General features: G+C 35.5%; 6 protein-coding genes and 2 long non-coding RNA genes across 17 annotated transcripts; all 8 read right to left on the bottom strand.

Annotated features, from left to right (window-relative positions):
* Positions 1–50,573: 50,573 nt before the first annotated feature.
* Positions 50,574–52,406, bottom strand: LOC126695933 (uncharacterized). The gene is made up of 2 exons (XM_050392730.1): positions 51,756–52,406; positions 50,574–51,596 (listed from the first exon to the last, which is right to left on the bottom strand). Exons 1-2 carry the CDS (start codon positions 52,404–52,406, stop codon positions 50,574–50,576), a joined length of 1,674 nt encoding a protein of 557 aa, XP_050248687.1.
* Positions 52,407–61,347: 8,941 nt separating this feature from the next.
* LOC126695924 (serine/threonine-protein phosphatase 7 long form homolog) lies at positions 61,348–68,522 on the bottom strand. Its single transcript, XM_050392720.1, has 3 exons — positions 68,440–68,522; positions 68,260–68,347; positions 61,348–61,680 (listed from the first exon to the last, which is right to left on the bottom strand). Exons 1-3 carry the CDS (start codon positions 68,520–68,522, stop codon positions 61,348–61,350), a joined length of 504 nt encoding a protein of 167 aa, XP_050248677.1.
* Positions 68,523–72,293: 3,771 nt separating this feature from the next.
* On the bottom strand, positions 72,294–194,193 carry LOC126712788 (aspartyl protease family protein At5g10770-like). Of its 6 annotated transcripts, none has more exons than XM_050412253.1 (4): positions 193,989–194,193; positions 189,045–189,482; positions 187,756–188,623; positions 129,196–129,452 (listed from the first exon to the last, which is right to left on the bottom strand). In XM_050412253.1, exons 1-3 carry the CDS (start codon positions 194,167–194,169, stop codon positions 187,797–187,799), a joined length of 1,446 nt encoding a protein of 481 aa, XP_050268210.1. In that variant the 5' UTR covers positions 194,170–194,193; the 3' UTR covers positions 129,196–129,452; positions 187,756–187,796. The 6 variants fall into 6 exon arrangements, with proteins under 6 accessions (XP_050268206.1, XP_050268205.1, XP_050268210.1 ...); XM_050412252.1 differs by having other exon boundaries at positions 129,196–129,743; positions 188,043–188,623; positions 193,989–194,190; XM_050412249.1 differs by lacking the exons at positions 129,196–129,452; positions 187,756–188,623; positions 189,045–189,482; positions 193,989–194,193 and adding exons at positions 72,294–73,386; positions 73,850–74,290; positions 134,492–134,772.
* On the bottom strand, positions 95,049–104,224 carry LOC126712792 (uncharacterized). Of its 3 annotated transcripts, XR_007651160.1 has the most exons (5): positions 103,894–104,224; positions 103,737–103,802; positions 103,524–103,622; positions 96,231–102,370; positions 95,049–95,169 (listed from the first exon to the last, which is right to left on the bottom strand). It is a non-coding gene; the product is annotated as an uncharacterized LOC126712792 (long non-coding RNA). The 3 variants fall into 3 exon arrangements; XR_007651159.1 differs by lacking the exon at positions 96,231–102,370 and having other exon boundaries at positions 95,049–95,368; positions 103,894–104,217; XR_007651161.1 differs by lacking the exon at positions 95,049–95,169 and having other exon boundaries at positions 96,015–102,370; positions 103,894–104,217.
* An 18,073-nt stretch (positions 194,194–212,266) lies between the features above and the next one.
* LOC126712791 (uncharacterized) lies at positions 212,267–216,159 on the bottom strand. Its single transcript, XR_007651158.1, has 3 exons — positions 215,708–216,159; positions 214,747–214,849; positions 212,267–212,492 (listed from the first exon to the last, which is right to left on the bottom strand). It is a non-coding gene; the product is annotated as an uncharacterized LOC126712791 (long non-coding RNA).
* Positions 216,160–240,997: 24,838 nt separating this feature from the next.
* LOC126712790 (aspartyl protease family protein At5g10770-like) lies at positions 240,998–258,152 on the bottom strand. Of its 3 annotated transcripts, none has more exons than XM_050412255.1 (3): positions 257,588–257,873; positions 243,209–243,646; positions 240,998–242,018 (listed from the first exon to the last, which is right to left on the bottom strand). In XM_050412255.1, exons 1-3 carry the CDS (start codon positions 257,766–257,768, stop codon positions 241,195–241,197), a joined length of 1,443 nt encoding a protein of 480 aa, XP_050268212.1. In that variant the 5' UTR covers positions 257,769–257,873; the 3' UTR covers positions 240,998–241,194. The 3 variants fall into 3 exon arrangements, with proteins under 3 accessions (XP_050268212.1, XP_050268213.1, XP_050268211.1); XM_050412256.1 differs by lacking the exon at positions 257,588–257,873 and adding an exon at positions 246,124–246,363; XM_050412254.1 differs by lacking the exons at positions 240,998–242,018; positions 243,209–243,646 and adding exons at positions 250,846–251,873; positions 252,777–253,214 and having other exon boundaries at positions 257,588–258,152.
* Positions 258,153–261,764: 3,612 nt separating this feature from the next.
* LOC126712783 (aspartyl protease family protein At5g10770-like) lies at positions 261,765–266,577 on the bottom strand. The gene is made up of 3 exons (XM_050412243.1): positions 266,317–266,577; positions 263,357–263,794; positions 261,765–262,763 (listed from the first exon to the last, which is right to left on the bottom strand). Exons 1-3 carry the CDS (start codon positions 266,510–266,512, stop codon positions 261,937–261,939), a joined length of 1,461 nt encoding a protein of 486 aa, XP_050268200.1. The 5' UTR covers positions 266,513–266,577; the 3' UTR covers positions 261,765–261,936.
* A 3,235-nt stretch (positions 266,578–269,812) lies between these two features.
* Positions 269,813–274,265, bottom strand: LOC126712785 (aspartyl protease family protein At5g10770-like). The gene is made up of 3 exons (XM_050412244.1): positions 274,015–274,265; positions 271,498–271,935; positions 269,813–270,852 (listed from the first exon to the last, which is right to left on the bottom strand). Exons 1-3 carry the CDS (start codon positions 274,199–274,201, stop codon positions 270,026–270,028), a joined length of 1,452 nt encoding a protein of 483 aa, XP_050268201.1. The 5' UTR covers positions 274,202–274,265; the 3' UTR covers positions 269,813–270,025.
* Between the last annotated feature and the right edge of the window lie 14,093 nt (positions 274,266–288,358).

Raw genomic sequence — 288,358 nt, 5'->3', positions numbered from 1 at the left:
AAGTAATATTTAATTTTTTATAAGTCATATTTAAATTTATAAAAGGCTTTAATTTTAGTTTTCGCCTTAGGCCCCTAAATGCATTAACCCAACCCCCACCCTAAAAATAAAGGAAATGCTTGGATTCAATCACTAATAGAAAGATAACAAGTGTCTCGTTGTATGAAATGCATCTGACTCATGTGCAAGACTCCAAACATGTTTGAGGCCAAATTTTGTTAAAAATAAATGATTTATAAATGTGGCCAAATTATGTATTGGTTTAGATATCTCAAAATTTTCATAACTTATTTACTAAATACATGGTTTTTGGTAGTTTTTATGCTAAATGTGTGATAAAATAATAAAGATTAGTCTATTTAAATAAATAAAAAACTAGTTAGGTTGATTAAAAAAAAAGAAAGATAAAAAGCTTTTTGCCAAACAAACACTATATATATGTTGATATTCTGAAGATTAGCACCCTTATGTATTTCTTTGTTTCTATTTATCTATACCATATATAAGAGAATTATTCTCTTTCAACTAGACTTTTATGTGGTTCAAAAATACCATCGTTAATGAAGAGTAACTTCATTTAGAAATAGGGTCATAAATGTCAAATAACAAATTTCATTTTGAATTCAAAAAGAAAATTTCTAAAATTTAGGATTTTTTTCCCAACATGCTTAAAAAAGAGATTACAGTTACTGTGTATCTCTAAAGTTTATCATTTTTATTTGTTTGAAAAAAAAATAAATATATTTCTAAATTATAATAGATGCAAATTATTAACTTTTACCCAAAAAAATAGAAGAGCCTTTGATCACACGTGTAAGCATGTGCTCAGAAGCTAGTGTTATACGTATGTATGTATATATATATATAGAGATGGGTTCAAGTTACACCTGGTGTAACTCCTTAAGAGTTACACCTTTTTTGTACCATAGATTTCTAATAAATCCAACGGTTGAAAAAATAGCATTAAATGATTATTGCTCTCCACTTTATTTTCCTAATTAATAATAGTTTTTCTCTATCCTCATTTAATTATTACTTTCCATAGACCTCATTGAATGTTGTTTAACTGTGTCCCTTCTTCCTAAAATTGCTGGATATATATGAATCTAGGCAAAAAACAAAGACGGAAAAAGTTTAAATTTTTCTTCTCTCAAAATCCTTGGGTGCTGGCCTGCTGCATATGAGGTTCTCAGCAATGAAGAAAAACGAATGAGATATGATAGAGGAGAAGACGTTGAAGACATGGGGGGACAAGATATGGATTTGGTGGAGGATTTCCAAGTGGGTATGAATTCCACTTTAGATTTCAGTGAAGAATGGACTCCTCTTCCCCTCAGGTTCACAAAGAAAAAGTGTGGTTATATTGATGAGGAGCTCAAAACACCAATGTGACTAATTACTGACTGGTACATTGCGGTAAATATTTAGGCAACCCAGAGAGGCTTCTTACTTGAAAAGTGTATCCCTTGAGAAAGATTTAAAGATATATAATTTTTGATTTTATAAGTACACTATGTCTGCAGAACTGCCCCTAAACAATTCACAGAATGAGCAAGAGCCTTGTGGTTTCCAGTTTCAACACATTATAGCAAAAACACATGACAAAACTCAAATCTATTGAAGATAGGGCGGATTTGAGATCAAAAAATAAAATAAAGAAGGGAGCAGGACAAGAAGAGTGTTTATGTAAAGAAAGCATAAGATTTTGTGGAGTGTAAGTCAATGAGAGAAGGTGGCAGAGTGTCAAAACTGTGTTCTATAATAAAAATAATTTTCGTTACTAAGCTTGCAAAAGCTTTTTTTTTTTTAAGGAAGAAAGGGACACAGTTAAACAACATCCAATGAGGTCTATGGAAAGTAATGAATGAGGATAGAGAAAATCAGTTATTAATTAGGTAAATAAGGTGGAAATCCTTAATCATTTAATGCTATTTTTTTTAACCGTTGAATCTATTAAAAATCTACGGTACAAAAAAGGTGTAACTCTTAAGGAGTTACACCAGTTGTAACTCTTAAGGAGTTACACCAGGTGTAACTTGAACCCATCTCATATATATATATATATATATATGAGATGAGTTTAAGTTATACCTGGTGTAACCTTTTTAAATCATTGAATTTAAGTAGATCTAACGGTAAAAAAAAGACTCTCATTAATGCTAATATTCTGATTAGGATCTCATTAAGTATCCCTCATTTATTATATTTTATATCTATCTCTAAACCCAAAAATATTTGACTCTCTCTCTACGTTTCTCTCTCTACCTCTTTCTCCTCCACCATTGTTTCACCTCCATGGATAGACTGCACATATTTTGCACAAGATCTCAAGGGTGGCAGATACTTCAACGTTCAAATTTCCTGCTTACATTCTAGAAAAAAAAAAAAAAAAAAAAAAAAAAAAAAAAAAAAAAAAAAAAAAAAAACTAAAACTATTACAAACTACTATTCAACTTTTTTTTACAACTTCAGTGTTCAAATAATGCTCCCTTTTATTACATACCTTCACCATTCCTAGCACTTTAATATGGAATATCAATTTCATTTTTTTTTTTTTACAATGCTATCACCTTTTCTTTTTTTTTTTTTAAACTATTCCAATCAGTCTTTCTCAAATTTTGGATGAGTACTTTTTTAGTTGCTCCTTGTTTTTTAAGAAACTTTTATAGTTGAACCTAAATGTATAACATTTGAGATGTCCTCAAATCTCTACAGCAGAGCTTGATCAGTAATACCCTTGATTTCCTTCATTAAATGTCATGGAGGTGGAACAACAGTGGAGGAGAAAGAGATAGAAAGAGAAACAGAGAGAGTCAAATATAACACTTTTTTTGGGTTTAGAGATAGATATAATTATATAAAATATAATAAATGAAGGATAATTAAGGATATTCTAATCATACTATTAGCATTAATGAGGATTTTTTTTTTTACCATTGGATCTACTTAAATCTAATGGTTTAAAAAAGGTGTAACTTTAAAGAGTTACATTAAGTGTAACTTAAACCCATCTCTATATATATATAGATATAGATATATATAACCGAAACCTTTGACTTTCGATTGACCTCTCCACAATTTTCTACATCAGCATTTTTTATTTATATTTTTTATTTGATTTAATTCAATTTAATTATTTTGATTTTATAGCACCAAATTGCGAAAAATTTATTAAATTTCCTTTTAAAAAAAATTAAATTTAGTTGTTTGGTGCCATACAACCACTATACTTAAAGGGGACCTAAATTATCACCTAATTAGGGAATTTTTAGATAATCTTAAGAAACTATATAATAACTCCATTAATATAAATCTATCTCAAAAAATGAAATATATCTCTATTAATTTGATAATTTCTACGTTGATGAATTTTTTTTTTAAAAAAATCTATCATATTTCCTTATATCTATCAATCATGTTTTCTTTCTCCTCCTTTTTTCATATAAATATATATATATATATATATATATATATATTTTTTTTTTTTTTTTCATATTAATGTGGATTGGAAATTATAATTTCAATAAGATTCAAACTCTATAATTATATCAAATGAGACTCAACAAATATATATATATATATATATCATTTTTTATTTCAATAGGATTTAAATTTTATATCAAATGGACTCTACCAACATATTCATCCTTTAAAAAAAAAAAAAAAACTATATAACCAAATTTAATTAGGAATCCATAACCCTAACCAAATTTGATTAGGAATCCATAACCTTATATTATATTATAAATAATTTATTTTAGGGATTATTTATTACAATTTCAACTCGGCTTTTCATTCCTATATTATATTTTAAATATATATATATATATATATTTTGTATTTTTCTTCCAACGCCACTCTATTGTACAATCTCTTGCATTGATTTTGGTTCTTGGAATGCCTTCAAAACAAAAGGTATGTAAATTTTTCTTATTAGGTTTAATATTAACATATACGAGAGATATTTGGTCAATTAGAAAAAGTTTGATGAAACATAAAAGGAAAAAGAACTAAAGAACGCACAATCTGAAAAATAAAATAAAATGAATAGTGATTGTATTAGGCAGAGGCTTTTGGAGATTGTTGTTTTTATTTTTGGAATTCTTTATATTCATGTGTATGTATGTATTGGGTTCAATTGAATTGGAATTATCTTTGAAACTTTGGTTTTGATTGAATAATGAAATTAGAAGAAGTATGTTCCAATATTTGGAATCTTCTGTTTATGTGTTGTTGTAGTTTAAATTTGGTATTTGAATTGTTAAATTGTTAATTCACAGTTTCATTGTTCATCTATTAATCATGAATAATGGTATTGCTATTTGCAACCATCATGATATGGTATCAATGATGTGATCATACCGAATGCTTTCCTTTAGAATTTAGACAAAGTTTATTTTATGATTAAAAAAATTTACAATTTTAAAGACTTTTGAAATTACTTTTTTTTTTTTTTTTTTTATATAAAAAAATTATTGGATACGTTAGATCTTAAATGACTTCTATTAAACTCCATCCTTAATGGCATCATTAAAAAGAAAATTCAAATATATAGGTATTAGGATATTATTTGGAACTATCATAATGGACTAATGTATTACATTTGGTACAGATCTAACTGTAACATCCTATGCTATAAAATAAGAATTGGGCCTATGGTTATCTTCTCTTTGCAAAAAATGGTTAAATTCTCATTATTTGTGATAGTTCAATTTTAGGTAAAATAGAAAATCTATTAACTAAGTTTTAAGAAATTTAAAATTCTATTTCAAAAAATTTCCAGAACATTAGATTTTAGTTTAATTATTTTAATAATTTTATATTGTAAAAGAATAAAATTTACACATTGCATACAACTATTACTTAAGTTGCCTTCTAAATGATAGAGGATATGAGAATGCAATTTGTAGATTTACTATCAAGATAATATAGATTAGATTGGTGGTGGATAGTAGATTTAATTGCTGTTGAGTATTGTGTGAAGTCATCACCATAGAATAGCTCATGCCATGATGTGTTATGAGGAACCAATAATATGAAAGAAAAAGAATTATTCTAAACCATTATATTGAAAAAACATTTCTTATTTTTATTCATTTTTAAGTTGTACATTTTTTAAAGTCAAGTCATAGATCTTTAAGTAAAATAAATACTTTTAATTTTTATTTAACTATCAACCAAGATCAATACACAAGATCTTTTTTTTTTTTTTTTTTTAAACATTAAGATGCAATCATTTACCAAAAAAAAAAACAAAAAACAAAACAAAACAAAATAATATTGTTTCTTAAGAGCATCAAATGTTGCAATATATATATATATATATATATATATATTTTACAAACCAAAACTTACTTTTGCTACTTTAATATAGCATTTGAAATGTCTTGTACAGTAGTGTTTTGGTATTTGGTGTTCTAAATACTAAATATTTACCATTTAGAACACCTAATCTAGTACTCTAATACTGGGCTTATTGAGATTTTTTATTTTTTATTTTAAAATTTTGTTTTTGTTTAGTTTTTGAGTTGGGTAGCTGTTAGTTAGGATAGGCTAATTAAAAGAGAGTGAGTCTAAGTTTTTGGAAGAGTCAGGCACAACTCTAGAATTTTTTTTTTTTTTTTTTTTTATATGGGCTAGGGGGACCCAAATTTTTTTTTTTTTTAATCTTTGGGCCAAGGGGGTTTGGGCCTTTTTGGCTCCCCTGTGGGTTTGTCCTTGCCTTAGGGCACACATTAACCATCAATTTTAGGAAATTTTTATGGGAAATTGAAAAGGCTGATAATTTGTCAGTTTTTTTAATTTCCCATATAAACTTTTCTAAAATGTTTTACTAATGTATGCCTTTAGTAAATTATTATTATTATTATTATTATGTTAATGATAGAAGAAATTGAAACTTGCTTATCTGTCTCATGCCATCCTAGCAATTAGATTTGGTTGGGTTTAGGTAGGGTTAATTGGGTTAGGCCAAAAATTGGTCGTTCTAAATGCGTTGTGAGTGGGTTGAATTGATCGGGTTAGGAGTCGACCAGTATTTTTTTAACATGAAACAACAACAACAATAATAATAACTTTTTCTTTCTGTTCATACCATATTTTGTCTGACTCCGATTCACCTGTCAAAACAAAGAAAAAAAATTCAAAAAAATTAGAAAAGGTGCAAAATCATGAATTTCAAAGCCAAAAGGGGTAAAAATAAATACAACATGGTGGAACATTGAATTAAAAAGTCACAACATTTGAAATACTCATTTTCTAGAAAATCTGACCAAAACCCTAATCGGGTTTGGTCAAAAAGTTGACTTTTTGATCTGACTGTTGGATTGTATTGAATTTTGGACACTCTCATAGGGCACATTTTTTTCCTTCGAAGCGATAGGTTACGAGTAGAAATCAAAGTTAAATCGGATGAGATATCACAAAAATACCGAAACCCTAATAAATTCTTCATTGTATTTTTCAGGAAAATTGACAGTTTTGTACTTGACTTCGTGCAATAAACTAAACCGATTGGATAAGAATTGGAACAAATAGGCTAGACCATCTTGAAGAACAAGGTCTTAGCTAATTTTCACCAAAAGGGCTCAACAATATAAGTTTCAAATTGAAAGATATAAAATTTTCAAGAAAAAACGTCCATAATTTTTTAGCTTTATGTCACCTTCCTTTTGAGCACGATATCTTGATGACTATAGCTCCAAATCAAACAAGGCTATGACCATTAGAAACTAGACATCCAGAACAGAGCTCAGAAAGGCCTCCAAACAGTCGAGCGAAGATCAAGCCAAAAATCAGAAAAAGACAAAATGGCTGATGACGTGGCCAAAAAAAAGGAAGTCTGGCATTGGTGTATCAGGATTCACCAATTTGAAGGGGCAGCTAGCACTAGTGTATCCAAATACATAGTTGCTTTACCTTTACTATGTTCTTATATACATTGTGCTTGTATCTAACCTTTTATTTCAACATTGTTATTGTTGATTATTGTTAAGGACATAATTTGTGTAATTGGCTAATCCTTTGACAAAACGCTTAATTGTATTTTGGTAGATTTAGGATGTGTTTAATACTTTAAGAAACATGTTGTTCAAGTCTAGCATTAAAGCCATGAAAATTGGACCAAGAAACAAGTGAAGAAAAGTTGTTCACTAAAGCTGGACAGATAGCTCGACACCTGTGGACAGATAGCTCGACAGCTGCTCAACAAATAGCTATCTATCAAGGTTTAATGAGGCTCGACAGATACTATCTATTGAGGTTACAGGAATTCAGATTTTTAGATTTGATTTTCGGCCCATACTTATGTATTTGTGTAGGGTTTCATTTTTCACAACCCTAGACATATATAAGACTTATTTTAGAGGTTGTCACATAAGAGAATACAAGGAGAACAAATGCAAAAGGTGATCGATGTCTTATTCTCTCTGAAAGAAGCTATTGCATCTTTGCACCTTAGGGTTTTGTAACCAAGTGCTTCTTGATCTTCATTGTTGATGAAGTGAAGAACTTTGTAGCCAACATCTTCTTTAAGTTGGTGTGTTAGTCACGTACTTGGGAGCCATGCATCATTGGTTAGTCACGTACTGGGATCCGTGCAAAAAGGGTGGCATTCATATATTGAAGAGTTCAAAGGTTTTGAAGCGGTAGAAAGTTTTTGCTGTGAGTTCATCTACGGGGATTGTAGACTCTAGGGACAAAAGTTTTGTACTAAATCTAAAACTTCTCTTTATTATAATGGATTGTTTTTCAGGAAGGTTTTGCCCTAGGTTTTTTACTGTGAAACTAGTTTGTTTCATTGGTTTTTCTGGGTCATCATATCTTGTCTTATTTACTTTTTCCGCTGCATGATTTTGACATGATATTGATGTTTGTTTGTTTTAACAAGTTTTATTCATTAATTAAAATCTAATTAACAACTTGGGTTTAAAACTTGTTAATTCTATCAACCGGGGTCTAAATTTCCCAATAATTATTATTATTGTGTTGGTTATCCTAGATGGGTATTTAACCATCTCCTAGGCTATGAATGGTAAGTACCCTTAGGGTGGAAGAAATCTCATCCCACCTAGGTATCTAGGGTTTTACTTATTACTTTTTAATTTTTGTTATCCCATTTATTTCCTTGCACATCCCCAATCCCCCTTTATTTTATTGCACTTATATATAAATATATATATACACACCTAAAAAAAAAAAGATTTTATACTATCTCTCTTAAATGGTTTTTGAACCTCCATTAGAGCACAAAATGGCTATGTCTCATAGGAATGTTGATGGCTTAGAACTCCCATTTATTTATGTTGAAAGATCCATAAGGCTTGAAAGAGATTAAAATCTGGGCGAAAAGCACCTTTGAGTCCCTACATTTTATTTTTACTGCTTTTAGTCCCTATCTTGAAAAACGCTTTCCGTTTTGATCCCTATCGTTACATCAGAAATGGAGAAAACTGACGTGACAAATGACAAGAATAAATAATACTAAATTAATGTCCACGTGGCCTAAATTAATAATAAAAAAAATTTTTTTGGCATTAAAAAATGCCACATTAGCAATTAAATTAAAAAATTAATTTATTAATTTTAATTAAATAAAAAAAATAAAAACAAAATTAAAAACTAAAAATCATATGAATTGAGATCTAAGTGTGTCTTGAATAAGGACAACAAAAATACAAACCCAGATCCAAGAACATAAACCCAGAAACGATAATTAGTCAATCCTACGCTTTCTTTGACTACGCTTCTCCTAGTCTCTCAAAACTCCAAAACTCTCATCTCTCAACTCTCTACACTTCTCCCTGGCCTCAATCTCCAAAACTCTTTCCTCTCTCAACTCTCCCTCGTGATCCTCACGATTTTAGGTGGTGGGTTTTGGTGATGGCACAGATCGAAGTTTGGGTCGGTCGATGATGGGTTGTATAATCGTTCGGTGGCTGGATCGGTAATGGTTGGTGGTTGGATTGAAGTTTGGTGGTGGGTTTCAGTGGCTGAGATTGGAGTTTGGTGGTGGGTTTCGTTCACAGATCAGAGTTTGGTGATGGGTTTCGTACTCAGATTGGAGAGGAATGGTGGCTGGACTAGCTGAGCTTTTTATTTTTATTATTTTTTTTATTTTTAAAATCAGATTTGGGTGGGGTAGTTTGCTCTGATGGGTTTGTGTGGGTAGTGGATGGGTTTATTGTTTTGGATTTGTGGTGGATTGTTGATGGTTATGTGGTGGATTCCGATGGATTTGTGGTTGTGATTTGAGGGCAGTCACGGGTCAGCCATGGGTTTGTGATTTGGGGCGTGGGTTTGTATTCTTGGATCTGGGTTTGTGTTCTTGTTCAAGACACACTTAGATCTCAATTCATATGATTTTTAGTTTTAATTCTATTTTTAATTTTTTTTATTTAGTTAAAATTAATAAATTAATTTTTTTAAAATTTAAATGCTAACGTGGCATTTTTTAATGCCAAAAAACATTTTTTATTATTAATTTAGGCCACGTGGACATTAATTTAGTATTATTTATTCCTGCCGTTTGCCACGTCAGCTTTCTCCGTTTCTGATGTAACGGTAGAGACCAAAACGGGAAGCGTTTTTTAGGATAGAGACTAAAAGCAGTAAAAATAAAATGTAGGGATTAAAATGGGAATCGCCTGAAAATGTAGGGACTAAAAGGTGCTTTTCACCTAAAATCTATTTAAGAGAGTGGAAAAAAAAAAAAAAACCTTTTTAATCAATCTTTATAATAATCCAAGTCTTTACTTTTATGCCATTTAAATTTCAAGTCTTTACTTTTATGTCATTTAAATTCCAAGCCTTTACATTGTTGTCATTTAAAGTTCAAGCTCTTTATTTTTCAAGCTATTTATTTTTCTGCACTTTATTTTATTGTTGTCCCTTTATTTTTCTTGTTAATAACGTGCCATAAAGTAAAAATGCTTAGGTAAACATTTCCCCTACACCCTATTCTAAGAAAATGTTATTTCTTTTTATCGTCTTCATCTCTTTTTCTAAAGATAAAGATTTCAAAAAAAAAAAAAAATCTTTTTCAACATGTCTTAAACAAAAATCTTTTCCTTAAGTGTTCTAAAAAAAAAAGAGGAGAAAGTTTTTAAAAAGAAAAATCTGTTTTTAAAGGGGAAACCCGAAAATTTTATAATAATAATAATAAAAAAAATGCTTTTCAAAGCTTTTTCTTTACTGTTTTAAAAGCTGTTTTTTGCCAAAAAAAATGTTTTTTTTTATAATAATAAAAAACTGTTTTCAAAATCGTAAAAATCTGTTTTTCCCAAAACTGTTTTCTTTTTATAATCTGTTTCCATAAAACTGTTTCTTATAAAACTGTTTTTATAGAACTTTTTTTTTTTTTTTTCCTTACAAAACTGTTCTTCTTATAAACTGTTTCTTTTTATAAAACTGTTTTTTTAAAGAAACATAAATCTGTTTTTTTTTTAACTGTTTTTTTTCAAAGCTAAAAAAATCTGTTTTTTATTATTGTCCTTTTTTCTTCCGAAAACTTTTTTTAAAACAAAAAATCTGCTTTCTTGAAAAAGGGAAGGCCGAAACAATAAAAAAACAAAGAAAATGTTTTCAAAAATGTTCCTTTTCAAAAACGTTTTCAAAGAAATTATTTCCTTAAAAAATACATGTTTTCAAAAAAAGGGATTTTCAAAAAATAAAATGTTTTCCTAAAACACTTTTACCACGTAAAAGAAAAATGTTTTTTTTCCTCAAAATCTCACAATAAAACTTTTTTTTTTAAAAAGAAAAATTTGCTTTTCCAAAATAATAAAGTTAACATTGTAACTTTTTATTTCCAACATTTTCTTAGAATAGTGGTAGTTTGTGGATTTGTGTTCAATGCTCATTCTCTTGAGTCTTTGAACATCCTATAAGCTTACACTACAAAAAACGCGACTTTAAGCCGCGTTTTTGAAAAACGCGGCTAAAGCTTTTCCTTTGAGTCGCGTTTTTCATGAACGCGGCTCAAAGGAAAGGCTGGAGCCGCGTTTTTCCAAAAACGCGGCTCAAAGGGAAGGCTGGAGCCGCGTTTCTGGAAAAACGCGGCTCCAGCCTTTCCTTTGAGCCGCGTTCATGAAAAACGCGGCTCAAAGGGAAAGCTATAGCCGCGTTTTGAAAAAACGCGGCTAAAAAACGCGTTTTGTGATTTAAAACTGCGGCTACGGGTCACCTTTAGCCGCGTTTTTACATTGAAAAAACACAGCTACAGGTTACCTATAGCCGCGTTTTCTGAAAACGCGGCTATAGGTAGCGCTTAAAAAAAAAAAAAAAAAAATTTTCCTGAAGCTTCTCACGTACACAACCCTTTCACACCTGCACCCCACTTTCCCACCTACCCCCACTTGCTCTCTTTTCTTCCTTTTCCCTTTCTTTCTTCATTCATCAGATGGTTCATTCTTTCTTCTTTTTTTTTTTTTTTTCTTTTTCTTTCTTCCTTCTTCACATCTGGGTAAGTCTTCTTCTTCTTTTTTTTTTTTTTTTTTCCTTCCTTCTCCACATCCAGGTAACTCTTTTCTCTTTTCTCTTTTCTTTTCTTTTTTTTTTTTCCTTTTTCTTTCTTCCTTCACATCTGGGTACTGCGTTTTTTTTTTTTTTTTTTTTTGTTCCTTTTTCTTTCTTCCTTCTTCACAGGCTTGTGTTCTTTTTTGATTCTGAGCTTGTGCTTTTGTTTTATTGAATGTAATTAGTGTTAGATTTGGTTGGTTTTGTTGAATGAGAGGAGATTTATGGGTTTGTTTTATATTTTGGAACACGTTTTGTTTGATTTTGAATTTTTTCTTTGTGTTTGTATTGTGAGAATGTTGTGTGTGCTTTTAATTTTTCGGGTTTGTGTTTGATTTTGAATTTTATGGGTTTATGTTTGATTTTTAATTTTTTGGGTGCATGTGTTTGTATTGTGAGTATATTGTGTTTAATTTAAAATTTTCTGGGTGTGTTTGTATTGTGAGTATGTTGTATTTGATTTTGAATTTTCTGGATTTGTATTTGTTTTTGAATTTTTTGTATTTGTGTTTAATTTTGAATTTTTTATATTTGATTTTTCAATTTTGAATTTTCTGGGGAAAAATTTACCCAGAATTTTTTTTTGTTTTTTTAAAAACCTATAGCCGCGTTTTTTAAAACGCGGCTATAGCGTGATCAATGTTGCTGGGAAATAGCTATAGCCGCGTTTGAAACGCAGCTCGAAGCTGTCCTGGAGCCGCGTTTTTAGTAAACGCGGCTATAGGTCGAATCCTATAGCCGCGGTTAGAAAACGCGGCTCCAGGTCCGGTTTTAGCCGCGTTTTCAAAAAACGCGGCTATAGGCTTTGAGCCGCGGACTTTAGGCCGCGTTTACAAACGCGGCCATAGGAAACGCGGCTAAAAGCCTATAGCCGCGTTTTTGGGGTCTTAAGCTGCGTTTTTCAAACGCAGCTTTAGACCCTTTTTTTTGTAGTGTTACATTGCCCCTAACAATTCTTGGCACTAACAAATTTCTTTTTGCCATCTTTTTGCATAAAAGAAAAAAATGAAAAAGAAGAGAAAATGGTGGATGACAATAAGGTGCTATTCTTCCATCCCTCTCTTTTCATTACATTGTATTTGTTTTGTATAGTTTTTATTATTCACATGATAGCTATATAATAAATAAATAGTCACATGTTATTGTATAGTATACTTGTATATATGCTCCCTCTCACATGTTACCTATGTATATATCATACACATTTTGATTCTATATATTTTGTTGGAGTTATTATTCACATGATATTTGTTCGGTTAAGATAGCTTGACCCCAGTTAATTAATTCAATTACCCAAATTGATTAATTAGGTTTAATTGCATGCAAATCGTGGAGGCACCAAAAAATCACCAAAAATACTAAATGCAACTGAAATAAACTTGACATGGTGATTTGTTGACAAGTGGGGAAAATCTCATAAGGCAAAAACCTCATCGGGTGATTTTAAGGTCACCACTCCCAAGATTCTACTAATCAACAATCAAGAAGTTACAAGTATAAAGAATCTTATCAATTATCCTGGCATATCCCGAAATACCAACCTACAGTTGAACCTTCGCACCAATACCCAATTGGACTTGATCTTGTAGTAGTCTTCTTTCCCTTGATGCACAAACCTCTAATTTGTGACTAACTCCTTTGCATGGATCCTAGTAGGTGACTAACTCTAGCAACTTGAATGGTTGTTGTTGGCTGCAAAGTTCTTCACTTCAAGAAGCACTTGGTTACAAAACCTAACGGCGTACAAACGCAATAACTTCTTATAGAGAAATTAAGCACTTGGTCACTGTATTCGTATATGATGACTTTTAAAATAATCCTTAATATATGTCTAGAGTTGTGAGAAAAGAAACCCTACACATACACATAAGCTTGGCCCGGATCTCAGATCTAGAAATTTTAAAATCGTAATTCTCGATAGATTGAGTTAGTGTCAAGCTATCTATCGAACTTCGAATTAAGTCTCGATAGCAACTATATGTCGAGCTATTTGTCGAGAATTAATAAGCAGCTTTTCTTCACTTGTTTCTTGGATCAATCTTCATTTTTTTAATACTTAACTTGAATAACATGTTTCTTGAAGTACTAACATCATCTTAGATCTACCCAATTACAAGTAAAGTGAATTTTGTCAAAGGATTAGCCAATTACAAAAAATATGACCCTAACAATCTCCCCCTTTGGCAATTTATGACAAAACCACAAACAACAATTATGAGAGAAGTCTAACACAACTATCCTATAACTTACAAAATTACATAAGTCTAACCCTACTACGACCTCTTGAAAACTTTGCAAGAAGAGAGATCATGGCATAGTAGACTTGCAACCTGTCTTAAGTGAAAGACTTAAACAAGATTCATCAAGGCATCAAGTGTGAAACATAGACAAGTTGAATAAAAGAATAAACATGTGTATAAAGAGAGAATAGAAACAACACATGTGAGATAAGGTGAAAAAAATACATCATCATATATATAGAAAGAAGAATACAATGTATGTAAAAATGGTCACAAGACCGTGGTACATGAAGTGAGAAAAGATACAACAATACCTCACTACATCCCTCAAAGCACTCTCCCCCTATCTAGGATATCATATGCTAGCTCTCCCCCTAATATAATGACTACACTCATATACAAAACTACTCCCCATTTTTGTCACGAGTGACAAAGGGTGCATCACTGAAAGGTTATCATCTCATCATCACTAGAAGAGCTAAAACCATCAGCATCATCATCATCATCTCCACTAGTGAAGGACTCCTCAGTAGTCTCGGGTGAAGGTGAGGGCGTGAAACCATCAAGACGAGACTGGCGGCGAGCTATGTGATTGATTCTGGTGTTCATCTGACACATCCCATCTGACAGATGGTCAAGACAACTATCGAAATCAGTACGCATGTGTTGAAGCCAATCCATGATGTTAGCGAGAGAGACATCTGCCCTAGAGGAGGAAGAACGGGTAGATGAAGAAGAGGGTCGAGGGGTAGGGTTTGCATCTGTTGTCTCCACACAAGGCCGCTTTGTAGCCAGCTATGCACTCCTCTAGATAGACTCCTTGCTAATGGCACCCATGACATAGAAGAGAGGAAAGGGAGGAATGGAAGAAGATGAAGAAGCGGAACAATGACGTGAGATTGGGTTTCAGAGGGGATTGCCTTTTTAGGTGCCATAGACAAGAAACTAAATGAGTAGAGGGAAAAGAAAACATGAACACAACAAAAGGTTCAAGAAAGAAGGAAAGAAAGAACTATGCATGGTAATGCATGAGCATATGACATGCAAAAGTAAATTGCATCATGGGCAAAAACCCAATCCAATCTAATAGCACTCACAAGATATAATCAATCACACAATCCTATAATGCATGAAACAATGTTGTAATGCACATAGAATGCAATGCATGAACATGTGATAACAATTAAACAAGACCTATCCCAAAAATTTTAGCAAAAACACAAAAACCCCCAAAATTTTCCCAAAACTAGAAAACCTAGATCTAAATGCATGAAATGCATGAAGAAGGTGAAAAAGAGAGGATTAAGAACACTTACCAAGAAATTGAAGCTTGGGTAAGGCCGAAATCTTGAAGGGAAGAGAGATATTGGTGAAAAGGAGTGTTTGGGTTGAGAGAGAAGAGAGAGGTATTGAGATGTTTGAGAGTGATTAAAAACCGGGTCGAACCTCAACTATATATAGAAAAATGTTGCTCGATAGATCGATGAGGTATTGAGAATTAATTCTCGATAGATCGAGAGGTGTCGAGAAACTACTGAACTGACAAGCTTTAGGAAATTAGCTCGATAGATCAAGCTATCTGTTGAGAAATAACCTAAAAATCTCGATAGAAGAGGCATGTGTCGAGCTGCTGTCGAGATTCTGTCGAGGATGTATCAAGCAACTATCGAGAGGCCAGAACCAAGGTTTTTCAAGGAGGAAAAACAACACAAGATGAATGCAACAAGATAGACACTATAACAAACATCCAAGTAGCATTCTAAGCACTCAAACACACCATCAACTCTAGATGTATAGCATTCCTAGATAAAAACACTTTAAACAAGTTTAACCAATTTTATTTTCAAAAACAAGTTTACACAGTTTAGTAAGCATATATTACCACATGTATTTTTTGTGATGGTCAAATCACATTGTACTTGCACATGTATCAAGAGTAGTAAAGAGTATGCCTGTTGTGTGTGAAAACTTTGCAAGAAAGCATAAGTGGTTCAAATTATGAAGAGTAATGATATGTGTAAGGTTGAATTTATTCAACCATGTGTTGGCATTATTTCGCGCCAAATTTACTTGTAATTCAGAAATTAGATACTTTGCATTTAGGTGGGAATCATGTAAGAATTGTGTGTGAGAGAGTGTGAAGAATCCAAGTGTGTGTGCAATCAGGAGCATTCTCGCGACTGGAACTCAAGAGTGACTCGCGACTGATGACTCGCCAAAGTGCCACACGTGTGAAGCATGCAGGAAGTTAAAGGGTCATGACAACTGGAGCACTAATGGAAAAAAAGTTCAGTTTGGCCAATTACTTATTTCGCGATTGAAACTCGCGACTTGTCCCAATTGCGAGTGAGTCGCCAGAACCCCCTGTTTTGTAGAAAAATGACTTTTCACATTCCTCACATACCCTACTATAAATACCCTTATACCCACAAAATGTAGAGAGCTTCCAAAGAGAATTTTGAGAGAAAAACCATAGAGAAAAACAAGATTGACTCATCCACAATCTTAGACATTTGATTCTCCAAATTCCTCTACTCTTACCCTCTCCATTGACATACCCTTGAGAGCATACTTAGCCAAATCCTTACCTCACCATACCTATATCAGTGAGAATGTTATTTGGTGCTTGGGAAGCAGTTCAGAGAGGACTAATTCATTTGGTTGATGCAATGGGCTTATTGTAGGATCCAGAAAACTGGAGAAGACATGGTTAGGCTTAATCTTGTTGGTGTAAGAAGCTTGGAGGGCTTAGATGCATTGGGTAGATTAGGCTTGGAGGGTCTATTGCTATTTATGTATCCCAATTGATTTTCTAGTGGATCATTTTACCGCTTAGAAAGTAGCAGAGAAGTTTTTCGCTGAGTTCTTCGGTTTCCTCTTTGATAATATGTGCTAATGGTATCTTGTTTGCATCTCTCTTCTTTTACTCTTTTCTTTTTAATTGCTATTGTGTTTGTGATTAATTATGGTTTAGAGTGTTTTACCAATTTAGGTATAACTTATATTTATCATTCCGCACATACATTGTTTGAATATAAGCTTGTGTTGGTAATTTTGAAATTGAGGGTTGTAAAGGTCCTTTTTTGGACAGTACCCACGCCTAAGTAGAAACAAGGATCTTGGATCCTTTTCTTGTTGTTTGGTGGACTAGGCTTGGTTCACTATAGCTAAATGGGGGCTGATTACGAACCAAGTTGTGTGCAAGTCACATAAATCTCCTCAAGGCAAAAATGTGATTCCTCCTAAGCAATAAAATACCATTATAAGTGTTTTAGTATCATAAATGACCCTTTACTCTTATGAAACAAGTAAAATAATTATTCATAATATTCACAATGAGAAAGAGATTGAAATAGAGTATTTGAGACTTATCTTTTATTGTGTAAACATTTAAAAAAGTTCCTTCACTTGGTACCCTGGGCATATTGTTGTGGTTCTCAAGGGTACTAGGCCTGTAAGAACCCAGAATGCAGATTCTCTGAACTATACAATCTTCCTCCGTGTTTATTATGCAATAGAGTTTTGTCATTTCCCTTTACCTCTATAGGTCTTGCATAAGAACACACTATACAATACATATATCTTCAAATAATTGATAGTTTATTAGATTAGGATATACATTCTAATACATATACATATATGTAAATGAATTTCATAAGAATGAGTCAGCCACGAGGATCTTGGGCCCAATTCTCACAGACTTAGTGCTTTTGCACAAGACTTGTGAGATTTGGAACTCAAGTCCAAGTAGCTTTGCTTGGGCATTGCCTTCCAAGATAGTCAAGTGAGGAGGATTTTGTGGGAGAGAGTGAAATCTGATGTGTGCATGTTTTTGGCCTATGTTTCTTTGGAGGCTAAGTGATATTTTGAATGATCTTGATATGGAACAAATTCCTTCACCTTTGCTCTCTTATTTTGTTTCTTTCTTTCTCTTTCTTGTTGGGCTATTAAAGCTCTCAGAATATATCTTTTGAACCTCTGAACTATCCCTCTAAATCCCCATTTTTCTCCCCCTCCAAAATCCCCTTTTTTGCTATGCCTTAGTGTTCCTTTTATAGCAGACCTGGTCTGGTACCCCGGGCGAGGACGCCCCTGGTCTATTGGGTAAAACCATGTCCTCTGGGACCTAAAAATGTGCATTGGGCAGAAGTTTAGCTTATTTAGGCAATCATAACTCAAAAGGGGCATTTGGCTTTAGCTATAAGTGAAAGATTCCTTCTTGGAAAGTCAAAACAGTGGGTGGGCTACTCAGTGTAATGTGACAGCTTTGTTGAAAATGACAATTAAGAGGAAATTGTGGGGAGGTGTCATGCACATGAGGGAACTGAGTTTTCCATTGGTTCATGCATTCCAAGCAAATATATGAACCAAAGGAAACCTTCGGGATCCTCTTTTCACCAGAAATCACTCCCCTACCGACCAAACCATTTCACCTTTACTATCCACTCAGGATCCCACGGGCTTGGACCATGGGTTACAAAGATAATACCTGGTTTTGCTAGATTTTTTAATGGCTTTTGTTGGAAATATGAACATACATCTTTCTGCATATCCTCTAGTCTGACTGGGATCCTTCTTCTTGTTGCATATCCTCTGGCCTGACCAAGATCCTTCCTTTAACCTGACTAAGATCCTCTTCTAGCTTGACCGAGATCCTCTTCTTTTTTTCTTTATTATTATTATTATTCCTTCTTTTTCCTTCTTTTTGGGATTTTGGGCCTTCTTGGTCCTTCTTAGCTTCATGAATTGGGTTTTCTTTTGTTAAGGCCCATGGTCTTTCCTTAATTTTTATGAAATGAGCTTTCTTGTGAAATTTTGGTCCTCAACAAGGGTCTAAACATTCATTGGTGTTTTATACACCAAGTGAAATTTCAATATGAGAAGATCAATTACACCCACACACAATCATAACTGTTTGATGGAGACCATCACCTTCAAGGTACATCATATAACTCTCACATCTCCTAGAAACACACTTGCAACTATATTAAAGCATTTTGATTCTTTTTGGTTTTCATGTTCTTTGAATAGTTTTCTTTTAAGCATATCATGCATGGGCATATAGGAGAGAGAAAAAAAAAAAAACCTAATTATGTAAGCTGAACATCCTGATTTTGCTGTGCAAGTGTTACACCTTACTAAGCACAGCTTTTATGAATTGCATATAGATGTTTTATGATTGACGAGTTTTAGTGGTGAAATTGTTATTTATGCCTTTTTCTTAGGATTTTTTAGTCCTCCTAGTCAAAAAGAGTGATATGAATATGAATGATAAAAGATCAACCAACCATACCCATCACAAAAATAAGCCACAAAGCTTACATTGCTTAGTTGTGTATTGAGATGCTAATCTAAGCTACAAGTGATTCAAAGTTGAGAAACTTTGTTTCAAAGGCCATTCAAGGTACACAAGTACCAATATACACAAATGTGGACATAAAGGGTCATTTTGGAGTCACAACCTAGTTTTTGCAATGGTCTATGAACCATATATACAGCATCCCTTTGAGGAAGGACCTTTGATCTTACTACCAGAGTATGGGTTTGGTGTTTAGGTATGCTCTTGGGAAGGTGTTAGGCACCTAAGATCACCCAACCCTAAGGTTGGCCTTCCGTCATTGTGTCTTATTCCTTAACCTTTGTTGACGAAAATTGTTAACCCATGTTTAACAATAATTATTAGATTATATTTAACAAAAATTGTCAAATTATGTTTAACAAACCCTGTCAAATTATGTCTAACAAACATTGTCAAATTATGTTTAATGAGAATTGTCAAATTATGTTTAACAAGAATTGTCAAATTAGTTAAATTCATCTAACTTAATTTCACCCATAAGCCTTTGGCATATGAGTTTTATTGATTTGAGTAGTGCCCATTCAAGATAATGTATCTTTTAATTACAATCCCTTATTTCAAGGGAAGACCCTTTGATTCCAACCCCGTCATCTTTGTACATAAGTTCATTTATTTTCATGTTTAAGGGGATATGTGTTTTTATTTATTTGTGGTTGCACCTAATAATTTATTTAAGTTGCCTACGTACACTTGACAGTGATCAAGCCAATTCGTAGTTCTTAATTTGAGGTTTTAGATTTAAAATCCTCAAATATGATTTTGCCCAATTTAAATGATAGACATTTAAGTCAAATACTTTGTATTTAATTAAGCCTCGACTTAATTTTGTTTTTGAGTGAGATGATTGATTTTAATCTCAAAGATAAGTCAAGGACCATGTTTTTATGGAAATTGAACCAAGGATTCTCTCTTTGAGAAGTTGAATGTCCAAGCAATTTTCCTTTTCGTTCATTTGCTTCTTTGTAGGAATTTTAATGATATTTTGGTTGAGATTCCCAAATTTAATTAAGGGAAAGAAAACTCCTTTGAAGCAATTTTTTTTTTTTTTTTTTTTTTTTTTTTTTTTTTTTTTTTTTATGAACATGTTTTAGGAATTGGGAATTGGAAAATTTCCTCGAATCAATTTTTATGGTCATTTTATTTTGTGAATTATTAACTCCAATCTTGATTAAGAAATTAGGAGTCCCAAAGAATTAGTCACATTGGAATTTGAAGGAATTAGAATCCCCACTTTATTTAAAATAATTTTGGGAGTTAAGGACTCCATTAGTTTGTTAGAGTCAATGACTCCATTAATTGGGTAGAGTCAAGAATTCCATTAAAATATGGTAGAGTCAAGGACTCCATTAATTGGGTAGAGTCAATGACTCCATTAAAATGTGGTAGAGTCAAGGACTATTAATTGGGTAGAGTCAAGGATTCCATTGATGTGGTAGAGTCAAGGACTACATTAATTTGGTAGAGTCAAGGACTACATTAAAATGTGGTAGAGTCAAGGACTCCATTGATGAATTTGATTTGGTAGTGTCAAGGACTCTAGTTGAGAAAACACCAAACCAAAGCTTGAAAAAAAAATTATTTAGTAATATTCAAATAGGATTTATGAGTTAGGGACTCGTGTCTAAAGTTTCATGTATGGAGTTAAGAACTCCTCATGAAACCCAACCCAATTTGTTTTACCAAACAAAAATTCAGATTTGAAGAAGTGGGAGAGAGAGAGATTTTGGTAGAGTCAAGGACTCTAGTTGAAAAAATATTGAATCAAAACTCGAGAGAATTTTTATTTGGTAATTTTCAAGTAGGATTTACAAGTCAGGGACCCTTAGTTAAAACTTCATGTATGGAGTTAGGAACTCCTTTTGAAACCCAACCGTATTTGTTTTACCAAACAAAAATTCAAATTTGAAGAAGATGAAGAGGGAGAAATTTAGAGAAGAAAGGGACTGATAAAATCCCAACCTAATGTTGATGCTGTGTGTTCCTCCTCTGCTTGTTGCTCTCTATCTCTATTTGTGTTTCTCTTCTTTTTTTCTCTTTGTGCTTTTCTATTTTTTTTTCTCTATCTACGTGCTTCTCTTTTCACTTTTGCTTAATGAAGTCTATTTAATTTATAGAGGAATTGAGAAACCGTTTTCTCCTCTTTTTTCTGGGACCATTAACTTCTTTCACGTGTTCATGCCATTACCCACTTTTTAGCTTTTCAATTTTTTTTAAATTTTTTTTGCTCCTGCCGTGGCCACCTTTTCAGCCTTTATCTCCTTCTTCTTCTTCCTTCCTCTTTTTTTTTTTTTTTTTTTTTTTTTTTTTTTTTTTTTTTTTTTCTCTCTCTCTCTTATAATGGCAAACTAGTTTTTGACATTGCTGCACCTACCTTTCCTATAGCTCCTTATTTTTCTCATTTTAGTCTTTCTTATAGGTAATGGCAGACTAGTTTATAGGTAGTCTTTGATTTACTAGGTGTAGGACTCACGTGTTTTATTTTATTTTATTTTTTTATGTGTCAACCCTTATTTCCAGGTGATGTACATTTGTTTTAAGGTTGTATTTTTTTAGTATCAACAACCTTATTAAAAACAACTTCAACACTTGTATCCTAAACTCACACATGCACTAGTATGCATCTAAGATACAACATGACATCTTTCATTCCAAAACACATACATACCTATCCTAAAGTGAAAGAGAACCAAACACACAAAAAAGACCCTAGCATTCATCTAGCATGTGAAAACCCTATCATACATCTAAAACAAGGTAGCAAGCATATCATCAAACACAACACATATCATAAACTAGGCATTAACACATTAGAAACCCTAATCATACATCTAAGCATGTTTCATCAAATCATCAAAATAAAACCAAAACATAAATGCACGGACATTTCTAATGCATGACTTACCCTTTACTTACCTCTCAGCAACACACACTTATGGCATTGATGAATGGGCATGTGAATGAATGGCATGGTATCAAAACGAAAGAAAAACCCTAATCTAGCATGTGATATAAAAAAGCATGTGAGACAGTGGTACAAGCATGTGAACAGACTTTAAAAAGGGGTGTGTGGGGGGGGGGGGGGGAAACATGTGAAACAAACCAAGCAAACAACATGAGGAATCTGGATTAGGGATTCTGGGCAAGTGCCTATGTACATAGCCAGAGGTTTGCATACACATGCTCATGACATGCGTGCGTGGGACTTGTTCAAGAACCCTAACCCAGAAACTTGAGACATAAAGTAGAGCACAAACAAAAAACCCAATTCTAACTATCTAGCATGCTCAGAACACAATAGAATTATAAAACTAACCTAAGCAAATATATAAAAACCTAAACTACGCAAAGAAGCAGGATTAAAACTAAAAAGAACAAAAAATGAAAAAAATGAAGAAAGAAAGAATACCTTAAAGCAAAAGCTCCTAGGCTTGATTTTTGACCGTTCCCTACAGTCAAATTTATTATAATTCAATAAAACGGTGATTAAAAACTTTAAACTCAAAGGATTGGGGCTAGAAAAGTTCCCAATCAAATAAAAATGACTTGAGGGTGTTTCGTGAAAAGCTCCCTTTCGATTTACTATTTTCTAATGAATTTTAGGTTTTTCTTGTGAGATTTCTATTTTTTTTGAAAATGTACCATGTAAGGATTTTTATAATGGAAGAAATGGGGTTTGGAACGACTCCTAGATGATGTGGGATTCATTCTAAACCTGAGCCGTTATTGCAGAAAACTTGCATTTTATACTTCTGAAGCCTTAATTGCGTACGCAGGAATGTGCCTACGTACGCATGCTTTGGCCCGGTTACGTAAGCTGAGGGCCATTTTGGTCATTTTATTTTCAAAAATAGATTTTTACTCATTTAAAAGGTTATATTTTCTATTTTAACACTCCTTAAGTCAATTTGATATCTGATTGGGCTCTAAATTGGCATTGGCCCTTAGAGTTTGAGCATCATTAGGGAATGGGGGCTCGAGCATCATTAGAGTTTGATATTTTCTATTTTTCTATTTTTTCCCTTTTTTTATTAAGAAAAAAAAAAAACATAGCAAGCATATAAAAAGAAAGCATAAAAACTAGATGCATATGCATGAAAAAGGGGAGAGAGAGATCAATCCATGGATATAACACCAATGTTTTGGCGCAAGAATTCAAAGTGTCTACCATCTAGAGGCTTTGTGAACAAATCAACCTTTTGATCATCAATATGAATGAATTTAAGGGTGAGAGTACCATCTTCAACCAACTTACGAATGAAGTGAACTCAGATGTCAATGTGTTTAGTTCGAGAATGTTGAACATGATTTTTAGAGATGTTGATGGCATTGATATTGTCACAATATATAGTGAGATGCTTTTGACAAATACCATAATCAAAAAGGAGTTTTTGCATCCAAAGAAGTTGGGTGCAACAACTACCAACAACAATGTATTCAACCTTAGTAGTGGAAAGAGAGATGGAGTTCTGTTTCTTGCATATCCATGAAACAAGGTTATTACCTAAGTAAAAACACCCACCAGAAGTACTTTCCCAGTCATCAGCATTCCCAGCCTAGTCTGCATAAGAATATTCAGCTAAGGCATCATTAGTATCTTTATCATACCATACTCCAAAGTTACTGGTGGTCTTAACATATTTTATAATATGTTTTACCGCATTACTATGAAATTCTTTAGGATTGGCTTGATATCTAGCACACACTCTAACACTGTAGTTAATGTCAAGCCTACTAGCAATAAGGTAAAGAAGACTACCTATCATGCTTTTATACAATGAGAGATCAACACTTTTTCCTAACAAGTCAATAGTGAGTTTAACATTTGGACTCATAGGTGTTCTGATAGAGCTAGCAAACTCTAAACCAAACTTCTTCATGAGATTTTTAGCATATTTAGATTGAGAGATGAAAATACTTGAGTTACTTTGATGAATTTGTAATCCAAGGAAGTAGTTCAATTCTCCAATTATGCTTATCTTGAATTCAGTTTGCATCATGCTTGAGAAGGAGTGAGCCAAGTCATCTTTTGTAGATTTAAAGATGATTTCATCTACATAAACTTGAGCTATGACCAATTCTCCATCAACTTTCTTGATGAACAAGGTTCGATTAGCTTGTCCTCTTTTAAGGTAAAGCACATGATTTGGAAAGTGTGGGTCAATAAACCCTTTGGGATGAGCTACATAGATTTCCTTTTTGAGAAAACCGTTTAGAAAAGCACTCTTCACATCCATTTGATATAACTTGAACTTCAAGTGATAGGCCAATGCAAGTAAGACTCTTATAGATTCAATGCGAGCAACAAGTGCAAAAGTTTTATCAAAGTCCACTCCTTCTACTTGAGTGTATTTTTGGGCCACAAGTCTAGCTTTGCTATGAATGACATTTCCTTCCTCATCAGTCTTGTTGTGAAATATCCATTTTGTGCCAATGATGTTCAATCTCACTAGCCTAGGTACCAGTGTCTAGACATCATTCCTTTGAAATTGATGAAGTTCATCATGCATGGCTTCAACCCAACTTTCATCTTGAAGTTCAACCTTGGCAGGTTCTACTTCATGCTTATTTGTTAAGTCATTAGGTATGGTCTTTTCTTTGATTTGATAGCCACGTGATTTTATCCTTGTCTTTATCTTTCTAACGTGTATGCCCTTGTAAAGGAAAAATTTGAGATAGTCTAGTCTTCTTCTACTCACGAATAGAGCTTTCAAATAACTTTTAGACTTGCATGTTTTGAAAAACTTAAGCATATAAAGGTTAGAAACATAAGAGATATTTGAAGAAAAAGATCTTTTCATGCAATTTGATTCCATGACAATAGGGGTCAATGGATTACACATCAAAAATTAAAACCTAATCAGAGTGTGCTTGCTCTGATACCATTTGTTGGGTTAAGATAACTTGACCCTAGTTAATTAATTCAGTTACCCTAGTTAATTAATTCAACTACCCAAGTTAATTAATTAGGTTCAATTGCATGTGAATCGTGGAGGCACCAACAAATCACCAAAAATAGTAAATGCAGTGGAAAATAAATTTTACACGGTGATTTATTGACAAATAGGGAAAACCAAGGCAAAAACCCTATCGTGTGTGTAGACGACTAAATTTCTAGTTTGAAATAAATCAAACAAGTAAAATAGTTTCACAAATGTGAATTTGTATTAATGAATGTGTGGTACAATTCTCTGAAATTACAAAAGAGTGACCCTCTGATTCGATCTAATTGAATGACTTTGTTGGTTGGAATTGTAATAATGTGATTTTGACTCGAACACCAAATATCCTTTGATTTGGTTGAAGGATGGATCGAAGACCTTTGAAATAGAATTACAATGAATCTCTGGCTATGTGCTTGTTAGAAATTCTTTGATCTTCACATTTTTCATACTCTTTGTGTGTTCTTCATCTTTGAAGGTTTGTTGTGGAAGTTCTTTGGTGCTTTAGAGGCTTGAATCCATAGAGCTTCGTTGATTTATAGTTTGTTAAGGTTTCCGGAGGCTTTTGAACTTGATTCCAGTAAACTTCAAGATCTAGGCAAATAGTTTGGATGATTCGGCTTCGAATGTTCTTCGATTTTGAGGTTGAAGTTCTTGAAGGCTTTGAGGCTTGATTCCTGCAGAACTTCTGTACTTTTGAGTGCTTCTGAATCTTCTCTGATGCTGCTTGTGCTCTAGATGGCCTGGTCTCCCCTTAAATGCCTTAGGAAGGCTTCTATTTATTGGAGTTTGGGGGTGGGTGAGCGACACGTGGCAGAGTCTGATTGGTGACACATGTCACAGCCTGATTGGTTCGCTTATGTCATCACTTACATATGTTGGATTGCATATGTCATCGCTTACACATGTTGGACTGCTTTTGTCATCGCTTACACGTGCTGATGTGTGATTGGTTTTTGCATGACATTTGAAAAATTTCTGTTGGTTTCTGAGTAGTGATAGCAAAACCTAGCAACATTACGTGGCGCTTTGTAATTGGTTATATTTTGTGGACTTAGTAGTATTGTGTGTCAACTTGTGATAGGTCGGGAATTTTCCTTCTCTACAAATGCCCCCTCGAGACTCGTTTATGCACATAGTTTTGGAGTGTGGTGTGGAAATGAGTTTCGAAAACGGATTTTTACACTTGACCCTTCAAGTGAAGTAGTTGAAGGTGGTGAACTTTCAACAGGATGAGATAATTTTCGAAGGGTAGACCCACCCATATGAAAGGCTTTAATGAGACCGAAAAGGGGTTTGCGAGTATTTGAATGTACTTGCGTGACCAAGCCTTCTTAGTAGAGGTTAAGTTGAAGTAACTTCAAAGAGTGTTCCATGGTACTTGGAGTGGGTTGGTGAGGCTGAAAGTTATTTGCAAGAAGTTGTATGTACTTGCGAGATTGAATCATTTCGACAGAGGTTAAGCTGAGGTAATTTCAAAAGAGTATTTTGGATCATTGGCGGCGATCACAGGGTGTAGAAGATGGGGAAGAGGCAAGGATGGTGGCTGGGTACAGCATGCAGAGTTATGGGGCTAGCCTCACGTTTTTAAGAAGTCCAGGCGAAGTAATTTCCAAAGAACATACTTTGGATTACAACGAGGACATGTGGGAAAGTGGTTGAGTGCGCATGTGCCATTATTTCACTCAGGTTAAGTTCAGGTCATTTCAGAAGTTTATGGATTCTGGGTATGCTGATGTTGGTGGTGAAGAAGACGGGGATGAAGCAAAGATAATGAATGGGTGAAACATACGACACCATGGAGCTAGCTCTATACGTTGGGAAATTTTTGGTGTAGATGTTTCTAGGGTATTTTAGGATATGAGACTGACTTCATGTTGAATGAGGTTCGGCGACAAGTCATAGAATGCTTCTGTGTGATGGGACTATGCCAACAGACATTAAGTTAAAGTAATTTCAGAAGAGTACTTTCTGAAATACTTCAAGTAGAATTTAAGTTGGAGTAATTCCAGAAAAATGTGTTCTAAGGTACCAACAATGATGACCTTTGGGTCCCATGCTGGCAGGAGCATGGAATGAGGCTTTGGCAACCATTTACTGACCCCAAAGGTTGATTTCTGATGAGCTGGTACCTTGGAGGTCATGGTAAGTGTTGGATAGGGGAAAATTTGTAGGATACCCCAACACTTTTGACAACCTTCACCTAATGCCACTTGTTGGAAAAGCACAGAAAATGAAAGATGTAGCTAACTTGTGATCCTGTTTTTAGAAACCAGCCAAGTTACTGTTTGTTTCAAACCGCTGCTTCTGTTGGAAGACCAAGCAATTGGAGAGAGACTACGAGGTCCCTAAGCTTAGAAACAGGTGTCTCTGCTGAACTTAGAGTTCCTGGCCAACCAAGTTCGAGGATGCACAAAACAACGATACCAGCCTTGTTATGAGTAACTTTATGGACAAATGAGGTCATTAAGTGGGGAAACAAAAATTGTTTGGATCTTAAAACAACAAGGATGTTGTGAGAAAAGTCTCTATTGAACCATGAGAAGGTTGATTTTAAACTGATTATGAAACAATATTGGTTGCTAGGTGTTGAGAATGATGAGGCTATAGTGAGAAATGGCTGTGAGAAGGAGGATTTGAAAATTTGAAAGAAGCAAATCTTCATTTCGTGATCCAGTGTATTTTTCTTGATGAGCTTCAATGAATCCGACCCTTCTATTTATAACAAAAAGATGAAGAATGGTAGATGGGTAGTTAAGAATGGTGGATGAGAATTTTTGGTGAGAATGGTAGATGGGAATGTTTGGCACCGAACGAGGAATGGTAGGTGGGAGACTGGTAGGCACCAAACGGGGAATGGTAGGTGGGAGACTGGTAGGCACCAAACAGGAATGAGAGGTTGAATTGGTGACCCAATGTAATTCCAATTTTAGGATACACTTGTGAGAGTTCATTCGTTCTTTGAAAGAGAAGCCCTGATGAAGTCTGGAGGATAACCCTAAAGGAATCCGGACCAAATGGATGAATCTCAACTTTTGATTTTGAGAGCTCGTGTTTTAGATTCTGTCAGTACTCCAAAGAAGTGGGTCAAATAAGTTGTTTCCAAGTCCTAAACAAAGAGATGGACTTCAAAATCAGAACCTTCGCGAAAAACTAAGTGGGACAAACTTTGCTCGAACATCTTGATTCTTGATCAAAGTTCACATCAAATTCAACAATTGTAGAATCACATTATTTAAGCAATGTCAGATTCTCAAATGAAGAAATTGACCCCAAAATAGGAATCTACGTGAAAAACTGAGCAAGACAAGTTTGGCTTGAAAATTTTGACTTAGGTCCACTTGGTCAAAGCATTTTCTCTCTCTCTCTCTCTCTCTCTTTTTTTTTTTTTTTTTTTTTGGCAATTCGGATTCGGGTGAAATTTCTAGATCGTATGACATCATCCATGACGTCATACAATTGAGGTGCGTGGCAACGCGTGACGCATGGGAGAGCGTGATTTGGTGAGGGTGGCGCGTGTTAGCGCATGAAATTGAGGCTGTGAATGCTGGCATCTTTGGAGGTGCGTGGCGGTGTCTGTCTATGTTTCTAGGCCTGAAATTTTCAGGTTTTTGTATTTCTAAGGCCGTACAAGACCCCGTAATGTAAGTTTTGTAAAATTGTGAACAGATTTGCACAGTTTTGAAGGACTAAACCGTTGGTCATCGTGAGTTTGTGGTGGTGTGTGGTGGTGCGTGGTGGCTCCATTGTTAATGATCTTTCTGGGTTTTGTCTGCTGGATCGAGTGGTAATGCTACCTTCATAAAGTGAGGTCTGGATTTTTACGAATGTTAAGGAGTAGGCTGTGATCTTTGATGCTTTTGGCATTGCGTGGCTGGGCATCTGGACCTGGAATTTTAATGTTTGGTAGATCGAAGGCCATAGAAGACTTCCGTGATGTCGGTTTTGTCTTCATCCAAGTGCAATAGTCTCCTCTAGATGACATGTTACTTTTTGCAAACCTATAAGCCCTTTTTGAGGTCTAGTGCAATAGTTTCTTTCTGACAACATGATCTATTTATGGGCACTCACCCCCCTTTTTTTAAAGTTTGGTGCAGTTTTCTTTGACTTTGAGTATATTCGAGTTGCAAAGTCTGACTTTAAACATTATCTGTTTGGTGGTAGCATTTAATGACTTGCCTACTCTCCCCCTTTTTTTTTTTTTTGTCTGTTATCTCAGAAGTTTTTTATATAAAGCCACCACGATACTCTAAGTGTAGAGAAATTATTCTTTTATTTATTTATTTATGCTTTGTTTGTACTAAACTTTTTTTTTTTTTGACAAGCTAGAGATTAAAATTGAAGCTCTTTTTTGGTTTAGACGTGCCATGAGATTTTCTTCTGACAAGTTATTTGTTGTTGCTTGTTTTTGTTATGCAGCATGCTTTCCTTATTTGTTGGGCTTTAATGTCAAGCTTTACACCAACGTTCTTAGCCTGATGTCCATCTTTATTTGGCAGCTTTACATTTCATTGAACACAACGTTCTTATAGTGATGTTTGTCTCCATCCTTGACATTCTCATAGCGACAGTCATCTAGGCGACAATGTTATCAAAGGTGTTCATGATTCAATGATGCTATTATTAGTACTTGACTTTGAAGTTGTACTGGCCTTTGTCTTGGCAATTAAGTTGCACCAACACTTGTCTTTTCAATGCAGCCACCTCAAGGGTCTTTGCAACGTAGCCATATCAAGAGTCTTTACCATGAAGTCATGCCAGCATTTGTCCTTGTACTGAAACCATATTAACACTCGCCTTCACAATGATGCTTCATCCATTTTTTTTCTTTGCATCAAAATCGTGTCACCACTTATCTCTGTCATGAAGTTGCGCCAACACTTGCATTTGCATTGAAGCATTACCCTTACTTTGTCTACCGAAGCAATATTTGCACTTGCAATCCTATGACGTCGCACCATCATTTGCCTTTGTAATAAAGCTGCACTAACACTATTCTTTTTCCATAAAGCTGCCTCAACATTTCATTTGCATTGAGGCCATGCCAATACTCATCTTTGCTATGAAGTCACGTCAACACTTTATTCATACCAAAGCCGTGTCATCATTCATCTTTGCCATGAAGCCACGCCAAAACTTCACATTAGCACTTGCACTTGCACTCGCATTGAAGTTGCACCAATATTCAGAGACAACATAACTCAGACATCGAGGATGCATAGCACTATAGCCAGACATCAAGATTTCAGCGATGCCAACAAGCGGTTGAAGATGTAAGGAGTCCTTATGAAGACTTTGAAGATGCGGGGAAAAAAAATGACGTCAATACTTTGAAGATGCTAAAGCATGCTGCCAAGACTTTGAAAATGTTGAAACATGCCACCAAGAATTTTGACATTGCCCGAACATGCCTAAGAGGAAAGATGATGCAACACCGACTTCAGATATATAATCCATCATCATTCTGGAGGAAGTTAACGTCATCCAGATTTCAGACACATAATGTGAAATGACACCACTCAGAAGGGAGATGATGTGGTTCAAATTTTAGAGCTATGAAGTGGCACAACCTAAAAGACAAGCGATGTAGCTTAGACTTGCAAGGTACAAGTAGATGTTCCTAGGAGATAAATGATGCAAAGCATACTTTAGAAACATGGGAGAATGTCCATAGAAGATGAGCAATGCCATGTAGACTTCATTCCTTGCAAAAGATGTTGAAGATTTTATTTCACTCCACAACCAAGAATCAACTTATGTTTACCATCATTTCAAGGAAAGCTAAGTAACGTCAACTCCTTACAGTCTTCATTTTCTACTACAAGACTATCTTTAAGCAATGTCTTGCCAACCAAAGGGACCTTGAAAGCATATTGATGACCTTTGAAAAACTCTTCAAGCTAGACTGACAAACCTTCTCTTCTTTTCATGTGACTGAACTTAGTAAATGATACCAAGTTGCCTATGTACCCTTAAGAAGGATCAAGTCAGTACATAGTTCAAAAGTTTTTTTTTTTTTTTTTTGATGATTTTTTGTTTTGTTTTGTTTTCTTTGGCACAAAAAAGGAGGGCTCACGTGTGTAATTCTCGCCCCACGACTCATGGTATTTCATGGATACCAATTGTGCAATAGTGGGTATCACTAATAATCAAACCCAAGACCTTGGCCTCAAGGGCGACAAAGGCATCCAACTACTATGCCACACTCACAAATGGTGCCATAGGGGGGGGATTAATTTTTCTTTATTTGTACGCTTTCAAAGGTAATGAGAAGACATCATGTACCCTTGCAATGTTGTAGTGGGCAGTTTAAGCTCTTACCGAGGAGCAATCCTCGATTTTCAAGCATAGAAGTGTTTAAGGAACTTCCCATTGATGGGGCCGATCCTTACGTCATCTTTGTTAATCAGTTTGTAAGCTTCGTTGGTGTTTGCCCTTTGCTTGAGAGTTAGAAGTACATCACAAGCAACGATCACATGGTTTGACCTGACAACTTCATCAAAGCCTAGATCAATCTTGTTTTCTTTGGCGAGCTTCATGATTTGTTCTTTGAAGATGAAGCATTTTTGGATTGGGAGACCAATGATGCAATGATATTTGTAGTAGTTAGGGTCATCAACCTTCCCCATGTCTTCTAGTCGCTAGCATTATGGCAATTCAATTAGCTTCATTTGTAGTAGTTGTTCTAAGATGTTTGGCACATCTTCATCAAGGAACGAATATACTTTTTTCTCATGTTGCTTAAAAGTCAAACGATGCACTTCGTTCTTTTGCCATCCTTCAAGCCGTTTTTCATTTGCATTTGCTCCTCTTCTCGGAACCTTGTCTTCGACAGTATTAACAGTCATTAGGTCTTTGAGGCTGACTTTTGCATTCCTATCATTCTTCCTTACTTCCTTTTTGCTTTCAAGTATGGGAGGGTTTGTACTTCCATGGCTAGCAATGCTCAACTCTATGTCATGTGCACGAGTTGCTAACTCTTCAAATGTTTGAGGCTTTATCCCTTGAAGGATGTAAAGAAGTTCCCAATGCATGCCTTGGATGCACATCTCTATAGCAAAAATTTTAGAAAGCCTATCCTTGCAGTCCAAGCTCAAAGAATGCCATCGATTGATATAATCGACCACCGACTCATTTTCCCATTGCTTAGTATTAGTCAGCTCCGTCATGCTCACCGTGCGATGCGTGCTATAGAATTGGTCAATAAATTCTCTTTCTAGTTGTTCCCAACTGTCAATTGACTCAGGTTCTAAGTTTGTATACGAATCAAAGGCATTTCCCTTGAGCGAATAAACAAATTGCTTTACAAGGAGGCCTCCTTAAGTCCCTGCATTCTCACAAGTTTCTACAAAGTGAGCAATGTGTTGCTTAGGATTTCCTTTGCCATCAAACTAAAAGAACTTGGGGGGTTGATACCCATTTGGCATTCCTAAGTTGTCGATGTGCTTTGTGTAGGGTTTTGAATTTGTGAGAGAACTTGTAGAAGAACCTCCATATTGTGCTCAGTTGGTATTTGTTATCATGTCTTGTAATTGTTGGACTGACAATGAAGCAACCGAAGTAGATTGTTCTTATTAGGAACTGTTTTCAATTTCTCTCCCTTTGTCATCCTTCGCAGATGTGAATTTATGACCTTGGCTTAATTCACCAAGATACTTCAAGTTTGTTCATTAAAGTTGCAATTTGGAGGTCCTTATCTTCAAGTGCTTTTGTGAGAAGGGCAATCCTTTGTTCCATTTCAGCCATCTTTTCTTCCATGTTAGAGGTGTTAGTCATCATGACTGACATAATTTTCCAAGATGATGGAGAAGAAAGTGATTTGAAGTGAGCACGTGAAATCTCATCTTTTGGGTTCCCTTTGAAGGGAGAGAAATTGTGCGACCAACTTCTTGTGAAGGAAAAAGGGGATTTGCCCCCATACTTGATGTGTTCCAAGGTAGAGATGTCCTTGTTAATGACCTTGTTTCTTATAAGAGGGTCTAAGGAGATGATTATCTGGACCTTGGCTTCCTTGGTTGATTGAGATTGAAGTTGATTATGAGCTTTAGGTTGGCTACAATTGATTGCACCAATGCAGTTGTTGGTGGTAGCTGTACCAAGTCTAATTGAAGTAGCTATTGTTAAAGCTTGAATGTTCTTGCTAGAGGCCATTTAAGCTGGTAGCAAAATGATGAAGATTTCTTTCTTTGAAGGAGAATGAGATGAGAGGCAAAGAGGTCCCACCTAGCATGCTAGAATTTGTGGATGACTAAATTTCTTAGTTCAAAATAAAGTCAAACGAGTAAAATAGTTTCACAAATGCAAATTTGTATTGATGAATGTGTGGTACAATTCTCTAAAATTACAAAAGAGTGACCCTCTGATTCGATCTCATTGAAAGACTTTGTTGGTTGGAATTGTAATAATGTGATTTTGACTCAAACACCAAATATCCTTTGATTTGGTTGAAGGATGGACTGAAGACCTTTAAAACAAAATTACAATGAATCTCTAGCTATGAGCTTGTTAGAAATTTTTTGTTCTTCACGTTCTTCGTGTGTTCTTCATCTTTGAAGGTTTGTTGTGGAAGTTCTTCAGTGCTTTATGATGTGCATGAAATATATACAATAAAGTACTCACATATCTACATATTTAGCCTTACTTTTATGTTATTTTGTGACTAATTATATAATATCTTTGTGTTGTAGGTAACAAGGGTTTTACATGCAAAGTGGGGCTAGGCCAATTGAATCAAGCCAACTTCCATCCAGCCATGCATGAATTCAAGAAAAGACCAACCCAATTAAATTTAAGTCCAATTGGAGTAAGGAATCAATTGAAATTTGCTCCAAATCCAAGTCCAATTCGGATTAGGATTCCAGACTACACATCAGTTAGTATTTTTGGCATAACTTTCGGCTCAAATGTCCAATCGAGATGATTCAAATTGGGCTGGAACGTTAACTTAAAGGGCTACAACTTTGTAGTTTACCAAAAGTCCAAATTCTGACGTTAAATGGGCCAAAATAGTCGGTTAAGTGAAGCCTAAAAATCTGGGATTTTCTCCAAACGAGAATTCAACTTGTAATAGGATTCCTTGACCTATTTAAGGGCTCTTTAGGGCAAAATTCAAGGAGGCTGAGGCGGAGGCTAGTGCTAGGGCTGAGGACTGAACATATAGAGGCTGCGGCTAGGACTGGTGCGTAGGAGCAGAACGTGTTCTTTTTGTCTATGGCTTTTCTCTAGCACTGTGACTATTTCTTTCTCTATTCTATTTGTTTAGTTTAATGATTAGTATTTTATTTTTATGTTTTCTTTTAATTACTATGAGTAGCTAAATTTATAATTAGGGTTGAGGATGAAACCTTGTTAAGGATTATTAGTAATATTTATGTGATTTGATTTTTCTCACAATAATTGTTCTTTAATGATTTAAATTGTTCTTGCTTCATATCAATTGACTAAGATGAGATTCTAGATATGAGTTCAATCATGTTTTTCTCATGATTTAGGATTTGTCTTAATTAATTGAATGCTTGGTTTATTAATTCTTGATTATAAAATCGGATATATCTTGTGATTTGTTTGACTATGGATACAATTTATGATTTGATTTTATACTTAAGAAGCGAAGAAGAACATGCTTTTGATTTTTAAAATAAGGGTTTAAATGATGATATTTTCCATGATAACAAGATTGATTTCTAGATTATCATGTAGTGAGTTGGGAAAAATTAATGATCATAAATATATGCTAATATGACTTACAAGGCGGATTCCAAAACCTTAATTCATTTCTCTTGATTGTTTACATCTTTTTATTACTTTATATATTTTTCTTAGTTTAACTATTTGCTTAATTTTATTAATTGCTTAGTTTATATTATTGTAACCAACCAATTTTTATTTAAACTAGATTAGGATTAATTTGGTTAAGGTTTAATTAATTTTCCTACATTCATACAAGTCCCTGCGGGATCGACCTCGTTCTTGTCCAACTATACTTCGGTACGGTTCATACACTTGCGAGTATTTTAAAATTTCACAACACTTTAAAGGCTTGAATCCATAGAGCTTCATTGATTTATGGTTTGTTAAGGTTTCCGGAGGCTTCTAAGCTTGATTCTAGTAAACTTCAAGATCTAGGTAGATAGTTTGGATGATTTTGCTTCGAATGTTCTTCAATTTTGAGGTTGAAGTTCTTAAAATTCTTGAAGGCTTTGAGGCTTGATTCCTGTAGAGCTTCTATACTTTTGAGTTCTTTTGAATCTTCTCTGATGCTGCTTGTGCTCTAGATGGCCTGGTCTCCCCTTAAATGCCTTAGGAAGGCTTTTATTTATAGGAGTTTGGGGGTGGGTGAGTGACACGTGGCCGAATCTGATTGGTGACACATGTCACAGCCTGATTGATCTGCTTATGTCATCACTTACACACGCCGGATTGCATATGTCATCGCTTACACATGTTGGACTGCTTATGTCATCGCATACACGTGCTGATGTGTGATTAGTTTTTGCATGACACTTGGAAAATTTCTGTTGGTTTCTAAGTAGTGATTGTAAAACCTAGCAATAATACGTGGCGTTTTGTAATTGGTTGTATTTTTTGGATTTGGTAGTATGATATGTCAGCTTGTGATAGGTTGGGAATTTTCCCTCTCTACAGGGTGATTTTAAGGTCACTACTCCCAAAAATTCACTAACCAACAATCAACTAGTTACAAGTATAAGGAACCAACTACCTTGGCCTATCCTGAAATACCAACGTACAGTTGAACTTTCACTTTAGTACTCAATTAGACTTGATCTTGTAGTAGCCTTCTTTCCCTTGATGCACAAAATTGCAATTTGTGACTAACTTTTTTCCACGAATCTTAGTACGTGACTAACTCCAGCAACTTGATGGTTGTTGTTGGCAGCAAAGTTCTTCACTTCATCAACAATGAAGATCAAGAAGCACTTGGTTACAAAACTCAATGGCGTACAAATGTAGTAGCTTCTTACAAAGAAATTAAGCACTTGGTCACTGTATCCGCATATGACAGCTTTATATATGTCTAGTGTTGTGAGAAAAGAAACCCTACACATACACATAAGCTTGGGCCGGATTTCACATTTGGAAATTCTAAAATTGTAATTCTCAATAGATCGAGCTAGTGTTGAGCTATCTATCAAGTTTCAAATTAAGTCTCAATAGTAGCTATTTGTCAAGAATTAATAAGTAGCTTCCCCACACGTAACCAAACTTCCGAGTCCAAGATCTTTGGTTCAAAGACTTTTGGTTTACCTTAATTAATGACTCTTTAAAATTTGGTTTAGTTTGTTAGGACATATGTGTTTCACATGTTAAGAACATATGTCATGATTTTATGTAATTGGCTTATCCTTTGACAAAACGCACTTTACTTGTATTTGGGTAGATTTAGGATGTGTTTAAATACTTCAAGAAATCATGTTTCAAGATCAAGTGTTGAAACCTTCAAGTCTGTCCAAGAAAACAAATTGATAGTGCAAAATCATTAAAGCTTGACAGCTGGCTCGACAGCTGTATCTATCGAGCTTTAGAAAGTTGTTCAAAGTTCGGTGTGCTCGACACCTTCTCTATAGCTGCTCGACACCTTCTATCTGTTGAGGTTTAAGATTTTCAGAATTCAAATCTGATTTTCTTGGGATCCATGAATATGTCTTTGGGCCTTCTTTTCTCCTAATCCTAGACATATAAAAGGATTGTTTTAAGGGCAGTCAAATAGTTCACAAGTTGCACAAGCTTTGAGCAAACTTTGTTCAAGCAAATTGTGACCGGAGACGAAATTCTTGCCCTAATTCATCTCTTTCTCTTGAAGAAGTTGCTATATATGTGCACCGTAGGGTTTTGTGACCAAGCATCTTCTTGATCTTCATCGTGTGGATGAATTGAAGAACTTTGCAACCAACAACCTTCTTAGTTGGTGATTGAAGTTGCGTACTGGGATCGGCGCAATTGGTTAGTCACGTACTTAGGAGTTGTGCATCAGAAAGGGGAATTGTTACTACAGAATAAGTCCAATTGGGTATTGGGGTAAGGGTTCAACTATAGGTTGGTAAGGGTTCAACTATAGGTTGGTAAAGTACTTGAGATTCCTTTACTTGTAACTGCTTGTTGTGATAATAGTGGAGTTTCGGGAGTGGTGACCTAAAAATCACCCGGTAGGGTTTTTTGCCGTTAGGTTTTCCCCATTTGTAAGCAAATCACCGTGTTATTTATTTTCCGCTACATAATTAGTTTATTGGTGATTTGTTTGTGTTACCACCCGTTTGCATGATAAATTGATTAATTAATAACTTGGCTAATTGATTAATTAATTTCTATCACAATGGGTCATTCAGTTTGTGGCCTATCAAGTTAATTAGGTAACTTAAAATAAATTAGACATCTAGGTAACCAATCACACCTAATACAAAACCAATGGTTAGTGGTGACTCCTAAAATAAAAATAAGAAAAAGGAACTCTCTCTCTCTCTCTCTCTCTCTCACACACACACACACACACACACACACACACACACACATACACACACACTCCTCACCCTATATACACAAGCACACAAGAGTCACGTCGCCAAGGACCCAATGTGCAATGAGCCCCATGTCACGACCCAAATCCATAGAACATGAATTTAGATGCATGACTAACCTGCTAAACTTATATAATTCCATAAACATAATTAATCCAAAATAAATCAATACTCCAAAGAAACAATACTCTTAAAAACCTCTTACAAAAATCTAAACTCCACAAATTGGAAATAATCTCCACTATAACAAAAACATGAATTACAAAATAAAGGTAACTATAATTCTATAGGTCTTCAATTGATATTGAAGTTGCCTACAACTTCCATGCTCTACCTTGCACCTTACAAAGCGACCCAAAGGTTCTATATTCCCAATTGCACTTTAATCTAAAAAAATAGTAATTGATGGGGTGAGCCACATATCTAGTAAGTAATTATACAGAATACACAACGGAATAGAGTCAAGCTAGGCACGAGTATTTTGATTTTTCACAAACTCATTCAATGATATCAAAAATAATTATTCCAAAACATATAATGAATCACTTAATATAATTGTAATCACATCTTAAAATCATTAGAAAACACATACATATAATTGATCAGAGCACAATGTCACATACACACATCACATATTCTCACATACAATCTTGTGAGCGGATACCAACATTTAACCCCTGCTGGTGAGGGATCAACACATATTCTCACATACAATCCTGTGAGCGGATTTACACATATCTGATATATCTGATCAATTCTAAAAACACTTATTTTTTAGTCACATATCACAAAAGTAAAGTTTATGCAAAATATAATAATTTACTTGATATTAACAATTATTCCAAATACAGAGGCATATCAAAGGTCATAATATCAAATTGAACATTAATCAAAGGATGCTTGACTCTCTTAGGAAATGAATAAGAACTGAAGAGTTTATATAAATATTTTTACAATTCTTGAGTAAGTTTGAAAACCCAATTTGCTAAAAGAAATGTCTTAAATACCATTTGAAAAATAAGAATATGACTTTGAAATCACTTGGTTTTTAAACGAACTTAAAGAACAAGAACCTTTTTAGAAAACTTATATTGAAACTCAATTATTTTCGGAAAATAGTTTAGTTTAGAAATCATCTTTTAAATGAGATTTGGACATTCAAAACTTATTTAAAATTCGAAGTATCTATTTATTTAATAGTCAAAATTTCTCTTTCAATGATACAAAAATACTTTTGACAAACTTTAGAAAATACAAGTTTGAAATACAAAACTTTTGAAAACTTTTAACTTCTAAGAACCTAATGGACAAGACTTGTGTATATTATGCATAATTGCTTACAGCACTTGAATCACTCTGAAAGTCCAGCTAAAACACCCTCCAAATAGTCTCAAAATACTCTTAGATAGGACCTAGAATCAATCATGGAAATTACTTAATATCCTCCATAAAATATAAATCTTATTAAACTATACAAACTGACTCACTAGTAAAATACTTTGTTGAACTAAATGATAGCACTAATGCAAAGCATCTCTACCCAAAAATGTGTTTCCTTGAATTTATCAAAACTCATAGGTAGCAGCTAATACTATAGGATTTAAATATATAACCCCTATATTATGACTTTGCTCAAGGACTTAATTTCATTGACCCTAATGGATTTAATACCACAATATTTTGGGATGAAATTACAATTTGGATAAAAGAAACAAATATGTTATTAACCTTTTAAAGAATAGTAGACGTGTTGGACCTTAAGGTATCATTCTGTTTGGAATTAGTCAACGCCTAGGCAATAGACCATTAAAGCTACAATAAGAAGAATAGGACCTTGACAAAAATGAGAGATAACTAGTGACACAAGGGTGGGGTCGGGTGCAAATTCTCCAGCAAGTTAGAATTAAAGTTACGGCAGCCCAAAAGTTCTTATGGCCCTACAAAAGTGACGCTAGCCTTATACATGGATTTATCAATTTTGGCTTTTGCTCAAGGGTCCAAACAGTGGCAATCAAAGATTCCTGAATAATTGAAACCGTGTAAAACCATAATCTAAGAAATTACCAATTCAACAATCTACACATCACTAAAGTTTCTTTTATAATAAAATTCTAACTCCTTAATTCTTGTTTCTAATGGTGAGAAATCATACCTTGAACAATCTGATTGCCTTTTCACTTGTATGTGCTTCAAACTCCAAAGAAAATCCTCTTAGCCTCTTTGATAAAACTCTTTCTATGAAAACCCTAATTTATCTTTTCCTCCAACTTATATATTAACACATCAAAGATATGGGCTTGGTGGGATAGTGGGCTGGAGTTTAAAATCTGCTTGAACTTATCTCCTTAGTCTCCAATAAGCCCATAAAGCATCTTTATCTTTTATTTATTTATTTGTTTATTATTTTAGTTGCTACACCAAATTGTATGCACTAAAACTTTAATTTTCTTACCTATTTGTAGCACCACAAAATTGTCTACTCCCATCTTACTATGCACACATATACAGTACTTCAACTCTATATTAAAATTGACAAGGTACAGTGATAATCATAAAATCAAAATTGGGGTATTACACCCCCGGGGCTGAAAAACCGGGCGTCCACACTTTCTGTCGTTACAAATAATAGAAAAAATAATAAAGTATTCAAAAATAAAAATTAAATAATACATAAATTCTTATTTTTAGTATACACAATTCAAAGTTTGCTAATTATATCTTCACCATAAAAAATTACTAAATGTTGTGGATCGTATCATGTTATCAACTTTCTTAAGTGCACTTGTGCATAATAATAATAAAGTTAAATTACCTAAAAAAAAATTTAAGAATAAAACATAACACATCAAGTAAAGAATAATAAGTAAATATTTAATATGAATTCTACCTTAATCTACTCAATATTAGTTATAGATCAAGCACCGAAAATCTTCATACTTGAGAATTGAGATCTAAGAGTGAGATTGAAAAGCAAAGACAAAAACAAGGACTTTCCATACATTTAAGCTTAGGTTTAAGGTTTTATTTATTTATTTTTATAATAATAATGTCGTGGTGCACTAAATTATTAGGTTAGCGTGTGAAAAAGAAATCACATGAAATCACACTTCATGAGTGTGACATGAATACAATGAATTGTCCGATTTGGCCATTTGGTCCATTTAAAAAAAGAAAAGAAAAAGGGGTCAACCTGTTTGATTCACAGGTTGACCTGATCGATTCAAAAATTTAATGGCCAGGTCGATTCAACCTATTTTACTCCATATCAAAAAATGTTGGGTTGAGTTAGGTTTTTTATTTTGGGTTTGGGCTGGGTTGACAAGCCCAGGTCTAATTTTCCCAAGCAATTTATTTTTTGTTGTTGTCAACATCCATATTAGTGAAGCTAAAAATTTGGCTATTTAGTACCTGTAAAAGTCACTTTATCTATTTTATATTTTCATTTTACAATACACCCAAAATTAATGGACCTATATTTTTAGCTATTTGGCTAAAATAATACAAAGAACTTATTAGAATAATAATAAAAACATCCACCACAAACTTTAAGAACCAACCACAACCAGCACCACCACCACAGTCCATAGCAAAAAAAAAAAAAAATTCAAGCAACCAACCACAACCACAACCACCACCACCACAGCCCATAGCAGGAAAAAAAAAAAAAAAAAAAAAAACCCAAGCTGCCCGATCTACCCCACAACCACAACCAAAACCACCACCACCACCACCATCACCACACAACCCATAGCAAGGAAAAAAAAAAGCAACCAAGCAAGGCACCCAGCCACCAAACCAACCACACCACAGCCCACACCATACCACAGCCTCTGAACCACCCACACTATAGTCCACCGACATTGATGAACCCAACCAATGTCGACGAACCCAACCACCTAGCCACCCATAGACGCCAATGAACCCACCCACCCTCAAGACTGATTTACCCACCGCCATCATCCCACCCACGAGAGGGAGATGAGGGAGGCGCTAGAGAGAGAGAAAACAAAAGGAGAGAGAGAGAGAGAGAGAGAGAGAGAGAGAGAGAGAGAGAGAGAGAGAGAGAGAGAGAGAGAGAGAGAAAGAGAAAGAGAAAATCTTTTTTTAATGAGAGGAGAGAAAAGAATAAAAAATAATTTTTTTTTTATGCCTTCTTGCTACAGTAAATAGCTACTATTGGCTGTTTACTGTAGCAAGGAGCCAAAAATATTTACCTTTGGCTCCACCAATGTTGAGCACTAATTGGAGTTTGTGGTGCTAAGAATAGTAATTTAGTTTTTTAGCACCACCAAGACTAATGCTCTTGACTCTCATGGCAAGCAATTTACTTTTTGTTGTCTACTTTATAAGGTCCATTTTGCATGCGCTATGCTATTAGACAAGGCAAACGAGCGGGTTGGATGGGGGCAGTTAAGTTGCGGGTCAAAATAGGGTCATTTTAAGTGGCTTAAAAACTGGTTATGTCAACTCGTGGGTCGGGTTGACCCATATTTTTTTGCATGAATTTTATTTATTTATTTTTTTTATAGAAAAATGTATTTGTCATTTGGAAAGTCATGTAACAAATTACTTGATGTAAAATGCATTACTTTAAATTTATTACTCATATAAAAAATGAGCTCAGCTAAACAAAATAATACTTGTTCAATAATTTTAAAATTATATAAATCCCAACATTAATAACCAAAACAAAATAGCAAAAAGGATAATTAAAATAAATACACAAGTTTCATTTCTACACAATAACAACATCTCAAAATATAAAACAAAATTACAGATGCCTTATTGAATAACTACACTATAACAAAATGTATTTTTAGCAACGAAAATTAGTGAGGAAATATTTTTTGTTGCTAAAAATACAGCTTTAGTGACGAAATATGAATTTCGTCACTAATAATGAAAAAAATTATAACATTTAGTGACGAAAAATAAATTTTGTCACTATTGTGATCTGAAAAATGGGCACTAGTGGAGGGAAACTTTGGCGCGAGTTTAATTAATCTATAGTGACGAAATATTTCATAGCTAAAAGTTGAAATTTTTACTGACGAAATATTTCGTCACTGTAGGTATTGCTGTGGATGGTATTAGTGACGAAAATCCTTTCGTCACTATAAGGAAGAATTAGTGACGAAAAATATTCATCACTAAAAATAATAATAGTTTTGCACTTATATGTTTTTAGTGACGAAATCACAATTTGTCACTAAATGTATGATTTAGCAATGAAATATGAATTTCGTTTCTAAAAATCTTAACAAAGCCCAGTCTTTAGTGACGAAATTGGAATTCGTCACTAAAGACTTAAAAGCCTAATTTCAATACCTAGCTAAACCACAAAAATTTCAATACCCAAAACATTTCAACTCTCTAAGCCGTTTCGGTCAAAAAAAAAAAAAAAATCAAGAGCCAACCAAAACAACCCAAACCACCATCACTGATTAAGCTCAGCCGTCGCCGATTAAGCTCCCACCGTCGCCGATGAAGCTCCGTTAAGAGCCAACTGTCGTCGATTAAGCTCAACGATGACGCTTCAGCTCACTGTTGCAACGATTCAGCTCACCATTGCGATGATTCAGCTAACTGTCACTGATTAAGCTCGCCATTGCGATGATTTGGCTTGCCGTTGCGACGATTTAGCTAATTGTCGCCGATTAAGCTCGCTATTATGACGATTCAGCTCGCCGTTGCGACGATTCGGCTCACCGTTGGCGACACTTCAGGTTGCCAATCATTGGCGATGCTTTATCCAGCGACGCTTCAGTTTGCGACTTTTCCGACAACGCTTGAGTTTCTTTGGTCTTTCTCTCTAACTGGTCTCTTTCCCTTTTGCTTTTTCATTTTTGTTTCTATTTTGTTTGATAATATTACCTTGATGATGACACTCTTTTTTTTTGTTAAATTATATTGTGTTTGGTTGCTGAGAAAGTATGGGAAAAGAAAAAAATGTGGGTAATTTATTTTTTTTAATGGTTTTGGGTGATATCTAATTTTGTGAACCAGAGAGTGTGATTTGTGAAGCATTCATTGGTTTTGTTGGGAAACAAGCAGAGGGTTTAGAAGTTCTAGAAATGTGAACTGGGCATTGCATCTATCTATTTACTTGTTGATTTTTAGTTGGAAGTCCAATAAGAAATTTTTCACTTAAAAATTAGATTGGCAATGCAAAAATTACTATGCAATGACTCTGTTATTAATGTTATAGCTCTGAGATCTTAGTTCCTACATTTCCTAACTATATGAACATTGTGCTGAGGGATACCATGTAGGGTCTAAAAACATGGATGGAGATGGTTAACATTTGTACAACTCCAACATTACTTGTTAATCTTTGGCGGTCTTAGAGAAACAACCTAGTCATCATCTGTTAGGGATTTGGCTTCTAAGAAGCATGGACACTTTCTTGAAAATTTAAGACACTACAATAAATTAATGAATTAATATCTTTTGGTCTTGTAACTTCCTAACTCCTCATTGGCAAGATATTATTGCCATGGCTAGATTGGTTAACTGATCTCTTTTTACTTGTCCTTTCTCATAATTGCCATGTGATTGGGTCTCGTGGGTATTTGAGTTTATTGACAACTTATACTTGTTTTCTTGGTAATGGTTTTTGTTAGTTTCAGAACCAATCATGTATATGAAAATCTAATTTGTTTGTTCAACTAATTAGTCCCTCCACCAATTATTACCATTATTGCAATTCCCACATTTCTTGTTTTTCTTAACTACTTTTGAGTTTAGTCTTTAGAGAGAGCCAAACCCAACGCTTCTCAAACATTAGAAATATTTTTGAGGTATGATCGGGTCTGGTTACTAGCAATATGAACGAAGGGAAATGTGGGGACTTGATACCACGAAGTGGGGTTTCAATCTTTTCAATATTGAATTCTAAGCTATACCACTGTTTAGAAACGGGAAAAAGAATAAAGAATATGTATTTTAAATTTGGGTCTACTTAACTGTTCACTAAAAGTTATCTTTCTTTTATCTCCAGCTCTCTCTCTTTTGTGGCTGAAGAAATTGTGAGGAACAAGGTGGAGAACACAAGTTAACTTTGGAATTTTTCTGAAAGTTGTAAACTTAGCTTGAGCAAAGTAAGTATATTCTAGTTAAAAACTTATAAAACTCTATATATACTTGTGATGTTGGAAATTGGTTTTGTGGTGGGTTGTTGGGTTGGAGCAAGCGGGTGGCTTGCATGGTGTTATAAAGTGGTTTAAATTTATATTGGGAGTGTTTTTAATTTCTTACAAATGTGAATAAAACTTGTTGATTAGTAGCAATTGTGTTCCTTTATTCAATTTCAATACTTGTAAGCATTGTACTTATGATGTTTATGATTGGTTTTGTGGTGGGTAAACATTGTACTTGTGATGTTCAAAAAGAGGTCCAAAAGAATATTCTTAACTTTTTGAGGAGTAAGGGTTATGATGATGCTCTTACCTCTGGGGGTGGTTCAACTTCATGTTAAACCACTTTTTGGTTAGTAATTTATTTTAGCAATTGACCCAATTTCAAGTTATAACATAGTTAATGTTTTTACTTTACAATTTTAATGTAGTATTGTTTTTATATTTGTGTAGATTTCTTATTGGTGGCTTTTAAGGGATTTACTTTTGGCATTACTTGAAGACATATGAGGACATCTTCCGTTACTTCTAATTATATTATGCTACCCTTTTTGTATTGTTATAAAACATCTTGAGTTATTGTATGTATTACAAACAATTATTGTATGGAAGGAGTTTGAATTGGATACTTGTTTTATTTTTTAATTGTGGAATGTATGGATCTTTTTTAATAAATGTGTTGTTGAAATAATTGTGTTATTCAAATGTGAGATTTTAATGATGTAATGATAGGCTACAGGTTAATATCAAAGCTATGAAAAAAAATAAAAACAGAAGATAAGTTTTAACGACAAATTTTTTCATCACAAATATAGCAACAAAAAATTATTTTAGTGACGAAATATTTCGTCACTAAATGTAGCAAAATTTTGTAAGAAATGGTTTTAGTGACGAAAATTTTTGTCACTATATGTGCTTGGATTTTCTTAAAAATAGTTTTAGTGACGAACTTTTTTGTCACTATATGTACCCGAACATAGTTTTAATGAAGAAATTATTCGTCACTAAATATGATTTAATAAACTAAAGTGTTTTTAGTGATGAAATATTTTCGTCACTAAATAGTGTTTTTAGCGAGGAAAACATTTAGTGACGAAACGTTTTCGTCCCTAAAAGTTTCTTTTTTTTTTTTTAAATCAAATCGGACTTTTAGTGACAAAATTTTTCGTCACCAGGACTTTTAGTGACGGGGTTTCAGTGACGAAATGAGTTTCGTAACTAAAAGTCCAATTTCGTCACTAAAGGTCCTTAGTGACGAAAAACTAGACTTTTAGTGATGAATTTTTTCGTCACTGAAAATACATTTTGTTGTAGTACTAATTTGATAAAGAATAAAAACATATAAGAAATTTACAATCTTGCAAACTAATTTTATAATATAATATCAACTGTGGTTGACACTTTATTTCAATTTGAGAATATATATTAAAGTTTGATTGTTTACTTATGAATATCATATTATTGTTAAGCAACACACATTCCTAGAAATATCATATTTTATTTTGAAAAGTCATTTATTTTGGACATCAATTGTTAAAAAATAGGCCTAAGCATCCATAATTTATGCTAATTTCATTGATATACTTTGGCTTCACTCTTTTCATACTTATGAATGTTTATCATACATGTCGATAATTTTTTATATATATTTTTAACTCTACTATAACTAGATTATCTTAACATGTACTTTGTAATTTGATATTTAAAATTCTTTACTCATTAGAAAATGTTCAACCATTCATCTTTGAATTCATTTGCATAGAGTTATGTAAATGTCACAAATGTATCCTTAAGAACAATGTATCTAAATGACATTATATATATATATATAGTCAATTGAGTTTGACTTGTGCAATATAAAGCTTTCAACAAAAAATTAAACCAATAATATCTTAATTTTATTATTAATTTTTTCCAAAAAAAAAAAAAATTAAGAGTGAGGTTGACCCTCAAAAAAGGGGTTGGGTTACAGGTCAACTTATTTTTACTTCGGGTCAAAATTTTGGGTTTAGGATGGGTTGGGTCGGGTTAGCAATTTTTGACCCATTTTTTTGTCTATCTACTATCTACCACAGGTCTAATCAACTCATATAACCGAAGCCACTATATTTCCTTTTTTTGTTTTTTTTTTTTACCTTAATGGTAAAAAAAAAAAAAAATTGAAAATTTCTTATTCCAAATCACTAAATTGAGTTAGGGTGAGATTCTGATTATCTTGATATTATGATTTACATAGTGCAAATTGTCATAATCTTTTTTGGCTAAATTGCAAACTACACTCCTAAAGTTTGGGGGTATTTGAATTTTACACTCTAAAGTTTTAGAATCTGGATTTTATCGTATTAAGTTCTATTCTGTTTACATCAGCAGTTCCTTAATCCATATTTTTCATTAAGTTTCACATAAGCTTGTTACACGAGTTTAGTTAGTCCAATAAAATGGTGCTACATTATTTTTATCATGCCATGTTATTTTTAATTATTTAACTATTTAGGCTACAAAAATAAATTTTTAATATTGTTCAAAATTCAATTTAGTCCTATAACTTTAATTTCAAAAAATTCAGACCTTTAACTTTAATAGTTAATTAATGCAATACTTCAATTAAAAATCACCATTATTCACCAAAAAATGAGGTCATTGTGGTAATTTAAAGCTTCTTAAACTAAAAATAAAAATAAAAATAAAAATCCAAAAATCTAATAAAATTTATTATATGGTCTAAGGTTCGTGCCATAGCCACAGCAAAACCAAGCCAATGCCTTGGTAGCCGGCTAGCCGCAATAGAAAAGGTTTGGAGAAAGTATATCCTACTTCCGTCCTATGCAGTATTCCTGTCACAAACATGAAATTTTTTCAAAGGTTTGATTTTTGGAACCTCGATATACAACAAAAGTCTTCATAATAGAAAACCCACGAAATAAGAAAGTGGGAAGGAAATATTCATACCCAAGGAATTGTTTGGCAAAGATCTTACTTTAAGGAGATCAAATCAGATTCAAATATGATGAAATTTGAGAGGTAAATAAAACCCACTTCTTTGTATGGTAGAAAATGAAACAAGAGTTCACATATCAAACACAAAGGAAGAGAGTGTGAGAGAAAGAAAGCAAAGGAAGTGAAACCCAAAACAAAAGCCCAAAGCTACCCAACCTCCTTCCTTCCAAATGCGACTCTAGTAAAAGTGTATGGACCACCCATGTCCACAACTATGTCTAAGGTATTAGATTGTCTCTATGAGAAAAACTTTAAGTTTCAACTCATCTCCATTAACATCTCCAAGGGTGAGCACAAGAAGCCCAACTTTCTAAAGATCCATGTATGTTTAGAGAAAGAGATTGCATTAAATGGAAAGGAATCTAATTTTTCCCTTTTTTTTTTTTTTTTTTTTTTTTTTTTTTTTTTTCTGATTATTGGGAGATAGACAAATAGTTATTGCGCGTGTGTAAAGAATTCTCTCTCTCTCTCTCTCTCTCTCTCTCTCTCTCAATAGAATTTTTGATCTTTATTGATTGAAGAAAAGTGAATACAATGAATGAATGAATCTCTACACTACTGCTATCTATATATACAATCTGAACAAGCAAAAAGAAATAACTAACTCCGCAATTGAAGGGAAAATCAATTACAAAATATCCTAACCATCAAGCCACGTGTACAAGCTGTAACTGCTGCTTCTATCCACGTGGCAATGCTCCTAAATGAAGTATTCATGATAAGAAACTGATTCAATCACCTCTAGCAATTCTGTACTAATCCAATTACTCTGAATTTCAGTTGCTTGAACAACACCGTGTTTAATAAAAAAAATTGACTTGATATATTTGATAAAAAAAAAAATCTATTTTCTCTTCTTCTTCTTTTTCTAAAAAATATAATTTTTATTTTGTTACTTTGGATTTTTTTTTTAATTTAATAAGCTCAAAATGGCCTCGTTTTTTTGGGTGACTAATGCTGTCATTTTAACGAAAAGATTACATCGAATAATTGTTAAAGTTTGATGACTCAAATGATTGAAACCAAAGTAAAAAGACTTAATTGAATTTTAGACAAAGTTAAAGGAGTCTTTTGGGTTAATATTGCAAAATCTGAAATTAATTTGCGTTATAGATACTATTGAAACTTATTTGGGATTTTGAGGAGAGAGACTGAATTTCGGTATCACCATTGCCGAAATTTAGCCAAAAGTATGAGAGAGAAGATGTAGAAGGAGGATAGAGAAAATGTTGAATTTCAGCAACGTGGATACCGAAATTCCTCTGCCCAGTTCTGCTGCTCGAACCCTGTCTCCTGTGTGCCCGAGTGTGGAGTGCTCCGAAAAAAAAAAAAAAAAAAGGCAATTGCGGTAATGCAATTGCCGAAATAGGGGAGAAAAAGAAAAAAAATATTTTTTGGTAATTGTGGCCATGGCAATGCCGAAAATGAAAAAGAAAAAACAAAGTGGTTCCGAAATATCTGAAAGAGTAAAAAAAAAAAAAAAAAAAGAATTGTGGCAATGGGATTGCCGAAAATGTGAGGAAAAGAAAAAAAAAAAAGAATTGTGGCAATGGGATTGCCGAAAATGTGAGGAAAAGAAAAAAAAAAAAAGAATTGTGGCAATGGGATTGCCGAAAATGTGAGGAAAAGAAAAAAAAAAAGTGGTTCCGAAATCTCTGAAAGAGTAAAAAAAAGTGTAATGTCCACAATATTTTTACAACATTTTCACAATAAATCACATGTAATTAGTTATTATTAGTTAAAAAAAATTTGTGGCAATGGGATTGTCGAAAATGTGAAAACAAAAAAAAAAGAAGAAAAAGAATTGTGGCAATGGGATTGCCGAAAATGTGAGGAAAAGAAAAAAAAAAAAAAAAAAAAAAAAAAAAAAAAAAGAGAATTGTGGCAATGGGATTGCCAAAATGTGAGGAAAAGAAAAAAAAAAAAAAAAAAGAATTGTGGCAATGGGATTGCCGAAAATGTGAGGAAAAAAAAAAAAAAAAGAGAATTGTGGCAATGGGATTGCCGAAAATGTGAGGAAAAAAAAAAAAAAATTGTGGCAATGGGATTGCCGAAAATGTAAGAAAAAAAAAATTGTGGCAATGGGATTGCCGAAAATGTGAGAAAAAAAAAAAGAATTGTGGCAATGGGATTGCCGAAAATGTGAGGGAAAAAAAAAAAAAAAAAAAAAAATTAGGCAAATTTTTTTTGGTAATTGTGGCAATGGTATTGCCGAAATAGATGAAATTTTTTTTGAGATAATTGTGGCAATGTCATTGCCGAAAATGGGGAGGGGAATAATGGAATGGAATTGTGGCAATGGCATTGCCGAAATAGGAGAAAAAAAATTGTTCCCATTGCCGAAATAGAGGAGAGAGATATAAACAAAGTACGCATATTATTCTTTCAATATTTTTTTGACTGAACCAGTTTGGTTTGTCATGTTCTTTTAGAAATAGATAAGGATAGATTCAAGTACACTATCTGGTACATTGATTCTTATTCTAAAGTGCACGCTGTAAACAAAAACAAAAAAAAGTACATAGATTCTTATAGAAGAAAAAAAATGACTGATGTGCACGCTGTAAACAAAAAAAACAAAGAAAGTATATAGATTCTTACAATAGAAAAGAAAAAATAATTAATGTGCACACTGTAAACCAAAAAAAGCAAAGAAAGTACATAGATTCTTACAAAATGACTGATATGCACGCTGTAACATCATAGCATATGGAATTAGTACCATGTTCTTTCAAATAATACAAACTAACAATATGGTCCAACTCCTAAAAACATAATTAAAAAAAAAAAAAAAAAAAACAACAGTCCAACCAATCCACTAAAGTAGATTGAATACTTATGTTGGGTCATTTAGTTTAGCCACTAGTGGAGCCAACCACAGTTCGAGTGGGGCATGTTCTTCTATTATGGCCTTCTTGCCTACAGAGACTGCACAATGGCCTTGGTTGATGCTCTGCCCCTTCGTCCATTTCATTTCGAAGTCGAATTGTTCTTTGTCGACCTTTTTCACGGCGCAGCTTGACATTAGGATACAAGATCGGGAAATTAGGCTCATTCCAATGTACACTGTCTGGAACCATGCGAAATCTAGGTGCATAACAAGCAACTTGTTCTTCCAAATGGTAGCAACGGTCGATATATCGCATTGCAGAGATACCTTGATATTTACACATGGCAATGACATGTGAGCACGGAATCTTATAAACCTGCCATTTTTGACAACTACAAGTGTTTTGCCTCAAATTTACCTCATGACGATGATTATCCCTATATGCAGAGTTAGGGTTTATTGGTGTTCTAACTTCAAACAAACCATCTTCATGACTGAACACAGTAACTGAATGCTTTGGTGCCTTTTTTTCCCATTTATTGAATTTATTCTTTGCATAGGCCGTAATGCGTTCACCGGCAGTAACCTCTGCACATGCCTTAGTATACCGATCGACAAAGTAGGCGATACAACGATAGTATGTAAGCTCAACTAATGCAGTTATGGGCAGATTTCTAGCACTCTTTAGAATTCCGTTGAAACTTTCAGACAAGTTTGTGGTCATTGCCCCATAACGATGTCCACCATCGTATGCTAACGTCCACTTTTCCACCGGTATTTCCCTTAAATACTTCTCACCATCTGCACTTAATTGAGTAATTCTATCCCTAGTGATTTGATACTTTCGTAACTGATTCTCCATGCCTGCCCACATTACCATAGCCTTCAAGTTTTTATTCCCAATTTGTTGATTGAAATTGCTAGCCACATGGCGAAGGCAAAAACGATGATACCAACGTGTCGATTGACATATAGTCCGTATCGCTGCCATTATACCAGGATGATGATTAGATATGACACATAACCCTTCCCGATTAGTGACATTAATCTGAATACAACGCAAAAACCAATACCAGCTATCATCAGTTTCCTTCTCCACAATGGCAAAGGCAAGTGGAAAAAGTCTGTTGTCACCATCTCACGTTGATGCAATCAGTAACGTACCTTTGTACTTACCATATAGGAAAGTTCCATCAATACTAATTACTGGCCTACAATGTTGAAAACCTTCAATTGATGGACCAAAAGCCCAGAACACTCTCTCGAATATCGCACAGCCTGGCATAGTAGCAGGTATTGTTCTCCAAATAACCCTGCTGCCCGGGTTTGAATCAGTCAAAGCTTTCAACCATTTTGGCAATAATTGGTAAGATTTGTCCCAATCACCAAACGCTTTACCAATTGCTTTCTCTTTTGCCTCCCACACCTTAAAATAAGAAGGCCTGTATTGGTACTTATTGTAAAGAGTCTGTTGAAGTGAAGCAATCTTTATGGTTGGATCATTTTTGACAACATCCCTTAACTCATTCTCAATAACATGGGTGTCCAATTGCTCGTGATCTTGTGTGAGAGTGGACTCTGTACATGTGTGTGGACCATTGTATTTCCTAACCTCAAACAACCCATATGTAGCCCAGAAGCATGCTCGAAGATGCCAAGAACAATTTTTGCACCTTACAGACCAACATTCTGGATCTGACTCTCTTACACAAAATGTTTGGTTCCTCTTGATGTGATAGCGTTTAACAGCAGCTTGTAGTTCATCCTTATCGGCAAAAAGCAAGCCCACATAAAACTCTTGGGTAGGGTCCCAAATACTCTGAGTGGGCTTTTCAAATGGTGGGGTTGGATCAATCATATTATCCTACGTGTTCTGTGAAAAGCTTAGTGATGAAGGTTGATGAACTGCCATAGTTGGACTGCTTTCATGATTACCTTCATTTGGAGGCTCCTGTTTATCTCCAATATCATCAAGGACCTCATCGTCATCAAGTTGGTCATCACTATCCATGGTCCGCATCCTTTCTGATAATGTATGGACCGCATTTTCAGTAGTAGCAGCTATGCGATGTGTATCATTGGGATCATTAGCAGCTCTCTAAGTGGCGGGTTGGTCATACTGAGCTTCAAACTCAAAACAAGTAGTCTCTTGTGTGACATGCTCAGTTGGATTATCATAGTCAACATCACTGTTGTTCATTGGCCAAGAAGGAACATGTTGGTCCTCAGTTGCAACATGGGTATATGTGATAATTAGAAGCTTGATGTGTCTAACTCAAAGTCAAATATTGCCAGCCAAGACTCCAAATATATTGCCATAAAAGAATCCAATTCAAATTCAGATTCTTGCCAAACATAAGTCAGCCGATATCACTCCTTTGATTGTCTCCTCCGTAGCACATCCCTTGACTTTAGCTGATTCTCTATAATTGTAATTTGCTGTAATTATCTTCTCTACAATTTAGGGAAGTTTGTCTATAATCCTTTAGTATTAATACAAAGCAGGACACGTCTCATTGTGTGTGGTTTTCAACCCAACATCAACTCTGTATTCTCTATTCCTTTATGGTATCAGAGCTATATGTCCAACGACCTTTAAAAATAAAATAAAAAGAAACACAATTTTTTTTCCAGCCTCTCTCTTTTCTTTGCTTTAACCAATCTCAATGGAACACACCAATTCTTCAACTGGCGTCGTGGTACCCAGTCATTCAGGTTTCATGTCAATTAAACTAGACAGAACCAATTATCCTCTTTGGCTTGCTCAGATTGTTCCTATTTTGAAGAGTATGAGTTTGATGGGATTTGTCGATGGTACAAATCAATGTCCTCCAGAATTTAAACGGGACAAAGATGGTAAGGAGACCACCGAAGTGGATCCATCTTATATTACTTGGCATCAACAGGACCAAATGATCCTCAGTTGGATCAATAATTCTCTCTCCCCACCAGTGCTATCCACAGTGGCTCGTTTCACATCAGCATATGCAACCTGGTCCTCACTAGAGAAGAGGTATGCTTCTCACTCAAAAAATCATATTCAACAGTTGAAAAATGATTTATGTAACACAAGAGGAGATGGTCTTTCAGTTTCTGATTTTGTGGACAAAATAAATCATATTGCTGACAATCTTGCCTTGGCTGGCAAACCCATTGATGATGATGAACTTGTTACTGTTATTATGAATAACATTGGTTCAGCATATGAAATCACTATTAGTTCTGCACAAGCACGTGACACTCCTATACCATATGATGATCTTGTGGCATTACTTCTTAGTGCTGAAAACAGGCTTCAGAAACAACAGACACCTTTGCTTGACAATACTCCTACTGCGATGTATGCTCCCAAATCTAATAATCAAATCACTCGAGGTCGAGGTTCTCTACATAACCGAGGGTCTAATATGAGAGCCAGAGGGTCCTCTGGTTCACGTCGACCTCAGAATTCTTGGTCCCACTTCAACTCTGGTTCCACGAATTTTGGGTCCTCTAGTAATAATTCTTCTCGACCGACTTGTCAAATCTGCAATCGTCCAAGACACGGTGCCCGTGACTGTTTTCACCGAATGAATCATGCTTATGAAGGCCGAATTCCAACTCAAAAACTTATGGCTATGGCAGCTGCTGCATCCTTGAACAATCCTCATACCACATGGCTTTCTGATACTGGTGCATCGAATCATATCACTTCGGATCTTGCAAATCTGGCTATTCACAATGAATGTCATGGCCAGGACCAAGTTGCTGTGGGTAATGGTGCAGGTTTGAATATTGCTCATATTGGTTCTAATAAAATTCCTCATGGTTCATCCTCCCTTGCTATGAATAATATTTTACATTGCCCATCTGTCACTGCTAATCTTCTTTCAGTTTATCAATTTACTCGTGATAATAACTGCTATTTTATTTTCTTCTTTGATTGTTTTTATGTGAAGGATCTAAGCACGAGGAGGACGCTTTTCTGCGGGAAGAGTGAAAATGGTCTCTATCCTTTCCATATTCACAACCAGATTTCTACTAAGTCCCATTTGCATTTGTTGGTGTCCGTGTTGGCGCTCCAGTTTGGCATTCTCGGCTGGGTCATCCTGCCTCCAACACACTTTTGCGTCTTATTTCAAATAAATGTCTTCCTATGAGTGGTAAAAGTTCAAATCATTTTTGTAATTCATGTCCTTTGGGCAAGAGTACTAAACTACCTTTTCATTTGTCGGATTCAATATCCAAATTTCCTTTGGAATTTGTGCATTCAGATGTTTGGACTTCTCCAACTGTTTCTATGAAAGGATCCAAATATTATGTGTTATTTGTGGATGATTTCTCTCGTTATTCATGGATATTTCCTATGCAATTTAAACATGAAGTCTTTGATATTTTTGTCAAATTTAAGTTGCATGTTGAAAATCTTTTTTCATCCACAATTAAAGCTTTTCAAGCAGATGGAGGTGGCGAATATACTAATAATGCCTTTCAAAATTTTTTAGCTAATCATGGTATTAGTTTTCGCTCCTCAAGTCCGAATCACCCTGAACAAAATGGATTGGCTGAACGGAAACACCGGCATATTGTAGAAACTAGTCTCACTCTTCTTGCTCATGCTCATATGCCAAATACCTATTGGGTTGATGCATTTAACACTGCAGTGTATTTGATTAATAGACTTCCAACTCGTGTCTTAAATTATCTTAGTCCATATGAAAAGCTATTTCAAAAATCTCCCACTTATGATAGTCTTCGAGTGTTTGGTTGTGCATGCTTTCCTTATTTGCGACCCTATAATACAAATAAGCTGCAATTTCGTTCTAAACGATGTGTGTTTTTGGGTTACTCTCTTAATCATCAAGGATATCGATGTCTTGATCCAAGCACTAGTCGTGTCTATTTATCCCGTCATGTTATTTTTGATGAGTCTTCATTCCCATTTCAAGAGACCATTAACACTGTTTCTGCAGAGAAGGGCCCCCTGGAATCTTTGGCACCTACACTAGAAATGATTCAGCTACCTCAACTACATACTCCACCTTCTTCTTCTAGACCTCCACCCACTTCCCCTACTATACTTCAAACTCCTCCAATGCCTACCCCACAAGACTCCATTTCCCTCACACAAAGCTCTCTTCCTCATATTTCTAGCAACCATCCTATAGGCTCCTCCCCTACAACTTCTCATCCCAACCCCACTATACCACCTACTTCTACATCTTCCATTCCAAATCCATTACCTCTTACATCACAAACTCTCCCAGAAAATTCCTCCCACTCCATGGTCACTAGAAGAAAAGATGGAATTTTCAAACCCAATCCAAAATATGCAATGAATGTGATATATGATTCTCATTTGATTGAACCAACCTGTTATAGCCAAGCAGTTAAACATGCAGAATGGCGTCATGCTATGGGGGCTGAATTTAATGCCTTACAACCGAATGGCACTTGGTCATTGGTTCCTCCTTGCTCAAATATGAACATCTTGCCTAATAAGTGGGTGTTTAAAATCAAGAAAAGATCTGATGGTACTATTGAGCGCTATAAAGCTCGTCTTGTAGCAAATGGTTTTCATCAAAAAGAAGGGCTTGATTATACAGAGACTTTTAGTCCAGTTGTGAAACACTCCACTATTCGCATTGTTCTTGCTTTAGCCATTCATCAAAAATGGCCTATTCGACAATTGGACGTTCAGAATGCATTTCTCCATGGCCGGTTATCTGAGGAAGTGTATATGCGTCAACCTTCTGGGTTCATTGATCCTAATTATCCACACCATGTCTGCAAGCTTCATAAGTCCCTCTATGGTTTAAAACAAGCTCCTCGACAATGGTTTCAACAATTTTCTGATTATTTAGAGGAGCTCGGTTTTTGTGAGTCTAAAGCTGATTACTCCCTCTTCACATTTCGTAAGGGTGCTTTGATCATTATTCTACTTATTTATGTTGATGATATTTTGATCACAGGGAATAGCTTATCTCATATTTTCCAGCTTATACAAAACCTTGGGAAACTATTTTCTATGAAGGATTTAGGTCCTTTGCATTTTTTCCTTGGTCTTGAGGCCATATACAGTTTTGGTGGTTTGTACCTAACTCAAACAAAATATACCATGGATCTATTACATCACACAAAGTTTCAGGATGTCAAGCCTATTTCTTCTCCTGCTCATACTGGATAGAAATTAAGTCTTTATGATGGTGATCCTCTTCCTGATCCTACTGAATATCAAAGTGTTGTTGGGGTGCTACAATATTTGACACTCACTCGTCCCGATATCGCTTTTGCAGTAAACCAAGTGTGTCAATTCATGCATCAACCTACCACAACTCACTGGATTGCTGTCAAAAGAATATTGCGTTATTTGAAGAGCACTCCTACTCATGGTTTGTTTTATCAACCTGGTTCTCTATGTTTAGAAGCCTATTCCGATGCTGATTATGCTGGAAATCCGGATGATCGTCGCTCTACAGGTGGTTACTGTATTTATCTTGGATATAATCCCATATCTTGGAGTGCCAAGAAACACCGTACTGTGTCTCGCTCAAGCACAGAGGCAGAATACCGTCAATTGGCTTATACTGCAACTGAGATTTCATGGCTACGATCATTGTTCAAAGATTTGGGTGTCTCTCTAACAACTCCGCTTATTTGGTGTGACAACATTAGTTCCATCTCTTTAGCCTCAAACCCGGTGTTTCATGCACGCACTAAACATTTGGAAGTAGATTACCATTATGTGCGATAAGGTTGTTCGCAAGGAGCTGGATGTTAGCTACATTTGTACTACAGATCAGGTAGCAGACATGTTCACCAAAGGGCTTTCTACTGCCCGTTTCAAATTATTGGCAAACAAGCTTATGGTACGCTCTTGTCCCATTAGCTTGCGGGGGTGTGATAATCAGAAGCTTGATGTGTCTAACTCAAAGTCAAATATTGCCAGCCAAGACTCCAAATATATTGCCATAAAAGAATCCAATTCAAATTCAGATTCTTGCCAAACATAAGTCAGCTGATATCACTCCCTTGATTGTCTCCTCCGTAGCACATCCCTTGACTTTAGCTGATTCTCTATAATTGTAATTTGCTGTAATTATCTTCTCTACAATTTAGGGAAGTTTGTCTATAATCCTTTAGTATTAATACAAAGCAGGACACGTCTCATTGTGTGTGGTTTTCAACCCAACATCAACTCTGTATTCTCTATTCCTTTAATATGGAGCATGATAGTCAGCACCGCCAATGTTGATTGGGGAATGAGCCGCATCTTGAGAATAATGACTAATATGAGTGGCATATGGATCATGGAAGTGCTCGCTATGTGAATAACTAAATGATGCACTCGGTCCTTCGTTGGCATATCGAATGGGGAAAACATCTCGATGGCTTCTTATAGGCTCTACACCCACGTATAACTCTGCATCTACAAATCCATATTGGCGGTCTAACATATTGAATATTGCATTGACACCATTATCATCTGCTACCAAAACTTGCTGGTAAGTCACAGGATGTGGATGACATTGAAATGGAAATCTATACCAAATAGTCAATTTTGAATCTTCTCTGTTTATATGAAGTGTGGATGCTACTCCATCACATAGATCTTCAAATGTAACACCCCGGCTTAATGGAAGCATAGAAGGAGGTGGTCCTTCGTAATAAACCTCATTTTCTCCATGTTTAATTATTCCACCGGAATGGATGAGAAAAATGAACAACTTTTCTGCCATCTACACTAAAACATAATAATAGTATTAATAAATTAACACAACACAACCATTACAATGCAATACAAGAAGGTAATCCATTAAAAATATTCACTGATAATAATAGTATTAAATATACGTGTATATTATAGGCTAACAAACTAAGTATTTCTTTAAGGAAATATACGTCAAATTTGAAATTTAGGCAAGAATTCATTGATAAATAATTTAAAACATATCATACAAATCAGTTCATGTTGCAAAACACATAATACAGAAACAAGATTTGCATGAACAAATAATTTAACAAAAAAAAAAAATTTCATGCTTAGCTATGCCCCTAAAACATATCAACATGAATATTATTAAAAAAAAAAGTAACTACTTAAGAAATATAACTCACCTTCTAAGAGATAACGAACGGATAGATATTTGCAAGTGTTGTTACTTATAGTTGTTTGTAGAATATATGGCACGCATGATTTGAAAATGGTTGGTAAAATTATGAGGGGAACAAGAGTGGAGAAGAAGGTTGATGGAATTTATAGGAGAAAAAGAGTAGAAAATAAGAACTGTGAAAATTTCAGTGACATTAGTGCTGTTTAAATAGGATGCAAGTTTCATATCAGTTAAATTCAGTGACATTATAGGGTACTTTTACCATAAAAGAACATGACAAACAAAACTCCTTCGGTAAAAAAAAATACTGAAAGAATCTCTACAATGCCACTGCAATGCCATTGTACTTGAATTTATCCTTATAGGGTACTTTTTTTTATATGCGTACTTTTTTTATCTCTCTCTCCTCTATTTCGGCAACAAAAAAAAACTGAAAGAATCTCTACAATGCCACAAATACTGAAAAGAATCTCTGCAATGTCATTGTACTTGAATCTATCCTTATAGGATACTTTTTTTCATATGCGTACTTTTTTTTATATCTCTCTCCTCTATTTCGGCAATGCCATTGCCACAAACCATATGAGATAAGGAGTTGAAGTGATTGGCTGATTGACTCTTTGTTTTTTTTTTTTTTTACTTTCTTTGCTTTTTTTGTTCATATCGTGCATGTAAGAATCTATGTACTTTCTTTGCTTTTTTTTTTTTTTTTTTTTTTTTTTTTTTTTGTTTACAGCGTGCACATCAATCAATTTTTTTTCTTCTATATTGTAAAAATCTATGTACTTTCTTTGCTTTTTTGGGTTTACAGTGTACACATCAATCATTTTTTTCTTCGGTATTGTAAGAATCTATATACTTTATTGTTGTTTACAGTATGCACATCAATCATTTTTTTCTTCTATATTGTAAGAATCTATGTACTTTCTCTGCTTTTTTTTGGTTTATAGTGTGCACATCAATCATTTTTTCTTTTCTATTGTAAGAATCTATATACTTTCTTTGTTTTTTTTTTGTTTACAACGTGCACATCAGTCATTTTTTTTATTCTATAAGAATCTATGTACTTTTTTTTGTTTTTGTTTACAACATGCACTTTAGAATAAGAATCAATGTACGAGAGGCTGTGGAAGAGAGGCTGTGGAGAATAAGAATCTATGTACTTTTCTTTTTCTTTGACACTTTTACGAGGGTTTGGAAGAGAGGCTATGGAGAATGAAAATAAAAATGTACACCACAGTAGCCATCATGCAAAGGAAAAAAGATTTCCCATTTATTGAAGTTTGACACCTTTTTTATTCCACCTATTATGCACCTACAGTTGTGGCTACACATATAGATTCTATGTCGGATTAGGAATGGACAATTATAGTAAATAGATGTATGATTAGATTAATTGGGCAATAATTTCAAATTCGAAAAAATAAGTATACATTTCTTGTTTTCACAAAGGTCTTACGGTTAGTAGTACAATGTGCTATGTATACTATCTAGGCATAATATTTTTTGCTACAATGATGCATAAATAATGATAATACTTTAATATATTTTTAATAAACAGTCATTTTACATTGTTTAGTGATTGCGACGTTGGGGTACATTCAATTTTTGTTGTGTTCCACAACATGGAGGATGCCTATTTTCTCGTTGTGGGTACCTTCATACTTGCACAGGACTTCTCCCCATGCACCTTGGCTGTGTTCTAATATCAACCTCTGTTTGATAATTTCCACAGTCATCATCTTCATTATCTGAAGACACCTCCATATCTTGGCTATCTTCTGCATCTTCCCCACTGTCCTCATTTGAGGCATCTTCCTCAGAGTCTGTTACGGAAGCCTCTTCCTCAGAGTTTGGAGCACATGCCCATGTATTTTGTGGCGTGCAAAAATCACCAACATAAGGGGGTGGTTGGGAAGGTTGTGGTGTGCAGAAATCATAGTTGTACTGGCTATCTTGGCCATAATTGTATTGCCCAGCATAAGATGGAGGTGGCGATGGGTGATAAGAGGGAGGTGTTGAATTAGGTTGGGGATAATGGTCATAGCTAAACAAACCTTCAAATCCTTGTCCTATGGAAGTGTATGATCCGATCTGTTGATATAAATTCATGCAATACTCGTTCACATTAATTGGATTATACTCACTGAAGGTGGTTGGCTCATTACCAGCAAATGTTGATGGCCCAGCTTGGGTAGAGCTGTACATATTGTGTTGTGCGGAGGTGGATGGTCCGGCATCATCATTTCCGCATTGTCCACGTTGTGCAGAGGTGGACGAGTGGGTTTCAGTATAGGTTTGCAGCTGTCTTCCTCGGCGCCTTTGTCGTCGCCCGAAGGTTGTCACCCTTTCAGTAGGGACGGAGGAAATATTTGCTTCCATTGACAACTTCAGTCGGGTAAGGCCCTCTACTATTGGTGGAAGGACTTGTTGTGTCCTGTGAGATCATTCCTCTGTTGGTTTGCAACAGCTAAATTTAACATATTATTGACCTCAGTTTACTGCCGCAAAAAAAGGAAAATAACATTTATTAGTGCAATATTATTGAAAAATCGAAAATAATAATTTGTTATCAATATTAATGCAGTATTTGGATGTGTAAATAACTTGTTATCAATATTAGTGCAGTATTATTGAAAAAGTTAAAATAATAACCTAGTACATATGGGCAGCCGCCTCTGGTGTTGTGAATAGGTGACCATTTTGCTAGTACCATGTTGCATAGTCCACACTTGAATCAAAATGGTCATCTCCAACTAGAAGTTCAGCTCGCATGTTCCAACGCTGGTAGTATTGGTCATGCTGCATTCTCCAATTGACAGTGGACTTTCCTGTCAACTTTACACAATGCACAGATTTATCCAAATTGTCGGTAGGCCACCTTGGACATCTTTGCAACAACCCAAACTGTTGCATGACTCTTTCTGGGTGGTAATACTCTACAATTTGGAAGCACAGCAATGGCGCTGTTGTAGTCCATATATTTCTTTCTGCAAGACACCATGGATGCATATAGTTATCGTATGGTGTCCAAACAACCTGCAATTCCAATTACAATAACTATGTTATTGTAAGGTTGAATTTATTCAACCATCTAATTGGCTTTATTCCGTGCCAAATTTGCTTGTAATTCAGCATTTAGTAACCCTGTATTTAGGTGGGATTGTTGTAAGGGTAGTGAGTGAGATAGTGTGAAGATTGCTCAAGAGTGTGCAAGAAAACAGAGTGTCGCGGCTGGGACTCGCGACTGGACTCGCGGCTTCAACCCGCCAGAAGATGCACACGTGCCAAGCATGCTGGAAGATGAACAGTCATGCTAGCTGGAGCACTACAGGACAAAACAGGACAACTGGCCATATGGTTAACTCGCGACTGGAACTCGCGACTCAGTCAAGCCGCGAGGTCAAGCCGCGAGCCACCCCTGTTTTGGAAAAACCTGACGTTTCGCATTCCACTCCTCTTCAGTATAAATACCCTTTTAACCCACGATTGAAAGAGAGCTTCCAGAGAGAATTTTGAGAGAAAAACCCTAAAGAAAAACCAGATTGTTTCACCCACAATCTCTACCTTAGAGTCTCATCAAAATCCCTCACTCTCTTCCTCTCCATTGTCAAATCCTTGAGAGGCTATTATACCAAACCTGGTTCTCACCATTATCATCTCTGTGAGACAGACGTTTGGAGTTCTGGGAAGCAGTTAGGAAGGAGCCAATCTTTATTGGTTGATGCTACGGTGTAGTAGCGGAATCCGGAAAGCTAGAAAAGAAAAAGGTTCGGCGCAACCTCGTTGGAGCAAGAAGCTTGGAGGGCTTAGGTGCACTGGGTAGATTAGGCTTGGAGGGTCTATTGCTGTCCTTGTATCCCAACTGTATTTTCTAGTGGATTGATTACCGCTTGGAGGGCGGCGGAGAGGTTTTTCGCCGAGGTCTTCGGTTTCCTCTTCGATAACATATCTGGTGTTATCGCTGTGTTTGCATCTTCCTTCTTCTCTATCTCTGCCTTTACATTATCTGCTGTGGTTTATTTTGTTGTGGCTTAGATAGTTGTTTAATCAATTCCATGTTATAGCATATGTTAAGTTTCCGCACACTAGTTGTTTAACATATTGCTGTGTTGATTAAATTGGTTTTTGGGGGTCTAAACGTTCAAAAGTGTTTTTGTACACGTTTTTGAACTTTCAATTGGTATCAGAGCGGGTACACTTGTTGTGGTTTAAATACCTAAGTGTGATCCTTGACCCCTTGTGTCTTTTTGCCATGGATTGTGCTTTGTATGACTCTTTGCATGATTTGGTTGGTGATGAATGTAACATGCCACGTGTTTGTGAAAATGCCTCTATGAGTGTTAATCCTCATAAGTGTGATGACATGTTATTTGAATCTATGGGTGTTGTTGACAAACTCTTCAAGAAAAATGCTAAGAAGTTTCAAAAGAATTTGAGCAAGTTATTTTGTGAAAAGGATGATTTGATTGCTAAGCTCAATGAATCCAACAAATTGGTTGAGAAATATAAAAAACTTGCTGAAATTTCTCTTGAAAAGCTGAAAGAGTTTGAATGTTTGAATATGGACTTGGATGCTAAACTTGTTTTGTCTAACAAACTTGTTGATGATTTTAAATGTGAAAATGAATCTCTTAAGATGCATGCAAAGTGTTTGATTGCTGAACCTATTGTTAAAAAGGATGATAATGTTTGTTGCAATCATGTTGTGGTACCCGATTTTGTGCCTAGTGTGTGTTCTACCTTAAAGGACAAATCGGTGTACATTCCTCCACATAAAAGAAATCAAAAGGTGGAGAGAAAGGCTGTTAAGTCAAAGCCTTCGTTTAGGTCTCAACCTAAGGCTTTGGATGGATCTAAGTTTGTTCCAACTTGCCACCATTGTGGTGTGATTGGTCATATAAGACCTCAATGTCATAAGTTGAAGAGGGAACAAAACCATGTTGCTAGATCCATTCCCAAAAAGCCTAGTGGACCTAAACACATTATTTGTCACCATTGTGGTGCCTTTGGTCATCTAAGACCTCATTGCTCTAAGTTTCAAGCTCTTAAGAGAATCAAAAGAAAAGAGAAACTTGAGCTTTTTGGAAGTTGTGCTAAAAAGAGTAAACTGGATTTGAGTGAAAATAGCATGTTGTTAAAGAAAATGTTTAATGCTCTTAACTCCTTGACTATGTGCATCTCCGGTTCTCATTCTTCCAACCCTCGTCTCGCTTCTCTTGAGACACTCATTCCAAACAATCGTTCCGTTTGGATGAGGAAGGGTTCCTATGGTTGAGCTTTTGCTCTTTTGGTCCTTGATCTAATTCTTTCGATCTTTGTAGGACCCTTCATGCATTAAATGTCATATCTTCATGCATTTTGTGCATCTTGCATTTATTTGTATGCATTGTTTTATTTTTGATCTTACTTTTATATTTCAGTTTTGTGTGAGTAAAAAATCCAAAACCACATAAAAAGTGAAAAATTCAAAAAGTTTGATCGTATATGTTTGAGCACATATCACATGTGAGTTTGGCCTTGTACCTTTGTACAAATGGCTTTGTGCATTTACGAGCTTAGCTTGTTATTTTTGCACTTATATCTTTGTGGGAAAAATCTTGACATCTTTGTGTGATTGTTGTAAATCGATCTTCAAGCTTGTCATGAATGATTAGTCAATAGTCATGTTGGTTTTGATACATGCGTAGACTTGTGCCTATATCTCTTCCCACTCTTTTATTTTTATTGCTTAAAGAGCTCAATAAATGTAAATCTCAAAATGAAAAGAGATAATGAGCTGCAAAAGCCGTCGCACATACTAGTATTTGACTAGGAAAAAGGGAAAGCGACTTAAATGAAATTGTGTGATGCCCAAAAAGCCAAAGGCTTGTTCATCAAATTGAAATATCACAAATTTCAGGCATCGATCTCAAAATGAGATGTTTCGATTCAAAATGATCAAATGTTATGAATTGTAAAGAAGCCAAATGAAAAGCTTCATCATATGTAATCATTTTCTTGTGGGAGGTCATATATGTTCATTTCTATAATTGAGATAGACCACTTGACTTAGCACTAGTTGTGTATGACTTGATTGAATTGATCATTGAAGCTTCACTCTAGACTAAAGACTATTCCACATTTGATACACACACACAACACACATGTCTAATGTTCAATGAATGTCTCATTCATTTGTTAGATTGTACTTGTCTAAATGTGATGTGTGTGTGCTCAATCATATATGGTTCAATCCAAAAAGTTTTTTGATCATTTTATATGTTTTTGGAAGTGATTTTTATCACTCTTTGAGTTTATGTTTAGTGCATACTTTGTTTTTCAATGTTTAAACATGTTCTCGTTTGAAAAACAAGTGTCAGATTTTTTGGCCACTCATTTTGGCTACTTGCGTGAGCTGCCAGCAAGCTGCTAGTTTTGGCTGGTCGGTTTGGCGGCTTGCAAGCCGCGAGTCTAAGCCGCGAGCTCAGACAGAGAGGTTTCGCGGCTCACTCGCGACTTGGCTCGCGACTCGCCAGTCGCGAGTCGCCCAGAATCAGCTTTTTTAAAGAGCTTTTTCGTGGGAAACTTGTTTTAAACCTCTCCCATCCTCTCTAAAACCCCTCTTTCAATATTTTTACATCAAAACCCAACCAATTTGAATGGTTTTTCAATCCATTAACATCTCTAAGGTAATTATAAACTCTTTTCATTGATTTTGATCCTTAGATTATGTTTTGGAGAGTTTTGTGCTCTTGGTTGGGATTTTCATCATAGGGGTTGGGAAAACTTATTTTTTGTCAATTTTCTTCATGGGATTGGTTTCTTTTGTTGATATGCATTGGATGTTGGCCCCTTGTGGCAGTAAGAACATGTATTAAGGGTGGTTTTCATGATGTTCATGCATTGTTTCACATTTTTGTTTATAGTGTGCATGCTAGGTGTTTGATAAAATGTCTCTTAGACATTTTCTCGCTTGTTTGGACTCCGATGAGTACCAAAATTTGGGGTTTCTCATGTTTCCTCATTAGGAACATGTTTGGTTCATTGGTTGTGTATTTTAACACACTTTGCCCCACATGTGCATTTTTCATGCATTGATCATGCATTGCACTTAGCCACCTCTTGCACACACCTTTGCTACCCTTGTCATGCATTGGTCTTGACCTTGCTGTTTCATCCTAGCATGTCATGCTTACCTTATGCTTTGTAGCATGTTACTTTGTCTTAAGTTTGAGCTTCATTTTCTCATTCATCTTGCACCCCTCATGCATCATTAGCATTGTTCATACCTTCATCTCTTGCCCTCGTTTCTTCTTGACCCTTTGTCTATTCCTGACAAAAAGGGGGAGAGTATACTCTAGAGAATGTTTCGGAGTATTTTGTCATTTCTATATGACTCTTGTGCACATCCTTAGGGGGAGAAATTCTATTTCTCACATGCACATTTGTAGGGGGAGAGATATTCCATAGGGGAGATGCATATACCAAGGGGGAGAAGACATTATGTTAACTAGAAAACCTTGTTCTGTTTGTTTTCTTGTTGGCTTTATGGTGCTTTGTGTTATGCTTTGGTGTTCTCATTGCATCATGTTTGTGCTTTGGACATGCATATATTCCTATGTTATTATGCTTCATTGAATGCATGTTCAGATGATCATTTGCTTTGCTATGTGATCAGTGTAGTCATTTCTATACTTGTTATATTATACTTGTCATTTATTACTTGCTTTACCTTGAGGGTCTAATGTGTTTTGTGCAAGTGTTTCAGGGTACAAGTATATATATGTTCCAAGTGCATCACAGCTTCTCATCACTTTGAAGGGGAGAAATTTTAAGCACTTTTAGTTTATATTGTTTAAGTTTTTATTCAATATAATGTGTTTGTACCCATGTGCTTTTGTAAGCTTTTAGGGTTATTGTTTTATGCATAGTTTGTAGGCTTTATGGTATGTACCTTGCTTAAGTGCAGCCTTTATGCTATGTTTAAATCAGTACTTTAATCTAAATGTTCTGCATTTTGGTTTATGTACTGTCACTCTTGTGCCCTTGTAGGATTGTTCCTAGATGCATATGCCCTGTGTGCTATGCATTGGTTGAGTGTTGTACATACAAGTGTCTTGCCTTGTGCTTGTTAACTTGTATGTCCTTGTGTTCATTCCAAGTGTGAATGAACACTGTGATCACTACCTTGTGGTGTTCACTTGGTTGATCAAGCCATGGTTTGTTTATTAACTCCATCTTTGCTTGATCACATATTGCCTGTTTCATATGCATTTATAATTTTCTGCTTACAATGATCATGGTGTATTGTTGTGTTTCAGGAGTTTATGTTCATATGATTCAAGTGCTTCACAGCTTCTAGAATTAGGTGTGAGTGAGTTTTGATCAACTGTTCCCATCTCACATGTTAAGTCTAGAGTCTGTTTTAGGGTTTTGTCACGGAATAGCCAAAGGGGGAGATTGTAAGGTTGAATTTATTCAACCATCTAATTGGCTTTATTCCGTGCCAAATTTGCTTGTAATTCAGCATTTAGTAACCCTGTATTTAGGTGGGATTGTTGTAAGGGTAGTGAGTGAGATAGTGTGAAGATTGCTCAAGAGTGTGCAAGAAAACAGAGTGTCGCGGCTGGGACTCGCGACTGGACTCGCGGCTTCAACCCGCCAGAAGATGCACACGTGCCAAGCATGCTGGAAGATGAACAGTCATGCTAGCTGGAGCACTACAGGACAAAACAGGACAACTGGCCATACGGTTAACTCGCGACTGGAACTCGCGACTCAGTCAAGCCGCGAGGTCAAGCCGCGAGCCACCCCTGTTTTGGAAAAACCTGACGTTTCGCATTCCACTCCTCTTCAGTATAAATACCCTTTTAACCCACGATTGAAAGAGAGCTTCCAGAGAGAATTTTGAGAGAAAAACCCTAAAGAAAAACCAGATTGTTTCACCCACAATCTCTACCTTAGAGTCTCATCAAAATCCCTCACTCTCTTCCTCTCCATTGTCAAATCCTTGAGAGGTTATTATACCAAACCTGGTTCTCACCATTATCATCTCTGTGAGACAGACGTTTGGAGTTCTGGGAAGTAGTTAGGAAGGAGCCAATCTTTATTGGTTGATGCTACGGTGTAGTAGCGGAATCCGGAAAGCTAGAAAAGAAAAAGGTTCGGCGCAACCTCGTTGGAGTAAGAAGCTTGGAGGGCTTAGGTGCACTGGGTAGATTAGGCTTGGAGGGTCTATTGCTGTCCTTGTATCCCAACTGTATTTTCTAGTGGATTGATTACCGCTTGGAGGGCGGCGGAGAGGTTTTTCGCCGAGGTCTTCGGTTTCCTCTTCGATAACATATCTGGTGTTATCGCTGTGTTTGCATCTTCCTTCTTCTCTATCTCTGCCTTTACATTATCTGCTGTGGTTTATTTTGTTGTGGCTTAGATAGTTGTTTAATCAATTCCATGTTATAGCATATGTTAAGTTTCCGCACACTAGTTGTTTAACATATTGCTGTGTTGATTAAATTGGTTTTTGGGGGTCTAAACGTTCAAAAGTGTTTTTGTACACGTTTTTGAACTTTCAGTTATAATCAATCAAGACAATAATATAACTAGTAAATTAACCATTGATGCATTGTAATATATTACCTGTTTATTATTATGTGTATCGTGATTAGAACGGTACGCACGCAAAACATGTGTTGGTGTGTGAGTAAACGTTCTCTTGGTATCCCACCTATACACAATTAATGATTGTCATACAATATTTAGGATTTGGAAGTATCAAGGATTACAAAATTGTATAGAAATAAAAAGTAAATATTATACCTGCAACCGTATGGGTCGTCGCCATTTAAATTTATTGGATTTATTGGAATTGGGGTCAGATATGGAAGATGCTCCCACGCCATAATTGTAATATGAAAACAGGACCTGCAATCTCTGTGCTTTTTTTAATAGCAGCAATACACAGCTCTTTATAAAGGTAAGCAAGTGTAGCACTACCCCAGCTATATTCCCCAGCTACACCAAAGTCCTCTAACAACTTGAGAAAGCAGCAATGCAATCTACTTTGCCTCTTATTTCCAAATAGTAAAGCCAAAACCTAAAACATGTATGCCCTAGCATGCTGTTGGGTTGTTATAGCATTGGCACCCTCTGGTAATTTTGAGAATGTATCCCTTACCCATGTTATTTTAAGGCCACCAAAATTCAATGTTGTTGCAGGTGGTGTCACCCCAAGTAAATCACGACATTCTGTACTCCAAATCAAATTTATTGGCCCGCACACTGCATTGCCATCAATAGGCAATCTTGTAAGGATTGCTATATCCTGTAGAGTTATAGTCATTTCACAATTAGGTAGGTGAAATGTATGGGTACTAGATTGCCATCGCTCTACCAAAGAAGTGATAAGACTCCAATCAATATCTATATGTGGTAGGCAGGTAACACAGTATAATCTATATTGATACAAATATGGGGTGATACGCTCGCCTAACTGCGGGAGGGGTGCAAACGATTGGGGTCGCACTCGTAAGGTGGAAACCTGAAATTGAATTTTTTTTAAAAATATACAATGTTATATTGCTAATGTTTAAATTATTTTCATGTAAATTGAATAATTGTAGATATTATTAGGACATTAATAAATTTGGATCTTGCAACGTACATTGCCTTCCATTGCGTCATTAGAGATGTGATATTGTTGTTGCTCCATTTCAAATATATCCTTCAATAAAATTGAAAGAAACTCAAATAAAGGATTTATGAAGCAAAATTTTTAATAATAATAATAATAGTTTTAGCAAAAATAATCATACACACAATAATTAGTATTAACTATAATTGAGATGCTTACCACAATTGTGATGCCAACTAAAAGAGTGAGAATTATAGAGTAATACTTGCAAAAAAAAAAAAAAACACACAATCAAATAACCATAAAAAATAATTCATTAATCTAAAATTTGAATAACAAGAACAACAACAACAACAACAATTATCATAATCATAGGCATACAAATAATATTAATTACAATTACAACAATACATAATATTTTACAATGTATTAGCTTTTAATATTTACAAAGCACATGTTTATACAATAATAATAAATCTGTTAATTTCTAAAGCTATAAGTTAATAAGCAAAGCAAAAAAACTTACATTAACAAAAAACTTACAATCTTTAGTTGTGGCACACTGAAACAAAGTAAAAGAGTAACTTTGCAACCTGAGGAATTGTGATGAGATGCAATTCTAATTCGCACTTCCCTTATCTTTTATTACCAACTGAACAATAAAAAGACAAAAAAGAATCACGTTGGAGATTTAGGCGTGGCAAAATATATTTTCTGCAGAGAATAAAAATCAAATGAGATGAGGAGTTGAGGTGATTGGTTGATTGAATCTTTGTTTTCTTTGGTTTACTTTCTTTGATTTTTTTTGTTTACAGCGTACATGTAAGAATCTATGTACTTTCTTTGCTTTTTTTTTTTGTTTACAGCGTGCACATCAATAATTTTTTTTCTTCTGTAGTGTAAGAATATATGTACTTTCTTTGTTTTTTTGGTTTACTGTGTGCACATCAATAATTTTTTTCTTCTATATTGTAAGAATTTATGTACTTTCTTTGCTTTTTTTGGTTTACAGTGTGCACATCAATCATTTTTTCTTTTCTATTGTAAGAATCTGTATACTTTCTTTGTTTTTTTTTGTTTACAGCGTGCACATCAATCATTTTTTTCTTCTATAAGAATCTATGTACTTTTTTTTGTTTTTTTTTTTTTTACAGCGTGTACTTTAAAAAAAGATTCAATGTAGCAGATAGTATACTTGAATCTATCCTTATCTATTTCTAAAAGAACATGACAAACCAAACTGGTTCAGTCAAAAAAATATTGAAAGAATAATATGCGTACTTTTTTTTATATCTCTCTCCTCTATTTCGGCAATGGGAACAAATTTTTTTTCTCCTATTTTGGCAATGTCATTGCCACAAATCCATTCCACATTTTATTTTTTAAAGAAATGATAGGTACACACAATTTTTACAATATTTTAACAACAAATTTTAAGTGGAGGTTGTTATTGTTAGATTAAAAAAGTAATATAGTGATAAATTCAAATTTGAACTAATAATAATTAATTACCTGTGATTTATTGTGAAAATATTATAAAAATATTGTGAGCGTAACACTTTTTTTTTTAAATTCCTCCCCAGATTTTGGCAACCACCTTTTTTTTAAAAAAAAATTTCACCTATTTCAGCAATGACATTGCCACAATTATCCCAAAAAAAATTTCATCTATTTCGGCAATACCATTGCCACAATTACCAAAAAAAATTCGCCTAATTCTTTTTTTTTTTTCCACAATTTTTTTTTCTCAAATTTTCGGCAATCCCATTGCCACAATTTTTTTTTCTTACATTTTCGGCAATCCCATTGCCACAATTCTTTTTTTTTTTTTTTTTTTCACATTTTCGGCAATCCCATTGCCACAATTTTTTTTTTTTTTAACTAATAATAACTAATTACATGTGATTTATTGTGAAAATGTTGTAAAAATATTGTGGACATTACACTTTTTTTTACTCTTTTTTCGGAACCACTTTTTTTTTTTTCTTTTCCTCACATTTTCGGCACTCCCATTGCCACAATTCTTTTTTTTTTTTTTTTTTTTTTCTTTTCCTCACATTTTCGGCAATCCCATTGCCACAATTCTTTTTTTTTTTTTTTTTTTTCCTCACATTTTCGGCAATCCCATTGCCACAATTCTTTTTTTTTTTTCCTTTTCCTCACATTTTCGGCAATCCCATTGCCACAATTCTTTTTTTTTTTTCCTTTTCCTCACATTTTTGGCAATCCCATTGCCACAATTCTCTTTTTTTTTTTTTTTTTTTTTTTTTTCCCCATTTTCGGCAATCCCATTGCCACAATTACTTTGCCACAAATTTTTTTAACTAATAATAACTAATTACATGTGATTTATTGTGAAAATGTTGTAAAAATATTGTGGACATTACACTTTTTTTTACTCTTTCATATTTTTCATAACCACTTTTTTTTTTTTTTTTTTTTTTTTTTTTTTTTTTTTTTTCATTTTCGGCATTGCCATGGCCACAATTACCAAAAAAAAAAAAAAAATCTTTTTCTCCCCTATTTCGGCAATTGCATTACCGCAATTGCCTTTTTTTTTTTTTTTTTCGGAGCACTCCACACTCGGGCACACAGGAGACAGGGTTCGGGCAGCAGAACTGGGCAGAGGAATTTCGGTATCCACGTTGCCGAAATTCAACATTTTCTCTTTCCTCCTTCTGCAACTTCTCTCTCATACTTTTAGCTGAATTTCGGCAATGGTGATATCGAAATTCAGTCTCTCTCCTCAAAATCCCAAATAAGTTTCAATAGTACCTATAACACAAATTAATTTCAAATTTTGCAATATTAACCCAAAAGACTCAAGTTAAAGAGTACAATTTATAATTTAACTTAGTTAATTTAACCATGAATAATCATTAGGATTTTAAGAATTTTACCTTGGAGTTACTAGCCGATTCTAACCTAAAAAATCAGCTCTTATTCATTCCACTATGAAATAAGATTTTAAATAACTTAACACCATTTCAGCCACACACACACAAAAAAAAAAAAAAAAAACCATATTCACTTTTAGATGTATTGAAACTAAAATTTCATTATATAAAAATGAAGAGGATCTTGAGGAGTTTGACATAGATTTCCACTAATCTCGCTCAACTTTTATTTCAAACATTGAGGATATTGCTAGGATTTTTCTAATACCCAATGACCTTTATTAACATTTCCATTGATTTTTAACAATGGTTTTACTCATAATACCCAAATTCATAATAATGCCCACTATGAGCGAACACAAAGGTTCTCTTTGTGACTCACTTACTTTATTATATTACTATCACTCCATTAGCTACAACCACCCGGACGAAACCCAATCCTCTCTCCAACAACATCATACACAACCTCTAATCCCTTTTGTTGTTCATTACCGAAAATGGTAATGTTACTTGGATCTCTATTTCCAGCAAAGGCCAAACAAGCTTCTGTTTGTCTCAACACGTAAAGTATTCCCACTTTGTCCAAATCCACGCTCACATCACCACCAAAAAAAAAGCTTATGCTCGGAATCGAAACTGATTGGCTCTTGCTAAGGTCATAGCATGTATCGAATATTGAAGAACTCGAGCTTATCATCGGATAATTACGCATCATTTCGCGAAATTTTGTTCGCAATGCATTGTATGCTGTAGGAGGTAAACGTGTAATGACCGTCCCAGAGTCAATGATAGTGCCCGCAGTTGAAAAAACTGACGTGGGAATTGATAATCTTTGTCCACCCACGCTTATTCCAATCAAGTTGAGGCCATAGAATGATTGCCTTTGAGAAAGTGTTAACATAGGTGTGAACTTTAGAGAACTCGAAATTTCACTGCCTTTTCCCAAAGTAAGGTACCCCGTTGAGCTAGTTGTGGAAGGGAGACAATACGAGAAAAATTGGCTGTACTTTTGAGCGGCTTGTTGCACAAGGGAAACTTGGCCGCGACCGAGGCCTAGTAACCCGGCAATGCCTTTGAAGAGGCCTTCGTTGTCTTGACCACAGCCAAATACGAAATTGTCCACCACGTCTGATGTTATGGTTAGCCTTTCTTTGCTGAAATATCCAATTGTAAACGAACCATCGCCATAGCGTACACTGTATAAACACTTTGAATTGGAGCACTGTTGTGGGCTTCCTGTATTGTTAATAAAGTGTTGAAATTATTGTACCAGATCCACAAATTTAGGATTCCTTAAAAAAAAGTGTATGTGTGAAACTGAGCAAGAAGTCAGAACTTCTTCAATTTACTTTTTGCAAAATGATTGGAATACTACTGATCTTGCTACTTAATATTATTTGAAATGAAGCGACAAAATCTATAAATAGAAAAAATCTCATCAAATTTATGTCAAAATCCCCAAGCTTTGGAAATTCTAAATTCATCATTCTGTTTCTGTTACCATTATGTTAACTAGATGTAGAAAATACATTACGGCCAATTTATTTTAATAAGTAAAGTTTATTAAGATTCTCAAAAAAAAAAAAAAAAAGTAAAGTTTATTAAAAATAGCTAATTTAATTGATTTACTAAAATAGCTAGGTAGTAACAGCAATGCCCTTTCTATTTTATTGAGTGGGATTGTATTTATATGATTTACCTCTGGTAGAAGAAGTGAGTTGAGTGCACAAGGGTGTAGGACATGAAATGTTGGTGTAGGATGTGGATTTGGATGGGTCAAAGATTGGGTCTACTTGCTTATAGCACTGTCCTGCGCATGGTTTACACTGTGCCCAAGTGAGGTCGCTACCAGTGTCAAATGCCAGTGTTTGATCTGTTCTGGGAGTGCCAAGGCCAACGGTGATGATGTAGTTACCAGTGCCGATGGTGAGACCAGATTTAGCTGGAATGGTGGTGGCCTGAGATTCTCTTAACTTGTTGCCATCTGAGTTCTTAGAGAACATCGAGTGGATTGAGTTCACCCTAGACTGGTCTTGAAGGAGGAGTTCAGTGTGATTGAGAACCAGTAATTGGTCTTTGTTGCTTTGAAAGCATGGGCCATATTTGTGTTTCACCGTCAAGGATGCCTCCCTTTTTGGACCTGAACTTAAAAGGAATTTGGAACACATGCATATGAATATAATGAGGATAAAAATTTGAGAATTCCACTGTAAAAAAAGATTAAAAAAAAAAAAATTGAGAATTCCGAATGCATACCTGTAAATAATTCTTGCATTTAGTCTATTACAACATGCATTTGCGTCCAGAAAAATACTATTTAATTCATAATAAATACTATTTTATTGTAAAAAAACCTATGCCAGAAAAACAATAATAAAACAAGATAAAATAAGTGGTTACCCACATATTACTTTTAATTTTATTTATTTATTTATAGATAGTATTTTAAACCTATACTATTTATAAGATTATTTACGTTTTTTAAAACAAATAGTTTATTAAATTATTTAAAAAATTATATAACTATTAAGTAAGTCATGTAATATAAAGTAGCTGAGAATATATTTTTGAATTACTATATAGTAGGTAGGTTGGAGGAATATATTTTAGAAAGTATTTGGTAACGGGATCTTTAAGTGTGTATATATATATATATATATAGGTACCCCTTATTTATGATGGGCCACGCCACCAAAACCAAACAACTCAACGGACAAAATTTCTCCTGTGTCTAAACTTCTGTGAGATTTTTGTGAGGTCAGTCTTATTTTAAAGTTTTATATCTAAAATTCATGGTCCTTATTTTTGTTTGGTTATAAAAATTAAAATATGTGATATGTTTATATGTGGCAAAAAAAAGAAAAAGAAAAAAAAAAGAAAAGAATAAGATTAAGGTTTGTATGGATTGGATTTCATATATTTTTCAACCCAATTCCTCCTCTCCAGATTAAGAAATTTCAATCAAACCTAAACATATAACTTTAAAAATCCAACCCTCCTATCCATAGAATCTGAGTTACTTAGGGCTGTGTTTTCAGCTATCTTGTCTTGTCTAATATATATATATATATATATATATATATATATATATATATATAAGTAAGTTTTTTTTTATCAAAAAAAGAAAAAGAAAAAAAGAGTAGATTTTCATTCAATTATATAAATGAATATAATTTATATAATTGTGCATAATTTTCCAATTTATCAAAAAAATACCTTTAAAAAAAATTTAAACAGATTCTCAAAATTCAAAATAAACCAAATTAATAATTAAAAAAAATTATTAATAGCATGGTTTGTGTCAAGTTACTTGTATCAATTTTGTTTTAAAAAAAATAAAAAAAAACTTAAACCCGATTCGACCCAAGTTTTAAAAAATAATTAAAAAAAAAAATCCAATCTATCAACGCATGAAAAAATAAGTCAATGTATTGGAATTAGGTTGGATCAGATAAAGTTTACCCCATTGGTAGATTGAATACACACTGCTTCTTATATTATATAAGGACATGTTGCATTCAAAACTGATAACAGGACATCACATGTATCAAGCTTATATTGTCTAACCATACATTCTCTAATCTGAAGAAAAAAAAAAAAGAATTTCATTTTAGCCTTTTGTATAATAATAATTAGATGAATTAAATAAAACAAATTCTGTTGATATCTTTTTACATCTCTCCCTTAAATCGATTCTTTTTATGATCTATAAGAAAGAGACAAAGGTTTTAATATCTAAAAAGAATATATTAAGAACGTATAAAAAAAAAAAAAAAAAAATCTAGCAGAGGCTTCGTTATCTACTCAGGAAAAACTAAGACCGCATGAAACTTTTGATGAAAGAGATGTTAGAAATTTTTTTACAATATCTGATACAATGGAATTGTGATTTATTCTACTAAATAATTTTAATTATTTCTATTTCATAAATGTGCACTTCAAATAGTAATCTTATTTAAAATTCTTGTAATGAGTTTCTTCTTTTGATCTGGATTTTTTTTTTCTTTCATGTTTTAATCTTATCAACATAAATAGAATCCTATTTCTACCATTGTTTGGGAGTAATGATAGATGAGAAATTTTTTTTTCATATATATATATATATATTTTTCAAAACTTGTCAAATTGGTAAGTTAATATATGATTGGAATGATATCACTTTACATTGGATCTATTATTGACATCTTTTTTATTATATATCAATTACAATATATTACATCAATAATTGTGCAAAACAACTTTTTTTTTTTTTTTTTACTATCAATTCCTACAGTTGTGAAAAAATGTCTTGTCCTTAGACTTATTGCATTGTTCCATGAACATTCTTTGTGTTAATTACCATTCTTATATTAGGTTTCTCCATTTGACTAAACTGCATTACTCTCAAATTTATAGTTTTACAAGTGCTGTAACAATAAAAACATAAAATCTATTTGAGGTAATCACACTTCCCTCCTTTGAAATTTAGAGAAATGATACTCTACCCCAAATCTAAAGTGAAAAAAAAAAAAAAAAAAAAAAAAAAAAAAAAAAAAAAAAAAAAAAAAAAACTCTTAACATCTATTTGCCAAAATATGAAAGCAATAGATATGGAATGTTTGAAATAAAAAGTCATCCATCATAAAAGTTGTCATTTTGGTAATTGACACAGTTATTGCAACAACTTTCAAACTTAAATGATTCAAAATAAATATCTTAAGGCAACTACATACCAAGAATTAATGTTGCTATTACTAATGCTAATAAACAAAGCAATCAAATATGAAACTTCTTGTTTTAAAATAAAGAACGCCCATAACGGAAGAAACTTTCCTTTGCAAGTTTTTTGGTGCTCAATAAACTTTATACTTTTATTCTAATTTTATCAATTATGTTTTACTAATTATGGCTAAACTTTATAAAAGAGAATCTTTTAAAATTTTCTAATATCAACGGAGAGTTCAGTTTTGGGATCGAGTATTATTTTCCCAAATCTTAAGGGAGTTGATAGTAAATATCCCAATTTTTTTCCTCTCTAGTTATTTGCTTTATTGGAGGAACAACGGCAATTACAATAGGAGTAAAGATAGAGATATAATGCAGTGATGACCATGATGATTTGAGAGAGAGAGAGAGAGAGATTTAAACCTTTGGTAGAAGCAGTGCAAGTAGATGATGGTATTAGAGAGCTGACTTGAACAGTATGTGTATGATGAAGGTGGTAGCTTTCTGTAGTCTCTCTTGCTTCATGGGCATGAAGGCATAGAAAAGCAGAGAAACTATAGATATAGAGGATACACCTAACGAAGGAGGAGAAGCGAGTAACCATGGTTTAGTTTTATGCTCACGACCATGTACTCCTGCAGTCCTATTTATAGTGGTTGGCCTGATAAGTGGGTTCATATACTGCTATTGCTAGGTTTGATTAGTCAATTTAGTTACTATTTGGCTCTTAACTGATAGTAATTTAAATGCTTTTTTTTTTTTTTTTGGATCTTTTTATTATAATTTTTGCCTTGTAACAGGTTTGCTTAGACAAGAAGAAATCACATGACAATATAGTCTAAGGAACCAACATAATTTTAGAACAATTTCACAATATCTTTATTTTGAGTTGTAATATTGGGTTCTGTGTAATTTATTACAATATTTTATTTCAACTTGTGAAATTTTGTTGTGTCCTGAAAAGATAACAATAAAAAATAAAAAATGAGAAATTCATATATTGACAACAACAACAATAAAAAATAAATAAAATAAAATAAAAAAACATGCAAATACATAATGTTTACAATTGCCTTCTACAAGTTTTCATATTTTGAAATCAGGGCATGATAGTCTCATTATCAGTGCTACAAACTACATCTCTTTCAATGTGCACAACTAAGTAATCATTTATCCACTAAATATAGAACAAATTATGGAGAAAATTTTAATTTTATTGGCATAAAAAAACTGAGGGTGTTCCCAAATTTTTTTGAATGGTAGACAAATAATTTTTTTTAAAATTATTTTATATATATATATATAATATAATATAAATTAGGCCAGGGTGGTCCTGGGACCACCCTAGCCTTAAGGTGGCGCTGCGGCTGCCTTACCCAATGATTCTTCTCAACTCTCAACTTTGGACGCAATAACCTTCCAAAAATATTATAGCATCTCATTTGCATTATGTAAATCATAAAATCAAGATAGTCAGATTTCATCTTAACTCAATTTAATGATTTGGAATAAGATATTAAATTTCAATTTTTTTACCATTAAACACATAAAAATAATAATAAGAAAGAAAGAAATATGTAAGGGTTAGCCCACCATCATATTATTGTGGACATATAATTTGCCCAATGACTCTACAAGTACAAAAAAAATTACAACTGTCAAGGTGGCAAATTAGTATTGCTAGGTAAAAAATAGTGATAACATGTCAATGATAAGTCTACACGAGAATCAATAAAAAATTTACTAATTTAATTGTTTTAAAAAATATTATAAAAATTGATGTGTCAATAGCTTTACTCAATTTAACCACAATAACCCGTCATAATTGTTGGGGAGGGGGAGAATTTGACTTTTCAAATAGCTTTCTTTATAATAAAATAGGGGCATATATAGTTGTCAGTATGCTATAATACGCAATATGTATTGTACGATATGTATTGTATCGAGTGAAAAAAAAAAAGTATTGTATTGTAGATATATATTGACCATGTTCATGAATCCTACAATGCACATGCATAGATATATTGTACGATACATAGATATGTTGGTTTAGATTGGTTTTTGTGTGTGTGTGTGTGTGTGCGCGTGCTAAATTGTGTTTTGATTTGAGTCCAACAAGTTGTTAGACTTGTTTATAACACAAAATTATAGGATCACTTGATTAAGCATAATACAATAACATGCCAATTTTTTTTTCTCTTCTCTTTTTCCAACAAAATTTGAATTATACCCTTTACAAATCACTTTTTTTAAAAAAAATATAGTGAATAAGGTATTAAACAAAAATATAATTATTTTTTATTTATGTTATTATTGTTATAAATCTAAGAAACTAGAATATTAAGAAGAAATATAAATTAAAATTATTAAAATAAAAGAACAAGAAGAGACAATAAATATTGATGATGGTGAAGAAAATGTTGATAAAAAAATAATTTTGCTAGATGACAAACATAATAATAAAATTAACTTAGATAAAGTTTTTTTTTTTTTTTTTTTTTTTGAGAATGAACTTAGATAAATTTGATTATGCATAATGATATATATGATAATAAAAATTTATTATTATGGCTCATATATGTTGTATATTATCACTTATGAATTTAATCAATATGAATGTAAATGCTATAAACATATGCTAATTTGATTTATTTAATTAATTTTATTAAATTAATTACTAGTTGAATATGTTATAAATTTATAATAAATAAATATTTATAAGGTTTATTAGATGTTTATATATGTTATGATACACGATAAAAAATAAATAAAAAAAAATTGATCGATGACAACTTTTCTAAAGGGTGTCATAGACAGTGGCGACTCTAGGAATTTTTCTCTGGGTGTTCCTTAAAAAGCATAAATTATACAATCTAATAAAAAGAGAAATTCATATAATGACAACAATAACAATAAAAAAAAAATACGCAAACACATAAAGTTTACAATTGCCTTCTATAAGTTTTTATATTTTGAAATCGGTACATGATAATCTTATTATCAATGTTACAAGTTACATCTCTTTCAATATACACAACTAAGTAATCATTTATCAATTAAATGTAGAACAAATTATGGAAAAAAAAAATAATTTTATTGATATAAAAAAAAATAAAAAAATAAAAAACTGAAAGTGTTCTCAAATTTTTTTGAAAGATAAACAAATAAAATTTTTTATATTATCATATATATATATATATATATATATATATTTCATGTCAGGGTGGTCCTAGGACCACCCTGGCCTTAAGGTGGCGCCGCTCTGACCATAGTCTTGTGTAAATAATGGTAGGTGGAGGACACGTTTTTCACAAAAGAATGGGAAACCTCTTATGTTTTTTTTCAACCTTGTGCGGGGAGGATGGACCATGTAGACTCCACATAGCTCGGCGGATGTTTGACATTTGCGTGTGCACGTAGGGCAGGACATCCACGACGCATAAGTCAGTCAAGCCATCCACTAACACGTTAGTCAAGTCATTTGCAACAAACTTTTCTGCAAACACACTGAGCAATTCTGCTCTTATCTCATTAATGAGTTTTGGAAAATGTGACTCTGGCGTACTTAGGATATCCTAAATATTCAACGGAACTATTCTAGTTTTTACTATATTATTTTTTACAATTATTTTATGCGGTAGATTATGATTAATTATCTGTTACTTTTGTTTAGTATATATGTGTGAGTAAAATTTTAAATTGAATAATGTAAGAAAAATAAGTGGTTAATATAATATAGTTGACTTTATACTCATTGATATTAGGCCTTTTAGGCTAAGTGTGATTTTGTATATTATATTAACCATTTAAGAAGTCCCCTCAATGTATTTATCTCCCAACAAGTGGTATTATACCTCATAATGGGGCAAAAATGGCCCATTACCATCAATTTTGGAAATAATTTGCCCAGAAACACTGTTTCTGAACTATATAGCAATGTACCACTTTTTCGGGTACTCGAGCTTGGTGAGCTCGAGTACCATGTTTTTTTAATCCACTGTCGCCCCATATTCAAGGAGCCCTATAGTGGCGTTTTTAAGCCCTATAGTGACGTTTTCGGGCCCTATAGCAGCGTTTTTAAGCCCCCATAGCAGCGTTTTTAAGCCCCCATACCAGGTTAAGGGGCCCTATAGTGACGTTTTCGGGCCCTATAGCGGCGTTTTCGGGCCTTATAAGTCCCCATAACAGGTTCAAGGGATCCTATAGTGGCGTTTTTAAGCCCTATAGTGACGTTTTTGGGCCCTATAGCAGCGTTTTCCTGCAAAAAAAATTTATGAGTCCCATAACAGGTTCAAGGGGCCCTATAGTGGCGTTTTTGGGCCCTATAGCGGCGTTTTCCTGCAAAATTTTTTTATGAGTCCCATAACAGGTTCAAGGGGCCCTATAGTGGCGTTTTTGGGCCCGAAAACGTCACTATAGGGCTTAAAAACGCCACCATAGGGCTCCTTGAATATGGGGCGATAGTGGATTAAAAAAACATGGTACTCGAACTCACCAAGCTCGAGTACCCGAAAAAGTGGTACATTGCTATATAGTTCAGAAACAGTGTTTCTGGGCAAATTATTTCCAAAATTGATGGTAATGGGTCATTTTTGCCCTCATAATGGTGTGCAAAATAGCCCAACAAAAGAGTATTGTTAATGGTGCTAGGTAATGATAAAGTGCGAGGTTTCCATGGATAAAAGACGTGAATGGTTGACTTGTGGAGGCCTATAAATGATGCACCAGTGAAGCAAAAAGCTCATAATGCTAGGGGTAGTGGGTATGACTTATTCATGACCCATAGAGATGTCTTGAAGCCCCTAAAGAAGCAAAGATTTACACATGATAGGAGAAGAAAAATGCATAGGATATTGTCACTTATCTCCAAACATTTTGACTCTTGACTGTGTAATGAAGAAAAATGCTAATATTACTATAAATTTTATTACATATACCTTACAAATTGATAGTGATGAGGATAAAAGATGAGTCTAGCCACGCGGAACATAAAGCTGACGAGTTTAGTGCAATCCTTCGGACATAGCAGACGGTGTAATAGCTGACGGTCATAAGGTCAGCTGGCTCCAAGGCTGACGGCATTACTAGACCGACGCCCAAAAAGCTGAAGGAAGTAAATTGAGGCTGACGGACCGAGCATAAGTTTACTTGCTACCCACGTTACGTATAAGGAATTGTCTTGCTTCCCACGCTAGATAATATTCAAGGGATCCTTATAAGGAAAAGACCCCATAAAATACGCTCAAGATGACTCCTATAAGGAAAAGACTTCTACTCCAAGGAAAAGAGGGGCAACCCTCGCTACTATAAAAACCCAAGCACCCTCACAACCCAAGGTACGCATAATTTTACCCTCTCTAGCACTCTAGAGCAGTGAGAATAGTTCTGACTTAACCTTCGAAGGATGTTTGGCCAGTACCACACCGGTACTCTCTGCTAGGTTCTCCCTTTTCGTTGTGCAGGTGCCATTTGCGACGTACGAGGAACGTGTGACTCATTGGTGGTATTATTTTCGGCATCATCAGTTGGCGCCCACCGTGGGGCTCGTAGCACATTATCGCTTCCTAGACAAAAGAGTTACATGGTACTCACTCGCTCAATGGCGACCATTAACGACGTTCAAGAGGAAGAAGCCCCTATGACTGCGCTTGAAAGATAGGTGAGGACACTCGCCACAGCCGTGGAGCGCCTCACCAAACAAAACCACGACCTAGAAGAGCAGCTGAAACAGAAAAATGTGGCTCCCAATAACCAAGGAGCAGATCAAGAAGGAACCAGCGCCGACAGAAGAAACCAGGAGGGACCCCAGGCCAGCAACGCCCCGAGCAAACCAGAACGAAAGAACATAAGCATCCCCTCCCTCGTAGAAACCACTCCGCCACTTGTTATCGTGGAGATGCAGGCCATGAAGGAACAAATGGAGGTTATGATGAATGCTCTTAAGGGATGAGTATCAAACGACCTTGACGACCTTGTCAACCGAACTGACTCGCCGTTCACCGCCACCGTCAACTCCTACCCTTTACCAAGTAAGTTTCGCATGCCACAGATAGACAGTTATGACGGGGTCAAGGACCCACTGGACCACCTAGAGACCTTCAAGACCCTAATGCACCTTCAAGGAGTAGTAGACGCCATCATGTGTAGGGCCTTCCCTAAAACGCTGAAGGGTGCAGCGAGAATTTGGTTCAGCCGGCTGACACCAAACTCCATCAGCACCTTCAAAGAGCTCAGCGCTCAGTTTACCGCACACTTCATTGGAGGCCATCGATATAAGAAGTCTACGGCTTGCTTGATGAGTATGAAGCAGCGAGAAGATGAAACTTTAAGAGCCTACATCTCTCGCTTCAACAAAGAGGCACTCTCGATCGACAAAGCCGACAATAAGATACTTGTTGCGGCATTCACGAATGGCTTGAAGAAGGGTAAGTTTTTGTTCTCCCTATACAAAAACGACCCAAAGACCATGTCGGAAGTACTTTATCGCGCCACAAAGTATATGAACACTGAAGATACGCTGTTAGCTCGGGAAGAGAGGCCCAGGAAAAGAGAAAGACAGGAAGACACTTGGCAGGACCAAGGCCGAAAGAAGGCAAGAACAGGAGACCGAAGGGACGAGAGGCGCCCTAAGCCCCTGGGGGGAAGGTTCACGAGCTTCACTCCGCTGACAACCCCGATAGATCAAGTCCTTATGCAAATCAAGGACGAAGAGGCTCTAACGTTCCCGGGAAAGCTGAAGAGTGACCCCAACAAACGTTCCCGGGATAAGTATTGCCGTTTCCACCGCGACCATGGCCATGACACAGCTGATTGCTATGACCTCAAGCAGCAAATTGAGGCCCTTATCAGACAAGGAAAGTTGCAGAGATTCGTTAGCAAGGAGAAAGCGGATCCCCCCGCACAAGACCAACACCCCCGACGGGACAATGAGCGACCGAGGCCCCCGATTGGGGATATAAGGATGATCGTAGGAGGAACGGCTGCCGCCGGGTCATCCAAGAAAGCCCGCAAGACCTATTTTCGGATGGTACAAAATGTTCAGCTGACGGGAGTCGTGCCGAAGATAGCACGGAGAGAAGGACCCGTAATCGGATTCTTAGAAGAAGACGCGCGACGCCTTCACCATCCACATGACGATGCGCTCGTCGTCAGCTTGCGGGTAGGAGAATACACAGCGTTCCAGCAGATGAGGATCGACAGGGAGCGATTGACCCCAACAAATGCCCCGCTTGTTGGCTTCGGCGGGAGCCGAGTATTCCCACTAGGCGCGGTCACATTATCCGTGATTGTGGGCGATTACCCTCAACAGATAGCCAGGGACGTGACATTCTTGGTAGTCGATTGCTCGTCAGCCTACAACGCTATCCTCGGGCGACCCACGCTCAACTCATGGAAGGCGGTAACTTCCACCTACCACCTGATGATAAAGTTCCCGACTAACTATGGAGTAGGGGAGCTGCGCGGAAGTCAGATGGCCACGCGCGAATGCTACATAGCCATGATGGAAATGGAGGATCAGGTTTAGGCTTTAAGCATAGAAGAGCACCGGACGGTAACAGAGCCGGTTGAGAAGTTAGAAGAGATACCCCTTGACAGTTCCGATCCTGGCCGAACGACCAAAATTGGAACGCTCGCCAACCCCACGATCCGTCAAGAGCTCATAACCTTCCTCAGACGCAATCGAGACGTATTCGCGTGGGGTCATGAAGATATGCCGGGAATAGATCCTTCAGTCATGGTGCACAGGTTGAATGTATCGCCCGCCTTTCCACCTATCAGACAAAAGAAGAGAGTGTTTGCCCCCGAGCGAGACCGAGCCATAGCAGAGGAAGTCAAAAAGCTACAGGAAGCGAGCTTCATTAGGGAAGTATACTATCCCGACTGGTTAGCAAATGTAGTAATGGTCATAAAGGCGAGCGGGAAATGGCGGATGTGTGTGGACTTCACCGACCTTAACAAGGCCTGCCCCAAGGATAGCTACCCCCTCCCGAGGGTCGATGTCCTAGTAGACTCTACGGCCCGACACCAGTTGCTGAGCTTCATGGACGCTTTCTCGGGGTACAACCAAATCCGAATGCACGAAGCCGATCAGGAAAAAACGTCGTTCGTGACCAGCCAAGGCCTCTTCTGTTACAAGGTGATGCCCTTCGGCCTGAAGAACGTAGGCGCAACGTACCAAAGGCTCATGAACAAAATGTTCGCGCAACAGATTGGGAGGAATGTCCAGGTCTACGTGGACGACATGCTAGTAAAAAGCCGGAGGGAGGAAGATCATCTAGGAGATCTCAAAGAAACATTCGACACACTTCGCTCCTACAACATGAAGCTCAATCCAGGAAAATGTGCCTTTGGAGTGATGGCAGGAAAATTCTTAGGATTCATGGTGTCTCAGAGGGGAGTCGAGGCGAACCCGGACAAGATCCGGGCTATTATGGACATGGCACCACCAAGAAGTGTGAAGGAGGTGCAAAGCCTCAATGGAAAGATAGCGGCACTAAATAGGTTTGTGTCAAGGGCAACGGACTAGTGTTTGCCCTTCTTTCGAACATTGAAGAAATCCTTCGAGTGGACTGACGAATGCCAGCAAGCATTCGAAGAATTGAAGGCTTACCTCTCCTCTCCACCATTGCTGAGCCCGTCGCAGCCAGGAAAAGAGCTTTTGCTCTATCTAGCCATCTCCCCTGCAGCCGTTAGCGCGGCCTTGGTCAGAGAAGAAGAGAAAGTGCAAAAGCCCGTGTACTACGCAAGCCGAGCGCTTCACGGTGCCGAAGAAAGATACCCGCCCATGGAAACACTTGCCTTTGCATTAGTTACGGCAGCCCGCAAGCTCAAACCATACTTCCAAGCTCATACGATGAAAGTCCTGACTGACAAACCCTTACGGCGGGCAATGAGCAGTCCCGAGGCCGCAGAACGATTGGCGTTATGGGCTATAGAATTGAGCGAATTTGATATTCAGTACCGCCTGCGGAAAGCCATCAAGGGACAGATTGTCGCCGACTTTATAGCTGAATTTACTCATGACGAAGACAAGGGGGCAGCAGAGTCCCCTCAATGGAGCATATATACGGACGGATCGTCCAACAGACAAGCCGCAGGGGCCGGCATTGTGCTACGATCGCCCGAAGGAGACACCATTGAATGTATGGTCCGTCTCAACTTCCCTGCCACCAATAATGAATCAGAGTATGAGGCTCTGATAGCAGGGCTCGACCTCGCCAAAGCAGCCGGAGCAGCGAGGGTAGTCATCTACTGCGATTCACAGGTCATCACTAACCAAATAAATGGAGACTACGAGTGCAAGGGCGAAAAGATGAAGAAGTACCTTGATGAAGTAAGGGCGAGAGTGGATGACCTAGAAGCCAAAGTCGTCCAAATTCCCAGAGGAGAAAACGAGCTAGCCGACCGCCTCGCGAAGGCCGCTTCAGCAGAACAAATGGTCATCCCTGGTAATGTACTCTCTTTCGTGCAGCTTTCTCTGCTAATAGATCTCAGCAACATGCAGGAAATATGCTCTGACAGTAGCTGGACAACGCCGTTAGTTTCATACCTAAAAGATGGGGTCTTACCAGACGAAAAGGAAGCCGCAAGGAAACTTAAGGTCCAGGCGGCGAGGTTCGTCCTGATAAAAGACGTCCTGTACAAAAGAGGTTTCTCCCGACCATATTTGAGATGCTTGGGTACGGAAGAGGCAGATTACGTCATGAGAGAGGTGCATGAAAGAATCTGCGGAAACCACTCAGGGTCCAGATCGTTGGTACACAAGCTTGTGCGAGCAGGGTACTATTGGCCCACCATGCAGAAGGACGCCGAAGCCTATGTCAGGGCCTGCGACAAATGCCAAAGGTTCAGCAATATTATTAGACAACCAACCAAAGAGCTGACCCCGATGACGGCCCCATGGCCGTTCGCACAATGGGGATTAGACATTATGGGACCGTTCCTTACAGCAGTACGACAGCTGAAATTCCTGGTAGTGGGCATCAACTATTTCACGAAATAGGCGGAAGCTGAAGCTTTGGCCACGATTACAGAGAAGAACGTGCGGAGCTTTGTCTAGAGATGCATCATATGCAAGTTTGGCATTCCTAGAGTCTTTGTCTCGGACAACGGGAGGCAATTCGACAACGACCCCTTTCGGGATTTTTGCTCACAGTTAGAAATAAAGAACTACTACTCCTCCCCCGCCCACCCTCAAGCTAATGGCCAGGTCGAAGTCACGAACCGATCCTTGCTCAAGATTATCAAGACTCGGCTCGAGGGGGTAAAGGGTATATGGCCCGAAGAATTGCCGAGTATACTATGGGCATACAGGACGACGGCAAGAACACCCACAGGAGAGACACCGTTCCGCTTGACGTACGGAGGCGAAGCAGTCATCCCGGCCGAAGTTGGACTCACAAGCTACAGGGTGCACGACCATGATGAGAACAAAAACGACGAGGCTATGCGACTACAGCTCGACCTAGTGGACGAGATCAGAGCAGCAGCAGAACAAAGGCTCGCTAGGTACCAGGACCGCATGGCCAAACACTACAACTCTCGGGTCCGACACAGAGACTTCCAAGTTGGAGACCTTGTTCTTAGAAAGGTCATGGACGCCGCTAGGGACCCTACCCAAGGGAAACTTGGCCCCAATTGGGAAGGTCCTTACCGAGTTTCGTCGTGGCAAAGAAAAGGTACTTACCACCTGGAAATGTTGGAAGGACAGAAACTACCACACCCATGGAACACCGAGCACCTACGAAAGTATTACCAATAGGAGCGGCAGCATGAAGACCAACCTCTTTTTTATTTCAGCAAATTTTAGTTTTACTCCTCAGATTTATCATTTACTTTAGTTTTTTGCAACAATACTTTTTAGCCCAAAGGGCAGGATTTGGTTTTAATTACTTTTATTTAAATGTATGGCAATAAGAGGAGTTTATTCAGAAATTGCTGAAGTGTCTATTTTTTCTACGATCCACTAAGTTCACAGCCAAAACGACTAAGTCCATAACACACGGACTAAAACAGTTGACGGTCCAATAGATGAAGCTATCATCATATGGACAAGGTCCTAAAAAATGACGAACCAACGAAGGTGTCAAAGACATCAAGGCTAAGGCCAAGAAAATAACGGTCCGGAAAGGCTAAAGCTAAAAAGCTGACGGTCCAATAGATGAAGCTATCATCATATGGACCAGGCCTTAAAAACTGACGGACCAACAAAGATGTCAAAACATCAAGGCCAAGGCCAAGAAAACGACGGTCCAGAAAAGCCAAAGCTAAAAAAGCTGACGGTCCAATAGATGAAGCTATCATCATATGGACCAGGCCTTAAAAACTGACGGACCAACAAAGATGTCAAAACATCAAGGCTAAGGCCAAGAAAATGACGGTCCAGAAAAGCCAAAGTTAAAAAGCTGATGGTCCAATAGATGAACTATCATCATATGGACCATGCCTTAAAAACTGACGAACCAACAAAGATGTCAAAACATCAAGGCTAAGGCCAAGAAAATGACGGTCCGAAAAAGCCAAAGCTAAAAAGTTGACGGTCCAATGGATGAAACTATCATCATATGGACCAGGTCCTAGAACCAACGGACCTATAAGGTTGACGGTCCAATAGATGACGGTCTGACCAAAAAATGAGACTTTACTTATAAACAAGGTTCTCAAACCAACGAGCCTGTAGAGATGACGAGCTAATCAAAAAAGGCTAAGATAAAAAAGATAACGGTCTCATCAAATAAATAGGGCCATAGAAATTAGTCAATAAAGGAATAAAAATATCAGTGTACATGTTCAAAGCAACGGATACCAAGTGCCATAAAAAGGGCAGAGAGGGTTATAAGTAAAAAGCCCAATAAACACAAGGGCACTTAAAAACATTGTTCAAAAATTAAAATAAATGGCTAGGATTAGGTGGTAGGAACGTCCTTAGGGACCCCGTCAGCTTTGTCCTTGGCAATTTATGCTTTATCTAAAGACTCGGTAGGAGTGTTGACGGCAGGCTGGGCTAAAACAACTCTGGCATCATTAAGCAAAAGGTCCAAATTAAGGGGTTCGTCATCTTTGTCAGCAACAGTGTCGCCAGCAGGAGTCATCGGCACGGAGACATCCATGGTAATTCCAGATAGATCCAACTCCGGATAAACTGACGCTACTTGCTTCAGACAATCATCGAAACCAGTGCCATAATAATCAGCACAGGAATCAATGAATGACTGGGTTGTCTTGAATTTTTGGACCGCGTCAGTCCCAGCCGTCTCTACTTGCGCACGTAAAGACAAAAGTTCCTCCTCAAGCTTCTTCTGCTGATGCTCAGCCTCTCCTAACTTCTCCCTCACATCCTTCAGATCTGCATTTAAGAGACGGACAGCCTCCTTATATTGCGCCTGCTGATCCATCAGGTTGGAGTTATGTCTCCTAACCCGAGCGACGACGCCTTCTTTGGCCACGCACCGGTCTTGGAGTGCTTTAACACGAACTAAGGCCTGAAGGAAGTACAATCGTTAGCTATTAACCAAGGCAAGATCAGGTTATTCAAGGTAGGAAGCATACCCGTGCTATATCAAAGAAAGCTGACGCTCCCAGGTCCTCTGTCCCTAGTTGAGCACAAGGATCCAGATTTGTCTATTTTATAAGAGATTCTACCCCTTCAACAGCGTAATCCTTGTGAGTCAACAAGCAACGGGGCCCCTCAATGACGGGACCGGAAGAGGTCATCACTCCTTTCCCAGCACCGTGACTAGACTTGGGGGGCGACTTCTTGGAGGGCACATCCCCAGGACTGACGGCCACCTTCTTAGAAGGAGGATCATCCTTTTCGTTAGCCTTCCTCTTAACTGAACCCTTCAAAGAAGAATGAGGGGTTGACACTCCTTTTCCCTTGGCCTTCTCTTCCTCCTTCTTACGGGCAGCGGCGGCCCTCACTCTTTGCTTCGCAGCTTCCATCTCTACGCAAAATAAACTGACGGATCAGTAAAGCAGACGGAATAAATAAGCCGACGGATTAAATGAGGCGTCCACTTACGTTTTCGGGAAAATTCTTCCAACTTTCGAGCTTCAGCCGTTGGCTCTGGACCCCCACAATACAGATGGAGAGTGTCTAGGGTGATCAAATCCCTACACTTCCGTTGCTTAAGCGGGATGCCAAGTATCTGACGGATGAATTCCCTTTGTTCGTCAGATATTTCCGGGCAAGCGCTAGCTGAAACAAAAGGGAATAGATGGTGTTAAAAAAACTCCCTGGTAAGTGAAAAGAGACGGTAGAAAGAAAGAGAAGGGGCGACCTGAATCCCTAATATAAGCCCAAGTGTTATCAAAATAACCACTAGGCAGCGTATCCCACTCATCCGGACGGCACACCCAGTCCGTCCCCTTAACAAAGAAAAATCTACTCTTCCAATTCCTATTTGAGTCTGGCATATCAGACACTAATCTTAAGCTCTTCTCACGGAGAGCAAAATGGTATGTCCCCTTGGCAGATACTTTATGCTGGGGTCTGTAGCAATAAAAGAACTCGTCTAGCGAAAGGTGACGGTTCCCCCCACTCAATCGACCCCAAAGGATCTCAGCACCAATGAAGATCCTTCAGGCATTCGAAGTAATCTGGCTGACGGACAATCCCAAGAAATCCGCCAGCTGATGGTGTAAAACCGTCAGTGGTAATCTAAGGCCTGCTGCGAACATGGCATCGTACATCCCAACATCTGCAGTCCTCCCTGTATAACACCTCTCGTTTTTTCTAGGGAGACGGATAGGAATGTGATCTGGGATTTGGAAACGGGTACGCAACTCATTAAAAACTCTGTTGCTCATCTTTGGAAGGAATTTATTGACGGCCCACTCCTCCGGAAGGATGAAGGGACGGTTACCTCCAGAACTCCCTGAAGTTCCCTCACAGGACTCTTCGTCACCTTCATCCCCATTCCCGTCACTACTAACCTCCTCGTCACCTTCATCCCTATTCCCGTCACTATCAATCTCCTCGTCGCCTTCGTCCCCGTTCCCGTCACTAACAATCTCCTCGTCTCCCCCCTGGACCTCAACCTCACTTAACACTTTCTCCCTAACTCCCTCAACATGGTCTTCTACGTCAATACTAGGGGATTGGGCTGACGTTTCTTTTCCTGACGACTCAGAAAAGCCGTTGGACTCTTGACCTGAGCCAAAAAATTCGTCGTAGCCCGCTCCATCGCGGACTGACGACTGATCACTCGACGCGTCACTTGACATCTGACTACCTACAAGTGACGGATCCACTCTAAGTGCCTAGACTGACGTCCTCAATAAAAAAAAATAAAAAAATTCAGGCAAAAGTAAAAAAGCAAAGAAAAGGGAAGAAGAACTTACAGGTGAAATAGATCTTGAATGGATGAAACAACCTTGGAAGTGACGGTGTTGATAACAGCTGACGGATCAAATCGGGAGTAATGGCGACGGGTTCTCTCTTGAAAAGTCAGCGAGGTTGAAATGGCGAAATGAGACAAGGGACGTGGTATTTATATAAGAGGGAAAACGCATGGAAGGCGAGGCGACGCCCGTGCCCAGAAACGAGGCCAACGACTGCGCGCCACGTATCCTTGCATTTAATAGCTCGCGGCTCGAGGAGTCATTCATAATTGGTTTTTTTCGTCTCTAAGAACAAAAAGATGGTTAAGTCATAACTCCACATGCTGACGGTGTTAGGCGTCGAGCACATAGAGTAGGGGGCAACTGATGAGGATAAAAGATGAGCCTAGCCACGCGGAACATAAAGCTGACGGGTTTAGTGCAATCCTTCGGACATAGCAGACGGTGTTATAGCTGATGGTCATAAGGTCAGCTGGCTCCAAGGCTGACGACATTACTAGACCGACGCCCAAAAAGCTGAAGGAAGTAAATTGAGGCTGACGGACCGAGCATAAGTTTACTTGCTACCCACGTTACGTATAAGAAATTGTCTTGCTTCCCACGCTAGATAATATTCAAGGGATCCTTATAAGGAAAAGATCCCATAAAATACGCTCAAGAGGACTCCTATAAGGAAAAGACTTCTACTCCAAGGAAAAGAGGGGCAACCCTCGCTACTATGAAAACCCAAGCACCCTCACAACCCAAGGTACGCATAATTTTACCCTCTCTAGCACTCTAGAGCAGTGAGAATAGTTCTGACTTAACCTTCGGAGGGTGTTTACCGGTACCACACCGGTACTCTCTGCTAGGTTCTCCCTTTTCGTTGTGCAGGTGCCATTTGCGACGTACGAGGAACGTGTGACTCATTGGTGGTATTATTTTCGGCATCATCAGATAGCAACGAATGTAATTGATGGGCTTCAACTACTTAATAAATAAATCTTTAGCCAAGAGTCTTGTAGCTTAACTAGTTGACAAATTTGCTGTTTCTAGCTAAGATATTCATGGTTCAAATTCATCCTCCCTCAATTACCATTGGTGACATATTAGTTTTTAAAATCTTTGTAATAAAATTTTTAGTATTTCTAACATAACTCAATTTTCAATTATATCCATTATCTCATATTTTTGAGATAAAGCACAGGAGTCAATACCATATTGGAGATTGTTTTGGCATGATTATATATATATATATATATATATATAAAGGTTTGAATTGTTTTTTGGTGATCAGTGACACATTAGTTTTAAAAATATTTGTAATAAAATTTGTAGTATCTCTAACATAACTCAAATTTCCAATTTATCCATTATTTCATATCTTTAGGATAAAGCACAGGAGTCAATATTGTACCAAAGTGTTATACATATATATATATATATATATATATATATATATATTGTACCTGTGTGCACCGGAAATGAGGCTATTGGCTTGACCTCACTTGGGCTCACAACTTACTTATAAGATGGGCTTAGGATTTCCTACTTTGGATCGTTCTCGGCACAGAGACTGAACTTAGTTTATCGTCTCTCTTTCTGAATCGCTGTTTTTCTCTACTCTCTATCTTTTTTGTGAACCTCTCAACAACCCTTTTCCTTCCCCAACTTCTCGTATTTATAGCTCTAAATTAGTAGAGAGATCATGATTACTGCCATAGTTAGTGCAATTGAAGGTCCAATATCATCTGTCGTAAGTGGATGTTTAGGTGAGAGTGGAATGTGGCCTTGGAACTTGGTTCCAACTCAAGCGAATATGCTCGGTAGTGATGTTTTCTGGAAACTACCGAGCATGCTATGATGTGTTCGGATTTCAATCTTTCTTTATTATTCGGGAACTTCACGCCGAGCAATGGTTAGGTGATGAGACTTGAACTTGTAGTTTATGAGGGTAGAGTAGAAAGGGATTGAAAGTGTTGGCCGTGCAGCTGGGCCTGAATCCAAGGCCCAATTGGGTTTGGGAACCTCGGTGCCATACATTAGCCCCCCCTTGATTCATGTCGGGCTACCGAGAAGAATCAAGGAACCGAAAAGGCATTCTTGTTTTGGGAGATTAACAGGTAGAAACTTGGGCAGTTACGGCATCCCATTAATGCTCTCTCAAAAGATGTGTTATTCCGGGACGTCAGGTTCAGTTGTCATTATTACCCGATGGTTCATAAACCGAGGCGACATGCGTGTCAGTTACTATTGGCATTTGTAGAGTTTTTCGTTAATCGTGCCTATTTATTGCTGATTAAACGTCACCCTGTCCTCTTTGGCCCCTATAAATAGTTCATTTCAGAACATTCTTATACTTTTTCATTTCCCTCTTCTTGAGCTTACTCTCTGTCGAGCATTCATTTGAGCGCTTACTCACCAGTCCAGAGACCCTTCCTTCCTTAGAGCCCAAAGTAAGTTCTCTACCCCTTCCTTTTACTTCAATTTCTTCCTTCAGTTTTAGGCTTTGAAATGGGTTTCGCTTTTCTTCTAGATACCTTGGCGTCTTTAGCCACCTTTAGGCAAAAGTTTGATATCCCCAATGATGTGGAAGTGGCATACTGCCATGAGAGTGAAATTGCTCTCCACAGAGGGCACGGTACTGTTTTCTTCCCCCTAATGGCGATTCTAAAGGGCGGGGTTAGGTTTCTCGTGGACCCTCTTTTAGTCAACACACTTAGGTATTATGGGCTGTGCCCCGACCAACTCCCACCCAATTTTTATCGGGTAGTTAGTTGCGTCAGTAGGTTGAACCATATATTTGATTTGCAATTGGACGACCATGATATAAACCACATGTATAGTCTTTGTGGGAACAAAAATACCAATTATTACTTAAAAACTAGAGATACACGGGTACGGTTGATATCATGCTTACCTGATTCAAATAGGAATTATGCTGGGGAGTTCGTCCGGGTGTACGGCAATTGGTTTGCCGGAGAAATTCCCTGCCCCCTCTCACGGCGTGAAGTGGGTTTGTACTGATCTCTAACTTAACCGTCTTTCTACTTGTGGTAGTTTTATCTATTTGGTCACTAACATTATATTTCATTTTCTTGTATGAATGTATAAATATATATTTTCTTTGCAGAGGGTAAAGTGTTTGTCCTGGACGTTAGGACAGTTCACGTCAGGGACCTGAATTTCATTCTCCGGTTCGAGATATACGTGCATTGGGACGGATAGCTCCGGGCATCACATCTAATCCTTGGGGTTGAACCGGTTTATTCCACCTAGCAATCTTTCAAACAGGAGCTTTTAGTAGATAGCCCCCTTTTGTCATACATAGATGTTCGGCACGCAAATTTCCTTCCGTCAAGGTTTACAATTGGTGAAGCTAGGGAACTAGGTAGGTGATACACTTGCTCGGACGAGCTTGCACCATTGAGGGACGAGTCAGCGGAGCGTGTGTCCCAGCGTCTCCAAGAGCTCGCTCACGAGCCAGTCCAAGAAAAAGTTCCCCTTCAAGAAGAACCCACACAGCCCGAGTGATGCGAACCTCAATCGACACGCTTTAAGACCCAACAAAAATATTGGAATACTTGCCCAAGAAAACTAAAATTCAGATTTTTGATAGAAACCTTGACCGAACGTTTATAATCGAAACGCGAACCAAAGGTATAAGTGTAACACCTTGACCCAATGATTATAATTGAATCACGAACCAAAGGTATAAAGTTTGAATGCCATAAGGAAGAATCCCTGATAAGTTCACAATTCTTGAAGAACCAAAAGAAGAGCAAAGCCTCACCTTTTTTCTGATTTTTATTCAATAATTTCTCTAAAAAACGTTTACAGACTTAGGGGACTATTTAAGGGCTCCATAAAACTTGACAGACAAGAAAATATATTCTAAAATAACTCTTAATTGATACCTAACCATATCAAGATTAAAGTTTGACCTAAAAAGCATTAAATGCACCTAAAAATAAGGAAATAAATCACCTAAACCTAAAATAACGTTTTTTACATAAAAATACCAAAAATAATAAATTACAATAATTAAATAGTAAATTGTGTTCTACATCAGACCCCTCCTCTTGAAACAAACTCTTCCTCGAGTTCATCTTTGAAATTTGAAATCTTCCTCTCCAAATAAACAAATACTTCGAATGCTTTAATAACTTGATCCGATTCTGAAACTTGAATCCTTCATAAAGTGTAGCATAAAATTTCTTCTCATCTACTTTCAATTTATTTGCAACATCAATCAACAAAGGGTTGATAATAAAATTAAAATTTTCTACTCCAAGAAAATCAACATATTGTATAGTCATCTTCAACAAATCAACTGAGACTTGAGGATTGTGAGTTGTGGACTCATCCTCATATTTGACCTCAATTTAATCTTCCATAATGTTCTCAATAATTACCATCTTTCTTTTTTTTTTTTTTTTTTTTTTTAGCTTGGTGCACGATTTTGACCTAGTGCACGTCACAAAATAAGAACAAGGAAAAAAGAACACAAAAGGAACAAAATAGGATGATAACAAGAAACAAAAGATAAAGGGATAGAAAACTGATTTTAGAACTTGTGCTCTGATACCAAATGATGCGAACCTCAATCGACATGCTTTGAGACCCAACAAAAATATTGGAATACTTGCCCAAGAAAACTAAAATTCAAATTTTTAATAGAAACTTTGACCCAACGTTTATAATTGAAACGCAAACCAAAGGTATAAGTGTATCACCTTGACCCAATGATTATAATTGAATTACGAACCAAAGGTATAAAGTTTGAACGCTACAAGGAAGAATTCCTGATAAGTTCACAGTTCTTGAAGAACCAAAAGAAGAGCAAAGCCTCACCTTTTTTCTGATTTTTATTCAATAATTTCTCTAAAAAACGTTTACAGACTTAGGGGACTATTTAAGGGCTCCATAAAACTTGACAGACAAGAAAATATATTCTAAAATAACTCCTAATTGATACCTAACCATATCAAGAATAAAATTTGACCTAAAAAGCATTATATGCACCTAAAAACAAGAAAATAAATCACCCAAACCTAAAATAACGTTTTTTACATAAAAATACCAAAAATAATAAATTACAATAATTAAATAGTAAATTGTGTCCTACATCACCGAGGAACCTGTTGAACCTGAGGCTCCCGTAGAGAAAGCCGAGCAATTTGTTGTTGACATAACCGATCTTTCAGACACCAAGCCCCTCCTTAGTGAAGACATAGTGACCCGGAGGGCTATGACCATAGACCGTTTCGTGCCCGGTACAAGGCAAGCCGTGCAGCAGCCACCCTCTTAGAGCCAAATTCAAGCGCCTCCTCCTCAAACTGGATGAGTCCGGAAGAGGCAGAGGGTTGCTGAGCAAACGCCTACTGGCCCGGGAGATACAGCAGCCCGGACTCCTCCCCGACCAACCGGCGACATTGTCATCCAGGAGCCGCAAACTCAATTCGGGCCGAGCGTAGCATTCTCCTCCCAAGCTGCGTAGGTGTGGAAGCCTAAATTTCTGTTGGACGGCAAGCCACTTCCTACAAATGCTTGTGTGCAGATGTGGGAGAAAGGTGAAAGGGGCTGCATTGCCCAAACTCTAGCGCAGGGCCTCCTCTTGCCTAATGACGTGCACGCCTTTGAAGAAGGGTCGGAGGAGTTCATGGGAAGAAGGCTACAGTGGCATACTGTCGCGGTAACCCTTTACTTACTAATTCTTTACTATCCTTTACACATTCATTATCTTCCATTTACCTTTCGTTTTATTGCCGTACTAATCTTTGTTGCTTTGTTAGGTTGCTTAATTGGCCCATATCTTGGATGGTCACGTAAAGGAACTTGCCGAGGAGGCTGACCGGGAGAGGGAAGCATGGGAGATGGCTATTAAAACAGCTAAGGAGAAAATAAAGGCGGCTGACACTGTCGAGAAAAAAGCTGCTGTCGTGGAGAAAAATAGAGCAATGGCGGAGAAAAGGTCCACAGAACTCTTGGCTAAGCAGAACGAGACGGACATTAAGCTAGTCGAGGCAATCAATTTGAACACGGCTCAAGCCAAGGAACTTGCCGACCTGAGAGCGGCTTTAGAGGCTTGCGAGGAGAAATGGTACAATGAAGGGTTCGTTGATGATGAGAATTCCGCGGAGCCAGTTGTGAATCAGGCTCGAAGGTTGGGTTTTGAGGCCGGGTGGGATGCTGCTCTACAGATTTTGGGAGTCCCTGAGGATTCCCTTTTGAGAAATCCCGGTCAAATTCCCTTCCTGAGCTCAATCGCTGCCGCACAGAACCCCCCGGTGCCCACTGACGAGGAGGAAACAGCAAGCATGAGGGAACTGGTGGAACAGATTGATGCACATGCTGAGCCAAATGAGACAGAGGCCACCAGTATCCCCCGTGCTCAAGATCATCCTGGTGGGGATATGCTTTCTCCCGTGGTTGACCAACAGCAGACCGACGCAACCAATCAAATCGGACCCTCCGTTTCATTAACTTAATTGCCGAACCGACTCTTCAATGCTTTTATTTCTTTTTATTTCCTTTTAATACTATTTCTTTTCCAGTAAATTTACCTATGTCACCGGGTTGTGGTGACTAAACAATTTATTTATTTCTCGGGGATGACCCGTATGCAATTACTGGGTTTGGCGACAAAACATTGATTCTATTTTTCTATTAACTTTATTTGGATGATGATTTATTCGTCATGTGTTTTCTTTGATCATGCTCGTGAATGCTTGATTATTACTTTGTTTCGTGTTGTTTCCTTCCCCTCTTTTTTGTCGTTGCCACTTATCTTCTTGCATGTATGGTCGAGGATGATTTGTACGGTGGGATCAATCAAGCCCCCATATATTGGGTGTTTTACACAACATATATTTACTTTCTTGAGAAGATGAACGGCAAGCTGCCTCATGTTCTGGCATAAGGTTTTCGCCTACTCGGCGATTTTGATCGAACCGAGAGTGAGGTCTCTGTCCTTTGAATTTTTTTTTTATAAGAATAAGGTTTCCACCTACTCGGTGATATTGATTGATCCGAGAATGAGGTTTCTGTCCTTAGAATTTTTTTTATAAGAATAAGGTTTCCACCTGCTCGGTGATATTGATCGAACTGAGGATGAGGTTTTTATCCTTAGGATTTTTTATAAGAATAAGGTTTCCACCTGCTCGGTGATTTTGATCGAACCGAGAATGAGGTTTCTGTCCTTAGAATTTTTTTTATAAGAATAAGGTTTCCACCTGCTCGGTGATATTGATTGAATCGAGAATGAGGTTTCTGTCTTTAGGATTTTTTATAAGAATAAGGTTTCCACCTGCTCGGCGATTTTAATCGAACTGAGAATGAGGTTTCTATCCTTAGAAATTTTTTTATAAGATTAAGGTTTCCACTTGCTCGACGATTTTGATCGAACTGAGAATGAGGTTTCTGTACTTAGAAATTTTTTTTATAAGAATGAGGTTTCCACCTGCTCGGCGATATTGATCGAACTGAGAATGAGGTTTCTGTCCTTAACATAATCCATTAATACTAAATATGCAATTAATTAATACTTAATGTGCAATAATGAAATTGAATATAACTACAACAAGGAACTTCATCATTATTTTGACTAGAGCGGTGTACAGGGTTTAGACTTACGTTTTCGTGCACGAATGGTCAGTGGTAAAACTTCTTTAGGTTATGGACATTCCATGGCTAGGGGAGTGGCCTCTCGTCAAGGTCTTCTAAATAGTACGCTCCCACACCTGCAATGGTAGTAACTTTGTACAGTCCCTCTCACGTTTGAGCTAACTTCCGTGCACCTACGTCCCGCATGTTTCCCACAACTTTTCTTAGCACCAAGTCTCCGACACTGAATTCCCTAGCTTTTACATCTCAGTTGTATCGTTGGGCAAGTCTCTACTGGTATTCTGCGAGCCGTACTGTTGCTGCTTCCCGGCACTCTTCCAACCAATCCAAGTGCTCCAGCATTAAACCATCATTTTGGACGGGGTCAAATCCTACGACCCGTGCACTGTACAAGTTCACTTCAGTCGATATCACGACTTCTACTCCATAGGTCAAGGAGAACGGAGTCTCCCCTGTGGACCTTCTGGGGGTTGTACGGTAAGCCCACAAAACGTTGGGTAGTTCCTCGACCCATCTTTCCTTTGCCCTATCCAACCTTCTCTTCAACCCATTCAAAATGATCTTGTTAGTTAACTCAGCTTGGCTGTTGCTTTGGGGATTTGCCAGAGTAGAATACCTATTCTTGATGTCGAGATCGCTGCAAAAGGTTCAGAAAGCTTTGCTGTTAAACTGTAGCCAATTGTCTGATATCAGTGAGTCCAACACCCCGAATCTCGTGACTATGTTCTTCCATACAAACTTCTTCACGTCTACATCTCGGATATTTGCCAGGGCCTTGGCTTCCGCCCATTTCGTGAAATAATCAATCGCCACCAACACGAATCGGTGGTTACCCATTGCTCGGGGGAATGGGCCAAGGATGTCTAGCCTCCATTGTGCAAACAGCCATGGAATATTGCCGAGGTTTAAATGACCTACTGGCTGGTGGATCAAAGGAGCATGTTTTTGGCATTGTTCACATTTCTGCGCATATTCCGCTACATCTTTCTGCACCTGCGGCCACCAAAATCCTTAAGTCATCACTCTGTGTGCTAATGAACGCCCCCCAACATGACTACCACACACTCCATCATGCAGCTCGAACAGAAGCTCATTTACTTTCTTGGGATGTAAGCATAAAAGGTACGATCCTCCAAAAAACCTCTGGTATAATTTGCGATCTGTTGACAGCCAATACCGGGAAGCCACCTAACGAATCTTTTTGGCCTCTTTTTCATCGTCCGGAACTCTATCCTCGGCCTAGAAGTCAATGATCAGGTCCATCCAACACAGCCTGGTTGTTGAAATCATGGTGACGTCAACCCCGGCCGAGATACAATTATCTTCCATACCGATACTTCCCTTATAAGCTCTACTTTGATAAGCCGAGGAATCTCCTCGGTCATTGACGAGACTAATGTGGCTAGTGAGTCAGCGTGTCTGATTTGTGCCCGGCCTACCTGGGCCACCTTCACTGTTTCGAACTTGTTAATGATTTGCTTTGTTGCACTCAGATAGGCTTTCATCCGAGAATCCCGAGCTTCAAATCTTCCCTGGATCTGATACACAACCAGCCGAGAATCCGAATAAATCTCCACATCACGTGCACCCAAGCATAAAACGGTCCTCAATCCGGCAAGAAAGGCCTCGTACTCGACCTTGTTATTAGAGGCTTTGAACCCCAATCTGAAGGAATGCTCCGATCGTATACCCTCCGGAGTGATTATGACAATTCCAACTCTGACTCTCATAGCACTCGAAGCGCCATCCATAAACACCTTCCACGGGCAACTCTTTACATTACAGATCATCTTTCCGTCGTTCCTAGGGAAGAACTCTGCAACGAAATCAGCAAGGACCTGCCCCTTCACTAAGCTTCTCGACTTGTACCTTATGTTGAAGGAACCTAGCCGAGTCCCCCACTTAGCTATTCAGCCCGTGAAGTCTGACCTTTTTAACAACAACTGTAAAGGATACTCGGTCAGGACGAACACAGTATGAGCCTGAAAGTAATGCAGTAGCTTCCTCGTGGCGTGCAATAGGGCCAACACTAACTTCTCCAAAGGTAGATATCTCGTCTCGGCATCAACCAAGGTTTTGCTTATGTAATACACCGGTTGCTATATTCCTTGGTCCCTCAGCAGCACAGCGCTTACGGCGTGGTCAGACACTGAGAGATACATGAATAAATCTTCTTCGGAATCTGGGGCCGTTAGCATGGGCACTTGCGTTAAGTACTCCTTCAGATCTCAAAAGGCTTTGTCACACTCCTTATCCCACTGAAATCCCTTCCACTTCTTCAGAAGCTGATAAAACGGTCTGCAGCAATCAACAAATTTGGAAATGAACCGATTAAGTGTGGCTAACATCCCAGTCAACACTTGCACTTCTTTGGGATTGCACGACAGCCTGAGGCGATTCACGGCTTCAATCTGGTCAGGGTTGGCCTCCATCCCCCAATTAGTGATCAGATACCCCAAGAACTTACTAGCCCCTATGCCGAAAGTGCACTTCTCAACATTTAGGCGCAGCTTATGTTGCCGGATCACCTTAAACACTCCTCGAAGTTCTTCTACATGTCGTGCTTCCTGTTTACTCTTCACTACCATATCGTCGATGTATACTTCTATCGTGCACCCAATTTTTTCTTAGAACATCCTTGTCAACATCCGTTGGTACGTGGCTCCAGCGTTCTTCAACCCAAATCGCATCACGTTATAGTGATAGTTTGCATCCGGGGAGATGAATGCTGTCTTTTCTTGGTCCTCGGGTGCCAGGGCAATATGATGATACCCCAGAAAGGCGTCCAAGAAGCTTATCCTCGGGTGTTCGTATGTAGCATCTACCAATTGATCAATCTTCGGCATTGGGAACGGGTCTTTCGGGCATGCTTGGTTTAAGTCTGTGAAGTCCACACAAACCCTCCACTTGCCATTCTTCTTCTTCACTACCACTGTATTTGCTAACCATTCCGGGAAGAAGATTTCTCTTATCACCCAAGCTTCCTTCAGCCTCTGGACTTCCAACTTGACCGCGTCAACATGCTCTTTTGATACTCTTCTCAGCTTTTGCTTCTTCGGGGAGAATGACGGGTCCACGTTGAGCTTATGGACAATGAACTCGGGGTCTACTCCGGGCACTTCGTACGGACTCCATGCAAAGACATCCACATTCTGCAAAAGGAATAACAATATTTCTACCTTATCCTAGTCTTTCATGCTCATCCCTATTTGAAAATACCTGTCAGTATCTGGAAAAATTTTGACCTTCAACAGCTCCTCGGCATAACTTGCCCCTACTTTTTCTCGGGGCATCTGTAATTGCTATGAAGATGCTCTTTCGGTGGTTTCCTTCTGTTCAACTTGCTCACCTTTCCACCTGACTGCGGCGACCAGGCATTGCCTAGCCACTTGCTAGTTTTCTCGTACCACGACAACTCCATGCTCGGTAGGAAATTTAACTTTTACATGCAGGGTGAACGGAACAGCCTTCATTGCGTGAATCCATGGCCTTCCCAGGATTGCCGTGTATGGGGAGAACGATCCGACTACTATGAAAGTCACCATCACTTCCTTGCCCTCCATATTCACTGAAAGGGAAATTTGACCCTACAATCTTAGCTTGGGCAAGAAATTTCTCATTAAACAACAAATCAGAGAACTTAAAAATCCAAATAACATACAAAATAGTTTCATAATTCATTTCTACTTATAAATAAAAACAAATATGGAAAACAATCCATATCTTTTAAAATCAGCATCTAAAGTCTTACACACTCGCCAACGAGTAAGTTTTGCGGGTAAGAATCACTCCAAATCTAAAGTCTTACACATCCATAAAGTGACATATACTTAAGTTATAACATAAAATATGTATAACAACAAAACACAATGAGTTTAATCATTAATCTCATGTCCAAAGATCAATAAACATCCCGCATCAACAAGCAAAAGTGGCCACCTTTAAGCTACCTATTTTTGTTAGGTCTTCATAATATACACAATAATCCTTTCTCATGTTACAAAAATCAATCTTACTTTTTTTTTTTCAAAATTATATTTTTATTTCTCCAACTCTTTCAAAATTATATTTTTAAGACTGCTTGACAATTCCCATATCACTAAACAGCCTTCAAAAATAAATTCCAGCTCAAAAAAACTGTTTCTATTCAGAGAATAACATAACAGAAATAAAAATTTCTTTTTTATTTTATTTCTTCCTTTTACTGTTAAGTTGCACTGCTGCAGATGCACTAGTGAGTCTAGAATACACGACCTCACCCTCCACCTAGCTCTTACGAGGGAAGCCCGTGCCATTTTAGCTCCCTTTGTTATGTTCCAAAAAAAAAAAAAAAAAACTACAGAATTTGCTTTCACACTTTGTTTAAAGATCTGGGTGCATACCAAATTTACACAAGGGGTTCCTGTTAATTAATTGCAAACTTCCCCAACAATTTGTTACCCAAGACAAGAAACCCAACAAAACAACATAAGCAAAAACTTGCAATGTAGCTAACGAAAATTAAAGACATTCTTCAGTTCTACTTGGAGAAGAATATGGATAAACCCAGAAACATAAACAACATAACTCTTCTCAAGGTAACCAAAATCACAACTTCAGTAGCACCCATTATCAAAATTCAAAATTTGCAATGAAAATAATAAACAATCAAACAAATTAGGAACAAAAAACAAGTAGTAAGTGGTAAAGTTTGTGAAAAAAAAAAAAAAAAAAAAGAATACCAATAAGAAGGGTGCCACGGTGATTGAAAGCAATGCACTTCATGACCCCATGTTCCAAATAATCTTCTATTACCTCTGGAAAATCTCCTTGCAGTAGATCTTTACACAAAAAACACATATATACAAAAAAAATTATTATAATTTCAAGACTAAATTTCGGGCCAAAATCAAAAATATTTTAGAGAGAGAGAGAGAGAGAGAGTGGAGACTCACCGATTATGGGTGCGTTCATGGTGTTGATTATTGTATTTTAGAGCAAGGGGTTTAATTACACAATTCCTAAGGTATAATATCAGTATATCACAAACTTAAATAAAATCAAAGCAAATAAATGCACAAAACATGCAAAAAAGTTTAGGGATTCGCATACCTTCAGGAGCGTTTTAGGCAGCTGAGGGAGGGGAAGAGTCCGGGGATAGCCGCGGTGGCTGTGGTAGAGGTTGTTGGTGTCGGCGGTAGAGGGTAGGACCAATAGTATCAGCTCGATTCCCAGTGGAGATGAAGGACAGCGGCGGCTAGATGGATGGTGTAAAGCCTTAGATCGGAGGACAGCGGCAGCGTGATGGACAACGATTCGAAGGTAGGTTGATCGGCAAGGGAGAGAGAGGGAGAGTTAGAGAGAGTGAGCTTTGATTTTTTTTTTTTCATGACTGAGAGTGATGAGAGTGAGAGAGAGAGTGTGTGTTTTGTTTAAGTGTGCACATGTGGGAGTCCAAAAGTTAATTTAGTGGGAACCCAAAAATTTTGAGTGGGAACCCTGAATTTTCTTTGGTGGCAATCATGACTCTGTATTCAAAAGATTTTTTTTTTTTTTTTTTGATAAGACTGTATTCAAAAGAATTGATAAATGGTTTTGATTTTAGAGGGGGGAAATATCCTCACTTTAAATTCTTTTTTAAAAAATCCCATGGCTAGCAATGGTTAGTATCGAGATAAAATAAAAATCTCAATGTTTTTCTTATCTCAATCATGTTTTAAGGTGGGGGAGTCATAATCATTGCATTGGGGTTTTTTAAAAAATGGAAAACCTTTTCATTGAGTTTAAAAAAAAAAAAAAATTGAAGGAAGTGCTCTGGGTTAACTCCCTTATCACTCTCATATTTTGAAATCCCAACTATTGGATTACATGTTCTATATAATCTTAACGTACATGCCAATTTTCATGTCAATCGGATGTAATTTACCATTTGATTTATAAACTCATCTTCTATGCATTATTTTAAACTACAAAAACTTGAATTTAAATAATTGATTGATGACATGACTATTAATCTTTGATCACCTTAAAACTTAGTAAACATGAAAAAATATGCAGATAATGTAATCTAACGGTAGATTTGTCAAAATTCACTTCAAATTAAGAAATATAGGGTTGGGTTCAAGTTACACCTAACGTAACTCTAAAAAATGTTACACCACCAAATAATTTATTATTGAATTCATATTTCGAATATCCAACTGTTGGATTACATGTTCTATATTATCTTAACGTGCATGCCAATTTTCATGCCAATCGGGTGTAATTTACCATTTGATCTTTAAAATAATCTTTTATGCAATATTTTAAACTACAAAAACTTGAATTTAAACAATTGATTGATAACATGGCTATTAATCTTTAATCACCATGAAATTTTGTAATCATGAAAAATATATTAATATAATGTAATCAAACAGTAAATTTGTCAAAATTCACATTGAATTAAGAAATATAGAGTTGGGTTCGAATTACACCTAACGTAACTCTTAAAAATGTTACATCACCCAATAACTTATTATTGAATTCATATTTTGAAAATTCAACCATTGGATTACGTGTTTTATATGTTCTTAAGATGCATGTCAATTTTCATGCCAATCGGGTGTAATTTACCATTTGATCTTTGATCACCATAAAATTTTGTAAGCATGAAAAATATATGAAGATAATGTAATCTAATAGTAAATTTGTCAAAATTTACATCAAATTAAGAAATATAGGGTTGAGTTCAAGTTACACCAGATGTAACTCAAAAAAATGTTACATCACCCAATAACTTATTATTAAATTCATATTTTGAAAATCCAACCGTTGGATTACATGTTCTATATGGTCTTAATATGCATGCCAATTTTCATGCTAATCTCGGATGTAATTTACCATTTGATCTATAAACTCATCTTTTATGTATTATTTAAAACTACCAAAACTTGAATTTAGACAATTGATTGATGACATGCCTATTAATCTTTAATCACCTTGATATTTTGCAACCATGAAGAATGTATGAAGATAATGTAATCTAATGGTAAATTTGTCAAAATTCATATCGAATTAAGAAATATAGGGTTGGGTTCAAATTACACCTGATGTAACTCTAAAAAATATTACACCACCCAGTAACTTATTATTGAATTCATATTTTAAAAATCCAACCGTTGGATTACATGTTCTATATAGTCATAAGATGCATGCCAATTTTCATGCCAATCGAATGTAATTTACCGTTATATATAAACTCATATTTTATGCATTATTTTAAATTACTAAAACTTGAATCTAGACATTTGATTGATTACATGGCTATTAATCTTTGATCACTTTGAAATTTTGAAAGAATGAAAAATATATGAAGATAATGTAATCTAGCAGTAAATTTGTTAAAATTCACATTGAATTAAGAAATATAAAGTTGAGTTTGAATTAGACCTAACGTAACTCTAAAAAATGTTACACCACCCAATAACTTATTATTGAATTTATATTTTGAAAATCCAACGGTTGGCTTACATGTTCTATATGGTCTTAACATACATGCTAATTTTCATGCCAATCGGATGTAATTTACCATTTGATCTAAAAACTCATCTTTTATGCATTATTTAAAACTACAAAAACTTAAATATAGACAATTGATTGATGACATGACTATTAATCTTTGATTACCTTGAAATTTTGTAAGCATAAAAAATATATGAAGATGATATAATCTCATGGTAGATTTGTCAAAATTCACATCGAATTAAGAAATATAGGATTGGGTTCAAGTTACACCTAACGTAATTCTTAAAAATGGTACACCAACCAATAACTAATTATTGAATTCGTGTTTTGAAAATCCAACCGTTGGATTTCATGCTATATATGTTATTAACGTGCATGCCAATTTTCATGCCAATCGAATGTAATTAACCATTTGATCTACAAATTCATATTTTATACATTATTTTAAATTACAAAAACTTGAATCTAAATAATTGATTGATGACATGGTAATTAATATTTGATCACCTTGAAATTTTATAAGCATAAAAAATATATGAAGATAATGTAATTTAATGGTTGATTTGTCAAAATTTACATCGAATTAAGAAATATAGAGTTGGGTTCAAGTTACATGTGATGTAACTCTAAAAAATGTTACATCATCCAATAACTTATTATTGAATTCATATTTTGAAAATCTAACCTATGGATTACATGCTCTGTAAGGTTGAATTTATTCAACCATCTAATTGGCTTTATTCCGTGCCAAATTTGCTTGTAATTCAGCATTTAGTAACCCTGTATTTAGGTGGGATTGTTGTAAGGGTAGTGAGTGAGATAGAGTGAAGATTGCTCAAGAGTGTGCAAAAAAACAGAGTGTCGCGGCTGGGACTCGCGGGTGGACTCGCGGCTGCAAGTCGCCAGAAGTTGCACACGTGCCAAGCATGCTGGAAGATGAACAGTCATGCTAGCTGGAGCACTACAGGACAAAACAGGACAACTGGCCATACGGTTAACTCGCGACTGGAACTCGCGACTTGGTCAAGCCGCGAGGTCAAGCCGCGAGCCACTCCTGTTTTGGAAAAACCTGACGTTTCACATTCCTCTTCACTCCAGTATAAATACCCTTTTAACCCACGATTGAAAGAGAGCTTCCAGAGAGAATTTTGAGAGAGAAACCCTAAAGAAAAACCAGATTGTTTCACCCACAATCTCTACCTTAGAGTCTCATCAAATTCCCTCACTCTCTTCCTCTCCATTGTCAAAATCCTTGAGAGGCATTATACCAAACCTGGTTCTCACCATTATCATCTCTGTGAGACAGACGTTTGGAGTTCTGGGAAGCAGTTAGGAAGGAGCCAATCTTCATTGGTTGATGCTACGGTGTAGTAGCGGAATCCGGGAAGTTAGAAAAGAAAAAGGTTCGGCGCAACCTCGTTGGAGCAAGAAGCTTGGAGGGCTTAGGTGCACTGGGTAGATTAGGCTTGGAGGGTCTATTGCTGTCCTTATATCCCAACTGTATTTTCTAGTGGATTGATTACCGCTTGGAGGGCGGCGGAGAGGTTTTTCGCCGAGGACTTCGGTTTCCTCTTCGATAACACATCGCGTGTTGTCTTTGTGTTTGCATCTTCCTTCCTCTCTATCTTTGCCTTTATATTATCTGCTGTGGATTTTATTCTGTTATGGCTTAGATAGTATTTAACCTATTTCACATTATAGCATATGTTAAGTTTCCGCACACTTGTTGTTTGACATATTGCTTGTGTTGGTTAAGTTAATTTTTGGGGGTCTAAACGTTCAAAAGTGTATTGGTACACGTTTTTGAACTTTCATGCTCTATATGTTCTTAACATGCATGTCAATTTTCATATCAATCAGATATAATTTACCATTTGATCTATAAACTCATTTTTTATGCATTATGTTAGGTTCTAAAGTGTAGGACTTTATGTATTTAGAACTCTAATTTGTATTGTTGGCAAACCATGATCAAAACAATGTGTTTAGAAGTGTTTAAAACTAGCTCAAAGTTGTATGTCAATGTAAAGTTGGAATCGAGTGTAAAGCAGAAAGCACTGTGGCTTTCGGCCTGGCTCGATCGATCGAAACTTAGGCTTGACCGATCGAACATCGGGCAGATTGCTTTTCTGCAGAATTTTCCAACTAAGCCCTAAGTGTTTTAAAACGTTTTTAGGGTTTCTTATTTGTCCTAAGTATAAAAGGCAAACCCTAGCCACGTTTTAGTGTTGCTCATATTGCGGTTTGTGTAAATCTCTTGTGAGATCTAGAGGAGCTTTCCTTTACACAAATTTAGGGTTTTGAAGGAGGAGATATTCTCTAAACCTTGATGATCAAAACAGTTGCTGCCATTAAAGCTTAAAGAATACACAAGCGGGGGTGCTTGTAGCTGGTGGGAATCCAAACAAAGAAGGAGTCCGTGGATTCGGAGCTTGCACGTGGTCGTGTCAGTAAGTTCTACTGGTTGGTAGCATTAGGAAGTCGAGCGGGGGTGCTTGTAAGTCCTTTTGTATGAACTTCGATTCTTTCTGATAGTGGATTCAAGTTTACCTTGAGGATAGCTAGGTCAAATCCTCCTCAGATTTTTACTGGTTTGGTTTCTTGGGTGATCATATCATTATCTTATTTATTTTCCGCTGCTATGCATGATATGATATATTTGTGTTAACCTAGACTTGTTAATTTGACTAAGTAACAACTTGGCTAATTATCTAGGGTTAATTCATTTGTTTAAGGGGTCTAAAAATTGTCACATTATTTTAATGGGAAGAAATTTTTATTCACTTTTGAGAGAGAGAGAGAGAGAGAGAGAGAGAGAGAGTACAAAAGACTGAAAATTTTTGAATTTTAGGCTACCATTTTGAAGTTGAAAGTGCTATCATTTTTTTATGGGTATAATTGTATAGAAAATAAGGACAGACCTTTCTTATATAGGATGTATATAAAAGATTTTTTTTTAGACTGTAAACAAAAGGTTCATCTAAATAATACAAAGTGTTATATGTTTATAAATTTCATTTTATTTTTCTTTGAATTTTAGAATAACTTTTATCTCCAAAAATAATAATTATTATTTTAATGATTTTTTGCGAGGGTCAATGGTGGCCCTTGCAAATAATTTAGTGTTAGCAAGGGCATATTTTTATCCCACACAAAAAATAAACTTTTTGCAAGGGATTTTTATTGTCCCTCGCAAATAATTTAGTATTAGTGACGGCTTTTTTTTTACCGTCACAAATAATACACTTTTTGCGAGAGATTTTTAATTGTCCCTCGCAAATAATATGGAGGGAAATTTCCCTCCAAAATATTTCTATTTGTGACGGCTAAAACACATAATTGCGACAGCTTTTCTTGTTGGTCACAAATATTTCACATTTTACCAAGTATTTGTGAGGGCTTTATTTTGTCATCACAAATAAGATTTTTTGAGAGGGCTTTTTGGCTCCATCAAACATTCTTGGTCGCTAATAAGCATTTTTCTTGTAGTGAAATCTTATGAAAATCTTGTGGACTTAACACTTTTCTTGCCTGAAATTAGAGATGAAAGGACACTTGGCACAAATATTTGAAGTCCATCTAAAATATAAAATATAAAGACAGTTGACATTAAATTAGTTGGCAATCACTTAACACAAAATTAGAATGCAATTACTATCTAATTTGAATTTTATATATATAAAGGGTTTTAAGAAATTTTAACAATCTTAATCTTCGTCTTTTCTTTATTCTTATTTCTCTCTCTCTTGTTCTAGATTATATATTTATTTATTATGATGAACCGGAGAATTTTCTCCACAAAACCAAAACAAGAAGCAATACAAAACAGGAGTCAACAAACTAACCAACAGGCTCCTCCTCAAAAGTGATTTTTACAAAATTCAGCAAGAGAAGTATGTAAATGTACGTTCCACATTACTTTATTTAGTACTGATTTTTTTTTTTTAAAGTCAGTGGCGGCTCCAGGATATATTTTTAGGTGGTTCGGTAAAAATATGCATTTTGGGTAAAAAAGTGAATCTTGTAGTTTACGTGATTTCTTTATTACAAAATTTTTCATAGTACATACTAGCAAGAGAATAAAAGATGAGAAGTACTATATCTACAACATTTTCACAATACTTTTCCAACAAATTTTAGGTTATAAGTTGTTATTAGTTATAATTTAAACTCACTACTAAAATAACTTTTTTTTTTTTTCATCAATAACAATTAGTAACAATCTGCCACTTAGGCTTCGTTGTGAGCGTATCATGAACATAGCATTTCTCATATAAGATAAACTATAATTAAGTTCATTGCATCTTGTTTATGAATACAATGAAGATACAAATTATTGTTGCTAAGATTAAATTTTGGAAATCATTTATTGTTTTTAAGTACAATCAACATATGAATTATTGTCGTTAAGTGAACTCCAAGCGAGATCTAAATACAATAAACTTTTATTTAGTAGTTTATTTCAAATTTGTTAAGATCTAAATGATTTTTTTAGATTTAAGATTACCAAATTTATACTTTTGTTGTTAAGCTTACTATTTTTTCCCCATATTTTAGATCAATTTTTTTTGTGTTTAAAAAGATTAAGATATTGTCAAGATGATTATATTCTAGATCATTTCAGCTAGGCATAAAAAAAATTTAAGTCTAGAGAGTACGAAATTTATTTTAGGAGGGTCAAAAAAAAAATTTATATATAATTTTTTTCTTGGCCCACAAAGCACCAGCTCAGGGGATTCAATTGAACACCTGGATTGTACCTAGAGCCACCCATGTTGAGTGTATTAAAGTATAATTATTCTTGGAAAACATAAAAATCCCAAAAAAAAAATGCTAAAAGTTGAATAAATAAATAAAAAACTAATTCCAAAGGCACAGTAAAGCCTAAAACCTCACATAGCAGACTTTAAAGACCATCTAGGTAGGCACATGAGCGGCCCTATTAAAAGAATTCGGAAGCCCAGTATTTGTTATTATTGCACAGCACTTCAATTCTCCGTGGACTCTCTTGGTGGAAGGGCCGGGCGTTGTGTTTTTATGGAAAGATAATAAGGAACCTAGTCTTTTCACTTTTTTTTTTTTTTTGGAAGGCTACATTTAGGGTTTGTTTGGTTGGAGGGATGGTAAAGTGGAATGATAGAAAATGGTAGGAGAATGGAAAAGTATGAGGATAGAAAATATTTTAATTTCTCTCATTTTTTGTTTGGTTGGAAGTGAAAAAATAGAGGAATGGAAAAAAGTGAATCTGTATAAATTTACTCATACACCATTGTTAAAAAATGATGGCCAATTAAAACAAAAAAGTGACAAACAACCAAAAAAAAAAAAAAATCAGCCAATTTATTAAAATATAAAAAAATGTCCCAAAAAAAAATCATGTCTAGTTAAACGAAAAAAAAAAAAAGAAGAAAAACAAAACAACTATCACACCCACAGCCCAGGAAATCAAAAAAAGAAAAGAAAAAGAAGGCAACGTCCAGGATACGAAAAGAGGGGAAAAAAAAAGATGAAGAAGAAGAAAGGAATTAGACTAATTGCCCTTGTGTAAGTGCACATGGGTATTTTTGTCTATTAAGCAGTTCCATTTTCTCCTTTCAGTTTCCTCTCTATTTTAAGGAAAAAACTTTTTGGTAGGCCCGGGAAGAAAACACTTGGACCTTACCATTTATTTTCCTTCCTCTCCACCCAATCAAATACATTCCAAAAAAGTTTTCCTTCCCATTTTCTCTCCAAAGGTTTCCATCTACCATCTTTCACCTCCAAAAAAACACACCTTTAAGGGAAGCCCCCCCCCCAAAAAAAAAAAAAAAAAAAAAAAAACTCATTGGTTTTGTTTAGGATAGCATTTAGAAATGCATGTTTGCAAATAATTTTTTTTTTAATAAAAAAAAATCTTATAATTGTTGCCACAAAAATATTTATAGTGAGTGCAATGGTAGAAAATAAAAAGCCCTCGAAATTATCTAATATTTCACATATATCCCAAAGTTTTTAAAAATTTCAACTTGTGAAATTGTATCCACTTACTATTAGGATTACGTATTATGGATGGAAAATGCTCTTCACTAATAGCAACTATGTTGGTAAAAAATGTAAGTATTTAACATTCATTAATACAGTTTAGATCATCCCAATATATGCTTGATGTGTGACTCATCATACACTAACACAACACAAACTCAATCAATAATCCAATCAATTTGGAGCATCACAATAAAAATTAACATAGGTAATATTCCTATATGTGGTGAAGAAGAAAACAAAAAAGGAAGAAAAGAAAGAAAAATAGATATACCTTATATTGAAGGGTTTGTATGGATTGGATTGGATGTATTATCAACCCAATTCCACATGTTTAAATTGAAAATTTTCAACCCAACCTAACCTATGATAGTTTTGAAAACTAATTTAGCCCTTCTTCTAAGGTCATCCATAGATTTGAGTTAGATTAAGCTGGATTGTTGGCAATTTTGTTCTATCTAATAAAAAAAAGTGGGTTTTCATTCAACTATTTAAACCCATTATCAAACAAATGAATATAATTTATACAATTAGTTGAGCATAATATTCAAATTTTATCAAAACTAATACTCAAAATACTAAAATAAATTCAACAAACAAATTTAAACAAAGTCTCAAAATCCAAAATAAACCAAACTAATATTTTTTTAAAATTATATATATATATATATATATATATATATATATAAATTATTAATAGCATGGTTGGTGTCTAGTTACTTGTATAAAAATAATTTCAACCAACCAAGCTTTGAAAAAAAAAGAATTCCATTTAAGCTTTCTATAATAATTAGATGAATTAAATAAAACATATTTTCTTTATACCTTATTACATGTCTCTCTTAAATAGATTTCTTTTATGATCTACAAGAAAGAGACAAAGCTTTTAATATCTAAAAATAATATATTAAGAACATTTGAAAGGTAAAAAAAAGAGTAAACTATGTTTTTGTTCCTTATCCTATACACTATATTTCAATTTGATCCTTAACTTTTCAATTGTGTCAATTTGGTCATTAACCTTTCAGTATCGTGTAAATTTAGTCACTGCCATTATCTTTTGAATGAAAACTGATGACGTGTTTAATGTCTAAAATAAAAAATTATCTTCTGTTGATGTGAGAATAAACTAAAATTTTATTTTGGTCGTTTGACATGTTAGCAATTATCATTCAAGATATAATGGCAGGGATTAAATTGACATAACACTAAAAGGTTAGGGACCAAATTGACACAAATGAAAAGTTAGGGACCAAATTGAAATATGGTGTAAAGGATAGGGACCAAATATGTAGTTTATCCTAAAAAACAAATATCTTATAGAGGCTTCGTTAGTTATTATTTTTTTAAGAGATAGTTTCGACTTATGACATTCGCTCTTGAAAGATTATTTTTTATTATCAGACCAAGACACTAATTAGTTTTTAGTGTAGACGAGAATCAAACTCCAAATCTCTTATTAGATAATAAGATACTTTACCAATTTAGCTAACTAAAACTCACAGAAGTTTCGTATTTAATCAGAAAAAAACTAAGACCCCTTTGTAACTTTTGATGGAAGACATATTAATATGTTTTTATAATATCTAATATTATGGAATTTTGATTTATTCTACTAAATAATTTCAAATGGTTCTATTTCATAATTGTGCTCTTTAAATAGTACTCTTATTTAAAATTTAAAATTATTGTAATGAATTTCTTCATTTGATTTGTATATATATAAATTTTTTTTTTCATTTTTTAATCTTATCAACTTAAATAAAATTCTAGTTTTGCCATTGTTTGAGAGTAATGCTATGACAAATGTAAGAACCAAGTGTAAGACTTCTAGACCTTAGGTCACTTGGGCTCACAATTTATTTGTAGTGGGCTTAAGTATTTCCTACAATGGGTCGTTCTCGGCAGAGAGACTCAAAGTAACACCCAGTTAGTACCCTCTCCTTGACTGTTTTCTCTCAATTTTTCTGAATCCCTTCTTCTCCCAACTTTCTTCTATTTATAGCCAAGGTTAGTGGGAAGATCATGATTACAGTCACCGTTAGTGCTACTGAAGGTCCAGTATTATTTGGTTAAAGTGGTTGTTTAGGTGAAAGGGCGGTGCAACATTTATGATCTTGGAACTTGGTTCCATTTTCACCGATTATGTTCGGCAACTCACGTTCCCGTGCATATCATGACCTTCCCGGATATGACTCATGCGCTCTACCGGGAAAGATTAACCAGTCAACTCTGGGAACTTAATACCCAAAGCTTGTTTTTACTCTAAGGCAGTTTCAAGAAGGGCATAAGGTAACTGGAACTTTCTGCTGGGCCTGCGCCCAAGGCCGGTATGGGCTTGGGCCCGGGGCCTAGATGGGTCTGGGCCCAAGGCCAGTATGGGCTTTGGAAGCTCGGTACCGTACAATAGCCCCCCCTTGATTCATACTCGGTCGCCGAGGAGAATCAAGGAGCTGCCTGGGCCTTTTGACCTCGGGAATCTTCTAGCCTGGGACTTCTGGCTGTCACTTCTCATTAATATTCATCTCAAAAGACGCGCCGTTTCGCGGCGCCAGGCGCAGTCGTCATTATTGCCTAACGGTTCGTGAACCGAAGCGGCGCGCAAATCGGTTACGCTTGGCATTCGTTGGGTCGCTCGTAGGCTGTGCCCATTTATTGCTTGATTAAGCGTTTCTTCTTCTTCCCCCATTTCTTTTGGCTCTATAAATAGTCCTTCTCCAAACACCATTCCATTTTTCCTTCGCCTCTGATCTTTAGTGCCTACTCTCTGCCGACCACATTTCTGTGCGCTTGCTTGCTCAGCGTTCTTTTCCTCCTTAGAACCCAAAGTAAGTCTTTCTTCCCCTTCCTGTTCCTTCAGCTTTGTTTCTTTCAGTTCATTCTTGTAGTTTTAGGCTTTATAGATGGGTTATTCTTACCTTCTAGATACCCCGGCTACTTTGGCCACCTTTAGGAGTAAATTTAGTATTCCTAATGACATGGACGTGGCTTACTGCCATGAGAGTGATATGGAACTCCACCGAGGGCAGGGTACAGCCTTCTTTCCTTTGATGTCCATTTTAGAAGGTGGGGTTAGGTTCCCGATAGATCCCCTCCTGATAAGCACACTCACCTACTATGGGCAGTACCCCGACCAGCTTCCCCCCAATTTTTACCGGGTAGTTAGTTGTGTCAGCCAGTTGAACCATACCTTTAACTTACAATTAGACCACCATGATATTAACCAAATGTACAGCCTCTGTGGGAGCAAATCCACCAATTATTACTTAAAGAAGAGGGATGCTCGGGTACGGCTGATATCGTGCCTACCCGATTCGAACAGGAACTCCGCCGGGGAGTTCATCAGGGTGTGCGGCAATTGGTTTGCCGGGGAGATCCCTTGCCCCCTCACACGGCGTGAAGTGGGTTCGTACCATCCCCTTCTTATATTTGTTTGAGTAAAAAAATTTTTTATTGTTAAAAGCTAATGCGTCACCTGTTCTTTTGCAGACGGCAAAGTGTTTGTTCAGGACCTCAGAGCCGTCCACACCAGGGACTTAAACTTCGTCCTCCGTTCCGAGATCTACGTGCATTGGGACGGGTAACTCCGGGCCTCACACCTGATCCTCGGCGTGGAACCGGTTTACTCTACTTGGCAGCCTTTCAAGCAGGCGCTGATAGTTGACAGCCCCCTGCTATCGTACATAGACGTCCGGTACGTGAATTTCTTGCCGCCGAAGCTTACAACCGGGGAAGCGAGGGAATTTGGTCGGCGGTTCACTGCCGCGGACGAACTAGTTCCCCTGCGAGACGATTCCGCGGAACGGGTGTCTCAGCGCCTTAGAGAGAGAGCTCACGAAGCCATACAACAAGGGGACCAAGCCCAAAAGCAGCCCCATCCCGAGGATCCACCCGCTGAGCCTCAACAGCAAGTGACAGGAGCGGCTAACTTGCTAGCTGAAGCGATCCAGCCCGGTGCAAGAATGGTGGCAAGGAGAGTCATAACCCTTGATCGGTTCGTGCCTGGTGCCCGGCCGACCAACCAGCCCCCGCCTACTCAGGGTCGGGGTCCAGTGTCTCAGCCTCCTCCCCCTCCGCAGTCCGGACGGGCCCGTAAGAAGCAAAAAGTAACCGAGCAACCTTCCACGGGCCCGGGGGATGCCGCTGTCCAGACTCCTCCCCGACCAACAGGGGGAATTGTTATCCGCGAGCCGCCAACCGAAGCTGGCACAGGGGGCGCATCCTCCTCCCAAGTGGCTCCAGCGTGGGAGCCAAAGTTCCTTCTGGAAAGCAAGCCATTGCCCTCAATCGCCTCTGTTCGGATGTGGGATAAGGGCGAGGGTGGCCGTATTGCCCAAACCTTGGCCGGAGCTCTCCAACTTCCCAAGGACGTGCACGCCTTTGATGATGGGTCCGAGGAGTCCGTGGGGCGCCGGTTAGAGTGGCACGCCATTGCGGTAATTCTTTTGTCTATTTACTCCATGTAGATTTCCTTTTGTCTCTTTGCTAACTTTCGTGCTTGCTAGGCCGCTCAACTGGCTCACATTGTGGCTGCCCGGGCACGGGAGCTTGATGAGGAAAATGAGCGCGAGAAGGGGGCGCGGGAGTCAGCAGTAAAAACGGCTAAGGAAAAGGTGAAGATTGTCGAGGCTGCTGAGAAGAAGGCTGCTGCCGCGGAGAAGTTCCGGGCATTGGCCGAAAAAAGGAATGCAGAGCTCCTGGCCAAGCAAAATGAGACGGAACTCAAACTAGCCGAAGCCCTCAGCCTCAACACTTCCCATGCCGACGAGATAGCCGATCTCAGGGCAGGCTTGGCGGCCGCGGAGCAAAAGTGGTATGACGTAGGCTTTGCCGACGCCGAGAACTCCGCAGAGCCGGTGGTGGCTCGGGCTCGGCATATGGGTTTCGAGGCCGGGTGGTTTGCCGCTCTTCAGGCAATGGGAGTTCCTGAAGATTCGCCGCTGAGAGACCCCGGCCAGATTCCATTTCCGAACCCTGTACCTGCCGTCTAGAACGCCCCGGCTGCTTTCGACGAGGAGGAGACGGCCAGTATGAGGGAGTTGGTTGAGCAAATCGATTCTCATGCCGAGCCCGAGGACATGGAGGCCACGAGCATACCTACCGTGCAGGTGCTTCTTGGTGAGGGCCAGCCTTTTCCCCTGACCGTCCAGCAGGAAGTGCCACCACCGACTCAACCTCCCAGCTGATTTTACCTTTACTTGTTAGCTTATTTTTATTTTACTTTTATTTGCCTATGTCACCGGGATGTGGTGATTGAACAATTGTTTTTACTTATTGGTTTTATTTGCCCATGTCACCGGGATGTGGTGACTGAACAATTGCTTTTACCTGTTTAATTAATAGTCCGTTTTCTTTTTCCGTTTCAATTTGTTGAATGAAATTATCTCTGTTTGTGTTTTGCTTGAATTATACTAGTGCTATGGCCGCTTAATAGAATGGTACCCCCGAAAACCTGTTGTGCGGCGCTGTGGGTAATTTGAGAGCGCTATTGGACTTAGTTTTTGCAAAAGGGTTAGGTTTTTATCAGGTTTAGGTTTAACCAAGAATTGTGTTTTCGTCCTTATAGATTTGATTGTAAGGTTCTCACCTGCTCGGCGATATTGATCGAGCCGAGGGTCAGGTTTCCGTCCTTCAGATTTATTTGTAAGGTTTTAACCTGCTCAGCGATATTGATCGAGCCGAGGGTTAGGTTTCTGTCCTTAAGATTTACTCGTAAGGTTTTCACTTGCTCAGCGATATTGATCGAGCCGAGGGTCAGGTTTCTGTCCTTAGGATTTATTCGTAAGGTTTTCACCTGCTCGGCGATATTGATCGAGCCGAGGGTCAGGTTTCTGTCCTTAGGATTTATTCGTAAGGTTTTCACCTGCTCGGCGATATTGATCGAGCCGAGAGTCAGGTTTCTGTCCTTAGGATTTATTCGTAAGGTTTTCACCTGCTCGGCGATATTGATCGAGCCGAGGGTCAGGTTTCTGTCCCTAGGATTTATTGGCGATTCTCTTGGTGTGTGGTTACAGGGTCAAAAACAGCACAGACAACAAAGTTCATCATGCTCTTAATCTTAATAGAATACAAGTTTTGGCTTACATCGATGGTTACGCGTAGAATTTCTTCAGGTTGTTGGCGTTCCATGGTCGGGGGAGCGGCCTCTCGTCCAGGTCTTCCAAGTAGTAGGCCCCTGCACCTGCGACGGCTGTGACTCTGTATGGTCCCTCCCAACTCTGAGCAAGCTTCCCTGCAGCCATGTCCCGCATGTTCCCCACTACCCTTCTTAACACTAATTCCCCGGCACTGAATTCCCTGGTCTTTACATTTCGGTTGTACCTTTGCGCCAGCTTCTGCTGATACTCGGCAAGACGTACGGTCGCGGCCTCCCTGCATTCTTCTATCCAATCCAAATGCTCCGTCATAAGGTCGGAGTTCTGTACGGGGTCAAACCCGGAGACCCGTGCACTGCATAAGCTCACCTCGGTTGGTATCACTGCTTCTGCTTCGTATGCCAGAGAAAATGGGGTTTCCCCCGTGGATCTCCTGGGGGTCGTGCGGTAGGCCCATAAAACACTGGGTAGTTCTTCTGCCCATCTTCCTTTCGCTCCATCCAACCTTCTCTTGAGCCCGTTCAAAATAGTCTTGTTTACTGCTTCAGCTTGGCCGTTGCTCTGGGGGTATGCCGGGGTTGAATACTTGTTCTTGACGCCGAGCTCGCTGCAAAAGGTCCGAAAAGCGTTGCTGTCGAACTGTAACCCGTTGTCTGTCACTAGTGAATTCGGCACCCCAAACCTTGTAACTATGTTTTTCCTCTGTCACTAGTGAATTCGGCACCCCAAACCTTGTAACTATGTTTTTCCACACAAATTTTTTCACGTCAGTATCCCGGATATTGGCCAAGACTTCAGCTTCAGCCCACTTTGTGAAGTAATCCACAGCCACCAGTACAAAATGGCGGTTCCCCGTTGCTCGGGGGAATGGCCCGAGGATGTCAAGCCCCCATTGTGCAAATGGCCACGGGCTGCTGACAGGATTTAGATGTCCTGCCGGCTGATGGATCATTGGGGCGTGCTTTTGACATTGTTCGCAACTCCGAACGTATTCGGCGGCGTCCTTCTGCATCTGTGGCCACCAAAACCCCTGCGTCATTGCTCTGTGTGCTAAAGATCGTCCCCCCGCATGCCCGCCGCATACTCCTTCATGCAGCTCGGTTAGAAGCTCCTTGACTCTTTCAGGATGCAGGCACAAGAGGTAAGGGCCCGCGAAGGACCTTCTGTACAACTTTCGGTCCAAAGACAACCAGTACCTTGGGAGCCATTCGTCGAATCTTGTTGGCCTCGGCCTCATCCTCTGGAACTTTATCTTCGGCAAGAAAGTCTATGATCGGGTTCATCCAGCATACTCCGGCCACCGCCACCTGCGCAACCTCTACTTCGGCCTGGTCGAGAGCAGTCTTCACACAGATGCTTGGCTCCCTTATAAGTTCTATCGTGATAAGCCTCGGCGTGTCCTCGGTAGCCGATGAGGCTAACGTGGCAAGAGAGTCAGCATGCTTGTTTTGTGACCGGGCTACCTGGGATATCTTTACCGTTCCAAACTGACCGATAATTTGTTTTTCCGTACTTAGATAAGCTTTCATTCGGGGATCCCGAGCCTCGAAGTCCCCAGTGATCTGATAAACAACCAGCCGAGAGTCCGAGTAGATTTCCACGTCCTTTGCGCCCAGATGCAATACTGCCCTCAATCCGGCCAGCAGGGCTTCATATTCGGCTTCGTTGTTCGAGGCTTTGAACCCCAATCTGAAGGAGTGTTCCAGTCGCATACCTTCAGGGGTGATGATGACAATACCAGCCCCGGCCCCCATAGCATTTGATGCGCCGTCCACAAATAACCTCCACGGGCGAATCTCCGCACTACAGATTTCCTTGCCTTCATTCTTAGGTGTAAATTCCGCGATGAAATCAGCGAGTACTTGCCCCTTCACCGAGCTTCTAGGTCGGTATCTTATGTCAAACGATCCCAACCGAGTCCCCCATTTAGCAATCCGTCCTGTGAAGTCGGATCTCTTCAACAGTGATTGCAATGGATATTCGGTGAGGACAAACACTGTGTGTGCCTGGAAGTAGTGTGGTAACTTCCTCGTGGCGTGCACCAAGGCCAAAACCAACTTTTCAAGAGGCAGGTACCTTGTCTCGGCATCGACCAAGGTCTTGCTCACGTAATACACCGGCATTTGCACTCCCTGGTCCCTTAGTAACACAGCACTTACTGCATGATTGGTGACTGCAAGGTACATAAATAGATCTTCCCCGGGCTCCGGGGCCGTCAACCTTGGCGCCTTTGCCAAATATTCCTTTAGTTCTCGAAAAGCTTCATCGCAGCTCTCGTCCCACTGAAACCCCTTCCACTTCTTCAAAAGTTGATAGAATGGCCGGCAGCGATCGGCAAACTTGGAGATGAATCGGTTCAAGGCGGCCAACATCCCAGTGAGCACTTGCACCTCCTTAGGATTGCTCGGTGGTTTGAGGCGATTGACGGCCTCTATTTGGTCGGGGTTAGCCTCTATTCCCCGAGTGGAGATCAAATAACCCAGGAACTTGCCAGCCCCCACTCCGAAAGTGCACTTTTCGGCATTGATGCGCAGCCTGTGTCGTCGTAGTATCTCGAATACTCCCCGAAGGTCTTCAGTATGCAGTGACTCTTTTCTGCTTTTTACCACCATGTCGTCGATATAAACTTCAACCGTGCACCCAATTTTTTCTCGGAACATCCTTGTCATCATACGTTGGTAGGTGGCCCCGGCATTCTTCAATCCAAACGGCATGACCTCGTAGTGATAGTTTGCGTTCGGGGATATAAATGCTGTCTTCTCTCGGTCCTCGGGCGCCAAGGCAATCTGGTGGTAGCCTTGGAAGGCGTCCAGGAAGCTCATTCTCGGGTGCCCGTACGTGGCATCCACTAGCTGATCAATCTTGGGCATCGGGAATGGATCCTTGGGACACGCTCTGTTCAAATCGGTGAAGTCCACACAAACTCTCCATTTACCGCTCTTCTTCTTCACTACGACAGTGTTTGCTAGCCATCTCGGGAAGAATATTTCTTTTATGACCCCGGCTTCCTTCAGTCGCTGGACCTCCAGGTTTACTGCATCGACGTGTTCCTTTGATGCTCTTCTCGGCTTCTGCTTTTTCGGGGGAAACGATGGGTCCACATTGAGTTTGTGAACAATGAACTCGGGGTCTACGCCGGGCACTTCATACGGTTTCCACGCGAAGACATCTACGTTCTGCAACAGGAACAACAACATCTCTACCCTTTCCCGGTCATTCATGCTTGTACCTATCTGGAAGTATTTGTCACTATCTGGGAGAATTCTTACCTTCAGCACCTTCTCGGCAACGTCCGCCCCAGTTTCGCGGGGTATCTGTAATTGCTATGCAGTCTCTTTCTCGGCGTGCTCAGCTTGGCCGAGTTGTTCCTTTTCCCACCGGACCGCGGCTACGAGGCATTGCTTCGCCACCTGTTGATTCCCCCTTACCTCTACAACTCCGTACTCAGTAGGGAATTTTACTTTCACGTGAAGGGTGGACGGAACAGCCCCCATGGCGTGAATCCACGGCCTCCCCAGGATTGCGGTGTAAGGTGCAAATGATCGGACTACTATGAACGTAACTATAACTTCCTTGCCCTCCATGTCCACTGGGAGAGAGATTTGCCCCTCGGGAATCACAATTCTCCCGTCAAACGAGACCAATGGCGTGTCATACTTCGCCAAATCCTGGGTTTTTAACCCGAGCCCTTCGAAGAGGTCCGGGTACATAACGTCAGCCCCGCTACCCTGATCAATCATCACCCTCTTCACCAAGAATCCGCCTATCCGGGCTGTCACCACCAAAGCGTCGTCGTGAGGTTGGATGGTACCTTCCAAATCATCTTCTCCGAACGAGATGTCCAGCCGTCCATCTTTCTTTTGCTTCTTGGATGGTTCTCCCTCCGCGTAAACCACTGTCATTACCCTTCTTGTCGCTGCTACTCTTCTCGGTGCGGCATGAATGACGTTGATTACCCCCAGGGGTGGTGGAAGGGGATTCCTTTTCTATTGGGCGCCCTGCCTGGTCTCCCGGTCAGTGGAATCTGCTACAAACTCTTTCAGGTGCCCTGCCTTCACCAACTGCCCGAGATGATCTTTCAATACCCTACACTGCTCGGTGGTGTGCCCCTTGTCTCTGTGATAGGTGCAGTATAGGCTTTGGTTCCTCCGAGATGGGTCGCCCCCCATTTTGTTCGGCCATCTGAAGAATGGCTCGTTCCTTATCCGTTCCAGTATCTTGTGCACGGGCTCTTTAAACAACACATTAACCCCTTCGATCTGCACCTCTGGTTCCTGCATTCTGAAGTCCCTTTTCGGCTTTGGCGGCAGGATGCTTTGCCGAGATCTCCCCGTAAAAGGAGCTTTCCCCCTGCTTTGCAGCCGGTCATCCTCCAGGCGTTTGTACTCCTCTATGCGTCTCATCAGTTGCCTCATATCCTCCGGGGGTCTTCTTGTCAGCGACTCCCGCAGTTCAGAATCCTCGGGGAGCCCCATCCTGAAGGTGCTAGCCGCAATTTTCTCGTTTCCCCCACCAATCTCATTGTAGAGTTCCCAGTATCGGCTGGCATAACTCCGAAGGGTTTCCCCGACCCTCATTTTCATGGAAAGCAATGCGTCGACCGGTTGTTGCACTCGGCTGCATGTTACGAACCTGCTGCCGAACTCCTGAATCAGCTCGGCGAAGCTGTGTATAGAACCTTTCCGCAACCCATTGAACCATCTTAGTGCGGTAGAGCCGAGGCTGGAGGGGAATACTTTACACATCAATGCATCATTGTGCGCATGCAAAGACATCATGTGTATGTAATGACTGACATGCTCCACGGGGTCTGTCCTCCCCTCATAGGAATTGAATGGTGGACGCGTGAATATGCTCGGCATGGGTGCCCGTTCAATCTCATCAGAGAATGGAGACCGGGCTGCCATCCGCAAGGCCCTGCTCATGGCGTCCATCGCGGCGTTGTGGTGCCGCCGCTCCTCTGGCGACTCTGACCCTTGGTTATCATATCCATGCGACCGGGAACGGTCCCGTCTACGACGCGTCTCCCGGGAGTGTCGATGTGACTCTTGAGAATGTGATCGGTCTTGGTGTTGTTGTGTAACAGATCGGCTGGAACCTTCCTCGCCACGGTTTCTCCTGGGTTGGGGGTTGTGGTTCCTTTCGTGGCGCCGACCCCTTGCTTCCAGCTCCAAGTCTATTACCAATCTGCGTAACCGCTCCAGCTCCCGGTCTCTATCATCATGTTGCCGATGTGCTGAGACGCTTGAAATCGTCCGGTGTGTCTGGGCCGATCCTTCTCCCAATCCGGACCTTTCCTCTCCTCTTGGATGCTCCCTATCCTCCAGCCGTTTCTGCCTTCTCTCCCTCCACGTCGATCCCCGAGAAGATCCTGCGGAATTGCTTGGAACATGCCCTCCTGAACGCTCCTCAGACATCTCCCTTGCTTGAGTCTCACTCAAACCACAGCTTCGTAGGAGAGCCCCACGGTGGGCGCCAATTGTAAGAACCAAGTGTAAGACTTCTGGACCTTAGGTCACTTGGGCTCACAATTTATTTGTAGTGGGCTTAAGTATTTCCTACAATGGGTCGTTCTCGGCAGAGAGACTCAAAGTAACACCCAGTTAGTACCCTCTCCTTGACTGTTTTCTCTCAATTTTTCTGAACCCCTTCTTCTCCCAACTTTCTTCTATTTATAGCCAAGGTTAGTGGGAAGATCATGATTACAGTCACCGTTAGTGCTACTGAAGGTCCAGTATTATTTGGTTAAAGTGGTTGTTTAGGTGAAAGGGCGGTGCAGCATTTATGATCTTGGAACTTGGTTCCATTTTCACCGATTATGTTCGGCAACTCACGTTCCCGTGCATATCATGACCTTCCCGGATATGACTCATGCGCTCTACCGGGAAAGATTAACCAGTCAACTCTGGGAACTTAATACCCAAAGCTTGTTTTTACTCTAAGGCAGTTTCAAGAAGGGCATAAGGTAACTGGAACTTTCTGCTGGGCCTGCGCCCAAGGCTGGTATGGGCTTGGGCCCGGGGCCTAGATGGGTCTGGGCCCAAGGCCAGTATGGGCTTTGGAAGCTCGGTGCCGTACAACAAACATTTTTCATAATTATTTTTTCACAACTTTAAAATTAATAGAGTTTTTGATTGGAATGTATCACTTTTACTTTATCATTATTGATGCAACTTTTATTTCGCATCAATTACAACAAATTATGTTAGTAATTGTGTGAAAAAAAATTTGCAATTTAAAATTTTTTTTTTTTTGAATAATCAATTCCCAAAGTTGTGAAAAAATGACATGTCCTTAGACTTATTGCATTGTTCCATGAACATTCTTTTTGTTACTATTCTTCTATTCGGTTTCTCCAATTAACATATAATTTATAGTTTTAAAGGTGCTATGACAATAAAAGCATAAAATCTTTTCTCTCTTTTTTTCCCTCTAATTTTATGCTTTGTAGGAGGATCAACGACAATTACAAAAAAAAGAAAAAGAAAGATAATAACGATGGTGATGATGAGCATGGTCAAATAATACAATCATGAGAACTCAAATGTTTGAGAGAGAGAGAGAGAGAGAGAGAGAGAGAGAGAGAGAGAGAGAGAGAGAGAGAGAGAGAGAGAGAGAGAGAGAGAGAGATTGTGTTAAACCTTTGCTAGAAACACTGCAAGTAGTTGATGTCCTGATGGTGTTAGAGAGATGAGTTGAACAGTATTTGTATGATGAATGTGGTAGCTTTCTGAAGTCTCTCTTGCTTCATGGACATGAAGGCATAGAAAAGCAGAGAAACTATAGATATAGAGGATACACCTTAGGAAGGAGGAGATGTGACTAGCCATGGATTAGCCTTTTGCTTAAAATTGTGTAGTCCCGCAGTCCTATTTATAGTGGTTCGGCTTCGGCCAGCGCTTGACAAATGGACTCGTATTCAGCATTTGCTAGGTTTTATCATTAGACTTTTGGGGGGGGGGGGGGTAATTATTACCTTGTAATATGTATGCTTAGACAAGTTGGAATTACATTGTAAGGTTGAATTTATTCAACCATTTAATTGGCTTTATTCCGTGCCAAATTTGCTTGTAATTCAGCATTTAGTAACCCTGTATTTAGGTGGGTTTGTTGTAAGGGTAGTGAGTGAGATAGAGTGAAGATTGCTCAAGAGTGTGCAAGAAAACAGAGACTCGCGATTGGGACTCGCGGGTCACTTGCGGCTGCAAGCCGCCAGAAGCAGCACACGTGCCAAGCATGTTGGAAGATGAACAGTCATGCTAGCTGGAGCACTACAGGACAAAACAGGACAACTGGCCATACGGTTAACTCGCGACTAGATCTCGCGACTTAGTCAAGCCGCGAGGTCAAGGCGCGAGCCACCCCTGTTTTGTAAAATCTGACGTTTCACATTCCTCTCCCACTCCAGTATAAATACCCCTTTTACCCACGATTGAAAGAGAGCTTCTAGAGAGAATTTTGAGAGAGAAACCCTAAAGAAAAACAAGATTGTTTCACCCACAATCTATACCTTAGAGTCTCTTCAAATTCCTCTACTCTCATCCTCTCCATTGTCAAATCCTTGAGAGGCATTATACCAAACCTGGTTCTCACCATCATCATCATTGTGAGACAGCTGTTTGGGTTTCTAGGAAGCAGTTAGGAAGGAACCAATCTTCATTGGTTGATGCTACGGTCTAGTAGCGGAATCCGGGAAGCTAGAAAAGAAAAAGGTTCGGCGCAACCTCGTTGGAGCAAGAAGCTTGGAGGGCTTAGGTGCACTGGGTAGATTAGGCTTGGAGGGTCTATTACTGTCCTTGTATCCCAACTGTATTTTCTAGTGGATTGTTTACCGCTTGGAGGGCGGCGGAGAGGTTTTTTGCCGAGGACTTCGGTTTCCTCTTCGATAACACATCGCCTGTTGTCTTTGTGTTTGCATCTTCCTTCCTCTCTATCTTTGCCTTTATATTATCTGCTGTGGTTTTATTATGTTATGGCTTAGATAGTCTTTAACCAATTTCGTATTATAGCATGTGTTAAGTTTCCGCACACTAGTTGTTTGACATATTGCTTGTATTGGTTAAGTTATAATTTGGGGGTCTAAACGTTCAAAGGTGTTTTGTACACGTTTTTGAACTTTCATACATGACTTTAAAATGTTGCGGGGATTATACTTCTCAATTAATTATCAAGGACCTTTCTTCTCCAAAATAAAATTATCAAGGACCTATAACTTCATCCTTGACTTTAGCCTTAATCAAATGATCAAATTGTGTTTTCTAACCTAGAAAGTTTTTCTTTTGATTTTTCAATGAGGTTTGAGTCTTTTGACATATACAAAAGACGCATTAAAAAGTAAAGGAGAGACAGGTTTAATGGGAGAAATTGAATCAAATAATTTGGTGATTCAAAAGGTAGGCATGAAACTAGCTTCTTCTTCTTCTTTTTTTCTTTTTCTTTTTCCTAAAGATAAAAGATAGAAATTGTATTGATTGTAAAGAAAACTAGTTTTTCTTCCAACCCAAATATGTCTTTTCCCATTTTGTAAGTACACAAAAATAGATCAAAGTGGTCCAAAATGGATCGAAGTGGTGAAATGGACTGAATGGAACAAAGTGAACCAAATGGACAGAATATGACCAAATAGAAAAAAGGTGGACCTAATAGGACTGAATAAGAACAAATGGAATGAATAAGACCTAAGTGGACATAATGGAGTGAAAGGGACTAAATAGGACCGAAGTGGACAGATTGGATCAAATAGGACCAATTTAGACTGAACAGGACTGAAGTGGACATAATAGAACCAAAGTGGACAAAATGGACCAAATATAACAGATGGGGACCGAATAAGACCAAAGTGGACAAAATAAGACCAATGTGGACCGAATAAGGCCAATGTGTATTGAATGGACCGAAGTGGACTGAATAAGATCGAATGGACCGAATAGAACTTTTTTTTTGGCTGAAACAAGCACACTCACATACACAAGGAAGAGGGAAAAGGGATTCCAATACAAAGGCACACCACAAACTCCACTCAAAAGTTATGATAACTTTAGTGGATAGAATGGACTAAATAAGACATATTAGGACTGTATGGACTAAATAGGAAAGAATAGACCAAATAGAACCACTGTGGACCAAATAAGACTTTTGAATATTTATCATTTTTATTGCATTTTTAGGGCTCATATTTTATTTCTAACGTCTATTTTCTTTGTATTTTTTTTTTTAACTCAAAATGAAAGATTTTAACCCAAATATAATAAAACTTCATACTTTTCAACCCAAAAATTAAGGAAAAGAAGAAGAAGAAGAATTTTTGGGCTAAACTTGAAAAGGCAACCTATAAAAATAATAAATTTAAGGCCCAATTAGTCTAAAATAAATTGAAGGGGACCAAAATTGACTGAGTGGACCTAATTAGACCGAAGTAGACCTAAATGGACAAAATAAAAACTATTTAATTTTTAGGGAGAACAAATTTTCTTCAAAAAATTTTAGAGAAAAAATTACACATTATATTACCATACAAAATAATTATTTATTCTCACTTATCACATGGACATGCGACTAATTTCAGTAAAAGGAAAGCACAGGTAGTTTGAACTTTGAAGTTACATTATTTGTATTCAAAAGAAATTAGAACTCTGATAATGTTGAAATGAAATTCTATAAGTGGAACCATAATCTGAATTTAATCCTTATGTTTGGTATGCCAAATCCACATTCATGAGTTTTAAGCCTGTTCCATAGGGTTCCTAGTTGGTAGCTAGCTGCAATAGAAAAGGTTTGATCTTTGGAACCTCGATACACAACAAAAGTCTTCAAAATAGGAAAACCCACAAAATAAGAAAATGAGAAAGAAATTTTCATACCCAAGGAACTTTTGGCACTGATCTTACTTTGATGAAATTTGAGAGGTAAATAAAACCCACTTCTTTGTATGGTAGAAAATGAAACAAGAGTTCACATATCAAACACAAAGGATGAGAGTGGGAAAGAAAGAAAGCAAAGGAAGTGAAACCCAAAACAAAAGCCCAAAGCTACCCAACCTCCTTCCTTCCAAATGCGACTCTAGTAAAAGTGTATGGACCACCCATGTCCACAACTGTGTCTAAGGTATTAGATTGTCTCTATGAGAAAAACTTCAAGTTTCAGCTCATCTCCATTAACATCTCCAAGGGCGAGCACAAGAAGCCTAACTTTCTAAAGATCCAAGTATGTTCAGAGAAAGAGATTGCGTTAAATGGAAAGGAATCTAGTTTTTCCCTTTCTTTTTCCTGATTATTGGGAGATAGACAAATAGTTACTACCCGTGTTTGATAAAAAAATTGAATTGATATATTTGATAAAAAAAATAAAAATCTATTTTCTCTTCTTCTTCTTTTTCTACCAAAAAAAAAAAAAAAATTGTTATTTTGGATTTTTTTTAAAAAAAATTTTAATAAGCTCAAAATGATCTCTTTTTTTGGGTGACTAATGCTGTCATTTTAACGAAAAGATTACATTGAATAATTGTTAAAGTTAGATGACTCAAATGATTGAAACCAAAGGAAAAAGACTTAATTGAATTTTAGACAAAATTATAGAGTACAATTTACAATTTAGCTTCGTTAATTTAACCATGAATCATTAGGATTTTAAGAATTTTACCTTGGAGTTACTAGCCTATTCTAACCCAAAAAATCAGCTCTTATTCATTCCACTATGAAATAAGATTTTAAATAACTTAACACCATTTCAGGCCCGCCCCCCCCCCCCCCCCCCCCCAACACACACACACACAAACCATATTCACTTTTAGATGTATTAAAACTAAAATTTCATTATATAAATGAAGAGGATCTTGAGGATTTTGACATAGATTTCCACTAATCTCACTCAACTTTTATTTCAAACATTGAGGATATTGCTAGGATTTTTCTAATTCGCTAAATCACTAAATCCTCAAGAGGCCCAAGACCATGTCCAATGACCTTCATTAACATTTCCATTGATTTTTAACAATGGTTTTATTCATTATACCCTAATTCATAATAATGCCCACTATGAGCTAACACAAAGGTTCTCTTTGTTACTCACTTACTTTATTATATTACTATCACTCCATTAGCTACAACCACCAGGACGAAACCCAATCCTCTTTCCAACAACATCATACACAACCTCTAATCCTTTCTGTTGTTCATTACCGAAAATGGCAATGTTGCTTGGATCTCTATTTCCAGCAAAGGCCAAACAAGCTTCTGTTTTTCTCAACACGTAAAGTATTCCCACTTTGTCCAAATCCACGCTCACATCACCACCAAAAAAAAAGCTTATGCTCGGAATCGAAACTGATTGGCTCTTGCTAAGGTCATAGCATGTATCGAATATTGAAGAGCTCGAGCTTATCATCGGATAATTACGCATCATTTCGCGAAATTTTGTTCGCAATGCATTGTATGCTGTAGGAGGTAAACGTGTAATGACCGTCCCAGAGTCAATGATAGTACCCGCAGTTGAAAAAACCGATGTGGGAATCGATAATCTTTGTCCACCCACACTTATTCCAATCAAGTTGAGGCCATAGAATGATTGCCTTCGAGAAAGTGTTAACATAGGTGTGAATTTTAGTGAACTCGAAATTTCACTGCCTTTTCCCAAAGTAAGGTACCCCGTTGAGCTAGTTGTGGAAGGTAGACAATACGAGAAAAATTGGCTGTACTTTTGAGCGGCTTGTTGCACAAGGGAAACTTGGCCGCGACCGAGGCCTAGCAACCCGGCAATGCCTTTGAAGAGGCCTTCGTTGTCTTGACCACAACCAAATACAAAATTGTCCACCACGTCTGATGTTATGGTTAGCCTTTCTTTGCTGAAATATCCCATTGTAAACGAACCATCGCCATAGCGTACACTGTATAAACACTTTGAATTGGAGCACTGTTGTGGGCTTCCTGTATTGTTAATAAAATGTTGAAATTATTGTACCAAATCCTCAAATTTAGGATTCCTTAAAAAAAAGTGTATGTGTGAAACTGAGCAAGAAGTCAGAACTTCTTCAATTTACTTTTTGCAAAATGATTGGGATACTACTGATCTTGCTACTTAATATTATTTGAAATGAAGCGACAAAATCTATAAATAGAAAAAATTTCATCAAATTTATGTCAAAATCCCCAAGCTTTGGAAATTCTAAATTCATCATTCTGTTTCTGTTACCATTATATTAACTAGATGTAGAAAATACATTACGGCCAATTTATTTTAATAAGTAGAGTTTATTAAAAATAGCTAAGTTAATTGATTTACTAAAATAGCTAGGTAGTAATAGCAATGCCCTTTCTATTTTATTGAGTGGGATTGTATTTATATGGTTTACCTTTGGCAGAAGCGAGTTGAATGCACAAGGGTGTAGGACATGAAATGTTGGTGTAGGATGTGGATTTGGATGGGTCAAAGATTGGGTCTACTTGCTTATAGCACTGTCCTGCGCATGGTTTACACTGTGCCCAAGTGAGGTCGCTACCAGTGTCAAATGCCAGTGTTTGATCTGTTCTGGGAGTGCCAAGGCCAACGGTGACGATGTAGTTACCAGTGCCGATGGTGAGACCAGATTTAACTAGAATGGTGGTGGCCTGAGATTCTCTTAATTTGTTGCCATCTGAGTTCTTAGAGAACATGGAGTGGATTGAGTTCACCCTAGACTGGTCTTGAAGGAGGAGTTCAGTGTGATTGAGAACCAGTAATTGCTCTTTGTTGCTTTGAAAGCATGGGCCGTATTTGTGTTTCACCGTCAAGGATGCCTCCCTTTTTGGACCTGAACTTAAAAGGAATTTGGAACAAATGCATATGAATATAATGAGGAAAATAATTTGAGAATTCCACTATAAAAAAAAAAAAATAAAAAAAAAAAATAAAAAAAAAATTGAGAATTCCAAATGCATACCTGTAAATAATTCTTGCATTTAGTCTATTACAACATGCTTTTGCGTCCAGAAAAAAAATACTATTTAATTGATAATAAATAAATAAATAAATAACCTATGCCAGAAAAACAATAATAAAACAAGATAAAATAAGTGGTTACCCACATATTACTTTTACCTCTTTTTATTTTTATTTTTTATAAATAGTATTTTAAACCTATATTATGTGACTATTTATAAGATCATTTACGTGTATTAAATCAAATGATTTATTAAAATATTTAAAAAATTATATAATTAAAATATTTAAAAAAATTATATAACTATTAAGTAAGTCATGTAAGTTAAAGTAGTTGAGAATATATTTCTAAATTACCATATAGTAGGTAGGTTGGAGGAATATATTTAAGAAAAGTCTTTGGCAACGGGATCATTATGTATATATATATATAGAGGTACTCCTTATTTATGATGGGCCACGCCACCAAAACCAAACAACTCAATGGACAAAATTTCTCGTGTATCTAAACTTCTGTGAGATTTTTGTGAGGTTAGTCTTATTTTAAAGTTTTAAATCTAAAATTCATGGGGCTTATTTTTGTTTGGCTATAAAAATTAAAATATTTGATATGTTTATATGTGGCTGAAAAAAAAGAAAAAGAGAAGGAGATATACCTCATATTTAAGGTTTGTATGGATTGGATTTAATTTATTTTCAACCCAATTCCACCTCTCCAGATTAAGAAATTTCAATCAAACCTAAACATATAACTTTAAAAATCCAACCCTCCTATCCATAGAATCTGAGTTACTTAGGGCTGGGTTGTCAGCTATCTTGTCTTGTCTAATATATATATATATATATATATATATATATATATATAAAGTAAGTTTTTCTATCAAAAAAAGAAAAAAAGAAAAGAAAAAAAGAGTAGGTTTTCATTCAACAATTGAAACCCATTATTGAATAAATGAATATAATTTATATAATTGAGCATAATTTTCCAATTTATCAAAAAAAATACCTTTTAAAGAAAATTTAGAAAGATTCTCAAAATTCAAAATAAACCAAGTTAATAATTAAAAAAAAATTATTAATAGCATGGTTTGTGTCAAGTTACTTGTAAAAAAAAAAAAAAAAAAAAAAAAAAAAAAAAAAAAACTTAAATCCGATTCAACCCAAGTTTTAGAAAATAATTTAAAAAAAAAAAAAATCTAATCTATCAACGCATGGAAAAATAAGTCAATGTATTGGAATTAGGTTGGATCGGATCAAGTTTACCCCGTTAGTAGATTGAATACACACTGCTTCTTATATTATATATGGACATGTTGCATTCAAAACTGATAACAGGACATCACATGTATCAAGCTTATATTGTCTAACCATACATTCTCTAATCTGAAGAAAAAAAGAATTTCATTTAAGCCTTTTGTATAATAATAACTAGATGAATTAATCAAAACAAATTCTGTTTATATCTTATTCCATCTCTCCCTTAAATCGATTCTTTTTATGATCTACAAGAAAGAGACAAAGGTTTTAATATCTAAAAAGAATATATTAAGAACGTATAAAAGGTAAAAATGAAAAAAAAAAAAAAATCTAGCAGAGGCTTCGTTATATCTACTCAGGAAAAACTAAGACCGCATGAAACTTTTGATGAAAGAGATGTTAGAATTTTTTTTACAATATCTGATATTATGGAATTGTGATTTATTCTACCAAATAATTTTAAGTATTTCTATTTCATAAATGTGCACTTCAAATGGTAGTCTTATTTAAAATTCTTGTAATGAGTTTCTTCTTTTGATCTCGATATTTTTTTTCTTTCATGTTTTAATCTTATCAACATAAATAGAATCCTAGTTCTACCATTGTTTGGGAGTAATGATAGAAGAGAAATTTCTTTTCATATATATATTTTTTTCAAAACTTGTTAAATTGGTAAGTTAATATATGATTGGAATAATATCACTTTCCATTGGATCTATTATTGATGTCTTTTATTTTTATTATGTATCAATTACAATTATGTCAATAATTGTGAAAAACAATTTTTTTTTTTTTAACTATCATTTCCTACAATCGTGAAAAAATGTCATGTCCTTACTTATTGCATTGTTAACCACGAACATTCTTTGTGTTAATTACTATTCTTATATTAGGTTTCTCCATTTGACTAAATTGTCTGAAATAAAAAGTTATCCATCATAAAAGTTGTCATTTTGGTAATTGACACAGTTATTGCCACAACTTTCAAACTTAAATGATTCAAAATAAATATCTTAAGGCAACTATATACCAAGAATTAATGTTGCTATTACTAATGCTGATAAACAAAGCAATCAAATATGGAACTGGTTGTTTTAAATTAAAGAATGCCCATTACGGAAGAAACTTTCCTTTGCAAGTCTTTTGGTGTTCAATAAACTTTGTACTGTAAGGGTCCGTTTGGATTGAACTTATTGTTGTTGAAACTGAAAACCAAAAATACTGTAGCAAAATAATTTTTAAATGTGTGAATAGTACCGTGAGACCCATTTTTAATATTTTTTAGTACGTGAACAGTGTTGTGAACAGTAATGAATAGTGCATGAACAGTAATTTTTGTCCCCTGCACAGTGAACCCATGTGAGGTTACTGTTCACGTACAGGGAAAAAAAAAGTGGAAAATGTGAAACGCAGACTCAGTTCCCAAACACATACTTATTCTAATTTTATCAATTATGTTTTACTAATCATGGCTAAATTTGTATGGGTTCCAGTTAGGTCAACTGGTATAGTATCTGATGGTTGTATAAGAGATCTGAGGTTGAATCTCTGCTTACACCAAAAACTAATTGGTGTCTTGGTCTGATAATAAAGATCTATCATTAATTAGAGCAGACTCTATAAATTGAAATTCTCTAAAAAAAAAAAAAAAAAAAAATCATGGCTAAACTTTATAAAAGAGAATCTTTTAAAATTTTCTAATATTCCATTACTAATATCAATGGAGAGTACAGTTTTGGGATCGAGTATTATTTTGCCAAATCTTAAAGGAGTGGATAGTAATATCCCAATTTTTTTCCTCTCTAGTTTTTTGCTTTGTAGGAGGAACAACGGCAATTACAATAGGAGTAAAGATAGAGATATAACGCAGTGATGACCATGATGATTTGAGAGAGAGAGAGAGAGAGAGAGTGTTAAACCTTTGGTAGAAGCAGTGCAAGTAGATGATGGTATTAGAGAGCTGACTTGAACAGTATGTGTATGATGAAGGTGGTAGCTTTCTGTAATCTCTCTTGCTTCATGGGCATGAAGGCATAGAAAAGCAGAGAAACTATAGATATAGAGGATACACCTAACGAAGGAGGAGAAGCGAGTAGCCATGGTTTAGTTTTATGCTCAAGACCATGTACTCCTGCAGTCCTATATATGGTGGTTGGCTTGATAAGTGGGTTCATATACTGCTACTGCTGGTTTGATTAGTCAATTTAATTACTATTTGGCTCTTAACTGATAGTGATTTAAATGTTTTTTTTTTGGGTCTTATTATTGTAATTATTGCCTTGTAACAGGTTTGCTTAGACAAGAAGAAATCACATGACAATAAAGTCTAAAGAACCAACATAATTTTAGAACATTTCACAACATCTTTGTTTTGAGTTGTGATATTGGGTTTCGGTATAATTTATTATAATATTTTATTTCAACTTGTGAAATTTTGTTGTGTTTTGAGAAGAATTCATTACATGACTTAACTATACTCTAGACGTATAGTTAGTATATTGTATATTTTACTTGTCTAATTTTCATGATTGAGCTAAAATCAAAGATATTTGTTTTTGTACAGTGTCAACCCTAAGGCCTTTAGCTTCAGCACTTCTCAATGCTTTTTTTTTTTTTTTTTTTTTTTTTTAAGAATCGTTCAAAATATAAATTTGATATAAAATTACTCTTCACTAAAGCTTTATATTTTCATGTTCTTTGTTTCTGTTTTTATCTTAGCTTGGTCAGAGCCACCAATTTGTGGCCTCCAGTAGTGCTTGTCAGTTTTCATCACACATACATGGATCCGGATCCTCTCCATTTCAATTTTACATAAAAATGAATCTCTACCGTGAACTGGACCCCCTCCATTTCAAAAGGAAATGGAGAGGATTTGGATCCCACATACATAACAAACCTTGAGTTAACCTCAATGCATTAAAAATTTAAAATTACATAATGCATATTTTATTGACCAATATAATTTTGTTCAAACTTGCAAAACGCAAAAAATGAAAATGTTCTCCTTTTCAAGTTTGCCTTACCCAATGATTCTTCTCAACTTTCAACTTTGAACGCTATAACCTTCCAAAAATATTATAGCATCTCATTTGCAGTATGTAAATCATAAAATCAAGATAGTCAGAATTTCATCTTAACTCAATTTAATGATTTGGAATAAGATATTAAATTTCAATTTTTTTACCTTTTTTTTTTTGTTTTTTCAAAAGAAGATAGAATTGATATTATAAAGAGACAAAAGTGCAAAGGTATAATAAAGTGTCCTGAGCCACTCAGGCCTACATGCCAGCCTGGGCTAGGACAAGGACAGGATAGCACTGCCAAAAAATTAATAAACTAATGGAGGAAAAGTTAGCAAGCTGATAGGGTAGAACTAGCATGTCGGCTGATTGGCTATTATATTTTTATCATTAAACGCATAAAAATAATAATAAGAAAGAATTATGTAAGGGTTAGCCCACCATCATATTATTGTGGATGGTAATTTGCTTATCTTGAGGTCCGTTTAAATATAACTTATTTTTATTGGAATTGAAAAACTCAAAACTGAAAATAATGTAATAAAATAATTTTTAAATGAGTGAATAGTATTGTAAGATTTATTTTTAATATTTTTTTTTGAATAAAGTAGCTATGGGTCTCGTGAACAGTACATAAACAGTGCGTGAATAGTACATAAACAGTGTTGTGAACAGTGATGAACAGTGTTATTTGTCTCAAAAAGCAGAAAACGGGTGAAAAAAAGAAAAAAGAAAAAAAAGCAAAATGCAAACGCTGGATCCAAACACTCACTAGAAGTACAAAAAAATTTACAACCGTCAAGGTGGCAACTTAGTATTGCTAGGTAAAAAATAGTAATAACACGTTAGTAATAAGCCAACACAAGAATCAATAAAACATTTACTAATTTAATTGTTATAAAAATATATTGTGAAAATTGATGTGTCGATAGCATTACTCAATTTGACCACAATAACCGGTCATAATTTTTGGGAAGGAGGAGTATTTGACTTGTCAAATGGCTTTCTTTATAATAAAATAGGGGTATATATAGTTGTCAATATGGTACCATACGCAATACGTATTGTATGATATGTATTGTATCGAGTGAAAAAAAAGTATTGTATTGTAGATACATATTGACCATGTTCATGAATCCTGCATTGCACATGTATATAGTATTGTATTGTAAAATCTTACATATTGTACGATACATAGATATGTTGGTTTAATTAGATTGGTTTTTTTGCTAAATTGTGTTTTGATTTAAGTCCAACAAGTTGTTAGACTTGTTTATAACACAAAATTATAGAACACTTGATTGAGCATAATAAAATAACATGCCAATTTTTTTTTCTCTTCTCTTTTTCCAACAAAATTTGAATTATACCCTTTACAAATCACTTTTTTTTTTTTTTTTTTTTGAATACAGTGAATAAGGTATTAAACAAAAGAGATGGGTTCAAGTTACACTTGGTGTAACTCTTTAGAGTTACACTTGGTGTAACTCTTTAGAGTTACACATTTTTTAAACCATTGGATTTTAATAGATCCAACGGTTAAAAAAAGACTATAATTATTACAAATATTCTGATTAAAATCTAATTAATTACCCTCATTTATTATCTTCTAAACTTATCTCTAAACCCAAAAAAAGTTTGACTTCTGACCCTCTCTCTCATTTACATCTCTCTCTCTCTCTCTCTCTCTCTCTCTCTCTCTCCTCCACCACCTCCACAGGTTGCCGGCAGGAAAAAATAAAAAATAAAAAAAATAAAAAAACAACAACAACAACAACAACAAAATGGCGTACAAAGATTATAAAGCATACAAGTAGCAATTGAAGAAAGTTCGCACATGTTGCTCCATTGTAGAGTCCGTGGACATTTTCGTAAAAGATAATTATAGCATCATACACATTGTTGACTCATTTACTTTTACTTTTAAAAAACATCTATATAGATTAGTTGGCGAAGAAGAAAAGCCTTGTTTTCTTCACAAACAAATGCTAGACCGGGTTGACATATATTCAGAGAGAAGTTTTTTTTTTTTTTTTTTTTTTATTATCCAGGGGATCAATACTCAGTTGTAATCCTGCCAATTATTATATAGGAATATGATCTGTCAAAGAACTTTAGGCTGCATATTTTAACTTGTTATCCCATGTTTTGCTATATTTTAATGAATTAGTGAACCAAATGCTGATTCTCAACAATGATTGAAGATGGTTTCTTTTTGTCAATCTCATCAAATGATTCATCACTGATCATAATCAGAAGGGTGAGGATATTTTTATTTTTCAATATATGCAACATGACACACAAGGGCACAGGCACAACTCTCATTAAATTTCTACTTCGGTGTCCTTTCATTTTTTTTTCCTACTTGAATTCCCACATTTCATTGTAAACTAATTCTATGGTCAACAATTGTATATTGATTTGGAATGGTTGGAATTTTGCCAAAACAATGGACCTGATGAAGGTGATGCATTGCTTGAGACATTTACTTATCGGTAGAGAGGCATGAGAGATAACACCGACAACTTGCTCTAATTTTTTTATGATTCTCATCAAACGTTTTCTTAAGTTTTGTATGATGCTATACTTGTCTTTTATGAAAATGTCCACAAGCTCTACAACGGAGTAACATGTGCAACCTTCTTCAATTGCTACTTGTATGCTTTATAATCTTTGTATGCCATTTTTTTTTTCCTTCCGGCAACCTGTGGAGGTTGTGGAGGAGAAAGAGAGAGAGAGAGAGAGAGAGAGAGAGAGACGTAAATGAGAGAGAGAGAGTCAGAAGTCAAACTTTTTTTGTGGTTAGAGATAGATTTAGAAGATAATAAATGAGAGTAATTAATTAGATTCTAATCAAAATATTTGTATTAATTATAGTCTTTTTTTAACCGTTGGATTTACTTAAATCCAATGGTTTAAAAAATGTGTAACTCTTTAGAGTTACACCAGGTGTAACTTGAACCCATCTCTAAACAAAAATATACTTGTGAGAGTGTCTTTTTCGGGATACTCAGGCCCAAGGATCCCGAACCTGAATGAAAAAGAAAGGATTTGGTGGACTGGGCCTTGACTCACCGCAGCTAAATGGCTGTTTAAGAATCAAGTGAATGCAGAGAATACTCCGGACAACATACAAAAAAAATGACAAACAAGGATATCGAGGAGTGCCAGAAATTAACAATGTAAGTTCAGAAAGAAAGAAAAGCAGGATTAGCAAGACGATAAAAAAAAAGTATTGTGAGGATCCTGGGAATTATGAAACAGAATTTCATTAAGGCATTATCTGTTTAATTACAGAAAGCTCACTAGGACGTGATACAAGGTCCAATCGAGCTCAAAAATTGCAGCCTTGAATGGCTATTTCAGCCTTCAAAACTTGCGAAGTTTGATTCTCGTTGAATCCGAGTATGTACCATAGTTGCTTTTACGGGATATCGGGAAGCAGTATTCGTTTTCCCTTTTCCACACAGATTTTCTGATAGTTTTTTCCTAAAGAATCTCTTTTTTCTTATGTTTCTCCCTTTTTTTTTCGCTGCCTTCTTCACCACCCATCCTCTCCTTTTATAGTGGAGTTTTTCTGGGCGTCTTGGGGAACCGTTGGTTCCCCTGTTTTGGTCTTTTGCAAACAGAGTATGTTCTGTCCTCATCATCTCGGTAAGTCCCATTTTCCGTTTTCTCTCATTCTTTCCTTCTCTTGGTTCTGATTCCTTCGAAAGCTTCTGGTTGACCATCCTCTTTGGGATGTGCTGAGGTATGCCCTTCTCGGCATCCTCACTTCTGGCGTCTTTTACCTTTCTGTTTCTTTCCTATTTGGGCAGAATCCTGTTCTGCTCTTTTGAAATCGTTTTGTTATCATTCTTCTTCCTTGTCTTGGTTCCCCGACGCCTTTTCTGTCTGTGCCATGAAGGGTTGCTTGCGTTCTTTTGTTTTTCTTGTTTTCTTTTTCTGTCTTCTTTCTATCGATCTGTCCTGGTCTTCTTTTTTTTTGCGCTTATTGATGGTGCCTGAGGATCCTTGCGTCTTATACTTTGCTGTGATGTTCTCTCTCTTTTTTTTCTTTGGTTGCTTTTCCTTTTCTGGGCTTCGGGATCCTTAGGGCCTTTCGTATAATCCCTTTGGACTTGGTCTGAGTTTTCTTTTTTCCTGGGCTTAACTCACTCTTTCTTGGGCTTAGCTTATTCTTTCTTGGGCTTATTTTACTGTGATTTTTTAGACCTGAACAATACTTATTTTTTATTTATTTATGTTATTATTGTTATAAATCTAAGAAGCTAGAATATTAAGAAGAAATATAAATTAAAATTATTAAAATAAAAGAACAAGAGATAGTAAATACTGATGATGGTGAAGAAAATGTTGATAAAAAAATAATTTTGCTAGATGACGAACATAATAATAAAATTAACTTAGATAAATTTTTTTTTTTGGGAGAATGAACTTAGATAAAGTTGATCATGCATAATGATATATATGATAATAAAAATTTATTATTTTGGCTCATATATGTCGTATATTATCACTTATGAGTTTAATCAATATGATTGTAAATGCTATAAACATATGCTAATTTGATTTATTCAATCAATTTTATTAAATATTATCACATAAGTGATGTTAAATTAATTATTAGTTGAATATGTTATAAATTTATAATATATATATATATATATATATATATATTTATAGGTTGGATAAGACTTAGGTACAGTACTTAGGTGTTATTCCTTAGATTTCTCTTTTAAGATTCTGTCATGTAGATTTTTGCACATGAAATGGAAGTATATTTTTTTAATTAAATAACCACATAATTAAATTTTCAAAGATAAATGTAAAGAACAACACCTAAAATACTGTAATTAAAATTTAAATTTGTAAGTTTTATTGGATATTTATATATATGTTATGATACATGATAAAAAAAATTAAAAAAAAAAAATTGATTGATGACAACTTTTCTAAAGGATGTCATAGTATTGTGGAAAAAATGGTAGGGGTAGGACACGTTTTTCACAAAAGAATGAGAAACCTATTATTATTATTATTATTATTAACCTTGTGCGGGGAGGATGGACCCCGTAGGCTCCACATAGCTCCGCCAATGTTTGGCATTTGCGTGTGTAGGACATCCACGACCCATAAGTCAGTCAAGCCATCCACTATGGAAATGATTGGGGATGAAATGGAAGATTCTGTCATGTAGATTTTTGCACATGAAATGGAAATATATTTTTTAATTAAATAACTATATAATTAAATTTTCAAAGATAAATGTAAAAAATAACAATTAAAATACTGTAATTAAATTTTAAATTTGTAAGTTTTATTGGATATTTATATATATGTTATGATACATGATAAAAAAAAATTAAAAAAAAAATTGATTGATGACAACTTTTCTAAAGGATGTCATAGTCTTGTGGAAAAAATGGTAGGGGTAGGACACGTTTTTCACAAAAGAATGAGAAACCTATTATTATTATTATTATTATTAACCTTGTGCGGGGAGGATGGACCCCGTAGGCTCCACATAGCTCCGCCAATGTTTGGCATTTGCGTGTGTAGGACATCCACGACCCATAAGTCAGTCAAGCCATCCACTATGGAAATGATTGTGTAATCTCATAGTATTATAAATGCTTATTTTTTCCTTTCAATGATAAATTTTATTAATTAAATTTATTGTGGGACTCATCATTTATGTAAAAAAAATAAAATGCATTTATCATAATTTATCTCGAAGATAATTTATCATACTTGAAAAATACCTAATAATTTTTCCATCAACTGACACTTTAGGGTAAGTCGGTCAAGTAGTTTGCAATAATCTTTTCTGCAAACACACAGTAATTCCATTCTTATCTCATTCGTGAGTTTTGGAAAATGTCACATTGGCACTACGAGTTACTCTAGAAGTAAAATTTTTACTAAATTATTTTTTACTGCTATTTGATGTGGCAGGTTATAATTAATTATATGTTACTTTTATTTAGTGTATATGTATAAGTGAAATTTCAAATTGAATAATGTGAGAAGGATGAGTGGATAATATAATATAGTTGACCTTATACTTATTGACCTTAGGCCTTTTGGGCTAAGTGTGTTTTTGTATATTATATTAACTACTTAAGAAGTCTTCTCAATGTATTTTTCTCCCAACAAGTGGTATCATACCTCATGGTGGTGTGCAAAATAGCCCAGCAAATAAGTATTGTTAATGGTGCTAGGCATTAATGATAAAGTGCGAGTGCATGGTTGACATGTGGAAGCCCATAGATACACTAGTGAAGCAAAAAGCATATAAGGCTAGAGATAGTGAGTATGACTTATTCATGACCCATCAAGAGATCTTGAAGTTCCCAAAGAAGCAAAGATTTACACATGATGGGAGAAGAAAAATGCATAGGATATTGTCACCTATGTCCAAACATTTTGACTCTTTGAGTGTGTAATGAAGAAAAATGCTAATATTATTAAAAAATTTATTACATATACCTTACAAATTGATAGCGATGAATGTAATTGATGGACTTCAACCACTTAATAAATAAATTTTTGACCAAGAGTCTTATAACTTAATTAGTTGGAAAATTTGGTGTTTCCAGTGAAGACATTCATGGTTCAAATTCTTCATCCCTTAATTATCATTGGTGACATATTAATTTTTAAAATTGTTGTAATAAATTTTTTAGTATTTCCAACATAACTCAATTTTCAATTATATTCATTATCTCAATATCTCATATTTTTGGAATAAAGCACGGAGTCAATACCGTATTGGAGATTGTTTTGGCATGATTATATATGTCTATATATATATTTATATATATAAGGTTTGAATTGTTTTTCGGTAATTGGTGACACACTAATTTTTAAAATATTTGTAATAAAATTTATAGTATCTCTAACATAACTCAATTTTCAAATTTATCCATTATATCATATTTTTGGGATAAAGCACAGAGTTAATACTGTACCAAAGATTGTTTCGGAGGGGTTAGGGGAATGAAATTTTTTTGTGCCACTCTCTATATCAGTGTATCGTTCAGGAATCACTCTGTATTGAAACTATCTTCAAAGTAGATCCTATTTACTAGCTAAGCCCAGTAATTAAGTTTTTGTCTCTTACGAGTTTCTCTTCGTAATCACATCTTGTCTTTGTGTGTGTGCATTGTAATTTATTGTTTTATTCATTGTGATTGCAATTTTAATTGAATTAATCAACCACTTGGTGAAGTTTACTTGGATTAAATTCACTACTAAGCTGTTCTCGGTGTGTGTATATATATATATATATATATATATTATTTTCTTGTATAAAAGAAAATTTTATATAATTAAAAAAAAAAAAATGTATAACATCCTTAAATTTTATTAATCATAAGTAATATCCTTTCAATTTGCTCATCAGGTCATGTATGTATTATATCCTTTTAATTTGTTCATGTGATAAAATGTTAAAATGTAAAAAATATAATTTAATTAGTTTAATAGATTTTAGAGACATTTTAATTCTTTTAAAGGTTTTTAAGTTTAGTTATGTTAAATATTAGCATTGAAATACCATATTGAATATGCTAGTATAGATGCGGAAGTGAAAACATAAAGTATAAAACACAAACATACGAAGGTTACGTGGTTTAGCCTAACGGCTTACATTTATAGAGGAAACTCTAAAGGGTTACATAAATAATATATTAGAGTGTAGTACAAATCCTGTGTTGTAATAAATCATAACATGCGTATATATAGTAGACTAAACCCTAGACTGATAGACTTCTAGTACAAGTAGGAGATTTGACTTGCACACAAAGTAGAATTAGGTTTGGACCTATACTAATGGGCTAATATATCTCTAACAAGTTAATTACATGGATTAGTTAAAGACGTGTCAAGTTTAATTGGTTTAATTAGTATACATGACAAGTTGATGTGTTACTTAACAAACACATCAACAAGAAATTGACGGAGGGGATGCTGATCCAAATGGCATATAACATTAAGGAACAAAATCCAAATTATAATATTTCAAGGTGTAAAATTCAAATCATTTATTTTTTAGTTATATAGACGGTGGGGGAGGCATGGGATTTGAACCTCAAACATGGGACATCACAAAGGACGTCAGTATAATTTGACTATTACTTGAATATGAAATTCAATTATATCTATACAAAAACAAATAAATAATTTTACTCGAATTATCTCAATTTTTATTTTTGGACAAAACCCAAATTATATTATTTCAGGGTGTAAATTTCAAAAACCCCAAACTTTAGGGGTGTTTGTCCCCCCATTATAGCCTAAAACATTTTTTATCAGTGTTTTCATTTTTGGAGATATATAAATGGTGGGGCAGGCATGGGATTTGAACCTTAAAAATGGGACATCACAAAGAATGTTTTATATTTTGACTATTACATGAATCTCAAATTCAATTATATCTATACAAAAATAAATAAATAATTTTACTCAAAATGACCTCAATTGTTATTTTTTTTTGTCATTGAATAAGGGCTTGAGACCAAATCCAACCTACCTACCAAAAAAAAAACTATTAATTGATTCTTGAACCTAATAGTAAAGATTAATAATCACGGAGTGCATATCATATATTCAAATTCTATCATATTCTTAAAATAAATAATTTTGCTATAAAGGTTTTTTTTTTGTTTTTTTGTTTTAGAATCAATTTTTTGCTATAAAGGTAACATTTACTTATCATCCTAGCTATAAGGTGTTAGGGTCATATTTTTTGTTATTGGCTAATATTTTGACAAAATGCACTTGTAATTTGGTAGATCTAAGATGAATTTAGTACTTCAAGAAATATGTTGTTCGAGTCAAGTATAAAAGATATGAAGATTGATCTAAAAAACAAGTGAAGAAAAGTTATTTATTAAATCTCGACAGATAGCTCGATAGATGTTTCCTATTGTGACTTAATGTGAGTCTCGATAGATAACTCGACAGCAAATCGATTTATCGAGACTTACGATTTTTAGTTTTCCAGATCTAAAATTTGACCCAAGCTTATATGCTTGTTTAGGATTTTTTTTTTCACAATCCTAGACATATATAAGGCTTATTTTAAAAGTCTTCATATACGGATATAGAGACCAAGAGAATTATTTTCTCTGTGAGAAAGCGTTTGTTCGTCATAGGGTTTTGTAACCAAGTACTTCCCGATCTTCATTATTGATGAAATGAAGAACTTTGCAGCTAATAACAACCATTCAAGTTGCTAGAGTTAGTCACGTATTGAGATTCGTGCAAATGATTAGTCATAGATTGGAGATTTGTACATCAAGGGAAAGAAGGCTACTACAAGGTCAAGTCTAATTGGATATTGGAGTGAAAGTTCAACTGTAAGTTGATATTTCGGGATAGGTTAGGGTAGTTGGTAAGATTCCTTATACTTGTAACTGCTTGATTTTTAATTAGTGGATTCTTGGGAGTGGTGATCTTAAAATCACACGGTGGAGTTTTCATCTTATGAGATTTTCTCCATTTGTCAACAAATTACCATGTCAAATTTATTTTCCATTACATTTTGTATTTTTGGTGATTTGTTGGTGCCTCCACGATTTGCATGCAATTGAACGTAATTAATTAACTTGGGTAATTGAATTAATTAACCAAGGTTATCTTAACCAAACATAAGGCCTTTTTGTGGTGATATTTTTACCTGAATTGCACTTAGTTTTGGTAAAAAAAAAATCCACTTAAATAAATTCAACCAGAAGAAAATAATAATAGCACAGGAAGAAAATGGCTTTCGTACTATTTTTGCTGAGTCATCCAATTTTTATTCACTGATTGCTTTAGCATGAATTACAAAGATTAAATTTCCAATGACTATTTATGGGAAATATAATAAATATTTTTAAAATGAAAGATTTGAAACTTTTTTTTTTTTTGATAATTTGATAATTAGTAAAGGGAGATTTAAACTTTTAATGTCTAATAATGCCAAAAAGTGTCGGTTGAGCGTGAGCCACAAATCTCTTAGCTAATAATGCTTTCTTGATTCTACCAATAATGCAAACGTATAATGCAAATTAATTTAGTGCAAAGAAATCATGACAGAGGTGCAATGCCATCTGGCCAAACCCTCAAAATATTTACTCACTCTTGAACTCCCGCCTCCTGGCCTAAGCTGTTTTTATTTTATTTTATTTATTTTTTCATCCCTAAATTTTTGTTCATGTAAACAAGTTTTTGAAGTCATTAGCTAAAAAGATGGGTTTCAAATCAACGGATTAAAAATGTGTACAGTTCCACAGCCAAATGTCCAAAACACATGCACTTCTATAACTTGTGTGCATTTCTTTCTTTTTGAAATGAAATGCGAATTTAAGGTGTATAGTTCAGCTCCATAGGGTTCTTAACTTTCTTATGACTTTATTGTTAATAATAAGAATAAATTATAAATTATACCCTATAATTTTGCCTAAAATTTAATTAAGTACTGTAATTTCAATTTCATTCTCCGAATTTTATCTTTTATCTTTGAATTTTTTAAATTATGCAAAGCTTTTTCTTATTATCAAAATATAGAAAACCTTGGAACCTGAACCATTCATCAATAATAATATGAATAATGAAGGATCAAGCAAACACAAATTAAATCAATGACCGCAACAAATATTATGGACGAACTAAAAAAAAAAAAAAAGAAGACCAAATTAAAACATAATTCCACTGTAAAATATTACAATAACTATATTTTTACAATCGTATGCAACTAGTGGTAAAATCTTCAACGAATTTCGTTGCCATATATAATCAATTGTAGATGGCAATCTCAAATTCGACAACCAAACAAGTTCATAACCCTTACAAGTGACATCAAACCTAATCCTAACTGTAATTGAGGGACAGGAAAATGTGGAATCTAGAGCTTCTCTCTGCATGCAACTGAAATTTGCCCTTCCCCCTATATGTCTGAATCTGTTTGCCTTTCCTTTGCTCTCAATTTGTTCTTAGTTTCCTCTTGCTTTCACTTGTAAGTCTTGCCATCAAAATTTTAGTCTAGGTGGCAAGAGTCAATTGTGCACACTTTCATTTATTGACGAGCTGCATGAATTTGAGTTTTTGAGGGTCTTTCGTTACATTTTTAGCATCAAACTAGTTTAGCTAGTCTGATGCGAATGCTCTAATGGCTTGTGATAAGGCTAGGTGAATTTTTATTTTTTTTGGAAATTGTCACTTTGGCTATACAAAGGATATCCTAAATGTGCTATCCTTGCCTCGGCTGGCACTCATACATGTTCCTTCTTTGATGTTGTCTCTTGCATACAAGCATGTATGAATTTTCAATTTTATCCACTATCGCATATTTATGGGGGATAAAAGTATTATTTGACCCATAGTCATGAGAAGGTATCTCAAGTATCCTGTCTCTCATTGTGGCAGGGTCCTATAAATAAATACGAAACAAGAACTGAAAATGAGGGGAAAGAAAACCCCCCTAAACATGAACCAAAAAATCCCATTTGTTTCCATGTACAGAGAGGTTCTTGAACTTGGTTACAGTGGGGATTTTCATGACAGAGGCTTGGAGTCCAGATATTTTAGTTATCGTTGTGTTAGAGCCTAAGCCACATAGTAGAGTGGTGTGCAATTCATTAATTTTTTTTTTTTAAAAGAAGATATATCTGAAATAATAGAGAATTTTGAAAATTTTTTAACAATAGCTTTCTATTTTTTAACAATAGCTTTCACTAAAAAATTTTTTATCAGGTTAATTATGAGATTTTTTGTTTTTAAAATTAAATTCGGACTCTTTGCAATTTAAATATATAAAAAAAGGGGAAATATTCTTTTCTAAGATGGGTCCCCAAAAAAAATAAATGACCACTTCTCTCTTTCTCTCTCTTAAATGCAGTTCTTTATTCTAAATTATAATTTTTAACTTCTTAGTTTGCACATTGTGGGTTTCGTTTAGTTCCAAAGCTTCAATTTTTTATTTATTAATTAAAACACAAGTGATTACTTAGTCCAAATTACAGATCTAGGTTAACACAATCATATAATCATATCAATACAAAATGCGGAATAAAAAGAACACAAAAATATGATGACCCAGGAAATCACACTGGTAAAAATCCTGGAGAGGATTTAACCTAGCTATCCTCAAGGTAAACCTGAATCCACTATGAAATAATTGAAGTTTTACAATAGCGATTTAGACCACTAACATCCTATTGCTACCCACCGGTAGAAAACTTATTGATACGACCACATGCAAGCTCTGAGACCACGGACTCCTTCTTTCTTGGATTCTCCAGCAAATACAAGCATACCCGCTTGTGTTTCTTTAAGCTCTTTAGTGCAGCAACTGAATGATCATCAAGCTTTCAATGAAGTCTCCTTCTTGATAATCCTAAGCATGTGTGAAGGCAACCACCTCTAGATCTCACAAGAGATTCACACACCCAGCAAATAGAGCAATTACAAAAACGTGGTTAAGGTTTCCCTTTTATACCTAGGGTAAAACATAAAACCCTATACGTCATATGGGCTTAGGGCTGAGTTGGAAAAATCTGCAGAAAAACATTCTGCCCGACTTTCGATCAATCGAGTCTAATTCTCAATCGATCGAGCCAGATCAAATTGCACAATGAATTCTGTAACAGCTCGATTCCAACTTTACACAAAAGACCTATACTTTGAACAAGTCTAAACAAGACTAAAAACCTGTTTTGATCATGGTTTTCCAACAATACCAATTAGAGTTCTAATATATAAGTTCCTAAGTACTTAAAACCTAACACATTCGTCCAGTATACTCTACACTGTTTTAATTCAATAAAACGACTCAACTTTGCAAATTTTTAACTTCCAAAACAATTTAATAAAAGCAAGAAACTAATTTTAAACATTTTGTGAAATACAAAAATTCATTTTCTGAAAAAAAAAAGAAAAAAGAAAAAAAAAAACCCAATGTTGGAACAAAAATTTATTTTGACAAAAAGAGACCCACTTCGGAATTTGATATAGGGGATTGCCCTGCCAGAGAGCAGAGAGCCCCTTATTTGAAACTAAGGAATACTATAGTTTTTCCATGGCTTCATTGAGAAATGATGTGGCCTCGCTGATTTCAATGGAGAAATTAGAATAGGTTTTGTATTGGAAAAGTCCAGCGAAATCGAAATTATCACCGACTTTTTCAACAAAACTGTGTTTGTGCTGTGGTGCGTCTTAGTGAGGTAACTTTATGATAGAGTATGTGAAATTTCCTGAAAAACTTTTGGTGTCTAGCAGAATATATATATATATATATATATATATATATATATATATATATATATATATATATATATTGTAATAGTTGATAGTGAAGGCAGTGGCGGTAGCCTTAAATTTTTTTATTAGAGTAGTCATTAAGGAATTTTAATTATACACGATTTAATAAAAACAAAAATTGTATATATTGACATTAACAAAAAAACACACAAATACATATAATTTTACAATTTTCTTCTACTAACAAAATGAAAAAGCAAAAAGGTATTGATGAGAGATAAAATGAGAATTGAAAATAGATGAAAGTAATAAAGTAAAAACCATCGCACACCCTTGGTGCGATGACCACTCCACAAATATAAGTACTTGTGGGATGTGGGGGGTCAGGACTGGAGTTCGAACCTCCAAGAAGGAGTTTCATACACATATAGATTTAGATTAGACTATAATAGAATTTCTATCTTGTATTTAAAAAAAAAAAAAAGTAAAAAAGCCTAAAATAATAATAGCGAAAAAAAAAAGATGGAGAAAGTGATAGAAGAGGCAAAGGGTAACAAATGATACATTCTGCAACTGTGAGCCAAGCCACCAAGGAGAGCAGAGCTGATGCGATTGCAAATTCAAGGAGAGCAAAGTTGCTAGTGTAACCAAGGAGAACTCACAGCCACAATATCTCTTTTGGTGTCATTTCTAAGGAAAAATGAAATTAGGGATCATTTTTATGGAATGAGTTGAACGAGTTACGAATTTGAATAATTATGAGTTTTTATTATTTGTTTTTGAATGGGATTTTTGTTGAATATTTTGTTACTTTGTTGTTGTTTGGACTATTTTTGTTGTTATTTGGACTAATTTTTATTGATTGTTATTTGAGCTTTTATTATTATTGTTTAAGGGGTTAAGGTTGGAGGACTAATTGAACAAAAGTGAAGTCAAATGACTGAATTGAATTTTAAGCAAAGTTAAATAATGTAATTTGTAATTTCACCTAATTTTTACTAGGTTTTTAGATTTTTTTAATGTTAGGTCCAAAAATCGATGTCTTTGTGGGAGTCATTAATGGGCGATTCTAATAGAGACTAACATGAAGATTGAATTGAATGAAGTTGAAATTGAGATGATTGAATTGAACAAAAGTGCAGTTACATAATTGAATTGAAATTTCGGAAAGTTATAGTGTAATTTGCAATTTATCCTAATAACAATTTGCAATTTGCATCATAAAATTTGGAAGCATTTTGATTTTGTCCCCTAAATATTACATATCGCTTTAAGTCAGGCCTTTCCATTTAGCATTTATATCCTTTGATAAGTAACTCACCTCAAAATGAAGGAATTTTAATGTGCTAAAATTATGTCATTTTATTAGTTAAAACCCCAATCCATAATAATTTGATGGGTTTGGTTTACCTACAGTATTTTTTTAACTGGAATTTTCTTTTATTTTAATGAGAAACTGCCACATTATCCACTAACTAAATAAAATGTGGAGATTAAAACCAACTACTACTTGCTATTGTATATTTAAAACAAAACACTACAAGAAATCCGTACTATTGTGTCGAGCCAAATCGGCTTTTCTTTTCTTTTCTTCAGATCACCATTTTATCTCTATTTTTTCTTTCTACTTCACATTTCTTCTTCACCAAACCCAGCCCTTCTCTTCTCCCTCTTCATTATTTATTTATTTCTTTTTTTCTTCCACCCATTCCTCAACACTCCTCAGCCCTACCTGCCAAGCCACCAGCGACCTAAGCCACAAGTCGTTACCGACATAAGTCCCAAGTTGCTGGTGACCTAAGCCTGGTGGTGGCGGTGGTGGGTTTTTTATTTATTTATTTTATTTTTATTTTTTTTAAATTATAGTTGTGGGTGGTGGTTGTTGAGGTGGGTTTGTGGTGGTGGTGGTGGGTTGTTGATTGGGTTGTGTTCGTGGGCTTGTGTTTGTGGGTTTCTGTTGATGGTTGGGATTGGTTGGGTTGAAGCTTGGTTTGGCTTGGCATTGCTGTGGGCGGTTGTTGTTGGCTGTGGCGATGGTGTGGGTTTTTTTTTTTTGGCTGTCACTGGGTTCTTTTGTTGTTGGATTTGTGGATTTGTTAAATTTCAGTTGTTTTTATGTGTGAGTTTGGTTGGTTTTTGAGATGATTTTGTTGCAAATTTGGTGGATTTGGGTTGTGTTAATGGTGGCTTGTGAACAGTGGAGGTGGCTGTGGGTTGTGGGTGGCAGTGGAGGTGGCTTGGGTTTTGGGTTTGCTTGTTATTCTTCAAAATCTTCATATGAGAGAGGGAGAGATAGGTGTGAAAGAAATAATAAAAAATTAATAAAGAAATAATATTTAAATGAATAGGTAAAAAAAAAAAAAAAGAACCACTAATGTTGGGTGTTTTGTAAAGTGGGAAGGTAAAATAGATAAAGTAGCTTTTTGTGGTGCCAAATAACTAAAAAAATAGCTCCACCAATGTGGATGCTCTTATGGTTAGCCTCTCTTTGCTGAAATATCCAACTCTATATGACTTGTCATCATAGTGTTCACTGTATACGCATTGTGAATTGGTGGAGCATTTTCGTGGACTTCCTGTAGTGTGAATAAAGTGTCAAAATTAATTAAATTATAGTACCAAATTCACAAGTTTATTATTGCTTAAGTTCATTTGGTAAAGTTTTCTTGTTGTCAAATAAGAGATTTGGGGTTAGAACCCTACATACATCAAGAACTAATTGATATTTTGGACTTGATGATAAAAAACTATTATTCTGAAATAGACTTTATAGGTTAAAATTCTATAGCGTTTATAACAGAAGAAAAAAAAAAAGTGTATGTGTGACATATCCTTAGTCTCTAAATAATCTTTTTTATTATTATTATTATTTTAAAATATTGGGTAAGAACTTCACCAACTTGCTTTTTAATGCTTGGGATTCTACTAATTTTACTAGAGGAGTCTATATATCTAGTTACTTAATAACATTACATGAAAAGAAGCGAAAAAAAAAATCCTCAATTTTAGGTCAAAATCACCGAACTTTGGAAATTCTAAATTCCTCAGTATGTTACTGTAATGTTGATTAGAAAAAAAAAAAAAAAAAAAAAAAAAAAAAAAAAAAAAAAAAAAAAAAAAAAAAAAAGAGTAATACGTGGGACACAAAAAGTTCACAACTTTTGCTACAATTTGGCATATGACAAGTTGCAAGTGGTGAATGTAAATGATGGGTCCACTCCACCTCTCAAAACTATCCACATGACAAATTGTGGCAAAAATTATGGATTTTTTTTGTGTTTTTAGTATTTTCTAGATAAAAAATATTGGGAATTTATTTTAATAAGTAAAATTTATTAAAAATAAAAAGATTGGATTGATTTACCAAAATAGGTAGTGAGTAGTGACAGTAGCAAAACCCTTTCTATTTTGCTGAATGGGATTATATTTATAGGGTTTACCTATAACAGAAGTGAGTTGAGAGCACAAGGGTGTAAGACATGAAATTTCAGTGTAGGATGTGGATTCGGATGGGTCAAATTTGATAGCACTGTCCTGCGCATGGTTCACATTGTGCCCAAGTGAGGTCGCTACCAGTGTTTGATCTGTTTTGGGAGTGCCAAGGCCAACGGTGACAATGTAGTTACCAAAGCCGATGGTGAGACTAGATTTAGTTGGATTGGTGATGGCCTGAGATTCTCTTAATTTGTTGCCATCTGAGTTGTTAGAGAACATGTAATGGATTGAGTTCACTCTTGATTGGTCTTGAAGGAGGATTTCAGTGTGATTGAGAACCAGTAATTGGTCTTTGTTGCTTTGAAAGCACGGGCCATATTTGTGTATCACCGTTAAGGATGCCTCCATTTTTGGACCTGAACTCAAAATGGATCATCAATTGGAATTCGGAACAGTACATACACATATGAATATTGAATATAATGAGGAATCAAAACAAAATAATTCTCTTTCTCAAAAAAAAAAAAAAAAATTCTTGCATTTAGTCAATTACAACATGCTTTTACGTCCATAAAAAAAATTACTATTAAATCGATGATAAAAGCTAAAGCAGAAAAAATAAATAAATAAAACAAGATAAAATAACTTTTAATTGATTATATTAGATTTGTCAAAATGATACATTTTTTTTAATTAATAAATTGTTACGATTGTGCTTATTGATTTTTTTTTTAAATTCTGAAACCCTGCTCAGTTGTTTCATTATTCATGCTAATAAGCACTGTATTTCATGCAAATAAATGTTATAAACATTACTTTTTTGGGGTCAAATATATATATATATATATATATATATATAAATGTTATAAACATTACTTTTTTGGGGTCATATATATATATATATAGACACACACTAGAAGTAGTTTAGATGTCTTTAAAATAATCTATGCAAAGGCTAGGGTACCACTTTCTTATATATAAGAAAAGTTTTAAATAAGTTAAAATTATTACGCATCTAAAGTTTTACATAGAAGTATATTATATGCTGACCAATATTATAATATATTTATTTATTTGATAATTTGATAGCTACAATAGGGAAGAGGGATTAGAACCTTGGATGACTTGAAAACACCATGATGTGCTAACCAATTGAATTACAAAACTCTTAACCATTTTTATGTTTTTTTAAGCTTAGATTCATGAATCTACCTGTGAAGACACTTTGCATGAAAGAGAAATGCTATGTCCATAATAATATTATAACAAATTTTAGGTGACAAGTTGTTACTAGTGGCTATTTATATATAAAAAAGTAATTTTAGTGTTGAGCTCAAATTAGAACCAGTAACAACTTACCACCTAGGACTTGTTGTAAAAATCTTATGAAAATCTTGTGGACTTAACACTTTTCTTGCCTGAAATTAGAGATGAAAGGACACTTGGCACAAATATTAAAGTCCATCTAAAATATAAAATAGGGTAAATTCCACAAACCACTCCTGAGGTTTGGGTTAATACCAACTAGGTCCAAGACATTCCAAAATTGACCAATTTAATCCAAAAAGACTATTTTGTCCCTAAAGGTGACTAACATCGTCTGTGCACCGTTTTGTTAAACAAATTTTTCTTTTCTTTTCTTCATCTCACCCACGCCGAGCTCTCCCTTCTCTGTCTTTCCGATCTGGAGCTTTCTCCAGAAGCTAAAAACCAACCATGGCCGAGCCTCCATGACTCTTTCTTCGATCAGCCTAAGTCTAAGCCTCCTCAACCTAACTCTCCTCACTGAAAATCACTCTCTTCCCTCTTCAATCTCACCAATCTAAACAGAGTAGAGCCTCCATGATGAACCTCAGCCAACACCACAACAAAACCCCATACCCCAAACCCACTCACTGAAAATCACTCTCTTCCTTATCTGATTCTCATTCCCTCAAAACCCCAAACCCACTCTTCGATCTATAAGCCAGAGGGCCCTAAACAACGTGTGGATTTTGGTGTGGATCGGTGTTGGAATCTTTCCCTTCTCTCTCTCTTGTGGTCTTTGCGGCGGCGCCGTGGTGTGGGTAAGTGGTGATTCGTGGGTTTTGGTGTGGATCAACATTGAAGGGTTTGGGTTTTCTCTCTCGTGGTGTTTGTGGCGGTGCCGTGGTGTGGGTTAGGGATGGTTAGGTTTCGATTGGCGGTGGTGGGTTTTCTGTGGGGGTGGTTGGTGGTGGACGGTCACAAAGCCACAGGGAGGAGCAAAAAAATTTTCTTGCTGAGGCCTATGAATTTGGGGTTTTCTTAAGAGAATGTTTTGGTTTTAGATTAGGATTTTGAGTTGAGAGGCTGATTTTTTTGTCACAGTTCTTGTTTCTTGATTGCATGTTTTGTGGTTTGGCTTTAAATTTGTTGTGTTTTCCTCCTCATTCAAAGAAAGTTTTGATTGTTGGTTTCATTCAAGCATTTTTGTTGTTTGTTTACTGAGAAACGGAAGAGAGAGAGAGAGAGAGAGAGAGAGAGAGAGAGACGGTGTAGTTACTGAGTTAGAGAAAGGGATGAGAGGTGAGTTAACGGGGTTAGGGATTAAAATGTCTTCAAGGACAAAATTGTCTTTTTAGGATGAAATTGGTAGGTTTTAAAATGTTCTGAACTAGTTGGATATTATCACAAACCTCAGGGGTGGTTTGTGGAATTTACCCTATAAAATATAAAGACAGTGGGCATTAAATTAGTTGGCAATCACTTAACACAAAATTAGAATGCAATTACTATCTAATTTGAATTATATATATATATATATATAAAGGGTTTTAAGAAATTTTAACAATCTTAATCTTCGTCTTTTCTTTATTCTTATTTCTCTCTCTCTTGTTCTAGATTATATATTTATTTATTTTGATGAACCGGAGAATTTTCTCCACAAAACCAAAACAAGAAGCAATACAAAACACGAGACAACAAACTAACCAACAGGCTCCTCCTCAAAAGTGATTTTTACAAAATTCAGCAAGAGAAGTATGTAAATGTACGTTCCACATTACTTTATTTAGCTTCTTATTGATTTTTTTTTTTTGAGAGTCAATGGCGGCTCTAGGATATATTTTTAGGTGGTTTGGTAAAAAGATGCATTTGGGGTAAAAAAGTGAATCTTGTAGTTTACGTGATTTCTTTATTACAAAATTTTTCATAGTACATACTAGCAAGAGAATAAAAGATGAAAAGTATTATATCTACAACATTTTCACAATACTTTTCCAACAAATTTTAGATTATAAGTTGTTATTAGTTATAATTTAAACTCACTAATAAAATAACTTTTTTTTTCATCAGTAACAGTTAGTAACAATTTGCCACTTAGGCTTCGTTGTGAGCGTATCATGAATATAGCATTTCTCATATAAGATAAACTATAATTAAGTTCATTGCATCTTGTTTATTAACACGATGAAGATACAAATTATTGTTGCTAAGATTAAATTTTGGAAATCATTTATTGTTTTTAAATACAATCAACATATGAATTATTGTCGTTAAGTGAACTCCAAGCGAGATCTAAATACAATAAACTTTTATTTAGTAGTTTATTTCAAATTTGCTAAGATCTAAATGATTTTTTCTTGGCCCACCAAGCACCAGCTCAGGGGATTCATTTAAACCCCTGGATTGTACCTAGAGCCGCCCATGTTGAGTGTATTAAAGTATAATTATTCTTGGAAAACATAAAAATCCAAAAAAAAAAAAAAAGAAGCTAAAAGTTGAAGAAATAAATAAAAAACTAATTCCAAAGGCACAGTAAAGCCTAAAACCTCACATAGCAGACTTTAAAGACCGTCTAGGTAGGCACATGAGCGGCCCTATTAAAAGAATTCGGAAGCCCAGTATTTGTTATTATTGAACAACACTTCAATTCTCCATGGACTCTCTTGGTGGAAGGGCTGGGCCTTGTGTTTTTATGGAAAGCTAATAAGGAACCTAGTCTTTTCACTTTTTTTTTTTGGAAGGCCACATTTAGGGTTTGTTTGGTTGGAGGGATGGAAAAGTGGAATGATAGAAAATGGTAGGAGAATGGAAAAGTAAGAGGATAGAAATTTTTTTAATTTCTCTCATTTTTTGTTTGGTTGGGAGTGAAAAATGGAGGGATGGAAAAAAGTGAATTTGTATAAATTTACTCATACACCATTGTTAAAAAATGATGGCCAATTAAAACAAAAAAGTGACAAACAACCAAAAAAAAAAAATCAACCAATTTATTAAAATATAAAAAGAATGTCCCAAAAAAAAAATCATGTCTATTTAAACCAAAAAAAAAAAAAAAAAAAAAAAAGAAAGAAGAAAAACAAAACAACTATCACACCCACAGCCCAGGAAATCAAAAAAAGAAAAGAAAAAGAAAAAGAAAGCAATGTCCAGGATAGGAAAAAAAAGAAAAAAAAAAAAAAGAAAGGAATTAGACTAATTGCCCATGTGTAAGTGCATATGGGTATTTTTGTCTATTAAGCAGCTCCATTTTCTCTCTTCAGTTTCCTCTCCATTTTGAGGAGAAAACTTTTTCATAGGCCCGGGAAAAAAACACCCGGGCCTTACCATTTATTTTCCTTCCTCTTTACCCAATCAAATACATTCCAAAAAAGTTTTTCTTCCCATTTTCTCTCCAAAGATTTTCATCTACCATCTTTCACCTCCAAAAAAACACACCCTTAAGGGAAGCTCCCCCCCCCCCCCCCCCCCAAAAAAAAAAAAAAACTCATTGGTTTTGTTTAGGATAGCATTTAGAAATGCATGTTTGCAAATAATTTTTTTTAATAAAAAAAAAAATCTTATAATTGTCGCCACAAAAATATTTAATAGTAGAAAATAAAAAGCCCTCGAAATTATCTAATATTTCACATATATCCCAAAGTTCTTAAAGATTTCAACCTGTGAAATTGCATCCACTTACTATTAGGATTACGTATTATGGATGGACAATGCTCTTCACTAATAGCAACTATGTTGGTCAAAGATGTAAGTATTTAACATTCATTAATATAGTTTAGATCATCCCAATATATGCTTGGTGTGTGACTCATCATACACTAACACAACACAAACTCAATCAATAATCCAATCAATTTGGAGCATCACAATAAAAATTAACATAGGTAATATTTCTAAATGTGGTGAAGAAGAAAAAAAAAAGGAAGAAAAGAAAGAAAAATAGATATACCTTATATTGAAGGGTTTGTATGGATTGGATTGGATGTATTAACAACCCAATTCCACATGTTTAGATTGAAAATTTTCAACCCAACCTAACCTATGATAGTTTTGAAAACTAATTTAGCCCTTCTTCTAAGGTCATCCATAGATTTGAGTTAGGTTAGGCTTGGTTGTCAGCTATTTTGTTCTATCTAATAAAAAAAAGTGGGTTTTCATTCAACTATTTAAACCCATTATCAAACAAATGAATATAATTTATACAATTGGTTGAGCATAATATTCCAATTTTATCAAAACTAATACTCAAAATACTAAAATAAATTCAACAAACAAATTTAAACAAAGTCTCAAAATCCAAAATAAACCAAACTAATATTTTTTTAAAAAAATTTATATATATATGCAGAATTACTATTCAGAAAAGCAAGGGGACAAAACACTATTCATAAACAGTGACCAGTTACTGTTCACTCAACAGTGCCCTGACAGAATCATTGAAGTTACTGTTTGCTTTCGACTGAAAAGATATTCACCTGAAGGTAAAAGCATTTCACCTTCCGTGATTCCCGCAGTCTCCTGATCTGATCCAAAGCTCCCTCTAGCTATAAAAGGAACCTTTGGCTCCAGTCTTCAGAAGGCTTAGTCAGACTTAGCTCCCACAAGGCTTAGTTTGTAGATACTACCTCAGAGCTCCAGTCTTACTTTGTAATAAAAAATACATTGTAATCCTAAATGGCTCTCTCTTCTTCTTCTATCCTAGTTTACACTTGTACTAGAACTACATCTGTAACCTATCCATGCTTCCGCCCCCAGTGCCCTCTGAAGGCGTCAGGCTCTATTGTACATCCCTGTTTCAGATCTAAGGTTAGATCCAGAAATTGGAAGATAAAGATAGTCTAGGTGGTAATTGATTTCTTAGGCTTTTAATCCAGAATGATAAATAGGATGTTTAGAAGGAGTGACTCATCCACCAGCATTAGATCTAGCAGTACATCCCTCCCTGAGATTCCACAAGAAGATAGAACAATCAACTCAAAGTCGTACCAGCTTTCAGATCTAGATCAGAAGTTAGGAGATTGGAACATACCCAAAATTCCCACAACCCAGGTCTATAAGTCATCTTCATGGTCCTTGAAAAAGTCTTTCAGAACAGACTACCATGTTAGGACTATAGAACAGATCTACAGCATCAACAAGGAGTATGAAACATGCTACTTGTTATCCCCTACAGCCGTGAAAGCTCACAGGGAAAAAGATCATAAATTCCTCCACATAGGACTTGTCCAAGTAGGAGTAAAACCATTGATCAGAGAAGGGTTGAACAACTCAATCCTTATGGCCCTTAGAGACACTCGTCATCTCAGATTTAATGACAGTCTTCTAGGTACCATTGAATCCAGTTTGAGTAACGGACCAGTTCACTTTGACTGTTTCCCCAACCTCACTGTTGCACTTGACGACCCTCACATCTTGAAGGTCCTCACCCTCAACATCAAAACCCATGGAACCCTTATGTTACATAGCACCAGACAGCTTGCTCTTATATACAGAGTGTATTATAAGTGCATGAGGACGAACATGTCCATTCAAGCAGTAGATAAGAGAAAGGCAGGAGAAACCACTCTTATCCAAACCCCAGACGTTAGATCCACAGTTCAGGTACCCAGAACCCTAAAATGGTCTGAAGTCACATTCCCAACACATTGGACTATAGAGAATGAAAATTATCCTCTACAGATCCAAAATCCAGTAAGGAACCCAGATCTAGATTTTGTCCAGCAGTTAGCCGATGGAACGGTGAGACTTAGCTTCGACCAATCTAGATATAGGTCACCCTTAGAATATAATGAACCTAGGCCCAGATCTTCGGAAAATCTGTACCAGGAACCAAGGTCTAGATCCGTAAATCTACGCCAACCCCTTAGGCAGCCAACTATCCTCCTTAAAGATAGACCTGCATCCCAGTGTAGTTCGTCTAGAACACGACCTCCCTTTCCCACATCTAGAAGAGACTTAAGTCCACAGTTTCAAGGTGTTAAAGACCACTCCCAGGTTAGTACCCCTTCTTACACAGCCAAACAAGACTCAGTTGCTAACCAAGAAGAAGACAGCACTAGTCAGGACAGTCTTAAGCCTCCTTCACCATCAGGAACTGATATGAGAAATCCTATTCAACAAGAACCTGAATATGACTATCAGCTCATGATGTTGACAAAAGAGTTCACCCCTGATATGGACGCTCTTGAAAAGGATTTTAATTCTAAAAAGAACAGAGTTAAAAGAGAAGTCTATAGAGCCAACCATACCGAGGAACAAAAGATTGAAGTTTTGGAGAAATGGAAGTTATTCATGAAAGAGGTATCCAGTGATTATCCTTTCTTCGAATACTTTGAGAAACATTTCAAATGGCATAAAAAGAATTGTGTCAGAACCAAACTTCCAGTTAAACCTAACCAGACAACAAGTGTTAGGAAACCATCACAAGAGGAAGAGAAACCTGTCTCTCCTTCACCAAAGGTAAATATCTTAGAAGCTTACATATCCTCTAGTAGTCCTAATAAACCCTCCTCAGAAGATGAAAAGGGAAAAGAACAACCACTAGATGACCAGCTTGGAGACACACCTCCAATCCCTCCTAAGAAAAGGATTTCCAAATACAGAGGAAAAGAAGCCTTTAAGGATTTCCATAGGAAGAAAACAGTTTCCAAAGAATATAGAAAATAGAAGTTCAAGAACAATGATTTCTATAAAAAGAGAAACCCCAGTCCCATAGTAAACCTCAAACCTAAAGCAAAAGGAAAGTGCTTTAAGTGTGGAAAAAAGGGACATTTCAAGAAAGAATGTCTAGGCATCTCCCCTACCCATTCTTTAGTCTCTGAAGATATCTCCAAAATTTTAGAACTTGACTACCCAGAAAGTGAGTCTCCCAATAGTTCTATTAACCGAGAAATCTGTCAGATTTACCAATCTTCATCCTCTCCTAGAGTTTCAATCAGCACCTCTAATAGTCCAGATGAAGCCATACCATGCACAGATAGTTGTTGCAGAAACAACACTATCAAAGTTCTTTCTAAGCAAGAAGAGCTACTCCTCGATCTCATAGAACAGATCAAGGACCCAGAAGAGAAATCCCAAAGACTTAGCGAGTTTCATAAAACCCTAGTTCAGGAAGCCAGTACATCCAAACCTAGGTCTCTAAGGGCCATAAGGATTGAGTTGTTCAACCCTTCTCTGATCAATGGTTTTACTCCTACTTGGACAAGTCCTATGTGGAGGAATTTATGATCTTTTTCCCTGTGAGCTTTCACGGCTGCAGGGGATAACAAGTAGCATGTTTCATACTCCTTGTTGATGCTATAGATCTGTTCTATAGTCCTAACATGGTAGTCTGTTCTGAAAGACTTTTTCAAGGACCATGAAGATGACTTATAGACCTGGGTTGTGGGAACTTTGGGTATGCTCCAATCTCCTAACTTCTGATCTAGATCTGAAAGCTGGTACGACTCCGAGTTGATTGTTCCATCTTCTTGTGGAATTTCAAGGAGGGATGTACTGCTAGATCTAATGCTGGTGGATGAGTCACTCCTTCTAAACATCCTATTTATCATTTTGGATTAAAAGTCTAAGAAATCAATTACCACCTAGACTATCTTTATCTTCCAATTTCTAGATCTAACCTTAGATCTGAAACAGGGATGTACAATAGAGCTTGACGCCTTCTATGACTTTTGTAACCACTTACCGCCGCTGGATTCCTATTCTAGTGTACTTTTACCCCACCGTACGCAAACCCTAACGCTCTCCTAGCTCAACGGGAATTACTGCTTGGCCGCGAGTACTGACACTCTATTAGGATCCTAGTCTTATCGGGCTACACACTGACACAGAACCGGACTGACACTTCTCAATAGTACACATCTGCAACAAATTTTGGGTAAGAAACAAAGACAAGAAGGAAAAGATAATTGGGAAGCAAAGGATTAGCTTAAACAAGTAATCACAAGATAATAAACAGTTTGAATGAACGGGAGGCTCAGCCTACCACCAAAAGAAAGAACAGTAAACACTGACTAAGATGAAATAGTAGATGAAGAAGGCAACATATGGGAGTGGTAGTGCTATCAAAAAATAGATGCAAAACAAAATAATGTTTGTTAGAGATAACATACTTCAAAGTAATGTATAACCACAAAATAATGGATAACTATGGTGGTTGAACCGGCTATATATATATATATAGGAGATTCTAGCCTTTTGCCCTTAATTTTTTAAAAATTTAGCAATATGCTCCTATTTCGAAACTATATAGGGATATGCCTCTGTTTCGATACTCGATTACCTTAAAATTGAGTTTCAATGAAATACTCGATTCGTAGAAAATCAAGTTATGCCCAATAAAACTAAAAACTAAAAACTAAAATAAAAAAAATAAAAAATAATTATGGAACTCGATTTTAGGGAAGTCGAGTTCCAAAACGCCGCTATAGGGCTTTAAAACATCACTATAAGGCTTAAAAACGCCACTATAGGGCTCCTTGAACCTAGTATGGGGACTAGTAAAAAATATTTTGCAGGAAAACGCCGATATAGGGCTTTAAAATGCCACTATAGGGCTCCCTAAACGGGGCGATTACAGTTAAAAAAAATTCTGCAAGAAAACGCCGCTATAGGGCTTTAAAACATCACTATAGGGCTTTAAAACATCACTATAGGGCTTAAAAATGCCACTATAGGGCTCCCTGAATATGGAGTGATACACTTATAAAATTTTTTTTGCATGGAACTCGATTTCCTAAAACTCGAGTTCCATGCAAATTTTTTTTTTTTTTTTTTTTTTTTTTTTTTTTTTTTTTTAAAGTTTGATCGGGCATAACTCGATTTTCTACGAATCGAGTATTTAATTGAACTCGATTTTAGGGTAATCGAGTATTGAAACAGGGGCACGCCCCTATCTAGTTTGCAAACAAGGGCATATTGCCATTTTTTTTTTAATTAAGGGTAAAATGCCAGAATCTCATATATATATATATATATATATATAAATTATTAATAGCATGGTTGGTGTATAGTTACTTGTATAAAAATAATTTCAACCAACCAAGGTTTGAAAAAAAAGAATTCCATTTAAGCTTTCTATAATAATTAGATGATCGAATTAAATAAAACATATTTTCTTTATACCTTATTACATGTCTCTCTTAAATAGATTCCTTTTATGATCTACAAGAAAGAGACAAAGCTTTTAATATCTAAAAATAATATATTAAGAACATTTGTAAGGTAAAAAAAAAGAGTAAACTATGTTTTTGGTCCTTATCCTATACATTATATTTCAATTTGATCCTTAACTTTTCAATTGTGTCAATTTGGTCATTAACCTTATAGTATCGTGTAAATTTAGTCACTGCCATTATCTTTTGGATGAAAACTGATGACGTGTTTAATGGCTAAAATAAAAAATTATCTTCCATTGATGTGAGAATAAACTAAAATTTTATTTTGGTCGTTTGACATGTTAGCAATTATCATCCAAGATATAATGGCAGGGATTAAATTAACATAACACTAAAAGGTTAGGGACTAAATTGACACAAATGAAAAGTTAGGGACTAAATTGAAATATGGTGTAAAGGATAGGGATCAAATATATAGTTTACCCTAAAAAACAATTATCTTATAGAGGCTTCGTTAGTTATTATTTTTTTAAGTGATAGTTTCGACTTATGACATTCGCTCTTGAAAGATTATTTTTTATTATCAGACCAAGACACCAATTAGTTTTTATTGTAGACGAGAATTGAAGTCCAAATCTCTTATTAGATAATAAGAGACTTTACCAATTTAGCTAACTAAAACTCACAAAAATTTCGTTATTTAATCAGAAAAAAACTAAGACCCCCTTGTAACTTTGATGGAAGACATATTAATATGTTTTTATAATATCTGATATTATGGAATTTTGATTTATTCTACTAAATAATTTCAAATGGTTCTATTTCATAATTGTGCACTTTAAATAGTACTTTTATTTAAAATTTAAAATTATTGTAATGAATTTCTTCATTTGATTTGTATATATATAATTTTTTTTCATTTATTAATCTTATCAACTTAAATAAAATTCTAGTTTTGCCATTGTTTGAGAGTAATGCTATGACAAACATTTTTCATAATTATTTTTTCACAATTTTAAAATTAATAGAGTTTTTGATTGGAATGTATCACTTTTACTTTATCATTGTAAGGACTGAAATTAGATTGGACCCAATATAGGATTGGGTTTCAGCCCAAGAAGCCCAAACAATAAATTTGTAGAGTGTGGATGAAAGAACTAGATCTACTTCAGAAGAAAACGATAAAATTTGCTAATTTAAGGCTATTAAATACAAGTAAGACAAGAAAGTCTGTCCTCGGAGTGGCTTGAGGAGCTTATATTATATTGTCTTGTTCATCAACAACGTTTTACAGGAGTTCACAGTCTTATCGTAAAAATTGATTGATTTCTTCTCCGATCTCCTTTCTAGTACATCTTCCCATGCTATATACTACAATCTTGGTATCATCCCTACCATACACATGTAGGTTAGATTCGGGGAATTCCTTCCTGTCCTATCCAACATCTCCCAAAGCCATCAACTAATAGTTGTAAGGCTGCTTGACTACTGTTTAGGAAACATCTCTACATTAATATGGCCAGAGAGTTGGTTGAGAGGCATTTAATGTGGAGGTATCAGCTTTTTGAAGATATTTGTTGCCTTTCTCCTTTTTTACCCCTTGTCTAACGTCCAACTCTTAGTTGTGATGTAACTTTGAAGAAAGTCCATGATGATATGGCACTCTTACTGACCTCGGACACTTGTTGCCGAGATGGCATTTCTCCTCGGACATTCGTTGGACTTATCTCATATTATCTTTACTCTTCTCTTTACTCCATTCCCCTTATAATCTTATCTGGACATTCTCGAATGGTCTAATGTCTTCGGATTGGGCCATAGGCCCAGTTAGTATAGCCTTAACAGTACCTCCTAATTAATTGGCCCCCACAATAGCCCCTCAAAATCTTGCTTTTCGACTCCTCGGGAGGAAATGATGATTTTGACGTCCTCAGCCCATCTTGTTTATGGTCCTATTCCGTATTCCTGACCTCCTATATGTCTTTTTACCTGCTCAAGGCACGCTCCTGACGCTTCGACTTCCAGAGCGTGCCATCATTAAATTTTGGCAGTGCCCTTGTCCCCTACGTTCAACGGTAAGATGTAAATCGTACGGTGGAAGATTTTTCTTGTTTTACGAGCGGGAACTTTCCCGCTTGTAATTTCTGCACTGCTATAAATAGCTTTTCAAATCAATTCTTTTTCCTACTTTCAACAATCACACAATCCTACAGCTCATACATTGAACTTGTCTCTTTCTTTCATCTCCCAGTGCGTCTACAAATACTAGAAATTTGTCCGAGGACCCTTTTTTCAAACCTGTAAGTCTTCTTAAACCCTTTTAACTTTCATTTTAAACTTGTTAATTTTTCTTCGAAACCTCTTAGAAAAATAGGTAAGTCCAAACGTTTAGTTGAGTCCGAGGAGGGTATGGAAAGTTTTAGGGCTAAGTATAGGATCCCACCAACAGTAGGCATGAGGTACACTGCCCAGGGGGAGTGGGTCGGTACTAAGAAAACAAGAGAGGTGGTCATTCCCATGATTGCCTTCATAGAGAGAGGGAAGACCATTCCATGGGTACCATTACTAGGAATTACCTTAGGTTTTTTAGATTATCTCCCACAAAGTGCACCCCAAATATGTTTAGGGTCTTGGGGAGTATAGAAGCTTTAAATGAGAGACTGAACCTAAATCTGACCCACTATGATGTGAATTGGGTATACAGTCTGCATAACTTGAAGGGACAGGGGTATTACCTTAAGTCGAGGCGTTCCGAAGTAAGATTAATCCAGTGTCTCCCAACTTCAAACAAAAACTTAAAGGAGGATTTCTTAATCTTTTCTAGGGAATGGCACGATGAGCTACCCTGTCTGACTAAGGAGAGAGAACCAGGTGGGGGTATAGCCGTAAATTTATGAATTTTGGTTTGCATTTCTCTTTTGTTTCCCAACATCCTTGTCTCTGGCAAAACTTTATTTTAATTCAATGATTTTGCAGATAAGCGTGCTACTAAACCCAAGCTTAGTTTAGTTAACAAAGAGGGTTTAGATAGGATTCTGCAGGCCGAGGTGTACGTGAATGAAGCTCATGGTCAACTTCGAGCAGCCCACTTAATTCTTGGGTACACACCTCTCTCGCTCGCATTCCAAGCCCTTAAGTACGTAATCAAAACCCGCGATCCTCGGCTTCACCGTATCAGTGTTGCCTATCAAGGGTTCATTGTTCTAGAAGGTGTCCCAATTCCTAAAGGTACTCCCCGTACTCAACCACTTTTTGTGGCCACTCCTTCAATAAGAGCATCCTCATCCCAGCCCGTTCTTGAGGAAGAGGAAGAAAGAAAAGAAGAAGAAGAAGAAGCAGAAAGCCCAGAGGAGGTTATGGATTTGTTAGAATCCTCGGAAGAATTTGAGGTATTCAACCAGACTCCACCTCCCGAGGACATATTAGACGAAATGGGTGTCCAGAGGAAACCCCAGAGGAGTTTGATGGAGTTAATAGAAAATCAACCCGGAAAAGGTGCATCGGGGAAGTCCACACAGTCCCAGATTCCCGCTCCTCTTCCCAAATCTCCTTCTCCTGCTCCTCACCTACCTCAGCCTATCAGACTTGAACCTGCTGATCCAAAGAGAAAAAGGGAGCAGAAAGGGAAAGATGTGGTTGAGACTGGAAGATCTCGTCCAACCCGTGAAGACGAGGCTCAACGAGCTGCGAAGCAGCAAAAGGTCAGTCACGTGTCACAATGAGGCATGGAGAGAGAGGACACTCAGCTTCTAGATTCATAGGCTTGGCTCCCAACACCCATGCTCGGCGGTGAGCCCCTAAGAGATGATGCATCACTCAGGGACTTCAACGGGGGCATTGGGTGCCACGTTGTTTCGACCATGGAGGAGACCTTATTGCTTCCAAAAGATATGTCCGAGCTACCGAATATCAAGAAGAATGAGGTTTTCCTCAATTGTAAAAGATATTTGGGCATGGTATGATGTTAACCCCCCGCCCCTCCCTTTTTTTTTTTTTTTTTTTTTTTTATCATTATTATATACATATACACTTTTTATTTGTTATGGTATTAACCCTTTTCTTTTAGGCTGTCCAAGCCACTTTCAGGCTTGAGGAGATAACCAATTCGTGCTACCAGCAATTGGAAGACGAAAGAAAAAGACGGACAGTAGCTGTGCAAACACTCACCATTACTGAAAATAGCAATGCCGAATTGAAGAAAAAGTTGGCCGATGAGGAGCATGCCCTCCGGAGTGCTGACTCGGCCTTGGAGGGCGCGCAAAGGCAAGCCGAGGACCAGAGAAAGCGCTTGCATGAGACCACTGATCAACTGACTGCTTCTAGGGAACAGATGGCAGCGCTCAAGAAGCAACTGAAAGAAGCCCAAAGGCTTAAGGATCAGGCTGAAAAATCCAAGGATGAGGCTGAGAAGACAAAGATTGAGGCCGAGAAGGCTAGGGACGAGGCTGAGCAAAAGGGTTACGACCTTGGAGTAGTTGAGACCGAGGAAACCCTTAGGGCAGAGGTCCTAGCTGTGTGTCGTATCTACTGCGCCCAGACTTGGGATGAAGCCCTTAATCGAGCTGGGGTTGAGGCTTCTTCAAAGCTGAGGAAATCTGAAAATATATTCTACCCGCCTGCCATACAAGCCTCGGACCTCCCTTCTACTCAAGGTGAAGTGGCTTCTACAGTTGCTGATTTGATTAAAGAAGCACAGCCTTAGGATCCTTCTCTTCCTGGTCAGCAAGGGCCAACAAAAGAACCTGGAGCTCCCCAAGAAGTACACTCGGACAAGGCTGTAGTGGTTCTAGAAGTAGGAGCAGCTTCCTAGGGCTTTCAGCAGGAATTGGCTTTAATTACCATACCCGCTGAGGGAGCCTCCAAAGATAAGGAAGGAACGATTACTACAGAAGCAGATAACCCAGCTAACAAGACCTCCAAGCTTCAAATTAAATTGAAAAAATGAACCTTCCTTTGTATTATAATTATGATTTTTGAAAGGGATTTTGTTTTTCTCAGACATGTTTTAATGAAATATGCATTTTTACCCTCTCAAATTCGTTTGAGTTATTATTTATTTCATTTTTATTTTATCTGTTTTGTTATTTTGGTTTTGAGTAGTTTTCATCTTGACTGTCCTTTGTTTACATAAGAGAAGAACAAAGTTTACACATACTTTTAATTGGTAGTTAAAATGGACAATAACCATTGAATCCATAACACTACCTATACATATTTTGAATATATATATATCTATTCTAACAAGTTTAACCTCAAGAAAATATCCTAACGTTTGATTAAACAAAGTTAAGTCCAGGGCACCTCAGAATGCTTTAAGTGATGCTCATAGGCTTATTGAGGTTTACATCTTTATTAGGTGATCACAAACCTTGTGATCCGAGAATGGGAATTAAGGGTTTACTCCCTTTAAATGCTTAAGTTCATGTTGAACTAGCATTTTAATAGTACCAGGGTGTATTAACTTCTATTGAGTCTGTTTAATGCTTCAATAGATGTCAAAGGGTATTAATTTCCACTAAATTTGTGGTTTGAGGAACCTGACATAACTTAGTTTTTGTTTAATACTTCAATAGATATCATAAGATATTAATTTCCACTAAGTTTGTGGTCCGAGGAACCTGACATAACTTAGCTTCTGTTTAATACTTCAATAGATGTCATAGGGTATTAATTTCCACTAAGTTTGTGGTCCGAGGAACCTGGCATAACTTAGTTTCTGTTTAATACTTCAATAGATGTCATAGGGTATTAATTTCCACTAAGTCTGTGGTCCGAAGAACCTAACATAACTTAGTTTCTGTTTAATACTTCAATAGATGTTATAGGGTATTAATTTCCACTAAGTTTGTGGTCCGAGGAACCTGACATGACTTAGTTTTTGTTTAATACTTCAATAGATGTCATAGGGTATTAATTTCCACTAAGTTTGTGGTCCGAGGAACCTGACATGACTTAGTTTTTTTTTAATACTTCAATAGATGTCATAGGGTATTAATTTCCACTAAGTTTGTGGTCCGAGGAACCTGACATAACTTAGTTTCTGTTTAATACTTCAATAGATGAGGAAACACATGATATATGATCAGAATAAATTAAAGGGAAACGAAATAGGACTATTTTTATTAATAATAATACCTCTTTAGATTGTTTACATTCCAAGGGTGGAGTACAGTTTTTTCATCTAGATCCTCCAAATAGAATGCACCTATTCCTGCCACCGAAGTGATTCGATACGGTCCTTCCCAATTAGGCCCCAATTTTCCCCAGACTGGATTCTTGGTGGTTCCCAAAACCTTCCTTAGTACCAAATCTCCTACAGCCAATGGCCTCAGCTTTACATTGGTATCGTAACCTTGCTTGAGCTTATGCTGGTAGTAAGCTAGTTGGACCATTGCACTCTCCCTTTGCTCTTCGATCAAGTCCAGACTTTTTTCCAACAACCCATCATTACCGTCCAGAGTAAATGCATTAGTTCTCAATGTCGGGAAACCTGTTTCCAGAGGGATTACGGCCTCGGCTCCATACGTCATTGAGAAAGGGGTCTCTCTTGTTGACCGTCAAGACGTTGTTCGATACGTCCAAAGGACATGTGGTAATTCCTCCACCCATTTTCTCTTTGCTTCGTCCAACCTCTTTTTAAGTCCATTCACTATAACTTTGTTGATAGCTTCAGCTTGCCCATTTCCTTGAGGATAGGCCGGAGTGGAATATCTATTCTTTATCCCCAGGTCAGAACAGTATTGCCTGAAAGCTTTGCTATCGAACTGAAGGCCATTATCCAAGATAATGGTATGAGGAACCCCGAATCGAGTAACGATATTCTTCCAGATAAATCTTTTGACACCTACATCTCTGATATTAGCCAAAGGTTCAGCTTCGACCCACTTAGTAAAATAATTTGTGCTGACTAGCAAATACTTTTTATTTCCTAGTGCTTTAGGGAAAAGACCTACAATATCTAAACCCCATTGAGCAAAAGGCCAAGGGCTGGAAAGAGGATTAAGAACTCCTCTAGGTTGGTGGATGTTTGGAGCGAATCTCTGACACTGGTCACATTTTCTAACATATTATTGTGCTTCTTTTTGCATACTTGGCCATCAGTATCCTTGAGTAATGGCCCAGTGAGATAGGGATCTTCCCCCCGTGTGACTTTCGCAAATTCCTTCATATAGTTCCTCTAGGAGCGACTCTGATATCTCGGGATGTACGCAAAGCAGATATGGCCCAGAAAAAGAACGTTTATACAACTTTTTGTCCTCGGACAACCAAAACCGAGGAGATTTCCTTCGTATTTTCTCGGCTTCTGCTTTCTCCTCAGGCAATATATCCCTTTCAAGGAATAGCAATATAGGGTCCATCCAACTCGGCCCTAAATTAAATTGATGGATCTGGAACAAATCTTTCCTCGTGGGGTGGGGATGCATAAATCCTCGACAATTATCACTCAAGGTAAATTCCACGCCGAGGAAGTGGCAAGGGTAGCCAAGGAATCTGCATGGGTATTTTCACCTTTGGGGATATGTGATAAGTCAAAAAATTCAAATTTCGTTTGTATACGCCTAACTTGACCCAAATATTCTTGTATTCTTGTATCTCGGGCTTCTAGTTCCCCTTTTACCTGGCCTATGATTAGTCTTGAATCTGAGAACATTTCCACTGCCTTTCCACCCATTTTCTGGACCATTGCCATTCCCGTCAGCAAAGCTTCATATTCCGCTTCGTTGTTTGTAGCCGAGAATCCCAACCTCAAGGACTTTTCAATGGTGATCTTTTCAGGGGATACCAGGACTAGCCCCACTCCTGCTCCCCGCTGGTTTCCTGCTCCATCCACATATACTTTCCAGGATGAGGAGTCTTGTATGGAGATTAGGCCAACTGATTTTTCATCCATGCCATGTTGCTTCACCTCTGATTCTTCTGGAAGTTCAGCAAACTTGGCTACCAGATCGGTAAGGACCTGGCCTTTCACAGAGGTACGAGGTATATATTTGATGTCGAAAGCCCCTAGAATCGTGCCCCATTTAGCAATCCTCCCAGCATAATCCACGCTTCGAAGTATGGATTTGAGCGGTAATTGGGTTAGAACAACCACGGTGTGTGCCTGGAAATAATGGGGTAGTTTTCATGTAGTATGCACTACTGCCAAGATGGCCTTTTCTAGGGATAAATACCACACCTCGGCTTCATGAATAGTTTTCGTGACTTACTTATGTAATAGATTGGTCTTTGGATGCCACTGTCTACTCGTATCAAAACAAAACTTACTGCATGAGAGGCTACCGCCAGGTAGGCAAACAGAATTTCGTCCACCTTAGGACTGGACATGATGGGCGACCGAGATAGGTACTCCTTCAGTTGCTGAAATGCTATAGCACACTCCTCGGTCCATTCAAATCCTTTCCATTTATGTAGCAAAAGGAAAAAGGGTTTGCACCTATCAGCTGACCTAGAGATAAATCGATTCAAAGCAGCAATTATCCCTGTCAGTTTCTGGACCTTCTTGGGGTTCCGAGGTGCTTGCAAGTCGTTAATGGCCTTAATCTGATCTGGGTTCACCTCAATTCCCTTGTGAGTCACCATGTAGCCTAAGAACTTTTCGGAGCCTACACCAAATGAACACTTTGAAGCATTCAGACGTAACTTGTGCTTTCTCAAAATTCCAAATATGCTCATAAGATCTCTCACATGCTCAGATACCACTTTGCTCTTCACAACCATATCATCGATATAGACCTCAATGTTCTTGCTTAATTGTGGTTCGAACATTTTAGTCATCATCCGTTGATAAGTAGACCCTGCATTTTTCAAACCAAAAGGCATCACTTTGTAGTGATAGTTTCCAATGGGAGTGAAAAAAGCTATCTTTTCTTGATCGTCCAATGCTAACGGTATTTGGTAATATCCTTGGAAGGCATCCAAAAAACTCATCCGAGGATGACTGACTATTGCATCCACCAACTGGTCTATCCAAGGTATAGGGAAAGGGTCCTTGGGATAGGCTTTATTGAGATCCGTGAAGTCCACGCACACACGCCATTTCCCAGTCTTCTTTTTCACCACCACCGTGTTGGCTAACCATTGAGGATAAAAAACTTCCTTGATAGCCCTGCCTGCTTGAGCTTGGTTACTTCATTTTAGACAGCCTCGGCGTGCTCTTTTGACAGACGTCGAGGTGGCTGCCTCTTCGGGGTGATGGAAGGGTTAACATTTACGTGATGATAGATGAAACTGGGGTCTATACCCGGGGCTTCATACGCGCTCCATGCAAACACATCAACATTTTCTCTAAGGAATTCAACCAATTGCTCCCTCTCCTACAAAGGCAGTTCAGCTCTAACCTGAAAGAATTTCTCCGGATCATCGCCAACGCTGGGGTTTCTGATTACTATAAGCCATTGTCAGCGGTGGCCAAGGTCTCCGCCTCAGGCCGATGTTGGATAGCCGCTACCAGGCATTGTCGAGCTGCAGTCTGATTTCCTACTATCTCCAAAACCTGGTCTCCGGATCGGTATTTCATCTTCTAGTGAAGAGTAGAGGAGATGACTCCCAAGGTATGAAGCCAGGGTCTGCCCATAATGGCCATGTAGGGAGAGAAAACATCTACATCAATGAAGTCCACTTCCACCACATCCATGCCAGTCTACACAGGTAATCTAATCTGACCTTTTGGGACAACCATTTTACCCTCAAAACTTACCAGAGGAGAACTGTAGGCTATTAAGTTTTCAGGTTTCAAATTTAGCCCCTTATACAAGTCAGGGTACATTATGTTAGCAGCACTGCCTTGGTTAATCATCACCCTTTTCACATCGTACCCACCAATTCTCAGCGTAACCACAAGAGCATCATCATGGGCCTGTATGGTTTCAACTTTGTCCTCATCTGAAAAACCTAACACTAACGGGATGCCCATCTTGGCTCTCTTAGGCATTGAACTAGACTCCTCGGCTGGATAACGGGATACCGACATTACCCCGGAAGGACAAGATCCGGTCCTCCCCGAGGTAGTAAAAATAACGTTTATTGTGCCAAGGGGGAGTCTTGAAGAAGCATCTCCCCGAAACTCCAAACCCCTCTTGGCTTCCCCGACCACTGGAATGATGCAAGAGTTGTTTCAACTTCCCTTCTCGGACTAATTGGTCCATATGGTCCCATAAGTTTCTGCAATCCTCAATTGTGTGTCCATGATCTTGATGATAGTGGCAATAAAGGTTCTGGTTGCGTCTTATAGGATCTCCTGCCATCTTGTTTGGCAATTTGAAGAACGACTCATTCTTAATCTTCTCTAGTACCTATTGCACTGGCTCTCGAAACACAGTGTTAACCACCTGGGTGTTGGCAGATCCTGACTGCCCAACAAAGTCTTTCCGAGGTCGGTTATTATTGTACCGGTCCGACCTGAAATCCCTCCTCTCTTGAGAGATCACCTTAGCCTTTCCTTTCCCCTGCAGTTGGTCATCTTCTACTCTCCTGTACTTGTCAATCCGATCCATCAGTTGGCGTACACTGGTAACAGGTTTACCAGTTAGAGATTTCCTCAAGTTATACTCGGCTGGAAGACCAGTCTTAAAAGTGCTAATGGCCACATCATCGTAATCTCCTTCTATTTTGTTAAACATCTCCCAGTATCTGTCTGAATAAGCCTTCAAAGTCTCCAAAGTCTCACCCTCCCACATGGACATAGATAATAAGGATCCCAAAGGCCAAGGAACCCTGCTACAAGTAATAAAGTGAGCACCAAAAGCCCGTTTGAGTTTCTTAAAGGAGTCAATAGAGTTCGCCCTTAAACCGTTGAACTACCTCATCGCCATTGGGCCCAAGCTAGATGGAAAGACCTTACACATCAAGGCCTCATCTTTGGAGTGAACGGCCATCCTTTGACTGAAATGGTTGACATGTTCTACCGGGTCTGTTCGACCATTATAAATGGTGAGCGTGGGTTGATGAAATCGCCGAGGAAGGCTCGCATCTTCTATGTTTTGTGTGAAGGGAGACTTAGAAACTTGACTCAGCGCCTTGTTCATGGCATCGTTCCCCAAGCCTTTGCAAGGCGGGCTTTTGTATCTACGTCTATGGTGGTGCTCCTCTTCGTAGGAAAAGGTTTTGCTGGGCCGAGTTCTGGATTTCCGCCTATAACTAGCACCATCTGTCTCTTCAGAGGATGATTCGGAGCTAGGCGATGAACATCTTCACCAAGCATGACGCAATTCCCTCCTCAACTCGTCGATTTCACATTGCATGTCTTTGTCATTCTTTGCATGGGAACCATGGCTCTTCCCTTGAGATTGACTTTTACTGGTATGAGTTATGTGCACACTTCCGTCACGGCCTCCTCTCTGTTCAAGGCTCCTACGCGGATTGCCATGCTAAAAACCCCTTGATTTTGCCTGATGTAGATTAACATCTACCTAGTGTGGTCCTGCTGCTGTCTGGTGTGGACCTGCCTCCTTCATCGTGAACATTGTAATCGAATCTCCTTTAGAATAGATCAAGCCTCCCCACAAACAGCGCCAATTGTAAGGATTGAAATTGGATTGGACCCAATATAGGATTGAGTTTCAACCCAAGAAGTCCAAACAATAAATTTGTAGAGCGTGGATGAAAGAACTAGATCTACTCCAAAAGAAAAACGATAAAATTTACTAATTTAAGACTATTAAACACAAGTAAGATAAGAAAGTCTGTCCTCGGAGTGGCCTGAGGAGCTTATATTATATTGTCTTGTTCATCAACAACGTTTTACAAGAGTTCACAATCTTATCGTAAAAATTGCTTGATTTCTTCTTCGATCCCCTTTCTAGTACATCTTTCCATGCTATATATTACAATCTCGGTATCATCCCTACCATACACATGTAGGTTAGATTCGGGGAACTCCTTCCTGTCCTATCCAACACCTCCCAGAACCTCAACTAATAGCTGTAAGGCTGGTTGACCACTGTTCAGGCATCACCTCTACATTAATGCGGTCAGAGAGTTGGCTGGGAGGCATTTAATGCGGATGTAGCAACTTTTTGAAGATATTTGTTGCCCTTCTCCTTTTTTACCCCTTGTCCAACGTCCAACTCTTAGTTGTGATGTAACTTCGAAGAAAGTCCATGATGATATGACACTCTTACTAACCTCGGACACTTGTTGCCGAGATGGCTTTTCTCCTCGGACATTCGTTGGACTTATCTCATATTATCTCTACTCTTCTCTTTACTCCGTTCCCCTTATAATCTTATCTGGACATCCTCGAATGGTCTAATGTCCTCGGATTGGGCCATAGGCCCAGTTAGTACAGCCTTAATAGTACCCCCTAATTAACTGGCCCCCACAATCATTATTGATGCAACTTTTATTTTGCATCAATTACAACAAATTATGTTAGCAATTGTGTGAAAAAAAATTTGCAATTTTTAAATTTTTTTTTGAATAATCAATTCCCAAAGTTGTGAAAAAATGACATGTCCTTAGACTTATTGCATTGTTCCATGAATCGAGCAAATAACTTTAGTGGATAGAATGGACTAAACAAGACATATTAGGACCGTATGGACTGAATAGGAAAGAATAGACCAAATAGAACCAATGTGGACCAAATAAGACTTTTGAATATTTATCGTTTTTATTGCATTTTTAGGGCTCATATTTTATTTCTAATGTCTATTTTCTTTGTATTTTTTAACTCAAAACTAAAGATTTTAACCCAAATATAATAAAACTTCATACTTTTCAACCCAAAAATTAAGAAAAAAAAAAAAAGAATTTTTCGACTAAACTTGAAAAGGCAACCTATAAAAATAATAAATTTAAGGCCCAATTAATCTAAAATGAACTGAAGGGGACCAAAATTAACCGAGTGGACCTAATTAGACCGAAGTAGACCTAAATGGACAGAATAAAAACTATTTAATTTTTAGGGAGAACAAATTTTCTTCAAAAAATTTTAGAGAAAAAATTACACATTATATTACCATACAAAATAATTATTTATTCTCACTTATCACATGGGCATGCGACTAATTTCAGTAAAAGGAAAGCACAGGCAGTTTGAACTTTGAAGTTACATTATTTGTATTCAAAAGAAATTAGAACTCTGATAATGTTTGTAAGGTTGAATTTTATCAACCATCTTGTGGGCTTTATTCCATGCCAAATTTGCTTGTATTTTAGCAATTAATAACCCTGTATTTAGGTGGGAATCATGTAAGGGTAATGTGTGAGAGAGTGTAAAGAAATGCTCAAGATTGTGCAAAGAAGCAGGGACTCGCGACTGGATCTCGCGGGTGGCTCGCGGCTTGCAAGCTGCCAGAAAGTTGCACACATGCCAAGCATGCCAGAAGCTGAAGAGTCGCGCTAGCTGTTGCATTACAGGACAAAAGTCCCAGGCTAACTAGGCCGTTAGCTCGCGGCTTGAACTCGTGACTCAACCCAGTCGCGAGGTCAAGTCGCCATAGCACCCTGTTTGGGAAAAACTGACTTTTCACATTCCTTCTCACCCTACTATATATATACCCTTATACCCACGATATTTAGAGAGCTTCCAGAGAGAATTTTCAGAGAGAAACTCTAGAGAAAAACAAGATTGATTCATCCACAATCTTCATATAGAGACTCTTCAAATTCCTCTATTCTCTTCCTCTCCATTGTCAAATCCTTGAGAGGTACATTACTAAAACCTTTTCTCACTATACCCATATCTGTGAGGAGGCCATTTGGTGTTTGGGAAGCAGTTAAGAAGGGACCAATTTCATATTGGTAGATGTTATGGTCAAGTAGTGGAATCCGGCAAGTTAAAGAAGAAATAGGTTCGGCATAACCTCGTTGGAGTAGGAGCTTGGAGGGCTTAGGTACATTGGGTAAATTAGGCTTGGAGGGTCTTCTACTGTTCATGTATCCCAACTACATTCTTTAGTAGATTGTTTACCGCTTGGAGGGCGGCGAAGAGGTTTTACGCCAAGGGCTTTGGTTTCCTCTTCGATAACACATCGAGTGTTGTCCTTGTGTTTGCATCTCTCTTCCCTTAATCTTTTCCATTTAATTTCTACCATAGATGTGATTTTATTTGGTTTAGATTGTTTATAAATTATGTATTAAGCTTATGTTCATTTTCCGCACATTAATTATTTGATATTAAGCTTGAATTGGTAATTTGTAAATTGGGGGTCTAAATGTTCAAGGTGTTTTATACACTTATTGAACTTTCAATTGGTGTCAGAGCAGGTGCACTTGCTAGGGTTTAATTACCTAAGTGCGATCCTAGACCTCTTTGCTATGGATGCAGCTATGGAAAAGGCCATGCTGAATTGTGATTTAAATGTTTGTGATAATGACTCTATGAGTGTGTTTGAAGGGTGTCCTATCAATGAACTCTTAGAATTATTAAAAACAAAGAAACATGCTAGGATGTTTGTTCATATGTTGAAATATTTTGAGAATAAGAATCACATCTTACACAATAGCCTATCTGAATCTAACTCTTTGATTAAGAAGTACAAAAGAAAAAATAGAATATTGTGTGAGAAGGTTGATAATATGAAAAAGAAAATTCAGTTTAACAAAAGCATGAAAATTGAAGATAAATTTCTGTTTGAAGGTCAAGAATGTTTGTCTCATGCATGTCTATTTGTGCACACCTCATTGAAGGTATTTAATTCATGCTTATGGTATCTTGATAGTGGCTGTTCTCGGCATATGACAGGTGATAAATCACTGTTTAAGTCACTCAAAGAGAAGGTTGGTGACTATGTAACGTTTGGTGATGAGAGTCATGCTCAAGTTCTTGGCAAAGGGACTATTGAGATACCGGGATTACCTTTATTGAAAGATGTTTTATACATCAAAGGGCTGAAGGCGAATCTCTTAAGCATCACTCAAATATGTGATGAGGATTTCCTTGTTCAATTCTCAAAGAAGTGATGCATAATCATTAATGAAGAAGGGATTCAAGTCTTGGAGGGAAATAGGACTACTGATAATTGCTATGGAGTAGTTCCTACGGCACCCATTTCGTGTAGAAGTGCTCGTGTTGACATGTTGGAACTTTGGCATTACAGATTTGGGCATGCAAATTTCAAACAAGGTGCTAAAGTCTCTAAATTTGAAGCTGTTAAGGGACTTCCAAATTTGGAAAGGTGAAGAAGACTATTTGTGGTGCATGCCAAATGGGAAAGCAAACAAAGACAAGCCATCTCAAGGTGAATGTGATTGCTACTTCACGATGTTTAGAACTTCTTCATGTTGATCTAATGGGGCCTACAAAAACTGAAAGTCTAGGAGGAAAGAGGTATGTTGTGGTCATTGTTGATGATTTCTCAAGATACACTTGGGTTGAATTTCTTAGAGAAAAATCAGAAGCATGTGAGAAATTGGAAACTCTTTGCAAGAGACTACAAAATGAGAAAGGGGTTCCTATTGTCAAGATAAGAAGTGATCATGGTAAGGAATTTGAGAATGCAAGATTTGAGTCATTTTGTGAAAAGAATGGAATTAAAAGGGAATTTTCAGCCCCCAAAACTCCTCAGCAAAATGGAGTGGTAGAGAAGAAGAATCGGGTGATTCAAGAGATGGCAAGAGTTATGTTACTAAACAAGCAAATTCCTCAAAAGTTTTGGGGAGAAGCTCTGAACACCTCATGTCACATTAGTAATAGAATATTTTTCCAAGCAGGAACAAAAAAGACCGCTTATGAGATTTGGAATGGAAAGAAGCCAAGAGTAAAGTACTTCCGAGTGTTTGGAAGCAAGTGCTACATTCTAAATGATCGAGAGAACCTTGGGAAATTTGATACAAAAAGTGATGAAGGCATTTTTCTTGGGTCTTCAACAAGAGAACTAAGACAGTAATGGAGTCCATCAATGTAAAAATTGATGATGACATAGTAAAGGCAGAGATGGTTGATGATGGAGAAAGACCAAGCACCAAAGAACCCACTGATGAGATCGAAGCTCTTGACATAGAAGTCGAAGGACCTACACTGGAAGAAGAATCAACTCCCATGAACCCAAGAATGGTAACAAGATCAATATTCAGGACATCAAGTCCTCTCACTCCTCCGAAGTTCATCCTCCCATCTCTCGGAATGATGAAGTCTCCACATCAAAGAATCCATCATCAAGAGTGACTAAGAACCATCCAGATAGCAACATTATAGGCTCTTTGGATGAAGGTTTTCGCCTTAGAAAAGGAAACATACTCTTGGCCAATCATGTAACATACCATTGCTACCTTGCTTAATTTGAACCAAAGAGGGTAGAAGAAGCTCTCCAAGATGAAAATTGGGTTAAGTCAATGCATGAAGAGCCAAATCAATTTGTGAGAAATGATGTGTGGGAACTTGCACCAAGGCCTGAAAATGTTCATGTCATTGGCACAAAATGGATATTCAAAAACAAGACCGATGAAGATGGGGAGATAATCCGGAACAAATCTCGGTTAGTAGCTCAAGGATATACTCAAGTAGAAGGAGTAGACTTTGATGAATCCTTCGCTCCTGTGGCCATACTTAAGTCTATTCGAATTCTTATGTCCATTGCATGCACTATAAACTTCAAAATTTACCAAATGGATGTAAAATGTGCTTTTCTAAATGGATACCTGAATGAAGAAGTATTTATTGAACAGCCCAAAGGATTTGAGGATCCTCACTTCCCTGATCATGTGTTGAGATTGAAGAAAGCCCTTTATGGCTTAAAACAAGCTCCTAGAGCTTGGTATGATCGGCTTATCCATTACCTTTTGGAAAGAGGATTCTGTAAGGTTAAATTTTATCAATCATCTTGTTGGCTTTATTCCGTGCCAAATTTGTTTGTATTTTAGCAATTAGTAAGCTTGTATTTAGGTGGGAATCATGTAAGGGTAGTGTGTGAGAGAATGTGAAGAAATGCTCAAGATTGTGTAAAGAAGCAAGGACTCGCGACTGGATCTCGTGGGTGGCTCGCGGCTTGCAAGCCGCCAGAAAGTTGCACACGTGCCAAGCATGCTAGAAGCTGAAGAGTCGCGCTAGCTGTTGCACTACAGGACAAAAGTCCCAGGCTGGCCAGGCCATTAGCTTGTAGCTTGAACTCGCGACTCAACCTAGTCGCAATGTCAAGTCGCCAGAACACCCTGTTTGGGAAAAACGGACTTGTCACATTCCTTCTGACCCTACTATATATATACCCTTATACCCACGATATTGAGAGAGCTTCCAGAGAGAATTTTGAGAGAGAAATCCTAGAGAAAAACAAGATTGATTCATCCACAATCTTCACATAGAGACTCTTCAAATTTCTCTACTCTCTTCCTCTCCATTGTTAAATCCTTGAGAGGTACATTACCAAAACCTTTTCTCACCATATCCATATCTGTGAGGAGGCCATTTGGTGTTTGGGAAGCAGTTAAGAAGGGACCAATTTCATATTGGTAGATGCTATGGTCAAGTAGCGGAATCCGACAAGCTAAAGAAGAAATAGGTTCGACGTAACCTCGTTGGAGTAGGAGCTTGGAGGGCTTAGGTACATTGGGTAAATTAGGCTTGGAGGGTCTTCTGTTGTTCATGTATCCCAACTACATTATTTAGTAGATTGTTTACCGCTTGGAAAGCGGCGGAGAGGTTTTACGCCGAGGGCTTCGGTTTCCTCTTCGATAACACATCGAGTGTTATCCTTGTGTTTGCATCTCTCTTCCCTTAATCTTTTCCATTTAATTTCTGCTGTGGATGTGATTTTATTTGGTTTATATTGTTTATCAATTCTGTATTAAGCTTATGTTCATTTTCCGCACATTAATTATTTGATATTAAGCTTGAATTGGTAATTTGTAAATTGGGGGTTTAAACGTTCAAGGTGTTTTATACACTTATTGAACTTTCAGATTCAAAAGGGGATATGCCGACCGGAATTTGTTTGTCAAGAATGATGAAAATTATCTTCTCGTGGCTCAAGTATATGTAGATGACATAGTATTTGGAGCTATCATTGATGATCGGGCTATAGAATTTTCTGAGGAGATGAAGAAAGAATTTGAGATGAGTATGGTGGGGGAACTTATATTTTTCTTGGGTTTTCAAGTCAAACAAAAGAAGAAACGCATATTCGTGTCACAAGAAAAGTATGCTAGAAACATTGTCAAGAAGTTTGGACTAGACTCCAAAAAGCATGCCTCCAATCCCAAGAGTTCGTCTACAAAACTGAATGTTGATTCTTCCGGAATGGAATTGAGTCCAATCTTGTCTAGGAGTATCATTAGGAGTCTCCTCTATTTTACAGCTAGTAGATCGGATATTGCATTCAGTGTTGGTGTTTGTGCTAGATATCAAGCTGCTCCAAAGGAATCACATCTGACTGTGGTGAAGCGAATTATACGATATATCAATGGAACTCCAGATTATGGGTTGTGGTATTCAAAGGACTCAAATGCATGCCTTGCCAATTATTCAGATGCAGACTGGGCTAGTAGTGTGGATGATAGAAAGAGTACTTCAGGAGGATGCTTCTACCTTGGTAACAATCTCATCTCTTGGATGAGCAAGAAACAAAATTTCGTGTCTCTCTCTACAGCTGAAGCAGAGTACATAGCCGCTGGAAGTTGCTGCACACAACTCCTTTGGATGAAGAAGTTACTTCATGACTATGGGATTCCTCAAGATACTATGTGTGTTTTCTGTGATAACACCAGTGCCATTAATCTCTCTAAGAAACTAGCTCAGCATTCAAAGTTTAAACACATAGAGATACGTTATCATTTCATTCGGGATTTGGTAGAAGAAAAAGTTGTATGTCTTGAATTCATACACACAGACAATCAAAAAGCTGACATCTTCACCAAGCCTCTCGATGGTCCACGGTTTGAATCCCTCCGTAAGACCATTGGTGTTGGTACAATCCCTTGACTCTCTTGTGTGCTGTGTGATTCACCACTTTATGTTGAGTTAATTTGTTAGTAAGGCACACACTTCTTTGTTGGCTATCTGTATAGCATTTTTGTTTATTTATTTATTTTTTTTGCCTTAGTTGTCTTTACTTAATTGTTTTTAATCAATCTTTTCTTTCTTGTGTGTCAAAAATCCAAAAACCACATAAAAAGTAGAAAATCCAAAAAGATTGATCGACATTGTTGAGTTTTGTCTCAAAATATGTTTTACCTTGTACCTTTGTGCAAATGGCTTTGTGCATCTACGAGCATAGCTTGTTCCCTATGTACTTATATCATTGTGGGAGAAATTTTGAAATCTTTATGACTATTGTAAATAGATCTTCAATCTTGACATGAATGATTAGTGAATGGTTTTTTTGATCTTGAGACATGCATAGACTTGTGTTTATATATCTTCCCACACTTTATTTTATTGTTTTTGCTAAAAGAGCTCACCAAATGTAAATCTCCAAATGAAAAGTGATATTGAGCTGCAAAAGCCTGTCGCACATACTAGTATTTGACTAGGAAAAAGAGAAAGCGACCAAAAATTAAAATTGTATGATGCCCAAAAAGCCAAAAGCTAACTTATCAAAATGAAATATCAAAAATTTCAGGCATCGATCTCAAAATGAGATGTGTTGATTCATATAGATCAAATGATATGTCAAACATGGAGCCAAATGAAAAACTTCAAAGTTATTGTACTCAAGCCTTTGTTGGAGGTTATATATGCATATTTCTATAATTGAGATGGATCACATTATTTAGTGCTAGTTGTGTATGTCTTGATTGAATTGATCATTGAAACTTTACATTAGACTAATGACTATCTCATCTTTGATATTCACACACAACACACATATCTATGTTCAATGAATGCCATATTCATTCGTGTGATTATACTTGATTAAATGTGTTTTCACATACTCTATCTTTGTTGATCTATCACAAAAAGATTTTTGAGTGTTTTAGTTGTTTTTGGAAGGTACTTTGTTTTTGCAAAAATTGTCAAAATTTTCAAAAATTGCTTTGCCTTGTTCTGGCGACTCAGTCGCGGGTAGAATTAATCGCATGCCCCAGTCGCGAGTCCATCACAGAGATTTTTCACGACTCACTGGCGACTCCTTGGCGGGTAAATTCTTCAGTCACAAAAAAGACTTAGAATATTTTTCAAAAATTGGATTTTCATGCTTTTCGCAGCTCAGGTTGGCGACTTGTTCGCGGGTGGAAGGTCTAGTCGTGAGGGGTACACAGAGATTTTCACGGCTCAGTTTGCGACTCTCTCGCAAGTGGAACTTCCAGTCGCTAAAAACACTTAGAAATTTTTTTTTCAAAATTTTCTTTTTAGTGTTCTGGTGGCTAGTCCTGGCGACTTGTCTTAGTCGCGAAAATCGCTTGTTTTGGGCAAACTTGGTCAGTTTTTTAAACCTTTTCTGTTTTCCCTCGAACATCTCTGACTGTTCATCTTCTTCCTTACCTGACACACTCTCAAAATCACCATGTCTCTCTCGAAGAACCTCCGTTCTCACATCATTTCATCATTTAATCTTCAAGGAAAAGTTTGGGTTTTGTCTCTTACTTTTTATCTTTCACATTTACTGCATATTCCTCTTGGATTGTGTATTTCTTCTTATATCTGTATATCTCTTGATTGTAAATGGGTTTATGTTTTTCTAGTGAAATCATTGTGTGATTTTTGGTGGTTATTTTCTAATCTACTCTATCTTGAGTTAATATTAGGTCATTAGTGACACACACACACTCATTGTCATGTTTAGCACATACATCTCCAGTTTTTAGGGTCTTCATCATTATCCTTGTTTTTTGAACTGACCCATTGCTAATAATGTTTATGGTATTGTGGGGTTTCTTTCTTTATGAAATATGATGCAGAGTGAAAATGTCTCCATTTAAGAGAGCAGTTGTGAAAGGAGGTAGTTACAAAGGGAAGGAGCCTGTCATTGATGTTAATGACCTCTCACCTAGATCAAAAAGGACTTGTTCATCATCAGGAGTGTTCGATCCCACCAAGTTCAGATCCTATGTTGCTTTTCAGACTTATGAGAATTACTTCAGAGATGCTACACCTTTACTTAAGAGGGTTGTTGATCAATTGTCACTTTTTGACACCGACATCCCAAAATGGTTTGCCCATTAGGATTGGAATTACCTTCTTTCTGACCTTGATGTCGCCTATGACAATTTGGTAAAAGAATTTTATGCCAATGCAATTGTGGAAGGTGGAGAACTCAAGTGCTGGGTTAGAGGAAGAAGCTTCTCAATCTCTCCCGCATATTTGGCAGAGATCCTTCACATCAACAGATCGATGCTAAAAAACTCACCGGTTTATGATGATCTATGTCCAGATGAAGAACTTCTTCAGGATGGTCTTGGACAAGACTTGGAATTCTCATCCAATGGAAACTCCGTCAGTGTTTCTTCTCTCCCTCCAAAATTGAGAGTGCTTACAATAGTCATGTTTCACAACCTATAACCTTTATCCAGCACAGGGTATATGAACCTTGGACGTGCCTTGTTTCTTCATGACCTAATCTCTGATGTAAAGATTGACATCTGTGCTCATATCTTTCACATTCTGTGCAAAACGGTTCAACGAACTGAGTCAAGGATATGCGTTCCTTTTTACTGTCTCATTTCTAGAATTTTGAAGCTTAAAGGGATTCGGCCAATAGATGATGACTCTCCCTGCACAAAACCGAGTCCAATCACCATGCGTACATTCAATGCTAGCATTGGTCATAGTCGGAAGAAAGTCAAATTAGAAACTTACACACCTCCCAGTGGTTCGCGCTCCAGCTCATTCTCCTTTGACGACAAACTCGACAACATTATGACATCTGTCCACGAATTGAACACCAAGATGTCTGGACTCACATCTATCTTACATCATTACGGCATTCGGTGGGATATGCAATTCACCTCACTACAAGCTCAATTGGATTAGATTCAGAGGAAGCTAGAAGAAGATATGGACTAGCTATTCCATGATAAAAAGGGAGAGATGATGTTCATAGGGGGAGAACAATGAAAGGGGGAGAAGACTATCAAAGGGGGAGATTTCAGCAAGCATGCCTATGTTCAATATTTCTGTTTATCATTTTGCTTTTTATTAGCTTATGCTATTTCAGTATTTTATGGAACTTGTTTATGGTAGTTTGTGCCCATGTTGCTTTTGTAAGCTTTTAGGGTTTGCTTCCATGTGTTTTGTAGGCTTTTATGGTTTGTACCATGCTTATGCAGCCTTTATGTTCTGTTGCCAATACTTCTAGCTAAATGTTTTGCATTTTCTTTAAGTATTCTCACTCTTGTGCCCTAGTAGGTTTTTGTTCCTAGATGCATATACTTTAAATATTGTGCATTGGTTGAGTGTTGGGCATGCAAGTGATTTGTATTGAGCTTATTAACTTGTATGTTTGGATGTTCATTCGAAGTGTGAATGAGCATTGTGGTCACTATTTTATAGTGATTGCCTGTTTGGTCAAGCCTTGGTTTATTTCTCATTCCATTTTGCTTGATCGCATTGTGCTTGTCTCATATGCTATTACAAGTTTTTCTGCATACAATGATCAAATTGTGTTGTTGTGTTTCAGGAGTTACTTGTTCATATGATTTAAAAGCTTATTAGATTCTAGAGTTAGGTGTAAGTGAGTTTTGTTCAACTGTTCCCAACTCACGTATTAAGTCTAGAGTTTGTTTTAGGGTTTTGTCACGGAATAGGCAAAGGGGGAGATTGTAAGGTTGAATTTTATCAACCATCTTGTTGGCTTTATTTCATGCAAAATTTTCTTGTATTTTAGCAATTCGTAACTCTGTATTTAGGTGGGAATCATGTAAGGGTAGTGTGTGAGAGAGTGTGAAGAAATGCTCAAGATTGTGCAAAGAAGCAGGGACTCGCGACTGGATCTCGCGGGTGGCTCGCGGCTTGCAAGCCGCCAAAAAGTTGCACACGTGCCAAGTATGCCAGAAGCTGAAGAGTCGTGTCAGCTGTTGCACTACAGGACAAAAGTCTCAGACTGGCCAGGCCGTTAGCTCACGGCTTGAACTCACGACTCAACCCAGTTGCGAGGTCAAGTCGCCAGAACACCCTGTTTGGGAAAAACTAACTTTTCACATTCCTTCTCACCCTACTATATATATACCCTTATACCCACGATATTTAGAGAGTTTCCAGAGAGAATTTTGAGAGAGAAACCCTAGAGAAAAACAAGATTAATTCATCCACAATCTTCACATAGAGACTCTTCAAATTCCTCTACTCTCTTCTTCTCCATTGTCAAATCCTTGAGAGGTACATTACTAAAACCTTTTCTCACTATACCCATATCTGTGAGGAGGCCATTTGGTGTTTGGGAAACAGTTAAGAAGGGACCAATTTTATATTGGTAGATGTTATGGTCAAGTAGCGGAATCCAGCAAGCTAAAGAAGAAATAGGTTCGACGTAACCTCGTTGGAGTAGGAGCTTGGAGGGCTTAGGTACATTGGGTAGATTAGGCTTGGAGGGTCTTCTGTTGTTCATGTATCCCAACTACATTATTTAGTAGATTGTTTACCGCTTGGAAAGCGGCGGAGAGGTTTTACGTCGAGGGCTTCGGTTTCCTCTTCGATAACACATCGAGTATTGTCCTTGTGTTTGCATCTCTCTTCCCTTAATCTTTTCCATTTAATTTCTGCTGTGGATGTGATTTTATTTGGTTTAGATTGTTTATCAATTCTGTATTAAGCTTATGTTCATTTTCCGCACATTAATTGTTTGATATTAAGCTTGAATTGGTAATTTATAAATTGGGGGTCTAAACGTTCAAGATATTTTATACACTTATTAAACTTTCAATTTTGAAATGAAATTCTATAAGTGGAACCATAATCTGAATGTAATCCTTATGTTTGGTATGCCAAATCCACATTCACGAGTTTTAAGCCTGTTCCATAGGGTTCCTAGTTGGTAGCTAGCTGCAATGGAAAAGGTTTGATCTTTCGAACCTCGATACACAACAAAAGCCTTCAAAATAGGAAACCCACGAAATAAGAAAATGAGAAAGAAATTTTCATACCCAAGGAACTTTTGGCACAGATCTTACTTTGATGAAATTTGAGAGGTAAATAAAACCCACTTCTTTGTATGGTAGAAAATGAAACAAGAGTTCACATATCAAACACAAAGGAAGAGAGTGGGAAAGAAAGAAAGCAAAGGAAGTGAAACCCAAAACAAAAGCCCAAAGCTACCCAACCTCCTTCCTTCCAAATGCGACTCTAGTAAAAGTGTATGGACCACCCATGTCCACAACTGTGTCTAAGGTATTAGATTGTCTCTATGAGAAAAACTTCAAGTTTCAGCTCATCTCCATTAACATCTCCAAGGGCGAGCACAAGAAGCCTAACTTTCTAAAGATCCAAGTACGTTCAGAGAAAGAGATTGCGTTAAATGGAAAGGAATCTAGTTTTTCCCTTTCTTTTTTCTGATTATTGGGAGATAGACAAATAGTTACTACCCGTGTTTGCTAAAAAAATTGAATTGATATATTTGATAAAAAAATAAAAATCTATTTTCTCTTCTTCTTCTTTTTCTACCAAAAAAAAAAAAAAAAATTATTTTGTTATTTTGGATTTTTTTTTTTTTAAATTTAATAAGCTCAAAACGATCTCTTTTTTTGGGTGACTAATGCTGTCATTTTAACGAAAAGATTACATTGAATAATTGTTAAAGTTAGATGACTCAAATGATTGAAACGAAAGTAAAAAGACTTAATTTGAATTTTAGACAAAGTTAAAGAGTACAATTTACAATTTAGCTTAGTTAATTTAACCATGAATCATTAGGATTTTAAGAATTTTACCTTGGAGTTACTAGCCTATTCTAACCCAAAAAATCAGCTATTATTCATTCCACTATGAAATAAGATTTTAAATAACTTGACACCATTTCGGCCACACACACACACAAACCATATTCACTTTTAGATGTATTAAAACTAAAATTTCATTTTACAAATGAAGAGGATCTCGAGGAGTTTGACATAGATTTCCACTAATCTCACTCAACTTTTTTTTCAAACATCGAGGATATTGCTAGGATTTTTCTAATTCGCTAAATCACTAAATCCTCAAGAGGCCCAAGACCATGTCCAATGACCTTCATTAACATTTCCATTGATTTTTAACAATGGTTTTATTCATTATACCCTAATTCATAATAATGCCCACTATGGGCTAACACAAAGGTTCTCTTTGTTACTCACTTTATTATATTACTATCACTCCATTAGCTACAACCACCAGGACGAAACCCAATCCTCTCTCCAACAACATCATACACAACCTCTAATCCTTTCTGTTGTTCATTACCGAAAATGGCAATGTTACTTGGATCTCTATTTCCAGCAAAGGCCAAACAAGCTTCTGTTTTTCTCAACACGTAAAGTATTCCCACTTTGTCCAAATTCACGCTCACATCACCACCAAAAAAAAAGCTTATGCTCGGAATCGAAACTGATTGGCTTTTGCTAAGGTCATAGCATGTATCGAATATTGAAGAACTCGAGCTTATCATCGGATAATTACGCATCATTTCGCGAAATTTTGTTCGCAATGCATTGTATGCTGTAGGAGGTAAACGTGTAATGACCGTCCCAGAGTCAATGATAGTACCCGCAGTTGAAAAAACCGATGTGGGAATCGATAATCTTTGTCCACCCACACTTATTCCAATCAAGTTGAGGCCATAGAATGATTGCCTTCGAGAAAGTGTTAACATAGGTGTGAATTTTAGTGAACTCGAAATTTCATTGCCTTTTCCCAAAGTAAGGTACCCCGTTGAGCTAGTTGTGGAAGGTAGACAATACGAGAAAAATTGGCTGTACTTTTGAGCAGCTTGTTGCACAAGGGAAACTTGGCCGCGACCGAGGCCTAGCAACCCGGCAATGCCTTTGAAGAGGCCTTCGTTGTCTTGACCACAACCAAATACAAAATTGTCCACCACGTCTGATGTTATGGTTAGCCTTTCTTTGCTGAAATATCCAATTGTAAACGAACCATCGCCATACCGTACACTGTATAAACACTTTGAATTGGAGCACTGTTGTGGGCTTCCTGTATTGTTAATAAAGTGTTGAAATTATTGTACCAAATCCTCAAATTTAGGATTCCTTAAAAAAAAGTGTGTGAAACTGAGCAAGAAGTCAGAATTTCTTCAATTTTCTTTTTGCAAAATGATTGGGATACTACTGATCTTGCTACTTAATATTATTTGAAATGAATCGACAAAATCTATAAATAGAAAAAATCTCATCAAATTTATGTCAAAATCCCCAAGCTTTGGAAATTCTAAATTCATCATTCTGTTTCTGTTACCATTATGTTAACTAGATGTAGAAAATACATTACGGCCAATTTATTTTAATAAGTAAAGTTTATTAAAAATAGCTAATTTAATTGATTTACTAAAATAGCTAGGTAGTAATAGCAATGCCCTTTCTATTTTATTGAGTGGGATTGTATTTATATGGTTTACCTTTGGCAGAAGCGAGTTGAGTGCACAAGGGTGTAGGACATGAAATGTTGGTGTATGATGTGGATCTGGATGGGTCAAAGATTGGGTCTACTTGCTTATAGCACTGTCCTGCGCATGGTTTACACTGTGCCCAAGTGAGGTCACTACCAGTGTCAAATGCCAGTGTTTGATCTGTTTTGGGAGTGCCCAGGCCAACGGTGACAATGTAGTTACCAATGCCGATGCTGAGACCAGATTTAGCTGGAATGGTGGTGGCCTGAGATTCTCTTAATTTGTTGCCATCTGAGTTCTTAGAGAACATGGAGTGGATTGAGTTCACCCTGGACTGGTCTTGAAGGAGGAGTTCAGTGTGATTGAGAACCAGTAATTGGTCTTTGTTGCTTTGAAAGCATGGGCCATATTTGTGTTTCACCGTCAAGGATGCCTCCCTTTTTGGACCTGAACTTAAAAGGAATTTGGAACACATGCATATGAATATAATGAGGATAAAAATTTGAGAATTCCACTATAAAAAAAGAAAAAAAATTGGGAATTCCAAATGCATACTGTAAATAATTCTTGCTTTTAGTCTATTACAACATGCTTTTGCGTCCAGAAAAAAAATACTATTTAATTGATAATAAATAAATAAATAACCTATAAAACACACTCTCACAGTGAAAGAAAGAGAGAAAGAGAGAGCTGAAAAACCAGATCAAGCGGCGGCAGAAGGCAGACCAAGTGGCGGCAGAAGGCAGACCAAGTGGCGGCGGCGGCGGCGGCAAATTTTGTGCGTGTGAAGCAGAGGCAACTTTTTTCCTTTGGGTTTGGAGAGTGAAGAAGGATAATGAGAAATTTTGGAGGTTAGGTAGTTACAAATTCTTATGTTTTATTTGACCATTTTTTTTATTTATGATTTTTCAAATTTTGATTTATGGACTTTTTATTTCTGAGATTAAAGACCAATTTTTTTTTTTTTTTTTTTTTTTTTTTCTGGAGTTTAAGTCGGGCTTTAAAAAATAAAGGGGTCACCGGGTCAGGTAGGCGGTGAAGGGGTGCAAATTTGTATTGCAGGGAGTTTAAAATAATTTTTTAAAAAAAATATTATATATTTATATAAATTTAAGGTCAGGGGATTCATTTGAACCCCCTGACTATAACGTATTGCCGCCCCTGAACCTATGCCAGAAAAACAATAATAAAACAAGATAAAATAAGTGGTTACTCACATATTACATTTAATTTTTTTTTTTTATTTTTTTATTTTATAGATAGTATTTTAAACCTATATTATGTGACTATTTATAAGATCATTTATGTGTATTAAATCAAATAATTTATTAAAATATTTAAAAAATTATATAACTATGAAGTAAGTCATGTAATTTAAAGTAGTTGAGAATATATTTTTGAATTACCATATAGTAGGGAGGTTGGAGGAATATATTTAAGAAAAGTCTTTGGCAACGGGATCATTATATATATACGTACCCCTTATTTATGATGGGCCACGCCACCAAAACCAAACAACTCAATGGACAAAATTTCTCCTGTGTCTAAACTTCTGTGAGATTTTTGTGAGGTTAGCCTTATTTTAAAGTTTTAAATCTAAAATTCATGGGGCTTATTTTTGTTTGGTCATAAAAATTAAAATATGTGATATGTTTATATGTGGCAGAAAAAAATGAAAAAGAGAAGGAGAAGGAGAAGGAGATATACCTCATATTTAAGGTTTGTATGGATTGGATTTAATTTATTTTTCAACCCAATTCCACCTCTCCAGATTAAGAAATATCAATCAAACCTAAACATATAACTTTAAAAATCCAGCCCTCCTATCCATAGACTCTGAGTTACTTAGGGCTGGGTTGTCAGCTATCTTGTCTTGTCTAATATATATATATATATATATATATATATATATAAAAGTAAGTTTTTCTATCAAAAAAAAGAAAAAAAAAAAAAGAAAAAAAAGAGTAGTTTTTCATTCAACTATTGAAACCAATTATTGAATAAATGAATATAATTTATATAATTGAGCATAATTTTCCAATTTATCAAAAAAATACCTTTAAAAAAAATTTAAACAGATTCTCAAAATTCAAAATAAACCAAATTAATAATTTTAAAAAATAATTATTAATATCATGGTTTGTGTCAAGTTACTTATATCAATTTCTTATAATAAAAAAAAAAAATAAAAAAAATAAAAAAAACTTAAACCCAATTCAACCTAAGTTTTAAAAAATAATTAAAAAAAAAAAATCCAATCTATCAATGCATGAAAAAATAAGTCAATGTATTGGAATTGGGTTGGATCGGATCAAGTTTACCCCGTTGGTAGATTGAATACACGCTGCTTCTTATAATATATATGGACATGTTGCATTCAAAACTGATAACAGGACATCACATGTATCAAGCTTATATTGTCTAACCATACATTCTCTAATCTGAAGAAAAAGAAGAAGAAAAGAATTTCATTTAAGCCTTTTGTATAATAATAATTCGATGAATTAAATAAAACAAATTCTGTTTATATCTTATTACATCTCTCCCTTAAATCGATTCTTTTTATGATCTACAAGAAAGAGACAAAGGTTTTAATATCTAAAAAGAATATATTAAGAACGTATAAAAGGTAAAAAAGAAAAAAAATATATATATATCTAGCAGATGCTTCGTTATCTACTCAGGAAAAACTAAGACCACATATATGAAACTTTTGATGAAAGAGATGTTAGAAATTGTTTTACAATATCTGATATTATGGAATTGTGATTTATTCTACTAAATAATTTTAAATATTTCTATTTCATAAATGTGCACTTCAAATAGTAATCTTATTTAAATTCTTGTAATGAGTTTCTTCTTTTGATCTGGATATTTTTTTCTTTCATGTTTTAATCTTATCAACATAAATAGAATCCTAGTTCTACTATTTTTTGCGAGTAATGATAGATGATAAATTTTTTTTCATATATATATTTTTTCAAAATTTGTTAAATTGGTAAATTAATATATGATGATATTGCTTTCCATTGGATCTATTCTTGACGCCGTTTTTATTACATATCAATTACAACATATTACGTCCATAGTTGTCAAAATGTGAATCGTATCGTGAATCGATTTTTAATTTTTTTGTATCGTGTATCATATCATATCGTATATCGTAAGATACACAAACACTTAATAAAATTTATAAAAAATTATAAATATACATATATAAATGGTATATTTATTATAAATTTTGAATATATTCAACTAATGACTAATTTATTCATCACTTATGTAATAATATTTAACAAGCTAACTAAATAAATCAAACTAGCATGTGTTTATAACATTTGCATTCAAATTTCTTAAATTCAAAAGTGATAATATATTACAAATGACCCAAAAATAATAATTTATTTTCATCATATTCATCAAATTGCCTAATCAGCCCCATCTAAGTCAATGCTATCATCATGTTTATAATTTTGCAAACTTATTTCTTCATTAAAATTTTCTTCATCATCATTTGTCATTAACTTTTACTATCTCTTCTTGTTCTTTTTATTTTAATAATATTTTTATAAAAAATTTTTGGCATTCTAGTTTCTTGGACTTATAACAATAATGATAAAAATAAAAAATTTTATATTGTCAATTAATATTTTATTCGTAGTATATAAAATAAATTTGTAAATATTAAAGTGAAGGGTAAGTTTGTACAATGTAATCTAATTGTAGGAGAGAGAGCAAAAAAAACTTATGAATATGTTATTTTAGTAGGGTAAACAAAGTAAACTAATAATTTTTTGTTAAAAACATGTCTAATAGCTTGTTAGATTCAAATAAAAGTACAAATTTTAACAAAAAAAATCTCATTTTAAAGCATTTGTTCATGTATCGTACGATACGTACGATTTTACAATATAATACGATTCATACGATACGCATACTATATCGTACGATTTATGAGCACTTACGATATGCCGATACGATACAGAACTTTTTACACACGATACGATACGTATCGTACAAAACGTATCGCGTATCGTACGATACTGACAACTATGATTACGTCAATAATTGTGAAAAGCAAATATTTTTTTTAACTATCAATTCCTAAAGTTGTGAAAAAATGTCATGCATGTCCTTAGACTTATTGCATTGTTCCATGAACATTCTTTGTGTTAATTATATTAGGTTTCTCCATTTGACTAAACTGCATTACTCCCAAATTTATAGTTTTACAAGTGTTGTGATAATAAAAACATAAAATCTTTTTGAGGTAATTACACATCTCTCCTTTGGGATTTAGAGAAAAGACACTCTACTGCAAATCTAAAGGGAAAAAAACACTTTCTCCCTTATAACATCTATTTGCCAAAATATGAAAGGCAATAGATATGGAATGTCTGAAAAGACTGAAATAAAAAGTCATCCATGATAAAAGTTGTAATTTTGGTAATTGACACAGTTATTGCAACAACTTTCAAACCTAAATGATTCAAAATAAATATCTTAAGGCAACCATATACCAAGAATTAATGTTGCTATTACTAATGCTGAAAAACAAAGCAATCAAATATGGAACTTGTTGTTTTAAATTAAAGAACGCCCATAACGGAAGAAACTTTACTTTGCAAGTCTTTTAGTGCTCAATAAACTTTGTACTTTTATTCTAATTTTATCAATTATGTTTTACTATCCATGGCTAAACTTTATAAAAGAGAATCTTTTTAAATTTTCTAATATTCCATTACTAATATCAATGGAGAGTTCAGTTTTGGGATCGAGTATTATTTTCCCAAATCTTAAGGGAGTTGATAGTAAATATCCCAATTTTTTTCCTCTCTAGTTTTTTGTTTTGTAGGAGGAACAACGGCAATTACAATAGGAGTAAAGATAGAGATATAACGCAGTGATGACCATGATGATTTGAGAGAGAGAGAGAGAGAGAGAGAGTTAAACCTTTGGTAGAAGCAGTGCAAGTAGATGATGGCATTAGAGAACTGACTTGAACAGTATGTGTATGATTAAGGTGGTAGCTTTCTGTAGTCTCTCTTGCTTCACGGGCATGAAGGCATAGAAAAGCAAAGATACTATAGATATAGAGGATACACCTAACGATGGAGGAGAAGCGAGTAGCCATGGATTAGTTTTATGCTCAAGACCATGTACTCCTGCAGTCCTTTTTATAGTGGTTGGCCTGATAAGTGGGTTCATATACTGCTACTGCTAGGTTTGATTAGTCAATTTAATTACTATTTGGCTCTTAACTGATAGTGATTTAAATGCTTTTTTTTTTTTTTTTTTTTTTGGGGGGGGTGGGGGGGGGGGGGGGGTCTTATTATTGTAATTATTGCCTTGTAATAGGTTTGCTTAGACAAGAAGAAATTACATGAGAATAAAGTCTAAGGAACCAACATAATTTTAGAACAATTTCACAATATCTTTGTTTTGAGTTGTAATATTGGGTTCCGGTGTAATTTATTGCAATATTTTATTTCAACTTGTGAAATTTTGTTGTGTCCTGAGAAGAACTCATTACATGACTTACCTATACTCTAGTCGAACTGTTGGTGTATTTTATATTTTACTTATATAATTTTCATGATTGAGCTAAAATCGAAGATATTTGTTTTTGTACAGTGTCAACCCTAAGGCCTTTATCTTCAGCACTTCTCAACATTTTTTTTTTTTTTTTAATAAATTTTTTTAGAATCGTTCAAAATATAAATTTGATATAAAATTACTCTTCACTAAGGCTTTATATTTTCATGTTCTTTGTTTCTATTTTTATCTAAGCTTGGTCAGAGCCACCAATTTGTGGTCTCCAGTAGTGCTTGTCAGTTTTCATCACACATATGTAGCAAACCTTGAGTTAACCTCAATGCATTAAAAATTTAAAATCATATAATGCATATTATATTGACCAATATAATTTTGTTCAAACTTGCAAAACGCAAAAAATGAAAATATTCACCTTTTCAAGTTTGCCTTACCCAATGACTCTTCTCAACTCTTAACTTTGAACGCAATACCTTCCAAAAATATTATAGCATCTCATTTGCAGTATGAAAACCATAAAATCAAGATAGTCAGAATTTCATCTGAACTCAATTTGATGATTTGGAATAAGATATTAAATTTCAATTTTTTTACCATTAAACACTTAAAAATAATAAGAAGAAAGAAAGAAATATGTAAGGGTTAGCCCACCATCATATTATTGTGGACATATAATTTGCCCAATGAGTCTAGAAGTAAAAAAAAAATTACAACTGTTAAGGTGGCAAATTAGTATTGCTTGGTAAAAAATAGTGATAACATGTCAGTGGTAAACTCACACGAGAATCAATAAAAAATTTACTAATTTAATTGTTGTGAAAAATATTGTGAAAATTGATGTGTTGGTAGCATTACTCAATTTGACCACAATAACCAATCATAATTTTTGGGGAGGGGGAGTATTGGACTTGTCAAATGGCTTTCTTTATAATAAAAAAAAGGGTATATATAGTTGTCAGTGTGGTACAATATGCAATACGTATTGTACGATATGTATTGTATCAAGTGAAAAAAAAGTATTGTATTGTAGATACATATTGACCATGTTCATGAATCCTGCAATGCACATGCATATAGTATCGTATTGTAAAATCGTATAGATTGTACGATACATAGATATGTTTGTTTAGATTGGTTTTTTTTGCTAAATTGTGTTTCGATTTGAGTCCAACAAGTTGTTAGACTTGTTTATAACACAAAATTATAGGATCCCTTGATTGAGCATAATAAAATAACGTGCCAATGTTTTTCTCTTCTCTTTTTCCAACAAAATTTGAATTATACACTTTACAAATCACGTTTTTGTTTTTTTTTTTTTTAATACAGTGAATAAGGTATTAAACAAAAATATAATTATTTTTTATTTATGTTATTATTATTATTATAAATCTAAGAAGCAAGAATATTAAGAAGAAATATAAATTAAAATTATTAAAATAAAAGAACAAGAAGAGACAGTAAATATTGATGATGGTGAAGAAAATGTTGATAAAAAAATAATTTTGCTAGATGACGAACATAATAATAAAATTAACTTAGATAAAGTTTTTTATTTTTTTTTAAAAGAATGAACTTAGATAAAGTTGATTTTGCATAATGATATATATTGTAAATTTTTAGATCCCTGTAAAACTAGATTGTTTAACCTAATTAATTAATCAAGTGAATACTTAGGTTTATTATTCAGATCTAGGTTAAAACAAAACAATCATATCATGCAAAGCAACAGAAATATAAAGAATACAATGATATGATGACCTAAGAAAATCAAACCGGTAAAAAACTTGAGGAGGATTTAACCTAACTATTCTCAAGGTAAAAAACAAATCCACTATGAAAGAAATGAAATTTGTACAATAACATCCTATTGCTATCTCAAGTAGAAAACTTACTACTACAACCCCATGATAGCTCCAAGTCCACAAGCTACTTCTTTCTTTGATCTGCAGCAACCACAAGTTCTTTTACTTGTGAATCTTGATTTTCTTGAATGTTCTTTATACAGCAATTGAAACAACCATCAAGTTCTTGATGTGAATCTTGATATTGATAGCTCAATGTATGTGTATGAAGGTAAACACCTCTAAATCTCACAAAAAAATTCAACACACAACTCAACAAAGACTCTAGAGAGTTTTTGGGTACAAAACCCTAGATCTACAAAAGAGGCACACTCTTCTCTCTCTAAAAAGTCTTTTAAAAATGTGCTTAGGGTTTCTTTTATATACTAGATGAAGTAGACTTAAAACCCTAATCCTTAATGGGCTAGAAGTGCTGTTTGGGCTTAATTAAAATTCTGCAGATACGAATCTCGATCGGTCGAGCTTGTTCTTCGATCGATCAAAGTAGGCAAATTATAAAATCTTCTTCCTACAGCTTGTATGTTCCTGAATCTTGAATTGAATCACTTTGAACATTGTCTAATAATACCTATAGACTCTAAGATCTATATCTAGACAAGTTTGTGTTAATAATTTGCTAATTGTTCTAAACATTTAGAACCTAACATATATGACAATAAAAATGTATTATTTTGGCTCATATATGTCTTATATTATCACTTATGAGTTTAATCAATATGAATGTAAATGCTATAAACATATGCTAATTTGATTTATTTAATTAATTTTATTAAATATTATCACATAAGTGATATTAAATTAATTACTAGTTGAATATGTTATAAATTTATAATAAATATATATTTATAAGTTGGGTAAGACTTACGTACAATACTTAGGTGTTGTTCCTTAGGTTCCCTTTTTAAGATTCTGTCATGTGGATTTTTGCACATAAGATGAAAGTGTATTTTTTAGTTAAGTAGACACATGACTGAATCTTAAGATGGAAACTTAAGGAACATTACTTAAAGTACTGTCACTAAATTTTGTCGTTATAAATTTTATTAGATATTAATATATGTTATGATACATGATAAATAAATAAAAAATTAATTGATGACAACTTTTCTAAAGCGTGTCATTGTCTTGTGGAAAAAATGGTGGGGGAGGACACGTTTTTCACAAAAGAATGGGAAACCTCTTATGTTTTTTTTTTCAACCTTGTGCGGGGAGTCCTCCGTAGACTCCACATAGCCCCGCCAATGTTTGACATTTGCGTGTACGTAGGAGTTAGGACATCCACGACCCATAAAAGTAAGTCAAGCCCTTTCAATAAAAAAAAAAAAAAGGAAGTCATTCAAGCCATCCACTAACACGTTATGGTAAGTCAGTCAAGTCATTTGCAACAAACTTTTCTGCAAACACACAGTAATTCCATTCTTATCGCATTAGTGAGTTTTGGAAAATGTCACTTCGAGCTATTCTAGAAGTACCATTTTTACTATATTATTTTTTACAATTATTTTATTCGGCAGATTATAATTAATTACCTGTTATTTTTATTTACTGCATATTAATGTTATGTCTGTACGATACACGGTTTAATTAAAATTTATATTTAAATAATTTTTGCATTAATTTACTTAAAAATAAATAATTATTTTACTTTTAAGTTATTTAATGAATGTATATTGTGTGAGACTTAAGGTATTATAATATATATATATATATATATATATATATATATATATATATATATAATTGAATGGAAGATGGTAAAAATACCTAAAAAAATATATAAAATGATTTTCAATAATGCATTGAACTATAAGGCTCAATTAATCACATGTATTTAAATGAATAAAACTTGAATTTAATAATTAAAAACTATAGAAAGTAACAATTGAAATCACATTTAAGTGGAAACCTCAATTCAATAATTAAGAAAAATCAAAATTACTAAATATATAAAATTTTGAAGTAGAAAGACTCACATGAGAATTTAATTTCATGTCACAAAAGTGTAGCAACTTCTTTTGATTCTAGTATTCATTTATTTCCTGTGAATAATGATGATGAGATTTTTAATTAAAAGGATTATGCTAGTATCATTGGTAGTTTGCGTTATGCTACTGATTGTATTAGACCTAACATTGCATATGCAGTAGGAGTGCTAAGCAAATTTACTAGAAAACCTAGTAAAGATCAATGGCTAGCTATTGAGCGAGTCATGAGATATTTAATTTGTACCAAAAGCTATTTCTTATTTTATAAAAAGTACCTTGCTATGATTGAAGGTTTTAGTGATGCCGATTGGAATACTTTGTCAGGTAATTCTCTCTCTACCACTGGTTATATATTTACCTTAGGTAGTGGTGCTATTTGTTGGAAATCTAAAAAAGCAAACAATAATTGCTAATTCAACAATGGAAGCTGAATTAATAGTATTAGCTTCAGCTAGTGAAGAGGCAAATTGGCTTCGAGATTTGTTATATGAAATTCCATTTTGGGAAAAGCCAATTCCATCTATATTAATTCATTGTGATAGCATTGCCGCAATTGGTAGAGTTAAAAGCCGTTACTACAACGGTAAATCTAGACCTATAAGAAAAAAACGCAGTACCGTGCAATCTTATTTGAGTAGTGGCATCATAACTGTGGATTATATTAAATCTAATGATAATCTTGCAAATCCATTTACCAAGGCCTTGGCAAAAGATAGAGTCTGAAATACAGCAACCGGGATGGGACTAAAGTCCATAAAATCTTGAGCCATGTATGAGGATACCCAACCCAAGGACCAGAGATCCTGAGAATTGGGTTCAATAGGAAAAACGAATCATACAATGGTTGTAAGAATGCACTATTTATTTTTTTAATATTTATTTTGTAAATAATTTTTTAATTGTTCATCTCTATGATGTAAGTGCATTAATCCTGTAATGTGGAGAGGTTGAGTAAAAAACTCTTAATGAAATTTGTAGCTCGTATGAGTGGGGTGTCAGAATTACAGGAGTACCCTTGATAAAATTTCACCTATGTGAGTGTGGGGGTGGGGTCGCTCCTTATGAGATTTGGACTTAATCTCAAATACACTCATGAAATTGGGGTCAACACATGGCTGTAAAGTTCTAGCTATAAAAGATCATGTCAACACCTGGGTTGTTATGTGTAAGCAGTGACACTTAATTTCCCTAAAGCAGTCCTAATTCAAGTCGGAGACCACTACGACTCTGGAGTTAAGATTGCTGTTTTACTAAGTGAAGGTTCAATGTAGAGCACACCTTCATGATGCATAGTGACCCATCTTTGCTTGGTAATCTCTCTTTGTTGGGGCATTTTAATATTAAATAATTAAAATGAATAAATGTTATAACATAAATGTAAAGATGTGGGAGTGAATATGGAAGATGAGGAGTTAGTGAAAATGTTTAATCCCACATTGAAAATTGTTAGGTTCTAATGACTTAGGATTTTATGTATTTAGAACTCTAATGTGTATTGTTGGCAAACCATGATCAAAACAAGATGTTTAGTCGTGTTTAGACTTGCTCAAAGTTGGTTCATTTATGTAAAGTTGGAATAAGCTGATGCAGAATTTATTTATGCTTCTTGGCTTGGTTCGATCGATAGAAGCTTAGGCTCGATCAATTGAAAATCGGGTCAAATGCGTTTTCTGTAGAATTCCAACTCAACCCTAGTTTTGTTTTAAAACGTTTAGGGTTTTCTAATTTACCCTAGGTATAAAATGAAAACCCTAACCACGTTTTAGTGTTGCTCTATTATTACTGTTTGTGTAAATCTCTTGTGAGATCTGTGAGGAGCTTTTCTTTACACAAGTTTAGGATTATCAAGAAGGAGATTTCTTCAAGAGCTTGATGATCATTCAGTTGCTGCCATAAGAACTTAAAGAAACAAAAGCGGGTGTGCTTGTACTTGCTGGAGAATCCAAGAAAGAAGGAGTCCGTGGTTTCGGAGCTTGCACGTAGTCGTGTCAGTAAGTTTCTACTGGTGGGTAGCAATAGGATGTTAGTGGTCTAAGTCCTATTGAAAAACTTCGATTTTTTCATAGTGGATTCAGGTTTACCTTAAGGATAGCTAGGTTAAATCCTCCCCAGGTTTTTACCGGTTTGATTTCCTGGGTGATCATATTTTTGTATTATTTATCTTTCTGCTGCTTTGCATGATATGATTGTTTGATTGTGTTAACCTAGATTTGGAATTTGGACTAAGTAACAATTTGTCTAATTACCTAGGTTAATCCAATTGTGTTTTTAAGGGGTCTAAAAACCATAAAAAAATGAAAGAGACTATTTTGTTCTTTTTAATTGTGGTGATTAATGGGCTAAAATGAATTTTCTCAAATATTAGGCTAGATACGTGCCCAAGGGGGAGGTGAAGGGTAGAGGTATCAAAAATGGAAATGAATCAACCTCTTGAATCCTCCTACTAGATAGCCCATTTAGGGGGAGACAAGTTAGAGAAAGTCTACACCGGTTACAAAGTTTAGCTAACCAAGGGCTTGAATCTCTTTAAAGAGAGCGAGTGCCGCGCCTTAGTCCAAATAATGTTGTGTAATTTTTCTCTTTACATTAATAATATTTAGATGTATAATTCAGTTTCTTGTTGTGTTATTTCCATTATTATTGTGTTTGCACCAACACTTTTCATTATTGGTCGCTTTATCCCCTCAACTCCCATATTTTTCCCTTAATGATGATTGAAACACCGATTTGTGTGGTTTAATTAAACCGCTGGTTTGTAGACCTTCTAATTATTGGTTGGATTTGTTTTATTCCCCAACTCTCATATTATTTTCCCATAATGATGATCGAAACACTAATTTGTCTCGCATGTAGACTTTAATTTGTTTGTCACTGTTGCTATACTATTTCAGACACTCAAACCTTACCTTGATGTGTGAGAGAGAGAGAGAGAGAGAGAGAGAGAGAGAGAGAGAGAGAGCTTTGGGACTAATAATATGTAAGGACTCGATTCGTAACGACCCCAAGATAATGTTGGGCTCGTACGTAAAGAGGGCCCAAACAATATCATTTGTAGAGCGTGGGTTTGAAAAGCTAGGTCTTGGTCACCGGACGGTAGTTCGGGTTGGCTCCGGTCAGTGAATCTCGTCCGAGGAGTCTGGGAAGCTCTATGCTATTTTTATTCTCCTTGTTTCTAGGACATCATGGCTAGGAGGACGGGTTATCCCCCTCTCTCTCACACTGCCTCTCTTATCCTTTTATACGGACCTTTATCCTCTCACCAACGTCCACGTATAAGCTCAATTTCCTAGGACTTAAGACTTGTCTTATCAGCCCATACTTAGAGTGGTTGGGGGTAGTTGTAAAAGCTGAAGAGCATGGCTCTGTCAGGTGCAGAGTACTGAATGACAGTAATGGCAGTTTTCCCTTTGTCCTTGGTCGTTATACTATCCTGCGTCTCCTTCTCTATTAACATAGATATTTTAGATTTTTTCCCAAACTGTTCCTATACCGTTTTTGCCCTTTTTTCCAGGGGGACCTCGGATATGCCAAGGACAGAATCATCCTCGGCTGTGTCTCAAGACTATTTGGACTTTTATTACACATCTTCGGCTATACCCTTCCTCGGCTCGGGCCTTGGGCCCCAATGTAAAAATGGGCCATGGCCACAAATTATTGGGCCCCACAATAGCCCCTCAAAATCCTGCTGTCCGACCTCTTGGTCGGAGAAGAGGTTTTTGGTGATGGCAAGCCTTTATTACGGTTCGTTTAGCTCTGCCCTTCATTAATGTTGGTGTCTCTTCATCTGCTTAGGAAATGCGTCGGGTTACGAGACATTCTTCTAGATTTACACACGATGCGCTCCTGTCGTTTCAGTGTATGAGGCGCGTCTTTAATAAATTTCCTTTACGAGGCCAATCAAATCTGACAGTTACAAATGACATTGGGGAGTTGAACAGACGCTACCTTACTTGCAGATCTTCTTGGAGATATGTACGGATTAAATGCCACTGAATTCACCTTCCATATAAGAAGCCAAACGAGAGGGTATTCCCTTTGCGTAAAGACTCTTTAACCTTCCTAAAGCCTCAACCCTCAAGCTGTGCTCAAAGTCTTCCTTATCAGCATAGCCAAAGCTTATAGTGTGACACATTTGAAGTAGAAGTGGGGATGAAAAGATCACATCCTTCTCAGGAACGTTCTGTCCCTCCGAAGCTTAAGATGGCTCGGTCAGGGCAGGGATGGCAGAGACTCAAGATATCTCTCATCCTCCCTTCAGCCAAAATCCGAAGTAGGGGCTCGTCACGTCAAACTTTTAGTGTTACTGAGCTGGGGTCACCCATTATCAGTACCAACCGCTCTCTTATGAGCATAGCTAACATGGCACCAGCGTGTTAGGAATCAGGACTGACGCAGGGACAAAGTATCCCTGCTTCTTCCTCTCTTCCTTCACTGGTGCCTCCTTTTGCCTCCCCTTCTTCTTCTTTCCCATCACCAGATCCATTCTGGTGCTTTTCCTTCTTCCTCTTCTTCTCCTCTTCCACCAAGGGAGGTCCTCCTCTCAATATGGGTGCTACTGGGGCAGAATTTGGAAAGATTTCGGAGTAGAGCTTAAAAAGACTTCTGGCTGTTTGTTTGTTTGTTTGTTTGTTTTTTTTTTTTTTTTTTTTTTTTATTGTTTTTGTAATTCATTTTCTATATAGGCTTGTTTAAGCCCTTCATTGTACGCTGTAACACCTCTTTATATTAATAAAAGTCAACATTGCTTTATTTTGTATATTCTACCTCTTCTTTCTGGAATGGTTATGCCGTGAATAGACATACTACCATATGAATTCTTTTTTATTTTTATATTCTGAACGATGCTTATAGCCGAAATCCCAGTTAATAAAAAGACCTTGCTCTGTGTTTATTGAAACTATCTGGCATAATAATGCCGATTTGAACAAATGATACTTAGGGCAGAAACCCTTACTAAGAAAAAAAAAAGATATTATGATGAGCTTATTAGAGCTGTCTGGCATAATAACGCCGACCTGAGAAAACAATACTTAGGGCCGAAATCCCTTACCAAGAAAAAAGATGTTATTATGAATTTATTGGAGCTATCGTGTACAATAAGACCGACCTGAAAATGGGTTGTATACCCCAAACTTGAACGAGATGATGGCTGAATGCTCGGTGCCGTGTAGGAAGTAATCATCTGAGGATATATAACCCAAAATGAACAACCCCTGCAGGTCGCTGAGTAATAAGGCGTTTCGCCATCTTCCTAATGACTTTCATAGACTTAGCCTTTTCTGGTATTTGGTCCAAGGACTGAGCGACTTAGAATTTTTCTTAAGTAGTTGACTTTTCCATAGGTTTGAGTCCGAGGACCATGCAATACCTTGATTCTGTCCAAAAATTGATTTCTTGAAGTAGTTGGTTTCCCCATAGGTTTGAGTTCGAGGACCATGCAATACCTTGGTTCTGTCCAAAACTTGATTTTTTAAGTAGTTGGTTTCCCATAGGTTTGAGTCCGAGAACCATGCAATACCTTGGTTCTGTCTAAAACTTGATTTCTTAAGTAGTTGGTTTCCCCATAGGTTTGAGTCCGAGGACCATGCAATACCTTGGTTCTGTCCAAAACTTGATTTTTTAAGTAGTTGGTTTCCCATAGGTTTGAGTCCGAGGACCATGCAATACCTTGGTTCTGTCCAAAACTTGATTTCTTAAGTAGTTGGTTTCCCCATAGGTTTGAGTCCGAGGACCATGCAATACCTTGGTTCTGTCCAAAATTTGATTTTTTAAAGTAGTTGGTTTCCCCATAGGTTTGAATCCGAGGACCATGCAATACCTTAGTTTTGTCCAAAACTTGATTTTTTAAGTAGTTGGTTTCCCCATAGGTTTGAGTTTGAGGACCATGCAATACCTTGGTTCTGTCCAAAACTTGATTTCTTAAGTAATTGGTTTCCTCATAGGTTTGAGTCTGAGGACCATGCAATACCTTGGTTCTGTCCAAAACTTGATTTTTTGAGGTAGTTGGTTTCCCCATAGGTTTGAGTCCGAGGACCATGCAATGCCTTGGTTTTGTCCAAAAATTGATTTTTTGAAGTAGTTGGTTTCCCCATAGGTTTGAGTCTGAGGACCATGCAATGCCTTGGTTCTGTTCAAAACTTGATTTTTTAAGTAGTTGGTTTCCCCATAGGTTTGAGTCCGAGGACCATGCAATACCTTGGTTCTATCAAAAACTTGATTTTTTGAAGTAGTTGGTTTCCCCATAGGTTTGAGTCTGAGGACCATGCAATACCTTGGTTCTGTCCAAAACTTGATTTTTTGAAGTAGTTGGTTTCCCCATAGGTTTGAGTCCGAGGACCATGCAATACCTTGGTTCTGTCCAAAACTTGATTTCTTAAGTAGTTGGTTTCCCCATAGGTTTGAGTCCGAGGACCATGCAATACCTTGGTTCTGTCCAAAACTTGATTTTTTAAGTAGTTGGGGGAATTAACCCCTCGGCTATGGCGTGGGACCTTGGTTTAGGGGGATTAGCTCCTCGGCCAAACCCCTAGAACCATCCGTGCTGCTGACGCTACGAAGCGTAGCCCCTAGTGAAGAAACGTAGCCCCTAGTGGAACTTTACACTAGAACACTACATCCAGCTGTTGGAAATGATGTGAGGGATTGTCTCAACCCACCACCTGTGCCAAGACACAAGCCTTTCCCACAGACGGCGCCAATTGTAAGGACTTGATTCGTAACGACCCCAAGATAATGTTGGACTCGTACGTAAAGAGGGCCCAAACAATATCATTTGTAGAGCGTGGGTTTGAAAAGCTAGGTCTTGGTCACCGGACGGTAGTTCGGGTTGGCTCCGGTCAGTGAATCTCGTCTGAGGAGTCTGGGGAGCTCTATGCTCTTTTTATTCTCCTTGTTTCTAGGACACCATGGCTGGGAGGACGGGTTGTCCCCCTCTCTCTCACACTGCCTCTCTTATCCTTTTATATGGGCCTTTATCCTCTCACCAATGTCCACGTATAAGCTCAATTTCCAAGGACTTAAGACTTGTCTTATCAGCCCATACCTAGAGTGGTTGGGGGTAGTTGTAAAAGCTGAAGAGCATGGCTCTGTCAGGTGCAGAGTATTGAATGACAGTAATGGCAGCTTTCCCTTTGTCCTTGGTCGTTATACTATCCCGCGTCTCCTTTTCTATTGACATATATATTTTAGATTTTTTCCCAAACTGTTCCTATACCGTTTTTGCGCTTTCTTCCAGGGGGACCTCGGATATGCCAAGGACAGAATCATCCTCGGCTGTATCTCAAGACTATTTGGACTTTTATTACACATTCTCGGCTATACCCTTCCTCGGCTCGGGCCTTAGGCCCCAATGCAAAAATGGGCCAGGACCACAAATTATTGGGCCCCACATAATATATTTAAAATTTATATATAAAGTAAGAAACAGATTTAACAATTATTAAAAAATGAACAATAATTACTAAATAAAAACAAAATAATAAGTATTTATGATTGATTTTATTATGTATGGTTTAATTTGTTTATTAATTTTTTATTTTACAAAAACTAAAATCATTAGAGATGAATAAAATAATTTAAAATAAATGATAAAACTTTAGAACTTTTCGGAATACGATTGTAATCAAAATGATAATATAAAATCTTTTAAACTTAAACTTTCAAAATCTTTGGTTTAAAACTTTTGTCGCGAATTCAAGATCATCAAAAAAAAAAAAAAAAAAAAAAATCATGCATGCCATTAGATGCTCACGTGACAACTGCTTTAAATAAATTTATTCATACTAATACTAACGTTTCAATGAAATTATTTGAAATTATGAAAGTTTAAATGAAACTATGTGAACTATAAAGTTTAAATAAAACTACATGAGCATATATACCAAAAAAAAAAACAAACTATATGAAATTATAAGGTTGAAATAAAACTTATTCAAAACTATAAGGTTTAAGTGAAAATTATTTAATAAAAAATAGTTGGACTGTTGTCCATTCTAATTAGCTCAACTGTAAAGTCATTTATTTTTTAATCAAGGATTTGGTTTAGAATCCTACATATACTCAAAATAATCTATCTCTATTATAAAGCGGTCGTCATAAATTTCAAAAATCCTAATGTGTACATGGAGATCATAAAGCAGATGTCATTATAATAATGAACAAATTTGTTCAAACATACTTTATGGTATGTTTCATGGAGAATAGTTCATTCTTTTATATTTTAGATTATGTGATTAAGAAGATAAGTTTTGAATAGGTTAATGGACATAAAATAATGGACCAGGGAATTAATTTTCATTATAATTAGTAATTGTTTATTGTCATATTTGATTCTTTTTGGTGTGACAAAAAAAGTCACTGTTTTGTTCTTTAATTAAGATAAATGAGATTTTTCTTTATTGTTTTCCCTAATTTTTTTTTTTTTGGGTATATACTGTACCCTAATAATTTAAAGGGAAATTATTGACGAGAGATAAATTGTAAAGAAAAAAATGATAAAGCATTGAAGATCCCCTCAGCAAAGTTCAGGAAAAGGTATCCCAAATCTAATTAATGTGAAATGAGGGCTCTTATAATTTCTCCTACATCATCGGATTAAATAAATTATAAGACTAATCCTTGGTGAGAATGGGCTTCCTTTTGAGACAGCTAGAAGATACAGCAGAATCTGGAAGACCTAAAAATATGAACATAAAAAGGAATATAAAGGTGAATATCAAAATGTATGGACAGTGGACTCCACCATCATTGGTACTAAAGCTAGACCGAAGAGTGTGAACAAGAAGAAAAATCTAAAGCTGATGTACTCCATCATAAACATCAAGCAAAAGAAAAATAATGAAAATTGCAAGCTGCCATGAAAGCAATATTTTTGTCTCATCCAATCCACACTTTAAAAAAAATCTGCTATCAATTGATATATAGTTATCTAATTTGCTATCAATTGATTTTATTTAATCTTTGAAAAATATGGCGAAAACGCGTTGTTTCATTTTACAAATTACACAAGAAATTATTCACTCCTATAGTAAGAGTCCTCGTCCCCTCATAACAAATGTGGGCCCATATATACGGCTTATGGTAGAATTCACACTCACACTCCCACGTGAGAGGAGAGAGTAACCCCAATGATTTCACCCGCATTATCTTATTGGGATGGTGTGATTCTCATGCATTAAAACTTGGGAGAGTTCTTAGGTATTGGGACTTGGGAAAATTAACTTTGTTTGTTGGTTGTTATGAAACCAACGATACACTTAACTCTTTTTCTATTATTTTTTCTTTTTCTGGGTCACGTGGGAAATTAAAAAAGGGATGGGAATGGGAGATGGAAGAAGAAATTGGTCCTATATTGAAAGAAAAAAAAAAAAAAAAAAAAAAAAAAAAAAAAGGTAAAAATTGTAGACATTTAATTACCTATCAAAAATCTCTCTCTCTCTCTCATATTTTGGGATATATTCCATCTTTTTTCCACCACTAACTAGAAGTGGATTCTGGCCTACTGCCGAAGAAGACTCCAATCATAATTGATAATCCATCTCTTCCCTTCTTTCTCTCTCTGTCTCTTCTCAAGAATCCAGCTATTGTATGCCCACAAGTAACGTGTATTATGGCCCACGACCAAACAAGATTGTAAGCATAATGAGAATTCTGAATTAGTGCTTATAAGGGCCACTAGATCACCACTTGAGTCTTGACAATTAGTTGTCGGCCATCGATAAAAATTTCCTTACCTCCATGACAATGATGTCTTGACCTGAGTCCATCTTTTTATTGGTAAATTACACAGATCTTGAATTTACAATATTTCCACCCCACGTTTATGAGAGAGAATATATCATTTAAATTAGACCTCACTTACCATTTTAACTTTGAATTTTCATAAAATAATTATGGTACCTAATTTAAGTACTTTGGCAAGTGATAAAGTGAACTTAGAGGATCATATCAATTAAGTTGTTGCATTCGGAAGATATTTTGGGAGAGAGTGATTCAACATTAGTTTAGATATGGAGATTCAATTTGGTTTTATATTAGGTGATCAATATGAAAGTTATTTTCTTACTTAGGTATCTAATTAAAAATATATAAAAGCTAACATAGATCTCGATCTGATTATTATTCCTAGAGAAGGCAAATATGATAGGATACCTACATAAGTGATGTGATGGGTTTTAGAAACAAGAGGAGTTTATATGAACTATAAAGTATATTAAGTTGATGATTAAAAATATGTTCAATTGAAGTATAACTAGAATGAAAACAAGTGGAGACATCACAAGAATATTTGTTATCACTATAGATTTGCATAAAAGATCAATATTAAATCCGTATCACTTTACACTAGTGATTATGGATAAGCTCACTAGATCAATTCAAGATGTAGGCCATTGGTTTTAGCATATATATGAAACTAGATGTGGAGTTAATGTAATGTAAGAAATTTGAAGAGATGGAGTTTAAAGACTTTCAGCTAAGTAGAACTAAAATAGAGTACATGAATGTACTTTTAGTAAAAGTAGAAATAAAGAGGTTGTAAGATTTGATGGTTAAGAAATACCATAGACTAAGAGCATTCAATATCTTGGATTAATAATTCATAAGAATTGAGAAATTAAAAATGATATGAATTAAAGGACAGAAGCAAAGTAGATGAAATGGAGAAGAGTATCGAGAGTATTGAGTGATTCTTGAATACCTATAAAGTTAAATGGAGAATGTTATCTATAAGACTACTATAAGACCTCTAGCTATACCCCAAGGTATTGAATGTAGGACTGTTAAGATGTAACATGTTCATAAAATGTGTAGTTGAAATGAGAATGTTAAAATGGTTAGGTGGAAATAATACAAGACAAGATAGAATTCTAAAAGAGAAAATTTGCTTACAAATAGGTGTGACGCCTATTTATGGAAAGATGAGGGAGGGTTGCTTGAGATGATTTGATCATGTACATATGAGAGCGATTAATATACCAATGAGAAACAATGAGTTGAATCAAATTTAGAGAACAAAAAAAGGAGGGAAAAATAGAGATAGACCTAAAATAACATTAATAAAATGGAAAAAGAAAAATCATGTAGCTAACCTTAATTTGTCTATTGATGATACATAATTGAGACTTATGGTTGCTTTAAGTACCGTGAGTTACTTAAAGTCTCGTATAATTAAAAAATAAATCTGGAGTTCTGTAAGGGCTTAGATTTGTGCAAAAACACACGAGTTTGTTTAGACCCCCAAAATTAAAAGTTACAGTTAGATTACTTTTACTTTAATTTAAACAAAGTGCGGAATAAGAATAAATGAGCACAATGAACTGATACTACTCTAGTGCATAAACATGAATAACAAACAATAAATGTAAAGAACAAGAGTAAGGGAAGAAAGATGCAAACACAAAATAATACTAAGTCGTGTTATCGAAGAGGAAACTGAAGAACTCAGTGAAAAACCTCTTCGCGACTCTTTAAGTTGAAATCAATCCACTAAAGAATAAAGTTGAAGTACACAAATAACAAAAGACCCTCCAAGTTTAGTATACCCAATGTACTTGAGCCCTCTAAGTTCCTGCTACCAATGAACTTCTCGGAGTCTTGTCTTCACTAACTTTCCAGATCTCGCAATAAGCCTGATTGCATCCACCAAGCTTCACTGGCTTCTTTTGGCAAATTCCCAAAGTTTCCCAGGCTCCAAAACACTCTCTACACTTGGAGTAGGTGTAGGTTGTTTTTGGGTACAAAACTTCTCTCAGGGTATGACAATGGGAGAGGGAAGGAGAAGATGCTATAATGATTTCTTACTAAAGATGAGCAGCTCTCTCTCTAAAGGTAGGAGTGTTATGTTATAGAAAACCTATCTAGGGTTTTTCTTTCTGAATAGCCTCTTTTACATTTGTGGGTAATAAGGGTATATATAGTATGAGTGAAAGATAAAAAATTCACACTTAAAATCCTCCAGGCAGAATGTTTCGCGGGTATCTCCCAAGATGGCCTGTCTTGCGAAGTACTTGCAAAATGAAGCTTGACACTTGACTCTTCAACTTCCAACATGTGCTTCTCACGTGGCCTTTTGGTAGGTTACTCTTCTCACGAACTTCTTGTGAGCTAGTCGCGAAACTGTACCGATCTTTCACTACAAGAAAAACGGGCTATTGCGGCGGGCCAAAACCGCCGCTAAAGCCCAAAAAAGCGCCGCTAAAGGTACATTCGACCTATAGCGGCGGGTGCTATTGCGGCGGGCCGTCCCGTCAGTGTTGCAGTGCCGCTATAGGTCGATTGCGGCGGTCGCATAAAGCGCCGCTATAGATATACCTTTTAGCGGCGGGTGAACGTTTATTGCGGCGGGCATAAAACCGCCGCCATACGTGTTCAGAATTCATGGCATCGACTTTTAGCGGCGGGGTCATACCCGCCGCTATTGGTGTCTACCTTTAGCGGCGGGCAGACGACGCCGCTATAGGCAATTAATCAAAACAAACTAATTGCACTTGTAGCGGCGGGCGATAAGCGCCGCTATAGGGAATCATTTAAAACATAAAATGTGCATCTATTGCGGCGCTTTTTGACCGCCGCTATAGCTTTTTTTTTTTTATTTTTTTTGTTTTTATCAGTGGGTTTTAAAACCGCTGTTTGCATCAAATATATTATTCAGACCTGTTACAAAGAACCTGTAATAGTTTTAACTCTACTAACACAATATCACAAATGTGAATTCTAAAATGGATAAATGAAAATACATGGAAAGATAGGATTCATAATGAGAAAAATCGTTCTAAAGATGAGTGGCCTTAATAATGAAAAGATAAGGGAGAGTCACTTGACATGGTTTAGTCATGTTCTATAGAGAGCAATTAATGCACCGGCAAAAAAAGGAAAAGGATTACCAAAAATAGCATTAGTAGAAGTAGTAAAAAAGAACATGTCAATTAAGAAAATAATAAGAAGTATGATTTTAGTTTACAAATAGAATAGAATGGTGGAAAAGAATACTTGTGACAGATTCTAACAAACTGTTACAGATCTAAAGCCAAAGCCAAAAAATTTAGGATTTGGGCTTGGTTGTTGTTGTTGTAATCATTTAGAATTCCAACCATTTCAAGCAGCCCAAGACTGGTTTAGGCAACAAAAGAAATTACCTTGAGGAAAGAAGGGAAAAGAAACTTCAGATTTTAAGCTTGTCCAATACTTTTGGTCTCACTTTCAAAGGTGGAGATGAGAGATTTTATTCATGGGTGTTGGAGTTACAGAGTATTTTGACTGAAAAATGAATTATGGATATTATATGAAACGTGCATAGCATATTACATACTCAAACAAAGTTAAAATGTAGTCATTTGTACCTAGAATCGGCCACATTCAAAAGAAAGACTTGGCTCAATTATGAAACCAAACTGAGAGTGAGAGTTAAACAATCTGACTTACAAACCAGGTCGAGAAAAAGGCACCAAACCTTGAAACTTCATGCCAATGACAAACCCATCAATGATCTTTAACAATTTTGTCTATATGGAAACAATATGTAAATATTTTTGTTATTAAATTTAAAAGAGACAATTGTCAATTCTTTTTTTTTATTAGCCAGTTACTCGTGCACCCATGAGTCTCGATCTCACAATCTCATCCTTCACCTTATTCTTATACCATTTGAGCTAGAGTTAATTGGAGACAATTGTCATTTCCCAAATAAAATACAAAGGACATGTATAGTTTCAACAATACAACCAGATACCTATAATAATAAACAACAGAAAATTTTTTTGCTAGTCATACATAAGCCTTTTTATTTACATTTATCATAAAATGAGCAGTGATGTCACACACAGAAAAACATATGGAACAGCAGAAACTGAAGCTTCATAAATCTCAATTGCATTATAATTATATTCCTTTAGCTAACAACAAAACATTTTCACCAGACTTTATTTTGGAAAACAACATAAAAGTACTCATTACCTATGTAGGTATCCGAATAACAATTAGTAGTTCTCACAAGAGTAAAGAGCCAACAGCAGCATCTCATACATTGGTAGTCCCATCCTCAGATGCAGCACTTCCTCCATCTACAAAAAAAAAAAAGAACAGGAGTTAATTTTAGTTCCCTTGTGAGAAAATATAATATGGTAAAGAATAGCTATAAGCAAGTATTCAGCAATAAATGTTATAACTATTAGGCACACCTTCACCACCTGCTGGAGCATAGGAAGTTCAAGTTTTTCCCCAACAATGTCAAAAACTCTCTCCTATTTTTTAAAAATGACACTTATTCCCTTGTGATTATTACTTTTATTTTATATTTTTTTTTCTAAATTTTCTTATCATATAACCGATCCAGTTACTGAACAATCTTTTAGAAGTCATTGTTTGATGTGGTGCATTTGGTAGGAGAGAAACAACCGGTGTTTTGAAGACTCTAAAAAGACAATAGCCAACTTATAACTTTTCTTCTTTAAAACACTATTAGATTGGATATCTATCATAGGAAGTCATTCTATTTTTCCGGTTTATGATTTGATGGATGCTTGCAATTTGCATATTTGATTATTTTGGTCTCTTGCAATATACTTCCTGTAACCATACCGCAACACATGGCATTAACATTGTAACTTAAGTGGAGATACTTGTGTGTGTACTGTAACAAGTAACCAAACTCTGCCAGGCAATAAATTAGTTATCATCTCATGGTTAAGATATAAGTGGGTACTATAAAAACAAAAATAAAAAATTTGTTGGTACTATAGAATATGAGCTAGGAAAACACTTTATTATACTAATCTAAAAAGCATGAAGTAGGAAAACACTGATAAGCTTAAAAATAATACTAAGGTTTGACATCTAGCAATCATATCTTTGTCTTGGTTACAGATAATTGAAGTAATGCACATTTACAAAACAATTTCAAGTTTAGCTATTAGCTAACCAAAAAGATTAGGCAGGACCTTTAGTAGACAAACTTCCACCACTTTATTTGGAATAAAAACAAATTGGGCTATACATGGATATTGATAATCGAAAATAAAAATAAAATAAAAAAGAAGGAAGAAGCTTTGAAGTGCATATAATCAAGAATTAGAATGGTTGTCTTTTTGAGAACACAAGTGGTATGCCAAGTACAAATTTGATCCCTACCACCAAAGTTCTTTAAATACGTTACACTCATTTGGTAACCAAGCTGATAAAATGTTTTACCAAAAATATTTTACATATAAAATATTTTATAGTTGAAAATATTTTACTTCAAAACAAAGAGAGCGTATGCAGAAAACATTATTCAAGTGTTTTATATTTTAGTGCTATGTGGCATAAACATGCTAGCAACTGTTGCCAATTTATTTAATTTTTTAGACATGTTATACCCGTTTAGTAATCATGTTAATAAATATAAAATGGATTTCTTTTTTTTTTCTTCTTTTTTTTTAGAAAGCTAATAAAATGGATTTAGGAATGAGAAAGAATAAAGAATACATTATGAAAGTGTTTTATACTTTGAGCTATTTATCATAAAAAGAAATAACAAGTGTTGAGAATTTTCATACTTGAATATAAATAGTTCGATTAAGGATAAAATTTAAGTACAATTCCTTAGATTATCTAACTAAATTAAAGCATAAATATATATATACATATATATATATATATATCTTTCCGAAAGATAATTAAATTTAATGAATCCATGTATTGAATTTAATTAAGAAAATTGAGGTTTGCTCTCTAATTTTTGTATCAACTTTTTAATATAGCCAATAACTAACATATTGTTTAGTTTAAATTGATTTTCCCAAAACATAACTTCAAGACAAAAAGCATTATGACAAATGGTTAAAGACAATTGGAATTTAAATTTTTAAAAATTATATAAAAAAAAAAAACCCTACACTATACTTATTGATTTTCCCCAAAACACATAGTAAATCTTTGAAACTCCTATACATAAACATAGTTTGCTAATTTTGTATAGAAAAATCACTACACTATTTTAGAGATTGAAAAAAAAAAGTATATATATATATATATATCTTTTTACGATGTTTTCAAAATAAACTATCAAAGATAAAGATGAATACTACTCACAATATCATATTAAGATGAATACCACTATATTTCAATGTTTATTTAAACGCATATTAGTTACAAAATTCAATCCTCACTTCACTATGCCTAAAAAACTCTAATGCATCCTAATCCTACCAATAGCCGAGTACATGAAAAGCTTCTTTTTGAATTAGGATCTCCTATTAGGTCTCAACAATGGGATACCTGTAGTTCATATATATAAATAAAAAATAAATAAATAAATAAATAAAAACAATGGGATACCTGTCAACATTCTTTAAATGCGGCAGCTTATGCCATTTGTTATTTTCTTTTTTTGTTGATGCAATGATTTGTATAGTAGCTATCATGATGCCAATCTCCAATGCTACAACATGAGAAACACTATCAAGTAAGATTCAAATAACAATTTTCAGAATTATAATCGTATTTAGAAAAGTTCTTATTTTTTACTAGATCAATGTTTAATTATAGCATAAGTTTGTAAACAATCCATCATATCTAGAAACTGATATTTAAAGTTTTTTATTCTTAACCTTTTATTTATATTCATGGAAGAATTTACCGATAAAAAGTTAAAACCCTTAAAATACATGTTTAAAATCATAGTGAAATTCCAATCAGCCAAACCCTTCCATAGACTTTATTAAAAAAAACATGTTATATAAGTGGACATCGTTTACAGATTTACTAACCAAAACCCACTATCACTATGTAAATCATGAGAAGATAGAATTTTTACTAACATGAAAAACTTTGTCCCATCCCAAATAGCCACCACTAAGCTACAAACACATTATTGGTTTAATACCAAAAAGGCAAAACTCTCAAATAGTTCAAGGATTTTCTCAAAAAAAAATTTAATGCCCTCCTTCTCGTCAGTACCTCTATCTTAAACCCTAATCTCATTTCAATCTTATAATAAAATACTAATTATTTCATTTCCATAAAAGTTTTCAATTTATTTATTTATTTTTATTTATAAAAAAAAAGTATAATCCAATGCTGAGTGCATTATGTATCACTTTTCATTCTCAATTTGTGCGTTTGTGTGTGATTTTGATTTTCCTAATAAAAAAAAAATCAATTTCTGTGAGTTATATAGGCTTATTTATATATATATATATATATATATATTTGTATAAAGCATATATGTATAAACATCCCGGATCCAAATTACACAAAACATAAAAAAATATATGTATATAAATATATGAAAGTAAACCTGGAGTAGGCAGATCTCGTTCCTAGTAGATCGGGACAGAAATTTAGATTTCCAACTGCAAAATCGCCGATTAATAATCGTACTCCCCATCAAATCCAAGCAATCACCACCAGATCGACACAAACCCACCCACGGCCCTTGAAATCCATAGATCGGAGAGGAAAAAAAAAAAAACAATGGCCACCCACAAACCTGCATCACTGAGGAAATCGGAGAGGGCATATTGAAAGCCATAGCCGTCGCCCAAACTCAACTTCCTCAACCCCAAGCCGCCGCCCAACTACGTCGCCGGTGAGTGGATGTGGTGGTTGGCTACAGTTGGGAGAAAGAATGGGGGTGATGAAGAGAGAGATGGTGAAGAGGTAAGAGAGAGGCATGAAACTTAGAGAGAAGAAAAGAAAAGAATGAGGGTGAGGCGGCTGAAGGGAGAAACGTAGAGATTAGGGTTTTTTTTTTTTTTTTTTTTTTTTTTTTTTTTAAGTTAATGAATAAAACGATGTAGTTTTATGTTATAAAGAGAAAAAAAAAAATTATGGATTTTAGTAGGGTTCGAACTTGGGCAACACATTATTCCGTGCATGCCTTACCACTAAATTAGTAGTACTCCTCATTAAATATTTTCTACATAATAATATTTAATACACAAGTATTATGTCCGATTTATACCTTAATAAAAATATTATATATAAATTTAAAAATATATTTTTTATAATAGAATATAGTTTAATAATAAATAAAATAGTAATTTTTAAAAATTATGGCAAGTTTTAAATTTTTAGAAGCTCTTTGTAGTAAAATTTTAATTTGTTTATATATATATATGGCAATTAAAAATCTTTCCATTATACTTGCTAACAAATTTCTTGCATATATAACCAAAAATAAATTCCACAAATTACAAAAATAAAGTATCTAGATTGCAATGTATATGTAAATTTTACCTATAAATTACCAGTCATAGCATTTTTAACATTGTCATAAGTAAGGAAATAATTAGCATAATCAATTAAAAACACCAAATCAAAAAATAATATCAATAATTAAGATGAATTGCATTATCTAAATTTTTTTAATTAAAAATCATAGAATTTAAGTAATAATTGAATTACGTTAATAGAAAAATAGGAACACAATAAAATAAAATAAAAAAGATAGCTCTTCTCACATAAATCTCCTAATTTCATATTGTAGATGAGTTCCATCCCAAATAGATTTGGTGATAAAATTTCTTGTATATATGACCGAACTAAATATTCCATAAATTACAAAAAAAATAAAATAAAAATAAATATTTCATAAATAGTAATATTTAATCTTTAATACATAAATATTTTATAAATAGTAATATTTAATATTTTCATGATTAATAAGATTGAATATAATACTTCAAATTAATAAAATATAATTTAATAGTACAAATTAAAAAAAATAAACTATATTAATTAATAAAAATATTTTTTAATAATTCAATTTAACAAGATTTAATTTAATTTAATACTTCAAATTAATAAAATATAATTCCTCACTAAAAATTAGTAAAATATAATGTAATAGCTAAAAAAAAATGTAAGATGAGACTCGAGGACCAACAATAATAAAATTTAATTTAAGATTTTAATTAGGTTGGGTATATAAAACCCATTTAACTAATTGTTTCTAACTCAAATCCAACCCAACTCAATTATAATGAGTAAATCCCAACCCATCCAATTATCCAATTATTAAAATTACCAAAATTCACATTGAATTAAGAAATATAGGGTTGGGTTCAAGTTACACTTGATGTAACTTTAAAAAATGTTACACCATCCAATAACTTATTGTTGAATTCATATTTTGAAAATCCAACCGATAGATCACATTTTCTATATGTTCTTAACATGCATGCCAATTTTTATGTCAATCGGATGTAATTTACCACTTGATCTTTAAACTCACTATTTATGCGTTATTTTAAACTACAAAAACTTGAATTTAAACAATTGATTGATGACATTGTTATTAATCTTGGATCACCTTGATATTTTTTAAGCATGAAAAATATGTGAAGATAATGTAATCTAACAGTAGATTTGTTAAAATTCATATCGACTTAAGAAATATAGGGCTGAGTTTAAGTTACATTTGATGTAACTCTATAAAATGTTACACCAACCAATAACTTTTTGTTGAATTCATATTTTGAAAATCCAACCACTGGATCACATTTTTTATATGTTCTTAACGTGCATACCAATTTTAATACCAATCGGATGTAATTTACCATTTGATCTTTAAACTCTTTTTATGCGTTATTTTAAACTATAAAAACTTGAATTTAAATAATTGATTGATGATATGGCTATTAATCTTTGATCACCTTGAAATTTTGTAAGCAAGAAAAATATATAAAGATAATGTAATCCAACGGTAGATTTGTTAAAATTCACATTGAATTAAGAAATATAGGGTTAGGTTCAAGTTACACTTGTTGTAACTCTAAAAAATGTTACACCAACCAATAACTTATTGTTGAATTCATATTTTGCAAATCCAACCGCTGGATCACATTTTCTATATGTTCTTAACGTGCATGCCAATTTTCATGCCAATTGGATGTAATTTACCATTTGATTTTTAAATTCTTTTTCTGCGTTATTTTAAACTACAAAAACTTGAATTTAAACAATTAATTGATGACGTGGCTATTAATCTTTGATCACCTTGAAATTTTTTAAGCATGAAAAATATATGAAGATAATGTAATCTAACGGTATATTTGTCAAAATTCACATCAAATTAAGAAATATAAGGTTGGGTTCAAGTTACACTTGATGTAACTTTAAAAAATGTCACACGAACCAATAACTTATTGTTAAATTCATATTTTGCAAATCCAACCGTTGGATCACATTTTCTATTTTCTCTTACCATGCATGCCAATTTTCATGTCAATCGGGTGTAATTTACCATTTGATCTTTAAACTAATCTTTTATGCGTTATTTTAAACTACAAAAACTTGAATTTAAACAATTTATTGATGACATAACTATAAATCTCTGATCACATTGAAATTTTGTAAGCATGAAAAATATATGAAGATAATGTAATCTAACGGTAGATTTGTCAAAATTCATATCGAATTAAGAAATATAGGGTTGAGTTCAAGTTACACTTGATGTAACTCTAAAAAATGTTATACCAACCAATAACTTATTTTTGAATTCATATTTTGAAAATCTAACCGTTGGATCACATTTTCTATATGTTTTTAACATGCATGCCAATTTTCATGCCAATCGGATATAATTTACCCTTTAATCTTTAAACTCATCTTTTATGCGTTATTTTAAACTACGAAAACTTGAATTTAAAAAATTGATTGATGACATAGCTATAAATCTCTGATCACATTGAAATTTTGTAAGCATGAAAAATATATGAAGATAATGTAATCTAACGGTAGATTTGTCAAAATTCACATCGAATTAAGAAATATAGCGTTGGGTTCAAGTTACACTTGATGTAACTCTAAAAAATATTACACCAACTAATAACTTATTGTTGAATTCATATTTTAAAAATCCAACTGTTTGATCACATTTTCTATATGTTCTTAAAATGCATACCAATTTTCATGCCAATCGGGTGTAATTTACCATTTGATCTTTAAACTCATATTTTATGCGTTATTTTAAATTACAAAAACTTTAATTTAAACAATTGATTGATTAATTTTTGATCACCTTGAAATTTTGTATGCTTGAAAAATATATGAAGATAATATAATCTAACGGTAGATTTGTCAAAATTCACATCTAATTAAGAAATATAGCGTTGGGTTCAAGTTACACTTGATGTAACTCTAAAAAATGTTATACTAACCAATAACTTATTTTTGAATTCATATTTTGAAAATTCAACCGTTGGATCACATCTTCTATTTGTTTTTAACGTGCATGCCAATTTTCATGCCAATCGGGTGTGATTTACCATTTGATCTTTAAACTCATCTTTTATGCGTTATTTTAAATTACAAAAACTTGAATTTAAATAATTAATTGATGACATGACTATTAATCTTTGATCACCATGAAATTTTGCATGCATGAAAAATATATGAAGATAATGTAATCTAACGGTAAATTTGTCAAGATTCACACCGAATTAAGAAATATATCGTTGGGTTTTAGTTACACTTGATGTAACTCTAAAAAATATTACACCAACCAATAACTTATTTTTGAATTCAAATTTTGAAAATCCAACCGTTGGATTACATTTTATATTTGTTCTTAACATGCATGCTAATTTTCATGCCTATCGGGTGTAATTTACCATTTGATCTTTAAACTCATTTTTTATGCGTTATTTTAAATTACAAAAACTTGAATTTAAACAATTGATTAATGACATGACTATTAATTTTTGATCACCTTAAAATTTTGTTTGCTTGAAAAATATATGAAGATAATGTAATCTAACGGTAGATTTGAGAAAATTCACATCGAATTAAGAAATATAGCGTTGGGTTCAAGTTACACTTGATGTAACTCTAAAAAATGTTACACCAACCAATAACTTATTGTTGAATTCATATTTTGAAAATCCAACCGTTGGATCACATCTTATATTTGTTTTTAACATGCATGCCAATTTTCATGCCAATCGGGTGTAATTTACCATTTGATCTTTAAAGTCATCTTTTATGCGTTATTTTAAATTACAAAAACTTGAATTTAAATAATTAATTGATGACATGACTATTAATCTTTGATCACCTTGAAATTTTGTATGCATGAAAAATATATAAAGATAATGTAATCTAATGGTACATTTGTCAAAATTCACATCGAATTAAGAAATATATCGTTGGGTTCTAGTTACACTTGATGTAACTCTAAAAAATGTTACACCAACCAATAACTTATTGTTGAATTAAAATTTTGAAAATCCAACCGTTGGATCACATTTTCTATATGTTATTAACATGCATGCCAATTTTCATGCCAATCGGATGTAATTTACCATTTGATCTTTAAACTCATCTTCTATACGTTATTTTAAACTACAAGAACTTGAATTTAAACAATTGATTGATGACATGACTATTAATCTTTGATCACCTTGAAATTTTTTAAGCATGAAAAATATATGAAGATAATGTAATCTAATGGTAGATTTGTCAAAATTCACATCAAATTAAGAAATATAAGGTTGGGTTCAAGTTACACTTGATGTAACTTTAAAAAATGTTACACCAACTAATAACTTATTGTTGAATTCACATTTTGAAAATCTAACCGTTGGATCACATTTTCTATTTGTTCTTAACATGCATGCCAATTTTCTTTCCAATCGGGTGTAATTTATCATTTGATCTTTAAACTCATCTTTTATGCGTTATTTTAAACTACAAGAACTTGAATTTAAATAATTTATTGATGACATGCCTTTTAATCTTTGATCACCTTGAAATTTTGTAAGCATGAAAAATATATGAAGATAATGTAATCTAACGGTAGATTTGTCAAAATTCACATCGAATTAAGAAGTATAGGATTGGGTTCAAGTTACACTTGATGTAACTCTAAAAATGTCACACCATCCAATAAGTTATTGTTGAATTCATATTTTAAAAATCCAACCGTTGGATCACATTTTCTATATGTTTTTAACATGCATGCGAATTTTCTTGCCAATCGGATGTAATTTACCCTTTCATCTTTAAACTCATATTTTATGCGTTATTTTAAACTATGAAAATTTGAATTTAAATAATTGATTGATGATATGGCTATAATATTTGATCACCTTGAAATTTTTTAAGCAAGAAAAATATATGAAGATAATGTAATCTAACGGTAGATTTGTCAAAATTCACATCAAATTAAGAAATATAAGGTTGGGTTCAAGTTACACTTGATGTAACTCTAAAAAATGTTAAACCAACCAATAACTTATTGTTGAATTCACATTTTAAAAATCCAACCGTTGGATCACATTTTCTATTTTTTCTTAACATGCATGCCAATTTTCATGCCAATCGGGTGTAATTTACCATTTGATCTTTAAACTCATCTTTTATGGGTTATTTTAAATTACAAAAACTTGAATTTAAATAATTGATTGATTACATGACTATTAATCTTTGATCACCTTGGAATTTTGTATGCATGAAAAATATATGAAGATAATGTAATTTAACGGTAAATTTGTCAAAATTTACATCGAATTAAGAAATATAAAGTTGGGTTCTAGTTATACTTGATGTAACTCTAAAAAATGTTACACCAACCAATAACTTATTTTTGAATTCAAATTTTGAAAATCCAACCGTTGGATCACATTTTCTATATGTTCTTAACATGCATGTCAATTTTCATGCCAATCGGGTGTAATTTACTATTTGATCTTTAAATGGGAAGATGAAAAAATAGTGGGAAATTTAAATGTCTATTGCGGCGGTCCAACCCGCCGCAAAAAGGTGTACATATTGCGGCGGGTCAGTGACCCGCCGCTATATCTAAGCTTAATGCCCCTAAAACAGGTCTATTGCGGCGGGTCGTTGGCCCGCCGCTGTAGCACGCCGCAAAATACTTGAGCTATTGCGGCGGGTAAGTGACCCGCCGCTATATCTAAGATAAATGCCGCTAAAACAGGTCTATTGCGGCGGGTCATTGGCCCGCCGCTATAGTACGCCGCAAAATACTAGAGCTATTGCGGCGGGCATATGGACCGCCGCAATAGATCTCATGTATAGCGGCGGACCAAAAATGCGCCGCAATAGGTGACCTATAGCGGCGGTTTTTGCACCCGCCGCAATAGGGCCGCCGCAAATGCTCAGTTTTCTTGTAGTGTTTATTTCATATTCGATTCTTCACCAACTTAATACTAAACCTAATACAATAAAATCCCACAAAGTACAAGAAAATAAATTAATGCAATTACAACACTTTTTATCATGGAATAAAGCCAACATAAAATATAATTGTAAATCACAACTTTACAAGTTCAATTTCCACTTATGTTAAAAACCAATTGGTATTTTAGTCTAATGATAAAAAATAATCATTAAGAATAGATATCATAGGCCAAAAAAAAAATAAAAAATAAAAACAAAATAGTACCATGGGTTACATAGTAAGTTGCTTAGTAATAATGTAAATTTAGCTTGTATTCTAGTAACTTTTTCAAGCCTAATACTATTTGGTGTGTACGGGTAAGAGAGTAATTAAGAGGGGTGAGAGTGGTATTTGATAGATTAGATCTTGGTTGGTCCGATGAATGATAAATTTGGAAGTTTGGTTCCATTGTGGATGGCCAAATGTGGTTACCGAGTACATAATGTTTTTTAAAAAAACATTATGTACTCGGTGGCCACTAATGTTTTATACAATAAGTAGACTTTGAGTTACCCAGACACAGTTCTGCAATGGAAGTGGTGGCCCCCATTAATCTAAGACTGAACTTTCCAGCCTAAAAATTCCAGTGGAGGACTTGGAAATCAAACTTTTGGGCTAAGTTCACATGCATAGATTGATGTATGAGTGAAGTTTTTTTTTTTTTTTTGGTAAACAAAAATGGGGGCATTTATGGTTATATTAAACCCCCAGGCAGGGTGCCGAGCAACCGGATGATTACGGCATAAGCTCGTGCGAGGGGGCAAACCCTCACTAAGGATGCCACCAACGAACTCTTGCGGGCAGCGAGACTCGAACCTAGGTGTGGTGCACGAAGCGTCCGAACCTTACCCACTCAGCCAAGCCCCCGTTGGCGTATGGGTGAAGTTCAATTCTTTACTTTTCTAATAAATTAATTAGCATTATTGCGATGCACGGCTTAATCAAAAATTTATATGTAAATAATTTTTTTTTATTAATTTACTTAAAATTAGATAATAAAATATATCATAAAAATAAATGAATATTTTACTTTTAAGTTATATAATGAATGCATATTGTGTGAAACTAAGATATTATAAAATGCATATATATATATATATATATATATATATGTATATATCTCAATTAATCACCAACGTATATTTTAATAGAAAAACCTTGAATTGAATAATTAAAAACTATCAAAAACAATAATTGAAATCATATTTAAGTGGAAAACTCAATTTAATAATTAAGAACAATCTAAATTACTAAACATAAAAAGTAGCTTAAATGAAGCATTGAAAAGAAAGAAATATAAATAATAAAAAAGTAACTTCAATGAAGCATCAAAAAGAAAGAAATATAATTCAACACATAAACTCAAAGTTACAAAGAAGTTCCTATTAAAAAAAAAGTTACGGAGAAGAAATTGAGAGAATGAAGTCTAATATATGTGCAATGTTAGCAAAAAGAGTGAAGGAAAAAACAAAAAGAAAACAACAACTAAGTCTTCATATTTATCTAAAAAATTAATAGAGATGTATAGAAAAAAGTCGATACGAATAACTATAATTTTATGTCAATCTATGAGGTGTTTTAAAAAAATTAAATTAAATGTTTTTTTTAAATTATTATAAGAAATTAAAAGAATAGATAAATTAATAATAAAAAGATTGCATAAAAAATTTGGATTGTAATCAAATTAAAATTTTTATCAATAATTTAGAAATTATAGGAGAAGATAAGGACAAAAAATATATATATCTATTTTTTAAAAAAATCTTAAAATGTTTCTGCAATTTGTTTTATTCATTGTGATTGCAATTTTAATTGAATTAATCAATCACTTGGTGAAGTTTACTTGCATTAAAATCACTACTAAGCTGTTCTTCGTGTGTGTGTGTATATATACACACAATTTTCTTGTATAAAAGAAAATTTTATATAATTATAAAAAAATAATGTATAACATCCTTAAATTTTATTAATCATAAGTAATATCTATATATATATATATATATATATATATATATATAATTTTTATGTATAAAAGAAAATTTTATATAATTAAAAAAAAAATGTAGAACATCCTTAAATTTTATTAATCATAAGTAATATCCTTTCAATTTGTTCATCACTCATGTATGTATTATATCTTTTTAATTTGTTCATGTGATAAAATGTTAAAATGTAAAAAATATAATTTAATTATTTTAATAGATTTTAAAGACATTTTAATTCTTTTAAAGGTTTTCAAGTTTAGTTAATTACACGGATTAGTTAAAGACATATCAAGTTTAATTGGTTTAATTAGTATACATGACAAGTTGATGTGTCACTTAACAAACACATCAACAAGAAATTGATGGAGGGGATGCTGATCCAAATGACATATAACATTAAGGAATAAAATCCAAATCATAATATTTCAGGGTGTAAAATTCAAATCATTTTTTTTTTTTAAAGATATATAGATTGTGGGGGAGGCATGGGATTTGAACCTCAAACATGGGACATTACAAAGGATGTCATTGTAATTTGACTATTACTTGAATATGAAATTCAATTATATCTATAAAAAAACAAATAAATAATTTTACTCAAATTATCTCAATTTTCATTTTTGGACAAAACCCAAATTATATTATTTCAAGGTGTAAAATTAAAAATCCCCAAAGTTTAGGGGTGTTTATCCCCCCATTTTAGCCTAAAACATTTTTTATCAACATTTTCTTTTTTGGAGATATATAGTTGGTGGGGCAGGCATGAGATTTGAACCTTAAACATGAGACATCACAAAGGATGTAATTATATTTTGACTATTATATGAATCTCAAATTCAATTATATCTATACAAAATAATAATAATAATAATAATTTTCCTCGAATTACCTCAATTGTTATTTTTTTTTTCCCCATTGAATAAGGGCTTGAGACCAAATCCAACCTACCTACCTACCCAAAAAAAAAAAAAAAAAAATGATTCCTTAGTCATATTTTTTGTAATTGGCTAATATTTTGACAAAATGGATTTTACTTGTAATTGGGTAGATCTAAGATGAGTTTAGTACTTCAAGAAACATGTTGTTCGAGTCAAGTATTAAAGACACAAAGATTAATCCAAGAAACAAGTGAAGAAAAGCTATTCATTAAATCTAGACAGATAACTCGACAAATGCTTGCTATCAAGACTTAATGTGAAGCTTGATAGATAGCTCGATAGTAACTCGATCTATTGAGACTTATGATTTTCAGTTTTCCATATCTAAAATTCGGCCCAAGCTTATGCGTTTGTCTAGGGTTTCTTTTCTCACAATCCTAGACATATATAAGGCTTATTTTAAAAGCCTTCATATACAGATATAGAGACCAAGAGACTTATTTTCTCTGTGAGAAGCTACTGCGTTTGTACGCCATAGGGTTTTGTAACCAAGTGCTTCCTGATCTTTATTATTGATGAAGTGAACAACTTTGCAGCCAATAACAACCATTCAAGTTGCTGGAGTTAGTCATGTACTGGGATCTGTGCAAAGGGTTAGTCACAGATTGGAGATTTGAACATCAAGGGAAAGAAGGCTACTACAAGGTAAAGTCCAATTGGATATTGGAGTGAAGGTTCAACTATAGGTTGATATTTCGGGATAGGTTTGGGTAGTTGGTAAGATTCTTTATACTTGTAATCGCTTGATTGTTGATTAGTGGATTCTTGGGAATAGTGACCTTAAAATCACCCGGTGAGGTTTTCGCCTTGTGAGGTTTTCCTCATTTGTTAACAAATATTGTGTCAAATTTATTTTCTATTGCATTCAATATTTTTGGTGATTTGTTGGTGCCTCCACGATTTGCATGCAATTGAACGTAATTTATCAATTTGAGTAATCTCAATTGTAGATGGCAATCTCAAATTCGACAACCAAACAAATTCATAACCCTTACAAGTGACATCAAACCTAATCCTAACTGTAATTGAGGGACAAGAAAATGTGGAATCTAGATTGAGGTTCTCTATGCATGCAACTGAAATTTGCCCTTCCCCCTAAATGTCTGAATCTGTTTGCCTTTCCTTTGCTCTCAATTTGTTCTTAGTTTCCTCTTGCTTTCACTTGTAAGTCTTGCCATTAAAATTTTAGTCTAGGCGGCTTCATTTATTGACGAGCTACATGAATTTGAGTTTTTGTGGGTCTTTCGCTACATTTTTAGCACCAGACTAATTTAGCTATAAGTCTGATGCGAATGCTCTAATGACTTGTGATAAGGCTAGTTGAATTTATTTCTTTTGAAAATTGTCACTTTGGCTATACAAAGGATATCCTAAATGTTCTATCCTTGCCTCGGCTGGCACTTATACATGTTCCTTCTTTGATGTTGTCTCTTGCATACAAGCATGTATGAATTTTCAATTTTATCCACTATCTCATATTAATAGGGATAAAAGTATTATTTGACCCATAGTCATGAGAAGGTATCTCAAGTATCCTGTCTCTCATTGTGGCAGGGTCCTATAAATAAATACAAAACAAGAACTGAAAAAGCGAAAAAAAAAAAAAAAAAAAAAAAAACCCTAAACATGAACCAAAAAATCCTATTTGTTTCCATTTACAGAGAGGTTCTTGAACTTGGTTACAGTGGGGATTTTCATGACAGAGGCTTAGAGTCCAGATATTTTAGTTATCGTTGTGTTAGAGCCTAAGCCACATAGTAGAGTGGTTATAAAAAGAAGATATATGTGAAATAATAGAGAAATTTGAAAATTTTTTAATAATAGCTTTCACTAAAAAAATTTTATCGGGTTAAGGAGAAAGTAGAATAGGTTTTGTATTGGAAAAGTCTAGCGAGATCGAAATTATCACCGATTTTTTTCAACAAAACTGTGTTTGTGCTGTGGTGCGCCTCAGTGAGGTAACTTTATGATAGAATATATGAAATTTTCTGTAGAACTTTTGATGTCTAGCAGAATATATATATACTGTGTTTGTGCTGTGGTGCGTCTCAGTGAGGTAACTTTATGATAGAGTACATGAAATTTTCTGTAAAACTTTTGATGTCTAGCGGAATATATATATATGGTTGGATTTAAGTTACACTTGGTATAACTCTAACTAGTTACACCACCCAATAACTTGTTATAGAATTCATATTTTGAAAATCTTACCATTAAATTACATATTCTATATGTTCTTAACATTCATACCAATTTTCATGTCAATTGGATGTTATTTACCATTCGATCCATAAACTTATTTTTTATAAATTATTTTAAACTACAAAAACTTGAATTTAAACAATTAATTGTTGACATAGTTATTAATCTTTGATTATTTGAAATTTTGGAAGCATTGAGACTATATAAAGATAATATAATCTAACGGTAGATTTGTCAAAATTCGTATAAAGTTAAAAAAGATTAAGTGATGTAACATTATTTCAAATTACATCAGGTGTAATTTGAACTCATCTCTCTCTCTCTCTCTTTATATATATATATTGTAATAGCTAATAGTGAAGGTAGTGGCGGCAACCTTAAAAGTTTTAATTAGAGTAGTTGTGCGCACCAGAAATGAGGCCGTTGGGCTTGACCTCACTTGGGCTCACAACTTACTTATAAGGTGGGCTTAGGATTTCTTACTTTGGGTCGTTCTCGGCACAGAGACTCAACATAGTTTATCCTCTCTCTTTCTGAATCGCTGTTTTGCTTTACTCTCTATCTTTTTTTGTGAACCTCTCAACAACCACCTTTTTCCTTCCCCAACTTCTCATATTTATAGTTTTAAATTAGTGGAGAGATCATGATTACTGTCATAGTTAGTGCAATTGAAGGTCAAATATCATCTGTCGTAAGTGGATGTTTAGGTGAGAGTGGAGTGTGGCGAATATGGCCTTGGAACTTGGTTCCAACTCAAGTGAATATGCTCGGTAGTGATGTTTCCTGGAAACTGCCGAGCATGCTACGGTGTGTTTGGATTTCAGTCTTTCTTTATTATTCAGGTATTTCACGCCGAGCAATGGTTAGGTGATGAGACTTGGGCCTGTAGTTTGTGAGGGTAGAGTAAAAGGGATTGAGAGTGTGGGCCGTGCTACTGGGCCTGAATCCAAGGCCCAATTGGGTTCGGGAACCTCGGTGCCGTACATTAGCCCCCTTTGATTCATGCCCGGCTACCGGGAAGAATTAAGGAACCGAAAAGGCATTCTCGTTTTGGGAGATGAATAGGTAGAAACTTGGGCGGTTACGGCCTCCCATTAATGCTCTCTCAAAAGACGTGCTATTTCGGGGCGCCAAGTTCAGTTGTCATTATTACCTGACGGTTCATGAACCGAGGTGACGTGCGTGTTGGTTACCATTGGCATTCGTAGAGTTTTTCATTAATCGTGCCTATTTATTGCTGATTAAACGTCTCTCTTTCCTCTTTGGCCTCTATAAATAGTTCTTCTCAGAACGTTCTTTCACTTTTTACTCTCCTCTTCCTGAGCTTACTCTCTGCCGAGCATCCATTTGAGCGCTTACTCACCAGTCCAAAGACCCTTCCTTCCTTAGAGCCCAAAGTAAGTTTTCTACCCCTTCCTTTTACTTCAGTTTCTTTCTTCGAGTTTCTTCCTACAATATTAGGCTTTGAAAAGGGTTTCGCTTTTCTTCTAGATACCCCGGCATCTTTAGCCACCTTTAGGCAAAAGTTTGAGATCCTCAATGATGTGGAAGTGGCATACTGCCATAAGAGCGAAATTGCTCTCCACAGAGGGCACGGTATTGCTTTCTTCCCCCTTATGGCAATTCTAGAGGGCGGGGTCAGGTTTCCCGTAGACCCTCTTTTAGTCAACACACTTAGGTATTATGGGCTGTGCCCTGACCAACTCCCACCCAATTTTTATCGGGTAGTTAGTTGTGTCAGTAGGTTGAACCACACATTTGATTTGCAACTAGACCACCATGATATAAACCACATGTACAGTCTTTGTGGGAACAAAAATACCAATTATTACTTAAAAACTAGAGATACACGGGTACGGCTGATATCATGCCTACCTGATTCAAATAGAAATTCAGCCTGGGAGTTCGTCCGGGTGCGCGGCAATTGGTTTGCAGGGGAAATTCCCTGCCCCCTCTCACAACTTGAAGTGGGTTCGTACCGATTTCTCACTTAACCGTTTTTCTACTTGTGGTAGTTTTATCTATTTGGTCACTAACATTCTATCTCATTTTCTTGAATGGATGTATAAATATATATTTTTTTCACAGAGGGTAAAGTGTTTGTCCCGGACGTCAGGACAGTTCATGTCAGGGACCTGAATTTCATTCTTCGGTCCGAGATATACGTGCATTGGGACGGGCAGCTCCGGGCATCACATCTAATCCTCAGATTCGAATCGGTTTACTCTACCTGGCAATCTTTCAAACAAGTGCTCTTGGTTGATAGCCCCCTTCTGTCATACATAGACGTTCGGCACGCGAACTTCCTTCCGCCGAGGTTTACAGTTGGTGAAGCTAGGGAACTGGGTAGGCGATACACTTGCTCGGACGAGCTTGCACCATTGAGGGACGAGTCAGCGGAGCATGTGTCCCGGCGTCTCCGAGAGTTTGCTCATGAGCCAGTCCAAGAAGAAGTTCCCGTTCAAGAAGAACCCGCATACCCGGGGAACCTATTGAACCCGAGGCTCCCGTAGAGGAAGCTGAGCAATTCGTAGTTGACATAACTGATCTTTCAAACACCGAGCCCTTTCTCAGCGATGACATGGTGACCCGGAGGGCCATGACCATAGACCGCTTCGTGCCCGGTGCGAGGCAAGCCGCGCAGCAGCCACCCTCTCAGAGCCAAACTTAAGCGCCTCCTCCTCCACCTCCTCCTCAAACCGAATGAGTCCGGAAGAGGCAGAGGGTTGCCGAGCAAACGCCTACTGGCCTGGGAGATGCAGCAGCCCGGACTCCTTCTTAACCAACTGGAGGCATTGTCATCCAAGAGCCGCAAAGCCAAGTCGGGCCAAGCGTAGCATCCTCCTCTTAAGTCGCGCAGGCGTGGAAGCCTAAATTTCTATTGGACGGCAAGCCATTTCCTGCAACCGCTTGTGTGCGGATGTGGGAGAAAGGTGAAGGGGGCTGAATTGCCCAGACTTTGGCAAAGGGTCTCCTTTTGCCTGATGATGTGCACACCTTCGAATAAGGGTCGAAGGAGTCCATGGGGCGAAGGCTACAGTGGCATACTGTCGCGGTAACCCTTTACTCACTAATTCTTTACTGTCCTTTACACATTTATTATCTTTCATTTACCTTTTATTTTGTTGCCGTACTAATTTTTGTTGCTTTGTTAGGCTGCTCAACTGGCCCATATCTTGGATGGTCGCGCAAAGAAACTTGCCGAGGAGGTTGACTGGGAGAGGGAGGCACGTGAGATGGCTGTTAAAATAGCTAAGGAGAAAATAAAGGCAGTTGACACTGCTAAGAAAAAAGCTACTACCGTGGAGAAGAATAGAGCAATGGCAGAGAAGAATAGAGCAATGGTGGAGAAAAGGTTCGCAGAACTCTTGGCTAAGTAGAACGAGATGGATGTTAAGCTAGCCAAGGAAATCAGTTTGAACACAGCTCAAGCCGAGGAACTTGCCGACCTGAGAGTGGCTTTGGAGGCTTGCGAGGAGAAATGGTACAATGAAGGGTTCGCTGATGTTTAGAATTCCGCGGAGCCAGTTGTGAATCAGGCTCGAAGGTTGGGTTTTGAGGCTGGGAGGTTCACTACTCTGCAGATTTTGGGGGTCCCTAAGGATTCCCTTTTGAGAGATCCCAGTCAGATTCCCTTCCCGAGCTCAATCGCTGCCGCGTAAAACCCCCCGGTGCCCATTGACGAGAAGGAAACAGCAAGCATAAGGGAACTGGTGGAACAGATTGATGCACATGTGGAGCTAGATGAGACAGAAGCCACAAACATCCCAAGTGCCCAAGATCAGCCTAGTGGGGACCTGCATTCTCTCGTGGCCGACCAACAGTAGACCGACGCAGCAAATCAGACCAGACCCTTCATTCCATCAACTTAATTGCCGAACCGACTTTTCAATGCTTTTATTTCTTTTTATTGCCTTTTAATACTATTTCTTTTTTAGTAAATTTGCCTATGTCACTGGGCTGTGGTGACTGAACAATTTATTTATTTCTCGGGGATGACCCGTATGCAATTGCCGGGTTTGGCGACGAAACATTAATTCTATTTTTCTTTTAACTTTATTTGGATGATGATTTATTCGTCATGTGTTCGCTTTGATCATGCTCGTGAATGCTTGGTTATTACTTTGTTCTGTGTTGTTTTCTTCTCCTCTTTTTTGTTGTTGCCACTTATCTTCTTGCATGTATGGCCGGGGATGATTTGCACGGTGGGATAAATCAAGCCCCCATATATTGTGTGTTTTACACAGCACATACTTGCTTTCTTGAGAAGATGAATGGCAAGATGCCTTATGTTCTGACATAAGGTTTCCACCAGCTCGATGATTTTGATCGAACCAAGTGTGAGGTTTCTGTCCTTAGAATTTTTTATAAGAATAAGATTTCCACCTGTTCGGTGATTTTGATTGAACTGAGAAAGAGGATTTTGTCCATAAAATTTTTTTTATAAGAATAAGGTTTCCACTTGCTCTGTGATTTTGATCGAACCGAGAAAGGGGTTTCTATCCTTAGATTTTTTTTTATATGAATAAGGTTTCCACCTGCTCGGTGATTTTGATCGAATCGAAAATGAGGTTTCTGTCCTTAGAATTTTTTTTTATATGAATAAGGTTTCCACCTGCTTGGTGATATTGATCGAACCGAAAATGAGGTTTCTATCCTTAGAATTTTTTTTATATGAATAAGGTTTCCACCTGCTCGGTGATATTGATCAAACCGTGAATGAGGTTTTTGTCCTTAAAGTAATCCATTAATAATAAATATGCAATTAATTAATACTTAATGTGCAATAATGAAATTGAATATAACTACAACAAGGAACTTCATCATTATATTGACTAGAGAGGTGTACAAGACTTAGACTTACGTTTCCGTGCATGAATGGTCACTGGTAAAACTTCTTTAGGTTGTGGACATTCCATGGCTGGGGGAGTGGCCTCTCGTCAAGGTCTTCTAAATAGTACGCTCCCGTGCTTGCAATGGCAGTAACTCTGTACGGTCCCTCCCACATTTGAGCTAACTTCCCTGCACCTATGTCCTGCATGTTTCCCACAACTTTTCTCAGCACCAAGTCTCTGGCACTGAATTCCCTAGCTTTTACATCTCGGTTGTATCATTGGGCAAGTCTCTGCTGGTATTTTGCAAGCCATACTGTTGCTGCTTCCTGGCATTCTTCCAACCAATCCAAGTGCTCCAGCATTAAACCATCGTTCTGGACAGGGTCAAATCCTGCGACCCGTGCACTGCACAAGTTTACTTCGGTCGGTATCATGGCTTCTGCTCCATACGTCAAGGAGGACGGAGTCTCCCCTGTGGACCTTCTAAGGGTTGTACGGTAAGTCCACAAAACGTTAGGTAGTTCCTCGGCCCATCTTCCCTTTGCCCCATCCAACCTCCTCTTCAACCCGTTCAAAATGGTCTTGTTAGTTGCCTCAGTGGCCGTTGCTTTGGGGATACACTGGAGTAGAATACCTGTTCTTGAAGCCAAGATCACTGCAAAATGTTCGGAAAGCTTTGCTGTCAAACTGTAGCCTATTGTCTAATATTAGTGAGTCTGGCACCCCGAATCTCGTGACTATGTTCTTCCATACAAACTTCTTCACGTCTACATCCCAGATATTTGCTAGGCCCTCGGCTTCCACCCATTTCGTGAAATAATTAATCGACATCAACACGAATCGACGGTTACCTGTTGCTCGGGGGAATGGGCCGAGGATGTCTAGCCCCCATTGTGTAAACGGCCATGGACTATTGACGGGGTTTAAATGACCTGCTGGCTGATGGATCAGAGGAGCATGTTTTTGGCATTGTTCACATTTCCACACATATTCTGCTGCATCTTTTTGCATCTGCGGCCACCAAAATCCTTGAGTCATCGCTTTGTGTGCTAATGAGCGCCCCTTAACATGACTACCACACCCTATCATGTAGCTCGGACAGAAGCTCATTTACTTTCTCGAGATGTAAGCATAAAGGTACGAACCTCCAAAAGACCTTCGGTACAATTTGCGATCTGCTGACAACCAATACCAGGAAGCCACTTGACGAATCTTTTTGGCTTCTTTTTCATCGTCCAGAACTCTATCCTCGACCAAGAAGTCAATGATCGGGTCCATCCAACATGGCCTGGTTGTTGAAATCGTAGCGACGTCGACCCCAGCCGAGATACAATTATCTTCCATATCGATACTTGGCTCCCTTATAAGTTCTACTTTGATAAGCCAAGGAACCTCCTCGGTCAATGACGAGGCCAACGTGGCTAGTGAGTCAGTGTGTCTGTTTTATGCCCGGTTGACCTGGGCCACCTTCACTGTTTCGAACTTACTAATGATTTGCTTTGCTGCGCTCAGATAGGCTTTCATCTGAGAATCCCGAGCTTCAAAGCTTCCCTAGATCTGATACACAACCAACCGAGAATTCGAATAAATCTCCACATCCCGTGCGCCCAGGCATAAAACAGTCCTCAATCTGACAAGAAAGGCCTTGTACTCAGCCTCGTGGCTTTGAACCCCAATCTGAAGGAATGCTCCAGTCGTATACCCTCCAGAGTGATTATGACAATTCCGACTCTAGCCCCCATAGCACTCAAAGCGCCATCCACAAACACCTTCCACGGGTGACTTTCTACATTACAGATTATCTTCCTGTCGTTTTTAGGGGAGAACTCTGCAATGAAATTAGCAAGGACTTGCCCCTTCACTGAGCTTCGCGACCTGTACCTTATGTCGAAGGAACCTACCCGAGTCCCCCACTAATTAGCTATTCGGCCTGTGAAGTCTGACCTTTTTAACAGCGACTGCAAGGGATACTCGGTCAGGACAAACATAGTATGAGCTTGAAAGTAATGCGGTAGCTTCCTTGTGGCGTACACTAGGGCCAACACTAACTTCTCCAAAGGTAGATATCTCGTCTCGGCATCTACCAAGGTTTTACTTATGTAATACACCGGTTGCTGTATTCCTTGGTCCCTCAGCAGCACAGTGCTTATGGCGTGATCGGACACCGAGAGGTACATGAATAAATCTTCTTCGGAATCTGGGGCCGTTAACATGGGCGCTTGTGTCAGATACTCTTTCAAATCTCGAAAGGCTTTGTCACACTCATCATCCCATTGAAATCCCTTCCACTTCTTCAGAAGCTGATAAAACGGTCTGCAGCGATCAGCAAATTTGGAAATGAACCGATTAAGTGCGGCTAACATCCCGGTTAATACTTGCACTTCTTTAGGATTTCTCGGCGGCCTGAGGCGATTCACGGCTTCGATCTGGTCGGGGTTGGCCTCTATCCCCCGATTAGTGACCAGATACCCCAAGAACTTACCAGCCCCCATGCCGAAAGTGCACTTCTCAACATTTAGGCGTAGCTTATGTTGCTGGAGCACCTCAAACACTCCGCGAAGATCTTCTACATGTCGTGCTTCCTGTTTACTCTTCATTACCATATCGTCGATGTATACTTCTACCGTACACCCAAAGTTTTCTCGGAACATCCTTGTCATCATCCGTTGGTACGTGGCTCCGGCGTTCTTCAACCCAAATGGCATTACGTTATAGTGATAGTTTGCATCCGGGGAGATGAATGCTGTTTTTTCTCGGTTCTCGAGTGCTAGGGCAATTTGATGATACCCCTAAAAGGCGTCCAAGAAGCTCATCCTCGGGTGTTCGTATGTAGCATCTACCAATTAATCAATCTTCGGCATTGGGAATGGGTCTTTTGGGTATGCCCGGTTTAAGTCTGTGAAGTCCACACAAACCCTCCACTTGCCATTCTTTTTCTTCACTACCACTGTATTTGCTAACCATTCCAGGAAGAATATTTCTCTTATCACCCCAGCTTCCTTCAGCCTCTGAACTTCCAACTTGACCGCGTCAACATGCTCTTTCGATGCTTTTCTCGACTTTTGCTTCTTCAGGGGGAATGATGGGTCCACGTTGAGCTTATGGACAATGAACTCGGGGTCTACTCCGAGCACTTCGTACGGACTCCATGCAAAGACATCCACATTCTGCAAAAGGAATAACAATATTTCTACCTTATCCCGGTCTTTCATGCTCATCCCTATTTGAAAATACCTGTCAGTGTCTAGAAAAATTTTGACATTCAAAAGCTCCTCAGCATAACTTGCCCTTACTTCTTCTCGGGGCTTCTGTAATTGCTATGAAGGTGCTCTTTCGGTGGTTTCCTTCTGTTCAACCTGCTCGCCTTTACACCTGACCGCGGCGACCAGGCATTGCCTAGCCACTTGCTGATTTCCTCGTACCACAGCAACTCCATGCTCGATAGGAAATTTAACTTTTACATGCAGGGTGGACGGAACAGCCTTCATTGTGTGAATCCACGACCTTCCCAAGATTGCTGTGTATGAGGAGAATGATCTGACTACTATGAAGGTCACCATCACTTCCTTGCCCTCCATATTCACTGAAAGAGAAATTTGACCCTCGGGGATCACCTCTCTTCCATCAAACGAGACCAATGGCATATCATACTTCATCAAGTCCTGATTTTTTTAATCTGAGCCCCTCAAACAGATCTGGATACATTACATCGGCTCTGCTTCCTTGATCTATCATCACCCTTTTCACTAAGAAGCCGCTTATCCACGCTGTTACTACCAACGCATCATCATGTCAAAAGAAATTGTCAACCGGTCAACTTTCATCCTCTTTCCTAGTGATTGTCTGTCCGTACAGGTTTCTTTGGGTGTCACTGTTAATACTCCTTTTCTAGTTATGGCCGCACCCCCCAGGGCAGCATGGATGACCTCGATCACTCCCAATGGCAGCGGGAGGGGGTTCCCTTTCTGCTGAGCACCATGGCCGGCATCCCGGTTATCGAAATCCACTACGAACTCTTTCAAATATCCTGCCTTCACTAGTTGCCCCAGATGATCTTTTAATACCCGGCATTGCTCGGTGGTGTGCCCTTTATCTCTGTGGTATGTGTAGTACAAGTTTTGATTCCTCCGGGATGGGTTGCCCCCTATCTTGTTCGGCCACCTGAAGAACAATTTGTTTTTAATCCGATCTAAAATTTTGTGTACCGGCTCTTTGAATGCTACATTCACCCCTGCAATTTGTGCTTCTGGTTCCTACATCCTGAAATCCTTCCTTGGTCTCGTTGGAAAAACGCCCTGTCGGGAGCGACTAAGCAACGGGGCCTTTCCCTTATTCTGTAACCGATCATCTTCGAGATGTTTATACTCCTCGATACGCCTCATAAGTTGCCTCATATCCTCGGGAGGTCTTTTCGTCAACGACTCTCGTAGTTCAGAGTCCTCGGGATGCCCCATCCTGAAAGTGCTTGTCGCAATCTTTTCATTACCCCCACCGATTTCATTGTATAGCTCTTAATACCGACTGGCATAACTCCGAAGGGTTTTGCCGACCCTCTTTTTTATGGAAAACAACGCGTCCATCAGTTGCGGCACCCGGCTGCATGTCACGAATCGAGTGCCAAACTCCTAGATCAGCTCGGCAAAACTGTGAATAGAACCTTTTCGTAACCCATTAAACCATCTTAAGGCCGTGGAGCCGAGACTTAAGGGGAAAACCTTACACATTAGCGCATCATTGTGTGTGTGCAAAGACATCATATGGATATAATGACTGATGTGTTCCACCGGGTCTGTTTTCCCATCGTAGGAGTTAAACGGTGGCCGAGTAAATCAGCTTGGCATAGGGACCCGTTCAATTTTGTTTGAGAACGGCGACTAAGCAGCTCTTTGTAAGGCCCGGCTCATTGCGTCCATGGCAGCATTGTGGGGCTGTCGTTCCTCTGGGGAATTCGAACCACGGTCATCATATCCGTGCGAATGTGAACGGTTCTGGCACTGACGCGTCTCGCGGGAGTGCGAGCGATTCTTGTGTCGGTGTGATTCTCGAGAAAGTGAACGGTCCCGGAATCGTCGGGAACCAGACTGGCTAGACCTCTCCTCACCTCGATTTCCCACACTACCGTCCTTCCTTTCTCGGTTGTCTCGGTTCCTTCTTTGGCGCCACCCCTTGCCTCCAACTCTAAATCCCTCACCAATCTGCGCAACCGCTCCAGCTCTTAGTCTTTCTCATCATGTTGCCTATGCCCTGAGGCACCCGACATTGTTCGGTGAGTCTGGTCTGACCCTTCCCCTAGGCCAGATTCTTCTTCTCCACGCCCACGCTCCCTATCCTCACGCCTTTTCTGCCTTCTTTCCCGCCATGTGAGTCCAGAGAAGATCCTACCGACTCACTCTTGGCTTGGCCTCCCGAATTCCCTTTAGACATTTCTTGTGCTTGAGTCTCAATCGAACCACAATTTCGTAGGATAGCCCCATGGTGGGCGCCAATTGTGCGCACCGGAAATGAGGCTGTTGGGCTTGACCTCACTTGGGCTCACAACTTACTTATAAGGTGGGCTTAGGATTTCCTACTTTGGGTCGTGCTTGGCATAGAGACTCAACGTAGTTTATCATCTCTCTTTCTAAATTGCTGTTTTGCTCTACTCTCTATCTTTTTTTGTGAACCTCTCAACAACCACCTTTTTCCTTCCCCAACTTCTCATATTTATAACTCTAAATTAGTGGAGAGATTATGATTACTGCCATAGTTAGTGCAATTGAAGGTCCAATATCATCTGTCGTAAGTGGATGTTTAGGTGAGAGTGGGGTGTGGCGAATGTGGCCTTGGAACTTAGTTCCAACTCAAGTGAATATGCTCGGTAGTGATGTTTCCTGGAAACTGCCAAGCATGCTATGGTGTGTTCGGATTTCAATCTTTCTTTATTATTCGGGCATTTCACGTCGAGCAATGGTTAGGTGATGAGACTTGGACTTGTAGTTTGTAAGGATAGAGTAAAAGGGATTGAGAGTGTGGGCCGTGCTTCTAGGCCTGAATCCAAGGCCCAATTGGGTTCGGGAACCTCGGTGCCGTACAGTAGTCATTAAGAAATTTTAATTATACACGATTTAATAAAAACAAAAATCGTATAAATTGACATTAACAAAAAAACACACAAATACATATAGTTTTACAATTTTCTTCTACTAACAAAATGAAAAAGCAAAATGGTATTGATGAGAGATAAAATGAAAATTGAGAATGCTGAGATGAAAGTAATAAAGTAAAAACCACCACACCCTTAGTGCGATGGTCACTCCACAAATATAAGTGCTTGTAGAGTGTGGGGGGGGGGGGAAGGGTTGAGGTTCAAGTCTCCAAGAGGGAGTTTTAAACACATATACATAGGGGTGTTCACCAAACTACACAAATCGCAAAAAACCGCACCAAAACTGCCCACAAAATGGCATGACCGCACCACATTGCATGTAATAATGCACCACACTGCATGGTGTAGTGTAATTCAATTTGCGGTATTATAATAAGAAAATCACACAAACTGCACCGCACCCTCTCTATATATTAATATATTTATTTTTTTAATATTAAATATATTATTAATAGTTTAATAACCCTAGTTTTCACCAAAAAAAAAAAAAAATTCTAGCAAGTGTTGATTAGGAAAGCCAAACCAAAATAAAGAAAAACTAGCTCAATAATTTAAAACTTGGCCCAAAACAAAAGGAAAAAATCAGTTTTGGGTTGGGTAGGAAAAGCCCAAAATTTGAAAAATATACTAGTTTCAAACCGTTTAAACTGCATCTTATACACCGCATCACACATGTGACCACAAAAGTGAGGGGCGGTGCGGTTATGGTTTTAGCCAAACTTTAAACCACATTGCAACACATCGCAACACACATGTGACCACAAAAATGAGCTGTGGTGTGGTTATGGTTTTGGGTAATGAATTATATATGTTACAACTATGAGCAAGGCACCGAGGAGAGCAGAGCTGATGCGACTGCAAATTTAAGGAGAGCAAATCCACTGGCATAATCGAGGAGAACTCACAGCCACAATATCTCTTTTGGTGTCGTTTCTAAGGAAAAATAAAATTAGGGATCATTTTTATGGAATGAGTTGAACAAGTTACGAATTTGAATAATTATGAATTTTTATTATTTGTTTTTGAATGGGTTTTTTGTTGAATATTTTGTTAATTTGTTTTTGTTTGGACTAGTTTTGTTGTTATTTGGACTAATTTTTATTGTTGTTATTTGAGCTTTTATTATTATTATTATTATTATTATTATTATTATTATTATTACTATCATCATCATTTTTGTTTAAGGGGTTAAGGTTGGAGGACTAAATTGAACAAGAGTGAAGTCAAATGATTGAATTGAATTTTAAGCAAAGTTAAATAATGTAATTTGTGATTTCGCCTAATTTTTACTAGGTTTTTGGATTTTTTTAATGTCAGGTCCAAAAACGATGTCTTTGTGGGAGTCACTAACGGGCAATTCTAACAGAGACAAACATGAAGATTGAATTGAATGAAGTTGAAACTAAGATGATTGAATTGAACAAAAGTGGAGTTACAAAACTGAATTGAAATTTACGCAAAGTTAGAGTGTAATTTGCAGTTTATCCTAATAACAATTTGCAATTTGCATCATAAAATTTGGAAGCATTTTGATTTTGTCCCCTAAATATTACATATCGCTTTAATTCGAGCCTTTCCATTTAGCATTTATATCCTTTGATAAGGGGACCATTTAATACTATTTTAATTCACCTCATAACTCACCTCAAAATGAAGGAATTTTATTGTTCTAAAATTATGTCATTTTATTAATTAAAACCCCCAATCCATAATAATTTGATGGCCCTTGAGTATGCTTTAACATAGGTGTGAACTTTAGGGAATTGGAAACTCAACTGCCATTTTGGATGGGTCCAATATTGGGTCTAATTGATCTTAATATTGTCCTGCACATGGTTTACATTGTGTCCAAGTGAGGTCGCTACTATTGCCAAATGCAAGTTTTAGATCTCTTTTGCAAGTACCAAGGCCCATGGTGACAATGTAGTTACCAGTGTTGAGGGTGAGACCAGATTTACCTGGAAGGGTGAGACAATGTAGTTATATTCCTTAGGCATTGATCTTTGTATTCAATAGAAATGGTAACTCTGATTGGTGTGTATTCAACATGTACAAAAATATTTATTAGAACTTTTTTTTTTTTTTTTGTTAAAGATTTTATAGACAACCACATTTAAATAATTCATTTAACCTAAAATAGTTAAGATTTTAAGAATTTCCACATTGGAGTTACTAGCCCATTTTAACCTAAAATCAGTTCCAATTCATTCTACGGTGAAATAAATTTTAAAATAACTTAACACCATTTCAGCCAAAAAAAAAAAAAAAATTGAAATAAAAAACTTTAACACCATATTCACTTTTAGATGTAGCGAAACTGAAATTTCATTATATAAATGAAGAAAATCTTGAGAAGTTCGACATAGATTTCCACTAATCTCACTCAACTTTTATTTCAATCATTGAGGATTTTTTATAACCCTCCAAATCACTAATCCTCAAAAGGATTTTACATAGATCTGTTACTCGCTCACTTTATTATATTACTATCACTCCATTAGCTACAACCACCAGGACGAAACCCAATCCTCCCTCCAACAACATCATATACCACCTCTAATCCTTTCTGTTGTTCATTCCCGAAAATGGCAATGTTGCTTGGATTACTATTTCCAGCAAAGGCCAAACAAGCTTCCGTTTGGCTCAACATGACAAGTATTCCCACTTTGTCCAAATCCACGCTCACATCACCATCGAAAAAAAAGCTTATGCTTGGAATTGAAACAGACTGGCTCTTGCTAAGGTCATAGCATGTATCGAATGGAGAACTTGCGCTTGTCATTTGATAATTACGCATCATGTCACGAAATTTCGTTCGCAGTGCATTATAGGCTGTAGGTGGCAAACGTGTAATGACCGTCCCAGAGTCAATGATAGTACCCACGGTCGAAAAAACCGATGTGGGAATCGATAATCTTTGTCCACCCACACTTATTCCAATCAAATTGAGGCCATAGAATGATGGCCCTTGAGAAAGTGTTAACATAGGTGTGAACTTTAGGGAACTCGAGACTTCATTTCCTTTTCCCAAAGTAAGGTATCCCGTTGAGCTAGTTGTGGATGGTAGACAATAAGAGAAAAACTGACTGTACTTTTGAGCTGCTTGTTGCACAAGAGAAACTTGGCCGCGGCCGAGACCTAGCAACCCGGCAATGTCTTCGAAGAGGCCTTCATTGTCTTGGCCACAACCGAATATAAAATTGTCCACCACGTCTGATGTTATGGTTAGCCTTTCTTTGCTGAAGTATCCAATTGTAAATGAACCATCCCCATAGCGTACACGGTATGAGCACTTTGGGTCGGAGCATTGCTGTGGGCTTCCTATAGTACCAAATTCTCAAATTTATAATTTGCTTAAAACAAGTGTATGTGTGACATCATCACTAGTGTCATTTTCTTTTCAATGACTGGGCAAGAACCTCTCCAATTTACTTTTTGCAAAAGGATTGGGAAACTACTAATTTCACTAGAGGAGTCTATATATCTTGCTACTTAATAATATTACATTAAATGAAGCAAAAAAAAAATCCATAAAATGATATTTCATCAAATTTTCAAATTTTGGAAATTCTAAATTCATCATTCTGTTACTATTATGTTAACTAGATAGAAAATACATTATGGATAATTTATTTTAGGCTAAATTGCAAACTACGCCCCTAAAGTTTAGGGTTGTTTGAATTTTACACCCTGAAATTTTAGAATTTAGATTTTACCTCCTAAAATTGAGGAGTGTTTGGATTTTACACTCTAAAGTTTTAGAATTTGGATTTTATCCCCCAAAGTTTGGAGGTGTTTGAATTTCATCTCAAAAAATTTGGGAGTGTTTGGATTTTTACACCCTAAAATTTCAGAATTTGAGTTTTACCCCATGAAGTTCTATTTCGTTTACATTAGCAACCACTTTGCCCATATTTTTCATTAAGTGCCACATAAACTTGTCATAAGTATTTAGTTTATCCAATAAAATAATATCACATCATTTTTATTATGCCAGACCATTTTTAATTATTTAATTTTTTTAGGCTAGAAAAATGATGTGTCATCATTTTATAATTAAATAAACTAAACATGCGTTGCAAGTTTATGTGGCAATTAATGAAAAATATGGATGGAAGGCTTGCTAATGCAAACGGAATAGAACTTCATAGGTAAAATCCAAATTCTAAAATTTCAAGGTATAAAATCCAAAATCCCAGAAACTTTGGGGGATAAAATTCAAATTTTGAAACATTAGGCTGTAAAATCCAAACACCTCCAAACTTTTGGGTGTAAAATCAAAATTCTGAAACTTTAGGGTGTAAAATCCAAATATCTCCAAACTTCAGGGAGTAAAATCAAATTTTGAAATTTCAGGGAATAAAATCCAAACACCCTTAAACTTTAGGGATGTAATTTGCAAATTAACCTTTATTTTAATAAGTAAAATTTATTAAAAAATTAATTTATTTAATAAAATAGGTAGAAATAGCAATATCATTTCTATTTTGTAGAGTGAGATTGTGGTTTACCTGTGGCAGAAGTGAGTTGGGAGCACAAGGGTGTAGGACATGAAATGTTGGTGTAGGATGTAGATTTGGATGGATCAAAGATTGGGTCTTTTTGGTTATAGCACTGTTTTGCGCATGGTTCACACTGTGCCCAAGTGAGGTCACTACCAGTGTCAAATGCAAGTGTTTGATCTGTTTTGGGAGTGCCAAGGCCCACGGTGACAATGTAGTTACCCGTACCGATGGTGAGACCAGAGTTAGCTGGAAGGGTGGTGGCCTGAGATTCTCCTAATTTGTTGCCATCTGAGTTCTTAGAAAACATGGAATGGATTGAGTTCACCCTGGATTGGTCTTGAAGGAGGATTTCAGTGTGATTAAGAACTTGTAATTGGTCTTTGTTGCTTTGAAAGCATGGGCCATATTTGTGTTTCACCGTTAAGGAGGCCTCCCTGTTTGGACCTGAATATAAATTTAATAGGTTCCATAATACCTCAATCAAGATCAGCTCTTAGCAAAGAGAGATTAAAATAAACATTATAGCAAAAATAAAATTAAAGTAAATAAGATCGACAACTAAGGGATTGTGACAAGAGATTGACAAACATACTGAAGATGATTTAACTAAAGTAATTAGGATTAAGTACTAATAAAGTGATGTAACTTTCTTGAATAAAATTGAAGATCACAAATTCGAGAGCCGAAATACAAATATTGAAATGAACTACAAGGCTACACTAGGGAAATCGAATACAAGAATATTACTACTGCACTAATCCTACTTGTAGATGGAACTACAAAAGCTAGAAAAAAATATGATGTCTTGTTGAAGATTGATGTGTTGAGTGTTGTGTCCTTCATGCGAAACCCCTTTTTTTTATAGGCAAAGATGGTAAGTATTTTCCGTCCATAACCACCCAAGGAAGTAAGGAGTAGTTTTTTTATATCTTCCTTGAGTGACAAGTGTCTTCACATTTTAATGCTGTAATTGATGCCAATTTGGCTTTTTTATTTTATTTATATTTTTTTATAATAATATTACGGCCTTCTTCTCAAAAAAAAAAAAAAAAACTCTTTCGTGCAATGAACAAGTGTCATTCCACATATATTGTAGCGTGGCTGCCAAACTAACACACAAACACCGATGGCTCACTCAATTCATGCGTGGGTTGAAGTTAAAAAGCTATTGCCAGGCAGCCCTTACTGGGATAAATTAAGCAATGGCTGCCATTTAAATAAACATGGTGACAAATTTCATTTTGATGGGCCACGCCTCAATAACCCAATGGACAAAATTTCTCCTCCTGTCCAAACTTCTGTGAGATTTTTGTGAGGTTAGTGCTATTTTAAAGTTTTGAATCTAAAATTCGTGGGTCTAATTTTTGTTAGGTTATAAAAATTAACGCGTGTTAGGTTTCTAAAATTGACTAAATTGCATCCCTTCTAAAATTATAGTTTTACAGGTGCTGTAACAATACAGGCCATGGTTATCAAAAAAAAAAAACAATATAGGCCATAAAATATATATATATATATATATATATATATATATATTTTGGACAAAGTTTAGTTACAAAATAAGTTGTAACTTTAGGTTACAAACTTACTTAATATCTTTTTATTGGAGGTGAATTTTGACAAATCCACAATTGGATTACATCTTCTTCTTATATCCTCTATACTTGCAAAATTTCAAGAAAATTAAAAATCAATAACTATGTCATCAATAAATTTTTTAAATTGCAAATTTTTGTAATTTAAAATTATGCACAAAATATGAGCTTATAGATCATATAGTAAATGATATCCGATTGACACAAAATTTAACATGTGTATTAAGAGCATGAAGAACATGCAATTCAATGGTTAGATTTTCAAAATATGTTGTAATATTTATTTTATTGAGTGAGTTTGTAACTTTAAGTTACAACCAATTTTGTAACTAAATTTTGTCCCTTTTTTTTTTCATCTAGTTTTTTGCATTATAGGCATTGGCAGCTCCACATTGAAGGCTGGGTGGTCAAAAGACCACCCTAACCTAGAAAAATATAATTATTATATATAAATTTAAAATTTTACGATTTTTTATCTTTTAAAAAAAAATTGTGACCATCTAAACATTTTTAGGTTTAATATTATTAAATTTTGGACAAAGTTTGGCAATAAACTTGGTTGTAAACTAAGGTTACAACTCCACTTAATATTTTTTTATTGGATATGAATTTTGACAAATCCACAATTGAATTACATTTCTTTCTTATATCCTCCATACTTGCAAAATTTCATTAAAATCAAAGATGAATGGTTATGTCATCAATCAAATATTTAAATTTCGAGTTTTGTAGCATAAAATTTTACATAAAAGATAAGTTTATGAGCCTAATAGTAACATCTGATTGACATAAAATTTGATATATATTTTAAAAACATAAAGAATATGCAATTTAACGGTTAGATTTTCAAAATATGTAGTCGTGTTAATTTGTTTAGTAAGAGTTGTAGTCAAACTTTATCCTTAAACTTTGGTCTCCTTAACAATATCTTAGGTCCTTACAAACAAAAAGGAAAAGTATAAGAAATATTTTATTGAACTAAAATTTTGAAAGAAATATAACTTGCAGCATTGATAATGAGATTATTATGCAACAATTTCAAAATAAACTGATAGAAGGAAGTTATAAAACTTTATGTATTTTTTTTTTTGGTCAATATATAAAGTTATACTTTTATTAAATTTTGTATAATTTAAATTTTATAATTACCTCTCTATTTTTTTTTTTTTTTTTTAGAGCTGCCACTGATTTTAGGAGGATCAACGATAATTACAATAATAGTAAAAAATGGCAATAATGACGACCGTGATGATGACAATGATCATATAATTATAATACAATTAGAGAGCTGAATTGCTGGAGAGAGAGAGAGAGAGAGAATTAAACCTTTGGTAGAAGCACTGCAAGTAGTTGATGGTAATAGAGAGCTGACTTGAACAGTATGAGTATGATGAAGGTGGTAGCTTTCTGTAGATTTTCTAACTTCATGGGCATAAAGGCATAGAAAAGCAGAGAAACTATAGAGTATGCATGTAAGGAAGGGGGAGATGCGACAAGCCATGATTTAGCCTTTCACTCAAAACCTTGTACTCCTTCAGTACCATTTATAGGGGTTTGGCCTGGTAATTAAAGGGATTCACATTCTGCCACTTCTAACTTTGATTAGTCAATTGACTCAATTTAACTATATGGCTCTTAACTGATAGACCACTGATGGTGGCTTAAATGCCTCTTTTTCTTTTGGTCCCATTATTGTAATTATCACCGTGTAACAGTGTAAACTGTTTGATGAGAAAGGTAGGAAAAAATATTAAAGAAAGTCAGTACACAACATTCGTTTTCATACCATTCTTGTTTTGAGTTGTGTGGGACTTCAATGTAGGCTATTTTTTCATTTTAGTTTGACGAATGGTAACTGGTAAGTAATGGCAGGATCAAAGAGAGTGTGAAAAAGAGAAGTCTTATGAGATGTCTTATGAGATAATTTTTGGGTGAAAGAGAGCAATTGTCCCCTGAACTTCTCGCAAATTCCAATAAGAGAAAGAAAAGTCCATATAAAGGTCTGTTGTACTATGAGGGTTGTGGACCTATCTTAATTAGTAAAGTCAGTCCAACTCCAATGCACTAACCAGAAATCTTTTGCCGCAAGGTCTGAATGGAATTTTTTTTTCCGGCTAAGACAAACTTTTCATTAAACTTTAAGGAAGTCAAGCCCATCTTTCAGACACCCAAAACAGAGGGAGGCAAAGGAGAAATATTACAACAGAAACTTGGGTTGAGGGGAGAGACAACCTTGGCCAAGGCATGGACAACAAATTTTTAACTCCCTTTTAACCCAAGAGAAAGTGCAACTAAGATTACGTTTAGTACACTGAATGAGGATTACGATAGGAATTGTAATCTTTATTACTAAGAATAAAATATGTTGTAATGTAATAACTAACCCTATTCATAAGTTTGGTTGTGAGCTATAAAATTAGAATAAAACTTAAGATTTATTTTAGGAAATATCTCACTCATACAATTATATCTCCTTAAAATTGGTTATTTTTTAAACTTGAGAGAGATATGTATTATTTTTTATGATTTTTTATTTTTATAATTGTTAGATGTATATAGAAAGTTTGTTTATTTGAAAATATATTAAGTTTGAAATTATTGCACTTATTAAGAAATAGCTAATACAACCATTTTAGAGAGGAATAATTATTCTTCATTTTAAATAATAACTATTCATAAAGAATGATTATTCCTTGTAATAAAAATATAACTAAACTAAAGAATAGCTAAACCTTAGGAATAACTATTACTCCATTTGTTCTGGTTTGTTTGTCCTTTATTCCATTTTGGGATGTCCCAAAATATTGTTCTGTTTCTAAAAGTCAAAGTTATTAATTTACTAATATTCCTATTATACCCCTACTTTATTTTCAAAACTATTTGAAAAGAAAACTAACAAATATTTAAAAAATCAATTTAATTGGGGCATATTTTTAGTTGCCTCATTAAGAATAACTCTTTTTTTTTTAAAAAAAAAAGCTAATAAATTCAATAATTTTAAGGGTAGTTTTGTAAACTTATGAATTTTTATAAGGTAAACAAAATAATAAATGATATTCTTTTAAAAAGTTTGACTTTTCAAACAAAACAAACAAATTGGGATGGAGGGAGTATATTACGATGCCTATTACAGTCTATCAAACATGCCTTAAGGAAAGAACTCCTAAGATCGATATAATGTATTTTCAGGTAATTATTGAGTACTCCTAGAGTATCATAAATTCGTACTCTCTCTTTCTTTTCACATAACTGTAAGTAGGGGTGTTCACCAAACCGCATAAACCGCACCAAAACCGCCTGCAAAATGGAATAACCGTACTGCATCGCAAATAATAGTGCATCGCATCGCATCGCATGATGCAGTGCGGTTTGCGGTTTTATAATATAAAAACCACACAAACCGCACCGCACCGCACCATCTTTATATATTAATATATTTATTTATTTTTAATATTAAATATATTATTAATAGTTTAATAACCCTAGTTTTTTTAAAAAAAAAAAATTAATAATCCTAGCAAGTGTTTACTATAAAAGCCAATCCAAAATAAAGAAAAACTAGCTCAATAATTTAAAACTTGGCCCAAAAAAAGGGAAAAATTAGTTTTAGGCTGAGTAGGCAAAATCTAAAATTTGAAAAATATACCGACTTCAAATCACATCTTATACATAGTATCGCACATGTGACCGCAAAAATGAGGTGTGGTACAGTTATGGTTTTGGCTAAACTCTAAACCGCACTTGTGACCACAAAAATAAGGTGTGATGCAGTTATGATTTTAGCTAAATCACACCGCAAAGTACAGTGCTAAAAATGGCCCAAAACTGCACCAAACTGTACCGCACCACACCATGAACACCCCTAACTGTAAGTCTCACTAATTAAATTTATGATGGGACCACAATTTATGTGAGATGAGAAAGTATGCATTTATGGTACCCCGGACTATTTAATAATTTTCCTACATTTTCAAGCAAGGTTTTAATGTTCCAACAATTATTCTCATTGTCACCATTTAATGCATCTATACAAAGTTTCGAGTCACTTTCAATCATGAATGCAGCAACCTCTACCTAAGAAGCTAACTTTAACGCCAAGTGAATGCAGCGACCTCTGCCTCAATAGCATCACATTATTCTTGTTGTTTAGCCCATGCTTTTAAGATCTCATCCCTATCAACTTTTGTCACAGCAGCAACAGTTTTATATGGTTATGCAAGTCTGGAAGGAAATTAGAATTTAAAAGCCTCCCATATTAATTACTGGCTCCACTTTAGTTTTTCTTTGCTTCCCATAGATGACTCTTCTCACGGCAAGGCAAGGCAAGTCAAGGGTTATCATAATGTGTCCCTATTTATGTTTTAACATGATATCAAAGCCACTAACTTGTGAACTCCAGTAGTGTTTGTCACTTTTCATCACACATAGCAACCTTAAGCTAACCTCAATGCATTAAAAGTTTAAATCACATAATACATATTATATTGAAGAATCAAATTTTTGTTGAAACTTACGAAACACTAAAAATTAAAATTAAAATTCACCTTTTCGAGTATGTCTTACCTAATGATTCTTCTCAAGTCTCAACTCTCAACCTTGAACGCAATAATCTTCTAAAAATATTATGGCATTTCATTTGCATTATGTAAATCATAAAATCAAGGTAGTCAGAATCTTGTCCTAACTAATCTAATGATTTGGAAAAAGAAATTAAGTTTCTATTTTTTTTTTTTTACCAAAATGAAAAAATAAACAAAGAAAGAAATATGTAAGGGTTGGCCAATCTTCATATTGTGAGCATATAATTTTCCTCACAAAAGAATTTCAAAGCTGTCAAGACGTCAAATTATTATTGGTAAGTAAAAAAGTAATGTCAATTATAAGGCTATATGAAAACTATTAAAAACTTTGGCCAATTTCATATTGTGAGTATATAATTTGCCCCAATAAGTTTAGAAGTACAAAATATTCACAAATTAAATTTCATAACTGTCAAAATAGCAAATTATTATTGGCTGGTAAAAAAAATTATATCAATGATTAGTCCACATGAGAAACGTTAAATACTTACTAATTTAATCGTTATGAAAAATGTTAGGAAAATTATTATGTTTGTAGCGTTACTCACTAATAATAATTTGCGGGGAGGGGGTAATATTAATTTGACTTGTCAAAAGTTATTTTTTGTGACCCAATGTGGAGTGCACATTTATTAAAATTTTTACAAAAATACCATTGAAAAGTGTTTTTAGAGTTCTGAAAACATCTCTTAAAGTGTTTTTTTTAAAACACATATGTTTTAAATCCTTTAAGGTGAGAACGGTTAATTCTGCTGAGAGTTCTCTTACCAATCACACGATTCCAAAATAAGGCCCAAATATTTGAGCATTTAAATCACACAAAACTGCTTTCAAATTACCTTACCAAACGGGCAATAGTATGTGATTGGGGGAGGAATGCTAAACCCGATTTTTACAAAAGAACGAGCTACCTCTGTGTTTTTTCAAACTTGTGGGGAAGGATGGGCCCCGGAGACTTCACAAGTCCGCATGGCTCCGCCATTTGCGTTTGTGTAGGACATGGACATCCATTGACCCATAAGTCAGTCAAGTCATCTGCAACCAACTCTTTTGCAAACACACACTGCTCAATTTCATTCTTCACACTCTCTTAAAGTTCTCTCAAGCATATGTATGAATGACTTTTCGGTGATTAGTGACACACAAATGAGCCAAGCTTTTAGGTTTGGGGAGGTCAAAACATGAAAAAAAAGAAAAGAAAAGAAAAGAAAGTTTAATTCAAGAATGAGATAACATAATAAAATTTTTGATACTCGGCATTCATTCACACCCAACCAAAAAAAAGAAAAAAAAACTCAAAATAATTGTCTCTCAATACATTTTAAATCAATAATTTGTTAGAATAGAATTTGACATTCATTCTCGAGGTAAATTAACATTGCATTTTTTAACTGATTATTATTTGAGGAGTAATGTAAGAAAACAAAAATGTAAACTGTAATGAAAGTCTTGACATATGGTACCTAATAGGCAATAAACTTTATTCATGTCAAATATCAATGATGTGTACAAATTGTGAATTGCCATGTGGCATTATTAATCCATATCAGCTTGAATTTATTGAGGAATCTGCCACATGTCAAGAATGGAAAGCTCCAAATATCACACATGGCAAGATCTCAGGTTGAGCTTATATAATAAGTATATGTATTTGATATATTTGACTAGATTAGCTACAACCACCCGGGCGAAACCCAATCCTCCCTCTAGCAACATCATACAACACCTCTAACCCTTTTTGTTGAACATTCCCAAAAATGGCAATGTTGCTTGGATCACTATTTCCAGCAAAGGCTAAACAAGCTTGCGTTGGGCTCAACATGTAAAATATTCCCACTTTGTCCAAATCTACGCTCACATCACCACCGAACAAAAAGCTTATGTGTGGAATCGAAACAGACTTGCTCTTGCTAAGGTCATAACATGTATCGAGTAGCGAAATTGGGCTTGTCATCGGATAATTACGCATCAGTTTTCGAAATGTTGTTCGCAATGCATTGTATGCGGTAGGAGGCAAACGTGTTATGACCGTCCCTGAGTCAATAATAGAACCCACAGTCGAAAAAACTGATGTGGGAATTGATAATTTACGCCCACCCACACTTATTCCAATCAAGTTAAGGCCATAGAATGATGGCCCTTGAGAAAGCTTTAACATGGGTGTGAACTTTATGGTATTGGAGACTCCATTGCCTTTTCCGAAAGTAAGGTGTCCTGTTGAGCTAGTTGTGGAAGGGAGACAATATGAGAAGAATTGGCCATACTTTTGAGCTGTTTGTTTCACTAGGGAAACTTGGGCGCGACCAAGACTTAGCAACCCAGCAAAGCCATTGAAGAGGCCTTCATTGTCTAGGCCACAACCGAATATGAAATTTTCCATCACGTCTGATGTTATGGTTAGCCTTTCTTTGCTGAAATATCCAGTTGTAAACGAACCATCTCCATATTCTGTAAGGTATATGCACTTCTTAGAGGTAGAGCACTGTTGTGACATTCCTGCATTGTGAAAAAAAAAAAAAAAGTTGACATTATTCTACCGGTATCCCTAATCTTTGAATAATATATATAGAGTTGAGTTCAAGTTACATCTGGTGTAATTCTAAGCAATATTACATTACCTAGTAACTTATTATTGGATTCATATTTTGAAAATTCAACTATTGAATTACATGTTTTATATGTTCTTAACATGCATACCAATTTTCATTCCAATTGGATGTAATTTACCATTTGATCCATAAACTCATATTTTATGCATTATTTTAAACTACAAAAACTTGAATTTAAACAATTGATTAATGACATAACTATTAATCTTTGATCACCTTAAAATTTTGCAAGCATGGAGAATATATGAAAATAATGTAATCTAACGGTAGATTTATCAAAATTCACATCTAATTAAGAAATATTGAGTAGTGTAACATTATTTGGAGTTACACTAGGTATAACTTAAACCTAACTCATATATATAAATATATATATATATATATATATATATATATATATATATATATATATATATGTATATTCAATAACTGGGCTAGAACTTTTCCAAATTTTTTTTTTTCTAAAATACTTGGAATACTACTAATTTCACTAAAGAAGTACTATCTAGTTAGTCAATAATACTATTTTTCTAACCTCTGAGTAAAAAAAATTAGATTAAATGCTGTGGAATAAGAAAAACAAAATCCCATCAAATTTAGGTCAAAATCGAATTAATCCCAAATTTTGAAAAATGTCTAAATTAATCAGTCCTTCACTACCATGTTTTATCTACATAAAAAATACATTTACGTGCGATCTATTGTAATAAGTAAAACTAATTAAGTAGGCAGTAATAGTAGCAATACCCTTCTCTATTTTGGTGAGTGAGATTGTATTTATATGGTTTACCTGTGGCAGAACTGAGTTGAAAGCACAAGGGTGTAGGACATGTAATGTTGGTGTATGATGTTGATTTGGATGAGTCAAAGATTGGGTCTACTTGCTTATAGCATTGTCCTGTGCATGGTTTACACTGTGTCCAAGTAAGGTCGCTACCAGTGTCAAATGCGAGTTTTAGATCTCTTTTGGGAGTGCCAAGGCCAACGGTGACAATGTAGATACTAGTGCCAAGGATGAGACTAGATTTAACAGGAAGGGTGGAGGCCTTAGATTCCCTTAACTTGTTGCCACTGGAGTAGTTGGAGAGCTTGGAGTGGATTGAGTTCACTCTTGATTGGTCTTGAAGAAGGATTTCATTGTGACTGAGAAACTGTACTTGGTCTTCGATGCTTTGAAAGCATGGACCATACTTGTGTATCACTGTTAAGGATGCCTTCCTTTTAGGACCTGAACTTAAAACAGATCATCAAGTGGAATTCGGACTGCATATATATGAATATATAATATAGGCTAAAATACAAAATTGACCCTCTAAGTTTCACCAAAATTCATTTTAGTCATCTAATTTTGCTTTTGGTCAATTCAGTCCTCTAAGTTTCAAAAGTATTCAATTCAGGCGTTTCACTAGCTTTTGTTAACGCTCTACTGTTAAGTTTTTTTTTTTCCCCAAGATTTTTATATTAAAAAATGTAAAACGCTAATTTAATTTAATTTTTTTAAAGTCCCATAACACATAACAAACCCTGCACCCAAACAACAACAAATTTCTTTACATTGATCACAAACAAAAATGGCATCCAAATACAAAATTTCAATAGACAAATTCAGAACAAAGCATAACAACTTGAATAAGATGATCAACATCAACCATTAGAACTGCGTACATACAATTTACAAATTCGCTACCCACAAACAATGATTATTTATTCAACAATGAAAGCACGAAACAATGTTTTTGAGTTTTTCTTTTTTGTGGTTTACAAACAAAATCAGAAGTAGACATCAGATCAAATCAGACCAGAGAGAGATAGAATCCAAGGAGACCCAGATTAGATTGGAGAGAAAGAATCAAGATACCCAAGGCAAATCGGAGAGAGAGCTTAATCGGGTTGTTCACCAAATCAAAAAAACTCTGAAACCAACCAAAACAAACAACCAAACACAACAGCCCAACTATGGGTTGAAACTCCAATGAGGATTTGATGTGAAAAGCGAAAATGCAGAGAGAAGGAGATTGGCCTAGTCAAACCAGGCTAAGGGAAAGACGACCACCGCCAAGCAACAACAATTGATAGTGATCGGTGAGGAGTGGAGAGCGATTGACCTTGGTGGTCGGCCATGAACGAAGCTTGCAAAGGAGCTCCTTAGGTCTGGCCTAGAGAGAAAGAGTGAGAGATTATAGAAAGAGAAGAGAGAGGAGAAGATGAGAACTGAGATAGATTAGGATTTCTTATGGATTTGTTTAAACGGAGATATTAACAAAAAAATTAAATAAAAAATATATGAAACTAATGGTGCAGTTGACAGAATCAAACGGAAGGACTTGATTGAACATTTTTCAAACTTATAGGACTGAATTGACCGAATGTAAAGTTAGAGGACTAAAATGGGTTTTGGTGAAACTTAAAGGGCCAGTTTTGCATTTTAGCCTATAATATAAGATAAAGACAATGAAATATGATTAACTCCAATATTTTTTAACAACATGAAAATTCATACTTTTAAAGGGAAAATTTATAGCTTAATAGCATTATTTAGTATTTTCAACGAAAACTTCATGTGACACTTATGGCTTAGAAAATGAGCACTTCATCTGTCTAATGATTTTAAAAAATATGGCATTCTACCTATGATCAATCATGTTTATGATTGTTGGTTGCATAATAATGTTTGACACTAACATATAATAGACATTATTGAGGCTTACCTTAAGGATAAAGTGTCACCTTCAGAGTTAGGTTATTTTGGATATATATCACTGTCAGTTTCTTTAAGATCTTCTTCCATCTCTCTATGTGTATGTTAAAATATTTAGTATTCTAAAAATAAAAAATTAAAGTGTCACCTTCAGATATACAAATGGGTAAAATGTACAGTTTATATGGGTAGCATATAATATGTCTTAAAATGGTTTAATTAAAGCAATAAGGCAACAAGGTGGCCCATAATCGTCGACCACGACGCACATTCCAAGTGGAAGGCTATGTAGTAGGTCCTCACTAGTAGCATCTATGTTGCTCAAAGATGTACCAATGACAAATCGACAAAATAGTTACGCATTTTTTAAAAGAAAAAACCTAATTTACAATTTGTTAGAGGTTTATGGTTGAATGACATTATCAAAGATGTACCTAATTAGGAGAACTTGAGCTTCCCATTGTGAATAATAAAAAATAAAATAAAATAAACCTATTTTACTTTTATTTGATATCTTTTAGGATAGATTTTTCCTCTTAATTAGGTAGGATGAATCTTTTACAACTCATTACAGAACAGTTAATAAGACCGTTCGATCATGTGTATTAACTATTAAATCACATAAATCATTAAATTATTTAAACAAATTGCATCATTTGACTAAAAATGTACTTGAACGGTCTTTTGAATTGTAATGTAGTAAATAAAAAGAAACTTTCCTCCCACTCTTTTTTTAGATTAATTAATTAAAAATGAGTAGGGAAAATGACCTAACTTGACGTCTTCTACTTAGAAATTTTTTTTCTTAATTATGAAATGTCATTGACAGGGGGCATCCATCATCAATGGGACGTGGATGAATTGTTAATTATATATGTACCCCCTTATTAATGATGGACCATGCCATCACAACGGCATAACCCAAACAACCCTATGGACAAAAGCAATTTCTACTCATGTCCAAACTTTTGTGAGGTTAGTGTTATTTTAAAGTTTAAAATATAAAATTCATGGGGCTCATTTTTGTTAGGTTAAAAAAATTGACATATCCTCCGATATATCTTATATTTAGGGGGTTTGTATGAGTTGGATTTGATGTATTTTCAATCTATCCTCACATTTTTAGATTGAAATTTTCAACCTAACCTAATCCATCATAATTTTAAACTAATCCAACCTAGCCTATAGGGTTACTCGTAGAGTCAACTTGAGTTTGGTTGGGTTGTCGGCATTAGGTCATTTTATCATGTCAAAAAAATTGAGTTTTCATTCAACTATTTAAACTCATTATCGAATAAATGATTACAATTTATAAAATTGAGCTTAATATTCCAATTTTATCAAATTAATACTCAGAATATAAACTAAATTAAAGTAATAAATTTTAACAGAGTCTCAAAATCCAAAATAAACCAAACTAATAAATTTGAGAAAAGAATTATAATCATTAATAGCATGGCACAATTGTTTACTTGAATAAAATAATTTCCAACTCAACCCAACTTTGAAAAAAAAAAGTAAAAATCATAACCAAACCCAATCCATCAACCCACTAAAAACCAACCTGATACATCAAGATTGTGTCAATTATTGAGCAAGTGGATGGAATACACAATGCTGCGAACATCATATATGGACAAATTGCATGCAAAACTGATAAGACAACATCACATAAAACTTTTATTATCTGACAGCTGTTTCTCTAATCATTGCATAAGAAGAAAAAAAAAATTCATTTAAACCTTTTCCTATAATAATTACTAATTAGACAATTTAAGTAAAACAGATTCTGTTTATATCTTATTACACATGAAAAAGACAAAGGTTTTAATATATATGTAAAAAGAATAACAGATGAAAGACATGAAAGGTTAAAAAGGTGAAAGAAAAGAAAAAATCTAACAGAGGCTTCATTATATAATTAGAAAGACCGCATGAAACTTTTGATGGAAGATATATTAGATATGTTTTTACAATATCTGATATTATGGAATTGATTTATTCTACATAATAATTTCAAATCGTTCTTTTTCATAATTGTGCACTTCTAATCTTATATAAAATGCTTATAATGAATTTCTTATTTTTTCTGGATATTCTTTTTTCGCGTTTCAATCTTATTCACTTAAATCAATTCTTAGTTAGGCCATTGTTTTCAGTAATGATATGACAAAACATTTTTCACAACAGCTTTTTACAACCTGTGAAGTTGTTTTACTATGTTAAGAGTTGTGAAAATTTGTTTTTGTAAAAACTGTTATTTCCATAGATTAATTGCATTATTTGGTAACATTCTTTTGTTTATGTTCTTATATGGGTAGGTTTTTCAAAAAGGTCTCTCATGCATGAGTATCAAACGTTGATGGCCAACCAGAGGACATGATTTGGTCTAAGGCAGCTGTTTCAATTTTTTACTATTTGCTTTAGTCATTTTTTTGGTCTGCCGCAGCTTCTTTTAATTTTTTATTCGTTTCTTTAGTCATGTCTTCTGTTTGTGGCAGTGTTTAGCCTGTTTCTAGTCCTGTGGCCTAGGCAGATAGGCCTGGTGTGGCTCAGGATAGGCCTGGTGTTGCTCAGGATCCCATTCTTATATTTTTGTACTTTTGCCCATTTTTAATATATCAATTCTATCTTTTTCAGTAAAAAAAAGAAAAAAAAAAAAAGATGAATTGCATACATTTATAGATTTACAGGGGTGCTGAAACAATAAAAGCGATTTTTTTTTTTTTTTTTTTCTTGTATTTGCTTTTTACTTTTTTTATAAGGATCAATGATAATGAAAATAATTGTAAAGGGAAGACAAGAATAATGACAGTGATGATAATGATGATGATACAATTATGAAACAATCATGAGAACTGAATTTATTCTAGAGAGAGAGAGAGAGAGAGAGATAAATTAACCTTTGGTAGAAGCACTGCAAGTAGTTGATGGCATTAGAGAGCTGAGTTGAACAATATGAGTATGATGAAGGTGGTGGATTTCTGTAGTCTCTCTAACTTCATGGGCATAAAGGCATAGAAAAGCAAAGAAACTATAGATATAGAGAATACACCTGAGGAAGGAGGAGATGGCCATGGCCATGGATTTGCTTTTAGCTCAAAACCATGTACTCCTTCAGTCCTATCTATTGTGGTTGGCCTAATGAATGGGTTCACATTCTGCTACTGCTAGGTTTGATTAGTTCATCTAACTATTTGGCTCTTTAACTGATACTGGATTTCCTTTTTCTTTTTCTTTTTCTTGTCTTGTTATTGTAATTATTACTTTATAACATGTTTTCTTAGACAAGTGGGAATTACAAATGCTTATTAGATAACGTACTTTGGCTTTGATAGAACCAATCCAAACGTCTAAGTAGTAAAGCCTGACTCTGAAGAACAAATTCTAATGCGTTAGTAAACCATAGTTCCAAAGAACAAATCCAAACGCCCAAGTAGTAAACTCAACCAAGTGACATGAATTCGGTTAAGTCATTGGGTTTAACTGAGTTTAATTTGGTCGCATGATTTTTAAAAAAAAAAAAATGTTTTCACTTCTGATACTTTAAAGCGACTATTAATGAAATCGCAGAGAGAGAGAGAGAGAGAGAGAGAGAGAGAGAGAGAGAGAGAGAGAGAGAGAGAGAGAGAGAGAGAGAGAGAGAGAGAGAGAGAGAGAGAGAGAGAGAGAGGGGGGGGGGGGGGAGAATTGTGAGTACAATAAAGTTGGAAATGAGACATGGTGTGTGTTTGTGACTTGTGAGAGAGAGAGTTTTTTTTTTTTTTTTTGAGAGAGAGAGAGAGAGAGAGAGATTTGATGGTTTTTTTTTTTTTTTGGTAAATGAAAAATGGGTAGACGAGAATGATTAGTGTGGCTTCCCTACCTGGGCGTGACCACAGTAGTACCCTATTTGTTTTCGGACGAGATCTCAGTGGCAACTCTAAAAATTTTTCTCAAGCTGTTCCTTAAGAAGTATAATTTTTCCCAGTAGCGGTTCTAGAAATTTTTCTCAAATGTATTGTTGTTTAGTTGTTTCATTAATTTGTTTATCTTTTATAAACTATAATTTGTTATATTGTTGTTTTATTAATTATTAATTGTTGTTTAACCTAACATAATTTAATTTGTTTGTCTTATATAAAGTATTGATTAATTAAATTATTAATTATTATTTATTAGTTGCTTTCTCCAATTAATTATTGGTTAATTAATATCCCAAACAAACAAAATTAATTAATTCAACTAATTATTATGGCTGTTTGATACTTCTCTACTTGGAATATCACACTATTACTTAACAAAAAGAAGAAGAAGAAGAAAAGTCAATAAATTTTGCAGCACAAAAATATATAGGCTGTATAGCTTAAGTCCAAGTCTAAAAAAGAGTGATTTATTACATATTTTATGACCATTAGTTGAACTAATCAACTAGCACATAGCACACAACCATATTTATTAATTATTAGTTCTCACTTGCACTACCCCGGCCCCATGCCCCCAGCTACCCTCCAATTCAACAGAAAAAGCCCAATGTCCCATGGCCCCCAATCACAAGACTAGAACCAATCAGGTAAAGCCAATTTATTGTATTTCACCAACAGACACCAACACTAAAAGACAATTAATAATCTCACCAACACCAACACCTTACACAGTTACTGAGTTACACCAACACCAACACTGGATAAAGGCATAAAGCCAAAAATAGGGTAAATATTACTCAGAGAGAGAGAGAGAGAGAGAGAGATGAAATACCTTGAGGTTGAGGGAGTAGGGAGGCCTAAGGCTGATGGGCAACGTCGTTGGGCACAGTAGCGAGGCGAGGAAGACCGATCGGGTAGCACGTCAAGATGTAGCTTCTGTTCGTTTGAATGGGAGATCGAGTTTGAGGCCCAATCTGGTGGGCAATCTCCTCCGTCCATTTCGTTGGTTGTTGTCATCCGTGGTTGTTATGTGATTTGCATCTGTGAAGTGTTTGAGGCCTAATCTGATTTCAGTATATTAGGTTAGGGTTTTTTTTTTTTTTTTTGAGAATCCGTGGGTTACTGAGTTTGCTACCATCTGTTAGGCTTGCCATCCGTTGTTTTTTTTTTTTTGGAGAATCCGTGGGCTTGCCGCTTGCTCTGTTATTTTTTTATTTTTTTTTCCAGATTTTCGTTCAAATATATATATTTTTTCTTGAAAGTAGAACAAATAAAATATAGTTTTTTTTAGGTTTTTCATAATTTTAATTTGAGGGTGTTCCTAATTTTTTTTTAAGGATAAACAAATAAAAAATTTTAATTATTATTTATAAATTTTTTTTTTTACCAACATGGCATCTCCATTGGAGACCCCATACTCCTGGTCTGTGAAAAACTCACTTATTATTCTTTTGGACCAACATACAGCTAGTTGTTAAGCCTTGAACCTCAGTCCTAAAACTTGCCGATTCGGTATCTTACCATCTAGGCTACCCGAATGTTGGTAAGATGATGGGTTAATTGCTTATCATCATACGATTTAATATAGTTAAAAAAAAAAAAAAAACAAACAAAAAGAGAGGAGATACGTACAAATTTATTTAACAGTACCAATCATGCATGACAGCTTGCATCTTTTATGCTTGATTGACATTGATAGTGGAGTCTTCTAAAGCCCCCATAGATTTGAGATTTTTCTTTATGCTTACGATCGTGCGTGGCCCCTCGGCCTTGTTTAATCTATTGATGTTTTATGGGATTAATATTTCAAAATTCTCACATTTAGATTACTTGTACACATCAATCATAAATGATTTTTTTTTTTAAATAGGAATCATTCACAATTAATTCTGCATTAAATTCCACATTTTTTTTATATAAAAAATTAGAGTTTGTTTGAAAATTATATTTCAATTTGTAGCAAAGCTTAATTTTGATAATATTTACAATTAGAACAGTCAACTATTATAGTTAACTTTCTTATAATCTATAAATAAAATAAATATTATATATTATATGCCCAAAATTCCTTAAACTAAAAAATAATAATTAATTTTGTCAAGAAAAAAATTAAAAATTAAAAAAAAAAAAATCTAACAAACAAGCAAGAATTCATAACTTCATACATTAACATGGAAGCACCCAAATCTCAAAGTCTCAACATTTAAATTTGTGTCCCAAATAGAAAACAGCAAATAGTCAAAGTGTGAAACACGTAATCAGTAGAAATCGAAACACGCATTAAATAACAATAATGATATTAAAAAAAAAAAAAAAATTATACTAGTAGTATTTAAGGTATGTAAGAAGGATTTGTGTCTTGGGAGAGTAATAGCCATAGAAATGGGAAGGGTGTCCAGTTTATCTTTTGTGTTCTTTTATTTATTTATTTTTTTGTTGGGGGCTTGGGGCGGGGGGGTGCTAAAGGGATAGCACATATCCACACCCTCCATATCACTATCAAATGCAAAGATATGAAAATAGCTCGAGTGGTGATCATGGATAACAATTTAGCACTCAACCTTTATCCTCTATCTACATTGGACAAACTGAAAGTAGTTCGTATACACCAAAGACTCAGCTCTACGATAATTCGAGCATTTGATGGGACCAAGAGGGAAGTATTCGCTGAGATCAATTTGACATTAATTAGAAATTGGACCTACCATAGCGAAAATCTGGGGGCCCTACTTGACAACCCTTGCAAGTAATAATATTGCATCGTTAATGTTATACATGACTTGCAAACTTTATTTTATTTAATTACTACCAATCTACGTGCCATGACAAATAACATTTCCATTAATTTGATCAATATATGGTTTATGTTAAACCTAAATTTGTAACAAAGTAACATTTGCAAACAATAATAATGAGAGAAAAGCTTGTATTTAGTGTCTAGTTGCAGTAGACATGATAAGATGCAGATACATGTTCAGTGAAATTGGACACTGGACACAAGTCATGTTTGTATTACATATACATGACTTTTAAACTTTATTTTATTTACCATACACATGTCAAGTCACTAAACCATACCAATCTATATATATGCCAACGCAATTTATATACATTTTCATTGACTGACTTAATTTATCAAATGTTTCACAACATGATTATCTTAAACCCCAATCCGTAACAAAGTAAACCTTTTTATACGTTCATGAATTGCAACCATGATTTTATTTATAACTATAATCATGCCTAGGACACCAGATCTTTGCCAATCTACATTTGCTATGGCAATAAACATTTCCATTGGTTTTATCAATTGTTTATTACATGACTATTTCACCAAATGAACCATTTCAGGCACAACCAGCAGGACCAAACCCAACCCTCGCTCCGGCAACATCATACACCACATCCAGCCTTTTCTGCTGCACATTCCCGAAAATCCCAACAGAACTATCATCACTGTTTCCAGCAAAAGCTAAACAAACCTGCGAAGTTTTTTGAGCGTAAAGTATCCCCGCCGCATCCAAATCCACGTTAACACCACCACTGAATGAAAAGCTTATTTTTGGAATCGAAAATGTAGTGTATTTGCTAAGATCATAACATGTATCAAGTATCGAAAGTGCCCCCGTTGATGGATACTTCTTCATTGCTTGCCTAAACGCCGCCTTCAAGGCACTATACGCTGCAGGCGGCAAGCGAGTTATTACAGTCCCTGAGTCGATAATGGTACCCGCATTTGAAAAAGTCGATGTTGAAATCGATAACTTGCGTCCCCCGAGACTGATTCCAACTATGTCAAGGCCGTAAAATGAAGTACCTTGTCCAGATTTTGACAAGGGAGTGAATTTGATAGCACTTGAAGTTCCAGCACTTTTTCCAAATGTGAGGTGTCCAGTAGAGCTAGAAGTTGAAGGGAGGCAATAAGAGAAGACACGGCCGTATTTTGATGCCGTTTGTTGGACTAAGGAAAGTGCGTCACGACCTAGGCCTAGTAATCCGGCTGCACCGCCGAAAAGGCCTTGGTTGTTTTGGCCACAGCCGAATAGGAAGTTGTTGAACACGTCTGTTGATGTTAGGGTTAGCTTGTCTTTGCTGAAAAATCCCACAGAAAACGATTGGTCGCCATATTGTATACCATATATGCACGTTGAGGTACTGCAGCCAGGTGTATTTCCTGCATCATGACATGAGAGTTATTTCGTTTAGCTTTTAGCTTATTTTGTTTATATATATATATATATATATATATATATATATATATATATATATATCTTTTAAAATAAGTATACTTAACTTCATTTTCAGAAACCAAAAAAAAAAATCTGTAAAAAGATAAATAAGTGAATGTCAAATGAATGGAACATATCTAATATGCCTATCTCCTTTTGTTAACTTGCATAAATTAACGAACCAATCTTTGAATTTACCCTCTCATCAATATTAATATTTTCGTGAAGCTTATTGTTTTGAAATTGATACTAATTTTATTACATTCATGTAAATAAAATTTACGCAAACATTTTAATAGTTCCAGAGATTCCTCACAATTCTCTTTGAAGGCATGCAATAAAAGTGGAACAATATAGAAATAACAAAAGTAAGAAATATGCGCGCATATTTTCTCATTTTGTTAACTTGGAAATAGTACTTATAATAGAACAAAAAAATTAGTGAAACCATCTCTAATTTTCTTATAATTAATTTTCTTGACTAAAAATCCATAAATTGTCACTATAGTTTCCTATATATAAAGGTCTCAGTTGTTACCTGTGGCAGAAGTGAGTTGAGAGCACACAGATGAACTACACGAAATATTTGAATAAGTTGCAGATTGAGATGGGTCAAAGGTTGGTTCCTTTTGTTGGTAGCAAGATCGTGCGCAAGGTTTGCATTGAGTCCAAGTGAGGTCGCTACCTGTATCAAATATGAGTGACAAATCCTTTTTTGGAGTGCCAAGTCCCACGGTCACAATGTAGTTGCCTGAACCAATAGTGCTACCGGACTTGGCTGGGATGGTGGAGTCCTTTGATGCTCTTAAATCATCACGGCTCAACTTCTTGGAGAGCCTAGAGTGGATTGAGTTGACCCTAGATTGGTCTTGTTGGAGGATTTCATCTACAGTGGGAGCTTTAGCTTTGTCTAGTTTAAGTGTGGAGCATGGGCCATGTTTGTGTGCTACTGTCAAGGATGCCCTTTTATCAGAACCTGCATTTTAATTCGACACCAATTAGAATTGTTTGACAAGTAAATATGGGGAGAACTTAATTACAATTCTTTAGGCACAATACATTATGTTATCAATTAAATCCAAACACATGATTACATTGATCAATAAAATATAATTAAACAATATTATCAATTTCTAAATACAAATAAATTCAAATACAAGTATTTGAGTTTAAGTAGAAATATGATATTGAAGGAACTGTATATCTAAGTTTTACCCTAAAATGATTGAAGTGTATCAAGTTATGAATTACAAACATCATATTGCATTATGTTTTTACGAAACACACCAAAAATAAAGTTGCTTATTCAAGAAAAGGCAATGGAAAAGGTACAAGTGGTAAACCCAAACAATACATGCCAAACATCAAATGGATTGACCAATTTACAAGCTTATAGTTTTATTTATTTATTTATTTATTATTTTAAATTCTTTTTGGTAGGTTATGAAGAAAAAGAAAATAGGACAATTACTCAATAACCCGTGAGTCCGTCACTGTCTTCTTACTCAAGAACCCGTGAGTACGCAAGTATATCGGATTTGTCGATAGATATAATAATTAATGGTTGACATCAAATTGGCTGGCGGTGAGTGCTTGATTCATACTCAAGCTACCCGACAATTGTCTGCCCATCAAGAAGTGCAGAAGTGCAGAGAACCTAACTTTTCAGATTTTTTTAGGGCCTTTCATTTGAAAGCACATATTTTACTTATTTTTTTCTCTTCCGCCAAACCCCATAAAGAAAATGAAACCTGAATAGGGCAGGGTCCAGGGATGGTTTGGTTTTACTTAATGGGGGGAAAAAAGGTTTAGTTCATCCCCCATAGTGAGTAAATCAGTCCTAGTTCACTGCAGGATTCTTGACTAATTAGGGGAGAGGTCAATAGTTTTACAAGTGAAATCCATCAAGTGGGGGAAAGAAAAAAGCAACTCTATAGTTTTAGTGTTATTTTTTTATTTTATTTTTATGTAAGAAAGTCTTTGCTAGCTACTTGCTACTTGCTTGCTTCTAGTCTATTAATAATTACAACAAAAGGTTAATGAAATATTTGACACTGTTGCTCCATTTTATAATATTAGAAGAAGAAGATTGGTTAAAAGAAAACTATCTTATGCCAAGTTAAATAAGAAAAAGTCAAGTAATAATTTTCCAATTCATTTTAAAATTGTTACCAAACAGAAGAATATAAGATAATTTTTTAGAAAACATTTAATATATATATATATATATATATTTTGTCGAAACAAACAAAGTTAATTAGATAAACTACCATCTTTTTTTTTTGGCATGGGGAGAAAAAGGAGAGTGATGGGTCCAACCCAACATGGAGATGGGAGAGAGACGTAACGTACCATCCAGCTAGAAGCCCAAGATAGCTACCCTTTAACTAATATAAAGTCCCAAACAAAGATGAATAGACTATCCACCAAAACATACAAAATGATTCCGTTTTGATCAGCGTGTGCTTGATTGATTATGTGTTTTCTGGTCGCACCCTAAGCCAGAGTGCAGCTTGAGTTTCCCCAACTCGTTCATGAGCAAGTGCATGATATTTTAAAACCATGATTAGAGGACATAACCGGACCCTTTAGAACATATTTACAATGGTCACATCCACTTTGTAGGACCTACTAATTACACCACCAATTATAGCCTTAGGACACACCACAAAATGTCTGTCTCAAACCCACTAAGTAAGAATACATGTTCTTTTCTTCTAACCGTTTCCTCAAAAAAAGAAAAAAAAAAAATATATATATATATATATATATATATATATATATATATATATGTGTGTGTGTATATACACATGTGTATGTGTGTTATACTTATTTCTCAATGGCTCAATGAGGACGAAAGGGCTTTATTGGTTCTAGCACCTCTTGTAGTGTTTGGACACCAAGATTCCAATCCCACCGACCTGACCCCACTCATATTTACCAAAGGAACAAATGAACAAAAAAAAAATAACATCCTAAAACTTTTTGGAAATAAATATCAACTATAATCCTATATTTATTTTCACAACTATTTTATGTTATATTTATTTTCGCAATTATTTTATATGACATATTATAACTATTGTCTATTACTTTTACACTAACCTTTTATCTTTTTTTTTTTTTTTTTTTTTTTTTTACTACTCATAATCAATCACATGAGATAGTTGTGAAAATAAGTGTAAAATTAGTCGTTATCCTAGAAATTCTTGGAAAATTTCACTATTAGTTTTGCCCAATGGCCATTTGTTTAATTGTTTCTAAACCTACCCATAATTATTTTGCTCGAGTAGGTTTCTCCAACTTGAGCTGGAGCAAATTACAAACTCCCCGGCCGGCAAAAAAAGAGTTTCAAGTTGCAGTATCAATTATATATAAAACCATAAACTCTATCAGTGACTGAAAAAATAAATTATAAGAGGATTACTATAATAAATAGTAGTATTACAAGAATCCAAAGAAGGAGAGAGAGAGAGAGATGAAAGTTGTATGATAAACCTTTGGTAGAAGAGCTGCAAGTAGGTGATGGCAGTAGAGAGCTGACTTGAAGGGTATGCATATGAGTAAGATGGTTGTTTTCTAAAGTCTCTCTTCCTTCAAGGGCAAATCCCAGCTGATTCAGAGAGCAAAGAAATACAAGAAAGCTAAAGAGGATAAACCCAAGGAAGGAGGAGGAGGAAGTGGGAGTCGCCATTATTGTTTATCCTTCTCTCTCAACTCTCAACTATGTTGCTCTTACCATGTGTGCGCTCTTATGGTTTTTTTTGGCCTTAATATAAGCTTTTTTTTTTTTTTTTTAATAATTATTATATTATATTTATTTTTATTGATGTGATAATATAAGCTAATTAAAGATACAATAGATTATCAATCTCACACGCCAACCACTTTAACAAGCGTATTTAGTTGAGGACAATATGGTATTTATCTATGTTAGTAGCTATCCCTAATAATTGAGCTTGCTTGACATAACTTGGAGGAATTGCAAATCCTTAAAAAACGCCTAGCCGGATTAAGGTTATTCTTGTCCTTTCAAGGATTTGGAGGATATCTGAAGAAACTTTTCTCCTAATTACTTCCTAATTTGGCTACATGAATTTTGTTTTCACTTTCATTTTCCGGTCCACCTTCACGCAAGTGCCTTATAGTTATCGTCTACTATTTTGTAATACAGGCAATCTTCTTAAGACCCTTGATACTCCTGGGATTTTCATTCTCCTATCTTTTATGCAAAAAGAAGTTGTGCATTCCTTGTTTACAAATATGTTCGACACTTTTGATGGTTACAACAAAAGAGAAAAGATTTGAACCTCAGATATGTTTCTGTTGAAAATATCAAAAATTGTCAATCAATTGAACTACAAAACTTTAAGCATGTTCACCGTGTTTTAAATAAAAGGGAAATGCTAACGAATGCTCTTAGGGCATTGGTTAATAATTCATTTTAAAAAAGTTTTGACATCATTTTTTTGGGAAATGAAAAAAAATGTCAAAATATTAATTGTTTTTTTTTTCTTTTCCTATAAAAACTTTCTTTAACTAGATTCTTAACCAATACCCTAAGGGTACTCATTAGCATGAGCCTTAAATAAAATATCATTTCAACAATCTAATTTGTCTAGACAAAATAATTAATAACATTTGTTGTTACGGAGGAAATGACAAAATTTAACTCCTTTTTAGTTTTTACATATCAACTCAAATAGACTTTTTGAGGTAGGATAATTGTCCTACCATGATTTCTATTCAATGACCCTAATTGGATTTTCATCATTTCACTTGAAATAATTTGAAATGAAAACATCCAATTTCATAATTAAGGTTCCGTTTTAAAGTTTAACAATGTACAAAATATCACGTCATTTAAACTTTAAAAAAATTACGTGACATTGAATATTCCTTTCAAATTAATAATATATAATTTAAATCATAAAATAGATCTAGTTAAAATGGAGATAATCTTAACAGCTGAATAATCGTACTTGCACCAACAAATGAAGAGGTATGGGCTACCAAGCTTTTAAAATTACTCATTTGTTTTCTTATTAAAATATATGTAATTAAGGCCTAAATATGTTTCTAAGAGCCTTGAAATTCCATTGATTTGCACATTTTGGTATTTCTAAGAGAGATATCCAAGGTTCAAATTCCCCCACCTTGAACCATCTATGTACAAAAAAGACCTAAATATGTACTATAGTTATTTTAACTTTCTTGTGCCACATGAACACTAATTTTATCTTGGATCCATTAAAGTGAGTTAGATTTTTTCCCCAGTAATTTTATTTTGGATTGATAATGAAAGCAAGTTAAACCTTTTTTCCCCTAATAATGCTACAAATACAATAATTATGCTCACAATTTTTTTTACAATTTGCTAACATAGTTCATAGTAATTTGTTAATGATTTTCCATGGTTTTAAAAACAGGTACGGTCAAAGAACTGGTTTCGGTCCCAATTCCTGGTTTTATTCTGTTTTGGGGCTTTTACCGGACCGGATTGGTGCCCAATTGAATTGGCTAGTCTAGTTGGATTTTTAAAACCATTGATTTTCATATTGACCCACCATTGACATCATTTTCTATAATTTACAACTTGCAGCCTCAGTATTTTTGTGAAAAAAATTATAAAGAGAAGTTTTACATCAATTTTTATTTTCCCCCTAGAAGAAAGGGATGCTAGAGTTTCTGTGGATGGGCGTAAAATGATCTTTGTTATCTTTGTCAATCATGAATATAACATCATTTCTATTGTCAGGACACATGTTCATTAGTGGCTCTCATAAGTAGAACAACAAAAAAAACTCTCATGTCAGCTCTACCCATAGTTGAGTATACGCTTTATTAGCGATGAATGAAGTGATTGTGCACATCCATAGTTGCACAAAGAAGAATCCATCTTTACTCCACCCATATTTGAGTAAAGGCACCCTATTGGTGAGTATTGGCACTTTGGTTATTAAGAAAAAATGCTAACATTCCAGGGAGAGACTATCCAAGAAAAGGCTTTTGTACAAGATAGAGATTACCGTAAGTGTAATTACAAGTGGTTTGGTAGAAAGGTTCATAGTCCACACGTGAAGAGGCTTCCATTAATTTTAAGGGGAGACTAAAAGCCTGTTTGGCATAAGTTTCAGTTTTTAGCTTTTAGTTTTTATGTATAACTTTTTAAAATCATGTTTTTTCCAGCTTTTTTCATTTTTTTTTTCAAATTTTTTCAAGATACAAGTATATTTAGCACACTTTTAGTAAAAAATTTTCATCAAAAAGCTAGATAAGCTATCTCTAAATGGACATTAAGGGTCTGTTTGGATACAACTTATTTTGCTGAAAACTGAAAACACTGTAGCAAAATAATTTTTAAATGTGTGAATAGTGCCGTAGGACCCATTTTTAATATTTTTTTCTGAATAAAGTGGTTGTGGGTCCAGTAAACAGTGCTCTCTATCTCTAAAACGCGTGCAAAAAAAAAAAAAAAAAAAAAAAAAAAAAAAAAGAGAAAATGCAAAACGTGAAACGCACAAACGCACAGACATTGAATCCAAACCACACCTAAGTGAAACAATTCTTCCATTCATTAAGTGCTTTGGTATAAGGGATTGGAGATATTCACACCCTTTATGTCACTATCCAATGTAAAGACATTATAATAGCTCGAGTGCTCATCAATAATGGTTTAGCACTCAACGTTTATCATCTTGCTACATTGGACAAACTAAAAGTAGTTCGGACACACCTTAAACTAAGCGCTACGATAACCCGAGCAATTGATGGAATGGAAAGGAAAGTATTCCATGAGATCAATTTGACAGTAGAAATTGGACCTACCATAGCGAAAATCCAACAAAAGAAGACGAAAATCTGGGTCCCTAGTTTACAAATGAAGTAAATAACCCTTGCAAGCAATAATATTACATTGTTATACATGACTTACAAACTTTAATTTATTTACTATGCCATCGCAATTAACATCGACATTGATTTTATCAACATATGATTTATAAAGTGATTATATTAAACCCAAAATCCGTAACAAAGTAACCCTCGTTGTACATAACTTGCAAACATGTTTTTATTTAGATACACATGTGCTTAATTAAGTCACTAATATTAACCATTGCCAATCTATTTTGCCATGGCAATTAACATTTCCATTGATTTTTATCAATGGTTTATTATTACATGACTATTTGATCACCAAACCATTTCAGGTACAACCAGCAGGACCAAACCCAACTCTCCCTCCTGCAACATCATACACCACCTCCAACCTTTTCTGCTGCACATTCCCGAAAATCCCAACAGAATTATCATCACTGTTTCCAGCAAAAGCCAAACAAACCTGCGAGATTTTTTGAGCGATAATTATCCCCGACACATCCAAATCCACGTTCACATTGCCACTAAACGAAAAGCTTATCTCTGGAATCGAAAATGTCTCGTATTTGCTAAGATCATAGCATGTATCAAGCAACGAAAACCCACTTGTCAAAGGGTAACTCTTCATTGCATCCTTAAACGCCGCCTTCAAGGCGCTATAAGCATCGGGCGGCAAACGTGTTATGACAGTCCCTGAATCGATAATGGTGCCTGCATTCGAAAAAACTGAGGTTGCAATCGATAACTTCTTTCCACCTAAGGTGATCCCGAGTGTGTCGAGGCCGTAAAATGAGGTATCTTCAGTGAGTTTCGACAAGGGAGTGAATTTGATGGCACTCGAAGAGCTAGCAGTTTTTCCAAACGTGAGGCTACCAGTAGCGCTAGAAGTTGAAGGAAGGCAATAAGAGAAGACACGGTTGTATTTTGTTGCAGTTTGTTGGATTAAGGAAAGTGGGTCACGGCCGAGACCAAGTAATCCAGCTGCACCACTGAAGAGACCTTGGTTGTTTTGGCCACAGCCGAATAAGAAATTGTTGAACACATCTGTTGATGTCAGGGTTAGCTTCTCTTTGCCGAAAAATCCCATCGAGAATGATTGATCGCCATATTTTATGCCGTACTCACAGGTCGAAGAACTGCAGCCCGGGGAGTTCCCTACGTTATCACAAATTTTTTTATGGTAAAGATTATTCTTTCACATTTGATGATGTACATTTTTTTTTAATTATTCTATTTATGTGAATTACATCAGATATAAAAAGGTAGTATTAAGTTATTTTAGGACTTTCATTAACAAAAATACTTTCCAAATTTACAATTTTCAGTTTTCACTAGATTTTTTTAATTATTCTATTTATGTGAATCACATCGGATATAAAAAGGTAGTATTAATTTATTTTAGGACTTTCATTAAAAAAAAAATACTTTCCAAATTTTCACTTTTCACTTTTCACTCTCATTAGCTTATTATAAAAATAAAAAATAAAATTAGCAGCCTGTTCTATGTTCAAGAAATAATTTTACTTCTTATCAAAAAAAAAAAAATTTACTTTATTTCTTAGAATAATGTTTTAAAAGAAAATTTTGAAATATTTGAATAATTAATTAATTATTATATAAATATTCAATAATAAAATATTACTTAGAACTTAGAAGAGGATATTTAGCCTGACTATTTTTAAATAAGACACCAATTAATTTTTAAGGTAATATGAGATCAAATCTTAAATCTCTTATTTAACTATAATTATTGCTATGTCTATGGTTACCTATATATAAAGGTCTCAAACTATTAAATACCTGTGGCAGAAGAGAGTTGAGAGCACAGTGATGAACTACACGAAATATTTGAATAAGTCGATGATTTAGATGGATCAAAGGTTGGTTCCTTTTGTTGGTAGCAAGATTTTAAGCAAGGTTGGCATTGAGTCCAAGTGATGTCACTACCAGTATCAAACATGAGTGTCAAGTCCCTTTTTGGAGTGCCAAGGCCAACGGTCACAACGTAGTTGCCCGAGCCAATGGTGCTACCAGACTTGGCTGGGATGGTAGTGGCCTTTGATGCACGTAAACCATTAAGACCCAACTTTTTTGAGAGCCTGGCGTGAATCGAATTGACCCTGGATTGGTCTTGTTCGAGGATTTCAGTCATAGTGGGTGCTTTAACTTTGTCTTGATTGAGTTGAGAGCACGGGCCATGTTTGTCTACCACTGTCAAGGATGCCCTTTTATTAGAACCTGCATTTTAATTCGACATCGATTAGAATTGTTTTGACATATAAACAAATTCATACAACTGTCGATTATTGTATGTTTTCACCAAACACAACTAAAATAAAATTGTTTATTCAGGAAAAGGTAACAATAAGTGGCTAACCAAAAGAATACATGCCAAATATCAATGAAATGGATTGACCAATAGACACGCTTATAGGATTTATTTTTATTTTTATTTTTATTTTTTTTAAGGTTATGAAGAAAAAGATAATAGGACGATTATTCAAGAACCCGGGACAGCCAAAAAAAACCTAATTTGACAAATTCTTTTTAGGACCTATGTTTTGTCAACACAAATTTTACTTACTTTTGTCATTCCACCGAACCCCATCTAGAAAAATGAAATCTGAATAGGGCAGGCATAATTAGGTTCTACTTAATTAAAAATAAATAAAAATAGTTAGGTTTATTCCCATAGTGATTAGATGGGTCATCAAAGGATTCTTGCCAGCCATCGGATATGATTACACCATTTATTATAATACTCCCCCGTCCCGCTTTCTTTGTCCTCTATTTTATTTTGGGATGTCTTAAAATATTATCCTGTTTCTAAAAATAAAAGTCATTAATTTACTAATGTTCCTATTATACCCTTATTAATTTATTAATTCAATTTTTTGATAAATTTATTTAAGGGTAGTTTTGGAAACTTATACATTTTTAAAAGGTAAACAAAAATAAATAAATAATGTTTTCTTAAAAAGTTTGATTTTTCAAATAGGACAAACAAAGTGGGACGGAGAGAGTATTTGTCAAAATTCTAGACTGTAAGTGATGGATAATCACTTTTATATAAATCAATCGTTTTTTTTCCACTAAGAAAAAATTTTGTTTTTTCAGTTATTATTTGGAAAGGGAAAGGGAGGGGTAGAAACTAGAAAGAAAAGGAGGAGAATGACAGGTTGAACTTGTGGGGGATAGGGGAGATGTTAAGGGACAGTGGGCTAGAAGCTCATTGGCTCAACCATGCGTATATCTGTTAACTGCCCATGACAGCTCTCCTTGAGTGTGTGCTTTTTTTTACTTTTTTATTTTGAGAGATGTGTTTACTTGGTGGCTTAGTGTGTGTTGTGCTTGACATAATCGGACCCATGAAAGTGAATGTGAAATAACAAATGTGAAAAAGCGAAAAATAAGATTATAAAAGTCCTGTCGCACGAATTGGCTTCGATCGAGTGCTCCCGTGAAATGTAACATTAGACTTATTGAATTTTTTTTTTTTTTTGGTAAACAAAAAATGGGTAGAGAAAGGTGATCAGTGTGGCTTCTCTATTTTGGCATGACCATAGTAACACATTACCCACTTTTGGGTGAGACCCATACTTTTAGTCTACGTGAAAAACTCATTTATTTTTTAGATCGACCATTTAGAATACAAATAAAATATAAAGAGTACCAACAAACAATTAATTGTTAGGACTCAGAACCTAATTCCTGAAACTTATTGGCAAGTAAGGAAGCCACGTTAATTGCCCCTTCTGTCTTTTATCAACCCTTGGCCCCTATTGCAATAGTCACATCCACTTTGTAGGACCATCTACCAATCATAGCCTTTTATGATACACCATAAAATGCCACCTCAAAGCCGCCAAGTGATTATCAAATCATTACCTAGCTGTGACAAAATATTTTGCTCTTTCCCAATTGCCCCATGAGAAGTATACCCCAGTACCTCTTATAGTGTTTGACTACTGAGCTTCTACTCTCACCAGCCCTCTTCTCCTATTTTTACCTTTAAAAAATATAAACAACAATCCCAAAACTTTATGGAAATAAGTGTCAATCCTACATACCAAATAATGTGCTCTAACATTTTGTGAAAGAAAAAGTTCTACTATTAGTATTGCTCATTGACAATTTGTTTCTAGACCTACCCACACTTCTTTTGCTGGAGTAGGTTTCTCCAACTTACAAGAACCTAATAAATTATACATTATAAGACTGAAAAAATAATAAATTATAAGAATAGTAATGAATATAATAAGTATATGAGTAATTAGTGAGAGAGAGAGAGAGAGAGATGAAAGTTGTATGAGAAACCTTTGGTAGAAGGGCTGCAAGTAGTTGACGGTATTAGAGAGCTGACATTAAGGGTATGCATATGAGTAAGATGATCGCTTTCCAACTCTCTTCGTTGAAGGGCAAATCCCAGGTTGTCCAGAGTGCAAAGAAAAACAAGAACGCTATAGAAGAGCAACCTAAGGAAGGAAGTGGTGGGAGTGGCCATTGTTTATACTTTATATCCTTAGCTACTACGTTGCTATCTTACTAATATGTGCACTCTTAGTGTCTTTCTTGACCTTTATATTTATAGGATTATTGGTGATAGATGCAAATCAAAATCCTGCAATCAAGGGCGGAGCTAGGGGGTTCGAGGAGGGGCAATTGCCCCCCTGACCCCACCCCAAGCCCCACATCAAACTCAGTCATGCATTTGTTGCCACACATCAATTATTATTTCTACTGTGTTGATTTGTTGCCACACATTAGTTATTATCTCTACTATTTTTTGTATTGTACACCTAGATGTATTCTTTTCTTTTTTAATAATATTTCTAACGTTATTAAGTCAAAATTGCTTATTTCCTTTATGATATACCAATCATAAGTAGGCTGTAAGTAAAGGTAGCAAAATAAATAAGAGATTTTAAAAAGTTGGATCACCATTTTTTGTTCCCTAATACAGATTTAGCACGAAAACTTCTCTATTACCTTTTTTCATTCATGTTTATGTGTTTTACTTGTTTAAAATATTTACTTAAACTTATAATTACCTTAGAATTTAGAATACCTTAAGGATATTAAGGATAACAGTGACTATTAAATTTCAACTCTTACATTAGGCATGGAAAAAAATTGAAAAAATACAAGAACAAAATATAATTTTCATGTACCTTTATACTTAATCTTGCCACTCCAAACTAAAATTCTGGCTCTGCAATTGCATGCAATAGATCACCAATTTTTCCGAGTCACCCACTTCAACATATACAAGCGTATTAACTTCACTTGAGGACTTCTTCTTTTTCTTTTTCTTTTTTTTTTCTTTTTTCCATAAACGGGATTAATGGATTATTATTAACAGCAAATCTAGAAGTCCACAAGAAAAAATCAAACAAACCGTGAGCTACACGAACACAAACAGCAAGTAATACAATTGTACTTGCAACGATATGTTTGGCTACTTTAAAATTATTGCTCATTTAATTTCTTGTTAAAATTTATGTAATTTTATTGAAATATGTGTAATTAAATACCTAATAAACATGTCATTCTAAGTACTTTTAACTTTTTTTTGTGCCAAGAATTAGACCCTTTTGGACATACACCACTATTAGTTTTTTAAAAACTTTTTCCTCTCTCTTCGTGTGTGTTAAAAATACTTATTAGTATTCTAAAAATAATAATAATAATAATAATTTGTGCCACATGAACATCATTTAAACAAAGAGAACTAAAAGTAGATGCCTAAAAAATTAGAAGTAAATACTACCTAATTTTAAAAATGGTTTGCCAAAGGCCTTGTAACTGAATTGGCACTTCCCCATACACAAAGTGCTTGGGGGTTTAGGGGAAAAGGGTTCGAGCTGCGGGGTTAGCAGCATATTGTAATTATCTTTTTAAAAAAAATGGTTTTGTTAATGGGTGTCCTTAGGACAACGGTTAATAAATCATTAAGGAAAGTTTTTATGTCACTTTTATGGGAAATTAAAAAGGTTGTCAAAACATTAATTGTTTTTTTCCTTTTTCTTTTCCCATAAATATTTTCCCTAAAATGGTTTATTAACAAATGCTCTTAAAGCATTTATTAAATTTTTCCTTTTAAAAGTTACGTAATTTAATTGCATCTTGGATGTGATGCAAGTTATACACTCTTTTAATTTTTCTAGTAGTGTTATAGATACAATGAATTTCACAATGTACTAAAATTGTAAGTTTTATAATTTTCACATGAATCCCACCACTAACACCAAATTATTTTCTATCATTCATAACTTGGCAATTGTGAAAGAAAAAAATTTTATGAATTAAAGCTCTATTTGTTAATTTCAAGGTTAATGTTTTGTAGAAAATAAGTCATTTTTCATAATGTGTTTTCTATAAAAAAAAATGTCTCATTTGTCTATGTCCGGTAAAAACCTTAAATGAGTTGGAATATGATTTTTTAACTTCCCTTATTTAGATTACCAAGAAATGAAGTTCATTTTCCAAAAAAAAAAGAAGTTAAAAACAATCTCCAAAAAATGAGCAATATTTTTTATATTAGCTTAACTAGTAAAGTCTTTCATGGTTGAATAAGAAATTTGGAATTCGAATTCCGCCTACTTCAAAAACCGATTGGTGTCTTGGTCTAATGATAATGTAAAAATAATAATAATTTTCCTTTGATTCATTTTTTCTTATGCTACCCAATATTGAAAAATATAAAAAACTATTTTTACACAAAATTTTCCATCAAAATAAACAAAATAAGCTGTGTACCTTTTTTTTTTTTTTTTCTAGAAGAAAGGAGGTGCTATGTAAAATGACACGTTCTACTGTAACAACCCTTTTTTTTTCCCCCTTTTCTAGAAGAAAGGAGGTGCTATGTAAAATGACGCGTTCTACTGTAACAACCCACTTGCTCATGTAATTGTTTGATTTGCGGCACGACTGGCGCTGCTAATTTAAAATTTTCTGATTTCCCTTTCACACATGAAAGAGATTGAAAGCGAAACCAATCTATTTTCTTTCCGGACAAGACCTAATTACCTTATTGGTACTTACTCAGAAAGAAAAACCTTATCTTAATGGAGGTTTTTTTGGGACTTGGGAATTGGGATAATGGTGGTATGAAAACTACTTCTTTTACGGTTAAACATGAATGCAATGCATACCCTTCAGCTGACAGCTGCTGAAACTTTCTTATTGGAAGCCTCACACTAATTTTGGCTTATAGTATGATTAGTTTATGATTTGTGTTTAACAAACAAATATATATTTTGTAGTTTAGTCCTTTTTCTGGAAACCCAGGTATTGGTCATTTGAAAGGAATTGACATTCATTTACCCCAATTCTTGAGATAAAATTTTCAATTCATATGTTTGGAATCTAAATACTAGCCAAATAAAAATCATATTATTCTCTTTTCTTCACTATTTCTTCAATTGAATAGCAAAAAAAAAAAAAAAAAAAAACTAAGGCGTACAAGTATTATTTTCTACACGATCCTGGTATTAACAAAACCCGAAGTACTAAGATTTCAAATTTGATTAGTATTATTTTTTAAATCTCAATTAATAAACAAACAATTTTAATTTCTTTTTAAAACAAATTGTTGACAACATAGTGTTCCGTACCACCAAATTTGATTATTGATAAAATTCGTTTCCGTGCGTACACTTGAGTTACAGTCTAGTTCAATTTATATATTTGAAATCCTAACTTCCTTACATAAAATGAGGGCCAAATCGCTTCAAATTTGATCCGATTTCCAATTTATTTCGTGACATTTGATACCCTTTTTTACCAACTACACTAAATTAATATCCATTATTCTTCCCCCCCCCCCCCCCCCTAAATTAATCCCAACTTTTAAATTAAGTAGTATTGTATCTATATATTATATTGAGGTTTTAATTGGAGTCTTCCCAAAATCTTATATTTCCAATAATTCATGCTTATTCCAAACTAATAAGTAAGATTGTAAAACCAACCAACCCATTCAAATTTGCATTTTTTTTTTTATACAAGATAGAAACTATATTCTAACTTAATCTAAGTGCATATTTGAATTCCATTTCATTTAGTTCTTAATGAATTGAATTCAATTCAAATTGCAATTCATTCAAACTAATGAATTAAATTTGAATTGATTAATTAATTTGATGGTTTCAAAACGAGTTAATCAAAAAGGTTGAAATGCCACTGTCCAATTACTTATCAAATTGGCACATCTTAACAGGGGCAAAGTGATTTTTATCAACTTTATTAGAAAAGCCTATCTAAAAAAAAAATATTGTATCATATCATATACTATATAATAAAAGTTGGGTTTAAATGTTGTAGTTGCGTCAAGTAGAATTACCAAATTGCAGAAACTCTTTTAGATTTTTTTTAAAAAAATAGATATATATTTTTTGTCCTTATCTTCTTTTCCTATAATTTCTAAATTGATAAAAATTTTAATTTGATTACAATACAAATTCTTCATGTAATCTTTTTATTATTAATTTATCTATTCTTTTAATTTCTTATTGTAAGGAAAAAATTTAAGTCCCTAACCCAAAGGATAAATGAACTTAGGCCCAAAAAGCCCAATACAATGAATTTCTAGAAAGTTGGATGGAAAATTGGGTTTTTAAGAATTAGACAACAAGTGAAGTAGGTTTTGATGACAAGAAAATAAAGATAGACTGATTTAAACTAAGAAAAATCATCCTCGGCACAGTCCGATGAGATCGGTTCTTATATATTTCTCTCAAGTTTGGTTACAAGTTCAGTTCTTGATTGCCACAGTGTTTCTCCCTTGGTTTCTCAATCCCTTTCTCTTAGGGCATCCCTTCTAATTTATACTACTCCTCCCTTCTCATCTTTACCCTCCACCTGGATGGTAGATTGCTTGGGTTGATCTTTCTCTCATCAGCACTTTCCAAAAGTCTTTGGGAGTAGTTGTAAGGCTAAAAAACACTGTTCAAATATCACTTCCTAATTAATGCAACCAGAGTGTTAGTTACAGAGTATTCAATGTAGTGGTAGCAGTTTTATCTTAGATATTTCTTAGCTCCCATCCCTCCTATTTGTTTGTAACGCATGTTCTTATCAATAGAATTTCCTAGAATGTCATCTTGGATGATAGGATATACACTTTGATTTATGCTTCATTTATCCAAGGAGGTATTTCTCCTCGGCATGCCTTCCCTAAGATCTTATTTCAATTATTGTATTGGATAGTTTTTAATTATTAAATTCAAGATTTTTCTATTTAAATATACGTTGGTGATTAATTGAAATATACATATATATATAAATATATATATATATATATATATATATATGCATTTTATAATACCTTATACTCACATAATATGCATTTATTATATAACTTAAAAGTAAAATATTCATTTATTTTTATTATATATATATTTTATTATCTAATTTTAAGTAAATTAATAAAAAAATTATTTACATATATATTTTGCCGTGCATCTCAATAATGCTAATTTATTAGAAAAGTAAAGAATTGAACGTCACCCATACTTCAATCTATGCATATGAACTTAGCCCAAAAGTTTGATTTCCAAGTCCTCCACTGGAATTTTTAGACTGGAAAGTTCAGATTAATGGGGGCCACCACTTCCATTGTGGAACGCTGTCTGGGTAACTCAAAGTCTACTTAGGTAACGTTTGGATTGGGCTGAAACGCAGTGCGTATGCGTTTCAGCCCTTTTTTTATTATTATTTTTTTTAAAGCCAATTTTGTTGACTTTCAGTGTGTGAATAGTGTATTTGTGTATTATTTACGGACCCACAAATATCACTTTTCAGTCATTTTTCTTTAAAAATGGGTCCCACGGTACTATTTATATATTTAAAAATTATTTTGGTACAGTGTTTTCAGTTTTTAACTGTATCCAAATGGATCCTTATTATATAAAACATTAGTAAAAAACATTATGTACTCAGTGACCACATTTGGCCATCCGCAATGGAACCAAACTTCCTCATTAATCATTCATCGGACCAACCAAGATCTAATCTATCAAATACCACTCTCACGCCTCTTAATTAATCTCTTACCCATGCTCACCAAATAGTATTAGGCTTAAAAAGGTTACTAGAATACAGGCTAAATTTACATTATTACTAAGAAACTTACTATGTAACCTATGGTACTTTTTTTTTTTTGGCCTATGATATCTACTCTTAATGATTGTTTTTTATCATCAAACTAAGAAACTAATTGGTTTTTAATATAAGTGGAAATTGAACTTGTAAAGTTGTGATTTACAACTATATTTATGTTGGCTTTATTCCATGATAAAAAAAAATGTTGTAATTGCATTAATTTATTTCCTTGTATTTTGTGGGATTTTATTGTATTGTGTTTAGTATTAAGTTGGTAAAGAATCGAGTATGAAATAAAGATCAATGCAGTTTCATGACTAACTCGCAAGAAGTTCGTGAGAATAGTAACTCGCCAAAAGGCCACGTGAGAAGCACATGTTAAAAGCTAAAGAGTCAAGTGTCAGGCTTCATTTCACAAGTACTTCGCAAGACAGGCCATCTCGCGAGGTACCCACGAAACATTCTGCCTGGAGGATTTTAAATGTGACTTTTTTACATATATACCCTCATTACCCACAAAAGTAAAAGAAGCTATTCAAAGAGAAAAACTCTAGATAAGTTTTCTACAACACAACACACCTACCTTTATAGAAAGAGCTACTCATCTTTAGTGAGAAATTATTGTAGTCTCTTCTCCTTCCCTCTCTCATTGTCATACCTTAAGAGGAGTTTTGTACACAAACATAACCTACACCTACTTAGAGTGTAGAGAGTTTTTTAGAGATTGGGAAGGTTTAGGGATTTGCCAAAAGAAGCCGGTGATGCTTGGTGGATGCAATCGGGCTTATTGTGAGATCCAGAAAGCTAGTGAAGATAAGATTCGAAGAAGTCCGTTGGTAGCAGAAGTTTGGAGGGCTCAAGTACATTGGATAGACTAGGCTTGGAGGGTCTTTTGTTATTCGTGTACTCCAACTTTATTCTCTAATGGATCGATTTCGACTTGGAAGGTTACGGAGAGATTTTTCTCTGAGTTCTTCGGTTTCCTCTTCGATAATACGTCTTGGGGTTATCTTGTGTTTAAATCTCTCTTCCCTTACTCTTATGGTTTACATTTATTGTTTGTTGTTCATGTTTATACACTAGAGTAGTATCGGTTCATTGTTCTCATTTACTCTTGTTCCGCACTTTGTTTAAGTTAAAGTAAAAGCAATCTAGCCGTAACTTTTAATTTTGGGGGTCTGAACAAGCTCTTGTGTTTTTTCACAAATCCAAGCCCTTACAGAACTCCAGATTTATTTTTCAATTATACGACTGTAAACACAAAATTTCCCAATTGCAGAAAATCAAACAATTGAAAAAAAATATGTTTGCAAATATAAATTTGTATTGATGTATAATGGGTACAATCTCTATTTCGATTCTTTTACAAAAGAATACCCTCTGATTCTATCTTCATTGAATTTGACTCGAACAAGAATCTTCTTGACTTTAATTGGAAGATGGATTGCTCGGTGTTACAATAAATCTCTAGCTTCGAGCTTATTAGAGATTTATTGTTCTTCAAGTCTTCGAATGTGAAGGCTCTAGGGTTGAAGTTCTTCGGGGCTTTAGAGGCTTGATCCGTTGAGCTTCAAAGATTTAAGTTTGTTGAGGTCTATGGAGGCTTTTTAGCTTAATTCCAATAGAACTTCAAAGAACTCAAACAATAGATCTTCTTGAATTTGGTTGGAAGATGGATTGAACAGTCTTCTCAACGAATCTCTAGTCTTGAGCTTGATAGAGATTTGTTGTTCTTCAAGTTCTGCAAGCCCTTTGAATGTTCTTCAAGTTCTTCAAGCCCTTTGAATGTTCTTCAAGTTCTTCAAAGATGCTTCAAGTTCTTCAAAGATTCTTGAGACAAAATTTCTCCAAAGCTTGGACCCCTTGAAAACTTGGTCTTCAAAATGAGAGGGGATGTCCTCTATTTATAGTGATTTCAGAGGATAAGCTCCACTATGAATTGATATGCTTGAAAGTATGTAGCAGACTTTTGATTGGTCCAAATTCGTCTTAGAGATAATTATCTCTATTTATCTTTGATAAAGATCATATTTTGATAAAGATAATAATCTACAAAGGTAAATAATTATCTCTATTTAATTTATTTAATAAAGATAATTATCTACCAATTTTGAATAGAAAATTTATCTTTATTTTATTTATTTATTTATTTTAATAAATATAATTACCCATAAATTTTGAATAGGAAATTTATCTTTATCTTGTGGGCCAAATGACACATGGCAAATTTTGACATGCCAATGTGATGCCCATTTGGATGACACATGTCATCATTTGATTTAATTAATTTAATGACATTAATTCAGAATTTTCCATTAAATTTTGATGTGGCATTTTATAATTGACTTAAAATTTTGCCTCCTATAACGACGATAGGCCAAAAACATATTGACCCACTGTGATAAATTAATTGATTAATTAGCCAAATTTATTAATTAATCAAATTAACATGCAATGTACATGGTAGCACAAACAAATCACCAATTAAACTAAGTATACAGTGGAAATTATATTGACACATGTTGACATCCCATTTTGCAACCCGCATATAACCTTACCTAAAGGGTAAAAGGGTAATTCCACCTTGGAAATATGCATCTTGATTCTGATCACTAGATCCTTAATCTCATTTCACCAAAACGATCTTGATGTTGTAACAATCAAATCGGTTGGTCATAAGCCCTAATCAGAACATCAGATTGAAAGTTATCATCAAATTAAGTTTTAATGGTCGAGATGCACTATCACAAATTGAATCCGACTATATGTGATTATGAACAATTGATTTCAATTGATTATAAGTATAATCAATTTAATATCGATGATGTGTCATAATTTAATTGGTTAGGACTACATTTTATGGTAGGGTTGCACGCACCTAATAAACTAGATAATTATATATTAATTATTCAATGAGTGATTTGTGCAATTAGCTTTTAATTAGGGTTAATTTAGAACCAATTAAGTCTGAAATAGGAGTGATTGGAGCCATTTAATATTAATTGGGAGCTAATTTGGAACCTATTAATGTTAATTGTGCTGAAATCATTTTCTAACAAATGACCTCTGCTCACCATTTTATCGATATCTCTCAGAATATTTTGAATCTGTAAATGAAGTTAATTTTCCCAAAAACTAAACATTCGGAGATTCAATTTGAGCACAAGAATGAGACAATTCTAATCAGAATTGAGTTAGATATGATTATTTGAATTTAGCTTTACAGACTGTTACAATAGCTACGGGAAAACCGAATTTTGGCTTACTCCTCACTTCTACCAATCTCTATATTTAATGTACCAGATTTCCCCAAAGGCGAAAATAAGGTCTAGGTTCATGATTCTTTGTCAACCCTCATTAAATGACATTCCATTCATATTTCCTCTACCACTACTATATAAACCTCCTCTCTCCTTCATTCCAAGACACAAAAAAATCTCCTTTCTTGAGTTCTAGGAAGTTGAGTAGTCTTATCATATCTTGGTCTTCTTGAGATTTAAGGTATTGAGTGAGACTCACTCTTACTTTCCTAACTCTTTTTTTCCACTACTCTTAAGACCTCCCTCAAGAGTCTCCTCCTCCATCATATGAATCTTGCATGAAGGTATAATCTCTTTCTCTAATTATTTTTTTGTGTTGCTATGATGAGAGTTTAAGATTAAAACATGATAATAATCATTTAAATTCCTTTGAATATGTTTGAATGTTCTTATTTGTTCTTATATGTTATTCATATGTTTTTGGTTGTTCATCACATGTTCATGCATAACATTAGTTTCGATCTTAAATCCACATCAAAAACATGAAAAATATGTTTATGTAATAATTCTTTTAAATTCTTGAATCTAGGATATCACCATCCACACACATTCACTAGAATTTATTTTTCAATTCAAATGAAATGCTTAATAAATTGAATTAGGTTTTATCACATACACACACTTTAAATTCACCATGCAAATTCATTGATAACATATTGAGTGATGTGACATGAATGTTGGCCACCATAGTCTAGAAGACGTTTCACTGGGCAAGGTGGGTGCCTAACACCTTCCCCTACCTTGTAACGTAGCCCCCGAACTTAGATCAAGGGTTGATAGACCAATGTTTATCTTTGTAATTTTCAAATTTTAAATTGTAACTAGGAAACAAAACTATGTACTTTATCTTAGATTGTATCTAGGACCAAAGTCATGTAATTTTCCTATGATCAATGTAAATTCAATTGAAAATTAATAAAATGAGGAATTTTTAATTTTGGTTTTCTTATTTATCCCAATAATTAAATAAGTGGCGACTCCATTGTAAAACCCTTGATCTAAAAGGGAAAATATAACTAATCGAACCTCCATTTTGAGAGACAATAACACGACTCCACCCATTCACGTAGGTTTGGCCCAACAACAATAAAAAAAAGGGCCGAGGGCGCGGTCTCTCACAACACGGTGATTTGTTTATGAATGAGAAAAACCTACATGGCAAAAATCCCACCGGGTGATTTTAGGTCACCACTTCCGAGAATCCACTATTATCAAAACAAGCGGTTACAAGTAAAGGAATCTCAGTACCTTATACCAGCCTACAGTTGAACTCTTACCCTAATACCCAATTAGACTTGTTCTGTAGTGACAATCTCTCCTTTTCAATGCACAGCTCTCAATACGTGACTAACCAATTGCGCAAATCTCAGTACGCGACTTTAATCACCAACTAGAGAAGGTTGTTGGCTGCAAAGTTCTTCTGTTCATCACACGATGAATATCATGAAGCTCCTTGGTCACAAAATCCTACGGTGTACAAACACAGCAGTTTCTTTACAAGAAAGATGAACTAGGGCAAATTCTATCTCCGATCACAATTTGCTTGAACAAAACTTTGCTCAACACTTGTGCAACTTGCATCACCTTTGACGGCCCTTAAAATAATCCTTATATATGTCTAGGATTGTGAAAAAAAAAAAAAAAAAAAAAAAAAAAAACCCAAACATATAATCAAGAATTGGATGAAAAACATACTCCAAAATTAAAGTTTCATAAACCTAAACAAATACCTTATTTGTCGAGTTATTGTCGAGCCACGGGATTCAGACAGCTCTAAGTCTCGATAGATACTAGCTGTCAAACTAGCTATCAAGATTTACTGAACAACACTTTTTGTACTTGATTCTTGAACAAACTTGCATGACTTTAACACTTGAACTTGAAACCTTATTTCTTGAAGCATTAAACATACCCTAGATCTACCAAATTACAAATAAAGTGCGTTTTGTCAAAAGATTAGCCAATTACATAAACAAGTGACATATGTTCCTAATATTGAAACACATATGTCCTAACCATCTCCCCCTTTGGCAATCCATGAAAAAACCACAACAAACAAATGAGATATGAGAGAAGTCATAAATCACTCAACTCATATTCACTTGTTGAATACAATAAAATCTATTCTAACACAAACTCTTGAAAAACTTTGCAAGAAGAGAGTTTATGGCAAGTAGACTTTGACAACCTATATTTCTGAAACACTTTAAACAAAACTCATCGAGGCATCTTAGTGTGAAATAGAAATAATAAATTGCATACAATATATAAGAAGCATGTGCATAAAGAGAGAAAAGAAACAACACATGTAAGGGTAGGTGAAAAACATACATCAATATATAAAGAATATAAGTACAATATATGTCAAAATGGTCACAAGACCCATGTACAAGAGATAAATGTATCTAAAGTAGACAGAAAAGAAAAAGATACATAAAATCCTTACTACATCCCTCAATATCAACACTCTCCCTAACAAAAATCTCCTATACTAACCCTTCCCCTAACTATGACTACTCTTATAACCAAAACTACTCCCCCTTTTTGTCATGAGTGACAAAGGGTAAAAGTATCAAGTAGACACCTCGTCAGTGTTGGAAGAGCTAGCATCTCCATCCTCATCATCATCATCGTCTTCGGAGTCAACATTGTCCTTGGATGCCTCGGGAAGAGGAGAGGGAGACTCCATAAAGCCACCAAGGTGAGCCTGCCGTCTAGCAATATGGCCGACATAGGTGTTCACCTGATACAACTCAGTAGAGAGTGTATCAAGGCGATCATCCATGCATTGAAGCTGCGCTATGATCGCATCTAGAGTCACACCTCCCGTAGAAGTAAAGGGAGTAGAGGTGGATGAAGTTGAAGGAGTGGGAGGAGCTACTAATTCAGATCGCCTCGATCAAAATTGTGCCTCGCTCCATTTAACAATAGTGGCATCTGTAGCACCCATAACATGGAAGTGGTCGAACAAGGGAAAGGGAGCAGAAAAATGGCATAAAATCCTCATGATAGCCAAAGGGAAGATAAGCTTATCACGGATCGCCGAATCCCTATACACATCTATGAAAGAAAGAATGAAATGAGAGGGAAAATCTATACTAAGATGCTCTAAAAGAAAAAGCAAAAACTGAGCACAAGGCTCTGTAATAAAGTTATAGTGAGATAAAGGATGTAAAACAAAAGTCATAATCATGTTAAGAAAACAAGGGCCTTTAGCAAAGGCTGTACAAGAGGTGAACTGACGATCACCCCAATCAGAGGGACGCTTACAAAAAGAAGAATTAAGCTCGTCTTTAGACACAGTCTTAAGACGATCACAACCAGGGCAGTCAGGATGCTCTACCTTCGGGACATGGAGCATATTGGATACAATATCCAATGTGACCATAATGCGCGTACCTCGAACGCAAGTAACAAAAAGAGGTACTGAATAATCAAATCCATGCATGTTGGAGTAAAACTCCTGAATTATCACGGATGGACAAGTGACTGAGACGTCATATAGTGACTCACAACCCCTACTATAGATGACAGTGGGTAGGTCAGTGTCGGAGAAGTCCGACAAAATGACTTGGCATTCCAAATGAACGCCTCGTCTATAGAAGTTCTCAAAGAAGTCTGTTTTGGCCTTTTTATCATGGACCTAGAAAAAAAAAGGTGTAGGATTAGAAGAAGTGGATGCCCCGGAACGAAGAGGGTTCTGGGATAGAGTAGATTTGCATTTGGGTGTCATAGAAGAAGACTAATGCAATCAAAAAAGAGAGAGGGAGAAAGAGACAATCAAAAAAGTCCCAACCAGCAAGAATATATCAAAATATATTAAATAAAGAGTACGTATATATGGGAATGCATGAACATGTGACATGTAAAAGAAATTGCATCATGGGCTCAGCCCAATCCAATCCTACTAGCACACAACCAGTTGCACATATATAACACACATCTAAATGCATGAAAATATAGTTGTAATGCAAATGAGATGCAATGCATGAAGTTTTTAAGATCAAAAAATCAAAACCCATCCCAAAAATTTTGCAAAAACCCCAAATTTTTCATCAAACCCCAATTTTTAGGTCAAAAGATATGAAAATCATGAAAAAGAAGGATTATGATACTTACGAAATGAAGAAAACTTGATTAAGGCTGAAAAATCCTTGAGGAAGACGTTCGAAGTGAGTGAGAAAGGTTTAGGGAGGTGAAAAGTCTAGAGAGATCAAGAAAAATGAGTCTGAGATTGCGAGGACCCTTTATATACAAGTTTAGTAATTCTCGACAGATCAAGAGGTGTCGAGCTTTAAAGGGTTCGATAGATGTAGCTATCGAGCAGATGTCCAAGGCAAAAAGAATCTCGATGGATCGAGGATCTGTTGAGGAGCTAATGAGGGGACAGAAAGTTTCTCGATCAATCCACCTAACTATCGAGAGGTATCAAGATTGTGATAAAAAGCAATTAAAGAGCTCGATAGATAAGCTAGGTATCGAGAGGTATCGAGGAGTTGTCGAGATTGCTTAAAAATAGTTTTTCAAAGAAGAGAAAAAAACAGACATGAATGCAATCAAACATGCAACTTAACCAAGGATCCAAACAACATTTTGAACTCTCAAAATCATCTCTCAAGAATAAAAATGTTAAGCACATAGATCTCAAAACACACACGCACACTAAACACGTCTAACCAATTTAATTTTTTAAAAACAAGTTAAGATAGTTTAGTGAGTATACATTAATACATGTAAACCTTGTGATGGCCAAATCACATTGTACCTACACATGTATCAAAAGTAGCAAAGAATATTGCGTGTTGTGTGTGAAAAACATTGCAAGGTTGCATAAGCGTCTACATGTTATGACGATTTGAGATATGAGAAAATCACTTTAATTCACACACAATTATAACTATTTGATGGAGACTATTACCTTTGAGGCACATCCTATAACTCCCACATCTCCTAGAATACACACTTGCAATCATATATAAAACATTTTGATCTTTTTACTTTTTATTTTCTTTGCATATTTTTCTTTTTGAGCAAATCATGCATGACCATATAAGAGAGAAAAAAGAAATACTCAATTATGTTAAGCATATTGACATTCCACTTTTGCTATGTCGAAGCATACAAATGTCATTTCTTGATTGGCGGGCAACAATGGTAAGATGATTATTTATGCCTTTCTCTTAGGATTTTCTAGTCATTCCTGTCAAAAAGAGTGATATGAGTGTTAAGTACAAGAG

The sequence above is a fragment of the Quercus robur genome, chromosome 2, assembly GCF_932294415.1.
Source record: "Quercus robur chromosome 2, dhQueRobu3.1, whole genome shotgun sequence".
In the NCBI taxonomy this organism is placed as follows: domain Eukaryota; kingdom Viridiplantae; phylum Streptophyta; class Magnoliopsida; order Fagales; family Fagaceae; genus Quercus; species Quercus robur.
Note: the sequence above shows the minus strand (reverse complement) of the source record. Positions and strands in the feature narration are given on the sequence as shown.

What these genes read in the sequence shown, in the direction of transcription:
- LOC126695933 (XM_050392730.1), bottom strand. Translation starts at nt 52,406, where the DNA reads ATGATTGATCCAACCCCACCATTTGAAAAGCCCACTCAGAGTATTTGG. An exon ending in GTTTTCAACATTGTAGGCCA is followed by an intron (nt 51,597 to 51,755) that starts GTAATTAGTATT and finishes CGTTGTATTCAG; the next exon opens with ATTAATGTCACTAATCGGGA.
- LOC126695924 (XM_050392720.1), bottom strand. Translation starts at nt 68,522, where the DNA reads ATGGCGTGGGAGCATCTTCCATATCTGACCCCAATTCCAATAAATCCA. An exon ending in GACGACCCATACGGTTGCAG is followed by an intron (nt 68,348 to 68,439) that starts GTATAATATTTA and finishes AATTGTGTATAG; the next exon opens with GTGGGATACCAAGAGAACGT. An exon ending in ATACACATAATAATAAACAG is followed by an intron (nt 61,681 to 68,259) that starts GTAATATATTAC and finishes TTGGAATTGCAG; the next exon opens with GTTGTTTGGACACCATACGA.
- LOC126712788 (XM_050412249.1), bottom strand. Translation starts at nt 134,672, where the DNA reads ATGGCTACTCGCTTCTCCTCCTTCGTTAGGTGTATCCTCTATATCTAT. An exon ending in TTGCACTGCTTCTACCAAAG is followed by an intron (nt 74,291 to 134,491) that starts GTTTAACACTCT and finishes TTTTAAGTTCAG; the next exon opens with GTCCAAAAAGGGAGGCATCC. An exon ending in ACTCACTTCTTCTACCAGAG is followed by an intron (nt 73,387 to 73,849) that starts GTAAATCATATA and finishes TTAACAATACAG; the next exon opens with GAAGCCCACAACAGTGCTCC.
- LOC126712790 (XM_050412254.1), bottom strand. Translation starts at nt 257,768, where the DNA reads ATGGCCATGGCCATCTCCTCCTTCCTCAGGTGTATTCTCTATATCTAT. An exon ending in TTGCAGTGCTTCTACCAAAG is followed by an intron (nt 253,215 to 257,587) that starts GTTAATTTATCT and finishes TTTTAAGTTCAG; the next exon opens with GTCCTAAAAGGAAGGCATCC. An exon ending in TCAACTCAGTTCTGCCACAG is followed by an intron (nt 251,874 to 252,776) that starts GTAAACCATATA and finishes TTCACAATGCAG; the next exon opens with GAATGTCACAACAGTGCTCT.
- LOC126712783 (XM_050412243.1), bottom strand. Translation starts at nt 266,512, where the DNA reads ATGGCGACTCCCACTTCCTCCTCCTCCTTCCTTGGGTTTATCCTCTTT. An exon ending in TTGCAGCTCTTCTACCAAAG is followed by an intron (nt 263,795 to 266,316) that starts GTTTATCATACA and finishes ATTAAAATGCAG; the next exon opens with GTTCTGATAAAAGGGCATCC. An exon ending in TCAACTCACTTCTGCCACAG is followed by an intron (nt 262,764 to 263,356) that starts GTAACAACTGAG and finishes GTCATGATGCAG; the next exon opens with GAAATACACCTGGCTGCAGT.
- LOC126712785 (XM_050412244.1), bottom strand. Translation starts at nt 274,201, where the DNA reads ATGGCCACTCCCACCACTTCCTTCCTTAGGTTGCTCTTCTATAGCGTT. An exon ending in TTGCAGCCCTTCTACCAAAG is followed by an intron (nt 271,936 to 274,014) that starts GTTTCTCATACA and finishes ATTAAAATGCAG; the next exon opens with GTTCTAATAAAAGGGCATCC. An exon ending in TCAACTCTCTTCTGCCACAG is followed by an intron (nt 270,853 to 271,497) that starts GTATTTAATAGT and finishes GTGATAACGTAG; the next exon opens with GGAACTCCCCGGGCTGCAGT.